The sequence below is a fragment of the Rutidosis leptorrhynchoides genome, chromosome 10, assembly GCF_046630445.1.
Source record: "Rutidosis leptorrhynchoides isolate AG116_Rl617_1_P2 chromosome 10, CSIRO_AGI_Rlap_v1, whole genome shotgun sequence".
Taxonomy (NCBI): domain Eukaryota; kingdom Viridiplantae; phylum Streptophyta; class Magnoliopsida; order Asterales; family Asteraceae; genus Rutidosis; species Rutidosis leptorrhynchoides.
Genome location: NC_092342.1, coordinates 233,903,895 through 234,192,252, shown reverse-complemented (window position 1 = coordinate 234,192,252; position 288,358 = coordinate 233,903,895). Strand labels below are relative to the sequence as shown.

At 32.8% G+C, this 288,358-nt stretch overlaps 1 protein-coding gene across 1 annotated transcript; it reads left to right on the top strand.

Annotated features, from left to right (window-relative positions):
- Window positions 1-224,657: 224,657 nt before the first annotated feature.
- Window positions 224,658-225,116, top strand: LOC139870875 (uncharacterized). The gene has a single exon (XM_071858641.1). It carries the CDS (start codon window positions 224,658-224,660, stop codon window positions 225,114-225,116), a length of 459 nt encoding a protein of 152 aa, XP_071714742.1.
- The last annotated feature ends 63,242 nt before the right edge of the window (window positions 225,117-288,358 follow it).

Below are 288,358 nucleotides of genomic sequence, written 5' to 3'. Positions count from 1 at the left end.
TATTCGATTTCGATAATTCAACCATAGAATGTAGTTTCACGTACTTGTGTCTATTTTGTAAATCATTTATAAAACCTGCATGTATTCTCATCCCAAAAATATTAGATTTTAAAAGTGGGACTATAACTCACTTTCACAGATATTTCCTTCCTCGGAAATAAGACTTGGCCACGGATCTATTCACGAACCTATACAAATATGTACATATATCAAAGTATGATCAAAATATAATTACAACTATTTTTATTATGTTTTAAAGATTTGAGTGTATTAAGTCAGCTGTCCTCATTAGTAACCTACAACTTGTTGTCCACAGTTAGATGTATAGAAATAAATCGATATATATTATCTTGAATCAATCCATTACACAGTGCATACATGTCTCAGGCTAGATCACAACTCAAAGTATATATATATTTTTGGAATCAACCTCAACCCTGTATAGCTAACTCCAACATTACTGCATATAGAGTGTCTTTGGTTGTTCCAAATAATATATATACATGGGTCGATATGATATGTCAAAACATTTGCATACGTGTCTATGGTATCCCAAGATTACATAATATATTAGAATACATGTATAATACAATATAAGTTAGCTAGGATATGATTTGTATAGATTTGTTAAACATTTCCCGTAGCTAAAAAGATCAAAAATATCCAATCTTGTTTTACCCATAACTTCTTCATTTTAAATCTGTTTTGAGTGAATAAAATTGCTATGATTTCATATTGAACTCTAATTTAAGAATTCAAACATAAAAATTAAAGGTTTATAGTCAGAAATTTAAGTTACATGTCAATTACTAAAGAGGTAGTCATTTCCGTCGAAAGAACGACATCTTGATGACCATTTTGAAAAACATACTTTCACTTTGAGTTTAACCAAGATTTTTGGATATAGTTTCATGTTCATATGAAAAATAATTTTCCCAGAAGAACAACTTTTAAATCAAAGTTTATCATAGTTTTTAATTAACCAAACCAAAACAGCCCCCGGTTTCACTACAACGGCGTATATCCGATTTTATGGTTTTCATCGTGTTTCTAGGTTTTAAATCATTAAGTTAGCATATTATATAGATATAGAACATGTGTTTAGTTGATTTTAAAAGTCATGTTAGAAGGATTAACTTTTGTTTGCGAACAAGTTTAGAATTAACTAAACTATGTTCTAGTGATTACAAGTTTAAACCTTCGAATAAGATAGCTTTATATGTATGAATCGAATGATGTTATGAACATAATTACTACCTCAAGTTTAGTATGTAAACCTACTGGAAGTGACAAGAAATGATCTAGCTTCAAAGGATCTTGGATGGCTTAAAAGTTCTTGAAGTAGAATCATGACACGAAAACAAGTTCAAGTAAGATTATCACTCAAATTAAGATAGTTATAGTTATAGGAATTGAATCAAAGTTTGTATATGAGTATTACCTTGATTTATAATGATATCTTACTATAAATAACAAGGATTTCTTGAGGTTGGATGATCACTTTACAAGATTGGAAGTGAGCTAGTAAACTTGGAAGTATTCTTGATTTTTATGAAACTAGAACTTGTAGAATTTATGAAGAACACTTAGAACTTGAAGATGGAACTTGAGAGAGATCAATTAGATGAAGAAAATTAAAGAATGAAAGTGTTTGTAGGTGTTTTTGGTTGTTGGTATTTGGATTAGATATAAAGGATATGTAATTTTGTTTTCATGTAAATAAGTCATGAATGATTACTAATATTTTTATAATTTTATGAGATATTTCATGCTAGTTGCTAAATGATGGTTCCCACATGTGTTAGGTGACTCACATAGGCTACTAAGAGCTGATCATTGGAGTGTATATACCAATAGTACATACATTTAAAAGCTGTGTATTGTACGAGTATGAATACGGGTGCATACGAGTAGAATTGTTGATGAAACTGAACGAGGATGTAATTGTAAGCATTTTTATTAAGTAGAAGTATTTTGATAAGTGTCTTTAAGTCTTTCAAAAGTGTATGAATACATATTAAAACACTACATGTATATACATTTTAACTGAGTCGTTAAGTCATCGTTAGTCGTTACATGTAAATGTTGTTTTAAAACCTTTAGGTTAACGATCTTGTTAAATGTTATTAACCCATTATTTATTATATCTAAAGAGATGTTAAATTATTATATTATCATGATATTATGATGTATTAATATCTCTTAATATGATATATACATTTAAATATCGTTACAATGATAATCATTACATATAAGTCTCGTTTCGTAATTCTTGAGTTAGTAGTCTTGTTTTTACATATGTAGTTCATTGTTAACACATTTAATGATATATTTAAATATCATTTTATCATGTTAAATATAGTGTATCAATATCTTAATATGATACATATGTATTTAGTAGACGTTATCATAACGATAATCGTTATATATATCATTTCGAGTTTCTTAACTTAGTAATCTCATTTCTTATGTATATCACACATTGTTAATATACTTAGTGAGATACTTACTCGTCATAATCTCACGTCAACCATATATATATGTCTATATATACCTCAACATGTAGTTTTTACAATTTTGTAACGTTCGTGAATCGCCGGTCAACTTGGGTGATCAATTGTCTATATGAAACTTATTTCATTTAATCAAGTCTTAACAAGTTTGATTGCTTAACACATTGGAAACATTTAGTCATGTAAATATCAATCTCAATTAATATATATAAACATGGAAAAGTTCGGGTCACTACAGTACCTACCCGTTAAATAAATTTCGTCCCGAAATTTTAAGCTGTTGAAGGTGTTGACGAATCTTCTGGAAATAGATGCGGGTATTTGTTCTTCATCTGATCTTCATGCTCCCAGGTGAACTCGGGTCCTCTACAAGCATTCCATCGAACCTTAACAATCGGTATCTTATTTTACTTAAGTTTCTTAACCTCACGATCCATTATTTCGACGGGTTCTTCATTGAATTGAAGTTTTTCATTGATTTGGATTTCGTCCAACGGAATAGTGAGATCTTCTTTAGCAAAACATTTCTTCAAATTCGATACATGGAAAGTGTTATGTACAGTCGCGAGTTGTTGAGGTAGCTCCAGTTGGTAAGCTACTGGTCCGACACGATCTATAATTTTGAATGGTCCAATGTACCTTGGATTTAGTTTCCCCCGTTTACCAAATTGAACAACGCCTTTCCAAGGTGAAACCTTAAGCATGACCATTTCTCTAATTTCAAACTCTATATCTTTTCTTTTACTGTCCGTGTAGCTCTTTTCTCGACTCTGGGCGGTTTTCAATCGTTGTTGAATTTGGATGATTTTCTCGGTAGTTTCTTGTATTATCTCCGGACCCGTAATCTATCTATACCCCACTTCATTCCAACAAATCGGAGACCTGCACTTTCTACCATAAAGTGCCTCAAACAGAACCATCTCAATACTAGAATGATAACTGTTGTTGTAGGAAAATTCTGCTAACGGTAGGTGTCGATCCCAACTGTTTCCGAAATCAATAACACATGCTCGTAGCATGTCTTCAAGCGTTTGTATCATCCTTTTTCTCTGCCCATCAGTTTGTGGATGATAGGCAGTACTCATGTCTAGACGAGTCCCTAATACTTGTTGCAACATCTACCAGAACCTTGAAACAAATCTACCATCCCTATCAGAGATAATAGAGACGGGTGTTCCATGTCTGGAGACAACCTCCTTCTAATACAATCGCGCCAACTTCTCCATTTTTTCATCTTCTCTCATTGGCAGGAAGTGTGCTGACTTGGTGAGACGATCAACTATTACCCAAATAGTATCATAACCACTTGCAGTCCTTGGCAATTTAGTAATGAAATCCATAGTAATGTTTTCCCATTTCCATTCAGGAATTTCAGGTTGTTGTAGTAGACCTGATGGTTTCTGATGTTCAGCTTTGACCTTAGATCACGTCAAACATTCTCCTACATATTTTACAATATCGGCTTTCATACCCTGCCACCAAAAGTTTTTCTTGAGATCTTTATACATCTTTCCCGCTCCGGGATGTATTGAATATCTGGTTTTATGTGATTCTTTAAGTACCATTTCTCTCACATCTCCAAACCTTGGTACCCAAATTCTATCAGCCCTATATCGGGTTCCGTCTTCCCGAATATTAAGATGTTTCTCTGATCCTTTGGGTATCTCATTCTTCAACTTTCCTTCTTTTACAACCCTTTGTTGCGCCTCCTTTATTTGAGTAGCAAGGTTAGTACGAATAATTATATTCATAGCTTTTACCCGTATAGGTTCTCTGTCCTTTCTACTCAAAGCGTTGGCTACCACATTCGCCTTCCCCGGGTGGTATCGAATCTCAAAATCATAATCATTCAACAGTTCAATCCACCTGCGTTGTCTCATATTCAGTTGCTTCTGATTAAATATATGTTGGAGACTTTTGTGGTCGGTATATATAATACTTTTGACCCCATATAAATAATGCCTCCAAGTCTTTAATGCAAAAACAACAGCACCCAATTCCAAATCGTGAGTTGTATAATTTTGCTCGTGAATCTTCAATTGTCTAGACGCATAAGCAATCACCTTCGTTCGTTTCATTAATACACAACTGAGACCTTGCTTTGATGCATCACAATAAATCACAAAATCATCATTCCCTTTAGGCAATGACAATATAGGTGCCGTAGTTAGCTTTTTCTTCAATAACTGAAACGCCTTCTCTTGTTCATCCTTCCATTTAAATTTCTTCCCTTTATGCGTTAATACAGTCAAGGGTTTTGCTATTTTGGAGAAATCTTGCATGAATCTTCTGTAGTAACCAGCCAATCCTAAAAATTGACGTATATGCTTCGGAGTTTTTGGGGTTTCCCACTTTTTAACGGTTTCTATCTTTGTAAGGTCCACCTGGATACCTTCTTTGTTCACTATGTGACCGAGGAATTGAACTTCTTCCAACCAAAATGCACACTTTGAAATCTTAGCGTACAGTTTTTCTTTCCTCAATACTTCTAGCACTTTTCTCAAATGTTCTTTGTGCTGTTGATCATTCTTTGAGTAAATAAGTATGTCATCGATGAAAACAATGACAAACTTGTCAAGATATGGCCCACACACTCGGTTCATAAGGTCCATGAACACAGCTGGTGCGTTAATCAATCCAAACGGCATAACCATAAACTCGTAATGACCATAACGCGTCCTAAAAGCAGTTTTTGGAATATCATCCTCCTTTACTAGCATTTGATGATATCCAGAACGTAAATCGATTTTCGAATAAATCGACGAGCCTTGTAGTTGATCAAATAAGTCGTCAATTCTCGATAGTGGATAACGGTTTTTGATGGTAAGTTTATTCAACTCTCTGTAGTCAATACACAACCTAAATGTACCATCCTTCTTCTTGACAAACAAAACAGGACCTCCCCATGGTGATGTGCTTGGTCGAATGAAATCACGTTCTAATAGTTCTTGCAGTTGGCTTTACAGTTCTTTCATCTCGCTGGGTGCGAGTCTGTAAGGAGCACGAGCTATTGGTGCAGCTCCTGGTACAAGATCTATTTGAAATTCAACAGATCGATGCAGAGGTAGTCCCGGTAATTCTTTCGAAAATACATCGGGAAATTCTTTTGCCACGGGAACATCATTGATGCTCTTTTCTTCAGTTTGTACTTTCTTGACGTATGCTAGAACAGCATAGCAACCTTTTCTTATTAGTTTTTGTGCCTTCAAATTACTAATAAGATGTAGCTTCGTGTTGCCCTTTTCTCCGTACACCATTAAGGGTTCTCCTTCTTCTCGTACAATGCGAATTGCATTTTTGTAACATACGATCTCTGCTTTCATCTCCTTCAGCCTGTCCATGCCAACTATTACATCAAAACTCCCTAACTCTACTGGTATCAAATCAATCATAAATATTTCGCTACCCAGTATAATTTCTCGATTCCGGCATATATAATCTGCTGAAATTAATTTACCGTTTGCTAATTCGAGTAAAAATTTACTATCCAACGGCGTCAATGGACAACTTAATTTAGCACAAAAATCTCTACTCATTTAGCTTCTATCCGCACTCAAATCAAATAAAACGTAAGCAGATTTATTGTCAATAAGAAACGTACCCGTAACAAGCTCCGGGTCTTCCTGTGCCTCTGCCGCATTAATATTAAAAACTCTTCTGCGGCCTTGTCCATTCGTGTTCTCCTAGTTCGGGCAATTTCTAATAATGTGGCCCGGTTTTCCACATTTATAACAAACTACATTGGCATAACTTGCTCCGACAGTACTTGCTCTGCCATTACTCGTTCCGACACTATTTGTTCCTTTCGTTCTGTTAACCCCTGGTCCGTAGACCTCACACTTCACCGCGCTATGACCATTTCTTTTACACTTGTTGCAAAATTTGGTGCAGAACCCTGAGTGATACTTTTCACACCTTTGGCATAGCTGCTTCTGATTGTTGTTGTTGCGGTTGTTATTGTTGTTGGGATGATTGTTGTAGTTGTTGTTGTTGTGCCGTTTATTGCAGTTGCGATTGATGTTGCAATTGTTGGGATAGTTGTTGTTGTTTTGGTGACTCTTATCACCATTTTCCTCCCACTTTCTTTTGTCTAGCTTCACTTTGGCCTCTTCGGCCGCATGTTCTTTAATTCTTCCCTCAATCTGGTTCACTAGTTTGTGAGCCATTCTTCGAACGTTCTCGGACACAATAGGCACAATTCTGTGAATCGTCTTTCGTACGAAGTAATATCGAATCCCTGTGTTCGTAACCCTCTAAGTTCTGACTTGATCTTATTAACCTCGGTTCTGGGACGGTACTTCTCGTTCATCAAGTGCTTGAATGCTGACCACGGTAGCGCGTAAGTAGCATCTTATCCCACTTGCTCTAGATAGGTATTCCACCATGTTAACGCAATACCTGTGAAGGTATGCGAAGCGTACTTCACTTTGTCTCCTTCAGCACACTTACTTATGGCAAACACCAATTCAACTTTCTCGGTCCACCGTTTCAATCCGATTGGTCCTTCAGTCCCATCAAATTCTGAAGGTTTGCTGGCAGTGAATTCCTTGTAGGAGCATCCTACACGATTTCTTGCGTCGTTAGCTGTATTGCTAGATTCAGAGTTATTGTTGGTATGTAGCGCGGCCTGTACTGAGGCTATGTTTGAAGCAAGAAAGGCACGAAATTCCTCTTCACTCATATTCAATGTGTGTCGAGTAGTCGGTGCCATTTCCTTCAAAATAGTTAAATGAAATAAGTTAATCATACGGAATATTAAGAGTAGTCAATAGTATCTCGTAGCATAATATGAACTCATTTATAAAAGTTTTTTCTTCATATTAGCATTTTATAAGTTTAAATTCGGGTACTACCTACCCGTTAAGTTCATACTTAGTAGCTAATATACAATTCAACTACTACAATTCCATATGAAAAACTGATTATAATAATATATCACATACAAATATTCTTCAAATTTACAACTTCGCTATATTACATATAACATGAAATATAGTACACTATGATACATGACAGTTTTGAAGATAAATCTAGTTAATACACAAGTTGTTCAGCAAAGGAAATAAAGACACGTAATTCATAAGTCCAGAAACAAGTCATGCATTCTGGTTTTACTAAGACGACTTCCCATCCTTGGTCTTGTGGAAAATAACCGTTATGACCATTAGCTAGGCAGCATGTTGTAATATCGTCAAAAGGATGAGGGTTTCGTAATGTCCAACAGCCCCGTAATAATCTAAAAACCTTGTTTCTCACCCCAACTACTGAATCCGTCACTTGTGGGAAAGTTTTATTTAAAAGCTGCAATCCGATGTTCTTTTTCTCACTTTGGTAAGAAGCGAACATCACTAACCCGTAAGCATAGCATGCTTCTTTATGTTGCATGTTAGAAGCTCTTTCTAATTCACGAAATCCTATGTTGGGATATGTTGAGTCAAAATAGGTTCTTAACCCGTAGCGTAAAATTGCATTTGGGTTCCCCGCATTTAACGCTTTAAAGAAAACACGGCGTAACTTAAAGTCTCCCCAATGTGATATACCCCACCTATCAAAGGAAAGCCTTTTATAAACTAAGGCATTTCTGGAAAGTCTTTCAAATGTTTGACAAGTTAATTTCGCCATAACTAAATGTGCTGATGAATTCTGACCGACTCTAGACAAGATTTCCTCAATCATATCCTCTGGTAGGTCTTCTAAAATATTCGGTTGTCTACCCTTAACGTCCATTTTGTTTTTATACTGTAAAATAGACAAGGATTAGATTTGTAATAACAAACAATACAAGCAATTTTTACATAGAACATAAAAGTACAAGCACACTACAATACATTTATTACACAAAATGCTCATACCCCTCTAATCTGAATCACTGGTTTCTTCTTCATCGGACATGGTTCTTTTTCCTAATCTTCTAGTGATATATGATGTTCCTCTAATACGAGTCATCGTTTTCCACATTGGTTTAGAAAAACCTGGTGGTTTAGAGGTTCCCGTGTTATTGTGACGATATTGAAAATACGGGTGTTGACAGTACATATAACGTTCATCGGGGTCGGAATCAGATTTCTCTATTTTGATGCCTTTTCCCTTATTATTTTATTTTGCCTCATTAAATTAGGTCGGGGTAATTTCTATAACATCATCGGAATCCTCATCAGGATCCGATTCATCGGAAAATTGGTAATTTTCCCAATATTTTGCTTCCTTAGCGGAAACACCATTGACCATTATTAACTTTGGTCTATTGGTTGAGGATTTTCTTTTATTTGACTGGTTTTCTATGGTTCCTACTATTCCCCCTCCGGAACCTCTTCTTCTTCCGATTCCTCTTCTTCTGGTTCCTCTTCTTCCGGTTCCTCTTCTTCCGGTTCCGTTTCCTCTTCTTCCGGTTCTTCGGGAACTTGTGCATCTTGCCAATATATATTCTACTCTTCGTTATTATTAGGTGAGTCAATGGGATTTGTGCTAGAGGTAGACATCTATCACACAATATCAAACATGTTAAGAGATTAATATATCACATAATATTTACATGTTAATAAAATATAGTTTCCAACAAAAATGTTAAGCAATCATTTTTAAAGAAACACGGTCGAAGTCCAGACTCACTAATGCATCCTAACAAACTCGATAAGACACACTAATGCAAATTTTTTGGTTCTCTAAGACCAACGCTCGGATACCAACTGAAATGTCCCGTTCATATTAATTATAAACGTTCCATATTAATTGATTTCGTTGCGAGGTTTTGACCTCTATATGAGACGTTTTTCAAAGACTGCATTCATTTTTAAAAACAACCATAACCTTTATTTTATCAATAAAGGTTTTAAAAAACATTACATAGATTATCAAATAATGATAACCTAAAATATACTGTTTACACACGACCATTACATAATGGTTTACAATAGAAATATATTACATCGACATATGTTTCTTGAATGAAGTTTTTACACAATATCATACAAACATGGACTCCAAATCTTGTCCTTATTTTAGTATGCAACAGCGGAAGCTCTTAGTATTCACATGAGAATAAACATGCTTTAAACGTCAACAAAAATGTTGGTGAGTTATAGGTTTAACCTATATATATCAAATCGTAACAATAGACCAGAAAGGACCCGTTCATATACATTATAAATGATTCACAATAGTTGTTTACATCGCGAGGTATTTGACCTCTATATGATACATTTTACAAACATTGCATTCGTTTTTAAAAGACAAACTTTTTTTACAACGAAAGTTGACGGCATGCACACCATTTCATAATACATCCAACTATAATTGGCTTAATAATAATCTTGATGAACTCAATGACTCGAATGCAACATCTTTCAAAATATGCCATGAATGACTCCAAGTAATATCCTTAAAATGAGCTAATGCACAGCGGAAGATTTCTTTAATACCTGAGAATAAACATACTTTAAAGTGTCAACCAAAAGGTTGGTGAGTTCATAGGTTTATCATAACAATCATTTCAATATATTAATAGAACACAAGATTTCCGTTTATAAATATATGTACACTCGCAAGTGTATAAAAGTATTCTATAAGTTGTAGGCACCTGGTAACAAGCCTTAACGTTCATGTTGTACCCTCTGAAGTACACCAGATCAGGTGTGTTTAAAATAACCTCGAAGTACTAAAGCATCCCATAGTCAGGATGGGGTTTTTCAGGCCCAATAGATCTATCTTTAGGATTCGCGCCTACCGTACATAGACAAGTAGTTTAATGTTACCAAGCTAAGGGTATATTTCTGGTTTAAATCCACATAGAATTAGTTTTAGTACTTGTGCCTATTTCGTAAAACATTTATAAAAATAGTGCATGTATTCTCAGTCCCAAAAATATATATAAAAGGGAGCAAATGAAACTCACAATACTGTATTTCGTAGTAAAAATACATATAACGTCATTTAACAAGTGCAAGGTTGGCCTCGGATTCACGAACGTATCAATATTGAGATTCAATATTGCAGGAAAGTATGTAGACGCAACGGAGATGATAAACACTAGATTGACCTCACGAGCATACCCATGAACTATACCCATTACCTCCATAGCTATATCCCATAATTTCCTTAGCTTCGACTCATTCAAAAAAAATATTTTAAAATCACTCGGACAGCACTCCGTCGTAATATTTTATGTATACTAATAATTTCTTGAAATAATACAGAGCAAATATATATATATATATATATATATATATATATATATATATATATATATATATATATATATATATATATATATATATATATATATATATATATATATATATATATATATATATATATAAATCGATTGAGAGAGTTTAGAGAAATATATTTTCAAGTTTCTATGAAATAATGAAATCTATTGAATTTTATTTATAATATATTTTTGAATTATTAAAGCGAACTATTAAAGTGAATTATTAAAGTATGAATTATTAAAGTGAATTATTAAAGTATGAATTATTAAAGTAAATTATTAAAGTTAAAGTAAAGTAAAAGTAAAGTAAAGGTAAAGTTAAAGTATAGTAAAAGTATAAAAACTATGTATGTATAATACGCGTATAAATATATATAATATTAATTTAAATCGTTATATATATTTAATGAAATAAAATATAAATATCGTTATATTTATTATACTGGTTAAGTAATGAGTTGTCAAAAGTGATTCTAGATATTTATAAAAGTTATATATGTTTTAATAATAAAGTTCTTTTTAAACTAAAAACGTCTTTGTACGTTTGAAAATAGATTAATAGAATATTATGAAAACCAATTCTCCACTAACTTTTGTCTAACTTTCGTAAATGACACTTTTTGTTTTTACTTATAAATAGCTTTACAAATTATTCTGAATATCGTTAAGAGGAATAGATTTTCTCAAATCATAGTGGACCTCTCAACAGAGACTTGTAATCATAATTCAATGTTTCTGATAATTCAATCATTTAATATATATTTTTTTTAATTTCGTCGAAAATCATATTGAAACAAATACGTTCGTGTAAAGTATTATACGTTTAATACTTTATTAATATTCTCAAGTTATAATATATATACATATACATATCTATTTATATATAACGGTTCGTGAATCGTAAGAATTTGGTCGAGGTTATAATGAATGTATGAACACAGTTTAAAATTCTTGAGATTTAACTTAACAAACTTTGCTTATCGTGTCGGAATAATATAAAGATTAAAGTTTAAATTTGGTCAGAAATTTCCGGGTCGTCACAGTACCTACCCGTTGAAGAAATTTCGTCCCCGAAAATTGATAGAGGTCGTCATGACTAACAATGAGAATCTTATTATAACGATTATAAAGTTTTATCATGTTCAAGAAGAATGGATAAAATAATTCGATTACTCGAAGCGTGTGAGTGAAGTTATCGAAATGAATAAAATAAGATAATAGTGATTCGTCGTATCTTTTGACGTCATCACGATTGATCTCCGAAAAGAAAATCTTTGTAATCTATATTGGATTTGATTATTCGGCGATTAATAAAATTATGATCCTCTTCGAATTAATGCGATAATCCATTTTGATTTCTCTGTTGGATATTTCACTATAAATCCACCTCATTTGTTTTCTTACAACTCACACCTTCTCAACTCATATTTTAAAGTATTTGTCAATATGCTTCATCCAGTGCTGATTCTTGATATACTCCTATGTCGCTCTTCTTTTTCATATGCCTCCGGAAGAATCTATTTACTTCTACTATACTCTTGGTTTTATAGTTTTTTTAGTTCTCCCGTGTCTTTATATTGCTATATGCATTGATATATACGGTTTGTGATTTCTGGGTTGTTGTTGGGTTTTATATCTTCCCTTATATTTCAAAGTCCTTGCTTCTTCTATAATCATTGTCTTCCCCAGTTATTGCTCTCTTCTATTTGCTATGATTTATACTCCCATTTCTAGTTCGGAGCTTTGTCCTTTCGTTTCTTCTTCTTGCGATTATGCACCGCTTGTAACGGTCTAGAATTCGCAGATATAAATTTCGGAATGAACATTATTAATGTTCTAGGAAGGAAATTGTAATGACACGATCTTGACTTGTCAAATTACCAGAATACCTCGGAAAAGGCCGAATCATCAAGAAATATTTTCTTGATATTTAGAGATCAAAGAGAATACAAGAGTCGTGTAACATAACACATGATGACGTTATGATCTGTGAATCATCATGTTCCATTTAGAAACTAATCATGAATTACTGTAATATAATCACGTTGATCAAGTGTCATTATATTATACTAACTCATGCTTCAGCTCCCAACACTTCTTCAAGAATATTCCTATTTTAAACTCGAATGTTTCAGAATTTAGAAACTAAAATAGTTTCTTTTATGATATAATACAGATAGTGCGAAGAGGTAAATGATTTCAGATAAGAATAATTATAAAAATATCTTCAGAAGTATGGATGATATTTATAATGAAAGATACGATGATATCTTAGAATGTCTAATATCAGAGGATGATGAAGGATATTGTCCGCAGGGGTTTAGAGCAAGTACTGAATCATTTAGATTCTTTGAAGGCAGGTTCAGCCTTTGTGATTTGTCCACAGCCTCCTTCATACTTTGCTCAATCCGTTTTCCAGTTCCAAAGCTTCTCTTTTTCTGAGCTTTGCCAATATACTATCCTTTATCATCCAACTTTTTACTATTAAGGTCGTTTACAGTTTTTGCTGCTTCATCAGCATTTTTCAAAATTTCGAGAACTGGTTCGCAGTTTAGGGTGTTTTTCAGAAATTTCTCATTCAAAGAATGTAAGTCTTGGAGGTAGACGTTGTGTGTATATGTAATTGTTGATGTAGACATGCTGCGAGGTTTTAAAATACTGATTGCTGATTCTCAATAATTGGTATGGCAATTCTTGTTATAAGGTACGAATGAGTATATGATAGGGTTTCGATAATTATAATGATTTTTTTTTTTGGAAAGTCAAAGATCAGTGAAGTTGTTGGTAAGTTTATTGCTAATGTGGTGAATATAAACGAGTCCCCGGTAACGTTGGCAAAAGGGCAACGTATCTATCGAGGTTATAATAAGACTGTTTTGATTGAGAAGTCGAAGTTGACTTGCTGGAGCTGTGACAAAACTGTCTATTTTGAAACGGAATTGAAAAGTTATTTTAGCTAGTAAATGCCAAAGGGTCTAACACGGATACGTGTCAAACTATGACTTGGGTTTTGAGAGTTTTTCAGGTGTATAACTGTGGGTAACATGTGGTTGGATCATCATCTCGATTGTTCCTTAGTTAAAGTGTCTTCAGGAATTTCGAAGGGTTTAAGCACATATTGTAATCGTTAATACATATGATGTTCAAACACAGTTTTGAAGTCAAAGTATAGCTTTGAAAGATATAGGAATCTAAGAGTGATGATACTGGTTATATTTTGAATTGAATTATGCAATTTCAAAATTAGAATATGTAATTGAATTTGAATGAGTATGATTGTTTTGATTTATATGAAAGAATGGATATTGTTGTGAAAGTAGGGAGTATAGTTGATGATTGCTGAATCAGTTTCGAAAAATGTAATATATTAATTGTGAATTTATATATCTCTCGGGTATTACCTACCCGTTAAAAAAACTTTCACAATTAATATTTTGTACAAAAGAAGTTTATTACAGTCTTTATGAAAATATATGTGTATATTTTCTGTAGATGTAATATAGATTTAATGAGTTAATATTAAATTAAACTCATTTGTTTTATGGTTGGAACTAGAATTGAGTAATCCCTAAAACTTTATAAATTGCATAAGTATTTCTTCAATAATATTGAAATTATGAATCATTACTTTGTTATTTGTTGGTTTTCGTGAAATTCTTGTGAACTTCACAAGGTACGAATGATGTTATTTGAAAAGTTTCGAGTACATCGATGATGAAAGTGTAAAATCAAACATATATTCGAATAATACACTTGATTTATTATGAATTGGATTTTTATTGAATTGAGACAGAGATTGTAATTAACGATGGTTAAGTTGCGGACGAAGGACGTACATCATTGCATATTTGTAATATGAATTAACTGAGTAGTTAAGATTCACACATATTAGCTTAGTACGGGAAGATTTATTATGGTTTAAAAATTTATACATATAAAATATACATATAAATCTTTAAATTGGAAATGAGTTAATACTTCATAACTCGTTGATACAATATATTTGTTGTTGATTCGTAATGATGTCCACAATGATTCTTGAACTGACAGAGTTTGTGACGTTACAGGTGCTGTTGATTCTGACGATACTAACGGCACTGACTGTGTTGATGATGCTATGGTCCTGTTGATGCTGTTGGTAAAACAATTCTAGCTTGTAAATCGTAAACCATTTTCGATCAAAGTTTCTACTCTACCATCTCCATTCACTCATCTGATTTACGGTCAGAATTAAATAATGTCTAAGATTTTGGAGATTACATAACTACCGCAGAGATATCTCTTCAATGAAGTTTATGAATTAATACTTCATCGTTTGTTGTTGTTGATATTCCTGGATATTTACAGGGCGTATGACGTTGATGTTTGAGATACAGATTGTGATGTTGCGGTGTGGGATGTGGATGTTGTTGTTGGTGGTGGTGATGGTACTGTTGGTGTCATACCCCGTCCTAATCCACCTGGACGAAATCACCAACATCTGGTCTCATTGCGATGATCGACTCCAAATAATATCTTTAAAATGAGCAAATGCACATCGGAAGGTTTCTTTCATACCTGAGAATAAACATGCTTTCAAGTGTCAACCAAAAGGTTGGTGAGTTCATAGGTTTATCTTAAAACAATAAAATTTATCATTTTGATAGACCACAAGATTTAAATGCTGCATGGTACAAATGGGCCCGAATCCTATACCCACCTGTAATGTACATGCGATATCTTTTAAATACAGTACACATTTCTCGTGTACAAAATCATCTTTCATAAATCTTAGTAACCGTACACATATCTCGTGCACAAAAATAACATACACATAACCTGTGTATAAAATCATTCTCTCGATACATAACATTCACATCAATTGGTGGCAATTATCATGTCCACATAATTCAATGGTGGCAATTATCCTGTCTACATAATTCAATGGTGGCAATTATCATGTCCACATAATTCAATAATAATCCGCAGAACTTCTGTCTTCATAATAATTCATTCGAGGAATGTTTTACTTGTGTCTATCTCGTCAAACATTTATAAAAGCATTTCATGTATTTTCAGTTCAAAATATATTTCAAAGGCATTTAATAAAGCAGTTATAAAAACAGCGCATGTATTCTCAGTCCCAAAAATGTAAAGAGTAAAAGGGTGCAAATGAACTCACAATATTGTATTTTATAGTAAAAATACATATGGTGATATTGAACAATGCAGGGTTGGCCTCGGATTCACGAACCTATATCATTTGTATATTTATTAATACACATAATCATAACTGAACAAATTTATTTATTATATCTTTATTTCGTATATTTAATTTGTGTATATATTTAAAATGGTTAATATTCACATAGTTATATTAATATATTCATATTTATATACGTGATTGTTTAAATGTTATACTTAAAAATCGATAGTTTTGTTATTTGTATGTATTTATGTAACTAATATTAATAAATTTGATATATGTAGTTATATGAAATTTTAATATAATTTTAGTATATGTAATAAGTATATTTTAGGTACAAAATATTTATCTGCTTAAAAATGATAGTTTTGATATTAATAATTTACTAATAACATTAATAATAACTTTATTAAAATGATAATATTAATAATAATAATGATATTGTTAATAACTATACTTTTGTTTAATAATAATAATAATTATAGTAACCAATATATTTATAACACTTAATAATAATAATACTAATACTTATATTGTAGTGACCCGAACTTTTCCATGTTTATATATATATTAAATGAAATTGTTATTTACATGATTAAGTGTTTTCAACATGTTAAGCAATCAAACTTGTTAAGACTTGATTAATTGAAATAGATTTCATATAGACAATTGACCACCCAAGTTGACCAGTGATTCACGAACGTTAAAACTTGTAAAAACTATACGATGACATATATATGGTTATATATATACTTAACATGATTTTATTATAAGTATGTATCTCATTAGGTATTTTAACAATGAGTTATATACATAAAAATGAGACTATTAATTTAAGAAACTCGAAAACGATATATATAACGATTATCGTTATAACAACGTCTTACTAGGTACATATGAATCATATTAAGATATTGATACACTTGGTTAATTATGTTAAATGATAAGTAAATATATTATTAAGTGTATTAACAATGAAATACATATGTAAAAATAAGACTACTAACTTAATGATTTCGAAACGAGACATATATGTAACGATTATCGTTGTAACGGCATTTAACTGTATATATTTCATACTAAGATATATTATATATCATAATATCATGATAATATAACAATTTAACATCTTATTTGTTATAATAAACAATGGGTTAACAACATTCAACAAGATCGTTAACCTAAAGGTTTCAAAACAACGTTTACATGTAACGACTAACGATGACTTAACGACTCAGTTAAAATGTATATACATGTAGTGTTTTAATATGTATTCATACACTTTTGAAAGACTTCAAGACACTTATCAAAATACTTCTACTTAACAAAAATTCTTACAATTACATCCTCGTTCAGTTTCATCAACAATTCTACTCATATGCACCCGTATTCGTAATCGTACAATACACGGCTTTTAGATGTATGTACTATTGGTATATACACTCCAATGATCAGCTCTTAGCAGCCTATGTGAGTCACCTAACACATGTGGGAACCATCATTTGGCAACTAGCATGAAATATCTCATAAAATTACAAAAATATGAGTAATCATTCATGACTATTTACATGAAAACAAAATTACATATCCTTTATATCTAATCCATACACCAACGACCAAAAACACCTACAAACACTTTCATTCTTCAATTTTCTTCATCTAATTGATCTCTCTCAAGTTCTATCTTCAAGTTCTAAGTGTTCTTCATAAATTCCAAAAGTTCTAGTTTCATAAAATTAAGAATACTTCCAAGATTGCAAGTTTACTTTCAAGTTTTCTAAATCCATTCCAAGTAATCATCCAAGATCAAGAAACCTTTGTTAATTATAGTAGGTTATCTTTCTAATACAAGGTAATAATCATATTGAAACTTTAATTCAATTTCTATAACTATAACAATCTTATTTCGAGTGGAAATCTTACTTGAAATTGTTTTCATGTCATGATTCTGCTTCAAGAACTTTCAAGCCATCCAAGGATCCTTTGAAGCTAGATCTATTTTTCTCATTTCCAGTAGATTTATCCAAGGAACTTGAGGTAGTAATGATGTTCATAACATCATTCGATTCATACATATAAAGCTATCTTATTCGATGGTTTAAACTTGTAATCACTAGAACATAGTTTAGTTAATTCTAAACTTGTTCGCAAATAAAAGTTAATCCTTCTAACTTGACTTTTAAAATCAACTAAAAACATGTTCTATATCTATATGATATGCTAACTTAATGATTTAAAACCTGGAAACACGAAAAACACCGTAAAATCGGATTTACGCCGTCGTAGTAACACTGCGGGCTGTTTTGGGTTAGTTAATTAAAACTATGATAAACTTTGATTTAAAAGTTGTTATTCTGGGAAAATGATTTTTATTATGAACATGAAACTATATCCAAAAATTATGGTTAAACTCAAAGTGGAAGTATGTTTTCTAAAATGGTCATCTAGACGTCGTTCTTTCGACTGAAATGACTACCTTTACAAAAACGACTTTTAACTTATTTTTCTGACTATAAACCTATACTTTTTCTGTTTAGATTCATAAAATAGAGTTTAATATGAAACCATAGCAATTTGATTCACTCAAAACGGATTTAAAATGAAGAAGTTATGGGTAAAACAAGATTGGATAATTTTTCTCATTTTAGCTACGTGAAAATTGGTAACAAATCTATTCCACCCATAACTTAATCAACTTGTATTGTATATTATGTAATCTTGAGATACCATAGACACGTATACAATGTTTCGACCTATCATGTCGACACATCTATATATATTTCGGAACAACCATAGACACTCTATATGTGAATGTTGGAGTTAGCTATACAGGGTTGAGGTTGATTCCAAAATATATATAGTTTGAGTTGTGATCAATACTGAGATATGTATACACTGGGTCGTGGATTGATTCAAGATAATATTTATCGATTTATTTTTGTACATCTAACTGTGGACAACTAGTTGTAGGTTACTAACGAGGACAGCTGACTTAATAAACTTAAAACATCAAAATATATTAAAAGTGTTGTAAATATATTTTGAACATACTTTGATATATATGTATATATTGTTATAGGTTCGTGAATCAACCAGTGGCCAAGTCTTACTTCCCGACGAAGTAAAAATCTGTGAAAGTGAGTTATAGTCCTACTTTTAAAATCTAATATTTTTGGGATGAGAATACATGCAGGTTTTGTAAATGATTTACAAAATAGACACAAGTACGTGAAACTACATTCTATGGTTGAATTATCGAAATCGAATATGCCCCTTTTTATTAAGTCTGGTAATCTAAGAATTAGGGAACAGACACCCTAATTGACGCGAATCCTAAAGATAGATCTATTGGGCCTAACAAACCCCATCCAAAGTACCGGATGCTTTAGTACTTCGAAATTTATATCATATCCGAAGGGTGTCCCGGAATGATGGGGATATTCTTATATATATGCATCTTCTTAATGTCAGTTACCAGGTGTTCACCATATGAATGATTTTTATCTCTATGTATGGGATGTGTATTGAAATATGAAATCTTGTGGTCTATTGTTACGATTTGATATATATAGGTTAAACCTATAACTCACCAACATTTTTGTTGACGTTTAAAGCATGTTTATTCTCAGGTGAATACTAAGAGCTTCCGCTATTGCATACTAAAATAAGGACAAGATTTGGAGTCCATGTTTGTATGATATTGTGTAAAAACTACATTCAAGAAACTGATTTCGATGTAACATATTTGTATTGTAAACCATTATGTAATGGTCGTGTGTAAACAGGATATTTTAGATTATCATTATTTGATAATCTACATAAAGCTTTTTAAATCTTTATTTATGAAATAAAGGTTATGGTTTGTTTTAAAAATGAATGCAGTCTTTGAAAAACGTCTCATATAGAGGTCAAAACCTAGCAACAAAATCAATTAATATGGAACGTTTTTAATCAATAAGAATGGGACATTTCAGTTGGTATCCGAGCGTTGGTCTTAGAGAACCAGAAAATTTGCATTAGTGTGTCTTATCGAGTTTGTTAGGATGCATTAGTGAGTCTGGACTTCGACCGTGTTTTCTTTAAAAATGATTGCTTAACATTTTTGTTGGAAACTATATATTTTTAACATGTGAATATTATGTGATATATTAATCTCTTAACGCGTTTGATATTATGTGATAGATGTCTACCTCTAGAACAAGTCCCATTGACTCACCTAATAATAATGAAGAGTCAAATGTAAATTGGAATGATTCATGGACTGATTCACAAGTTCCCGAAGAGGAACCGGAAGAAGAGTCGGAACCGGAAGAAGAATCAGAACCGGAAGAGGAGGAACCGGAGGAGGAAATAGAACCGGTGGGGGAAATAATAAAACGGTTAAGTAAAAGAAAATCCTCAACCAACTGACCAAGGTTAATTATGGTCAATGGTGTTTTCGCCAAGGAAGCAAAATATTGGGAGGATTACCAATTCTCCGATGAATCGGATTCCGACGAGAATTCTGATGATGTTATAGAAATTACCCCAACTGAATTTAAAAAGGCAAAAGAAAATAATAAGGGAAAGGGCATAAAAATCGAGAAATCTAATTCCAACCCCGATGAACTTTATATGTATCGTCAACCCTCGAAGCCCTTAAGTTGTAACAATGACCCGGGAACCTCTAAACCACCAGGTTTTTCTAAACCGTTGTGGAAAACGACAGCTCGTATTAGGGGAACATCATATCCCTAGAAACTTGGCAAAACGAACCAAAACCGAAGAAGAAGAAACGAGCCAGTCAGAATAAGATAGTTGTATTCGTGTGGTGTAATATATGTAATATAGTGTGCTTATGCTTTATGATATATGTAAAAATTGCTTGTATTAATAAGTATTTTTTTTATGAATCTAACTCTTGTCTATTTTACAGTATAAAAACACAAAATGGATAGACAACCCAATATTTTAAGAGACCTACCCGGAGACATGATTGATGAAATCTTGTCTAGAGTCGGTCAGAATTCTTCGGCACAACTATTTACGGCGAAATCAGGTTGTAAGACATTCGAAGAACGTTCCAAGAATGTCTTGGTTTATAAGAGACTTTCGTTTGAAAGATGGGGGATATCACATTGGGAAACCCATAAGTTACGATGTGTTTACTTTGACGCATATATTGCGGGGAACCCAAATTCTATTTTACGCAACGGGTTAAGAAATTATTTTGACTCAATGTATCCGAATATAGGACTTCATGATTTAGAAAAAGCAGCTAACATGCAACATAAAGAAGCATGCTATGCTTACGGGTTAGTAATGTTCGCTTCTCACCAAAGTGAGAAAAAGAACATCGGGCTACAACTATTAAACAAAACGTTCCCACAAGTGACGGAGTCGGTAATTGGGATAAGAAATGAGGTTTTTAGGTTATTACGAGACTGTTGGTCATTACGTAACCCTCGTCCCTTTGACGACGTTACAACACGCTGTCTTATCAACGGCCATAACGGTTATGTTCCACAAGACCAAGGATGGGAAGTAGTCCTAGTAAAACCAGAATGCATGACTTGTTTCTGGACGTATGAATTACGTGTCTTTATTGCCTTTGCTGAACGACTTATGTACTAGCTAGAATTATCTTCATAACTATCTTGTATCAAAGTTATTGTGTGCTATATTTCATGCTTTATGTAAAATAAGCGGTATTGTAAGTTTGTAAAATATTGTATAAAAGTTTGAACGCGAAATATTATTATAATCAGTTTTTCATATAGAATTGTAGTAGTTGAATTGTATATTAGCTACTAATTATGAACTTAACGGGTAGGTACTACCCGAATTTAAACTTATAAAACGCTAATATGAAGAAAAAGCTTTTATAAATGAGTTCATATTATGCTACGAAATACTATTAACTACTCTTAATATTCTGTATGATTAACTTGTTCCATTTGACTATTTTGAAGGAAATGGCACCGACTACTCGACTCACCATGAATATGAATGAAGAGGAATTCCGTACTTTTCTAGCTTCAAACATAGTCGCAGTACAGGCTGCACTACATACCAACAATAACCTTGGATCTAGCAGTACAGGAAATCGTGTAGGATGCACCTACAAAGAATTCACTGCCTGCAAACCTTTGGAATTTGATGGAACCGAAGGACCGATCGGATTGAAACGGTGGACCGAGAAGGTCGAATCGGTGTTTGCCATAAGTAAGTGTACTGAAGAGGACAAAGTGAAGTACGCTACGCATACCTTCACAGGTTCTGCGTTAACATGGTGGAATACCTATCTAGAGCAAGTGGGACAAGATGATGCGTACGCACTACCGTGGTCAGCATTCAAGCACTTGATGAACGAGAAGTAGCGTCCAAGAAACGAGGTCAATAAGCTCAAGACAGAACTTAGAGGGTTACGAACCCAAGGATTTGATATTACCACGTACAAAAGACGATTCACAGAATTGTGCCTATTGTGTCCGGGAGCGTTCGAAGATGAGGAAGAGAAGATCGACGCATTTGTGAAAGGATTACCGGAAAGAATCTAAGAAGATATAAGTTCACACGAGCCCGCCTCCATACAACAGGCATGTAGAATGGCTCACAAACTAGTGAACCAGATTGAGGAAAGAATTAAAGAACAGACGGCTGAAGAGGCCAATGTGAAGCAAGTCAAAAGAAAGTGGGAGGAAAACGGTGATAAGAATCACCAATACAACAACAACAGCAATTACAATAATAATCGCAACAATTATCCCAACAATCGCAACATCAATCGCAACTACAACAAATGGCCCAACAACAACAACAACAACAACAACAACAACAACAACAACAACAACAACAACAACAACAACAACAACAACAGCAAATACAACAATCATCCCAACAACAATAACAACCGCAACAACAATAACAATCAGAAGCAGCTATGCTAAAGGTGTGAAAAGTATCACTCGGGGTTCTGCACCAAATTTTTCAACAAGTGTAAAAGAAATGGTCATAGCGCGGTGAAGTGTGAGGTCTACGGACCAGGGGTTAACAGAACGAAAGGAATAAATGGTGTCAGAACGAGTAATGGCGGAGCAAGTAGTGTCAGAGCAAGTTATGCCAATGTAGTTTGTTATAAATGTGGAAAATCGGGCCACATTATTAGAAATTGCCCGAACCAGGAGAATACGAATGGACAAGGCCGCGGAAGAGTTTTCAATATTAATGCGGCAGAGGCACAGGAAGACTCGGAGCTTGTTACGAGTACGTTTCTTATTGACAATAAATCTGCTTACGTTTTATTTGATTCGGGTGCGGATAGAAGCTATATGAGTAGAGATTTTTGTGCTAAACTAAGTTATCCATTGACGCTGTTAGATAGTAAATTTTTACTCGAATTAGCAAACGGTAAATTAATTTCAGCATATAATATATGCCGGAATCGAGAAATTAAACTGGGTAGCGAAATATTTAAGATTGATTTGATACCAGTAGAGTTAGGGAGTTTTGATGTAATAGTTGGCATGGACTGGCTGAAGAAGCTAAAAGCAGAGATCGTATGTTATAAAAATGCAATTCGCATTGTACGAGAAGAAGGAGAACCCTTAATGGTGTACGGAGAAAAGGGCAACATGAAGCTACATCTTATTAGTAATTTGAAGGCACAAAAACTAATAAGAAAAGGTTGCTATGCTGTTCTAGCACACGTCGAGAAAGTACAAACTGAAGAAAAGAGCATCAATGATGTTCCCGTCACAAAATAATTTCCCGATGTATTTCCAAAAGAATTACCGGGACTACCTCCACATCGATCTGTTGAATTTCAAATAGATCTTGTACCAGGAGCTGCACCAATAGCTCGTGCTCCTTATAGACTCGCACCCAGCGAGATGAAAGAACTGCAAAGCCAACTGCAAGAAATATTAGAACGTGGTTTCATTCGACCAAGCACATCACCATGGGGAGCTCCTGTTTTGTTTGTCAAGAAGAAGGATGGTACATTTAGGTTGTGTATTGACTACAGAGAGTTGAACAAACTTACCATCAAAAATCGTTATCCACTGCCGAGAATTGACGACTTATTTGATCAACTACAAGGCTCGTCGGTTTATTCGAAGATCGATTTACATTCTGGATATCATCAAATGCGAGTAAAGGAGGATGATATTCCAAAAACTGCTTTTAGGACGCGTTATAGTCATTACGAGTTTATGGTTATGCCGTTTGGATTGACTAACGCACCAGCTATGTTCATGGACCTTATGAACCGAGTGTGTGGGCCATATCTTGACAAGTTTGTCATTGTTTTCATTGATGACATACTTATTTACTCAAAGAATGATCAAGAGCACGAAGAACATTTGAGAAAAGTGCTAGAAGTATTGAGGAAAGAAAAACTGTACGCTAAGTTTTCAAAGTGTGCATTTTGGTTGTGATGTTGTAGCGTGAGGGTACGAAATAGTATTAATTTTACTACGAAATACTACAAAATATTACACAAGTTTTAATTATTTTACGGATGGATATACCTAAACCTTGCTACAACACTTATAGGCAGTGTACCTAATCGTAGAGTAGTGTAGTTTTTAGTAAGTCCGGTTCGTTCCACAGGGAGCTCGTGAAGTATAACACTATATTTTTTTACACACAATAATTGTAAAAATACAATATATATATATATATATATATATATATATATATATATATATATATATATATATATATATATATAAGTAATATTATTATTATAAAGGGGGGTTTTTACCGTTTAGTGACCGGTTTGTCGATTCTATATTTTAAGCGCAAAGATAAATGACGATAATTAAAGTGCGTAAAATAATGACAATAAATAAAATGACAGTAAATAAAATTGCGAGTAATAAAATGACAGTAAATAAAGATACGATGAGAAATACAATAAAAGAATTATGCTTATTTAAACTTCCGTAATCATGATGTTTGACGTGTTGATTTTAATTTATTACCATGGGTTAATTGTCCTTTGTCCTGGTTTATTTGATACGTCTATCTGGTTTTTGTCCATAATAGTCCATCGGTCATAAATATAAAGTGCGAGTATCCTCGTCAAATTACCCTTATTCCCGAAGTCAAATATTCCAACTGATTAAGGATTTAAACTGTGACGCAGTTATCACTTCTGTCAACAATTACACCAGTTATCACTGTATGTAATCCACCCCTGTTTTAATTAGTTTATGAATATTAATTCATCCACTTGATCAGAATGAATAATCAATTACCCAACCCAATTGATTAATTAAATGATTATAACAGATTCCATATGAACGTCACTAAATAGGACAACCATAATCATTATTAATTATTAGGTTAATTAATTTGAAGATAGGTTCGACAGACTCCAATGAGTTGTCACTCAATTAGACAATACCCCCCATCTATTAATAGTCAATAGTCCAATTTCCACAAGTGTCGGTCTTTTGCCCAAACCTTAATTATGGTCCAAAGTTCAATAACCCCATCTTAATATTTTAGCCTAACATCACGATTACTTCGGCTCAAATAAGCATAATAATAACTTAGTTACGAGACATTAATTTAAAAAGTAAGAACATAACTTACAATGATTATTTATAGCGTAGCGTTACACGGACAGAGTTCCGACTTAAAACCCGTTAAAAATTTGTTACACTACCCCAAAATTATTATTAAACTTAAAATTAAAATTAATATTATAAATATAAATATATATGTTACAAAGAAAGAGAATTGAAAAGGTGTATCTAAATCATCGATTTAGATGGCCTTTTATAGGCAAATGATAAATTGAAATTTTCACTTATGACCCCTGAACTATGCTCAATTAACAACTTTTTATTATTTAATATTATTCTTATTATGAATTAATTAAATATTATATTTTATTCTTGTGCATAGTTGACTTGTACTTTCAGCTCCGTTGCGTCGCGCGTTGAGAGTTGGTTCATGTCTCGGTTCCGGATTTTCGAACGCCCTTTCGTACAATTTTATATCGTGTACTTTGCGTTTTGTAACTTGTACTCTTGTCATTTTTAGACGTTCTTCATCAATAATTTGAACCTTTTTGATTGTATCTTGTACTTTTGAGCTTTTTGGACCTTTGTGTCTTCAATTCGTCGTTTTCGCCTTTTGTCTTCGCACTTATTTAATATAAACGAATATTACTTGAAAATGGAACAATTGCAACTAAAATCTTGTCTTTCTTGGGGAATAATGCTATGAAATATATGTTCCTTTTTAGCCTTATCAATATCCCTACACTTGAGCATTGCTTGTCCTCAAGCAATATAGTCTTGAAATAAAAACATACAAATCACTTCTTTATTCTTCACACTTTATACATCAGTGATTTTGATATGGCGGTATAAACAATGATAGTAACGATATGGTTAAAGGTGGGTGTGTCATCCACAGTTGCCTCGGGTTTAGGTCAATGACACTTGCAATCAAATAGCCGATTTACTTTCGGTTTCCAAAGCAAAGTGCACATTTGAAAGGCGGTTTACAGTCCCACATGACTATAAAAATTTAGATCCTTTAGGAAATTGGATCTTTATGAAAACATTTGATCTTTTTGAAAATTCATGCTAGATTTTACCCTAGACAAGTTTTCTGATTTGATCCATCATCGGTGTTGCAAAATATATTTGTGGATCAATATTTTGGCTAAAACTTTTAGGTTCGTGTAATCCACTGCTATCCCGGTGTCGAATAGCACACATCCAGTTTACTTGTTCCGTATATTACCTTTTGGTAAACTACCGTCCGGTTGTAAAGGAAAGCGATGAACAAGAAACTGTTAAGGCAATGTCCCGTGACATGCAGATGATTATGGTCTTATTAACGTGTCGGATGCTAGAACTATCCATGGTAGGAGCGATAGTAAAGATCATCCTTTGATTTTTCGGTCTGGCACAAGGTCCTGTCTCCGACCATGCTATGCAACCACCATTCTTACGGTTGACACCCGATTTGGTTCAGGTGACCAAATGAATTCCAGGTGAATTCCTAGGATTTTATGTTCAATGGTAATGAACGCATTAAAAATGGGTTTTCAGAAAACAAATCGGTTTGTATTTTTGATCAAAATATTTTCTCGTTCAAGCCCGAGTTTAGATATCATTGAATTCCATGAGTTTGAATTCTCAATCTTTAAGGTCAATCTCAAGGATTGAGTAATATCAGTCTTAAAAGCTGATTTTTAATCTTTAAGGAGATTATCCTTTCTGGGGATCTGATTCATTAGTCTTATCAAGCTAATTTGCACGGTGCCCCCCCATTGTGCGAGATAAATCCTTCTCATGGTTAGGATAAATCTGACCACATGGCGACCCTGTTTGATGCTGAGGTCTGTGGATTTCCTGCTGATTTTAGAGATGACTTTTCTAGATTTTTCGTCAACCTACAGCTGGTCTGGACGACAACTTCATGACCTAAATCAAGAAGCGCGTGTCTTTTTCGGAAGACTTTACTTCCTTTTAATGATGGAATTGATTCATCGTGTAGATCCATCTCTTCTTTTCTTTCATCGGGTAAAACAGTTGATTATCGTCCAAAACAAAAGTATTTTCAATTGTTTGTACAAAAATATGTGATATATTTTGAATAACTTGGTAGAGTTTTCACACACTTGGCTTTTATTTTTGTTTTTCTTTGCCTTTTTCTCCTCTATTCCATTCTTAAATGAATTCTAACATTTTGGTTGTTTCTCAATTTATGTCCTTTCCGAGGTAACGATAATTTCGGCATTAACACCTAGTTTTCATCGTTCATAAATATGTATAAACATGATTTTGACTTCATTTAATTGAAAATTTTTCAAATTTTCACAAAATTTGGCAAATAAACCAAGTATAAACCCGAGAGAATTTATAACCCTTCCCCACACTTGAGATCATGCAATGCCCTCATTTGCATGAAATCAGACTATAATTATAAATTCATGAGGGTGATTAGTGTAGAAAAGTGATTAAAAATACCGAATTTGTAATTACAAAGCTCGTTGAATGATTGATGGCGCCTCATCGTTCATTCCTTCATTTGTTATATCACATTTGTTCTTTTGTGTCTTGTCGTCAAAATTAGTACCTTTTGCTGAACTTAATGACAGTCTTTGAAAGTGCGCTGTTTTACCCTATTTTGTACATAACATAGAACACAAACATATATATACATATTTTTGAAGTTTGGTATATAACCCCACGTTCAAAAATGTATAAAATCTAAAATCTTTTTAGCATACTTTAGATCAATAAAATTAAAAATAATGATAACAAAATTTGTCGCCCCGTCCTCGGGTAAAGCAATTTCGGTTCAATGACCTAGTGTTCAACTTACGACGAATTTTAAAAATCATATTTTTAACTTAAAGAAATAAAGTAAATTTTGTTTTTTAAAATTACAATAAAACATAAATTAAAATGCATATTAATTTCAAATAAAACCTAAAAAAAATAAAAATTCAGAATGGAGGGAGAAAACTAGTTCTTTAGTGTCTGCTAGCGGAAAAGACCAATCGGATTCCATTCTCGGAACTACACGAGAACAGAACAAATAACTTTAGACAGCATTATCTTTTTAGAACATTCGAATCTCCCCACACTTAGGTAGCTGTGGTGTTGAAATTGTGATTAACTTCATTGTCAATTTCTCTTGGTCCATAATCAACTTGCCTATCTGTGACTTTTTCTTTAAGCCAGTGCCCGGCTTCTTCCGTAATATCCCATAATTCAACTAGCTTCGCCCTTTCTTTAGGCGACAGATTGGATACTAACCGGTTACATAACTTAAAGTTCCCCTTACTTCTAGCATCAATAGCCCGTTTAAAAAGTTTCTTCATTGAACTGTTAATAACGGGGTCATTTAATTTCGTATCAATAACGGGGTTCTTTGTTATCATGTCATCATTAGGTGTTACTTCATTTTCCCCACACTTAGGCGTTTTATTATTATTAAGCACTACCGTTGGAGTTGGTAAAACAACATGGTTCTTACCAATCGTTTTTTCTGGTTCAACGGTCTTGGTTGGTGGAGATTTAGACTTTCGAATCATAAAGGTGATAGATTTGTCACCACTTTTAAGTGTCATTCTTCCATTTCCTACATCAAATAACGCCCCGGTGGACGCAAAGAATGGTCGACCTAAAATTAGAGGAATGTTTGGGTCCTCTTCTATGTCAATGACAATGAATTCGACTAGAAAGGTTAAATTACCTACTTGAATGGGTAGGTTGTCAGCAATTCCAACTGGGTGCTTAATGGTTTGATCAAAGAGTCGAACACTCATATCCGTTGGACTTAACTCACCTACCCCTAATCTCTTATATAATGAAAGAGACATAACACTCACACTTGCACCTAAATCTGCTAGTGCATCATACACGACACAATCACTAAGTAGACAAGGAACAATAAATTCACCCGGATCACCTACCCTAGGTGGAGGTTTTGGTGGAACTGTATTCACCGGGTTTACTTCTACGGCTTTTGTTTCTTGTACTTTCTTATTCTTTTTCTTCTTCTTCTTTCCAGAAGAATCACAATCTTTATTACTTATTACTTGCTCATACTCAACTCATTTTCTTGGAAACGGGATGGGTGGTTTGTATGGTGTCACCATTGGCTTTACATACTCGGGTGGTGGTGGTGATGTAACTTCTTCATTGTTACTCACATCTAAAACCTTCTCATCTTCTGGAGCTGGTTTTTCAGAATTTGTTGACACCATATTAACATTCTCTTTCCGAGGATTTACTTCAGTATTACTCGGTAGCTTTCCTTGTTCCCTCTCACTCATCATGCTAGCAAGAGTACCTACGTGTTTTTCTAGATTCAAAATGGAAGCTTGTTGAGTTCTTAATGACTGATCAAACCTCTCATTTGTTTGGGTTTGAGATGTAATAAATTGCGTTTGAGATTCAACTAGCTTTACCATCATTTCTTCTAGATTTGGCTTTTTCTCTTCGGTTTGTTGCTGTGGTTTATATAAGCCAGGTCTTTGTTGATTGAAAGTGTTGTTTTGAGGTGGTTGGTTATTCGGACCTTGTTGGTTATACCAGTTATTTTCGGGTCCTTTTGGATTGTAAAGAATGTTTTGATTTCGATTGAAGTTTAGCTTTGGCGGTTGATAATTATTTTGATAATTATTTCCCGGCCTTTGGTTCATGTAGAAAACATTCTCTCGTTGTTCCATGGTTGGTTCAAAGTGACAATCTTTCAATAAGTGTGGTCCACCGCATTGCTCACAACTGATTCGTATTGCGTTAATATCTTTATTCATCTTTTCCATTCATCTTTCGAAAGCATCTATTTTTGCAGAAACGGAATCAAAGTCATGGCTAGAATCGGCTCTAGCCGCTTTAGATGAACGATATATATCTTTTTCTTGGTGCCACTCATGAGAGTGGGATGCTGTGTTATCAATGATCTTGTGAGCTTCGGTTGCGGTTTTCTTCATAATGGAACCACCAGCTGTTATATCGATGTCTTTTCGTGTAGCAACGTTGACACCTTGGTAGAATATTTGTACTATTTGATAAGTATCTAAACCATGTTGAGGACATCCTCTCAACATCCTTCCGAATCTTGTCCACGCCTCATATAATGTTTCATTTGGCTTTTGCGCGAACGTAACAATTTCTCCTTGAAGTCTTACGGCTTTGGATGCCGGAAAGAATTGTTTAAGAAATTTTTCAACTAAAACATTCCATGTGTCAATCGCCCCTTCAGGTAACGATTCTAACCAATCTTTGGCTTCTCCCTTTAAAGTCCAGGGAAATAACATGAGATAGATCTGCTCATCTTCCACTTCTCGGATTTTGAATAGTGTACAAATTCTTTTAAACGTACGAAGGTGTTCGTTAGGATCTTCATTCGGTGCACCACTGAATTGGCATTGGTTAGTTACCATGTGTAGAATTTGTCCTTTGATTTCATAATCTGGCGCATTAACTTCTGGCTTAATAATGGCGTGACCTTGGCCCGTGCGTGTAGCTCTCATTCGATCTTCCATACTTAGAGGTTCTAGATTTTCCATAATTGAATTCGTTGAATACGAATCACTAGAGGACTCTGATTTAACGGTTTGTGGTTCAGGAGGAATAATTAGTGGTTCAGGATCTTGGAATTGTCCTTGAATATCCTCCGGGTTCTCAGTTGTGAAATCGGGTTCAAAAGATGGATTATCGGAAATTTGAGTTGGAGTTCTTGTTTGATTAGATGATGATTCTAAAGAAAAATCAACGGCGACAATATTGGCTAGATGTCTTGATCGAGTTACAGGTGGTGAACGTATGACAGGTGGTGAACGTTTTGCTCGGTGCATTCACAGAATATCCTATTAGTTATACAAAAAAATAAGAAAAACTTATATAAGTTGTCCAATCAATAGACTTTTCTGATTTTTGCCCACGTTTCGAATAGCCAAAAGATGCAGCAGAGGGGCATGATTCGTTTGGTCTCAATATAATTGAGGACTGTTTGGCTCCAACAACCCGGTCCACGTACAAATCCAACTATTACTACGAACCAGAAAAATGTCAACGTCTATTAACTTAACCGCTTAAATAATTTTTCTTTCCGTTTAAGAAATATTAGATTAGATGTAGATAAAATTCTATGTCCTATAACTAGAATGACGAGAAATAAGGAAGAAATAGATTGTGCGTCGAAAAGTGTCGAAAAACGAAAAAGGCGAAGAGTGGCTTATAAGACTTTAAAAACACGCGATTAATCCAACCTTATAACTATCACTATCTTAAAATTAAAACTACAAATAGAGATTACTAATTGGAATTGTAATTGATACATAGGTAAAAGGCATCGAAAAATAAAAATAAGAAAATAACTATGGCAAAACTAAACTTAATACTAAAAGTTGCGACTATAGTCTAAAAATCTAAAGGTAATAAAACTAAAAAAACATTTTTTTTTATAGACAAAATCTTAAAAATATATTTTTTTTAATAATTTTTTTTTTATATGCAGGCTCAAAATGGGAGTGCAGATTCAAAATTGAATGCAAGTTCAAAAGCTGATGCAGGTTCAAAACTGATGCAGGCTCAAAACTGATGCAGATTCAAAACTAGTGTTTTTTTTTTTTTTTTTTACGTTTTTTTTTTTTAACGTTTTTTTTTTTTTTTTTTACGTTTTTGTTTTTTTTTTAACGTTTTTTTTTTTTTTAAACGAATTTTTTTTTCTTTAAAAAAAAACGTTTTTTTTTACACAAATTTTTTTTTAACTCATTTACTATTCATGAATAGTAAATGAAAAGAAATTAATTAATTTACTATTCACATGAAAGCGACATTATAGAAATTATTAATTATAAGTTACATAATATACCCCTGAAGTATTTAATAAATACGACTTTTTTAAAATTTACGTATTGATTCTAAAATATTATTATATTATTATATTCTATCTAAAATATTATTATATTATTATATTCTATTTCAATATTATTATATTATTATATTTTATTTCAATATTATTATATTTAAAAATATAGCGTTTTAGCGCTCCCCGGCAGCGGCGCCAAAAACTTGATGTTGTAGCGTGAGGGTACGAAATAGTATTAATTTTACTACGAAATACTACAAAATATTACACAAGTTTTAATTATTTTACGGATGGATATACCTAAACCTTGCTACAACACTTATAGGCAGTGTACCTAACCGTAGAGTAGTGTAGTTTTTAGTAAGTCCGGTTCGTTCCACAGGGAGCTCGTGAAGTATAACACTATATTTTTTTACACACAATAATTGTAAAAATACAAATATATATATATATATATATATATATATATATATATATATATATATATATATATATATATATATATATATATATATATATATATATATATATATATATATATATATATAAGTAATATTATTATTATAAAGGGGGGTTTTTACCGTTTAGTGACCGGTTTGTCGATTCTATATTTTAAGCGCAAAGATAAATGACGATAATTAAAGTGCGTAAAATAATGACAATAAATAAAATGACAGTAAATAAAATTGCGAGTAATAAAATGACAGTAAATAAAGATACGATGAGAAATACAATAAAAGAATTATGCTTATTTAAACTTCCGTAATCATGATGTTTGACGTGTTGATTTTAATTTATTACCATGGGTTAATTGTCCTTTGTCCTGGTTTATTTGATACGTCTATCTGGTTTTTGTCCATAATAGTCCATCGGTCATAAATATAAAGTGCGAGTATCCTCGTCAAATTACCCTTATACCCGAAGTCAAATATTCCAACTGATTAAGGATTTAAACTGTGACGCAGTTATCACTTCTGTCAACAATTACACCAGTTATCACTGTATGTAATCCACCCCTGTTTTAATTAGTTTATGAATATTAATTCATCCACTTGATCAGAATGAATAATCAATTACCCAACCCAATTGATTAATTAAATGATTATAACAGATTCCATATGAACGTCACTAAATAGGACAACCATAATCATTATTAATTATTAGGTTAATTAATTTGAAGATAGGTTCGACAGACTCCAATGAGTTGTCACTCAATTAGACAATACCCCCCATCTATTAATAGTCAATAGTCCAATTTCCACAAGTGTCAGTCTTTTGCCCAAACCTTAATTATGGTCCAAAGTTCAATAACCCTATCTTAATATTTTAGCCTAACATCACGATTACTTCGGCTCAAATAAGCATAATAATAACTTAGTTACGAGACATTAATTTAAAAAGGAAGAACATAACTTACAATGATTATTTATAGCGTAGCGTTACACGGACAGAGTTCCGACTTAAAACCCGTTAAACATTTGTTACACTACCCCAAAATTATTATTAAACTTAAAATTAAAATTAATATTATAAATATAAATATATATGTTACAAAGAAAGAGAATTGAAAAGGTGTATCTAAATCATCGATTTAGATGGCCTTTTATAGGCAAATGATAAATTGAAATTTTCACTTATGACCCCTGAACTATGCTCAATTAACAACTTTTTATTATTTAATATTATTCTTATTATGAATTAATTAAATATTATATTTTATTCTTGTGCATAGTTGACTTGTACTTTCAGCTCCGTTGCGTCGCGCGTTGAGAGTTGGTTCATGCCTCGGTTCCGGATTTTCGAACGCCCTTTCGTACAATTTTATATCGTGTACTTTGCGTTTTGTAACTTGTACTCTTGTCATTTTTAGACGTTCTTCATCAATAATTTGAACCTTTTTGATTGTATCTTGTACTTTTGAGCTTTTTGGACCTTTGTGTCTTCAATTCGTCGTTTTCGCCTTTTGTCTTCGCACTTATTTAATATAAACGAATATTACTTGAAAATGGAACAATTGCAACTAAAATCTTGTCTTTCTTGGGGAATAATGCTATGAAATATATGTTCCTTTTTAGCCTTATCAGGTTGGAAGAAGTTCAATTCCTCGGTCACATAGTGAACAAAGAAGGTATCCAGGTGGACCCGGCAAAGATCGAAACCGTTGAAAAGTGGGAAACCCCAAAAACACCGAAGCATATACGTCAATTTTGAGGATTGGCTATTTACTACAGAAGATTCATCCAAGATTTCTCCAAAATAGCAAAACCCTTGACTGCATTAACGCATAAAGGGAAGAAATTTGAATGGAAGGATGAACAAGAAAAGGCGTTTCAATTATTGAAGAAAAAGCTAACTACGGAACCTATATTGTCATTGCCTGAAGGGAATGATGATTTTGTGATTTATTGTGACGCATCAAAGCAAGGTCTCGGTTGTGTATTAATGCAACAGATGAAGGTGATTGCTTATGCGTCTAGACAATTGAAGATTCACGAGCAAAATTATACGACGCATGATTTGGAATTAGGCGCAGTTGTTTTTGCATTAAAGACTTAGAGGCACTACTTATATGGGGTCAAAAGTATTATATATACCGACCACAAAAGTCTTCATCACATATTTAATCAGAAACAACTGAATATGAGGCAGCGTAGGTGGATTGAATTATTGAATGATTACGACTTTGAGATTCGTTACCACCCGGGAAAGGCAAATGTGGTAGCCGACGCCTTGAGCAGAAAGGACAGAGAACCCATTCGAGTAAAATCTATGAATATAATGATTCACACTAACCTTACTACTCAAATAAAGGAGGCGCAACAAGGAGTTTTAAAAGAGGGAAATTTAAAGGATGAAATACCCAAAGGATCGGAGAAGCATCTTAATATTCGGGAAGACGGAACCCGGTATAGGGCTGAAAGAATTTGGGTACCAAAATTTGGAGATATGAGAGAAATGGTACTTAGAGAAGCTCATAAAACCAGATACTCAATACATCCTGGAACGGGGAAGATGTACAAGGATCTCAAGAAACATTTTTGGTGGCCGGGTATGAAAGCCGATGTTGCTAAATACGTAGGAGAATGTTTGACGTGTTCTAAGGTCAAAGCTGAGCATCAGAAACCATCAGGTCTACTTCAACAACCTGAAATCCCGGAATGGAAATGGGAAAATATTACCATGGATTTCATCACTAAATTGCCAAGGACTGCAAGTGGTTTTGATACTATTTGGGTAATAGTTGATCTTCTCACCAAATCAGCACACTTCCTGCCAATAAGAGAAGAAGACAAGATGGAGAAGTTAGCACGGCTGTATTTGAAGGAAGGCGTCTCCAGACATGGAATACCAATCTCTATTATCTCTGATAGGGATGGCAGATTTATTTCAAGATTCTGGTAGACATTACAGCAAGTATTAGGAACTCGTCTAGACATGAGTACTGCATATCATCCACAAACTGATGGACAGAGCGAAAGAACGATATAAACGCTTGAAGACATGCTACGAGCATGTGTTATTGATTTCTGAAACAGTTGGGATCGACATCTACCATTAGCAGAATTTTCCTACAACAACAGCTACCATTCAAGAATTGAGATGGCGCCGTTTGAAGCACTTTATGGTAGAAAGTGCAGGTCTTCGATTTGTTGGAGTGAAGTGGGGGATAGACAGATTACGGGTCCGGAGATAATACAAGAAACTACTGAGAAAATCATCCAAATTCAACAAAGATTGAAAACCGCCCAGAGTCGACAAAAGAGCTACGCGGACAGTAAAAGAAAAGATATAGAGTTTGAAATTGGAGAAATGGTCATGCTTAAGGTTTCACCTTGGAAAGGCGTTGTTCGATTTTGTAAACGGGGGAAACTAAATCCAAGGTTCATTGGACCATTCAAGATTATAGATCATGTCGGACCAGTAGCTTACCAACTGGAGCTACCTCAACAACTCGCGGCTGTACATAACACTTTCCACGTCTCAAATTTGAAGAAATGTTTTGCTAAAGAAGATCTCACTATTCCGTTGGACGAAATCCAAATCAATGAAAAACTTCAATTCATTGAAGAACCTATCGAAATAATGGATCGTGAGGTTAAGAGACTTAAACAAAACAAGATACCGATTGTTAAGGTTCGATGGAATGGTCGTAGAGGACCCGAGTTCACCTGGTAGTGTGAAGATCAGATGAAGAAGAAATACCCGCATTTATTTCCAGAAGATACGTCAACACCTCCAACTGCTTAAAATTTCGGGACGAAATTTATTTAACGGGTAGGTACTGTAGTGACCCGAACTTTTCCATGTTTATATATATATATTAAATGAAATTTTTATTTACATGATTAAGTGTTTCCAACATGTTAAGCAATCAAACATGTTAAGACTTGATTAATTGAAATAGATTTCATATAGACAATTGACCACCCAAGTTGACCGGTGATTCACGAACGTTAAAACTTGTAAAAACTATACGATGACATATATATGGTTATATATATAGTTAACATGATTTTATTATAAGTATGTATCTCATTAGGTATTTTAACAATGAGTTATATACATAAAAATGAGACTATTAATTTAAGAAACTCGAAAACGATATATATAACGATTATCGTTATAACAACGTCTTACTAGGTACATATGAATCATATTAAGATATTGATATACTTGGTTAATTATGTTAAATTATAAGTAAATATATTATTAAGTGTATTAACAATGAAATACATATGTAAAAATAAGACTACTAACTTAATGATTTCGAAACGAGACATATATGTAATGATTATCGTTGTAACGGCATTTAACTGTATATATATCATACTAAAATATATTATATATTATAATATCATGATAATATAACACTTTAACATCTCATTTGTTATAATAAACAATGGGTTAACAACATTCAACAAGATCGTTAACCAAAAGGTTTCAAAACAACATTTACATGTAACGACTAACGATGACTTAACGACTCAGTTAAAATGTATATACATGTAGCGTTTTAATATGTATTCATACACTTTGGAAAGACTTTAAGACACTTATCAAAATACTTCTACTTAACAAAAATGCTTACAATTACATCCTCGTTCAGTTTCATCAACAATTCTACTCGTATGCACCCGTATTCGTACTCGTACAATACACCGCTTTTAGATGTATGTATTATTGGTATATACACTCTAATGATTAGCTCTTAGCAGCCTATGTGAGTCACCTAACACATGTGGGAACCATCATTTGGCAACTTGCATGAAATATCTCATAAAATTACAAAAATTTGAGTAATCATTCATGACTTATTTACATGAAAACAAAATTACATATCCTTTATATCTAATCCATACACCAACGACCAAAAACACCTACAAACACTTTCATTCTTCAATTTTCTTCATCTAATTGATCTCTCTCAAGTTCTATCTTCAAGTTCTAAGTGTTCTTCATAAATTCCAAAAGTTCTAGTTTCATAAAATTAAGAATATTTTCAAGATTGCAAGTTTACTTCCAAGTTTTCTAAATCTATTCCAAGTAATCATCCAAGATCAAGAAACCTTTGTTACTTATAGTAGGTTATCTTTCTAATACAATGTAATAATCATATTCAAACTTTAATTCAATTTCCATAACTATAACAATCTTATTTCGAGTGGAAATCTTACTTGAAATTGTTTTCATGTCATGATTCTGCTTCAAGAACTTTCAAGCCATCCAAGGATCCTTTGAAGCTAGATCTATTTTTCTCATTTCCAGTATATTTATCCAAGGAACTTGAGGTAGTAATGATGTTCATAACATCATTCGATTCATACATATAAAGCTATCTTATTCGATGGTTTAAACTTGTAATCACTAGAACATAGTTTAGTTAATTCTAAACTTGTTCGCAAATAAAAGTTAATCCTTCTAAATTGACTTTTAAAATCAACTAAACACATGTTCTATATCTATATGATATGCTAACTTAATGATTTAAAACCTGGAAACACGAAAAACACCGTAAAATTGGATTTACGCCGTCGTAGTAACACCGCGGGCTGTTTTGGGTTAGTTAATTAAAAACTATGATAAACTTTGATTTAAAAGTTGTTATTCTGGGAAAATGATTTTTATTATGAACATGAAACTATATCCAAAAATTATGGTTAAACTCAAAGTGGAAGTATGTTTTCTAAAATGGTCATCTAGACGTCGTTCTTTCGACTGAAATGACTACCTTTACAAAAACGACTTGTAACTTATTTTTCCGACTATAAACCTATACTTTTTCTATTTAGATTCATAAAATAGAGTTCAATATGAAACCATAGCAATTTGATTCACTCAAAACGGCTTTAAAATGAAGAAGTTATGGGTAAAACAAGATTGGATAATTTTTCTCATTTTAGCTACGTGAAAATTGGTAACAAATCTATTCCAACCATAACTTAATCAACTTGTATTGTATATTATGTAATCTTGAGATACCATAGACACGTATACAATGTTTCGACCTATCATGTCGACACATCTATATATATTTCGGAACAACCATAGACACTCTATATGTGAATGTTGGAGTTAGCTATACAGGGTTGAGGTTAATTCCAAAATATATATAGTTTGAGTTGTGATCAATACGGAGATATGTATACACTGGGTCGTGGATTGATTCAAGATAATATTTATCGATTTATTTCTGTACATCTAACTGTGGACAACTAGTTGTAGGTTACTAACGAGGACAGCTGACTTAATAAACTTAAAACATCAAAATATATTAAAAGTGTTGTAAATATATTTTGAACATACTTTGATATATATGTATATATTGTTATAGGTTCGTGAATCAACCAGTGGCCAAGTCTTACTTCCCGACGAAGTAAAAATCTGTGAAAGTGAGTTATAGTCTCACTTTTAAAATCTAATATTTTTGGGATGAGAATACATGCAGGTTTTGTAAATGATTTACAAAATAGACACAAGTACGTGAAATTACATTCTATGGTTGAATTATCAAAATCGAATATGCCCCTTTTTATTAAGTCTGGTAATCTAAGAATTAGGGAACAGACACCCTAATTGACGCGAATCCTAAAGATAGATCTATTGGGCCTAACAAACCCCATCCAAAGTACCGGATGCTTTAGTACTTCGAAATTTATATCATATCCGAAGGGTGTCCCGGAATGATGGGGATATTCTTATATATATGCATCTTGTTAATGTCGGTTACCAGGTGTTCACCATATGAATGATTTTTATCTCTATGTATGGGATGTGTATTGAAATATGAAATCTTGTGGTCTATTGTTACGATTTGATATATATAGGTTAAACCTATAACTCACCAACATTTTTGTTGACGTTTAAAGCATGTTTATTCTCAGGTGAATACTAAGAGCTTCCGCTATTGCATACTAAAATAAGGACAAGATTTGGAGTCCATGTTTGTATGATATTGTGTAAAAACTGCATTCAAGAAACTGATTTCGATGTAACATATTTGTATTGTAAACCATTATGTAATGGTCGTGTGTAAACAGGATATTTTAGATTATCATTATTTGATAATCTACATAAAGCTTTTTAAACCTTTATTTATGAAATAAAGGTTATGGTTTGTTTTAAAAATGAATGCAGTCTTTGAAAAACGTCTCATATAGAGGTCAAAACCTCGCAACAAAATCAATTAATATGGAACGTTTTTAATCAATAAGAACGGGACATTTCATATATGATGATATTAATACTACTATTAATGAAAATAATAATAACTTGTGTTATATTTCATAATAACACTAATAATAATAATCATAATAATGATAATACATTCTATTAATAATAGCTAAGTTAATGATAATATTTGAAATAATGATAATAATACTTACATTTAACAATAATATTAGTTAATAATAACAATAACAATAATAACAATCCTAATAATAATAATACTAATATTTATAACATTAGTATTAATTATAATAATATTAATAATAATAATAATTAAGATATCAATTAATACCTTAGTGGCATTAAAAAGAAATAAACTGCACGCAACGAGACTCGAACCCAAGACCTCTCGCACACCTGACACTCTCCACAACCATAGAACTATCTTCCTTTTTCTGCAATTACACGAATCCTAATGGTATTTAACCTGTAAATATTTAACTCCAATTTTCTTCATCCTACTCCATATATCTCGGCCTAACAAACAATTAGCCCAATGATACGGCCCAAATCCATACATAGCAGCCCAATATTATTAATTGTGTTATTATCATGTACAGGTCAAGGGTTTCACTTCCTTCTTCTTTTTGTAAAAAAAAAATAAAAATAAAATGCTCCATCTGAGGCTCGAACCCGAGACCCCTTCCTAAGCACCAACACTCTAGACCATCCCTCTGTCATCGTTTATCTGGATTATTTCACTACATTTATATATTTAACCTATATTGTAGCTGTTTCTTCTTCTTCCTCAATAAACATCATCTCCATAAAAAAAATATATTCCTCAATTCGTTTTCTTCTGTAATTTTCATCTTCTTCAATCATCATCGTGATTATATCATAATTGAAACACGTATCCTCATCATTTCTTAATCACCATCTCATCGTACATCATCTATCATCGTTATTTTCATTTACCATCATCTTCATCGAGTCATCGTTGTAGGAATAGCACTGGTACATATAGCTGCCGTAGCAATATCGAATCACAATCTCCTTTACCATGATTCCATCATCGTCTTTTCATCTTCCTGTTTCACCATCGTGTACAGTCCTCATCATTAGGCATCATGTCGTGAGCTTTTTATCATATATTAACACGTATCATCATCACTATATTACTGTATCATTGTCCTCTCCGATTGTTATTACGAAATAGAAACCACCAAGAGCAGTAGGAGTCGAACAATAATAGCAGTAGCGAAGACTGTAAACAGATGGGTTTTCGAGTCGTAAAAGAAGAGAGGGAGAGATGGTGTTTTTAAACGTGTTTTAATGGTGATTGTTTGGGTAGTGTTTAGTTGTAGCAAGGAGACAAGCAGGTGGTTCATGTTGGTGTTGTTCGAAGATGAAGAAACAGAAAGAAAAGAGAGATATAGTGATATAGGGAGAGAGAGAGAGAGAGAGAGAGAGAGAGAGATGACTATTTAGAGAGAAATGGAGAAGGAAGAGAGACGGGTTGTGGTGGTGGTTAGCCGTAGGTGAAGTGGTGATCATCGGTGGTTGATGAGAATGGTGGTTGCCGAAAGTTTGAGAGGGAGGAAGGTGGCGTATTGTTATGGTGGCCGGAAGTTGAAGATGGCCGGTGGTGGAAACACATGTTGATGATTGATATGCATATATCAATATGCTGTATGTATGTATATAAAGAAGAATTTGAGATAGTTTAATATAAAGAATTTAATAATAATAATATATTATAAATCAAGTGAATGTGAAAAAGAGAAACGTGCATCACATACAGTAAACAGCCTCCCAATTGTCAATATATGCCGACAGTTTAACACAGATGGTTATATTGTGTCCATTGCTAAACAGTTAACATATAAAAGTGTTCCTAAAAATCCCAAACTTTTAGATTATATATAATTAATTATTTCACTCATTAACTGTTTGAAATCTGATCAAAAAGGTTCAATAATTGTTTATTTTCTGTTCCAATTTATATGTACGGAGTACTAATGCTTAAACTTAGAAATGTAAAAATATTTTTAACAAATCAAAAATCTTCGTAATCAATTTACAGTCCAACTTTTATCTTAATCAATCATGAACGTGTATTATATCTATATTAAAACTAACAAAATATCAACCGAGTGTCACTGACGTTTACTAATTAGACTCGAAATCAATTATTTTTAATATATTCTCTTTCTATATGCAAACACTTTTAAATAGCAAGTTTTAATTACTAAAACAAATATATTATATATTTTTAAACAAATAAATTTAATAGAACTTTATATATTTACAAATAATATTTATATATATAATTATGTATATATCTATATATTTATAAATATAGTTTCCATTACATCGTATTTTATTTATTTTATAAGATAAATTCTAGTAATTCAATTATACAATATTCCAAATTATATTTCAAATTATAAATACATATTTAAATATATATGTTATCTATTTACAAATAGTTGTTCGTGAATCATCAGGAATGGTCGAAAGTCAAACAAATATATGAAACACTTCAAAAATTTTGTGACTCAACATTACAGACTTTGCTTATCGTGTCGAAATCATATAAAGATTAAGTTTAAATTTAGTCGGAAATTCCCGGGTCATCACAGTACCTACCCGTTAAAGAAATTTCGTCCCGAAATTTGAATGAGGTGGTCATGGTTAACAATAAAAATGTTTTCATGGCGAATATGAGTTGATTACTAGAGTTTTATCATTACCGAGTAATATAGATTAAACGATTCGGTTACTTGAAGCGTATGAGTGAAGCTATCGCAAAAGATTGAAATAGGAAAAGTAAAGATTCGTCTTAACTTTTGACAGAGTCAGGGTTGAATTCCGGAATTCAAGGGATTTAAAAAAAATCTTCGAAATCTAAAAGATTTGAATCTTCGGCGAGTAAGGAAATTAAGATCTCTATAATTAAATACGGTGATCTGCCTCGATTACTATGTCTGATATTTTCATTATAAATTAAACTCCTCCGTTCCATTATTCTCACCATTCCTATACTTTCTTTCTTAGTTTATACATCCAAAAGATTGTGAAAATGCTTAGTCCAGTTCTAATCCCTAATATTTTTCTAATTATCATTTCTGTCATCCTTCTTTTCAATCTTCCACCAGAAAAATCTGTTTACTTTTAATATAATCTTGGGGTGGTACTATTCTTAATTATGCCGTGTCTTTGTATTGCTATTCCTATTAATATCTACGGTTTGTAACCTCCCTGTTGTTATTGGGCTTTATATTTTCTCTTATATTTTAGAGCTCTTTGCCTTTTTATTATCCTCCCGACCTCTAAATAAGCGAGTAACGGTCCAGAATTCGTAAGTATGGAATTTTGGATAAACATCATGTTCTAAATAAGAACTAATGTATTAGCACGATTTGATTTGTCAAATTACCAGAATCACTGAGAATAGAACTATCAAGAATATACTTTCTTGATATGTTCAGAAGTTAAGCAGAATGAAAGAGTTATGTAACATGGCACATGATGACATTATGATCTGTGAATCATCACGTTCCATTAGAAACTCAGCATGACCTACTGTAATATAATCACGTTGATCAAGTGTCATTATATTATACTAACTCATGCATCAGTTCCCAACATTACTTCAATAACATTCATATTTTAAGCTCGAAAGTTTACAGAATATAGAAACTAATAGTTTCTATATGATGTAACACTGATAGCACGATGAGATTAATGATTTCAGATAAGAACAGTTATGAAAATATCTTCAGAAATATGGAGAATATTTATAATGAAAGATACGATGATATCTTAGAATTTCTAATATCGATGGATGATGAAGAAGATTTATCCGTAAGGGTTTAGATTCGGAAGCAAGGTATTCGCTAAATATTTCATCAGAAACAGAATCATCAGATTCTTTAAATATAGAGTTTGGTCCTTGTATTTGTCCTTGGTCTACTTCGTGGTTAGCTCAATCCATTTTCCAGTTCTAATTTTTCTGAGCTTTTCCAACATACTATTCTTTATCATTAAACTTCCGACGATTAAGGTCGTTTACAGTTGTCTACGGTTTCTGCTGCTTCATTCAGCTTTTTCAACATTCAGAGTATTGGTTTGTAGACTAAGTGCTGTTCAGAATTTCAGAATGAAGGATCATAATTCTAAGAGATGAATGTTATACATATAACTGTTGATATAGATATGCTGTGAGTTTTTAAAGTACTGATTGCTGATTCCCGGTAATTGGTATGTCAGTTCTCATTACAAGATGCGGATGAGTATATGATAGGGTTTCAATGAATAAATATAATGATTTATCAGAGAGATTTAAGTCAAGAAGTAACGATGTTGCTGGTACGTCTGCTGGTAATATAGTGGAATATAAATGGTTCTCCGGTAACAATAAAAGAACACACATATAAATCAAGGTTATAATATGGTTGTTTCGAATGAAAAGTCGAATTCGTCTTGCTAGAGCTGTAACAAAATTGGTTATTTTGAAGAAGAACTTCAAAGTTATTTTGGGTAATAATAACACTAAAGGAATTAGCACAGCTACGTGTTAAACGTTTACTTAGTTTTCGAGAGTTTTTCAGGTGCATAACTATATGCATCAATCTTTGCATCCGTAGATGAAGTGCGGTTGGTTCATCCTCTCGATTGAGGTGTTTTCAAGAATCATGAAAGGTTTGAACGCAGATTGTAATCGTCGAGATACAAACGAGGTTTAAGATGAAATCAAGTGACAAACTTAAAGAATTGTTTAGTTTCATATATTATAATCAATATTTTAATTCATTTTAATTGTCCAATGTTATTTGTCCACAATCGATAATCCACAGTTGACAGTCCAATAATTCATATATAGTTTAATATATAATATTCGAATTATTTAATACGTGTCGTGACCCGTATCTGTCTCAGACTTGATCACAACTCAAACTATATATATTATTGTAGAATCAACCTCAACCCTGTATAGCTAACTCCCGCATTACTGCATATAGAGTGTCTATGGTTATTCCAAATAATATATATAGATGGGTCGATATGATATGTCAAAACCTTGTATACGTGTCCCGATATTTAAAGTGCATAAAATAAATAACAGAAATTAAATGATGATAAATTAAATGTGTAAAGTAAATAACAGAAATTAAATGACAATAAATAAAATTTGCGAGAATGTAAATTGGGATAATTAAATTGCGATAAATAAAATGTAATCAGTTAGCTAGGAGCAATTAGCTAGGAACACTTAGCGTGGATTCTTAACAAAATTTCTTATAGTTAATTTGTTTGTTTCTAACAAATTATATTTTGTCAAATGTTTTCTTCATTATGCCACTTGTTGAATTCTGATAAATCAAAATCCAAATATGAAATTGGATAAAAATGGTTATTCTGTGGTGAACGGATTCGTATATCTGTGGATGTAAGTGGGATGGTAAATGACTGTTGAATCAGATTCGAAGAATGTACAATGTAACTTATTAATGTGAAATCTAAATATTCCGCGGGTATTACCTACCCGTTAAAATATGTTCACCATTAATAGTTTGTACAAAAGAATTTTTAATTACAATCTTTATGAAAATATGCTTGTATATATATTTTCTTCAGATGCAATCATGGATTTAATGAGTTAATATGATATTAAACTCAATTGATTTACATTAGAACAAGAATACATAATCTCTAAAACATTAGAGATTACATATTTGCCATGTTGAACGAAGATAAATGATGCATAACGTCATGTAGAACGATGATTATGCTCGGGGTACCGATTGTGATGTTGAGGCGTGTGTTGTTGTGGTTTATGTTGTTACTGGTGGTACAATTGATGTCGTTGATGTTGTTGAAGCTGGTACATTTTGCACCATATTTTCCAAGGCTATAACTCGGGCACGAAACTCATTGACTTTATTACTCCGGGATGATTGTCGGTATGAACGAGTGAATGAATAAGGTTTTGAATTGTAGATAAAATATAATCGTGTCGAATTATTCTGGAAATGACGCTGAAAATGGTGTTTCGGATAGGTTCCCCGGTAAGTGCTTCAGGTTCTTCGCCAAAAGGGAATGTCGGTGGGTGGAAAGAATCGCTTTCTTCTTGTCTCCATTGGTTTAGTCGACTACGAACCCATCCGATGAATTGGGGATGGCTGATTGGTTGATTCATTCTGGTGACACTGCTTTCGGAGCTTAGGTGAAACTCCATATCGGAATAGCTGTCGGAATCCGAGGAATTCGAACTGATTGAGGGATTCATCTCGTACTATCAGATGAAGGATTTTCGATAAGAAATAGATTATAGGAGGTAGATTAGTACCCTGCAATACATAATTTATATATGCATAAATAATACTAAAAATCCCATAAATTACAGAGGAATCTACGGAAGCTGTCAGGCAAAGGTAACAATAACAGATACGCTAAGATATGAATTTATCTATACATAGTCTATGCAATAGAGTCAGTAAGACGTGTCTAGACTTTAAGGATGATAAGCAAATAATTTTTGACACTAAATGATAAGCAAAACTTTTGACATGCAGACACTGTCGAAGTCCAGACTTACTAATGCATCTAAACAACTATCAGTTAGACACACTAATGCAAGACCTGGTTCGCTAAGACCACCGCTTTGATACCCCATGTCATACCCCGTCCTAATCCACCTGGACGAAATCACCAACATCTGGTCTCATTGCGATGATCGACTCCAAATAATGTCTTTAAAATGAGCAAATGCACAGCGGAAGGTTTCTTTCATACCTGAGAATAAACATACTTTCAAGTGTCAACCAAAAGGTTGGTGAGTTCATAGGTTTATCTTAAAACAATAAAATTTATCATTTTGATAGACCACAAGATTTAAATGCTGCATGGTACAAATGGGCCCGAATCCTATACCCACCTGTAATGTACATGCGATATCTTTTAAATACAGTACACATTTCTTGTGTACAAAATCATCTTTCATAAATCTTAGTAACCGTACACATATCTCGTGCACAAAAATAACATACACATAACCTGTGTATAAAATCATTCTCTCGATACATAACATTCACATCAATTGGTGGCAATTATCATATCCACATAATTCAATGGTGGCAATTATCCTGTCCACATAATTCAATGGTGGCAATTATCATGTCCACATAATTCAATAATAATCCGCAGAACTTCTGTCTGCATAATAATTCATTCGAGGAATGTTTTGCTTGTGTCTATCTCGTCAAACATTTATAAAAGCATTTCATGTATTTGCAGTTCAAAATATATTTCAAAGGCATTTAATAAAGCAGTTATAAAAACAGCGTATGTATTCTCAGTCCCAAAAATGTAAAGAGTAAAAGAGAGCAAATGAACTCACAATATTGTATTTTATAGTAAAAATACATATGGCGATATTGAACAATGCAGGGTTGGCCTCGGATTCACGAACCTATATCATTTGTATATTTATTAACACACATAATCATAACTGAACAAATTTATTTATTATATCTTTATTTCGTATATTTAATTTGTGTATATATTTAAAATGGTTAATATTCACATAGTTATATTAATATATCCATATTTATATACGTGATTGTTTAAATGTTATACTTAAAAATCGATAGTTTTGTTATTTGTATGTATTTATGTAACTAATATTAATAAATTTGATATATGTAGTTACATGAAATTTTAATATAATTTTAGTATATGTAATAAGTATATTTTAGGTATAAAATATTTATCTGCTTAAAAATGATAGTTTTGATATTAATAATTTACTAATAACATTAATAATAACTTTATTAAAATGATAATATAAATAATAATAATGATATTGTTAATAAATATACTTTTGTTTAATAATAATAATAATTATAGTAACCAATATATTTATAACACTTAATAATAATAATACTAATACTTATATGATGATATTAATACTACTATTAATGAAAATAATAATAACTTGAGTTATATTTCATAATAACACTAATAATAATAATCATAATAATGATAATACACTCTATTAATAATAGCTAAGTTAATGATAATATTTGAAATAATGATAATAATACTTACATTTAACAATAATATTAGTTAATAATATCAATAACAATAATAACAATCTTAATAATAATAATACTAATATTTAAAACCTTAGTAATAATAATAATAATAATATTAATGATAATAGTAATTAAGATATCAATTAACACCTTAGTAGCATTAAAAAGGAATAAACTGCACGCAACGAGACTCGAACCCAAGATCTCTCGCACACCTGACACTCTCCACAACCATAGAACTATCTTCCTTTTTCTGCAATTACACGAATCCTAATGGTATTTAACTCGTAAATATTTAACTACAATTTTCTTCATCCTACTCCATATATCTCGGCCTAACAAACAATTAGCCCAATGATACGGCCCAAATCCATACATGGCAGCCCAATATTATTAATTGTGTTATTATCATGTACAGGTCAAGGGTTTCACTTCCTTCTTCTTTTTGTAAAAAAATAAATAAAAATAAAATGCTCCATCTGAGGCTCGAACCCGAGACCCCAACCTAAGCACCAAAACTCTAGACCATCCCTCTGTCATCGTTTATCTGGATTATTTCACTACATTTATATATTTAACCTATATTGTAGCTGTTTCTTCTTCTTCCTCAATAAACATCATCTCCATAAAAAAAATATTCCTCAATTCGTTTTCTTCTGTTATTTTCATCTTCTTCAATCATCATCGTGATCATATCATAATTGAAACACGTATCCTCATCATTTCTTAATCACCATCTCATCGTGCATCATCTATCATCGTTATTTTCATTTACCATCATCATCATCGAGTCATCGTTGTAGGAATAGCACTGGTACATATAGCTGCCGTAGCAATATCGAATCACAATCTCTTTTACCACGATTCCATCATCATCTTTTCATATTCCTGTTTCACCATCGTGTACAGTCCTCATCATTAGGCATCATGTCGTGAGCTTTTTATCATATATTAACACGTATCATCATCACTATATTACTGTATCATCGTCCTCTCCGATTGTTATTACGAAATAGAAACCACCAAGAGCACTAGGAGTCGAACAATAATAGCAGCAGCAAAGACTGCAAACAGATGGGTTTTCGAGCCGTAAAAGAAGAGAGAGAGATGGTGTTTTTAAACGTGTTTTAATGGTGATTGTTTGGGTGGTGTTTAGTTGTAGCAAGGAGACAAGCAGGTGGTTCATGTTGGTGTTGTTCGAAGAGGAAGAAACAGAAAGAAAAGAGAGATATAGTGATATAGGGAGAGAGAGAGAGATGACTATTTAGAGAGAAATGGAGAAGGAAGAGAGACGGGTTGTGGTGGTGGTTAGCCGTAGGTGAAGTGGTGATCATCGGTGGTTGATGAGAATGGTGGTTGCCGAAAGTTTGAGAGGGAGGAAGGTGGCGGATTGTTATGGTGGCCGGAAGTTGAAGATGGCCGGTGGTGGAAACACATGTTGATGATTGATATGCATATATCAATATGCTGTATGTATGTATATAAAGAAGAATTTGAGATAGTTTAATATAAAGAATTTAATAATAATAATATATTATAAATCAAGTGAATGTGAAAAGAGAAACGTGCATCACATACAGTAAACAACCTCCCAATTGTCAATATATGCCGACAGTTTAACACGGATGGTTATATTGTGTCCATTGCTAAACAGTTAACATATAAAAGTGTTCCTAAAAATCCCAAACTTTTAGATTATATATAATTAATTATTTCACTCATTAACTGTTTGAAATCTGATAAAAAAGGTTCAATAATTGTTTATTTTCTGTTCCAATTTATATGTACGGAGTACTAATGTTTAAACTTAGAAATGTAAAAATATTTTTAACAAATCAAAAATCTTCATAATCAATTTACAGTCCAACTTTTATCTTAATCAATCATGAATGTGTATTATATCTATATTAAAACTAACGAAACATCAACCGAGTGTCACTGACGTTTACTAATTAGACTCGAAATCAATTATTTTTAATATATTCTCTTTCTATATGCAAACACTTTTAAATAGCAAGTTTTAATTACTAAAACAAATATATTATATATTTTTAAACAAATAAATTTAATATAACTTTATATATTTACAAGTAATATTTATATATATAATTATGTATATATCTATATATTTATAAATATAGTTTCCATTACATCGTATTTTATTTATTTTACAAGATAAATTCTAATAATTCAATTATACAATATTCCAAATTATATTTCAAATTATAAATACATATTTAAATATATATGTTATCTATTTACAAATAGTTGTTCGTGAATCATCGGGAATGGTCGAAAGTCAAACAAATATATGAAACACTTCAAAAAATTTGTGACTCAACATTACAGACTTTGCTTATCGTGTCAAAATTATATAAAGATTAAGTTTAAATTTAGTCGGAAATTCCCGGGTCATCACAGTTGGTGTTGCTGATAGTGGTACTGTTTATGCTGTTGGTGCTGCTGCTGGTGTTTGTAACCTTTGCACCATATTATCCAAAGCCACTACCCGAGCGCGAAGCTCGTTGACTTCTTCTATTACACCGGGGTGATTGTTGGTTCGGACGAGCGGATAAATAAAATCTAGAATTTGGTGTAGTATGTAATCGTGACGAGATACTCTAGAAATAAGAGAGAAAATGGTGTTTCGGATAGGTTCGCCGGTAAGTGCTTCAGGTTCTTCGCCAAGAGGGCAATGTGGTGGATGGAAGGGATCACCTTCTTCTTGTCTCCAATGATTAAGGAGGCTACGAACCCATCCCCAATTCATCCAGAATAGATGATGACTAATTGGTTGATCCATTCTAGTCACACTGCTTTCGGAACTTGAATGGGATTCCATTTCAGAATCTGAGGGACTTGAACTAATGAAAAATTCCATTTCGTACGATTGAATAAAGAATTTTTTGATATGAAATGATTTTCCGGCTATCGGGTGGTATTCTAATTATATAGAGCAAAAGGTTTCGTAGATTACGGAGGAATTTACGAAATATGTCAGGCAAAGTTTACAGTAACAGATACGCTAAGATATGAATTAGCAGATATGCTAAGATATGAATTTTGTCTATACACTATTCATGCAATCAATGAAATAAGATGTGTCTAGACTAAGAATGATAAGCAGGTAATTTTCGACAAGAATGATGAGCAAAACTTTTGAAATGCAGACACGGTCGAAGTCCAGACTCACTAATGCATCCTAACGACTATCAGTTAGACACACTAATGCAGACCTGGTTCGCTAAGACCGCCGCTCTGATACTAACTGAAAGGACCCGTTCATATACATTATAAACGATTCACAATAGTTGATTACATCACGAGGTATTTGACCACTATATGATACATTTTACAAACATTGCATTCGTTTTTAAAAGACAAACTTTTTTACAGCAAAAGTGACGGCATGCACACCATTTCCTAATACATCGAACTATAATTGGCTTAATAATAATCTTGATGAACTCAATGACTCGAATGCAACGTCTTTCAAAATATGCCATGAATGACTCCAAGTAATATCCTTAAAATGAGCTAATGCACAGCGGAAGATTTCTTTAATACCTAAGAATAAACATGCTTTAAAGTGTCAACCAAAAGGTTGGTGAGTTCATAGGTTTATCATAACAATCATTTAAATATATTAATAGACCACAAGATTTCCGTTTATAAATATATGTACACTCGCAAGTGTATAAAAGTATTCTATAAGTTGTAGGCACCCGGTAAAAAGCCTTAACGTTCATGTTTACCCTCTGAAGTACACCAGATCAGGTGTGTTTAAAATAACCTCGAAGTACTAAAGCATCCCATAGTCAGGATTGGGTTTGTCAGGCCCAATAGATCTATCTTTAGGATTCGCGCCTACCGTACATAGACAAGTAGTTTAATGTTACCAAGCTAAGGGTATATTTCTGGTTTAAACCCACGTAGAATTAGTTTTAGTACTTGTGCCTATTTCGTAAAACATTTATAAAAAACAGTGCATGTATTCTCTGTCCCAAAAATATATATAAAAGGGAGAAAACAAAACTCACAATACTGTATTTCGTAGTAAAAATACATATAATGTCATTTAACAAGTGCAAGGTTGGCCTCGGATTCACGAACGTATCAATATTGAGATTCAATATTGCAGGAAAGTACGTAGACGCAACAGAGATGATAAACACTAGATTGACCTCACGAGCATACCCTTGAACCATACCCATCACCTCCATAGCTATAACCCATAATTTCCTTAGCTTTGACTCATTCTAAAAAACTATTTTGAAATCACTCGGACAGCACTCCGTCGTAATATTTTATGTATACTAATAATATCTTGAAATAATATAGAGCAAATATATATATATATATATATATGTATATATATATATATATATGTATATATATATATATATATATGTATATATATATATATATATGTATATATATATGTATATGTATATATATATATATGTATATATATATATATATAAATCGATTGAGAGAGTTTAGAGAAATATATTTTTAAGTTTCTATGAAATAATGAAACCTATTGAATTCTATTTATAATAGATTTTTGAATTATTAAAGTGAATTATTAAAGTATGAATTATTAAAGTAAATTATTAAAATATGAATTATTAAAGTGAATTATTAAAGTATGAATTATTAAAGTGAATTATTAAAGTATGAATTATTAAAGTGAATTATTAAAGTTAAAGTAAAGTTAAAGTAAAGTAAAGGTAAAGTTAAAGTATAGTAAAAGTATAAAAACTATGTATGTATAATACGCGTATAAATATATATAATATTAATTTAAATCGTTATATATATTTAATGAAATAAAATATAAATATCGTTATATTTATTATACTGGTTAAGTAATGAGTTGTCAAAAGTGATTCTAGATATTTATAAAAGTTATATACGTTTTAATAATAAAGTTCTTTTTAAACTGAAAACGTCTTTGTACGTTTGAAAATAGATTAATAGAATACTATGGAAACCAATTCTCCACTAACTTTTGTCTAACTTTCGTAAATGACGCTTTTTGTTTTTATTTAGAAATAGCTTTACAAATTATTCTGAATATCGTTAAGAGGAATAGATTTTCTCAAATCATAGTGGACCTCTCAACAGAGACTTGTAATCATAATTCAATGTTTCTGATAATTCAATCATTTAATATATTTTTTTTAATTTCGTCGAAAATCATATTGAAACAAATACGTTCGTGTAAAGTATTATACGTTTAATACTTTGTTAATATTCTCAAGTTATAATATATATATACATATACATATCTATTTATATATAACGGTTCGTGAATCGTCGGAATTTGGTCGAGGTTATAATGAATGTATGAACACAGTTTAAAATTCTTGAGATTTAACTTAACAAACTTTTCTTATCGTGTCGGAATAATATAAAGATTAAAGTTTAAATTTGGTCAGAAATTTCCGGGTCGTCACAAGACCACAAGATTTCATATTTCAATACACATCCCATACATAGAGATAAAAATCATTCATATGGTGAACACCTGGTAATCGACATTAACAAGATGCATATATAAGAATATCCCCATCATTCCGGGACACTCTTCGGATATGATATAAATTTCGAAGTACTAAAGCATCCGGTACTTTGGATGGGGTTTGTTAGGCCCAATAGATCTATCTTTAGGTTTCGCGTCAATTAGGGTGTCTGTTCCCTAATTCTTAGATTACCAGACTTAATAAAAAGGGGCATATTCAATTTCAATAATTCAACCATAGAATGTAGTTTCACGTACTTGTGTCTATTTTATAAATCATTTATAAAACCTGCATGTATTCTCATCCCAAAAATATTAGATTTTAAAAGTGGGACTATAACTCACTTTCACAGATATTTCCTACCTCGGAAATAAGACTTGGCCACGGATCGATTCACGAACCTATACAAATATGTACATATATATCAAAGTATGATCAAAATATAATTACAACCATTTTTATTATGTTTTAAAGATTTGAGTGTATTAAGTTAGCCGTCCTCGTTAGTAACCTACAACTAGTTGTCCACAGTTAGATGTACAGAAATAAATCGATATATATTATCTTGAATCAATCCACGACCCAGTATATACACGTCTCAGGCTAGATCACAACTCAAAGTATATATATTTTTGGAATCAACCTCTACCCTGTATAGCTAACTCCAATATTACTGCATATAGAGTGTCTATGGTTGTTCCAAATAATATATATACATGGGTCGATATGATATGTCAAAACATTTGCATACATGTCTATGGTATCCCAAGATTACATAATATATTAGAATACATGTATAATACAATATAAGTTAGCTAGGATATGATTTGTATAGATTTTTTAAACATTTCCCGTAGCTAAAAAGATCAAAAATATCCAATCTTGTTTTACCCATAACTTCTTCATTTTAAATCCGTTTTAAGTGAATCAAATTGCTATGGTTTCATATTGAACTCTAATTTAAGAATCCAAACAGAAAAAGTATAGGTTTATAGTCAGAAATTTAAGTTATATATCAATTACTAAAGAGGTAGTCATTTCCGTCGAAAGAACGACATCTTGATGACCATTTTGAAAAACATACTTTCACTTTGAGTTTAACCAAGATTTTTGGATATAGTTTCATGTTCATATGAAAAATCATTTTCCCAGAAGAACAATTTTTAAATCAAAGTTTATCATAGTTTTTAATTATCCAAACCAAAACAGCCCCCGGTTTCACTACAACGGCGTATATCCGATTTTATGGTGTTCATCGTGTTTCCAGGTATTAAATCATTAAGTTAGCATATTATATAGATATAGAACATGTTTTTAATTGATTTTAAAAGTCAAGTTAGAAGGATTAACTTTTGTTTGCGAACAAGTTTAGAATTAACTAAACTATGTTCTAGTGATTACAAGTTTAAACCTTCGAATAAGATAGCTTTATATGTATGAATCAAATGATGTTATGAACATAATTACTACCTCAAATTTAGTAGTTAAACCTACTGGAAATGACAAGAAATGATCTAGCTTCAAAGGATCTTGGATGGCTTGAAAGTTCTTGAAGTAGAATCATGACACGAAAACAAGTTCAAGTAAGATTATCACTCAAATTAAGATAGTTATAGTTATAGGAATTGAATCAAAGTTTGTATATGAGTATTACCTTGATTTAGAATGATATCTTACTATAAACAACAAGGATTTCTTGAGGTTGGATGATCACTTTACAAGATTGGAAGTGAGCTAGTAAACTTGGAAGTATTCTTAATTTTTATAAAACTAGAACTTGTAGAATTTATGAAGAACACGTAGAACTTGAAGATGGAACTTGAGAGAGATCAATTAGATGAAGAAAATTGAAGAATGAAAGTGTTTATAGGTGTTTTTGGTCGTTGGTATTTGGATTAGATATAAAGGATATGTAATTTTGTTTTCATGTAAATAAGTCATGAATGATTATTAATATTTTTGTAATTTTATGAGATATTTCATGCTAGTTGCCAAATGATGGTTCTAACATGTGTTAGGTGACTCACATAGGCTGCTAAGAGCTAATCATTGGAGTGTATATACCAATAGTACATACATTTAGAAGCTGTGTATTGTATGAGTACGAATACGGGTGCATACGAGTAGAATTATTGATGAAACTGAACGAGGATGTAATTGTAAGCATTTTTGTTAAGTAAAAGTATTTTGATAAGTGTCTTGAAGTCTTTAAAAAGTGTATGAATACATATTAAAACACTACATGTATATACATTTTAACTGAGTCGTTAAGTCATTGTTAGTCGTTACATGTAAATGTTGTTTTAAAACCTTTAGGTTAACGATCTTGTTAAATGTTATTAACCCATTGTTTATTATATCTAAAGAGATGTTAAATTATTATATTATCATGATATTATGATGTATGAATATCTCTTAATATGATATATACATTAAAATATCGTTACAACGATAATCGTTACATATAAGTCTCGTTTCGTAATTCTTGAGTTAGTAGTCTTGTTTTTACATATGTAGTTCATTGTTAATTGTAACATCCTGCATTTTTTCGTTAAATTATTTTAACGCCCGTCTTTTTTTTTTAAATAATATTTTCCGTTATCTAAATTCGTACCTTTCGTTGACTAACGTTCATGATAATTCCGTTATTTAATTATAACATCACTTATTTACTCGAGCGTTTTTTTTTAAAATATTCGTTTGGTTAATTCCCGCACCCGCTTTGAAACTTGAGGGAATAATCTTGGCACTTGGCCAAATTTTGGTAACTAGTCACCACCACCACCACTCATCTCATTCATTCATCACCTCCTCTCTTTTTCTTACTTCCACTTTTGTGCTCTCACACCTATAAACACAAATTCATCATCCATTTCACATCTAGGAAGCTCAAAACAAATCCGACAACATATTCGTGATCCTCTCTTCATCCTCTTCGATTTGGTACAAATTTCACTACTTGGGGTAAGGTTTCTAAAAACACTAGATTTTCTCTAAATTCATTTTATATACTTGAAATGGTGTTAGTTAGTGTCTATGGTTCGTGTATAACATGAATATATGATTTGTTTGCTCGATTTGTTATTTTGAGTAACTAGTTTGAACATTTGAAATGGGTTTACTTAATCTTGCATTTTGAAAGATTAAATGTTGTTTAAATACTAAAGTTCATGCTTTAATTGTATTACTAGTATCACTAGCTTCGTTTTGATGCGCAGGTTGATTAAGAAAACTTCAAAAACATGAATATTAATTTTTGTGGATTTTGGTTAGGGTTTGATAGACTTAAAACGAGCTTTTGATGTTTCGAATGCCATGAAATGTTATTAGTAAGTGTTTAGTTGTAATGTATGTTTCATTACCTTCAAAACGGCATATCATATGTGTGAATTGGATTCCCGAAACTTAAAATGCATTTGATGAACTTGAAACTTTAAAAATAAACCTTTATTGATCACTTGACGAAATTTCGGTTATTGTAATTGATGTTTTTGGTTCGTGAAATGTATTTAGTTGTGATCTTTGTCAAATTACCTTTCTAACGATATAAGATACGAGTTCTAAGTGTTTACGGTTTGTGTTTTGTGGTTGTTTGAATTTTGGGTTTGGGACTTAGACAATTGAGACTGACCAGGTACCAGCACCCATTATTCGTCGCGGCGCTGCCAGCCTTTGTCGCGGCGTGACAATAGGCATGGTTTGATTCTGTCTTACTTGTCAATTATACGAAAAATGTTTGCTATACTATGGGCCTCCGATTCACATGTAACTTGTTCTAACATGCTTATATATGAATAATTAGCACATAAAAATAGTTCAGGACCCGACCCGAACATGTTGACTTTTTCGTTGACTTTGACCAAGTTTAACTTTTAGACAAACTTAAACAAATGTTTATGCAATCGTTATAATCTTCGTTTATACTTAATTCTTGCATGAAACTTGACAACGTGATTCACATGCTATACTATTCGAGTCATAACGAGCATTAGGACTAATCGAATACATTTCGCCCGACCTTGTGTCGTAACCGGTTAATTGATACAACTTACTTGTTTAGGTCAAGGCTAAACAACCTTCATTCACGCGTTTACTTTGTGAAGTACATTTATACTCGTGCACTCGAGGTGAGATCATAGTCCCTCCCTTTCAAATACTTTTATACTTTTAAATCGTGGGCTGAGAAACATATACTTTATATACATTTTATACGGTTTATACTTTCATACTTTGAACACAAATACGAATACAAGAGCAAAGATACATACGAGTTAGAACGAAAATCCTCAAGTCCAATTACCATTAGTTACACTTGTAGGGTGTGAGCGAGAACTTATGTTGTGTGGCCATGCAGGTTTTACGAACCCTCATCTAAGGGATGAAACGTATTTTTGGGATAGAGTGTATGTTCTAACACTATTATGCAGAGGTAAGATTCAGTTTAGTTTTGGTAATTGGGTGCTCGTGATACAGACAACATCTTTTGGGATGTATACACTTGATATTCACTTTATACTTAATCTTATGGTTTACCAACAACATCTTTCGAGATGTATACCCTTTGATACAAACACATCTTTATAGATGTATACGCTTTGATACTAAACCTTCTGATTCAAAAACATACTTTTACAAATACATTTATGATCTCACCAACGTTTTTCGTTGACAGTTTTCTACATGATTTCTCAGGTTCATACTTGGCTAATTGATACATGCTTCCGCACACTTTGATTACTTTGATTGGAGTCAAGCATACATGCATACGCTAGTGATAGCACCTTTGGATTCAAACAAATGTTTACATACTTACACTATTTATAGCAACCGTGATTTTTATCTTACATTACGTCGCAAGTTATTTCATTTACACTTTGTAACTTTTGTAAACTTAAACTTGTTGTCGAACCTTTTGGTAAACTGAACTTTGCAAGTCTTGTACTTTTTAAATGAATGCGACATAATTTTGGTCAAACGAGTCTCCTATAGGGGCTATGACCACGCAACGGGACCTAAGTAGTCGGTGCCGTCAAACATGATTTGGTCGGGTCGCTACAGATGGTATCAGAGCGTTGGTTGTAGAGAACTAGAATGTGCATTAGTGTGTCTGACAGAGTCGTTAGGACGCATTAGTAAATCTAGACTACAACCGGATAGTTAGCCATTGCATTCTGACATACATTTGCTATAGATAGCACTTACTTGAATACTTGTGCATTATACTTGAATCATTATTAGGCAAACTTCTTAGTGGTACCAAGTTTTCATCTTACGAATCCGTATTCTGCCACTTTCTGGTAACACACATAAATTCAAGATTCATACGCGTAAGGATGACGACGACTTCATTAGTCACACTTGTTCGGGAACTCTGTCTCCCAGATTGTTATTCGCCACCGTTTCAACTTACTATCAGTGTCACATCGATGTTCCTTACTATCAACCACTTCTTGTTACTACCATCACTACTCTAGGTGAGTATCGTCGTCACTACTTATCACTACGGTTGCGTACTACTCGTTATCATGATTCGTTACTCTTTTCATACCTAAATACATTATCGTTTGACTCGAACCGCATTGACGTGAACAATCATTTATACACTTCTCTCGGGGAACGCTTCTTTAGAGTTGTACAAATTCTTGCGATTAAATACGAGTCACGTTGGTGATGTCGCTATGCTTTGTTCATTTTAAAACTTTACGATTACACAAACCTAAATCTATGGAGTGATGTGGGCATGGAGGTATGAGTTAGCGTAATATAACGACACTCGATCAACGTGGTTATTTTATGGTAAGTCATACCAAAGTTCTAATGACTCGTGATTGTGATTGGACTCGATCAACCTAATCACCACCATGTGCCATGTACATGACTTCATTTTTCTTGTTTGAATATCCGAAAACTTCGAGAATGTTGATAACAACCATATCAGGGACACATCTTCGATTATTGTCGAACCATACCTATGCTTTCGAAGGAATGACAAATTCTTTCAACTTCAAACATATGTTACACGTGTATACTATCTCGTTTTCATACAGTTTTATCGATGAACTACAAAATGATTGGTATGCTCATATCGAGGCTGAAACTTCTCTCGCATCACACTCGTACTTCCGTATAAGGAAATCTTTATTCTAAATTCTCAATGGAGAGAGAGACTCTTCACATTATACTAGTATTCACCATGAGGGTGAATAGTCCTAACGAATTTTTTTTTTAGAAACCGATAAGAAACTTGCTCTAACTATGACGACCCGGGAATTTCCGACCAAATTTAAACTTAAACTTTACATGATTTTGACACGATAAGCAATGTGTGTAATGTTGAGTCTAGAAAATTTTGAAACGATGTTCATATATTCATTTAATCTTCGACCATCCCCGACGATTCACGAACAATTGCTGTAAATAAATATGTTTATATTTGAATGTTTGTATATATAATAATTTGAAATTTAAAAATAAACCATAGAACTAAATACGTAAATTAAGATACAAAATAATTAGGAGTAATCTAAAACAATTATATATACATAAATATATATGATTACTATGTCTAAGTAATATTATATGTACATTGTAACATGTATAAAATATTTAAATAGATCACTATATAAATAAATATGAAACATAAGATTAGTGTATTAAATGTATTTATAAGTTAAAGTATAATGTTATATTAAAATTGTGATCAATACTTTCATTAATATTATTATCAACATTAATATTGAAAATAAATATTTTTATCAAAATATTATTATATTATTATATATATATATATATATATATATATATATATATATATATATATATATATATATATATATATATATATATATATATACATGTGAAATTTGATAAGCATAAGTTGTTGTATTATTATTGTTAATATTATTATTATCAATAAAATTAATATTATAGCTAATAATATTATTAGTACCATTATTAATATTAAACATTTTTATTATCATTATTGAAATCTGTGTTAGATAGACTATTATTATCGATAGGTAATATATAGATATGATAATGGGTATATATAAATTGATATAGTATTATTATGACTAGTATTATTGTTATTAATAATATTATGATACATTTTATAGTAATTATTATAATTAGCATTGGAGATAATATTATTACATCTATTATATTGTCATAAATTTGTATTACTATTATTAAGATTAATATTAGTATATTTATGTCTATTATCAAAATTAACTAAAATCTATAAATAAAGCTATAGATAAAAAAAGATATATATATATATATATATATATATATATATATATATATATATATATATATATATATATATATATATATATATATATATATATATAAACATTGATTGTTACATATATAAAACTAGATAAAAATATACTGATGTATATATAAAATCAAACACAGGAATCGATTTTCTCCTATCTACTTTATTTGTTTTCCACTTTTTCTACAGTTCAATTTTGTTTCATTGTAATATATCGATATCAATCACAGTATATATGATACAAAAGAGAAATCCATCGTACCAATCAGGAACATCACAAATCAAATTCTTTAAAAAAAATTCTATTTTCTGATCTTTCGAAATATTCTGTCCATAAAGTTTTGGCTGTAAATTTAACGAATATTTTTATGTTAGTGATAATTCATTCAACTCCTCTTTTTCCCTTATCAATTATCAGTTGTATTTTTATTGAATTAAACAGAAAAGAAAGAGACTTCAGCGTATTCCCAATGTTCGTCAGTTTTTTTTCCTGAATCTTTAAATTTCGAGTTCATTCTAAAATCTATAAATGCAGGTTTGTTAAAAATCCTTTCTTCAAGCTATCTGCAAGTTTTCAAATCTTAATTTGTGAAATGAAAGATTAATTTTGAAGTCAAATTTTAATTAAAAAAAGTCAACCGATTTGATTATCAAGAAATTCGAGTTTGATATGCTATTACAAGTTCAATTAACGATTCCAACGGTTTCTATAGATGATTTATAATATCTTTCATGTTATAACAATAGTCCAAATCAGTAGGATTTTTGAAATCAATTTTTTTTTTAAATGCCTGCGACGAAGAGCAGGAACCTTTTTATTATTTTTTATTTTTTTTCTTTCATTTTTAAATAAATATAAACCTTTGTTATTGATTTTAATTTGTGTTGAAGAGTGTAAATTGTTGTTGGGTTGATTTTGGGTTGTCGATTGGATTAAAGAAGATGAATATGGTCACAGAATGTTATACGGGTTAAATATGTTTGGATTTGGGACTAGGTTAGAAAAACGAGCATGGTACAATGGTTAAGGGTTGTTTCGGGTTAACGAGAGGTCAAAGGTTCGAGCCTCGTAGTGGGCATTTTTTTTACAACAAGTTTTTACAAGGGTATATATTTTATTTCCATTTTCATTATCATTATTATTATTAGTATTATTGTTATTGTTATTGTTATTGTCATTATTATTAATATTTGTTGTCGATAGGATAAAATAAATAATATGATTAATGTATCATTAATTAGGTTAGATATTGTTAATATTATTATTAGTATCTTATAAGTATTGTCACTATTATTACTAATATAAGTAATGTGAGAAAGGAAGATTATAAGTTACTAAATTTTATGATGATTATAGTTACAACCATGATTATTATTATAATTGTTATAAAATTTGTTATAACTTTAAATTGTAGGAATTATAGATATAGGTTACAAATTTAACTCGTTGTATACAAAAAAAAAAAAAAAAAAAAAAAACTTTATTATTACTAACACTGTTATTATTATTATTATCCTTATATTATCAAAGTAAGGTATCATTATAATTTAAAATTTTCAAAGTTATTACTTTTATTAAAACTATCATTATCAGTAAAAATTAATATTTTCACAGTTATAATTATTAATGTCATTATAATTATCATTAATGGAATTATTAACAATATCATCTTATTAGTAATATTAAGTATTATAGTTATCATTTTACCACTAATAATATTAATTTGACTACTATTATAATCAATATACAAATGATATATATATATATATATATATATATATATATATATATATATATATATATATATATATATATATATATATATTAAAAATATATTTAATACGTATAACATAACAAAGATTAATATTTTTATATAACAAAATGAATATAAGAAATATATATATATATATATATATATATATTATTAGAAATAAAAAAAGGATATAACTAATAAATGTATATATATATTTGTTCGATTACAACTATGTATATTAATAAATATATAAATGATATAGGTTCGTGAATCCGAGACCAACCCTACAATTGTTAAATGATGTCATATGTATTTTTACTACAAAATACATTATGGTGAGTTTCATTTACCTTTTTATCCTTTCTATTTTTGGGCTGAGAATACATGCGCAATTTTTATAAATGTTTTACGAAATAGACACAAGTAATCGAAATTACATTATATGGTTGAATTATCGAAATCGAATATGCCCCTTATTATTAAGTCTGGTAATCTTAGAATTAGGGAACAGACACCCTAATTGACGCGAATCCTAAAGATAGATCTATCGGGCCCAACAAGCCCCATCTAAAGTACCGGATGCTTTAGTACTACGAAATTTATATCATGTCTGAAGGAGGATCCCGGAATGATGGGGATATTCTTATATGCATATTGTGAATGTCGGTTACCAGGTGTTCAATACATATGAATGATATTTTTGTCTCTATGCATGGGACGTATGTTTATGAGAAATGGAAATATGAAATCTTGTGGTCTATTAAAAATTATTAAATGATTATTTATGCTAAACTAATGAACTCACCAACCTTTTGGTTGACACTTGAAAGTATGTTTATTCTCAGGTACGAAAGAAATCTTCCGCTGTGCATTTGCTCATTTTAGGGATATTACTTGGAGTCATTCATGACATATTTCAAAAGACGTTGCATTCGAGTCGTTGAGTTCATCAAGATTAATATTAAGTCAATTATAGTTAGATATATTATGAAATGGTATGCATGCCGTCAACTTTCGATGTAATGAAATATTGTCTTTTCAAAAACGAATGCAATGTTTGTAAAATGTATCATATAGAAGTCAAGTACCTCGCGATGAAATCAACTATTGTGAATCGTTTATGATTGATACGGACTTCGTCCGTATGGATTAGGATGGGTCGTTTCACTAACGAACATTTTCGAAAATCAATAAATCTTCCGCGGCGCGAAATTCTTGAGAAACAAAAACTTGTTCAAAATATATCTTAAGGAAATGTGCCTCGTTTCGGATCGAGATCCTCATTTCACTTCTAGATTTCGGGGTGCCTTACAAAAGTCTCGGGACCACGTTTAGACATAAGTACCGCGTGTCATCTACGAACCGACGAACAAAGCAAATGTACGACTCGAACCTTGGAAACCATAAACACGAGTTCATGTTATCAAATTCAAATTTACTTGAGAAAAGTTTTTGCCTTTAACCAAATTCTCTTACAACGATGATTATCATTCAAGTCTTAACGTCACACCTTTTGAAATCTTATATGACCGGAAACGTCATTCTCCTTTTGTAGAACCAAGTAAATGATAATCAAGTCACCGAACCCGAACTCATTCATGGAGTAACCGTTAAGATCATTCCAATCTGAGAAAGGCTTGAGACGGCCCGTAGTCGCCAAAGGAGCTATGGAAATGTTAGACGTAAACCTTTCGAATTCCATGTGGGAAACCGCATAACGTTAAAAGTCGCACCTTGAAAAGGTGTAGTCCATTTCGGAAATGTAGAAAGCTAAATCCATGATATTTTTAATCCTTTTGAAATCATGGAGCGTGTTGTGCCCGTTGCTTACCACTTAGAACTTCCGACTCAAACAAATTCCGTTCATCCTACATTCTGTGTATCAAACTTAAAGGCGTGTCTTGCGAAACAAGAACTTGTTATCCTCTTCGATGAACTTACTATCAACGATAAACTCCACCTCATAGGAGGACCGATTGAAACTATAAATCGTGAAACCAAACTTTAAACCAACGTAAAATCCCGACTGTCAAAGTTCGTTGAAATGCCCAAGGAAGTACCTTCACATATCCGTAGAAATTGCAACGCAAGGTTTCGAAGAAGAAACAACAACTACTACTTCCAACTAAATTTCGGGACGAAATTTCTTTTAAGGTGTAGGTAATGTAACATCCCGCATTTTTTCGTTAAATTATTTTAACGCCCGTCTTTTATTTTAGATAATATTTTCCGTTATCTAAATTCGTAGCTTTCGTTGACTAACATTCATGATAATTCCGTTATTTAATTATAACATCACTCGTTTACACGAGCATTTTTTTTAAAATATTCGTTTGGTTAATTCCCGCACCTGCTTTGAAACTTGAGGGACTAATCTTGGCACTTGGCCAAATTTTGGTAACTAGTCACCACCACCAGCACTCATCTCATTCATTCATCACCTCCTCTCTTTTTCTAACTTCCACTTTTGTGCTCTCACACCCATAAACACAAATTCATCATCCATTTCACATCTAGGAAGCTCACAACAAATCCGACAACATATTCGTTATCCTCTCTTCATCCTCTTCGATTTGGTACAAATTTCACTACTTGGGGTAAGGTTTCTAAAAATACTAGATTTTCTCTAAATTCGTTTTATATACTTGAAATGGTGTTAGTTAGTGTCTATGGCTCGTGTATAACATGAATATATGATTTGTTTGCTCGATTTGTTGTTTTGAGTAACTAGTTTGAACATTTGAAATGGGTTTGCTTAATCTTGCATTTTGGAAGATTAAATGTTGTTTAAATACTAAAGTTCATGCTTTAATTGTGTTACTAGTATCACTAGCTTCGTTTTGATGCGTAGGTTGATTAAGAAAACTTCAAAAACATGAATATTGATTTTTGTTGATTTTGAGTAGGGTTTGATAGACTTAAAACGAGATTTTGATGTTTCGAATGCCATGAAATGTTATTAGTAAGTGTTTAGTTGTAATGTATGTTTCATTACCTTCAAAATGGCATATCATATGTGTGAATTGGATTCCCGAAACTTAAAATGCATTTGATGTACTTGAAACTTTGAAAATAAACCTTTATTGATCACTTGACGAAATTTCGGTTATTGTAATTGATGTTTTTAGTTGGTGAAATGTATTTAGTTGTGATCTTTGTCAAAGTACCTTTCTAACGATATAAGATACAAGTTCTAAGTGTTTACGGTTTGTGTTTTGTGGTTGTTTGAATTTTGGGTTTGGGACTTAGACAATTGAGACTGACCAGGTACCAGCACCCGTTATTCGCCGCGGCGTGGCTAGCCTTTGTCGCGACGCGACAATAGGCATGGTTTGATTCTGTCTTACTTGTCAATTATACGAAAAATGTTTGCTATACTATGGACCTCCGATTCACATGTAACTTGTTCTAACATGCTTATATATGAATAATTAGCACAGAAAAATAGTTCGGGACCCGACCCGAATAGGTTGACTTTTTCGTTGACTTTGACCAAGTTTGACTTTTAGTCAAACTTAAACAAACCTTTATGCAATCGTTCTAATCTTCGTTTATACTTGATTCTTGCATGAAACTTGACAACGTGATTCACATGCTATACTATTCGAGTCGTAACGAGCCATAAGACTAATCGAACACATTTCGCCCGACCTTGTGTTGTAACCGGTTAATTGATACAACTTACTTGTTTAGGTCAAGGCTAATCAACCTTCATGCACGCGTTTACTTTGTGAAGTATATTTATACTCGTGCACTCGAGGTGAGATCATAGTCCCACCCTTTCAAATACTTTTATACTTTTAAATCGTGGGCTGAGAAACATATACTTTATATACATTTTATACGAATTATACTTTCATACTTTGAACACAAATACGAATACAAGAGCAAAGATACATACGAGTTAGAACAAAAATCCTCAAGTCCAATTACCATTAGTTACACTTGTAGGGTGTGAGCGAGAACTTATGTTGTGTGGCCATGCGGGTTTTACAAACCCTCATCTAAGGGATGAAACATATTTTCGGGATATAGTGTAGGTTCTAACACTATTATGCAGATGTAAGATTCAGTTAAGTTTTGGTAATTGGGTGCTCGTGATACAGACAACATCTTTTGGGATGTATACGCTTGATATTCACTTTATACTAAATCGTATGGTTTACAAACAACATCTTTCGAGATGTATACGCTTTGATACAAACACATCTTTATAGATGTATACGCTTTGATACTAAACCTTGTGATTCAAAAACATACTTTTACAAATACATTTATGATCTCACCAACGTTTTTCGTTGACAGTTTCTACATGATTTCTCAGGTTCATACTTGGCTAATTGATACATGCTTCCGCACACTTTGATTACTTTGATTGGAGTCAAGCATACATGCATACGCTAGTGATAGCATCTTTGGATTCAAACAAATGTTTACATACTTACGCTATTTATAGCAACCGTGATTTTTAACTTACATTATGTCGCAAGTTATTTCATTTACACTTTGTAACTTTTGTAAACTTAAACTTGTTGTCGAACCTTTTGGTAAACTGAACTTTGCAAGTCTTGTACTTTTTAAATGAATGCGAAATAATTTTGGTCAAACGAGTCTCCTATAGGGGCTATGACCACGCAACGGGACCTAAGTAGTCGGCGCCGTCAAACATGATTTGGTCGGGTCGCTACATTAACACACTTAATGATATATTTAAATATCATTTTATCATGTTAAATTTAGTGTATCAATATCTTAATATGATACATATGTATTTATTAGACGTTATCATAACGATAATCGTTATATATATCATTTCGAGTTTCTTAACTTAGTAATCTCATTTCTTATGTATATCACACATTGTTAATATACTTAGTGAGATACTTACTCATCATAATCTCATGTCAACCATATATATATGTCTATATATACCTCAACATGTAGTTTTTATAATTTTGTAACGTTCGTGAATCGCCGGTCAACTTGGGTGATCAATTGTCTATATGAAACTTATTTCATTTAATCAAGTCTTAACAAGTTTGATTGCTTAACACGTTGGAAACATTTAGTCATGTAAATATCAATCTCAATTAATATATATAAACATGGGAAAGTTCGGGTCACTACAAGGTCCGTGGATTTCCAGCTGATTTTCGAGAAAACTTTTCAAGGTTTTTCGTAGACTCTACAACTGGTCTGGACGACAACTCCCTGACCTAAATCAAGAAGCGCGTTTCTTTTTTTTCTTTCGAAAGACTTTACTTCCTTTTAAATTTCATTTATATTACAATAAACTGGGTAAAACTGATTAAAATTGTCCAAAACAAAAGTATCTTCAATTATTTGTACAAAAATATGTGACATATGTTCTAAATAACTTGGTAAATTTTTCCCACACTTGGCTTTTATTTTCCTTTCTTTGTCTTTTTATTGTCCTCTATTCCATTTTAAATGAATTCTAACATTTTGGGTTGTTTCTCAATTTATGTCCTTTCCGAGGTAGCAATAATTTTGGTGTTAACACCTAGTTTTATCGTTCAAAAATTTGTATAAACATGATTTTGAGTTCATTTAATAGAAAATTTTGAAAAACTTTACTAGAATTGGGTAGTCAGTATATAAGACTAGGGCTGTTCTTTATTATTAGAGAGCACTAGATTCTAATACAACTACTGCGTTACTAGTATTTTTAATGGTAATCAAGTGTATAAGTCAAAAATTTTAAAAATCCGAAAGAATTTAACCCCTTCCCACACTTAAGATCTTGCAATGCCCTCATTTGCAAGAAATCAGTACAATTTAAATTATTGAGGGTGATTAGCGTAGAAAAATGATTAAATTTTACCAAAGTTTCCAAACATATTGGCGTTTGTTTGTTGAATGATAAATGGTGCACATCATTTGTTCATTCCGTCTTGTTACATCTCATTTGTTTTTCGTTTTGTCGTCAAAATTAGTAGCTTTTGCTGAACTTAATGCCAGTCTTTGAAAATGCGCTGTTTTACCCTGTTGTGTACAATTGACAATATACATACATACGAATAATAACATGCATGGTAATTTGAAATGGGACTTAACATCCCACTTTCAAATCAAATATGAAATATTAGTACAACATAATGAAAATATTAAACATTACATTAAAAGTATCACAATTTTATATGTTTAAACATAATTAAATAAAAATAATAAAAAGATAAAAATTATAGAAATCACCAACGGGAACTGTATCAATCTGGATAGGGGTTCCAGTTCATGTCGTCGGGCGGGTTCCATGGTTGGTTGTAGGTGTATTGATAGGCCTGGTTAGGGTCGTAGAGAGTAAATGGTGGTCGCATATCGGGCTGGTGTGGAGGATAGTAAGCAGGTCGGGTTGGTACGTAGTTATTTGGTACCTGAGGTGATAGCTGGCTCATGATCTGATGCTGATGATAGTGCCATCTATCATGATGTCGTTGCCTGGAATGCTCGTACACATTCTATGCTTGCCACTGCTCGTACTGACTATGTCTATCCTGGTTTGTCATTTCTACCTCATCTATACGCTGGTAGACGTTAGTCATTGCCTCCCTAATGACATCCCTAATGTCATCCGCTTCCTCCATTTCCTCATCTGATCCTCTCTCTACCTGAGGATGATAACCATCATATGGTACTGCCTGATTGCGTCTGCTCTTTAATACCTTAGCACCCTGATAGACCTTCAATCCTAAAGTATCAATCTATTCCCTACACACCATCAGTGGACCCCCTTGATCCCTATCTACACCCAAATACTCTCCAATGAGAGTAACAAAAATACCTCCTCCTATTACTCCCCCGTCCTGTATTCCTGCTACCATTTTGGACAGATAAAAACTGACACGGTAGGGGATATTAACAAAGCTTCTAGTGTTTCGAATACACTTAAGGTAAAATAAATCATGTAAGGTCATCTTCTCCTTGTTTTTACCTCTTTGTGTAATCGAATTAGCTAAAAGTCTATGAATAATACGAAGCTCTGCTTTGTTAATATCTAAATAGGAGTGTCTTCCTCCCAGCATAAAAACATTATAGTTTGACATACGCCTCCAGACGGCGTCTGCGTCAAAATTCCTATCTACCCGCTCCCCATGATAAATCAAATTTGTACAATCAGGTAGTAGTAATTCACCAGGAGTGTAAATCTGTAAAGCTCTGGCCATGTCCAGCATGGACATCCTGTACATCCTACGGCCTAGTAAAAATCTAAGAAAACTTCTATCATCTAACCTAACTACATCCGCATTTAACGCTATAGTACTCATAAGCTCAACACACCATTCCTTATATACAGGCCTACGAATGGTGAATAAACATTCCCAATCGAAAAAATAAGAGCTGCCATACCTTTGGATCAGATGCTGTCTAACTGAGCTAACTAGTTGGACCCTTTTCAAAGGCTCCCAATCGATTACCCTCGGTACTTCTACATTTTTCGTTACCAGTTTAAATTTGTTACTTTGGTACGTTGGGTAATCTCTCCAGGTTTGATCAAATCTCAAATTAGGATGCAACAGTTCTTCATGAATCGTTGGGTGTTCTATTATCGGATGAATCGGAAAAATTACTTAGGCATTAACATATTCTTGTTGCGAATCATAGTATGGTACGTGTTGATCAGGTTTTTGTTGTTGTTCCTGTTGTTGCTCCGGTTCATATTGCATTTCTGGTTCAGGTTCTGGAGCAGGTTGCCTAAATGATGATGCACCATCAGTATTGGTAAATCTCTGCAAAACACATTAAACACAAAATTTGTGCATCCAAATATGCATTAGTGTTAGCAAAATAACAACTTGAAACAATTACAATAACATGTTTAATTAAAATTAAACTTATACACATTTTCACAATTTTAACAATTCTACACTTTTTCAAATAAGCGTTTATGAAAATGTTTACAAAGTTCATAAGCATTTAACTCAAATAACATGTTAAAATAACCATTACTAGCAATTAAACAAGTTTCAGATAGCATTTACATCAATTTAATCAAGTTCATGAATTTTAGACCTAAAAAGTCTACTTTAATTCTCAAAAATCATGTTTTGGATCAAAGTTTGGATCATTTAGCTACCTAAACATGTTACACTACTTAATTTAGCAATAATTCATGACAAAAATCGATCATAAACTGTTTATATTAAAAAGCCCCAAATTGCTCAAGAACACAAACCCTAGATTTCTAAAAATTTTGAAGTTTTTGGCTTCAAATCATGTTAAATAGCATCAATCTAGGTTATACATGAATAATATACTAACAATTTAACTCTAATTACACTAGAAATTAACAAAATCAAATTAGGTAAATTATAGCTCAAGAATACTAAAAATCAAATTTAAAGAGGTTTAGGGGTGAAATCTTTACCTTCTTTGAAAAACTTCTGAACAATTTCATGATTAGAGTGGATTATAGCAAGAAATTTGGTTGATTTTGGTGAAAAATTGGTATTTTAGGGGTATTTTTAGAGTGTGTTCGTATGTATGTGTGTGTGGTATTGTGAAGACAGAGCTGCTCGATGCTCTTTTTGTTTCTGACCAGATTTTGGTCTCCATGCGACCGCATGGTTCTAAAGGTAAAACCCCATGCGATCGCATGGGGTATTTATTTATTTATATTTTTTTTATTTTTTTTCATAACCTTTAACTAATAAAACATAAATTAATAAATTTTAAAAATTTGTTTCTTTTAGAATGAGGGCGTTTCGGATCGTTGTCCTAGTCCGTCCCTCGACAAAAGTTTAAAATTTGTTACTTTTTAAGCGTCGTTTTAAAAGCAAAGATTTTTGGATTTTTTTAATGTTTTTGGCATACTTTAATTCAATAAGATTAAAAATAATGATAATAAAATTTCTCGTCCCTCCCTTGGGTAAAGCAATTTCGGTTCAACGACCTAGTTTTCAACTCACGACAAATTTTTAGAAATCACATTTTTAACTTAATGGAATAAAGTAAATTTTTGTTTTTAAATTTACACCAAACTTAAATTTAAAATGCATAAAATTAAAAATTCATATCATTAATATTTTTATACATACAAACTTATATTAAAAATATTAATTTTTCAAATATTTACAAACTTAAATATATTGATTTTAAAAAAAATTACAATATTAAATTAATATTTATATATTAATTTTAAAAACAAGGTAAAAATTAAAATAAAAAATGTTTTTGGTCTTTTATCCCACTTTAATCAATCAAATATTATCAAAAATATACGCCCCTCTTTTCGGTAAAGTAATTTCGGTCCCATAACCTAGTTTTACTCCTGACGAATTTTTGAAATATTTTGGGTTGATTGATTAAAGATATTTATACCTTAAGAATAAACGGTAAATTTCGCAGTGATGTAATAAATTTTTGTATGATATCAATAATTTCGGTTACGCATACCTAATTTTATTGAATACCAATTTAATACTTTATAGCGAACGATTCAGTGTTTATTATCAAAAAGTTAAAAGCAATAATAAAAAAATAAAATAAAAACTGTACATACTTACCTGTGAGATAGAATTCTCAGAGACCTGCTTTAGCCGACTCATATGAGAGTCGTGTGATTTGATTTCCCATAGCTACGTAAGTGTAACCTCGATTCTTCAATATCTTTTCTTCTAAACATATGAACGGTCCTTCTCTGCATAGAGTAACAAATTCGGTATTTTTATTTGATTGTTTGAACAATTACGTTCATGTGACCATTTTCCGCATTTATAACATCTTTCAAGGTGTTGTGCTCTTCTTTTTGTTGCGGATTTTGATTTTTCTTTACCAAAATGTGTCTTATGATGATCTTTTCTGAGTTCTTTCCTCACTTCGTCACATCTGCTTCTTATTACTGACACCAGGTCACTCGGGAGTGTGTCATTATTACGTTTAGTAATCAAAGCGTGTAGCATTAGACCATGGTTCAGATCAAAGGAATTCTTCATCTCGTAAAACCTAAAAAAAAATAAAAATTCAGAATGGGGGGAGAAGACTAGTTCTTTAGGGTCTGCTAGGGAAAGACCATTCGGATTCCATTCTCAGAAATTACACTAAAACGGAATATCTAACTCTAACAGAAATACATATTACCCTTAAAAATTCGAATCTTCCCACACTTAGTTAGCTGTGGTGTCGAAATTGTGATTAACTTCATCTTCAACTTCCATTGGACTATCTATGTAATGTTTAACTCTGTGACCATTAACCTTAAATTCAATCCCATTTGAATTTATTAACTCTACTGCTCCATATGGGAAATCTCTTTTGACTATGAATGGTCCAGACCATCTTGATTTCAATTTTCTAGGAAATAGCTTGAATCGTGAATTAAAAAGAAGGACTATGTCTCCTTCTTTAAATTCTTTTGAACTTCTGATTCTTTTATCATGCCATTTCTTCGTTCTTTCTTTATAGATTAACGAATTTTCGTATGCTTCATGTCTTAATTCTTTAATTCGTTTAGTTAACTTAACCGTAGACGTCCGGCTTCATGTAAATCAAGATTACTTGTCTTCAAAGCCCAAAATGCTTTATGTTCAATTTCTACTGGAAGATGACATGCTTTTCCGTAAACGAGTTTAAAAGGTGTGGTTCCAATTGAAGTTTTGTAGGCGGTTCTAAAAGCCAAGAGTGCATCCTCCAATTTATTGGACCATTCCTTCGGATTTGATCCCACGGTTTACTCTAGAATACGTTTTAAAGCTCAGTTGGTATTTTCAACTTGTCCACTTGTTTGTGGATGATACGCGGTTGAGATTTTATGAGTTACTCCATATCTTTTAAGAACTTTCTCAAGTTGATTATTACAAAAATGAGTACCCCGATCACTTATTAAAGATTTCGGTGTTCCGAACCTTGCAAAAAGACATTTTAAAAAGTTGACTACAACTCGTGCATCGTTAGTTGGGAGAGCTTGTGCTTTCGTCCATTTAGATACATAATCAATGGCAACGAGAATGTAGAGATTATTATGAGATTTTGGAAATGGACCCATAAAGTCAATACCCCAAACGTAAAATACTTCACATACTTGAATGACATTTTGTGGCATTTCATCACGTTGACTTATTTTTCCGGCCCTTTGACATGCATCACAGGATTTGCAAAAAAGGTGTGCGTCTTTGAAAATTGTAGGCCAATAGAATCCAGCATCGTAGACTTTTCTTGTTGTGAGTTGAGGCCCATAATGCCCTCCTGTTGGTCCTGTGTGATAATGGTTTAAGATTTGACTAGCTTCATCTCCGAATACGCATCGGCGTATTATTCCATCGGGAGAACTTTTAAACAAATGTGGATCTTCCCAGAAATAGTGTTTTATATCACTAAAGAATTTCTTTCGTTTTTGGTACGACAACCCTTTTTCAAGGAATCCACATACTAAGTAGTTTGCATAGTCTGCAAACCATGGAATTTCATTATAATTTATCTTCAATTGATATTCATCAGGAAAGTTATCTTGTATGGCCGATTCATTTAGAGCTTCTAATTCGGGATTTTCAAGACGAGAAAGATGATCAGCGGCGAGATTTTCTACTCCCTTTTTGTCTCGGATTTCAATATCAAACTCTTGTAAGAGTAAGATCCAACGGATTAATCGTGGTTTGGCATCTTGTTTTGAAAATAGGTATCTAAGAGCAGAATGATCGGTATAGACCACCGTTTTAGCTAGAACGAGATATGAACGAAATTTATCAAAAGCAAAGACAATAGCAAGGAGTTCTTTTTCAGTAGTTGTGTAATTTGTTTTTGCTCCTTGTAATATCTTACTAGCATAATAAATAGGTTGAAATCGTTTTTCAATCCTTTGTCCTAAAACGGCTCCCATTGCAAAATCACTTGCATCGCACATGAGTTCAAATGGTAGATTCCAATTTGGAGTTATCATGATCGGTGCATTAGTGAGTTTTTCTTTAAGAATATTAAAAGATTTGATACATTCATCTAAAAGATGAATGGAGCATCCTTTTCAAGGAGTTTATTCATAGGAGTGGCAATTTTAGAAAAATCTTTTATGAAACGTCGGTAAAAACCGACATGCCCTAGAAAACTCCTAACTCCTCTAACATTGGTGGGATGTGGAAGTTTAGCAATTACATCAACTTTAGCTCTATCCACTTCAATTCCTTCCTTTGAGATTTTATGACCAAGAACGATGCCTTCTTTAACCATGAAATGAAATTTCTCCCAATTAAGTACTAGATTTGATTGTTCGCATCTAATAAGCATTCGTTCAAGATTAACTAGACATGATTCAAAAGTATCACCGAAGACTGAAAAGTCATCCATGAAAACTTCCATGCATTCTTCTATCATGTCATGAAAAATCGCCATCATACACCTTTGAAAGGTTGCAAGGGCGTTGCAAAGTCCAAATGGCATGCGTTTGTAAGCAAAAGTACCATAAGAGCACGTGAATGTGGTTTTCTCTTGGTCCTCGAGTGCTATTGGAATTTGAAAATATCCGGAGAAACCATCAAGAAAACAATAGTAACTGTTTTTGGCTAATCTTTCCAACATTTGATCAATGAAAGGTAAGGGAAAGTGATCTTTTCTGGTGGCGTCATTTAATTTTCTATAATCAATACAAACACGCCATCATGTTACAGTCCTAGTAGGAATAAGCTCATTTTTTTCATTTGTGATGACAGTCATGCCACCCTTCTTAGGTACGCATTGAACTGGACTTACCCATGGACTATCAGAAATTGAATAAATTAAACCTGCATCTAGCAGTTTAATAATTTCTTTCTTAACAACATGTTGCATATTAGGATTTAGTCTTCATTGGCGTTGCACATACGTTTTATGACCTTCTTCCATAAGGATTTTATGTGTGCAATACGAAGGACTTATTCCTTTAATATCATGAATCTTCCATGCAATAGCTGGTTTATGAGCTTTTAGCACAGAAATGAGTTGAGATTTTTCATTTTCCGTAAGAGAAGACGATATTATTACAGGTAATTCAGATTCACCATGTAAATAAGCATATTCCAAATGGTTTGGAAGTGGCTTTAACTCTAATGTCGGTGGTTCTTCTATCGATGATTTGTATCGATATCTGTCTTCTTCTTTTAGCATTTGAATTTCTTCTGTTGTTGGTTCATATCCATTAGCCATGAGTGCAGCTATCATTTCAGCTTCATCAATGGGTTCAGTCCTTTCTTCTAAAGAACATTCTCCTGCTCCTTGTAATTATGGAAATTCTTCTAACAATTCTGCATGTGAATCTATAGTTTGAATATAATAACATGTATCATCTGCAGATTGTGGTTGTTGCATGGCTCTATCAACAGAAAAGGTAACACTCTCGTCCTCTATACTTAGGGTCAGTTTCTTACCAAACACGTCTATTATTGCTTTAGCCGTGTTTAAGAATGGCCTTCCTAATATGAGAGGAACTCGAGAATCTTCTTCCATGTCCAGAATAACAAAGTCTACTGGAAATACTAAAGTACCAACTTTAACTAGCATGTTCTCTATTATCCCTCTAGGATATTTTACTGATCGATCGGCTAGTTGTGTGCTTATTCGTGTTGGTTTCAATTCTCCAAGGTCTAGTTTAACGTATAGTGAATACGGCATTAAATTTATACTAGCACCTAAGTCTGCCAATGCTTCTATTGAACTAAGACTACCCAGAAAACATGGAATCGTGAAACTTCCTGGATCTGATAATTTTTCTGGTATCTTATTCAACAGCACTGCAGAACAATTTGCATTCATAGTAACAGCCGAGAGTTCTTCCATTTTCTTTCTATTTGTGATTAGATCTTTCAGAAATTTAGCATATCTAGGCATTCCTGAAATCACATCAATGAAAAGAAGAATGACATTTATCTGTTTACTCGGGCAAGGAAGTGGTGGTTGGTATGGTTTAACATAAGGTTTTGCCTTAACTATTTTATCTTCATTAACCTTTTCAACTACCGGTTCTTTTTCCTTATCTTGCTCAGGTTGTGGTTCTTGTGGAGTAGGAATGGAATCATCAGAAATTACAGGTATTTCAGGTGGTTTAAGTGTAATACCACTTTTCGTGGTAATGGCTTTAGATGTTTCATTCCGGGGGTTAGTATTTGTATCACTAGGTAGACTTCTCGGTTTTCTTTCACCTATCAACCTTGCTAGGTTGCTTATTTCTTGTTCCAAATTTTGAATAGAAGCTTGTTGATTTCTAAATGCTTGAGCATTTTGTTCATTGGTTTGTTTCTGAGATGTGAAAAATTGAGTTTGAGATTCAACTAGCTTTGACATCATGTCTTCTAAATTTGGCTTTTTATCATCGATTTGTGGTGGTTTGTTTTGAAAAATAGGTCTTTGCTGATAGTAAGTATTGTTAGATACTTGTTGATTGCTAGGACCTTGTTGGTTGTTGTATGGAACATTTCAGTTATAATTCTGGTTTTGATTGTAGATTGGTCTTGGCGGTTGATAATTATTCTGATAATTATTTCCAAGCCTTTGGTTCATGTATGAAACATTCTCTCTTTGTTCCATTGTTTGTTCAATACTGAGACAATCTTTTGTCAAATGTGGTCCTCCACACTGCTCACAACTAATTCTTATTGAGTGAATATCTTTAGTCATCTTTTCCATTCGTCTCTCGATAGCATCTATCTTTGCAGAAATGGAATCAAAGTCATGGCTAGAATCGGCTCTAGCTGCTTTAGATGATCTAACGATATCTTTTTCTTGATGCCACTCATGTGAGTGGGAAGCAGTGTTATCAATAATTTTGTAAGCTTTAATTGCGGTTTTCTTCATAATGGAACCACCAGCTGCTATGTCGATGTCTTTTCTTGTAGTGATGTCACATCCTTGGTAGAATATTTGTACTATTTGATAAGTGTCTAAACCATGTTGCGGACATCCTCTCAATAACTTTCCAAATCTTGTCCACGCCTCATATAAAGTTTTGTTTGGCTTCTGTGTGAACGTAACAATTTCTCCTTGAAGTCTCACGGCTTTAGATGCCGGAAAGAATTGTTTAAGAAATTTTTCAACTAAAACATCCCATGTATCAATCGCCCCTTCAGGTAACGATTCTAAACAATCTTTGACTTCTCCCTTTAAAGTCCAGGGAAATAACATGAGATAGATCTGTTCATCTTCAACTTCTCTAATTTTAAATAGAGTATAAATCCTATCAAAGGTACGAAGATGTTCGTTTGGATCTTCCTTCGGCGCACCGCTAAATTGGCATTGATTAGTTACCATGTGTAGGATTTGTCCTTTGATTTCATAATCTGGCGCATTAATGTCTGGTTGAGTAATTGCGTGACCTTGGCCAGTGCGTTTAACTCTCATTTGGTCTTCCATACTTAGAGGTTCTAGATTCTCCATGATTGAATTTGTTGAATCTGAATCACTAGAAGATTCTGATTTAATGGTTCCTTCCTCGACAATCTCTGTTTGAATGCTTTGTGGTTCAGGAGGAATGATTAGTGGTTCATGATCTCTGAATTGTCCCTGAATATCCTCCAGATTCTCAATTGTGAGGTCGGGTTCAAAAAATGGATTATCGGAAATTTGAATTGGAGTATTTGGTCGACTTGATGACGATTCTAAAGAAAAATCAACGGCGACAATATTGGCTAGATGTCTTGATCGTGTTACAGGTGGTGAACGTATGAAAGGTGGTGAACGTTTTGCTCGGTGCATTCACTGAATATCCTATTAGTTATAAAAGATAAAAATTATATAAGTTATCAAATTAATAGACTTTTCTGATTTTGCCCACGTTTTGAATAGCCAATAGATGCAGCAGGTAGCCAGGACCCTTTAAATCGGAAGCCCACAACTCGCCATTAACAAATTCAACTATTACTACGAACAAGAAAATTTTGGATGTTTATCAATTTAACCACTTAAAATAATTTTTCGTCGAAATTTTAAAGAAATTTTTAGAGAAGAAATAGAAAATTCTATGTCCTAAAAACTAAAGCGTCGAGAAATAAGAAAGAAAAAGAGTGCGTCAAAAAAGGTCAAAAAATAAAAGGTCGAAAAATAATAAAAAGAACGTAGCGTGTCGAAACTTATAAGTCTAAAAACTAAATATTAAAAGTTGCGTCTAAAGGTATTAAAGCTTAGAGGAATTCTATATCCAAAACGGCAATAACTTAAAAAGTACTAAAATCTTAAAACGGAGTCGCGAAATTCTAAAGCGCTTAAGTCTTAATCTATAGAAAAAGCACTTAAGGGATTTTACGGCAAAGCCTAAAAATCTAGAAATAAAAATAACTATGGCAAAAACTATATTACGAACTAATTACGAAAGAAAAATATACAATTACGAATTAAACTAATTAAAAAGATACAAAAATAAAAAGATATAAAAAGTGATAAAATTACAATTTTATAAAAATATTATTTTTATATTATTATTTTATAAAAGTATTAAGTTTATATATTTAATAAAACTAATTTTAACTTAAAATACAAATTAATTAAAAACTAAAACTAAATTATTATTATAATTAACCCTAATTAGGGTTTAATAATAATAATAATAATTAATACTCCGTAATTATTGCTATACCAGGTTCAGTTGGGCGTGTCAGGAGGGACCATGCGGTCGCATGGGTTTCACGAGTTGGGCTCATGCGATCGCATGAGATCGGATACCAGGTCTGATCTTGGGCTGCTACAGTACGGCCCGCTTATAGTTTTATATTTTTTTTCTGTTTTTTAAAATTTATAAGATATAAATATATTTAGTATACAAATATTACTTATTAGTTTTATAACTTTTTCACAATAAATAAAAATATAAACTTTTTAATTTAACTAAACTTAAAAATATAGATATATTTTTCTTTTTCTTGTTTTTGTATTTTTAAATTTTTAAAACGTATTTTTACAAAAAGAAATTAAACTTAATAAAAATCTTTTTTTTATATAGCGTTGCGCTTTCAGCGTTTAAGCAGTCCCCGGCAGCGGCGCCAAAAATACCTGATGTGCGTAGAGGTGTATACTAAATAATTATATATTTGTTATGAAATACTATTAAATACGATACAATTTTACACAAGTTATTTATTTATTTATAGAGTGGATATACCTAAACCTTGCTACAACACTTATAGGCAGTGTACCTAATCGTACAGTAGTGTAGTTTTTAGTAAGTCCGGTTCGTTCCACAGGGAGCTAGGCAAGTTTAACGCTATATTTTTAAAACTATAATTATAAATATATATATGAGTAGTATTATTATTTTAAAAGGGGGTTTTTACCGTTTAATGACCGGTTTGTCGATTTTAAAACTTTAGTCGTAGTTAAAACCTAATGTAAAATATTAAAAATAAATATAACTTAATTTAAAACGTAAAGTAAATAACGATAAATGAAATTGCGATAAATAAAATGACAATAAATAAAATTGCGATAATTAAAAAGTACGGTAATTAAAAGTTTAATTAAATAAAATGATAGTAAATAAAAGTGCGATGAAATATGAAATAAAGGAATTATGCCGATTTAAACTTCCGTAATCATGATGTTTGACGTGTTGATTTTAGTTTATTACCATGGGTTAATTGTCCTTTGTCCTGGATTATTTGATATGTCCATCTGGTTTTTGTCCATAACAGTCCATCAGTCATAAATATAAAATGTGAGTGTCCTCGTCAAATTATCCTTATATCTGAAGTCAAATATTCCAACTAATTGAGGACTTAAACTATAATTACACCAATTTTCCTTGTATATAATTCACCCCTGTTTTAATAAGTCCATTGACTATTAATCCATTCCCGTGTCCGGTTAAATGAACGATTATTAGTACTTATAAATATCCCGCCCATCGTGTCCGATCGAGTGTATATGGTTATTTATAGGTACGTCTAATTGTAAATCTTTATATTAAATTAACGAACTATCATTAAATTAAACAAATATAAAGCCCATTAATAGCCCATAGTCTAATTTCCACAAGTGTCGTTCTTTTGTCCAAACCCCAATTATGGTACAAAGCCCAATTACCCCGTCTTAATATTTAGCCCAACATCACGATTACTTCGACTTAAATAAGCATAATAATAACTTAGCTACGGGACATTAAATTAAAAAGGTTGAACATAACTTACAATGATTAATAATAGCATAGCGTTACACGGACAGAATCTCGACTTATACACTTACAACATTCGCTAACATACCCTTATTATTATTAAATTAAAATTAAAATTAAAATTAAAATTAAAATTAAAATTATAATATATATATATATATATATATATATATATATACATATATATATATATATATATATATATATATATATATATATATATATATATTACGTGAGAGATAGAGAGAATAGAAAAATATGTATTACATTCGACCAAAACACGCGAAATTTATAGGATGTTAGCTGATGCTGTTCACCATGCGATCGCATGGGTTTATAACTGACAGGCCATGCGATCGCATGGCCCCCTGGGACAGCTCACATTTGCTTGTTTTCTTCTTGCCGACGGTTTTAATATATAATATAATATATATTTGATTTTTAAGAATTAATTATATATTATATTATATTCATGGGCATAGTTGACTTGTAATTTTTAGTTCGTTGCGTCGAGCGTTGAGAGTTGACTCTGGTCCCGGTTCTGGATTTTCGAACGTCCTTTCGTACTATTTAATATCTTGTACTTTGCGTTTTGCGGCTTTTACTCTTGTAACTTTTAGACGTTTCTCATTAATAATTTGAACCTCTTGGATTGTACTTTGTACTTTTGAGCTGTTTGGTCATTTGCGTCTTCAATTCGTCGAATCTGTCTTTTGTCTTCACCTTTTATTATTTAAACGAATATTACTTGTAAATAGAACAATTGCAACTAAAAGCTTGTCTTTCTTGAGGGATAATGCTATGAAATATATGTTCATTTTTAGCATTATCAGAAATGTCTAGACTTTAAGGATGATCAGCAAATAATTTTCGACACTAAATGATAAGCAAAACTTTTGACATGCAGACATGGTCGAAGTCCAGACCCACTAATGCATCTAAACAACTATCAGTTAGACACATAATGCAAGACCTGGTTCGCTAAGACCACCGCTCTGATACCAACTGACGTGACCCGTCCTAATCCATCTGGACGAAGTCCATATCGATTACAAACGATTCACAATAGTTGACTACATCGCGAGGTACTTGACCTATATATGATACATTTTACAAACATTGCATTCGTTTTTAAAAGACAAACTTTCTTTACATTGAAAGTTGACGGCATACATACCATTCCATAATATATCCAACTATAATTGACTTAATAATAATCTTGATGAACTCGACGACTCGAATGCAATGTCTTTTGAAATATGTCATGAATGACTCCAAGTGATATCTCTAAAATGAGCAAATGCACATCGAAGATTTCTTTCATACCTGAGAATAAACATGCTTTAAAGTGTCAACCAAAAGGTTGGTGTGTTCATTAGTTTAACATAAATAATCATTTTCATCATTTTAATAGACCACAAGAATTTCATTTCCAGTTCTCATAAATATACGTCCCATGCATAGAGACAAAAATATCATTCATATGGATTGAACACCTGGTAACCGACCTTAACAAGATACATATAGAATATCCCCATCATTCCGGGACACCCATCGGATATGATAAAATCGAAGTACTAAAGCATTCCAAATTCCAGAATGGGGCTTGTTGGGCCGATGGATCTATCTTTAGGATTCGCGTCAATTAGTAGACTGGTTTACTAATTCTTAGGTTACCAAGTAAAAGGGGCATATTCGGCTTCGATCATTCACCCATATAATGTAGTTTCAATTACTTGTGTCTATTTCGTAAAACATTTATAAAAATTGCGCATGTATTCTCAGCCCAAAAATATAAAGGGTAAAAAGGCAAATGAAACTCACTCTACAATATTTTGTAGTAAAAATATTCATACTACGATACTGAACAATGCAGGGTTGACCTCGGATTCACGAACCTATATCATTTATATATATATTAACACATAAAATGGTAATCGAACGAATTTATATATTATTAGTGATTTAGTTGTTATTTTAAATCATGTGTTTCATTAATAACCTAATTAATTATGTTCACTTTATTTATCTTAAATATAATTTTATAATCATCATTTTATATAATTACTATGATTGTATTAAATATAATTTTATATAATTAATAGTTATATGATAAAACAAAAAGTTGTTTTATTTTATAATAATAATAATAATAATAATAATAATAGTAATAATAATAATAATAATAATAATAATAATAATAATAATAATAATAATAATAATAATAACTTCGCCAATATTATTATTCATATATCATCATCATCATCATGAACTAACATCATCATCATTACCTAAACTATATCAAGTCATCATCATAAACATATATAACATAAAATCACCATCGTTCACATCATCGATAAATCATAATTATCATCTCCATTCATCTTATCACATCATCATCATCATGATTATCATATACCGTGATCATATGCTCATCATCATACCCATCCATAAATATCACGACATAAACCTCTTCATAATCACCATACATAAACATGATCAACATCATATAGTTAACTACTATCATCTTCCTAGATCATAACCATAATCATCAACTTATTCGTATCCTAATTATTATCATCATTTTCATTTATCTTATATTATCATTATCTAATTCGTCACCTACTCTAGTCTGTCCCAAATTTCTAAAACAAAGTTCACGACCCAATAACCAGATTAAGGTTCACGGCCCAATTACTATCTCCATGTTCACGGCCCATTAAATATCATAAATAACCATTCGGCCCAAGTTATTATGTTTCAAAAGCCTGCTATCATGTGTCAATATTAAAATGAGTTGTGGGGTTATTTGTAGCATGGTGGTCGGCCACCATAGAGAAAAGAAAGAACAACTAGACAATGATGTGAATGTTTATTATTTAAAACACAGAATAGGAAAAAGGATGCATTATCGTCGTTCATCATGATTTGCATCATCAATGGTTTTGTTTCGAAATGGACTGAAACAGAAATGGTACTGCAGCAGCAGTTTTTAGAAAGCAGAAACAGAAGAGATCGTGCTTGTACCCACAGCAAGTTGTAGGAGATGGTGTTCATTTAAACTGAAAGGTGACAGAATTATAAGAGCAGCAGCAACCCACGGCTGCAATAGCTGTTTTTGGCAGTCTGTTTCGATAATTGAGGACACGCAGAAACAGAAAAAAAAATGCAGCAGTTTGATGAGGTTATTCGTGAGTGGAACACAAAAAAAAATGATTACTCGATGAAGAAGATGGTGCGGTGGTTTAGTTTCTAGCACAAAACAGACGCGTATAGCAGCAGTGATGGTGGTCTGGTTCAAACAGAAATGGAATAGGAACTAGTAACAGGTGTAGGAACAATGACAGTTATAAGATGGTATTTGAGAGAGAGGAAGAAAGAAAGTGATGGTACTCGTTTGTTCTTGGACTTTTGCAGCAGAAAATATTGGTTTGGATTTGTTGTTTTACTAGTTTAAAAAGAAACAAATAAGTGGCAGTAGCAGATGTTAATGGTGACGATGGTGATTAGATGGTAAAAGTGACCGTTGGTGAGTGTGATGGCGGGTTGATCAAAAGAAGGAAAACATTATTAGTTTCAATTATTGTGGTGGTTCTCGTTTGTTCTCGAGTAGTAGAGGGTGATGGAAATGAATTTGGTGCTCGATCATTTGCACAAGAAATCAGTAGAAGGTTTAAAAGAAAATATAAGAGTTGATAAATGGTGCTATGGGTTTTGTTAATGGGTTTGATGAAAAAAAAATGGTTGCTCATCCTTAATCATACATATAAGTATGTATATATATAGAAAGAGAGTGGTAGGGATGAATATAAATAAGAAAAGAAAAGATATAATAAACCAAAAGAAAAGACCATAAATTCAACTAGTAATACAGTGTATCGATCGGACCACAATTTCAATTGTGGGGTTTTAACTTAAAGTTAATTGCATCTAGAATGCATGCATCAAAATGGGGTTTAATAATTGAAGCATACAGCAAAAGAAAAATATATATAGTGTAAATTAGTCTTGCCATGTGGTACATATATAATATAATATATAAGTGATAAATGATGAAGGACAACTGGATTTCGTTAAATGTATGATCACATAATAAACACTAATAATAGTAATTATAACATAATAATAATTATTATATTTAATGAAAAACTAAGAAAACGTGCAAGCAGCCTAAGTCTTGGAATTGTATTACTGACACTTTTATATACGGATAATATCTTGTGCTCCGATGATAAACAGTGGCGGATAAAAGTCTTCGGAAAAATCCCAAATTTTTACAATAATTATCTTTATTTATTTCAGTCGTTTTGGTATAAAATTCGATAAATAATTATTAAATAAAAATTACATTAATTATTCACTCCCAACCTCAAGTAAAATATAAAAATTTTTTAAAATTCAATAAATAGCTCCTAAATACATTTTTAATAAGTCTATAATTTGTAGAACTCATTTTCGAATCACAGTTTATTTTAAAATAATATAAGTTTAATTTTAACTTACATATTATCGATCGAGTGACAATTGAGCGTTATTGTTGCTTACAAAATAAATTTAAAACTATATATATATTCATTATACACTATTTACATATGTAGTTATATTTTAAATAATATTTATTATATATTATTTTATTTTACATTATTAATTCTAACAATTACGTCATATAATATTTTATTTAATATTTCAAATTCATATATTTTAAATATATATATGTATCTATTTACAAATAGTGGTTCGTGGATCGTCGAGAGCAGTCGAAGGTCAATTGTATATATGAAACAGTTCAAAATTTTTGAGACTCAACCTAACAGTCTTTGCTTATCTTGTCGAAACATATAAAGATTAAGTTTAAATTTAGTCGGAAATTTCCGGGTCGGCACAGTGTACATGTCTCAGACTCGATCACAACTCAAAGTATATATATTATTGTAGAATCAACCTCAACCCTGTATAGCTAACTCGATCATTACTGCATATAGAGTGTCTATGGTTATTCCAAATAATATATATAGATGCATCGATATGATATGTCAAAACCTTGTATACGTGTCCCGATATTTAAAGTTCGCAAAATAAATAACAGAAATTAAATGACGATAAATAAGATTGCGAGAATATAAATTACGATAAATAAATTGCGATAAATAAAATGTAATCAGTTAGCTAGGAACAGTTAGCGTGGATTCTTAACAAAATTTCTCATAGTTAATTTGTTTGTTTCTAACAAATTTTATTTTTGTCCAATGTTTTCTTCATTATGCCACTTGTTGGATTCTGATAGGTCAAAATCCAAATATGAAATTGAATGAAAATGGTTATTCTGCGGTAAACGGATTCGTATCTCTGTAGATGTAAGTAGGATAGTAAATGAATGTTGAATCAGATTCGAAGAATGTACAGTGTAACTTATTAATGTGAAATCTAAATATTTCTCGGATATTACCTACCCGTTAAAATATTCTCATCATTAACAGTTTATACAATAGAGTTTTTAATTACAATCTTTATGAAAATATACTTTCATATATATTTTCTTCAGATGTAATCAAGGATTTAATGAGTTAATATAATATTAATCTCATTTGATTTACCTTTAGAACTAGAATACATAATCTCTAGAACATTAGAGATTACATAATCGCCATGAAGAACGAAGATAATTGATGTAGAACGATACGTAGAACGATGATTATACTCGAGGTACAGAATGAGATGTTGAGGCATGGATTGTTGATGGTTCTGTTGGTGCCGGTGATGTCGCTGAAGCTGGTAAATTTTGCACCATATTTTCCAAATTGATTACTCGAGCGCGAAGTTCGTTGACTCCTTCTATTCTTCCGGGATGATTTTCGGTCAGAACGAGCGGATGAATAAGGTTTAGAATTTGAGATAGTATTTAATCGGGACGAGATACTCTGGAAATGAGGCTGAAAATGGTGCTTCGGATAGGTTCATCGGTAAGTGCTTCAGGTTCTTCGCTAAGAGGAAAATTGGTGGATGGAAGGGATCGCCTTCTTCTCGTCTCCATTGATTTAGTTGACTACGAATTTATCCCAATTCATCCAGGATAGGTGATGGCTAATTGGTTGATCCATTCCGGTTACACTACTTTCGGAATTGCTATCAGAATCCGAGGGACTCGATCTGGTTGAGGGATTCATCTCGTACGATCAGATGAAGGATTTTCGATAAAAAAATAGATTATAGGATGTAGATTAGTACCCTACAATATATAATTTACATATGCATATATAATACTAAAATCCCATAAGTTACGGAGGAATCTACGGAAGCTGTCAGGCAAGGGTAACAATAACAGATACGCTAAGATATGAATTTATCTATACACTTTCTATGCAATAGAGGCAGTAAGACGTGTCTAGACTTTAAGGATGATAAGCAAATAATTTTTCGACACTAGATGATAAGAAAAACTTTTGACATGCAGACACGATCGAAGTCCAGACCCACTAATGCATCTAAACAACTATCATTTAGACACACTAATGCAAGACCTGGTTCGCTAAGACCACCTCTCTGATACCAACTCTAATGACCCGTCCTAATCCATTCGGACGAATACATTACAATTGATTACATCACGAGGTACTTGACCTCTATATGATATATTTTACAAATATTGCATTCGTTTTTGAAAAATAATTGACTTAATAATAATCTTGATGAACTCAACGACTCGAATGCAACGTCTTTTGAAGTATGTCATGAATGACTCCAAGTAATATCTCTAAAATGAGCAAATGCACAGCGGAAGATTTCTTTCATACCTGAGAATAAACATGCTTTAAAGTGTCAACCAAAAGGTTGGTGAGTTCATTAGTTTATCATAAATATTCATTTCCATCATTTTAATAGACCACAAGATTTCCTTTATTCAATAATCATACACTCGCAAGTGTTTAAAAAAAAGCATTCATATGGATTGAACACCTGGTAACCGACATTAACATAATGCATATAGAATATCCCCAAAACAGAAATCCATCTGTATAATATAAACTCGAAATACTAAAGCATACCATTTTCTAGTATGGGGGAGTTAGTGCCCGTAGATCTACCTTTAGGATTCGCGTCAATTAGGGTGTCTATTCCCTAATTCTTAGGCTACCAAGCTAAAAGGGGTGATATTCGATTCGATAATCCACCATAGAATGTAGTTTCAATTTCTTGTGTCTATTTTGTAAAATATTTATAAAAACAGCGCATGTATTCTCAGTCCCAAAAATATATATAAAAAGGGAGTAATGAAACTCACTCTACAATATTTTGTAGTAAAAATATTCATACGACGGAACTGAATAATGTAGGGTTGACCTCGGATTCACGAAACTATATCATTTGTATATATATATTAACACACGTGATTGTAATCGAACAAATATACATATTATTATTATTAATATGATTTTTATATCACTAACTTATATATTTTATATTTAGTTAAATAACTCCATTTTATATATGAAAATATTTATATAGTTAAGTTATATATGTTAAATATCTTTTTATATAAGGATCATTTGTTTGTGAAATTAATAATTTTGATAATACTAATATTAGTAATAATAATGATATATATAATAATGATAAAAGCACTAATAATAATGTTAATAAGGATAATGATATTAATAATAATAATGATACTAGTAATAATAGAAGTGATAATAATAATGATGATAGAAATAATAATTTTGATGTTAATACTTAATGTCTATTAATAATTATAACAATCTTTTTACGAATGGTAATCTTATTAGTAATACTTTTGTTAATAAAAATAATACATCTAAAATGATACTCATACTAATATTAATGATAATTTTAATGGTTATAATACTTATAATAATACTAACGATATAATTATTAATAATAATACTACTTAATAATAATACTAGTAGTGATAATAATATTAGTAATATCATTAATAAAAATCATATTTGTAACTATAACCTTAATAATAATAATGTATGAAAATTTCTGTCATAATTTTTATATTATTAATAAATATTAATGTTAATAATAATAACAATAATAATAATATTAATGGTGATAATAATTATGATATTCATAATACTTAATAATAATAATAATTATTATAATAAAAATAATAATAACAATAACAATAATAATAATAATAATAACAATAAAAATAATAACAAAGGATTACAACCTTTGGAGAAAAACACAAAATAAATGCCACTGCCGAGACTCGAACCTGCGACCTCTCGCTTAACAAACGCCTTACTAAACCATTGAGCTGCTTACTCGTTTCCGTTTAAAAACACGAGTTATATTCATATAACCCGTATATTCTATACTTGGCCCAACAAGAAAACTTAAATATTGCAGCCCACTTTTCGTTTCTGGGAGCCCAACTAACAGTTTAATGTTCAATAATTGATTCGTGTATTTAGTAGGTTAATTCGATAGGAACACAAACGGTGGGGTCTTCGGTTTATCATTCCAGATCATCATTATCATATTTATCTAACCACTTTTATCATTATTGATTTGTTCATCATCATTTATATTCATCTCATCTTCTTCAATCATCACCGTCCTCTTATTTTCTGTTTCATCATCGTTTAATTTATCTATTCATCATCTTTATTCGTCGCTATATTAATAGGATTGGAAATAGAATAGAAATGCAGTAGTTTAAGTTTAATTGGGTTCAAGGTTGTCGGTTGTAGACTGTTAACAATGGTAGCAGTTTATTGTGGAAGCTAGGTGATTGGTTATGGTTGTAGGTGAAAGTGGTGGTGGTAGTTACGAAGAGAAACAGTAATAGTAACGAATAATAGGAATAATCGAGTAGAACAGTGGTACTTCATGAAGGTTGTTGATGATTGCAGGTGGCATACGATGGTGATTGTGATGGTCTAAGGTGATCTTGAGATGGGTTTACAGCTGTAAATAATAGACACAAGGGGTGATGGTTCTCTGCTATATATATATATATATATATATATATATATATATATATATATATATATATATATATATATATATATATATATATATATATATATATATATATATATATATATATATATATAAACGATGGGATGGTGATGGCTGTTTACGGTGGTAGTGTGATTTCATGGTGGTTTGCGAGTTAACAGAAGTAGAACGCGAGTACAGCAGTAATAATAGTCATCGTGTTTATAGGTGGGTTTCGTTAGTGGTTTCGACGGTTAGGGTGGTTGTATGCGTGAATGGAAACAGAAAGATGCAGGTGGTTTTTGTTCTTAAATGGTGGAGTGGTGAAGATGGTCATGGTAGGGTTTCGTTGAGTGGTTCATGAGTTAAAAAGAAAGAAGCGAGGTAACAAGGGTGGTGTTTGATCCGCAAGAAAAAAAAATATAGTAGCAACTATACTATGGTCAAGGTGGTTGTGTGACGGGTTTATAGTGTAAACGGGAATCAGAAAATCAAACAGCAACGATGGCGATGGTTGGCATAAACAATCGTTTTACAGCAGCTGCAATATGTAGTTGTAGTAATTACCCTTGTAGGGTGTTGTAGTAGGCGACGATTAAATGGAAGAATAAGAGTGTTGGTGTTTTAAATTGAAGTGATCTTGTTGGGAGTTTTGTCGATCAATAGAAGGCAAAGAAAAGGGGTTGTTCTTGTAATGAAAGAAAAAAACATAAAGGTTGTAAATGGTGGATTTTAGTTTATATATGCATTTGTATATTTGTATAAAGAAGAGAGGTGAGTGATTGATAAGCACTATAATGGCTCGTTTGAAATGGAAAGAGAAAAGAGAGTGTGTCAAATATTGCAGATCATGGGTATTTGATTTGGTGTTTTACATAAACTAGAAAGTGATGTATATATTAGTTTATATGTAATATATTTACACATATCATCTAAAAGTTTTAAGAGTGGACATGAATTTGGAAAAGCAAAACAGTTAGACAGTGACAATAATAATTCATTCATAGCAGCCGTGTAATTGGAGTTATCTTACTGACAGTTTTTCACGGACTGAAATATCGTACCCCGTTGTTACTTAGTGGCGGATAAAAGTTCCCAGAAAAATTCCAAATTTTTACATTAATTATATTTATTTATTTTGATCATTATGGTATAGAATTTGGTCATTCACAATTTAAAATTATTAAATAAAAATTAAATCAACTGTACACGCTCGATCCCAGGTAAAATATAATAAGTGTTAAAATTTAACAAATAGCTCTTAAATACATTTTTAATAAGTCTATACTTTATATATCTCATTTTTGGATCACCGTTTATTTTAAAATCACCTGAGTTCGTTTTTAACTTGTTTAATATCCAACGAATGACAATTGAGTGTTACTGTTGTTTACTAAATAGCTTCGATATCACAAAATACATATTTAGCATACTTTATATATATATATATATATATATATATATATATATATATATATATATATATATATATATATATATATAGATAAATTTTAAATAATAATTATCATAATATCATTTTTTTTACATAATTAATTTTAATAACAATAACATATAATATTTAATATTATATTTCCAATTATTATTTATATATATGTATATATATATATATATATACACACATATCTATTTACAATTTAATTGTTCGTGAATCATCGGAAATGGTCGAAGGTCAATTGAATGTATAACAACAGTTCAAAATTTTGAGACTCAAACTAACAGACTTTTCTTATCGTGTCGAAAACATATAAAGATTAAGTTTAAATTTGGTCAGAAATTTCCAGGTCATCATAATATAGTCCCATTTTTAAACTCTAAAAATATTTTTGGATGAGAATACATGCATTTTATGTTTTACGCCATGGACACAAGTACTTAAAATATATTCTACGTTGAGTTGTACCACATTTCATATCTTCCCTAATAGCTTGGTAACTAATATTTACATGTTGTAAGAACATGTAAGCACGAATCCTATTGATAGATGTATCGAGTTTGACAACCCCAACCGGGCTAGTCGCTCTAGTATCGTAAACGGTTGCATAGTACTTCATTTTTACTACACTTGGTACAGTGTAGGGAGATTTCATAATAAAGGGAATATGCTACATTAATGGTTAAGTATGGTTACCGAAGCGCTCAACAACTTATAGAATACTTTTATACACTTGCGAGTGTACATATATTTATAACTATGAAATCTTGTGGTCTATATTTATATCGATGCTAAACCTATATATCTCACCAACCTTTATGTTGACTGTTTAAGCATGTTTATTCTTAGGTCCTTAAGAAAGTCTTCCGCTGTTGCATTATCTGAGCAAGCTGTGTATGGAGTCCCATGCTTTTAATTAAATAAAGTGTTGCATTCAATAAAACCTTTGTCATGTATTATATTTGATTGTTATGTCATGTGTGTAGTATTTGAAAATCGATATATTATGGGGATTATTCATTAAATAATCGCCCAATTGTTTAAAACATGCATTATGTATAATAATAGTGTGCTTTTATGAAACGAATGCAATATTTTCTAAAACGTATCATATAGAGGTCAAATACCTCGTTATGGGACCAATGAATAACATACCACGTTTATAGTAATATGGACGAGTCGTTTCATCTAGGTAAGTATCTTCCTAACTTATAGCCTTAATGGGTATAACTCTAAATCACAGACAGCAAGAATCTTGATAGTTCGAAGTGAACGTCGTGATTAAACAATTCAAGCTACGCAGGGGCATCACACTAAGAATTATCTTAGTTCTTTATGAGCACATCATGAATCATCATTCTTCATACTTTCAAACTTCAGGACTTTGCCATCTTGATACACCAATTATATTTGACTTTAATTTTCTTTGGATATTTGACTTTTTCAGCATATCATGTCTTTTGATATACTGATTTTGAACTGCATCATGAATGGATTTTCCATCATGTTTTTGTTTTACTCATGCTTGAACTCATGTTTGTTTGTTGTGTGCTCAGATCACTCGAAGGTGTTCTCCCTAAAATGCTTGAACGGTCCGCAATAAAGAATCATACTTTTCGACTTTAAGCGAGAAGGGACACTTACTTCAACATAAACTAATTTTCTCTGTATTTTCGGGGTTTAGTTTCGATTATTAAGTCTTAGGCCCGTGACAACGTGGTATGCACCAGCCAAACAGATAATCCTCAACCCCTTAAATGATCATTTGAACATTCCAATCATAGCTGTTAGGCTGAATTGTTGCAGCAATGTTTGAATATTGCTTGGGGACATTCAACACCAACCTTATCTAATGATTATCAATTATGATAGGGGATACCCTCAACCTACTATTGAGTTCCTCAACAATTATCATGTCATACAGATTCAGAGATAATTAGGTGACTACCTTCAAACGCTACAGATCGTCCATGACTTCTGATTCTTAGATGATTTTTATTCTTAGTATGATTGTCTAATGCCAAGAATTCATCAGTCTGTATATCAGTACATCACACAACAAATAGACATAAACGTTCAAATCAGTCCTTACTAATCAATTATCAATTCTCGGTACAGTAATTTTTTCATCTCGAACACATTAATCAAAACAAGCTCATTTTCAGAATTTTCAACTTTTATAATATTCTCATGAGGCATTTTACACTTTTTAGGTATTTTTTGTTGAAACTTATACTCCCCCTAAAATACTAAAACATAAAATATTTTGGTCTTTTAGCATTTTAAACAAAAGAAACAGAAAATAGCTACAAGTTAGCATGCAAACATGAAAGAAATCATGCAGAGATATGCAGACAGCAAACATAAAAATGCAGTACAGATAAACGGAAACTACTTATCTATATGTCATGCAATCTACATGCAAAGTCTAAAAGTTTGATTAAACCTCATAGGTGACATCCGAAATTACTTTTTCTCGATCAATAATGCCGTTCATCTCTAATAGGAGCAAGAACCTAGGATTATCAAAAGCCTTAGTATAAAGGTCAGCCCTTTGGTCCTTAGTACCTATTATCTAAACCTCTATTATCTTTTTCTCATGGCAATCTCTAATAAAGTGATACTTAACTCCTATGTGCTTGGTCTTAAAATGTTGAACATGATTCTTAGTAACAGCAATATGTGACGACCCGGGAATTTCCGACTAAATTTAAACTTAATCTTTATATGATTTCGATACGATGAGCAAAGTATGTAATGTTGAGTCTAGATAATTTTTAAACGATGTTCATATATTCAATTTGACCTTCGACTGCTCATGACGATTCACGAACAATTAATTGTAATTAAAGATGTGCGTATATATATATAAATAATAATTCGAAATATGATTTGAAATATTATATGTGTGGTTATTAAAAATTAATAAAATAAAAATAGGATATTATAATAATCATTATTTAAAATAAATCTCTATATATAAATAATGTATATTAAAAATAAATATTAAATGATTGTAATACTCGTTTGATGTTTCGATTGATATTAAGCAAGTTAAATTCAAACTTATGTAATTTTAAAATAAACGGTGATACAAAAATGAGTTCTATAAATTTTAGGCTTATTAAAAATGTTTTAGGATCTAGTTATTAAATCTTAGCACTTTTTATATTTTACCCATAAATGAGAGGGACAGTTGATGTATTTTTTTATTTAATAATTAATGAACAAATTTTATACCATAATGACCAAAATAAATAAATTTAGTTAATTTAAAATTTAGGAATTTTTTTTTGAAGACTTCTATCTGTCACTGATTATCATTGGAGCACGATATATCCTTGCTTTAAAACGTCGGCACAAGAAATTAAAATAAGGCGGCTAATATGATTTATTTGCACGTTCCATCTTTAGTTAAAGTTAATTAATATATAATCACTATCATTATTATATTAATATTAATATTAATATTCTATATATATATCTATTATATACATGCATACTTCATGAAAATCCACACAAAATATCACCAACTTGTTATGTGATATGTGATTATATCGTACAGACCCACCCCCACTATGTTTTTTTCATGTTTCAATTATCAACCCATATGCTTTGTATTTTCTTCTGTAACCCCACAACCAAAGATTTACAAATCATCTCCAATATCCTAACTACTACATCAATTATTATTTTTTAACAAAAGACTACTGCTGCTTTTCTTTTTTGTGTTAGCTACTACTTGTGATCAAGTTGCAACCCCAAAATCACGAGAGTTTTATTTTTATCTCTCTTTCTTGTTCGACTAAGAAATAGAACCGAATACCCTAACACCCGCTAATTTCATTTCCTCTTCTACCTTCTCTGACAACATCACGGTTCATCTTTTTCTGCTGCAACTAAGATCAAACACACCCTCGCCATCATTGAAGTAGCTACAGCTGCAGTTATCCACCGTAGCACCACCATCCTAACCGACCCCCATTAAACATCACTATTTTTTTTTGTTTTGTTTGTTTCATCTTTTACCGTCCTACAGTTGCAACCATCAACACCACCACTGTCACGACCCGGAAAATTTCGACAAATTTTAAACCAAACTCTCGATACGATTTAATATTTTTGACACAATAAGAAAAGTCTGTTAAGTTGAGTCTCAAAAATTTTGAACTATTATCATATAGTCATATGACCTTCGACTGTTCCCGATGATTCACGAACCATTGCTTGTAAATATGTGGATATATAAATAAATTTGTGTATATATAAATACATGTATAATATATAATAACATGAACATTAATAAATTATTATATACATTTATTGTTATAAATAAATAGGTAAAATAAAATACATGGTAATAACAACTATTATTTTATATATAATATATGTATATTTCTAGTATATATATTTTGTTATATTTAATTTAATTGTTTAATATATATTTAATCACGTAGCAGATTTTGTTATTTAAAACTGTTTATATATATACATAGTACATAGTGTATATTAAATATAAATAATTTTGAGCTTAAATGGTAAATGTCTGTAACTTTCGGTTGACGTATAATTACTTTAAAATAGGTCTAATACTTATATATGAAGTTTTAAAATAAAAGCTATCCAAAATTTGATTAAAAATATAGTAGTTTTGATAAATATTTTTTTTACCTTTTTAATCTAAGTGTTTGTACTCCGTACATATAAATTGGAACAGAAAAGAAATAATTATTGAACATTTTTTATCAGGTTTCAAACAGCTAATGAGTGAAATAATTAAATAGATTTAATCTACAAGTTTGGGATTTTTAGGAACATTTTTCTATATTAACTGTTTAGCAATGAACACGGTATAATACTCCGTAATTTGATAAAATGACAAACCTCCGATGGCTTTACTATTTCGTACTGTTTCCTTTTGAAATCTTATTTGTTGCAAGATATATTATATTAATATAAATTACTGTAAATAACCCGTGATTTTGAATTAAGATATATATTACTGTACATTATTGTGTCCTTTTTCTTGTTGTCAACATTTATCTCTTTATATATATCCATATGCATAACACAGAACATATAGAGATGTACATATGCGTACATGTTTGATAAAAAAAAACGCATCATTCCTTCTTTCTCCCTTTCGTTTCTGGCCGAACTCCTTTTCAACACCTTACCATCCTTTTCTCTCTCTATAACTCTTACACTTATATGCTAGTCGATTGCTGTAGCTTCTTTGTATCAAACCACAATTGTAAACAACCTTTGATCATCATCACCACCTTCACACATCACCATCCAACACCACCATAAACTACCACGATCCTCCATCTCTCTATATCTCCCTCTCTCCTAATCTTGATCACTAAACCCACCACCATCATTTTATTTGTTTCTGTTGCTGCTGCCACTCCACAGTTTCCATCACCACTATATATATATATTTCTTTCTTTTTGAAATACGCCTACTTTACTTGAGTATTATTTTTATTTTTATTTTACTTTTGGCCAACAATTGCAAAGAGGAAAACCCCACTTAATTATTAAAAGAAAAAGAAATCAATTACCTAAATTATATATTCAATTTCCTTGTAGCCGACAGTTACTTTAAACTTTAATCTGCATTTCCCACTTTTCTCTTTTAATCACTGTTCGATGCATATCCTAATAGTGATAAAGGTGATGAACTATAGCAACTTCTTTTTTGATACAGTGACAACAACGATGATGATGAGCTTATGCGTATTTTTTTATTTTATTTCTGCTGTACGATAGATCATCGCAACCGAGCTTATCCTAGTCATAAGTTCGGATTTCTAAACTGGCTTACCACTTAATTATGTTGGGCTTTAATATGTTGGGCTATTAACATGTTACTTAAGTCGATAAATTTATTGCTTGTTGGGCCATCATACTACTATTATATTTTGGGTTGTGTACTTGTAAGTGAGGTTGAGTCGATAATGGTGATAATTAAGAACGAAAACGGTGATCATAATAAGTATGTTAATGATGATTGTGAAATGATGAATTATGATGTACATGATATTGAATGATGATAGGATACTTGTGATAACGATGAGATTAATATTAATGACAATCATGATATTTAAAAGATGATGATCGATAATAAGATTATGATGATCGCGAATACATAGGAGGATGATTAAATGATGTTGAAAGATCATAATAATGGAAGAAGGCTATGATTTTTATGATGAGAATTCGAGGATGATAAGCTTGATGATGATGATGGGTGTTATGATCTATAGAGGAAGAAGATGAAATAAGATACATGATAAAAGTAATTAAAGTCCTTAATAAGTCAGAAAAACATATTGGCTCAGCTGGTTAGGGTGTGGTGTTATTGAACAAAGTGTCGCGGGTTCGATCCCTCACAGTAGTAGTTTTTATATTTTTGAAGCTTGTCCCCTTTTAAAGGTAGTAGTATTATTTTTATTATTAGTATTATCATTATTATTATTATTATTACTATTATTATTATCAAAAATTATTATTTTTATTATCATTATTAAACCTAATCCTTATCATTATTAAAGGTTATCATTATAATTGTTATTATTATTATTATTATTATTATTATTATTATTATTATTATTATTATTATTAATATTAATATTATTATTATTATTATTATTATTATTATTATTAGAAAAATTATTATTATTTTTTTAACATTATTACTAAATTTATCATTTTTATCATTATTGTTGTTAGCATTATTGTAGTACTACTATAATTATTATTTTAGAGAAATAATATTTTTATAAAATATAGCTAAAACATATTACCTAACTACATTGATATTTTATATTAAGTATTTATAAAATAAGTATAGTTAACTAATTAATGAAACATAAAATTTATTAAAATAACAAATATATCATTAATAATAATAGTATATAAATTTGTTCGATTACAATATGTTAATATATATATGAATGATATAGGTTCGTGAATCTGAGGTCAACCATACACTTGTTAAATGACGTCATATGTATTTTTACTACAAAATACATTAGGTGAGTTTCATTTGCTCCCTTTTTAATTGCTTTTGTAACATATATTTTTGGGCTGAGAATACATGCGCTGTTTTATAAATGTTTTACAAAATAGGCACAAGTACTAAAACTAATTCTACGTGGGTTTAAACCAGAAATATACCCTCAGCTTGGTAACATTAAACTACTTGTCTATGTACGGTAGGCGCGAATCCTAAAGATAGATCTATTGGGCCTGACAAACCCCATCCTGACTATGGGATGCTTTAGTACTTCGAAGTTATATTAAACACACCTGATCTAGTGTACTTCAGAGGGTAAAACATGAACGTTAAGGCTTGTTACCGGGTGCCTACAACTTATAGAATACTTTTATACACTTGCGAGTGTACATATATTTATAAATGGAAATCTTGTGGTCTATTAATATATTGAAATGATTGTTATGATAAACCTATGAACTCACCAACCTTTTGGTTGACACTTTTAAGCATGTTTATTCTCAGGTACGAATTAAGTCTTCTGCTGTGCATTTGCTCAATTGAAAGATATTATTTGGAGTCATTCATGGCATATTTAGGTCAGTACCTCGCAATGGGACCAGATGTTGATGATTTCGTCTAAGGGGATAAGGACGGGTTCTCACAGGTGGTATCAGAGCGTTGGTCCTAGCGAACCAGGTCTTGCATTAGTGTGTCTAACTGATAGTTGTTAGGATGCATTAGCGAGTCTGGACTTCGACCTTAGCTGCATATTATAAGTATTATTTATCATTCCTAGTGGAAAATTACCTGCTTATTATTCCTAAGTCTAGACACGACTTCCTACACTTATTGCATAGATAGTGTATAGATAAATTCATATCCTAGCGTATAAGTTACTATAAACTTTGTCTGACACCTTCCGAAGATTCCTCCGTGACTTATGGGATTTTGGTATTGTATATACATAGGTAAATTATGTATTGAAGAATACCAAACTAAATCCTATAATCTATTTCCTATCTAAAACTCTTTATCTAACCGAGCAAAATGGAACTCACCACTAGTTCAAGCTTCTCGGATTCCGATATGGAGTCCCACTCAAGCTCTGAAAGCAGTATGACCGGAATGGACCAACCAATTCATCTGATGAGTTCGTAGTCGACTGAATCATGGGAGGCAAGAAGAACGGGATCCTTTCCACCAACCGAATTCACCTCTTGGCGAAGAACCTGAAGCACTTACCGCTGAACCTATCCGAAACACCATTTTTAGCCTCATCTCCAGAGTAGCTCATCACGATTATCTCCTATCTAAAATTCTAAACCTTATTCATCCGCTCGTTCCGACCGACAACCATCCCGGAATAATAGAAGAAGTCAACGAATTTTTGCGCTCGAGTAATCAATTTGGAGAATATGGTGCAAAATTTACCAGCTCCAACAACATCACTGGCAACACCAGTACCACCAACATCAATAACAGTACCACCAACAACTCAAGTTTCAACATCACATGCCTCAACATCTCACTCTGTACCTCGAGCATAATCATCGTTCTACGTATCGTTCTACCTACTTTATCTTCGTTCTACATCGATTATCTTCGCTCGACATGGCAATTATGTAATTTCTAAAGTTTTAGAGATTATGTAATCTAGTATTAACGATAAATCAAATGAGTTTAATATCTTATTGAATCATTAAATCCATGATTACATCTTAAAAAAATATATATATGTATGTATATTTTTATAAAGATTGTAATTAAAAATTCTTTTGTACAACTGTTAATGATGAAAATATTTTAACGGGTAGGTAATACCCGAGGAATATTTAGATTTCACATTAATAAGTTACACTGTACATTCTTCGGATCTGATTCAACAGTCATTTCCTATCCTACTTACATCCACAGAGATACAGATCCGTTCACCGCAGAATAACCAATTTCATTCAATGTCATATTTGGATTTTGACTTCTCAGAATCCAACAAGTGGCATAATGAAGAAAACATTGATCAAAATAAAATTTGTTAGAAACAAATAAATTAATTATGAGAAATTTTGTTAAGAATCCACGCTGACAAAATCCTAACTAACTGTTCCCAGCTAACTGTTAATTCTGTATTACATTTTATTTATCGCAATTTAATTTATTGTTATTTAATTTATGTATTTATTTTACGCACTTTAAATAACGGGACACATATACAAGGTTTCGACATATCATATTGACCCATCTATATATCTATCTTGGAACAACCATAGACACTCTATATGCAAATGACGGAGTTAGCTATACATGGTTGAGGTTGATTCCAAAATATATATATAGTTTGAGTTGTGATCAATACTGAGACCGGTACACGGGTCACGATACGTATTAATTAATTCGAATGTTATATATTAAACTATATATGAACTATTAGACTATTGGACTACTAACTTTGGACAATTAAAATGAATTAAAATATCGATTATAACATATGAAACTAAACAATTCTTCAAGTTTGCCACTTGATTTCATCTTAAACCTCATTTGTATCTCGACAATTACAACTTGCGTTCAAACCTTTCATGATTCTTGAAAACATCTGAATCGAGAGGATGAACCAACCTCACCTCATCTACGGAAGGAGAGATTGATGCATATAGTTATGCACCTGAAAAACCCTCGGAAACTGAATAAACGTTTAACACATAGCTGTGTTAATTCCTTTAGAATTATTATTACCCAAAATAACTTTGTAATCCCTTTCTAAGGTAGCCAATTTTGTCACAGCTTCAGCAAATCGATTTCGACTTTTCATTCAAAACAACCTTATTATCACCTTCATATATAGGCGTGCACATTTATTGCTACTGGAAAATCTTTTATATTCCACCATATTACCATCAGCGTTTAATCATCTAAAAACACAATTCTCCTGAAAACACCTCGATTTGATAACTAAGGACCCATATACGTTAACTTTGAAAATGCTGACGGAGCAGCTTGTTGTAGATGGTCTTAATGGCCAAAAGTTGATGATAAAGAAGGAAGTGTTAGGGACGCCCGATAGAAAAGTTGGTACTGAAAAATGGATTGACTAACTATGAAGGAGACCATGGACAAATACAAGGACCAAACCCTATATTTAAAGAACTCAGGTAATTCTGGATCCGATGAAATCTTTAGAGAATATCTTGCTCCTAAGTCATGTTAAAATCTTGTGGAAAATTCTTCTTCATCGACCTTCGAACTTAGAAATTCTAAAATATCATCATAAATATCTTCGATATTTCTGAGGATATTTTCATAAATATTCTTGTCCGAATTATCTACTTCTTCCTGTTTTCAGTATTCCATTATATTGGAAACTTTTGTATCTAAGTATATAAATTATGAATGAATTGTGGAGAAGTGTAGGGAATTGAAGCATGAGTTAGTATAATATAATGCGCTTGGCCAACGTAATTATATTACAGTAAATCATGCTAAATTTTTAATGTAACGTGATGATGATTCACAGACCCTATCCTCATCATGTGCCATGTTACATGACTCTTTCATTCTATTTAATCTCTAAGCATATCACGAAAATATTTCCTTGATATTTTCGTTCTTCTGTAATTCCAACAGTTGCGAATAAATCGTGCTATCACATTTTCTTGCTGATTAGAAGATTTCTTAAAATTCCTTGAATTCCAGAAATCCACCATGACCTACGTCAAAAGTTAAGACGAACCTATATTTACTTCATTTCACTCTTTTGTGATAGCTCCACTCATACGCTCCAAGTAATCGAATTGTTTTATCTATATTAGTCAATGATGATAAAACTCTATTTATCAATTCATATTCGTCATAAAAATATTTTTATTGTTAGCCATGACGACCTCGAACAAATTTCGGGATGAAATTTCTTTAACGGGTAGGAGCTGTCACGACCCGGAAAATTTCGACTAATTTTAAACCAAACTCTCGATACGATTTAATATTTTTGACACAATAAGAAAAGTCTGTTAGGTTGAGTCTCAAAAATTTTGAACTATTATCATATAGTCATATGACCTTCGACTGTTTCCGATGATTCACGAACCATTGCTTATAAATATGTGGATATATAAATAAATTTGTGTATATATAAATACATGTATAATATATAATAACATGAACATTAATAAATTATTATATACATTTATTGTTATAAATAAATAGGTAAAATAAAATACATGGTAATAACAACTATTATTTTATATATAATATATGTATATTTCTAGTATATATATTTTGTTATATTTAATTTAATTGTTTAATATATATTTAATCACGTAGCAGATTTTGTTATTTAAAACTGTTTATATATATACATAGTGTATATTAAATATAAATAATTTTGAGCTTAAATGGTAAATGTCTGTAACTTTCGGTTGACGTATAATTACTTTAAAATAGGTCTAATACTTATATATGAAGTTTTAAAATAAAAGCTATCCAAAATTTGATTAAAAAGATAGTAGTTTTGATAAATATTTTTTTTTTACCTTTTTAATCTAAGTGTTTGTACTCCGTACATATAAATTGGAACAGAAAAGAAATAATTATCGAACATTTTTGATCAGGTTTCAAACAGCTAATGAGTGAAATAATTAAATAGATTTAATCTAAAAGTTTGGGATTTTTAGGAACATTTTTCTATATTAACTGTTTAGCAATGAACACGGTATAATACTCCGTAATTTGATAAAATGACAAACCTCCGATGGCTTTACTATTTCGTACTGTTTCCTTTTGAAATCTTATTTGTTGCAAGATATATTATATTAATATAAATTACTGTAAATAACCCGTGATTTTGAATTAAGATATATATTACTGTACATTATTGTATCCTTTTTCTTGTTATCAACATTTATCTCTTTATATATATCCATATGCATAACACAGAACATATAGAGATGTACATATGCGTACATGTTTGATAAAAAAAAAACGCATCATTCCTTCTTTCTCCCTTTCGTTTCTGGCCGAACTCCTTTTCAACACCTTACCATCCTTTTCTCTCTCTATAACTCTTACACTTATATGCTAGTCGATTGCTGTAGCTTCTTTGTATCAAACCACAATTGTAAACAACTATTGATCATCATCACCACCTACACACATCACCATCCAACCCCACCATAAACTACCACGATCCTCCATCTCTCTATATCTCCCTCTCTCCTAATCTTGATCACTAAACCCACCACCATCATTTTATTTGTTTCTGTTGCTGCCGCCACTCCACAGTTTCCATCACCACTATATATATATTTCTTTGTTTTTGAAATACGCCTGCTTTACTTGAGTATTATTTTTATTTTTATTTTACTTTTGGCCGACAATTGCAAAGAGGAAAACCCCACTTAATTATTAAAAGAAAAAAGAAATCGATTACCTAAATTGTATATTCAATTTCCTTGTAGCCGACAGTTACTTTTAACTTTAATCTGCAAGTCCCACTTTTCTCTTTTAATCACTGTTCGATGCATAACCTTATAGTGATAAAGGTGATGAACTATAGCAACTTCTGTTTTGATACAGTGACAACAACGATGATGATGAGCTTATGCGTATTTTTTATTTTATTTCTGCTGTTCGATAGATCATAGCAACCGAGCTTATCCTAGTCATAAGTTCAGATTTCTAAACAGGCTTACCACTTAATTATGTTGGGCTTTAATATGTTGGGCCATTAACATGTTACTTAAGTCGATGAATTTATTGCTTGTTGGGCCATCATACTACTATTATATTTTGGGTCGTGTACTTGTAAGTGAGGTTGAGTCGATAATGGTGATGATTAAGAACGAAAACGGTGATCATAATAAGTATGTTAATGATGATCGTGAAATGATGAATTATGATGTACACGATATTAAATGATGACAGGATACTTGTGATAACGATGAGATTAATATTAATGACAATCATGATATTTAAAAGATGATGATCGATAATAAGATTATGATGATCGCGAATACATAGGAGGATGATTAAATGATGTTGAAAGATCATAATAATGGAAGAAGGTTATGATTTTTATAATGAGAATTCGAGGATGATAAGCTTGATGATGATGATGGGTGTTATGATCTATAGAGGAAGAAGATGAATTAAGATACATGATAAAAGTAATTAAAGTCCTTAATAAGTCAGAAAAACATATTGGCTCAGCTGGTTAGGGTGTGGTGTTATTGAACAAAGTGTCGCGGGTTCGATCCCTCACAGTAGCAGTTTTTATATTTTTGAAGCTTGTCCCCTTTTAAAGGTAGTAGTATTATTTTTATTATTAGTATTATCATTATTATTATTATTATTACTATTATTATTATCAAAAATTATTATTTTTATTATCATTATTAAACATAATCCTTATCATTATTAAAGGTTATCATTATTGTTATTATTATTATTATTATTATTATTATTATTATTATTATTATTATTATTATTATTATTATTATTATTATTATTATTATTAGAAAAATTATTATTATTTTTTTAACATTATTACTAAATTTATCATTTTTATCATTATTGTTGTTAGCATTATTGTAGTACTACTATAATTATTATTTTAGAGAAATAATATTTTTATAAAATATAGCTAAAACATATTACCTAACTACATTGATATTTTATATTAAGTATTTATAAAATAAGTATAGTTAACTAATTAATGAAACATAAAATTTATTAAAATAACAAATATATCATTAATAATAATAGTATATAAATTTGTTCGATTACAATATGTTAATATATATATGAATGATATAGGTTCGTGAATCTGAGGTCAACCCTACACTTGTTAAATGACGTCATATGTATTTTTACTACAAAATACATTAGGTGAGTTTCATTTGCTCCCTTTTTAATTGCTTTTGTAACATATATTTTTGGGCTGAGAATACATGCGATGTTTTATAAATGTTTTACGAAATAGGCACAAGTACTAAAACTAATTCTACGTGGGTTTAAACCAGAAATATACCCTCAGCTTGGTAACATTAAACTACTTGTCTATGTACGGTAGGCGCGAATCCTAAAGATAGATCTATTGGGCCTGACAAACCCCATCCTGACTATGGGATGCTTTAGTACTTCGAAGTTATATTAAACACACCTGATCTGGTGTACTTCAGAGGGTAAAACATGAACGTTAAGGCTTGTTACCGGGTGCCTACAACTTATAGAATACTTTTATACACTTGCGAGTGTACATATATTTATAAATGGAAATCTTGGGGTCTATTAATATATTGAAATGATTGTTATGATAAACCTATGAACTCACCAACCTTTTGGTTGACACTTTTAAGCATGTTTATTCTCAGGTACTAATTAAGTCTTCCGCTGTGCATTTGCTCAATTGAAAGATATTATTTGGAGTCATTCATGGCATATTTAGGTCAGTACCTCGCAATGGGACCAGATGTTGATGATTTCGTCCAAGGGGATAAGGACGGGTTCTCACAACCACCAACCCACTGAAATTGTTATACTTGTTATTATTGTCGCTGTTTGTTTTCTGCTGTTCGAGAGGATCACAATATCAACTGCAAATCATCGATACTGTCACTGCTCACTTTCGTTTTCTGTTTCCCAGTAAAACCATCATCTAAAACTACCACCATTTATCATCATGAACGATCACCGTCAAACCTCTCTCTCATCATCTCTCTCTACCTTCCTCTTAACTCTTCTTCCCGGTTATTTTCTCTTCTTTCTGTTTAGATGCGAACGCCACCCTCTTTGCTTGAATTATCTCCATCACCATTAAACCTTGCGTTTTCCTACTTCTTTCTGGTTAACGATCGAGTACCACCATGAAACACTCCACCACCACCTTATAAACCTTCTACTGTTACTAGAATAAAACCCAATAGAACCAAATGACTTCGAATTTTACTGTTTCAGACCATCACCATCTCTGATCGCTACAGTGCTAATATATTCGGTTTTTGCTATTCGAAACTCCAAAGGCTGTTAAGATGTTAAAGTAATCGTGAGAATAATGATGAACCATGGAGAAGAAGAAGTTTTACAGACAAAGAAAAAGAGATGATGTTGAATCCGCTTTTATTTTTATTTGTATATTTTTATTTTGATCGAGACCCACCACTATGTGGCTTCTATGATATTTAACAGTTGGGTCGAATATATTGAAATGGGTCGGAACAATCTATATTGGTTATGAGCTGTATATGGTTATATGGGTTTACAAAATGGGGTTTAAGTTATTAGGCCGAATTGATATAAATGAATTATATATTATACGGGTCTAGGATATTATTTAAAAAAACAAATGGAGCCATGGTTGAGGAGTGGTGCGGGTGAGCGAGAGGTCTCGGGTCCGAGCCTGGTCCAGGGCATTTATTTTTAGAAAAAGCTTATTGGAGGTAGTTTTCACTTTTAAAATTTCTATTATTATTATTATTATTATTATTACTAGTTATTATTATGATTATTATTGTTGTTGTTATTATTCGTATTATAATAATTATTATTATATGTATCATTATTATTATTATCATGAATTTAAGTATTATATCTATTATTATTATTATTATTATCATTAATTTTTTTTACTAGTATTATAAGTATCATTATTTTTAATATATTATTATTATCAATATTATTATTACTACAAATAACATGACTAATATTATAATCAAAATTTTATTATCAAAATCATTATTATATCAAATTATTAGTATTATCATCTTTATTTTAGTATTATTATAATTATTAGTTTTAAGAACAAAAGAGATTTATATATAAAAAGTATATTACATACTATATTTTTTTTATATATAATGTTATTAACTAAAAAAATATATAACTAAATTACATACAGTGTATAAATATATTTTAAGATATTATAAGTAACAATATAAACATATATAAAAATAAAAATAAAAATTATTTTAATACATTATATACGTAACAATAAATTTCAATTTAAAAAGATATTATAATAAATATATATACAGCTTTGTTTGGTTACGAATATGTATATTAATAAATATACAAATGATATAGGTTCGTGAATCTGAGGCCAACCCTACACTTGTTCAATGTCGTCATATGTATTTTTACTACAAAATACATTACGTGAGTTTCATTTAATCCCTTTTACTCTTTACGTTTTTGGGCTGAGAATACATGCAAATGCTTTATTAACTATTTTACAATATTTATATGAGTGAGTTTCATTAATCCCTTTTTAAATGCTTTTGCAATATATATTTTTGGGACTGAGAATACATACGTTGTTTTTATAACTGTTTTACGAAATAGACACAAGTATGTGAAACTACATTATATGGTTGAATTATCGAAATCGAATATGCCCCTTTTTTATAAGTCTGGTAATCTAAGAATTTGGGAACAGACACCCAAATTGACGCGAATCCTAAAGATAGATCTATCGGGCCCAACAAGCCCCATCCAAAGTACCGGATGCTTTAGTACTTCAAAATTTATATCATGTCCGAAGGAGGATCCCAGAATGATGGGGATATTCTTATATGCAAATTATGAATGTCGGTTACCAGGTGTTCAATCCATATGAATGATATTTTGTCTCTATGCATGGGACGTATGTTTATGAAAAATGGAAATATGAAATCTTGTGGTCTATTAAAATTGTGAAATGATTATTTATGCTAAAATAATGAACTCACCAACCTTTTGGTTGACACTTGAAAGCATGTTTATTCTCAGGTACGAAAGAAATCTTTCGCTGTGCATTTGATCATTTAAAAGATATTACTTGGAGTCATTCATGACATATTTCAAAAGATGTTGCATTTGAGTCCTTGAATTCATCAAGATTATTATTAAGTCAATTATATTTGGATATATTATTAAATGGTATGCATGCCTGTCAACTGTCGATGTAAATGAAAGTTTGTCTTTTAAAAACGAATGCAATGTTTGTAAAATGTATCATATAGAGGTCAAGTACCTCGCGATGTAATCAACTATTGTGAATCGTTTATAATAGATATGGACTTCGTCCGGATGGATTAGGACGGGTCCTTTCAATTGGTATCAGAGCGGTGGTCTTAGCGAACCAGGTCTGCATTAGTGTGTATAACTGATAAGTCGTTAGGATGCATTAATGAGTCTGGACTTCGACCGTGTCTGCATGTCAAAAGTTTTGCTTATCATTTCGTGTCGAAAATTACCTGCTTATCATTTTTAGAGAATCACTTGCTTATCATCCTTAGTCTAGACACATCTTATTGCATTGATTGCATGATTAGTGTATAGACAAAATTCATATCTTAGCATATTTGCTAATTCATATCTTAGCATATCTGTTACTGTAGACTTTGCCTGACAACTTCCGTGAATTCCTCCGTAACTTATGGGATTTTAGTATTATATATGCATATGTAAATTATGTATTGCAGGGTACTATTCTACATCCTATAATCTATTCTTATCGAAAATCCTTCATCGGATCGTATGAAATGAATCCCTCAACCAGTTCGAGTCCCTCAGATCCCGATAGTTATTCCGATAGTTATTCCGACAGCTATTCCGATATGGATTTCCACTCGAACTCCGAAAGCAGTATAACCAGAATGAATCAACCAATCATCCATTCCCAATTCATCTAATGGGTTCGTAGTCAACTTAATCAATAGAGATGCGAAAAAGGCGATATCTTCCATCAACCGAATTCACCTATCGGCGAAGAACCTGAAACACTTACCGGCGAACCAGTCCGAAACACCAATTTCACCATCATTTCCCGAATATCTCGCCATGATTATATACTATCTCAAAATTCTAAACCTTATTCATTCGCTTGTTCCGATCGACAATCATCCCGGTATAATAAAAGAAGTCAATGAACTTCGCGCTCGAGTTGTAGCCCTGAAAAGTATGGTGCAAAACGTACCAGCTTCAGCAACATCACCTGCAACACCAGTACCATCAACAACCCTAGTTTCAACATCACATGCCTCAACATCTCATTATGTACCTCGAGCATAATCAACAATCTGCGAATCGTTCTACATCATTGATCTTCGTTCGACATGGCGATTATGTAATCTCTAATGTTTTAGAGATTATATTATTGTTCTAATGATAAATCAAATGAGTTTAATAACATATTGACTCATTAAATCCATGATTACATCTGAAGAAAATATATATGTAAGTATATTTTCATAAAGATTGTAATTAAAAAAAAATTCTTTCGTACAAACTGTTAATGATGAAATATTTTAACGGGTAGGTAATACCCGAGGAATTTTAGATTTCACATTAATAAGTTACACTGTACATTCTTTGAATCTGATTCAACAGTCATTTATTATCCTACTTACATCCATCGATATACAAATCCGTTCACCACAGAATAACCATAATCATCCAATTTCATATTTGGATTTTGATTTATCAGAATCCAACAAGTGGCATAATGAAGAAAATGTTGGACAAAATAAAATTTGTTAGAAACAAACAAATTAACTATGAGAAATTTGGTTAAGAATCCACGCTAACGAAATCCTAGCTAACTGTTCCTAGCTAACTGTTACTTCCGTATTACAATTTATTTATCTCAATTTAATTATCGCAATTTATATTATCGCAATTTTAATTCTCGCAATTTTAATTCTCGCAATTTAATTTCTGTTATTTATTTTACGCACTTTAAATATCGGGACACGTATACAAGGTTTTGACATATCATATCGACGCATTTATATATATTATTTGGAATAACCATAGACACTCTATATGCAGTAATGATCGAGTTCTCTATACAGGGTTGAGGTTGATTCTACAATAATATATATAATTTGAGTTGTGATCGAGTCTGAGACATGTACACGGGTCACGATACTTATTAATTAATTCGAATATTATATATGAATTATTGAATTGCTAACTATGGGCTATCAATTGAGGACTATCAATATTGGACAATTAAAATGAATTAAAATATTGATTATAACATATGAAACTAAACATTTCTTCAAGTTTGCCACTTGATTTCATCATAAACCTCATTGTATCTTGACGATTACAATCTGCATTCAAACCTTTCATGATTCTTGAAAACACCTCAATCGAGAGGATGAACCAACCTCACTTCATCTACGGAAGAAAATATCGATGCATATAGTTACGCACCTGAAAAAAAATTCGGAACTTGAGTAAACGTTTAACACGTGTATGTGTTAACTCCTTTGGCATTGTTATTACCGAAAATAACATTGCAACTCTTTTTCAAATTAACCAATTTTATCACAGCTTCAACAAATCAACTTCAACTTCTATTCGAATCAGCCTTATTATAACCGCGATATATAAGTTTTCTTGTCGTCATCGATACCGGAGAACCGTTTATATTTCACCACATTAGCAGTAAAATTACCAGCAACTTCAATGAATTTGGACTTTCCGAAAAATCATTATATTCATTGAAACCCCATCTTGTATTCATCTATACCCTGTAACAATAATTGCCATACCAATTACCGGGAATCAACAATCAGTATTTCGAATCTCGTAGCATTTCTACATCAATAGTTATATGTATACATATAACAATTATCTCCTAGAATTACGATCTTCAATTCTGAAATTTTGAAAAGGCACCCAGTTTACGAATTGATACTCTGAATGTTGAAAAAGCCGAATGAAGCAGCAGAAACTGTAGGCAACCGTAAACGACCTTAGTCGTTAGAAGTTTGATGATAAAGAATAATATGTTGGAAAAGCTCAGAAATGTTGGAACTGGAAAACGGATAGAGTTAACCATGAAGGAGACCAAGGACAAATACAAGGACGATACCCTATATTCAAAGAATCCAGATAATTCTGGATCCGTTGAAATCTTTAGAGAATATCTTCCTCCGAAGTCATGTTTAAATTTTACGGAAAAATCTTTCTTTATCAACCATCGAACTTAGAAATTCCAAAATATCATCATCAATATCTTTGATATTTCTGAGGATATTTTCATAAATATTCTCGTCCGAAATTATATACCTCTTCGTGCTTCCTGTGTATCATTATATTGGAAACATTCAATAGATAATCTAGTACCGAAAAGCGGATTATGCGAAACTATGAACGAATCCGTGGACGAATCACAAAGAATAAGTTTGACTTCAAAGAATCCAAATGATTCTGTTTCTGATGAAATCTTTAGCGAATACCTTGCTTCCGAATCTAAACCCTTACGGATAAATTTTCTTCACCATCCTTCGATATCAGAAATTCCAAGATATCATAGTATCTTTCATTTTAAATATCCTCCATATTTCTGAAGATATTTTCATAACTATTCTTATCTTAAATCATTGATCTCTTCGTGCTATCAGTATTACATCATATAGAAACTGTTAGTTTCTATATTCTGTAAACTTTCGAGCTTAAAATATGAATGTTATTGAAGTAATGTTGGGAACTGATGCATGAGTTAGTATAATATAATGACACTTGATCAACGTGATTATATTACAGCAAGTCATGCTGAGTTTCTAATGGAACGTGATGATTCACAGATCATAACGTCATCATGTGCCATGTTACACTCTTTCATTCTGCTTAACATCTAAACATATCAAGAAAGTATATTCTTGATAGTTCTATTCTCAGTGATTCTGGTAATTTGACAAATCAAATCGTGCCATTACGTTCTTTCTTGTTTAGAACATTAAGTTCATTCGAAGTTCCATACTTACAAATTCTGGACCGTTACTTGCTGTACTAAAGATCGAGAAGATAATAAAAAAGGCAAATAGCTCCAAGATATAAGAGAAAATATAAAGCCCAATAACAACAAGGAGGTTACAAACCGTGGATATTAATACGAATAGCAATATAAAGAAACGGGAGAATTAAGAATAGTATCACCCCTAGGTAATAGTAGAAGTAAACAGATTCCTCTGGTGGTAGATGAAAAAAAAGAATGATCAATATGAATGTCAAGGAATATATCCAGAATTAAAACTAGATGAAGCATATTGACTAAGGATTTAGAAGTATGAATTAAAGGATAGAAAATGGGAGTAGTGGGAAATAATGGAACGGAAGAATTTCATTTATAGTGGAAATATCAGACAAAGCAATCGAGACAGATGATCGCATTTAATTATAGAGATCTTAATTTCCTTACTTGCCGAAGAATCAAATCTTTTTAGATTTCGAAGATTTTCTTTAAATCCCTTGAATTCCGGAATTCAACCCTAGCTCTGCCAAAAGTTAAAACGAATCTTTACTTTTCCTATTCTAATCTTTCGTGATAGCTTCATTCATACGCTTCGATTAAACGAATCATTTTATTCATATTAATCAATGATGATAAAACTTCATTTATTAACTCATGTTCATCATGAAAACATTTTTACTGTTAACCATGACCACCTCACTCAAATTTCGGGACGAAATTTCTTTAACGGGTAGGTACTGTGACGAACCGGGAATTTCCGACTAAATTTAAACTTAATCTTTATATGATTTCGATACGATGAGCAAAGTATGTAATATTGAGTCTAGATAATTTTTAAACGATGTTCATATATTCAATTTAACCTTCGACTGCTCATGACGATTCACGAACAATTAATTGTAATTAAAGATGTGCGTATGTATATATAAATAATAATTCGAAATATGATTTGAAATATTATATGTGTTGTTATTAAAAATTAATAAAATAAAAATAGGATATTATAATAATTATTATTTAAAATATATCTCTATATATAAATAATGTATATTAAAAATAAATATTAAATGATTGTAATACTCGTTTGATGTTTCGATTGATATTAAGCAAGTTAAATTCAAACTTATGTAATTTTAAAATAAACGGTGATACAAAAATGAGTTCTATAAATTTTAGGCTTATTAGAAATGTTTTAGGATCTAGTTATTAAATCTTAGCACTTTTTATATTTTACCCATAAATGAGAGGGACAGTTGATGTATTTTTTTTATTTAATAATTAATGAACAAATTTTATACCATAATGACCAAAATAAATAAATTTAGTTAATTTAAAATTTAGGAATTTTTTTTTTTGAAGACTTATATCCGTCACTGATTATCATTGGAGCACGATATATCCTTGCTTTAAAACGTCGGCACAAGAAATTAAAATAAGGCAGCTAATCTGATTTATTTGCACGTTCCATATTTAGTTAAAGTTAATTAATATATAATCACTATCATTATTATATTAATATTAATATTAATATTCTATATATATATCTATTATATACATGCATACTTCATGAAAATCCACACAAAATATCACCTTGTTATGTGATATGTGATTATATCGTACAGACCCACCCCACTATGTTTTTTTCATGTTTCAAATATCAACCCATATGCTTTGTATTTTCTTCTGTAACCCCACAACCAAAGATTTACAAATCATCTACAATATCCTAACTACTACATTAATTATTTTTTTTTAAACAAAAGACTACTGCTGCTTTTCTTTTTGTGTTAGCTACTACTTGTGATCAAGTTGCAACCCCAAAATCACGAGAGTTTTATTTTTATCTCTCTTTCTTGTTCGACTTAGAAATAGAACCGAATACCCTAACACCCGCTAATTTCATTTCCTCTTCTACCTTCGCTAACAACATCACGGTTCATCTTTTTCTGCTGCAACTAAGATCAAACACACTCTCGCCATCATTGAAGTAGCTACAGCTGCAGTTATCCACCGTAGCACCACCATCCTAACCGACCCCCATTAAACATCACTATTTTTTTTTGTTTGTTTCATCTTTTACCATCCTACAGTTGCAACCATCAACACCACCACCGACCCACTGAAATTGTTATACTTGTTATTATTGTCGATGTTTGTTTTCTGCTGTTCGAGAGGATCACAATATCAACTGCAAATCATCGATACTGTCACTGCTCACTTTCGTTTTCTGTTTCCCAGTAAAACCATCATCTAAAACTACCACCATTTATCATCATGAACGATCACCGTCAAACCTCTCTCTCATCATCTCTCTCTACCTTCCTCTTAACTCTTCTTCCCGGTTATTTTCTCTTCTTTCTGTTTAGATGCGAACGCCACCCTCTTTGCTTGAATTATCTCCATCACCATTAAACCTTGCGTTTTCCTACTTCTTTCTGGTTAACGATCGAGTACCACCATGAAACACTCCACCACCACCTTATAAACCTTCTACTGTTACTAGAATAAAACCCAATAGAACCAAATGACTTCGAATTTTACTGTTTCAGACCATCACCATCTCTGATCGCTACAGTGCTAATATATTCGGTTTTTGCTATTCGAAACTCCAAAGGCTGTTAAGATGTTAAAGTAATCGTGAGAATAATGATGAACCATGGAGAAGAAGAAGTTTTACAGACAAAGAAAAAGAGATGATGCTGAATTTGCTTTTATTTTTATTTGTATATTTTTTATTTTGATCGAGACCCACCACTATGTGGCTTCTATGTTATTTAACAGTTGGGTCGAATATATTGAAATGGGTCGGAACAATCTATATTGGTTATGGGCTGTATATGGTTATATGGGTTTACAAAATGGGGTTTAAGTTATTAGGCCGAATTGATATAAATGAATTATATATTATACGGGTCTAGGATATTATTTGAAAAAACAAATGGAGCCATGGTTGAGGAGTGGTGCGGGTGAGCGAGAGGTATCGGGTTCGAGCCTGGTCCAGGGCATTTATTTTTAGTAAAAGCTTATTGGAAGTAGTTTTCACTTTTAAAATTTCTATTATTATTATTACTAGTTATTATTATGATTATTATTGTTGTTGTTATTATTCGTATTATAATAATTATTATTATATGTATCATTATTATTATTATCATGAATTTAAGTATTATATCTATTATTATTATTATTATTATCATCATTATTTTTTTTACTAGTATTATAAGTATCATTATTTTTAATATATTATTATTATCAATATTATTATTACTACAAATAACATGACTAATATTATAATCAAAATTTTATTATCAAAATCATTATTATATCAAATTATTAGTATTATCATCTTTATTTTAGTATTATTATAATTATTAGTTTTTAAGAACAAAAGAGATTTATATATAAAAAGTATATTACATACTATATTTTTTATATATATAATGTAATTAACTAAAAAAAAAATATAACTAAATTACATACAGTGTATAAATATATTTTAAGATATTATAAGTAACAATATAAACATATATAAAAATAAAAATTATTTTAATACATTATATACGTAACAATAAATTTCAATTTAAAAAGATATTATAATAAATATATATACAGCTTTGTTCGGTTACGAATATGTATATTAATAAATATACAAATGATATAGGTTCTTGAATCTGAGGCCAACCCTACACTTGTTCAATGTCGTCATATGTATTTTTACTACAAAATACATTACGTGAGTTTCATTTAATCCCTTTTACTCTTTACGTTTTTGGGCTGAGAATACATGCAAATGCTTTATTAACTGTTTTACAATATTTATATGCGTGAGTTTCATTAATCCATTTTTAAATGCTTTTGCAATATATATTTATGGGACTGAGAATACATACGCTGTTTTTATAACTGTTTTACGAAATAGACACAAGTATGTGATGAAAGGACCCGTCCTAATCCATCCGGACAAAGTCCATATCGATTATAAACGATTCACAACAGTTGATTACATCGCGAGGTACTTGACCTCTATATGATACATTTTACAAACATTGCATTCGTTTTTGAAAAGACAAACTTTTAATACATTGGAAGTTGACGGCATACATACCATTTCATAATATATCTAAACTATAAATGACTTGATAATAATATTAATGACATCGACGATTCGAATGCAACGTCTTTTGAAATATGTCATGAATGACTCCAAGTAATGTCTCTAAAATGAGCAAATGAACAGTGGAAGATTTCTTTCATACCTGAGGATAAACATGCTTTAAAGTGTCAACCAAAAGGTTGGTGAGTTCATTAGTTTATCATAAATAATCATTTCATCATTTTAATAGACCACAAGATTTCATATTTCCATTTATCATAAACATACGTCACATGCATAGAGACAAAAATATCATTCATATGGATTGAACACCTGGTAACCGACATTCACAAGATGCATATAAGAATATCCCCATCATTCCGGGATCCTCCTTCGGACATGATATAAATTTCGAAGTACTAAAGCATCTGGTACTTTGGATGGGGCTTGTTGGGCCCGATAGATCTATCTTTAGAGTTCGCGTCAATTAGGGTGTCTGTTCCCTAATTCTTAGATTACCAGACTTAATAAAAAGGGGCATATTCGATTTCGATCATTCAACCATATAATGTAGTTTCAATTACTTGTGTCTATTTTGTAAAACAGTTAAAAAAAACATCGCATGTATTCTCAGTCCCAAAAATATATATTGCAAAAGCATTTAAAAGGGGATTAATGAACTCACGCATATAAATATTGTAAAACAGTTAATAAAGCATTTGCATGTATTCTCAGCCCAAAATATATATATAGTAAAAGGGAATCAAATGAACTCACCATACTGTATTTCGTAGTAAAAATACATATAACATCATTGAACAAGTGTAAGCTTGGCCTCGGATTCACGAACCTATAACAATTGTATATCTATTAACACGTATCAACGTTGTCAAACAGATTTATATATTATGGTCTTAAATTATCTATCTTATATATATTTAAAATAGTTAATATTTATATAGATTCATATATACGTAGACATATGTTTAATTTTATATTAAAAATAAATAATTTGTTATATGTAATTATCTATATAAATAATCCTAATGTTTATAATTGTAGGAGATATTATGATAGTTGTAAAAATTATACTTTTATATAGAAGATATTTATTTGTTATAGTAAATTTTTGTTGTTATGGAATTAATAATGATAATAATAATATCCAATAGTTGTCATGTCTTTATAATGATAATACCTACAATTGTAATAACTAAAATAATAATCATAGTAATACTAATACTAATAATATTATTAAGAATAATAATAATACTTAATGATAATAAGAATTATAATACTTGTAATAATAATGCAAATGATAATTTTAGTAAAAAAATACTTTTGTTAATAATATAAATTTTAAAAATGATAATTGTAATGATAATACTAATAATAATAAATGATAATTTTTATCCTAATACTTGTATTTGTAATGATAATAATATTAGTAAAAATAGCAATTTTAACAATACTAATTAATACTAGTAATAACAATATCAATCATAATAATAATAATAATAATAATAATAATAATAATAATAATAATAATAATAATAATAATAATAATAATAATAATAATAATAATAATAATAATAATAATAATAATAATAATAATAATAAAAATTAAGAACTACCTTATTAGCTTGTCCTAAAAATAAAACGCCTCGGGTAGGACTCGAACCCACGACCTCTCGCACACCGGGCACACACCTTAACCATTGGACCACTCGTTTCTTTCTGATTTAAAACCCCAAATTATTTATTTATCCCGATTATAATTTCTGTTCTATCTTCTTCAACCCATTAACATCATTTTTATCATCTAATCTATCATCACTATTCCTCGTCACTTTCCTTCATCAATTTATTACTGTACATCGTAACCTTCCATCGTCATCTTCACGTGTCACCATCATCATAAACGTAAAATTATTATCATTTCGTGTATCGTTTTTATTTTCCTGTTTCATCATCTGATACCCTCTTCCTCCCGTCACTGTAACCGAATACAGAAAGAAAAGAAAGCAGCAACATAAACGTGGTTTTGTGCTGATGGTTTTTGAATGTGGCGGTTCACGATTAGCAAAAAGAAATACGAAGGAAACACAAAGTGGCAGCCGCAGTAACCATGGTAATGGATATCACTTATAACCTGGCCCATGTTTACTTCGGCCCAAAGAATTCATAGCAGCCCAACTATGTATAATGTAATTTTGTTAAAACATGATCGGCCCATTATAAATAGAAGTCGACGTCAGTATAATATAAAAGGAGGGTTGGTTTATTTGCAAGTGGGTATTTAAAAATACTTTCTGGTTCGGTTATCAATAGAAATAGAAACTGACATGTAGCAGGAAAGCAAAATATATCGTGGCCATCATCATCATAGAGTCATCATCTTGTTTTTATCATTATCATGTCGACCTCTTCACTCATCATTATTTCGTTCATCTTTTTCACAGAAACAGTAGCAACAAAGATAGTTAAATGGTGGTTTTTAAATGGAAATAGTAGTAATTTACAGCGTGTTATTGGTGATGATCGATGGTCTATGGTGGTGGTTTAAGAGTGGTGTTTGGATAGGGGGCCGATGCTATAGCCGCTGCAGAAACAGTGATACATAGTAGTTGAAACCTTTCGATGGGTTTAAGTGGTGGAGTGAAGGTGATTAAAACGGAAATAAAAGACGCAGTGGCAACGTGAACAACAACAAATAACAGTGGAGTGTTTTTGGGTTGCTTACCAACATTTAGAAATAGAATAAGGTTACAGCAGGCGGTTTTTGGGTGTTCACCGAAAATAAATACAGAACAGGAGTAGTAGAAGGAAGGTGATTGTCTAGTGGGTTTGTGGTGATCGAAATATAAACATCAAAGATATATATGTTGTAGCCGTTATGTTGATTTTTGGGTAAAAATTGTATGCGGTAGCAGGGATGGGTGTTGAGTTAGTTTACCGAAACAGGAGAGAAATAAAAAAATGGTGGTGTGCTCACGGTTGAAGGAGACATGGTGGTGGAGGTCATGATTGTTGGAGTGACGTTGGAAGGTGTTAGAGTTCACAATCTATAAACACAAATACGGATTATAGTAGTAGCTAAATCATGGGTGTTTGGGTTGGGTTTACGTTCAAGAGAATAGAAAGAGAGAAGATATATAGAAAGAGAGCAAGAGGGTGTTTACCGGTTGTTGTGGGTGATAAAGGAGCTCGATGGTTGTACATGATGGTGATGATGGCAGTTAATATAAATGAATCAGTGAGAGAGAGGATGAGAGATAGAGAGTGAAAGAGAGGTGGTGATCGATTAATGTGTGAAGTGGTGACAAGCAAGGAGAAACAGAAAACTTTTGAAGGCAAGAAGGAAAAGAAAAATCATAAGTGAAATGGGTTTTTATCTTAGATATCCCGTATGTGTATATGTATGTTATAGATATAGATATATAGAGAATGGATAATTGATATAGATAGTGGTTAAAGATGTGATCTCAGTAAGATAAAAGAAAGATACATGAATTTAGTTGTTAAATTTGATTCTTTAAAACCCAAGTGGATGATTTAAAGTAGTGATGATAGTTGTCAAGGGCACGTATGATTATAATTGATATTTGATAATAGAAAAGTTGATTGATTCATGATTGAATTAACTTATATAAAAATATGGGTAGACATGTTTATTCGGACGAAGAAGAAGACAGAGGAAAAAAATAAAGGGGATAGTGACACAATTGTATCTATGCGGATTATTTCAACAAAATCACAGTTAAGAAGAACAAAAATCAATATAGTCTCTTTATTATTTTTAACAAAGTTTCGGTTATATCTTATTATTTCAATTAGTATTTTTACTTAATAGTTAACTTATTAAAAGTCACGAGTAATTTATTGTAAAACATATATTGGAAATCAACAGGAATCTCCATTAACTTTTGTCTGATCCTTGTTAATTGACTCCTTGATCTCATTAGAAGATCACTGTACCATTTATTCCGAATACTGTTAAAATGGAAAGATTTCTTAAATCAATGTGGACCTCATAACAGAGACTCGTATTCATAATCACATTGTATCTGATAATTCAATCATTTGATATTATCATTTAATTCCGTCTATAATTATATTAAATATATATTGGAAAAAATATGTTCATGTAAAGTATTATACATCTAATACTTTGTTAACGTTTTCAATTAATATAACTAGATCTTATATATACCTATCTATACACATAAATGTTCGTGAATCATCGAGCACAGTCAAGGGTAATTGATTATATGAATGTAGATTTCAAAACTTTCGAGACTCAACATTACAGATTTTGCTCATCGTGTCGAAACCATATAAAGATTGGAGTTTAAATTTGGTCGGAAATTCCCGGGTCATCACAGTACCTACCCGTTAAAGAAATTTCGTCCCCGAAATTTGATAGAGGTCGTCATGGAATACAATAAGGATGTTTTCATGACAAATATGAGTTGATAAATAGAGTTTTCATCATTACAGAATAATACAGATAAAGTAATTCGATTATTCGAAGAGCACGAATGAAACTATCACAAAAAGATTGAAATAGGAAAAAAAAAATAAGGATTCGTCTTAACTTTTGACGGAGACAGGGTTGAATTCCGGAATTCAAGGGATTTATAGAAAATCTTCGAAATCAAAAAGATTTGATTCTTCGGCGAATAAGGAAATTAAGATCTCTCGAATTAAATGCGGTGATCTGCTTTGATTACTCTGTCTGATATTTTTATTATAAATTAAACTCTTCCGTTCCATTATTCTCACCCTTCCCATACTTTCCTTCTTATTTCATACATCCAAAAGATTCTGAAAATGCTTAATCCAGTTCTGATCCTTGTCCTCATCCTTATTATCGCAACAATCATTCTCCTTTTCCAACTTTCACCAGAGGAATCTGTTTTCTTCTACTTCGCCCTCGGGATTATAATGTTTTTAATTCTCCCGTGTCTTTATGTTGCGATAAACATTGATATACACGGTTTGTAATTTATGTGTTGTTATCGGCTTTATATTCTCCCTTATATTTCAAAGCTCTATGCTTTTATTTTCTCTTCCCGACTTCCAGTCAAGCGGTTAATGGTCCAGAATTTGTAGATATAGAGTCTCGAATGATTATAATGTTCTAAGCAGGAAGGAACGTGATAGCACGATTTGATTTTCAAATTTATCAACATCACGGAAGATAGAACCATCAAGAATACATTTTCTTGATTTGTTCCGGAGTTAAGTAGGATGAAAGAGTTATGTAACATGGCACATGATGACGTTATGATCTGTGAATCATCACGTTCCATTTAGAAACTCAACATGACTTACTGTAATATAATCACGTTGATCAAGTGTCATTATATTATACTGCTTCATGCATCAGTTCCCAACATTACTCCAATAACATTCATATTTTTAAGCTCGAAAGTTTACAGAATATAGAAACTAACAGTTTCTATATGATGTAACACTGATATCAGGAAGAGATTAATGATTTCAGATAAGAATAGTTATGAAAATATCTTCAGAAATATGGAGGATATTTATAATGAAAGATACGATGATATCTTGGAATTTCTAATATCGATGGATGATGAAGAAGATTTATCCGTAAGGGTTTAGATTTGGAAGCAAGGTATTTGCTAAAGACTTCATCAGAAATAGAATCATTTGGATTCTTTGAAGTCAAACTTATTCTTTGTGATTTGTCCACGGCTTCCTTCATAGTTTTGCATAATCCGCTTTTCAGTACTAAATTTCTATTGAATGTTTTCAATATAATGATACACAGGAAGCACGAGGAGGTATATAATTTCGGACGAGGATATTTATGAAAATATCCTCAGAAATATCGAAGATATTGATGATGATATTTTAAAATTTCTAAGTTCGATGGTTGATGGGGAAAGACTTTCCGCAAGATTTTAACATGAGTACGGAGCAAGATATTCATTGAAGGTTTCATCGGATCCAGAATTATCTGAATTCTTTGAATATATGGTATGGTCCTTGTATTTGTCCTTGGTCTCCTTCATAGATAGCACAATCTGTTTTTCAATACCCAATTTTCTATCGAGCGTTCCCAGCACTCCTTTCTTTATCATCAAACTTTTGGTCGTTTAGACCATCTACCATTTTTCTGTTTCCTCTGCATTTAATGCTTTGATATCTGAATCATCGATTATTAATCCAAGGTGGTTTCAGGAAAATTGTGTTTTTAGATGATTAAACGCTGATGGTAATATGGTGGAATACGAAAGGTTCCCTGGTAACAATAAAAGAGCACGCGTATATATCAAGATTATAATAAGGTTGTTTCGAACGAAAAGTCGAAGTTGACTTGCTGGAGCTGTGACAAAATTGACTAATTTTGAAAAGGAATTGCAAAGTTATTTTTGGTAATAACAATGCCAAAAATTTAACACAGATACGTATTTAACATTTACTCAGGTTCCGAGTGTTTTCAGGTGCATAACTATATGCATTAACCTTTTCTTCCGTAGATGAAGTGCGGTTGGTTCATCCTCTCGATTGAGGTGTTTTCAAGAATCATAAAAGGTTTGAAAATAGACTGGAATTGTCAAGATACAAATGAGGTTTAAGATAAAATCAAGTGGCAACTTGAAGAATTATTTAGTTTCATATGTTATAATCAGTATTTTAATTCATTTTGATTGTCCAATATTATTCGTCCACAGTTAACAGTTCAATAATTTATATACAGTTTAATATATAATATTCGAAGTAATTAATACGTGTCGTGACCCGTATACGTCTCAGACTCGATCACAACTCAAAGTATATATATTATTGTAGAATGAACCTCAACCCTGTATAGAGAACTCGATCATTACTGCATATAGAGTGTCTATGGTGATTCCAAATAATATATATAGATGCGTCGATATGATATGTCAAAACCTTGTATACGTGTCCCGATATTTAAAGTGCGTAAAATAAATAACAGAAATTAAATAACGATAAATAAAGTGCGTAAAGTAAATAACAGAAATTAAATGACGATAAATAAAATTGCGAGAATGTAAATTGCGATAAAATAAATTGCGATAAACAAAATGTAATCAGTTAGCTAGGAACAGTTAGCTAGGATTTTGTTAGCGTGGATTCTTAATAGAATTTCATATTGTTAATTAATCTGTTTCTAATCAATTTTTATTGTGTCCATTATTTCTTCATTATGCCACTTGATGAATTCTGATAGATCAAAATCCAAATATGTAATTGGATGAATATGGTTATTCTGTGGTGAACGGATTTGTATATCGGTGGATGTAAGTAGGATAGTATATGACTTGTTGAAACAGATTCGAAGAACGTACAATGTAACTTAATAATGTGAAATTTAAATAGTCCTCGGGTATTACCTACCCGTTAAAATATTTTCACCATTAACAGTTTGTACAAGAGCATTTTTAATTACAATCTTTATGAAAACATATATACATATATATTTTCTTCAGATTTATTCATGGATTTAATGAGTTACTATGATATTAAACTCATTTGCTTTTCGGTTGGAACTAGAATAAATAATCTCTAAAACTTTAGAGATTACATATTCGCCATGTCGAACGAAGATAAATGAGGTAGAGCGATACGTAGAACGAATATCATACCCAAAGTACATATGATGATATTGAAGCATGGATTGTTGATGGTACTGGTGCTGTTATTGATTGTACTGTTGGTGCCGGTGATATTGCTGAAGCTGGTACATTTTGCACCATATTCTCCGAATAGATTTTTCGAGCGCGAAGTTCGTTGACTTATTACTCCAGGATGATTGTCGGTCAGAACGAGCGGATGAATAATGTTTAGAATCTGAGTTATGATATAGTCGTGGCGAGATATTTGGGAGATGAGGGTGAAATGGTGTTACGAACAGGTTCGCCGGTAAGTGCTTCAGGTTATTCGCCAAAAGATGAATTCGGTTAGTGGATGGGATCGCCTTCTGCGCGTCTCCATTGATTAAGTCGACTATGAATCCATCAGATGAATTGGGGATGGATGATTGGTTGATTCATTCTGGTGTCGTTGCATCCGGAGCTTAGATGACTATCCATTCTGAATAACTATCAGGATAACTATCGGAATAGCTGTCGGAATCCGAGGGACTCGATCTAGTTGAGAGATTCATCTCGTACAATCAGATGAAGGATTTTCGATAAGAAATAGATTATAGGATGTAGATTAGTACCCTGCAATACATAATTTACATATGCATATATAATACTAAAATCCCATAAGTTACGGAGGTATCTACGGAAGTAATTAGGCAAAGGTAACAATAACAGATACACTAAGATATGAATTTATCTATACACTGTCTATGCAATAGAGGCAGTAAGACGTGTCTAGATTTTAAGGATGATAATCAAATACTTTTTGACACTAAATGATAAGCAAAACTTTTGACATGCAGACACGGTCGGAGTCCAGACTCACTAATGCATCCTAACGACTTATCGGTTAGACACACTAATGCAGACCTGGTTCGCTAAGACCACCGCTCTGATACCAACTGAAAGGACCCGTCCTAATCCATCCGGACGAAGTCCATATCGATTATAAATGATTCACAACAGTTGATTACATCGCGAGGTACTTGACCTCTATATGATACATTTTACAAACATTGCATTCGTTTTTGAAAAGACAAACTTTTAATACATTGGAAGTTGACGGCATACATACCATTTCATAATATATCTAAACTATAAATGACTTGATAATAATATTAATGACATCGACGATTCGAATGCAACGTCTTTTGAAATATGTCATGAATGACTCCAAGTAATGTCTCTAAAATGAGCAAATGAACAGCGGAAGATTTCTTTCATACCTGAGGATAAACATGCTTTAAAGTGTCAACCAAAAGGTTGGTGAGTTCATTAGTTTATCATAAATAATCATTTCATCATTTTAATAGACCACAAGATTTCATATTTCCATTTATCATAAACATACGTCACATGCATAGAGACAAAAATATCATTCATATGGATTGAACACCTGGTAACCGACATTCACAAGATGCATATAAGAATATCCCCATCATTCCGGGATCCTCCTTCGGACATGATATAAATTTCAAAGTACTAAAGCATCCGGTACTTTGGATGGGGCTTGTTGGGCCCGATAGATCTATCTTTAGAGTTCGCGTCAATTAGGGTGTCTGTTCCCTAATTCTTAGATTACCAGACTTAATAAAAAGGGGCATATTCGATTTCGATCATTCAACCATATAATGTAGTTTCAATTACTTGTGTCTATTTCGTAAAACAATTATAAAAAAACATCGCATGTATTCTCAGTCCCAAAAATATATATTGCAAAAGCATTTAAAAGGGGATTAATGAACTCACGCATATAAATATTGTAAAACAGTTAATAAAGCATTTGCATGTATTCTCAGCCCAAAAATATATATAGTAAAAGGGAATCAAATGAACTCACCATACTGTATTTCGTAGTAAAAATACATATAACATCATTGAACAAGTGTAAGCTTGGCCTCGGATTCACGAACCTATAACAATTGTATATCTATTAACACGTATCAACGTTGTCAAACAGATTTATATATTATGGTCTTAAATTATCTATCTTATATATATTTAAAATAGTTAATATTTATATAGATTCATATATACGTAGACATATGTTTAATTTTATATTAAAAATAAATAATTTGTTATATGTAATTATCTATATAAATAATCCTAATGTTTATAATTGTAGGAGATATTATGATAGTTGTAAAAATTATACTTTTATATAGAAGATATTTATTTGTTATAGTAAATTTTTGTTGTTATGGAATTAATAATGATAATAATAATATCCAATAGATGTCATGTCTTTATAATGATAATACCTACAATTGTAATAACTAAAATAATAACCATAGTAATACTAATACTAATAATATTATTAAGAATAATAATAATACTTAATGATAATAAGAATTATAATACTTGTAATAATAATGCAAATGATAATTTTATAAAAAAATACTTTTGTTAATAATATAAATTTTAAAAATGATAATTGTAATGATAATACTAATAATAATAAATGATAATTTTTATCCTAATACTTGTATTTGTAATGATAATAATATTAGTAAAAATAGCAATTTTAACAATACTAATTAATACTAGTAATAACAATATCAATCATAATAATAATAATAATAATAATAATAATAATAATAATAATAATAATAATAATAATAATAATAATAATAATAATAATAATAATAATAATAATAATAATAATAATAATAATATTAATAATAATAATAATAATAATAATAATAATAAAAATTAAGAACTACCTTATTAGCTTGTCCTAAAAATAAAACGCCTCAGGTAGGACTCGAACCCACGACCTCTCGCATACCGGGCACACACCTTAACCATTGGACCACTCGTTTCTTTCTGATTTAAAACCCCAAATTATTTATTTATCCCGATTATAATTTCTGTTCTATCTTCTTCAACCCATTAACATCATTTTTATCATCTAATCTATCATCACTATTCCTCGTCACTTTCCTTCATCAATTTATTACTGTACATCGTAACCTTCCATCGTTATCTTCACGTGTCACCATCATTATAAACGTAAAATTATTATCATTTCGTGTATCGTTTTTATTTTCCTGTTTCATCATCTGATACCCTCTTCCTCCCGTCACTGTAACCGAATACAGAAAGAAAAGAAAGCAGCAACATAAACGTGGTTTTGTGCTGATGGTTTTCGAATGTGGCGGTTCACGATTAGCAAAAAGAAATACGAAGGAAACACAAAGTGGCAGGAGCAGTAACCATGGTAATGGATATCACTTATAACCTGGCCCATTTTTACTTCGGCCCAAAGAATTCATAGCAGCCCAACTATGTATAATGTAATTTTGTTAAAACATGATCGGCCCATTATAAATAGAAGTCGACGTCAGTATAATATAAAAGGAGGGTTGGTTTATTTGCAAGTGGGTATTTAAAAATACTTTCTGGTTCGGTTATCAATAGAAATAGAAACTAACATGTAGCAGGAAAGCAAAATATATCGTGGCCATCATCATCATAGAGTCCTCATCTTGTTTTTATCATTATCATGTCAACCTCTTCACTCATCATTATTTCGTTCATCTTTTTCACAGAAACAGTAGCAACAAAGATAGTTAAATGGTGGTTTTTAAATGGAAATAGTAGTAATTTACAGCGTGTTATTGGTGATGATCGATGGTCTATGGTGGTGGTTTAAGAGTGGTGTTTGGATAGGGGGCCGATGCTATAGCCGCTGCAGAAACAGTGATACATGGTAGTTGAAACCTTTCGATGGGTTTAAGTGGTGGAGTGAAGGTGATTAAAACGGAAATAAAAGACGCAGTGGCAACGTGAACAACAACAAATAACAGTGGAGTGTTTTTGGGTTACTTACCAACATTTAGAAATAGAATAAGGTTGCAGCAGGCGGTTTTTGGGTGTTCACCGAAAATAAATAGAGAACATGAGTAGTAGAAGGAAGGTGATTGTCTAGTGGGTTTGTGGTGATCGAAATATAAACATCAAAGATATATATGTTGTAGCCGTTATGTTGATTTTTGGGTAAAAATTGTATGCGGTAGCAGGGATGGGTGTTGAGTTAGTTTACCGAAATAGGAGAGAAATAAAAAAATGGTGGTGTGCTCACGGTTGAAGGAGACATGGTGGTGGAGGTCATGATTGTTGGAGTGACGTTGGAAGGTGTTAGAGTTCACAATCTATAAACACAAATACGGATTATAGTAGTAGCTAAATCATGGGTGTTTGGGTTGGGTTTACGTTCAAGAGAATAGAAAGAGAGAAGATATATAGAAAGAGAGCAAGAGGGTGTTTACCGGTTGTTGTGGGTGATAAAGGAGCTCGACGGTTATACATGATGGTGATGATGGCAGTTAATATAAATGAATCAGTGAGAGAGAGGATGAGAGATAGAGAGTGAAAGAGAGGTGGTGATCGATTAATGTGTGAAGTGGTGACAAGCAAGGAGAAACAGAAAACTTTTGAAGGCAAGAAGGAAAAGAAAAATCATAAGTGAAATGGGTTTTTATCTTAGATATCCTGTATGTGTATATGTATGTTATAGATATAGATATATAGAGAATGGATAATTGATATAGATAGTGGTTAAAGATGTGATCTCAGTAAGATAAAAGAAAGATACATGAATTTAGTTGTTAAATTTGATTCTTTAAAACCCAAGTGGATGATTTAAAGTAGTGATGATAGTTGTCAAGGGCACGTATGATTATAATTGATATTTGATAATAGAAAAGTTGATTGATTCATGATTGAATTAACTTATATAAAAATATGGGTAGACATGTTTATTCGGACGAAGTAGAAGACAGAGGAAAAAAAATAAAGGGGATAGTGACACAATTGTATCTATGCGGATTATTTCAACAAAATCACAGTTAAGAAGAACAAAAATCAATATAGTCTCTTTATTATTTTTAACAAAGTTTCGGTTATATCTTATTATTTCAATTAGTATTTTTACTTAATAGTTAACTTATTAAAAGTCACGAGTAATTTATTGTAAAACATATATTGGAAATCAACAGGAATCTCCATTAACTTTTGTCTGATCCTTGTTAATTTACTCCTTGATCTCATTAGAAGATCACTGTACCATTTATTCCGAATACTGTTAAAATGGAAAGATTTCTTAAATCAATGTGGACCTCATAACAGAGACTCGTATTCATAATCACATTGTATCTGATAATTCAATCATTTGATATTATCATTTAATTCCGTCTATAATTATATTAAATATATATTGGAAAAAATATGTTCATGTAAAGTATTATACATCTAATACTTTGTTAACGTTTTCAATTAATATAACTAGATCTTATATATACCTATCTATACACACAAATGTTCGTGAATCATCGAGCACAGTCAAGGGTAATTGATTATATAAATGTAGATTTCAAAACTTTCGAGACTCAACATTACAGATTTTGCTCATCGTGTCGAAACCATATAAAGACTGGAGTTTAAATTTGGTCGGAAATTCCCGGGTCATCACATGTGAAACTACATTATATGGTTGAATTATCGAAATCGAATATGCCCCTTTTTATTAAGTCTGGAAATCTAAGAATTTGGGAACAGACACCCAAATTGACGCGAATCCTAAAGATAGATCTATCGGGCCCAACAAGCCCCATCCAAAGTACCGGATGCTTTAGTACTTCGAAATTTATATCATGTCCGAAGGAGGATCCTGGAATGATGGGGATATTCTTATATGAAAATTGTGAATGTCGGTTACCAGGTGTTCAATCCATATGAATGATATTTTGTCTCTATGCATGGGACGTATGTTTATGAGAAATGGAAATATGAAATCTTGTGGTCTATTAAAATTATGAAATGATTATTTATGCTAAACTAATGAACTTACCAACCTTTTGGTTAACACTTGAAAGCATGTTAATTCTCAGGTACGAAAGAAATCTTCCGCTGTGCATTTGATCATTTAAAAGATATTACTTGGAGTCAATCATGACATATTTCAAAAGACGTTGCATTCGAGTCGTTGAGTTCATCAAGATTATTATTAAGTCAATTATATTTGGATATATTATGAAATGGTATGCATGTCTGTCAACTGTCGATGTAAATGAAAGTTTGTCTTTTAAAAACGAATGCAATGTTTGTAAATTGTATTATATAGAGGTCAAGTACCTCGCGATGTAATCAACTATTGTGAATCGTTTATAATCGATATGGACTTCGTCCGGATGGATTAGGACGGGTCCTTTCACAATAGCCGCAATATTATCAATATAAAGAGGAGAGAAAGAGATTCTTAGTCCGTAATCGCGAAGTTGTTGTTGAATCCAGACAACTTGCGAACAGAAACTAGCAGCAACAATATATTCCGGTTCACATGTGGAAAGTGCAACTACAGCTTGCTTTTTGCATTGCCAGGTTGAAACAACCCAACCCGTACTCCGCACGATAAATTTTTTTTTTATTTAAAATATAATACACATTTACGCGCCAATTAAATATGTAACCCATTCCACACGATTCGTCAAAACATATTACGAGTTTAATGTTTACAAAGAGGCACAAAGGCCATTAACGAATGTGATACAAGTTTGACCAACAACAAATGATAGTTTATAATCCAAACGACACTCGAGCATGGTTTGGGGCGAAACTACCCAAAACGTTCGGCCACTTCAAAAGCTATCCCAAGAGCATCCCCTATCAACACAAACGGGAGACAACTAATCCAACCATATACCCTTACCCTTGTCCAAGCCGGAACCTATAAAATGGTAAACAACGAGAGGGTAAGCAATGCTTAGTGAGTGCAACAATTATACATACATATATATAACCTATCCATTTGCAATCACAATACCAAATACCTCATACGAACTTGTAACTCAAATAACATGTCAACATAAACGTAACACCAACAAGTCGTACATTATCACGCCACTTCATTAGCATATACTCAACTCATCATATATATAATATGCTAAACAATCAACATTCTCAATATGGTTAACCAATAACGCTATGGTGCTATCGGCTCGTGGGTCACACCATACGCTCGAGTCATACTCTTTTATAGTGCTACCGGCTCGTGGTTCACACTCGATGCTACCGGCTCGTGGTTCACATCTTATTTTATAGTGCTACCAGCTCGTGGTTCACACTCGATGCTACCGGCTCGTGGTTCACATCTTATCACACACATGTTATGGCACTACCGGCTCGATGGTTCATACCATAACACCCACAAATAAATACGTCATATACACATACGTATAATTACTCCACTCACCTTATCACAAGGATGATGATTTAGCACTTCCGAGCTTCAACGCAATGTACCTAAATCATTAAGTGCACATTCAATTTCACAACTAATGGGATTAACCACAATACTCCACTTGAGCATTTAATGACCCAATTTGCATTAAATTACTCAACTACTCGCAACCGCCCATAAATGACCAAGACTTGACTTTAATCACTATGACTAGTGAATTAAAGTCTATTAACTTCAAGTAACACAAAACTTAGGGTAATCTATACCCATTTCATCTAATTAGGTCAACTAGTACATTTTGACCCATTTTATATTACTTAGATTCACAATCAAGTCAAACTTACCCATTTACACTTCTTTCATAAATCCTAAAGTGCATTAGTGATTAACAACACCAATTGACACTTACAACCTCAAATCACAAGGCCAAAACCCTAAATTGGGACTATTAGGGTTTCATTACAACAACCTCACCCAAACTCACCCATTTTACCCTCAAATGGGTCATACAAATCTCTAGTAACCCAAACCCTAGCCATTGACCAATTAAAACCTAAAACATAAAGTTAGAACTTACCGAGACTATCAACGCGTAGCTAGAGATACAAGGAACAACTTTAATTCTCGCTCCAAAGATCAACCCTCAATTCCTCCCTCTCAAATCTCACTTTTAATCTAAATGGGTGTTGAGTTTTTGGAGAGAAAATGGAGAGAAAATGGAAAAAGAAATGAATTCAATGGATATGTGGTGGAGAGTTAATGCTCCCATCAGATCCACATGTAAATTTACCATTTTGCCCCTTAAAATCCCTTATATTGAGCAAAAACCGGAATCTGTCCAGCAGATTTTCCGCGTCGCGGCCCAGATGTCGCGGCGTGACATATCGAAGGAAAATGAACCCTTCTTAACCCAACTTCTGATCCAAAATTGCTTTATGTGTCACGGCGCGAACCTGTTTGTCGCGGCGCGGCATTAGCCGTCACCTGGACACCTCGACAACCTTAAACGAATTTTGATTTTATTTGCTTCGCACACATAAAACCCACTTCCTACATTCGCCTTAACTTCAACAATAGTCTCATAAGACTTAACGCTATCAAAGCCCATGTATACACTTGTAGGCGCACACATTATCAAGTATATATATATATATACATATCTACTCATATATCTATACAATTACGCATAATCTAGCGAGTTACAACGTATAAATGATTAAGTATGTACCTTTCGATAAGTACGGGAAAACGGGGTGTTACAACTCTCCCCCACTTGAATCGGAGCGCGTCCTCGCGATCCAAGCCGCATGACAAGAAGGAAGATAAACCAATACAAACTCTTCGGGCTCCCAAGTAAACTCGGAACCCTTACTACGATGCCATTGAACTTTAAAAGTCCTAACCTCTTTATGTCTCAACCTTTTGACCTTCTCATCAAGTATGGCAATCGGTTCCTCGATATACTCTAACTTATTATTTAGCTCAATCTCGTCTAATGGCACCCAAGATGAATCATCCGCAAGACACTTACTGAGATGGGAAACATGAAATGTGTTATGGATCCCCGCAAGCTCTTCGGGTAATTCCAAACGATACGCGACTTCCCCAACACGAGCTAAAACCTTAAATGGTCCAATAAACCGAGGAGCTAACTTTCCTCGTTTCCGGAATCGAATAATACCTTTCCATGGCGAAACCTTAAGCATCACCATGTCACCTTCTTGAAATTCGATCGTTCGTCTACGTCTGTCGGCATACGACTTTTGCCTATCTTGAGCCTTTTTCAAATGCTCTCGGATCACATCAATCTTGCTATTCGTCTCTAAAACCAAATCGGTACTCCCGATTTCCTTTTGTCCCACTTCACCCCAACAAATCGGGGTTCGACACCTACACCCATAAAGCATCTCATAAGGTGGCATCCCAATACTAGTATGATAACTATTATTGTACGATAATTCCACCAAAGGTAAGTGCTCGTCCCAACTACCACCAAAATCGATAATGCACGCACGTAACATATCTTCTAAAGTTTGATTCGTACGTTCGGTTTGACCGTCCGTTTGAGGATGATACGCCGTGCTCAATTTCAATTGTGTACCCATATCCTCATGAAACTTTTCCCAAAATCGAGATGTAAAACGAGTATCTCGATCCGAAACAATCGATATAGGAATGCCGTGTCGAGAGATGACTTCCTTGATAAACAACTTAGCCAAAGTCTCCGACGACAACGCTTCCTTAATGGGAAGAAACAAAGCACTCTTCGTCAATCGATCTACTATAACCCAAATTGAATCAAATTGGGTTCTCGCCGTTTTAGGTAACTTTGTGATGAAGTCCATGGTAACGTGCTCCCATTTCCATTTCGGGATTTCTAACTGTTGTAACTTACCATACGGCTTTTGGTGCTCGGCTTTAACTTGCAAACACGTGACGCATTGCTCAACATACTTCACAACATCACGTTTCATGCCCGGCCACCAATAATCTTTCCTTAAATCAAGATACATTTTCGTCGCGCCCGGATGAATGGAATACTTTGACCTATGTGCTTCATAGAGTAGCACTTGTCGGTAATCACCCATCTTAGGCACCCACACTCTTCCTTGAAAAGACAACAAACCACGCGAGCCCATAGTAATGAACTCCGATTGTCCCACAATTCGCTCTGCATGCTTGTTGTGAACGTAAGCCTCTATTTGAATCACACAGAGTTTTTCAAAAAAATCGTTAGTAATAATCATACGTAACAATCCCAATCGTAACGCCGGGTGATGACTCTTTCGACTTAACACATCCGCGACCACATTCGCCTTGCCCGGATGATAAAGTATTTCACAATAATAATCTTTTACCACATCCATCCACCTACGTTGACGATAATTCAAATCTCGTTGATTAAAGAAATGTTTCAAACTCTTATGATCCGAATAAATCGTACACTTGACACCATACAAGTAATGGCGCCAAATTTTCAACGCATGCACAACCGCCGCCAACTCAAGATCATGAGTCGGATATCTCGTCTCGTGTTCCTTTAACTGTCGAGAGGCATAAGCGATGACTTTACCTCTTTGCATTAGAACACACCCGAGTCCATTTAACGAAGCATCACAATAAACCGTCATGTCTTCCACTCCTTCCGGCAATACTAACACCGGAGCTTGACATAACTTCTCCTTTAACAATTGAAAGGCAACTTCTTGCTCGTTCTCCCAAGCAAACCTCGCGTTCTTCCTCGTCAATTTCGTCAATGAAGAAGCGATCTTAGAAAAGTCTTGGATAAACCGACGATAATAACCGGCCAATTCGAGAAAACTTCGGACCTCCGTAGGCGTAGTCGTTTGTCTCCAACTCTTCACCGTCTCTATCTTCCCCGGATCCACTTGAATACCCTCCTTGTTCACAATATGACCAAGGAATTGAACTTCCATTAGCCAAAATTCACATTTGGAGAACTTAGCATACAACTTATCCTTTCGTAATGTCTTCAATACTTCACGCAAATGACGTTCATGTTCGTTCATACTCTTTGAATAAACAAGTATGTCGTCAATGAACACAATTACCGACTTGTCCAACATAGGTTGGCACACTCGGTTCATAAGATCCATGAATGCTGTCGGTGCATTCGTAAGACCAAAAGGCATAACTACGAACTCAAAATGCCCATAACGTGTTCGAAAAGCCATTTTCTCAATATCTTCCTCACGGACCCGCATTTGGTGATAGCCAGACCGTAGGTCGATCTTAGAGAAATACGTCGCACCTTGGAGTTGATCAAACAAATCGTCGATCCTAGGCAGTGGATAACGATTTTTGATTGTCACTTTATTCAACTCCCGGTAATCGATGCACATCCGCATACTACCATCCTTCTTTTTCACGAATAAAACCGGAGCGCCCCACGGCGAAGCACTCGGTCGAATAAAACCCTTCTCGAGCAACTCTTGGGTTTTTAACAACTCTTGCATTTCCGTTGGTGCTAAACGGTAAGGAGTTTTAGCAATGGGAGTAGCTCCCGGAACCAACTCAATACGAAATTCAACTTGTCTTCCCGTCGGAACACCCGGTAACTCGTCCGGAAAAACGTCTTCGAATTCACTAACCACTGAAATTTCACGAATAGGTGGTGGCTCATCACGAGTATCAACAACATGGGCAAGAAAAGCTATGCCACCACTAACAAGAAAATGACGTGCCCGTGCAAAAGAACATATCGGCACAAGTCTTCTTCGTCTATCGTCATGAATAATCAACTCTCCCCCACTTGGGGTCTTCACACGTATAAACTTTTCATGGCATGCAATATCGGCTCTATTTCGATCGAGCCAATCCATACCAACAATGATATCAAAATCGCCCAAGGTCATAGGGATGAGGTCAATTTTAAAGTTTTCGGCACCAAAAACGACATCGCAATTCTTACACACATCAACCACTAGCACCGTCTTGCCGTCTGCTATTTCGACTTCTACCGGACGACTTAACTTAGCTAACGGTCTATCAAGTTGAGGCACAAATTTTGGAGACACAAACGACAAATTTGCACCGCTATCAAATAAAATCCTTACCGGATTAGAGTTAACCATAAAAGTACCTGAGACAACTTCGTTGGATTGTTTGGCTTCATCATTGGTCATCAAATAGTTTCGACCCCTAGCCGTACCTGCCGCTTTCTCTAACTGCTTAACGTTATCATTATTCAAATCGGGGCATTCCTGCCTCTTGTGCCCCTCTTTACCACAATTAAAGCAAGTGACTTTGGTTGACGCCTTGGTGCAATCACGGGCCATGTGTCCTCTTTGATTACAATTATAACATGTGGGCCCTGTAAGCACCCTTCTTCACACTATTAATGCTTTCGGAGCCTTTCTTGTTCTTTTTATTGGAAAAGTTCGAATGACTCGAACCTTCAAACTTTCTCTTTGAAAAAGTGAAATCACTCTTCCTCGGAACCTCCGGTTCAAAACCCCGAGCCAACTCGAATAGCTCTTCAAAAGTCTTAGACATTCCCCGACTAATCTTACCCTTTAACTCATCGTTCAAGGTACGGTAGAAATCTTTCATTAGCTTGTGATTGTCACCAACATATTCCGGGAAAAAACGAGTCTTTGCCAAAAAGGTAGACTTGAGAGTAACCAAGTCCATTGAACCTTGTTGTAAATGATGCAACTCGTCCCGGATTCTATCAAGGTTGGAAGAAGTTCGGTATTCTTGGAAGAATTCCTTCTTAAACTCCTCCCATGTCAAGCTCATGCATTGCTCTGCACCATACAATTTGATTTTATCGTCCCACCACAACTTGCCTTCTTCACGTAACATGCTAGACCCATACCTTGTCTTCTTCTTAGGAGGACATTCTGAGGTACGAAAAGCTCCCTCGATATCAGAAATCCAACAAGTGCTTTTCAATGGATCCCTCACCCCATTAAACATCGGAGGTTGAGTATCCTTGAAATTTTTGTAGTGGAAGTCCCGCCTTCCACCCCCACCATTACCTTCACCCCCTTCGCCTCGAGGGTAAATGTTTCTAGCCTCTAAAGCCTCCTCTATTGCGGCTTTCATTCGATCATTGATCATTTCGGTCACTTGTCCATCGACCGACTCTTGGAAGACCTTTCAGACATCGTCAAGAAAATCCTTCTTTAACTTTTTAAATATGGCCTCAACCTTGGCCGTGATTTCAACTTCCTCACTCGTACCACCGTTATCATTATCGTGTCCGTTTCTCGTCTTCATTCTATAAAACGGAAAGGATTAAACAAAGAACGAAAAGACATAACATGTAAGTATATACATGTACACCACACTACTCCATCTTGCTCGACAATCGTCGTACATTACTTGTTTGACACGATTTGCACCCATAACAACGGTAGCTAATCATTGTTACGTGAGCACGTCGCATTAACTCGCTAGTACAACATCCGTCTTGCTTGATGATTGCTAAACACAACACAAAACAATTAGTACAAGGTTAGCTCACATAAACTAAAGCACTAACAATTCCCGATTAGACCCAAAGTCATACAAGTCCCGCATAAAGCGCTCGCACAATAAAGTCCAAGTCTAGGAACCTATCTCAAGTCGCCTAAATCCCTTAGACCATGCTCTGATACCACTTGAAACAACCCAACCCGTACTTCGTACGATAATTTTTTTTTTATTTAAAATATAATACACATTTACGTGCCAATTAAATATGTAACCCATTCCACACAATTCGTCAAAACATATTACGAGTTTAATTTTTACAAAGAGGCACAAAGGCCATTAACGAATGTGATACAAGTTTGACCAACAACAAATGATAGTTTATAATCCAAACGACACTCGAGTATGGTTTGGGGCGAAACTACCCAAAACGTTCGGCCACTTCAAAAGCTATTCCAAGAGCATCCCCTGTCAACACAAACGGGAGACAACTAATCCAACCGTATGCCCTTACCCTTGTCCAAGCTGGAACTTATAAAATGGTAAACAACAAGAGGATAAGCAATGCTTAGTGAGTGAAACAATTATACATACATATATATAACCTATCCATTTGCAATCACAATACCAAATACCTCATACGAACTTGTAACTCAAATAACATGTCAACATAAACGTAACACCAACAAGTCGTACATTATCACGCCACTTCATTAGCATATACTCAACTCATCATATATATAATATGCTAAACAATAAACATTCTCAATATGGTTAACCAATAACGCTATGGTGCTACCGGCTCGTGGTTCACACCATACGCTCGAGTCATACTCTTTTATAGTGCTACTGGCTCGTGGTTCACACTCGATGCTACCGGCTCGTGGTTCACATCTTATTTTATAGTGCTACCGGCTCGTGGTTCACACTCGATGCTACCGGTTCGTGATTCACATCTTATCACATACATGTTATGGCACTATCGGCTCGATGGTTCATACCATAACACCCACAAATAAATACGTCATATACACATACGTATAATTACTCCACTCACCTTATCACAAGGATGATGATTTAGCACTTCCGAGCTTTAACGCAATGTACCTAAATCATTAAGTGCACATTCAATTTCACAACTAGTGGGATTAACCACAATACTCCACTTGAGCATTTAATGACCCAATTTGCATTAAATTACTCAACTACTCGCAACCGCCCATAAATGGCCAAGACTCGACTTTAATCACTATGACTAGTGAATTAAAGTCTATTAACTTCAATTAACACAAAACTTAGGGTAATCTATACCCATTTCATCTAATTAGGTCAACTAGTACATTTTGACCCATTTTATATTACTTTAATTCACAATCAAGTCAAACTTACCCATTTACACTTCTTTCATAAATCCTAAAGTGCGTTAGTGATTAACAACACCAATTAACACTCACAACCTCAAATCACAAGGCCAAAACCCTAAATTGGGACTATTAGGGTTTCATTACAACAACCTCACCCAAACTCACCCATTTTACCCTCAAATGGGTCATACAAATCTCTAGTAACCCAAACCCTAGCCATTGACCAATTAAAACCTAAAACATAAAGTTAGAACTTACCGAGACTATCAACGCATAGCTAGAGATACAAGGAACAACTTTAATTCTCGCTCCAAGGATCAACCCTCAATTCCTCCCTCTCAAATCTCACTTTTAATCTAAATGGGTGTTGAGTTTTTGGAGAGAAAATGGAGAGAAAATGGAAAAAGAAATGAATTCAATGGATATGTGGTGGAGAGTTAATGCTCCCATCAGATCCACATGTAAATTTACCAATTTTCCCCTTAAAATCCCTTATATTGAGCAAAAACTGGAATCTGTCCAGCAGATTTGCTGCGGTGCGGGCCAGATGTCGCGGCGCGACATATCGAAGGAAAATGAACCCTTCTTAACCCAACTTCTGATCCATAATTGCTTTATGTGTCGAGGCGCGACCCTGTTGTCGCGGCGCGGCATTAGCCGTCACCTGGACACCTCGACAACCTTAAACGAATTTTGATTTTATTTGCTTCGCACACATAAAACCCACTTCCTACATTCGCCTAAACTTCAACAATAGTCTCATAAGACTTAACGCTATCAAAGCCCATGTATACACTTGTAGGCACATATCTACTCATATATCTATACAATTACGCATAATCTAGCGAGTTACAACGTATAAATGTTTAAGTATGTACCTTTCGATACGTACGGGAAAACGGGGTGTTACACAGGTCACCATCCTTTCGCTTAGAAACTGACATCCTCCTGATGTAGACTTGTTGTTGATTTTGCATCTTGCATAGTCTGAGTCACTGTATGTTACAAGATCAAACTTGTCATCATTTGAATACCAGATGCCAAGATTTAGAGAGTGTAACTGATAACGTAAAATCTGTTTAGCAGCTATAAGATGAATTGTATTCAGATTAACTTGGTAACGAGCACAAAGACATGTCGCGAACATTATATTCGGCCTAGATGCAGTGAGATACATGAGAGATCCGATGATTGCTCGATAGTATGTTGGATCAACAGGCTCCCCTTCACAATCTAGTGAAATCCCGTGATTTACAGCTAGCAGGGTGGAAACTGGACATTCTTGAGTCATACCGAAATGTTCAAGTATATCATTCAAATATTTTGCTTGGTGAAGAAAAATTCAGTTGTCTGTATGTTCGACTTGCAAACCAAGAAAATAATGTAAGAGACCCAATTTGCTTATTTCGGATTCGTCTTTCATAACCTGCTCAGATTCGTCAACGAGTTCCTGCTTAGTAGAACCGAAAATGATGTCATCGACATAAATCTAGATCAAGATAATATCGTCATCTTGTACTTTCGTTAATAGAGTACATTCTACCGTGCCCATTTGATATCCTTTTTCGATCAGATAACTTGACAGACGTCCGTACCAAGCTCTCAGGGCTTGATGTAATTCATAAAGGGCTCATCATAATCGGTAAAATTTTTCAGGATGAAGATGATCCTCAAAACCCGGTAGTTGATTAACATATACCCTTTCATTAAGCTTACCATAAAGAAAAGCACTCTTGACATCCATTTGATACAATTTAAACTTCATAAAAGATGTGAATGCCAAGAATATATGGATAGCTTCCAATCTGGCTACAGGAGCAAAAACTTCATCGTAGTTGAATTCAGGATCTTGCTGATAACCTTTAGCTACCATGCTAGCTTTTTTACGGATAACATTGCCATCTTATTCATACTTGCACTTCCAAACGTATTTGAGATCAACTACTTTAGCTCCGTTCGGTTTTGTTACCAACTTCCAAACATCCAAACGATGAAACTGTTGAATCACTTCTTGCATGGCCATAACCCAGTCAACATGCTTCAAAGTTTCTTTTGTTGTCTTCGGCTCAATTATGGAAATATGACATGAATACTCAAAGAAAGCAGCAGCAGCAGCCGTCATGTGAGTATCAACTTGACAATCAAACTGAACTTGTTGTCTCATTCTAACACATGCATTTGGATCACCAATAATATTTTCTCTAGGATGAGCAGCTGTGGTTCTGAGAACTGGTTATGCAGGAACAAGTATCTCGTGATGTAGATTTGTTGTATATCCAAAATCTTCAGGATTTTTGGAACATTCACTTGAAATATCATATCTGCAAGTATCATACACTAGATCAACATCTTGATCAAATTCTTGTACTGGCTCGGCGAAGATGGTGATGGAGTTGGAGTTTGAGTAGGTGCGGACACTTCTGGTGTATTCTGTAAATCAAACAGCATTTGTAACTCTACTTCATTCTCCATATGATCTGGGGAAAGATTAAATGAATCAATAAACTCATCATAGTTATAAATCCAAGGATGACTCTTAGGAGCACTTTTAGGTTAATTTCTTTGGACATCAACTTCAGACCATTCTTCCACACATCTTATTTCATTGTTGAAAACTCGCTTGTTAGGAGAACTATACCCAAGAAATACTTCAGTAACAACTTTAGCATCGAACTTACTTCGTGGTTTTCTTTTCAAGATGGTACATGGTGCACCAAATGGTTCTAGATGCTTTAGAGTAGGTTTTCTCCCATGTAGTAACTCATAGCAAGTTTTACCCAGTCGCTTAACAGTCAGAACTCGATTCATAGTGTGATAGGCATTTGCAACAGCTTCACCCCAAAGATGAACATGTAACGATGAGTCTGCTAGCATAGTTCTAGTGGTCTCAATTAACACCCTATTCTTTCTTTCTACAACACCATTCATCTGAGGAGCGTATAGAGAATTGAATTGCATATTAATACCTTTTTAATGCAGAAACCTGCAAGATACTGATTCTTGAATTCAGTGTCGTTGTTGCAATGAATCTTTCTCACTTTGAGATTAAAACCTGTTTCTAATCGATTGATTAGCACCTTTAAATTCTTAAAAGTATCAGACTTTACTTTTAAGAACATTACCCAAGAAAATTTTGAATAATCATCAGTTACAACTAGACAGTACTTACTTCCATCAATGCTTTCAAAAGGTATTGGACCAAAAAGATCCATGTGTAACAATTCAAGTGGAGCAGAGATTGGATTGTACTTAATCAGCTTATGAACTTTCTTTTGCTATTTACCCTTCTTACAAGGAACACATGTTCCTGGAATCTGAAAAGAGCGAAGATCAACACCTTCTACAAGATTATTGTGAATAAGGTGATTCATTTTTTGAAAACGTAAATGACCCATGTGTTTGTGTCAAGTGATATACTCTTGTTCAGTTGCTTTAGAAATAAAAGCTTGATGATACTCAGCAGTTGAAGTAGCAATGTTCATATCCAGCATATAAAGATCAGCTTATCTCAGATCCTTCATCAAAACCATTCCTGGTGGAATCACAAACTCTGGTTTTAAGATGTAGCTAAATTCATCATCAAATGCTACTTTGAAAGATTTTTCACAGATTTACGAAACTGACAACAAATTATTTGCAAGCTCTTGCCAATAGTTCACTTTGTCGAAGCTAACTTTCTCATTCCTTGGTAACCCTTGAGCAGAAATGTGACCACCTTTATCTCCATCAAACGCAACATAACCTCCCTTAATTGGGTGTACGTCCGAGAGCATAGATAGATGTCCTTTCATATGCCTTGAAGCGCTGCTATCAACTATCCAGGTGTTATTTGCAGGTGCCCTGGTTCCCTACATATCACATTAAAAGAATTAATTGATAATGGGAACCCACACCCGAACGGCAGTAGGTTGTCCATTAACACCCATAGCTTGAAATTCCATCCATTTCCCATTTGAGTTAGGAGGAATCTCATCATTAGAGACCACAAACTTAGAAAGTTTGGTAGGAGCAGTATCGCTCTTTCGTTGTTTGACATTCTGCTCAGTTTCTGAGTGCTTGACTTATGGTTTGTTTCGTGAAAAATATTTTCGACGACTTGCTTTCTCTGAAGGTGGGCGTGCCTTTGGTTCAAAGGCTCTACCTTGATCACACGACGTGGCAACTTTTGCCTCAGTATCCTTTTTAGGAACTTTACTTTTCACAGGAGAAATTGACCTGTTGAAATTCTTTCTTTTTGAATCTCCGTAGACAACATTTTTCGTATGTCTTCTTGCACGAATTTCATCATTTACAGGCGAACTTTGTCCTATGAGCATAAGATGATCTAAAATCATCATGCGTCGGGTCAATCTTCTGTTTAGGTGATCGATATCTTCTTGGACAATTTTGAAAGGACTCGTTCATATACATTATAAACGATTCACAAAAGTTGATTACATCGCGAGGTATTTGACCTCTATATGATACATTTTACAAACATTGCATTCGTTTTTAAAAGACAAACTTTATTCACATCTAAAGTTGACGGCATGCATACCATTTCATAATACATCCAACTATAATTGACAAAATAATAATCTTGATGAACTCAATGACTCGAATGCAACGTCTTTCAAAATATGCCATGAATGACTCCAAGTAATATCCTTAAAATGAGCTAATGAACAGCGGAAGATTTCTTTCAAACCTGAGAATAAACATGCTTTCAAGTTTCAACCAAAAAGTTGGTGAGTTCATTAGTTTATCATAATCATTCATTTCCATTATTTTAATAAACTACAAGATTTTTATTAAACATAATTCCAATAGCAGAATCCTCTCATCTGCATAAAGGTAAAATCATTTCCAATAATATAATAGACCACAAGATTTTAATTTTTCATAAACATAATCCTCAAGCAGAATCCTCTCGTCTGCATTAAGGTAAAATCATTCATATGGTGAACACCTGGTAACCGACATTAACAAGATGCATATAGAATATCCCCAAAACAGAATCCTCTCTTCTGTATAACAGAATCCTCTCGTCTGTATAAAAATCAAAGTACTAAAGCATCCGTAACCCGGATGGGGTTTGTTAGGCCCATAGATCTATCTTTAGGATTCGCGTCAATTAGGGGTACCGTTCCCTAATTCTTAGGCTACCAAGCTAAAAGGGGTGATATTCGATTTCGATAATCCAACCATAGAATGTAATTTTTGAGTACTTGTGTCTATTTTGTCAAACATTTATAAAACAGCGCATGTATTCTCAGTCCCAAAAATATATATTGCAAAAGCATTTAAAAGGGAGCAAATGAAACTCACAATACTGTATTTTGTAGTAAAAATACATATGACGTCATTGAACAAGTGCAATGTTGGCCTTGGATTCACGAACCTATATTAATTATATATATTTATATGTTTGATCAATATCTATGTAACAATTTAGGTCAAGTCGTAGTGTATCACAATCCTAATGCTCGAGACTAAATATGCAAAAGTCAACAAAAGTCATATTGACCAAAATGTCTTCCAAAATTTATACATGATTATTATATAGTTTAAATATAGTCGTTTATTTATTTAAATATTTTTAATAGATTTTATTAAAGTAAATAATATAGTTCTTTTATTAATAAATAAAATTTTATTTTAAAATTTATATAATAAAAATATACTTTTATATATCTTAAGTAATAAAATTTATAAAGTTCATTTAATATCATAAAAATAATATAATAGGTATTATTAATGTAATTATATTATACGTAGTAAAATATCTTTGTATCACATATTTATTTGATAAAATAATATTGATAATAATAATAATAAGTAAAAGTTGTATTATTTTGTAATAATAATTATTATTCTACTAATAAAAATAACAATAATTATATTTTCTAAAAATGATAAAATGATAATTTTTATTAACAATAGTACAAAAATGATAAAAATGATGATGTTTCATATTAACAATGATATTTTTATTAAAAATAATAGATTTAGTAAAAATGATAGTTTTAATATTAATAATACTTTTAATAATAATAATAGTAAAATAATGAAAACGATATTTTTCCTTTAAATCAATATCTTACAATATCTTAATTTCATCATGATACTCATACTCATTATTTCCTAATTGCTTCGTTTAATAGCTTTTAGTTGTCTTTTATATCACGTTCATATTAATAATAATAATAGTAATCATAATAATTAGATGTTACTAATATTAGTTTTAATTATAATAATACTAATAATAATAATATTAATGATAATACTAATAACTATTTGAATGATAATAATAATAATAATAATAATAATAATAATAATAATAATAATAATAATAATAATAATAATAATAATAATAATAATTATAACCTTAACGATAATAACGATAGTAATAATAATAAAAATAACAATAATATCTTTTATTAATAACGACAATGATAATAATAATAATAATAATAATAATAATAATAATAATAATAATAATAATAATAATAATAATAATAATAATAATAATAATAATAATAATAATAGTAATAATAATAATAATAATAATAATAGTAATAATAATAATAATAATAATAATAATAATAATAATAATAATAATAATAATAATAATAATAATAATAATAATAATAATAATAATAATAATAATAATAATAATAATAATAATAATAATTAGATTATAACGACGATAATAATAAACATTTTTAATAATAATACAAAAATTCAATTGACTATAACTTCTAAACCGTTCATCGAAACCATTTGATATCTAAATGAAAAGTTCTCAATTTTTCGCTAGCTTTCCAACGACATGCATATCATATACCTTATCTTAATAGCATATGTATTTAATTCAAGATTCGACATAACCTATCTAACGAGAATAACAAACGTATAAGCATGCATAATCCTATATACTCGAGCACTAGTCAGGGATACACTAATAATATATAAAAGTTAAGTTATGAGTGCTCACGTATCAATATTGAGATTCAATATTGCAGGAAAAGTACGTAGATGTAACGGAGATGATAAACACTAGTTTGACTCACGAGCAATACTCCCGAACCATACCCATAACCTCCATAGCTATAACCTATAATTTCCTTAGCTCTATCCCGCTCGAAAAACAATTTTGAAATCACTCGGACAGCACTCCGTCGTAATATTTTATGTATACTAATAATATCTTGAAATAATACGGAGTAAATATATATATATATATATGTAAATCGATTGAGAGAGTTTAAGGAAAAATATATTCAAGTTTCTATGAAATAATAAAACCTATTGAATTCTATTTATAATAGATTTTTGAATTATTAAAGTGAATTATTAAAGTATGAGTTATTAAAGTGAATTATTAAAGTATGAATTATTAAAGTGAATTATTAAAGTATGAATTATTAAAATGAATTATTAAAGTTAAAGTAAAGTAAAAATAAAGTAAAGGTAAAGTTTAAGTATAGTAAAAGTATAAAACTATGTATGTATAATACACGTATAAATATATATAATATTAATTTAAATCGTTATATATATTTAATAAAATAAAATATAAATATCGTTATCTTTATCATACTGGTTAAGTAATGAGTTATCAAAAGTGGTTCTAGATATTTATAAAAGTTATATACGTTTTAATAATAAAGTTCTTTTTAAACTGAAAACGTTTTTGTACGTTTGAAACTAAATCAAATAAATATGATAATTTTGTTTTCCATAACTAAATATATTTAAGAATCATTTTGTTTAAAGGTTAAAATAATGGAAATCGTTATATCATAAAACGTTGTAGAAAAGTAGAATCATATATATTCATAATAGGTTTCAATTTTTTAAATTACAGTCTGTTGGTAAAGCATGAGATAAAGTTCAAAGGTTAAATAAACGTATGAAATCATCTTAATGAAAAATGTCAAGTTACTTAACTTGTCGATATCCAACATCTAAGTTATTTACACTCCACGTTTTTACTTATAAATCACTTTACCATTTTCCGAATGTTGTCAAAAAGAATAGATTTCTTAAATCACAGTAGACCTCATAACATAGACCCGTAATCATATCACAATGTATCTGATAAATCAATTATTTGATATTATCTTCTAATTCCATCGATAAACATATTGAAACAAATACGTTCATGTAAAGTATTATACGTTTAATACTTTATTAATATTCTCAAGTTATAATATATATATATATACATATATATACATATTTATTTATATATAACGTTTCGTGAATCGTCGGAATTTGGTCGAGGTTATAATGAATGTATGAACACTATTTAAAATTCTTGAGATTTAACTTAACAAACTTTACTTATCGTGTTGGAAAAATATAAAGATAAAGTTTAAATTTGGTTGGAAATTTCCGGGTTGTCACAGTACCTACCCGTTAAAGAAATTTCATCCCGAAATTTGAATGGAATGGTCATGGCTGACAATAAGTATGTTTTCATGACGTATATGAGTTGGAAATTAGAGTTTTATTATCATCAAGTAATATAGATAAAGCAATTTGATTTTTGTGAAGAGTACGAGTGAAGTTATCACAAAAGAATGAAATGAGTAAATTCACGTTCTTTTTAACCAATGACATAGACACGGTTGATTTCCGGAATTCAAGGAATTTAGAGAAAATCTTCGTAATAAGATTTGGTTCTTCGGTAATTAAGGAAGTTAGGATCCGCTTTGATTAAATGCGATAATCTGTTTTGATTGCTCTGTCGGATATTTTACTATATATCCACCCCCTTCGTTTCCTTATTTCCACAACTCACACCTTTTATTCTTTCTCCCTCAATTCATACTTTATAGCATTCGCTAATATGCTCCATCCAGTTCTAATTCTTGATATACTCCTAACTTTCATATCTGTCATTCTTCTTTTTCATCCGTCGCCGGAAGAATCTATTTACTTCTACTATACTCTTGGTTTTATAGTGTTTTTAGTTCTCCCGTGTCTTTATATTGCTATATGCATCGATATATATGGTTTGTAATTTCTGGGTTGTTGTTGGGTTTTATATCTTCCCTTATACTTCAAAGTCCCTGCTTCTATCTTCTATAATCATTATCATCCACAGTTAATACTCCCTCCTATTTGCTGCGATTTATACTCCAATTTCTATTTTGGAGCTTTGTCCTTTCGTTTCTTCTTCTTGCGATTAAGCATCGCTTGTAATGGTCCATAATTCGCAGATATAAATTTCGGAATGAACATTGTTAATGTTCTAAGAAGGAAATGGTAATGGCACGGTCTTCATTTGTTAAATTACCAGAATACCCTGGAAAATACCGAATCATCAAGAAATATTTTCTTAATATTTTAGAGGTTAAATAGAATACAAGAGTCGTGTAACATGGCACATGATGATGTTATGGTCTGTGAATCATCACATTCCATTTAAAAACTCAGCATGACTTACTGTAATATAATCACGTTGATCAAATGTCATTATATTATACTAACTCATGCTTCAGTTCCCAACACTACTTCAATAGTATACATATTTTAAATTCGAATTTTTCAGAATTTAGAAACTAAAATAGTTTCTTTTATGATGTAACACAGATAGCGCAAAGAGATAAATGATTTCGAAAAACAATAGTTATGAAGATATCTTCAGAAACATTGAAGATATTTATAATGAAAGATATGATGATATCTTAGAATATCTAAGATCAGAGGATGATGAAGAATATTATTCACAAGGGTTTAGAGTCAGGAGTAAGGTATTTGATAATAATTTCAGCAGACACTGAATCATTTGGATTCTTTGAAGACAAGTTTAGTCTTTGTGATTTGTCCACATCCTCCTTCATGGTTTTCTTAATCCGTTTTCCAGTTCCAAACCTTCTCTTTTTCTGAGCTTTTCCAACACACTATTCTTTATTGGTAAACTTTTGACTGTTAAGGTCGTTTACAGTTTTTACTGCTTCATCAGCATTTTCCAAACTTCGGAGAACTAGTTCTCAATTTAGGGTGCTTTTCAGAAACTTCACATTCGAAGTATATAAGTCTTGGAGATAGATGTTATATATACACATATAACCATTGGCGGAGACATGCTGCAAGATTTCAAAATGCTGATTGCTGATTCCCAGTAATTGGCATGACAATTCTTGTTACAAGATGCAGATGAGTAAATGATGGGGTTTCGATAAATATAATGATTTATCGGAAAGTCCAAGATCAGTGAAGTTGTTGGTAAGTTTATTGCTAATGTGGTGAGACATAAAAGGTTCTCCGGTAACGATGACGAAAGGGCAACGTCTATATCAAGGTTATAATAAGACTGTTTCAACTGAAAAGTCGAAGTTGACTTGCTGGAGCTGTGACAAAACTGACTAATTTGAAAAGGAATCGCAAAGTTATTTTTGCTAATAAATGCCAAAGGGTCTGACACGGATACGTGTTAAATTATGACTCTGGTTTCGAGAGCTTTTCAGATGCAAGACTGTGGTTAATATGTGGTTGGATAATCATCTCGATTGTTCATTATTTGAAGTATCTTCAGGAATTTTGAAGGGTTTTGAACACAGATTGTAATCGTTAATATACATATGATGTTCTAACACAGTTTTGAAGTCAAAATATAGCTTATGAAAGATGTAAGGATCTAAGAGTGATGATTTTGGTCATATCTCGAGTTGAATTCTGAGATTTCAAAATCAGAATATGTAATTAAATTTTGAATGAGTATGGTTGTTTTGATTTGTATAAAAGAATGCGTATTGTTGTGAAAGTAGGGAGCATAATGGATGATTTGCTGAATCAGATTCGAAGAATGTAACTTATTAATTGTGAATTTATATATCTTTCGGGTATTATCTACCCGTTAAAAAAAAAATTCAAAATTAATATTTTGTACAAAAGAATTTTATTACAGTCTTTATGAAAATATATATATATGTATATTTTCTTCAAATGTAACATAGATTTAATGAGTTAATGTTAAATTAAACTCATTTGATTTACGGTTGAAACTAGAATTGAATAATCCTTAAAGGCTTTAAAAATTACATAACTTTTACGGAGTATTTCTTTAATGTCTTTGAAATTATGAATCAATACTTCGTTATTTGTTTATGTATGATGTTCGGTTCATGGAATTCTTGTGAATTTCGCAAAGTACGAATGATATTATTTGAAAAGTTTCGAGTACATCGATGATGAAAGTGTAAAATCAAACATATATTTGAATAATACACTTGATTTATTATGAGATGGAATTTATTGAATTAAGACAGAGATTGTAGTTAACGATGGTTAAGTTGTTAAGGAAGGATGTACATCTTAGCATATTAGTAATATGAATTTAATCGAGTAGTATCTACCCTTTTTTAATTCATACATAATAGCTTAGTACGAAAGATTTATTTTGATCTCAAAATTTATATATATATAATATACATATAATTTCTTTAGATGGAATAAGTTAATACTTCATAACTCGTTGATACAATATACGCGTTATTGATTCGTAATGATGTCCACGGTGATTCTTGAACTGATGGAGTTTGTGATGTTATAGGTGCTGCTGATTCTGATGACACTGACGGCACTGACTGTGATGGTGATGCTACGGTACTATCGATGCTGTTGGTAAAACAAGTCTAGCTTATAAATCACGCATCATTCTTATCAGGGTTTCTACTCTTCCTTCTATCATTTCGATTCACTCATCTGATTTATGGTTAGGGTTAGAATAGATAATCTCTAAGACTTTAGAGAATACATAATCGCCGCGGAGTGTTTCTCCAATGAAGTTATGAATCAACACTTCATCGTTTGTTGTTGTTGGTATTCCTTGGTATCTACAGGGCGTATGACATTGGTGCTCGTGGGACAGATTGTAAAGTTAAGGTTTACGATGCGGTTGTGGTTGGGGGTGGTATGAAAGGACCCGTTCATATACATTATAAATGATTCACAATAGTTGATTACATCGCGAGGTATTTGACCTCTATATGATACATTTTACAAACATTGCATTCGTTTTTAAAAGACAAACTTTCTTTACAACGAAAATTGACGGTATGCACACTATTTCATAATATATCCAACTATAATTGACTTAATAATAATCTTGATGAACTCAATGACTCGAATGCAATGTCTTTCAAAATATGCCATGAATGACTCCAAGTAATATCCTTAAAATGAGCTAATGCACAGCGGAAGATTTCTTTAATACCTGAGAATAAACATGCTTTAAAGTGTCAACCAAAAGGTTGGTGAGTTCATAGGTTTATCATAACAATCATTTCAATATATTAATAGACCACAAGATTTTTGTTTATAAATATATGTACACTCGCAAGTGTATAAAAGTATTCTATAAGTTGTAGGCACCCGGTAACAAGCCTTAACGTTCATGTTTTACCCTCTGAAGTACAGCAGATCAGGTGTGTTTAAAATAACCTCGAAGTACTAAAGCATCCCATAGTCAGGATGGGGTTTGTCAGGCCCAATAGATCTATCTTTAGGATTCGCGCCTACCGTACATAGACAAGTAGTTTAATGTTACCAAGCTAAGGGTATATTTATAGTTTAAACCCAGGTAGAATTAGTTTTAGTACTTGTACCTATTTCGTAAAACATTTATAAAAACAGCGCATGTATTCTCAGTCCCAAAAATATATATAAAAGGGAACAAATGAAACTCACTTTTGCCTTGAATGTATTTAATTCGACTTGGTCTCCGATAGATATCACGAACCTAACCATATATATAATATATCAACATATTTTCTTTTTTAAGTAATCGTTACATATATATATACTATTAATACTTTTAATATTTTCTTAGTCCGTAGTTAGCAGTCCGATGTTAGTAGTCCACAATTAGTTGCTTAAATAAAATAAATAAAGACCCCATCGTATTCGTATTGATCATAATTAATCTCGACCCATGGTACCATGTTGTCAAATGGCGTGTTGCGTACATAAAGTACCGTGTTGTCAAATGACGTGTTGCGTACAATCATGAGGTCTTATGATTAATCTTCTCGTGTTGTTTACGGGTGGTCCTGAAATATATAAAATCAAATCATAAGTAATTATATATAATGAGATGTTAAACCATCCTTAGATCATGTTAAATAAATATATATATATACATATATATACACAAACGTATAATTATCGTATGTTATATAGTTCGTGATATCATCGGTCATATTGGACGGTCAAACGTTGTGTAAAACTCTTTTCAAAAACACAAGTCTCAGCAATTTGGATTTCTTATCATGTTGGTATGGTTTAATTTATGTAAATATTAATCTCATAAGTATAATTTGGTCGGAAAATTCCGGGTCATTACAGTACCTACCCGTTAAAGAAATTTCGTCCCCGAAATTTGATAGTGGTTGTTATAGATAACAATAAGAAGGTTTTCATGACAAATATAAGGTGATAATGGAGTTTTATCATCATTGAGTAATGTAGATAAAACGATTCGATTATGCGAAGAATATAAATGAGACTATCATAAAAGAGTGAGATGAGTAAAATATATTCGTCTTAACCGATGACGTAGTTATGATTGATTTTCGGGATTTAAGGGATTTAAAGAGAATCTTACGTAACAAGATTTGGTTCTTTGGTGATTAAGGAAATCAGGATCTTCTTTGATTATATGCAATAATCTGTTTCGATTGCTCTGTCGGATATTTCACTATAAATTCACCCCTTCGTTTCCTTATTTTCCACGACTCACACCTTCTATTCTTTCTCCCTTGATTCTTACTTTAAAGCATTCATCAATATGCTCCATCTAGTCTTGATTTTTGATATACTCCTAACTTTTATATCAGTCATTCTTCTTTTTCATTTACCACCAGAAGAATCTATTTACTTCTACTATACTCTTGTGTTTATAGTGTTTCTAATTCTCCCGTGTCTCTATATTGCTATCTGCATCAATATACACGGTTTGTAATTTCAGGATTATTATCAGAGTTTATATTCTTCATTATTTTTTGGAGCTTCATGCTTTCGTTTTCTCTTCCCGACTTCGAGTCAAGCGAGTAATGGTCCGGAATTCGTAGATATGAAATTCAGAATGAACATAGCTAATGCTCTAAGAAGAAAATGGTAATAGAACGATTTTGATTTGTTAAATTACCAGAATACCCTGGAGAAGACCGAGTCATCCAGAAAAATATTCTCTTAATATGTTTAGAGATTAGATAGAATGTAAGAATCGTGTAAATGGCACATGATGATGGTACTGTGAATCATCATGCTTCATTAGAAACTCAGCATGACTTACTGTAATATAATGACGTTGATCAAGTGACATTATATTATACTAATCCATGCTTCAGTTCCCAACACTACTTCAAAACATTCATATTTTAAACTCGAAGGTTTCAGAATTTAGAAACTAACACAGTTTCTTTTATGTTGCAGATATTACGGAGAGATAAATGATCTCAGATAAGAATAGTTGTGAAAATATCGCCAGAAATATGGAGGATATTTATAATAGAACATACGAGAATATCTTAGAATTTCTAATATCAATGGATGATGAAGAAGATTTATCTGTGAAGGTTTCGAATGAGAAATAAGATGTTTGCTAACGATTTCAGCAGGCACAGAATCATTTGGATTCTTTGAAGGCAAACTTATTCTTTGTGATTTGTCCACGGCTTTCTTCATAGTTTCGCATAATCCGCTTTTCGGTACTAAATTTTCTATCGAGCGTTCCTAACACTCCTTTCTTTATCATCAAACTTTTAGCCATTAAGATCATCTACAACATGCTGCTTTGTCAGCATTTTCAAAGTTAACTGATCTGGGTCATCGGTTATCAAACCGAGGTAGTTTCAGGAGAATTGTGTTTTTAGAATGATTAATCGCTGATGGTAATATTGTGGAATATAAAAGGTTCCCTAGTAACAATAAAGAGTACGCAAATATATCGTGGGTATAATAAAGTTGTTTCGGATGAAAAGTCGGAGTTGACTTGCTGGAGCTGTGAAAAAATTTGCTACTTTGGAAAGGGATTGCAAAACGATCTTCGGTAATAACAATGTCAAAGGAACTAGAACAGATACGTGTCAAACGTTTACTCAGTTTCTGAGGATTTTTCAGGTGCATAACTATATGCATCAATCTTTTCTTCCGTAGATGAAGTGCGGTTGGTTTATCCTCTCGATTGAGGTGTTTTTAAGAATCATGATAGATTTGAACGCTGATTGTAATCGTCGAGATACAATGAGGTTTAAGATGAAATCAAGTGGCAATCTTGAAGAAATGTTTAGTTTAATATGTTATAATCAATATTTTAATTCATTTTAATTGTCCAATGTCATTAGTCCACAGTCGATAGTCCACAGTAACAGTCCAATAATTCATATATAGTTTAATATATAATATACGAATTAATTAATACGTGTCGTGACCCGTATACGTCTCAGACTCGATCACAACTCAAACTATATATATTATTGTAGAATCAACCTCAACGCTGTAAAGAGAACTCGATCATTACTGCATATAGAGTGTCTATGGTGATTCCAAATAATATATATAGATGCGTCGATATGATATGTCAAAACATTGTATACGTGTCCTGATATTTAAAGTGCATAAAATAATTACAGAAATTAAATGACGATAAATAAAAGTGCGATAATTAAATTGCGATAAATAAACTGCGATAAATAAAATGTAATCAGTTAGCTAGGAACAGTTAGCTGGAACAGTTAGCGTGGATTCTTAACAAAAATTTTCATAGTTAATTTGTTTGTTTCTAATAGATTTTATTTTGTCATATGTTTTCTTCATATGCCACTTGTTGGATTCTGGGTAGTCAAAATCCAAATATGAAATTGAATGAAAATGGTTATTCTGCGGTAAACGGATACGTATATCAGTGGTTGTAAGTAGGATATTAAATGACTGTTGAATCAGCTTCGACGAATGTACAATGTAACTTATTAAGATGAAATCTAATTATTCCTCGGGTATTACCTACCCGTTAAAAAAAATTTCACCATTAATATTTTGTACAAAAGAACTTTTAATTACAATCTTTATGAAAACATATATACATATATATTTTCTTCAGATGAAATCATGAATTTAATGAGTTAATATGATATTAATCTCATTTGCTTTTCGGTTTGAGCTAGAATAAGAAATCTCTAAAACTTTTTGAAACCACATATTCTTCGCAGAACATCAATGAAGTTATGGATCAATACTTCATCGTTCATTATTGTTGGTACTCCTTGGTATCTATGGTGCGTATGATGTTGATGTTTGTGGGACAGATTATGATGTCGAGATGTGTGATGCGGATGTTGTTTATTAGTGGTGATGATGGTATTGTTGATGTTATTGATGGTGGTGCTGATTATGCTGCTGGTGCTGCTGTTGGTGTTTGCAACCTTCGCACCATGTTCTCCAAAGCCGTCACGCGAGCGCGAAGTTCGTTAACTTCTGCTAGTACACCGGGATGATTGGCGGTTGGAGCGAGCGAATGAACAAGATTTGTAATATGGGATAGTATATAATCGTGACGAGATACTCTAGAAATGAGAGAGAAAATGGTGTTTCGAAAAGGTTCGCCGGTAAGTGCTTCAGGTTCATCGCCAACAGGGCAATTTGGTGGATGGAATGGATCACCTTCTTCTTGTCTCCAGTGATTTAGTATATTACGAACCCATCCCCAATTCATCCAGAATAGATGATGGGAAATTGGTTGATCCATTCCGGTGACGCTGCTTTCGGAGCCCGAATGGAAATCCATATCGGCATAACTGTCGGAATCTGAAGAATTCGAACTAGATGCGGAATCCATCTTGTATAATGGGGAAAATGAATTTTTGGTATGGAATAGATTATAGGAGTTAGATTTGGTACTCTTCAATACATAATTTACATATGTATATATAATACCAAAATCCCGTAAATTATGGAGAATCTTTGAAAAGATATCAGTCAAAGTTCGCAATAACAGATATGCTAAGATAAGAATTCGTCTATACACTATCAATACAGTAAATGCAGTAAAACGTGTCTAGACTTATGAATGATAAGCAGGTAATTTCCTAAGGATGATAAGCAGATGATTTTCGACTAGAAATGATAAGCAAAACCTTTGACATGTAGACACGGTCGAAGTCCAGACTTATTAATGCATCCTAACAACTACTAGTTAGACACACTAATGCAAGACCTGGTTCGCTACGACCACCGCTCTGATACCAACTGAAAGGACCCGTTCATATACATTATAAACGATTCACAATAGTTGATTACATCGTGAGGTATTTGACCTCTATATGATACATTTTACAAACATTGCATTCGTTTTTAAAATACAAACTTTCTTTACAACGAAAATTGACGGTATGCACACTATTTCATAATATATCCAACTATAATTGACTTAATAATAATCTTGATGAACTCAATGACTCGAATGCAACATCTTTCAAAATATGCCATGAATGACTCCAAGTAATATCCTTAAAATGAGCTAATGCACAGCAGAAGATTTCTTTAATACCTGAGAATAAACATGCTTTAAAGTGTCAACCAAAAGGTTGGTGAGTTCATAGGTTTATCATAACAATCATTTCAATATATTAATAGACCACAAGATTTCCGTTTATAAATATATGTACACTCGCAAGTGTATAAAAGTATTCTATAAGTTGTAGGCACCCGGTAACAAGCCTTAACGTTCATGTTTTACCCTCTGAAGTACCCCAGATCAGGTGTATTTAAAATAACCTCGAAGTACTAAAGCATCCCATAGTCAGGATGGGGTTTGTCAGGCCCAATAGATCTATCTTTAGGATTCGCGCCTACCGTACATAGACAAGTAGTTTAATGTTACCAAGCTAAGGGTATATTTCTGGTTTAAACCCACGTAGAATTAGTTTTAGTACTTGTGCCTATTTCGTAAAACATTTATAAAAACAGCGCATGTATTCTCAGTCCCAAAAATATATATAAAAGGGAGCAAATGAAACTCACTTTTTCCTTGAAGGTATTTAATTCGACTTGGTCTCCGATAGATATCACGAACCTAACCATATATATAATATATCAACATATTTTTTTTAAGTAATCGTTACATATATATACTATTAATACTTTTAATATTTTCTTAGTCCGTAGTTAGCAGTCCGATGATAGTGGTCCACAATTAGTTGCTTAAATAAAATAAATAAAGACCTCATCGTATTCGTATTGATCAGAATTAATCTCGATCCATGGTACTATGTTGTCAAATGACGTGTTGCGTACATAAAGTACCGTGTTGTCAAATGACGTGTTGCGTACAATCATGAGGTCTTATGATTAATCTTCTCGTGTTGTTTACGGGTGTGCCTGAAATATATAAAATCAAATCATAAGTAATTATATATAAAATATCATATTAATTAGAAAAGATATGATTAATTTACTTTTTCTCCAAATATTTTCGTAGCTAAACTAGCTTCGGATACCGAATCTTGTTTTAGTCGTAGTTTCTTCATTACAACTCCGTTTTTGTTGGTTTAACTGGCCACTTCCTTGGATCGAGTCAAATTTTAAGAATATGAACTGAAAATACCTTAGTTTGTATTCGAAATCATAGTTATAGGTCAAACTTTGGTGAAACTTATGAAAGTGATCATTTTCCATCATAAAAACAACATTTAATGATCATTTTTCTAAAAATACTTACACTTTGAGTTAAACTATGAAATTTTTATGTGTTAACATATTCATAAGAAATATCATTTTTCCAGAACATGAACTTCCAATTCAAAGTTCAAGATGGTTTTTAATTATCCAACTCAAAACAGCCCCCGGTTGCACTCCGACGACGTAGATTCAGTTTTTAAGATGTTCTTTGTAAAACCAAGTTATATCTTGTTAGGTTAGCATATCATTATGATATATTACAGGTCTTGAAGTGTTTTAAAAGTCAAGTTAGAAGGATCTATTTAGTTTGCGAACAAGTTTGAAATCATTCAAACTATGTTCTTGTTGTTAAAATTTTATACCACAAAATAAGATAGCTATATGAATATGAATTGAATAAGATTATAAACAAGGTTACTAACTCAAGTTACTTGGACAAAGTTACTGTAAATGATAAGAAATAATCTTGGAATCAAAGAGTGGTGGAGTTAGATCAAAAGGTTGGAAGTAAACTTCTTCAAATGGGTGGTTATTTTGATATGTTCTTGAAAGAGTTTTCTTATGGTGTTTAAGGCTTGTAATTGAAGCTAAATGATGGGGAAAATGCTTGGAGATGATCAAGTATGAAGTTAGGAGTATTTTGAGAGAGAAATGAGGGTGTAGGTATGAGAAAATGGAGTGAAGAAATGGTGTTCATTTATAAAAACGTTTTTAGTTTATAAAGAAAGAAAAGGATTCCTAATTTTGTTTTCTTACTAATAATTCATACTACTTGACAAATCCTAGTTACCTCATATCTAGGGTCGTAATAATGTTGATTAGGATGTTGATTTTATGTGTATATACCAATAGTAAATACGTATAGAAGCTGGGTATGATACGGGTACATATACCCTAGATATACGTATAGAAATCTTGAGGAAACGGAACGAGAATTCAAATATAGCTATCTTTTGTGAATATACTTATATTGTTTTATGTATTTAAGTCCTTAAAAAGTGATTAAATACTTTATATATACGATACGTGTATAAGCATTATATATTATAAGTATATATATCAAAGAATGTTACGTATAGTTATCGTTTTGAAAACTTAAGTTAGTAGTTTCAAAATATACTTATAACTCATTGTCATAAGTACACAATGAGATGTTAAACCATCCTTAGATCACGTTAAATATATATAAATACATATATATACACAAACGTATAATTATCGTATGTTATATAGTTCGTGATATCATCGGTCATATTGGACGGTCAAACGTTGTGTAAAACTCTTTTCAAAAACACAAGTCTCAACAATTTGGATTGCTTATCATGTTGGTATGGTTTAATTTATATAAATATTAATCTCATAAGTATAATTTGGTCAGAAAATTCCGGGTCATTACATGGTAATGGTACTGTTGGCGTTGATGATGGTAGTACTGGTTATGCTGCTGCTGCTGCTGCTGGTGTTTGTAACCTTTGCACCATATTCTCCAAAGCCACTACCCGAGCGCGAAGCTCGTTGACTTCTTCTATTACACTGGGGTGATTGTTGGTTCGGACAAGCGGATAAATAAAATCTAGAATTTGATGTAGTATATAATCGTGACGAGATACTCTAGAAATGAGAGAGAAAATGGTGTTTCGGACAGGTTCGCCGGTAAGTGCTTCAGGTTCTTCGCCAAGAGGGCAATGTGGTGGATGGAAAGGATCGCCTTCTTCTTGTCTTTAATGATTGAGGAGGCTACGAACCCATCCCCAATTCATCCAAAATAGATGATGGCTGATTGGTTGATCCATTCCAGTCACACTGCTTTCGGAGCTTGAGTGGGATTCCATATTGGAATTCGAGGGACTTGAACTAATGACGAATTCCATTTCATTCGATTGAATAAAGGATTTTTCGATATGAAATGATTTTCCGGCTATCGGGTGGTATTCTAATTACATAGAATATCTATATATATAGTGCAAAAGATTTCGTAGATTACGGAGGAATTTACGGGATATGTCAGGCAAAGTTTACAGTAACAGATACGCTAAGATATGAATTTTGTCTATACACTATTCATGAAATCAATGCAGTAAGACGTGTATAGACTAAGAATGATAAGCAGGCAATTTCTAACAAAAATGATAAGCAAAACTTTTGACAATGCAGACACGGTCGAAGTCCAGACTCACTAATGCATCCTAACGACTATCAGTTAGACACACTAATGCAGACCTGGTTCACTAAGACCACCGCTCTAATACCACCTGAAAGGACCCGTTTATATACATTATAAATGATTCACAATAGTTGATTACATCGCGAGGTATTTGACCTCTATATGAAACATTTTACAAACATTGCATTCATTTTTAAAAGACAAACTTTATTCACATCTAAAGTTGACGGCATGCATACCATTTCATAATACATCCAACTATAATTGACTTAATAATAATCTTGATAAACTCAATGACTCGAATGCAACGTCTTTCGAAATATGGCATGAATGACTCCAAGTAATATCCTTAAAATGAGCTAATGCACAGCGGAAGATTTTTTTTTCAAACCTGAGAATAAACATATTTTCAAGTGTCAACCAAAAGGTTGGTGAGTTCATTAGTTTATCATAATCATTCATTTCCATTATTTTAATAAACTACAAGATTTTTATTAAATATAATTCCAATAGCAGAATCCTCTCATCTGCATAAAGGTAAAATGATTTCCAATAATATAATAGACCACAAGATTTTCATTTTTCATAAACATAATCCTCAAGCAGAATCCTCTCGTCTGCATTAAGGTAAAATCATTCATATGGTGAACACCTGGTAACCTGATAATGCTAAAAACGAACATATATTTCATAGCATTATTCCTCAAGAAAGACAAGCTTTTAGTTGCAATTGTTCTATTTAAAAGTGATATTCGTTTAAATAATAAAAGGTGAAAACAAAAGACAGATTCGACGAATTGAAGACGCAAACGACCAAAAAGCTCAAAAGTACAAAATACAATCAAAGAGGTTCCAATTATTGATAAGAAACGTCTCGAAATTACAAGAGTACAGGATTCAAAACGCAAAGTACAAGATATTAAATTGTACGCAAGGACGTTCGAAAATCCAGAACCGGGACCAGAGTCAACTCTCAACGCTCGACGCAACGGACTAAAAATTACAAGTCAACTATGCACATAAATATAATATAATATTTAAATAATTCTTATAATTATTTATATATTATATAAATAATAAAAATCCGTCGGCAAGAAAGACTCCAAAGTTTGTGAGCTGTATTTTCAAACTCCGCGACTCGCGGAGTTTGAAGGCAAAAATTGCCGCGAGTCGCGGAGTATCCCTGAACTCAATTCCCTATAAAGCCAACCGAATTCTGATCATTTTTTACAACTTATATATCCATCCTCTCTATATCTATACGTAAATATTTATATTTATATTTTAATTTTAATTTTAATTTTAATTTTAATCCTAATAATAAGGGTATGTTAGCGAATATTGTAAGGGTGTAAGTCGAAATTCTGTCCGTGTAACGCTACGCTATTTTTAATCATTGTAAGTTATGTTCAACCTTTTTAATTTAATGTCTCGTAGCTAAGTTATTATTATGCTTATTTAATCCGAAGTAATCATGATGTTGGGCTAATTACTAAAATTGGGTAATTGGGCTTTGTACCATAATTGGGGTTTGGATAAAAGAACGACACTTATGGAAATTAGACTATGGGCTATTAATGGGCTTTATATTTGTTTAACTAAATGATAGTTTGTTAATGTTAATATAAAGATTTACAATTGGGCGTCCCTATAAATTACCATATACACTCGATCGGACACGATGGGCGGGGTATTTATATGTACGAATAATCGTTCATTTAACCGGACACGGGAATGGATTAATAGCCACTAGAATAATTAAATCAGGGGTGAAATTATGTACAAGGACACTTGGTATAATTGATAACAAAATATTAAAACCTTGAGTTACACTCAGTCGACATCCTGGTGTAATTATTATACAAAGTATTAAAATCTTGTTATAGTTTAAGTCCTCAATTAGTTGGAATATTTAACTTCGGGTATAAGGATAATTTGACGAGGACACTCGCACTTTATATTTACGACTGATGGACTGTTATGGACAAAAACCAGATGGACATATTAAATAATCTAGGACAAAGGACAATTAACCCATGGGCATAAAACTAAAATCAACACGTCAAACATCATGATTACGGAAGTTTAAATAAGCATAATTCTTTTATTTTATATTTAATTTCCTTTATTTTATATTTAATTGCACTTCTAATTATCGCATTTTTATTGTTATTGTATTTAATTGCACTTTTAATTATCGTACTTTTTAATTATCGCAAGTTTATTTTATCGCATTTTTATTAATCGCAATTTCATTATCGTTATTTACTTTACGCTTTAAATTAAGTCTTGTATTTATTATTTTACATTTGGTTTTAACTGCGACTAAAGTTTTAAATCGACAAACCGGTCATTAAACGGTAAAAACCCCCCTTTATAATAATAATATTACTTATATATATATTTGTATTTTTATAAAAGTAAACTAATATAGCGTTAAGCTTTGTTTAAAGATTTTCCCTGTGGAACGAACCGGACTTACTAAAAACTACACTACTGTACGATTAGGTACACTGCCTATAAGTGTTGTAGCAAGGTTTAAGTATATCCATTCTCTAAATAAATAAATATCTTGTGTAAAATTGTATCGTATTTAATAGTATTTTCTGCTAAAATATAATAGCTATTATATTATATATACACCTCGCATAACTATCAAGTATTTTTGGCGCCGCTGCCGGGGAATCGCTTAAAAGCCGGAAGCGCAACGCTAATATAAAAAAAAAACACGTCGAATTAAAAACTGTACCTGAGTTGAATTCTGAAACCCCGCGACTCGCGGGGTTTGCTGCTTGGAATACCGCAACTCGCGGAGCTACCCTGACACCGACAGAACCCTAATTTAGCATTTATTACGGGTAATTATTAATTATTATTATTATTAACCCTAATTAATTATTATTATTATAATTAGTTTTACTTTTTATTTAATTTATATTTTAGTTAAATTAGTTTAATTAAATTGTAAAATTAATAGTTTTAATAAATAAATAATATAAAAATAATATTTTTATAAAAATTGTATTTTTTACAACTTTTTGTATATTTTTATATTTTGTCCCTTTTTAATCGTTTTAGCGTAATATTTGTATTTTTAGCTCATATTTAGTTTTAAACTTAGTTTTTGCCATAGTTATTTTTACTTCTAGATTTTTAGGCTTTGCCGTAGAATTCCTTAAGTGCTTTTTCTTTAGACTAAGGTTTAGGTGCTTTAGAATTTTGCGACGCATTTTTAAGTTTTAGTTTCTTTTTAAGTTATTTCCATTTGGGATTTAGTTTTTCCTGTAAGCTTTAATATTTTTAGACGACTTTTTCCTATGTATCAATTATCATTCCAATTAGTAATCTCAATTTGCGATTATAATTTTAAGTTAGTTGTAGTAATAAGGTTAGGTTAGTCAAGTGTTTTTAAGTTTTATAAGTTTCTTTTATTTTTCCGTCACCTTTTATTTTTCAACCATTTTTCTTTTTCGACCTTTTTCGACTAACTCTTTTTCTTTCTTATTTCTAGCTATTCTAGTTTTAGGACATAGATTTTTATTCTACTTCTTATCTAAATTTCTTAAAATTACGAAAATTTATTTTAAGTGGTTAAATTGATAGACATCAAAATTATCTGGTTCGTAGTAATAGTTGGATTTGTACGTGGACCAGGTTATTGGAGCCAAACAGTCCTCAATTATATTGAGACCAAACGAATCCTGCCCCTCTGCTGCATCTTTTGGCTATTCGAAACGTGGGCAAAATCAGAAAAGTCTATTGATTGGATAACTTATTATAATTTTTCTTTCCTTTTAAAAACTAATAGGATATTCAGTGAATGCACCGAGCAAGACGTTCACCACCTTTTGTACGTTCACCACCTGTAACTAGATCAAGACATTTAGCAAATATTACTGCCGTTGATTTTTCTTTAGAATCGTCATCCAGTCGACCAAGTACTCCAGTTCAAATTTCCGATAATCCATTTTTTTAACCCGACCTCACAATTGAGAATCCGGAGAATATTCAGGAACGATTCGTAGATCCTGAACCACTAAACTTTCCTCCGGAACCACCAATCATACAAACAGAGATTGTTGAGGAACGAACCATTAAATCAGAATCCTCTAGTGATTCCGATTCAACAAATTCAATTATGGAGAATCTGGAACCATTAAGTATGGAAGACCGAATGAGAGCTAAACGCACTGGCCAAGGTCACGCAATTACTCATCCAGATATTAATGCGCCAGATTATGAAATCAAAGGACAAATTCTACACATGGTGACTAATCAATGCCAATTTAGTGGTGCGCCGAAGGAAGATCCAAATGAACATTTATGTACCTTTAATAGGATCTGCACACTATTTAAAATCCGAGAAGTGGAGGATGAACAGATATATCTCATGTTATTTCCCTGGACTTTAAAGGGAGAAGCCAAAGATTGGTTGGAATCGTTACCTGAAGGGGCGATTGATACATGGGACGTTTTAGTTGAAAAATTTCTTAAACAATTCTTTCCTGCATCTAAAGCCGTAAGACTTCAAGGAGAAATTGTTACGTTCACACAGAAACCAAATGAAACTCTATATGAGGCGTGGACTAGATTTGGAAAGTTGTTAAGAGGATGTCCGCAACATGGTTTAGACACCTGTCAAATAGTACAAATATTCTACCAAGGATGCGACATCACTACAAGGAAAGACATAGATATAGCAGCTGGTGGTTCTATTATGAAGAAAACCGAAACTGATGCTTACAAAATTATTGATAACACTGCTTCCCACTCACATGAGTGGCACCAAGAAAAAGATATCGTTAGATCATCTAAAGCAGCTAGAGCCGATTTTAGCCATGACTTAGATTCCATTTCCGCAAAGATAGATGCTGTCAAGAGACGAATGGAAAAGATGACTAAAGATATTCACTCAATACGAATTAGTTGTGAGCAGTGTGGAGGACCACATTTGACAAAAGATTGTCTCAGTATTGAATTAACAATGGAACAAAGAGAGAATATTTTATATATAAACTAAAGGTCTGGAAATAATTATCAGAATAATTATCAACCGCCAAGACCGATTTACAATCAAAACCAGAATTATAACCGAAATATTCCATATAACAACCAACAAGGTCCTAGCAATCAACAAGTATCCAATAATACTTACAATCAGCAAAGACCTAATTTTCAAAACAAACCACCACAACAAACCGATGATAAAAAGCCGAATTTAGAAGATATGATGACGAAGCTAGTTGAAACTCAAACGCAGTTTTTCACATCTCAAAAACAAACCAATGAACAAAATGCTCAAGCATTTAGAAATCAACAAGCTTCTATTCAAAATCTGGAATAAGAAGTAAGTAACCTAGCAAGGTTAATAGGTGAAAGAAAACCGGGAAGTCTACCTAGTGATACAAACGCTAACCCCCGGAATGAAACAGCTAAAGCCATTACCACAAGAAGTGGTACAATACTTAAACCACCTGAAATACCTGTAACTTCTGATGAAGCTATTCCTACTCCACAAGAACCACAACCTGATCAAGATAAGGAAAAAAAACCGGTAGTTAAAAAGGTTAATGAAGATAACACAGTTAAGGCTAAACCTTATGTTAAACCATACCAACCACCACTTCCTTACCCGAGTAAAATGAAGAAATAGAAACTTGAAGCCGAGCAATCCAAATTCTTGGATATGTTTAAACAGATAAATGTAAATCTTCCTTTCATTGATGTGATTTCAGGAATGCCTAGATATGCTAAATTCTTAAAAGATCTAATCTCAAATAGAAAGAAAATGGAAGAACTCTAGGCTGTCACTATGAATGCTAATTGTTCAGCAGTGCTGTTGAATAAGATACCAGAAAAACTATCTGATCCAGGAAGTTTCACAATTCCATGTTTTCTGGGTAGTCTTAGTTCAATAGAAGCATTGGCAGATTTAGGTGCTAGTATAAATCTAATGCCGTATTCACTATACGCTAAACTAGACCTTGGAGAATTGAAACCAACCAGAATAAGCATACAACTAGCCGATAGATCAATAAAATATCCTAGAGGAATAATGGAGAACATGCTAGTTAAAGTTGGTACTTTAGTATTTCTAGTAGATTTTGTTGTTCTGGACATGGAAGAAGATTCTCAAGTTCCTCTCATATTAGGAAGACCATTCTTAAACACGGCTAAAGCAATGATAGACGTGTTCGGTAAGAAATTAACCCTAAGTATAGAGGATGAGAGTGTTACCTTTTCAGTTGAGAGAGCAATGCAACAACCGCAATCTGCAGATAATACATGTTATTGTATTCAAACTATAGATGCACATGCAGAATTATTAGAAGAATTTCCAGAATTACAAGGAACAGGAGAATGTTCTTTAGGAGAAGGTAATGAACCAATTGATGAAGCTGAAATGTTAGCTACACTTATAGCTAATGGATATGAACCAACAACAGAAGAAATTCAAATGCTAAAAGAAGAAGACAGATATCGGTATAAATCATCGATAGAAGAACCACCGAAATTAGAGTTAAAGCCACTTCCAAACCATTTGGAATACGCTTATTTACATGGTGAATCTGAATTACCTGTAATAATATCGTCTTCTCTTACTAAAAATGAGAAATCACAACTCATTTCTGTGTTGAAAGCTCATAAACCAGCCTTTGCATGGAAGATTCATGATATTAAAGGAATAAGTCCTTCGTATTGCACACATAAAATCCTTATGGAAGAAGGTCATAAAACGTATGTGCAACGCCAACGAAGACTAAATCCTAATATGCAAGATGTAGTTAAGAAAGAGATTATTAAACTGCTAGATGCAGGTCCAATTTATCCAATTTCTGATAGTCCATGGGTAAGCCCAGTTCAATGCGTGCCTAAGAAGGGTGGCATGACTGTCATTACAAATGAGAAAAATGAGCTTATTCCTACTAGGACTGTAACAGGATGGCGTGTATGTATTGATTATAGAAAATTAAATGACGCCACCAGAAAAGATCACTTTCCCTTGCCTTTCATTGATCAAATGTTGGAAAGATTAGCCGGAAATAGTTACTATTGTTTTCTAGATGGATTTTCCGGATATTTTCAAATTCCAATAGCACCCGAAGATCAAGAGAAAACCACATTCACGTGCCCTTATGGTACATTTGCTTACAAACGCATGCCATTTGGACTTTGTAACGCCCCTGCAACCTTTCAAAGGTGTATGATGGCGATTTTTCATGAGATAATAGAAGAATGCATGGAAGTTTTCATGGATGACTTTTCAGTCTTCGGTGATACATTTGAATCATGTCTAGCTAATCTTGAACGAATGCTTATTAGATGCGAACAATCAAATCTAGTACTTAATTGGAAGAAATGCCATTTTATGGTTAAAGAATGCATCGTTCTTGGTCATAAAATTTCAAAAGAAGGAATTGAAGTGGATAGAGCTAAAGTAGATGTAATTGCTAAACTTCCACATCCCACCAATGTTAGAGGAGTTAGGAGTTTTCTAGGGCATGCCGGTTTTTACCGACGTTTCATAAAAGATTTTTCTAAAATTTCCACTCCTATGAATAAACTCCTAGAAAAGGATGCTCCATTCATCTTTTCAGATGAATGTATCAAATCTTTTAATATTCTTAAAGAGAAACTCACTAATGCGTCGATCATGATAACACCAAATTGGAATCTACCCTTTGAACTAATGTGCGATGCAAGTGATTTTGCAATGAGAGCCGTTTTAGGATAAAGGATTGAAAAACTATTTCAACCTATATATTATGCTAGTAAGACGTTACAAGGAGCACAAACGAACTATACAACTACTGAAAAATAACTCCTTGCTATTGTCTTTGCTTTTGACAAATTTCGATCATATCTCGTTCTAGCAAAAACGGTGGTCTATACCGACCATTCTGCTCTTAGATACCTATTTTCAAAACAAGATGCTAAACCAAGATTAATTCGTTGGATCTTACTCTTACAAGAGTTTGATATTGAAATCCGAGATAAAAGAGGAGCAGAAAATCTCGCCGCTGATCATCTTTCTCGTCTTGAAAATCCTGAGTTAGAAGTTCTAAATGAATCGGCCATACAAGACAACTTTCCTGATGAATATCTATTGAAGATAGATTATAAAGAAATTCCATGGTTTGCAGACTATGCAAACTACTTAGTTTGTGGATTCCTTGAAAAAGGATTATCGTACCAAAGATGAAAGAAATTCTTCAGTGATATAAAACACTATTTTTGGGAAGATCCACATCTGTTTAAAAGTTGTCCCGATGGAATAATACGCCGATGTGTATTTGGAGATGAAGCTAGTAAAATATTAAACCAATGTCACACAAGACCAACAGGAGGGCATTATGGGCCTCAACTAACAGCAAGAAAAGTTTATGATGCTGGATTCTATTGGCCTACAATTTACAAAGACTCACACCTTCTTTGCAAATCCTGTGATGCTTGTCAAAGGGCCGGAAAAATAAGTCAACGTGATGAAATGCCACAAAATGTCATACAAGTATGTGAAGTATTTGACATTTGGGGTATTGACTTTATGGGTCCATTTCCAAAATTTCATAATAATCTATATATACTCGTAGCCATTGATTATGTATCTAAATGGGTGGAAGCACAAGCTCTCCCAACTAACGATGCACGAGTTGTAGTCAACTTTTTAAAACGTCTTTTTGCAAGGTTTGGAACACCGAAAGCTTTAATAAGTGATCGGGGTACTCATTTTTGTAATAATCAACTTGAGAAAGTTCTTAAAAGATATGGAGTAACTCATAAAATCTCCACCGCATATCATCCACAAACAAGTGGACAAGTTGAAAATACCAACCGAGCTTTAAAACGTATTCTAGAGAAAACCGTAGGATCAAATCCGAAGGAATGGTCCATTAAATTGGAGGATGCACTCTGGGCTTTTAGAACAGCCTACAAAACTCCAATTGGAACCACACCTTTTAGACTTGTTTATGGAAAAGCATGTCATCTTCCAGTAGAAATTGAACACAAAGCATTTTGGGCTTTGAAGATATGTAATCTTGATTTACATGAAGCCGGACGTCTACGATTAAGTCAACTAAACGAATTAGAAGAATTAAGACATGAAGCATATGAAAATTCGTTAATCTATAAGGAAAGAACGAAGAAATGGCATGATAAAAGAATCAGAAGTTCAAAAGAATTTAAGGAAGGAGACAGAGTTCTTCTTTTCAATTCACGATTCAAGCTATTTCCTGGAAAATTGAAATCAAGATGGTCTGGACCATTCATAGTCAAAAGAGTTTTCCCATACGGAACGATAGAATTAATAAATTCAAATGGGATTGAATTTAAAGTTAATGGTCACAGAGTTAAACACTACATAGATAGTCCGATGGAAGTCGACAACGAAGTTAATCACAATTTCGACACCACAGCTAACTAAGTGTGGGGAGAATCAAGTCTTTAAAGGATAATATGTATTTCTGTTAGAGTTAGATTGTCTGTTTTCATGTAATTCTCGAAAATGGAACCCGAATGGTCTTTCCCTAGCAGACCCTAAAGAACTAGTCTTCTCCCCCCATTCTGAATTTTTTTTTTTTTTTTTTGGTTTTTACAAAATAAAGACTGCCTGTGAACTAAACCATGGTCTAATGCTACACGCTTTGATCACTAAACGTAATAATGACACACTACCGAGTGAAATAGTATCAGTAATCAGAGAAAGATTGGACGGAGTTAGAAAAGAATCCAGATGCGAAGATAATAAGTTACAATTTGGTAAAGGAAAATCAAAATCCGCAGCGAAAAGAAGAGCACGACACCTAGAAAGATGTCACAAATGCGGAAAATGGTCACATGGAGGTAAATGTTCAAATAATCAAACCTATTCAAATACCGAATTTGTTACTTTATGCAGAGACGGACCGTTCATATGTTTAGAAGAAAAGACACTGAATGCTCGAGGTTACGCCTATGTAGCCATGGAAAATCAATTAAACCGACTATCTTATGAATGGGATAGATCATATAACTAAGAAATCTATTTCACAGGTAAGTCTATACAGTTTTTATTTTTTTTTATTTTTTATTTTTAACCTTTTGATAATAAACGCTAATTTGTTCGCTATAAAGTATTAAATTGGTATTGAATAAAATTAGGTTTGGCGACCAAAATTATTGATATCATTCAAAAATTTATTACATCACTGCGAAATTTAACGTTTATTCTTAAGGTATAAATATCTTTAATCAATCAACCCAAAATATTTCAAAAATTTGTCATGAGTTAAATTAGGTCATGGAACCGAAATTACTTTACCGAAAAGAGGGGCACATATTTTTGATAATATTTGATTGATTAAAGTGGGATAAAAAGCCAAAAAGATTTTTAATTTTATTTTTACCATGTTTTTAAAATTAATATATAAATCTTAAATTAATATTGTAAACTTTATAAAAACAATATATTTAAAATTGTAAATATTTGAAAAATTAATATAAGTTTGGTGTGAATTTATAATATGAATTTTTAAATTAAGTTTGGTGTGAATTTTTAAAATATGAATTTTATTTTTATGCATTGCAAATTTTAAAGTTTGGTGTGAATTTTTAATATTAATTTTGAATTTTATATTTAAGTTGTGTGAATTTAAAAATAAAAATTTACTTTATCTCATTAAGTTAAAAATATGATTTTTAAAATTCGTCGTGAGTTGAAGACTAGGTCTTTGAACCGAAATTGCTTTACCCGAGGGAGGGACGAGAACTTTTATTATCATTATTTTTAATCTTATTGAATTAAAGTATGCCAAAAACATTAAAAAACCCAAAAATCTTAGCTTTTAAAACAATCGCTACAAAAAGACAAATTTTAAAATTTTGTCGACGGACTAGGACATCGATCTTAAACGACCTCGTCCTAAATAACAAGGGAAACAAAATTTTAAAATTAATTACTTAATTATTTTAATTAGTATAAGATATAAAAAAAAATAATAAAAAAAAATAACAAACTTCGCGAGTCGCGGAGTTTGAAGGTTTAAACCCCGCGACTCGCGGGAGGACCAAAATACAGAAAAAAATAAAATCGAGCTGAACTGATCAGTCCACACAAAACTAAAAAATACTGCGAAAATACTGCCGAAAAAACCCGCAAAAACACCCCCAAAATCACAATTTTTAACCGTTAATCATCAAATCTTTTACTAAAATCATGTTGAGAAGGATGCTATCAAGGAATTACTCAAGAAAAACGGTAAATTTCTACACCTAAACACCATTTAATCCGAAAATTAGTGTTCTTGAGCTATTTTTTTCCCAATTTGATTTTGATGCTTTTTAGTGTAATTATGCTTAAATTGTTTATGTATTATGCTTGTATAACCTAGATTGATGCTATTTAACATGATTAGAAGCCTTAAACTTCAAATTTTGAGTAATCTAGGGTTTGTGTTCTTGAGCAATTTGGGGCTTTTTGATATAAACAGGTTATGGCCAATTTTTGTCATGAATTGTTGCTAAATTAAGTAGTGTAACATGTTTAGGTAGTTAAATGATCCAAACTTTGAGCCTAAACATGATTTTGAGAATTAAAGTGGACTTTTTCAAGTCTAAAATTCATGAACTTGATTTTTGAGAGATAATGTCATTTGAAACTTGTTTAATTGCTAGTAATGATTATTTTGACATGTTATTTGAGTTGAATGCTTATGAACTTGGCGAACATTTTCGTATATGCTTATTTGAAAAAGTGTAGATTTGATGAAAATATGAAAATGAGCTTAAGTTTGATATAAATTGATCATGTCATTGTAATTATTTTGATTGATGATTTTGCTGACACTAATGCATATTTGGATGCACAAAAATTGTGTTTGATGTGTTTTGCAGACTGAAAGGGGTGAATCTTCATCCCAAGCTCGCAATGCTCCTGCTGAGAATGCGGAACAACAGGAGGTGGATAACTACTACAAGCAAGATATACCTCATCCAGTCGTGACATTTTCTGATATGCACTTGGAAGATTTGCACCCGAACCTGAGATTTGACAGACTTTGGATAGATTATCCAAAATACCAAAGGGGTTTGCATACTCTTCATTCTAAAGTTGTTGAGGTACCTAGGGTCATAGAATGGGGACCACTAGAAGCTGTAGAATTGGCCGGGCTAATTAGGGAATTACTTGCACAGAGGTATGATAATTCTACTTTTAACGACTGGGTACGTTTATTCAGCATGCGTAGACCTGTATATAAAGTATGGTGTGAAAAATTGTTGTGTAGTATAGAATTAAATGATCGGGTAGCTAGTTTAACCGATCGATCTTTTATTAGATTTTTGTTAGGAGGTTCGATGCGCCACATGTCTTTACTAGACATGGCTCAGGCTTTACGTATATATACGCCCGAGGAGTTAGCATCTGCCGATTGTAGAGGGTTGATACTAAATGGTAGAAAGATAGATGAAAATTTTGATACACATGGTGTATGGAGTCAAATGACAAGTCATCACCGATTCAAAGGGGGAAATTACTCTTATTTGGATATAGATAGAGCTGAATTAAGAGTGATTCATAGGTTTTTAGCTAAATCGATTACACAAAGAGGTAAGAACAAGGAAAAGGTAAATGAACAGGATTTGTTTTACCATATGTGTATTCGAGACCCACAAAGCGCTGTAAGTATACCTTATTGTGTGGGTTATTATTTATCAGCTATGGTTAGGGGGATGAGACCGCATAGCATAATAGGAGGTGGTATTTTTATTACTTTGATTGCTGAATATCTCGGTGTGGATATAAGTCGGGGGGGATTATTAGTCGAAGAACCAGAACCCCGCGATACAATAGGTTTAAATGTATACCATGGTGCGAAAGTTTTGAAGAGGCGAAATAACGCCGTAGTACAATACCATGGTAGACATCCACAGGTTGAGAGAAACCAACAGCAAGGTAATGTAGGAGGGGGAAATGAAATGCAAGAAATGCAAAGGTTTATAGCTTCACAGGAGTACGAAAATGCTAGACAGAGAGCATTTGAAGATTGGTAAGTTCATAAAAACCAAATCATAGATCATTGCCAACATATAGGTAGAAACTATATTCCTACTCCAAAACCCATATTCCTTCCCTGGTCTATAGAGATGCAACCACCGTATCCTACGTATAACCCAGCCGAAGCATTCTATAGCACCTATGGTTATGCGTGGAACCCCTATTGGTTTCAGTATCATCCCTAGTCTACTTAGTTTTATTTATTTTGTAATTTGTAATGTTAATACGTTTAATACTTATGTTAATATTGTAATAGTTTTTATAATTTTCTAACTTTTATTCTTAGATTTTAATAATTTTTGAATGTGGGGTAATATACCAAACTTCAAAAATATGTATATATGTTTGCGGTTTATCTTATGTACACAACAGGGTAAAATAACGCATTTTCAAAGACTGGCATTAAGTTCAGCAAAAGCAACTAATTTTGACGACAAGATGCAAAATATATGTGAAATAACAACAAGACGGAATGAACAAATGATGTGCACCATTTATCATTCAGCAAACAAACGCCAATATATTTGGAAACTTTGGTAATTTAATCATTTTCACACAAATCACCCTCAATAATTTAAATTGTTACTGATTTCTTGCAAATGAGGGCATTGCAAGATCTTAAGTGTGGGAAGGGGTTAAATTCTTTCGAATTTTAAAATTTTTATCTTAAACACTTGGTTACCATTAAAAATACTAGTAAAGCAGTAGTTGTATTAGAATCTAGTGCTCTCTGATAATAAAGAACAGCCCTAGTCTTATATACTGACTACCCAATTCTAGTAAAATTTTTCAAAATTTTCAATTAAATGAACTCAAAATCATGTTTATACATATTTATGAACGATAAAACTAGGTTTTAACACCGAAATTATTGTTACCTCAGAAAGGACATAAATTGAGAAACAAACCAAAATGTTAAAATTCATTTAAAATGGAATAGAGGACAATAAAAAAGAAAATAAAAGCCAAGTGTGGGAAAATTCTCCAAGTTATTCAAAACATATTTCACATATTTTTGTACAAATAACTGAAAATACTTTTGCTTTGGACTAAACTAAAAAGTTTTACCTGATTTACTGTAAGAAAGATGGATCTACACGATGAATCAATTCCATCATTAAAAGGAAGTAAAGTCTTCCGAAAAAGACACGCGCTTCTTGATTTAGGTCAAGAAGTTGTCGTCCAGACCAGCTGTAGGTTGACGAAAAATCTAGAAAAGTCATCACTAAAATCAGCAGGAAATTCACGGACCTCAGCATTAAACAGGGTCGTCAAGTGGTCAGATTTATCCTAAACATGAGAAGGATTTATCTCGTAAAATGGGGGACACCATGCAAATTAGCTAGATAAGACTAATGAATCAGATCCCCAGAAAGGATAATCTCCTTAAAAGATCAAAAATTAGCTTTTAAGCCTGATATTACTCAATCCTTGAGATTGACCTTAAAGATTGAGAATTACAAACTCATGGAATTCAATGATATCTAAACTCGAGCTTGAACGAGAAAATATTTTGATCAAAATTACAAACCGATTTGTTTTCTAAAAACCCATTTTCAATGCGTTCATTACCATTGAACGTAAAATCCTAGGAATTCACCTGGAATTCATTAGGTCACCTGAACCAAATCGGGTGTCAACCGTAAGAACGGTGGTTGCATAGCATGGTCAAGGACAGGACCTTGTGTCAGACCGAAAAATTATAAGGGTGAGCTTTACTATTGCACCTACCAAGGATAGTAATTGCGTCCGACACGTTATAGACCATAATTAAAAGCATGTCAAGGGACATTGCCTTAACAGTTGCTTGTTCAACGCTTTCCTTTACTACCGGACGGTAGTTTACCGAAAGGTAATATACGGGACAAGTAAACTGGACGTGTTGCTTTCCAAATACAAGGTTAGCAAATGGGTGACACAAAACCATAAGTTTTGAGCTAAAATTTTCAAATCTGAAACCCACCAAACCCACAAAAATATTTTGCAAACACCGGTGAAGGGTTATTCCGGAAAACTTATCTAGGGTAAAAACTAGATTTAATTTTCAAAAGATCAAATGTTTTCACAAAGATCCAATTTCCTTAATGGATCTAAATTTTTATAGTCATGTGGGACTGTAAATCATATCGTTACTACCATTGTTTATACAGCCGTATAGAAATCACTGATGTACAAAGTATGAAGAATAAAGAAGTGATTCTAGTATTTCAAGACGATATTGCTTGAGGACAAGCAACGCTCAAGTGTGGGAATATTTGATAATGCTAAAAACGAACATATATTTCATAGCATTATTTCTCAAGAAAGACAAGATTTTAGTTGCAATTGTTCTATTTAAAAGTGATATTCGTTTAAATAATAAAAGGTGAAAACAAAAGACAGATTCGATGAATTGAAGACGCAAACGACCAAAAAGCTCAAAAGTAAAAAATACAATCAAAGAGGTTCCAATTATTGATAAGAAACGTCTCGAAATTACAAGAGTACAAGATTCAAAATGCAAAGTACAAGATATTAAATTGTACGCAAGGACGTTCGAAAATCCGGAACCGGGACCAGAGTCAACTCTCAACGCTCGACGCAACGGACTAAAAATTACAAGTCAACTATGCACATAAATATAATATAATATTTAAATAATTCTTATAATTATTTATATATTATATAAATAATAAAAATCCGTCGGCAAGAAAGACTCCAAAGTTTGTGAGCTGTATTTTCAAACTCCGCGACTCGCGGAGTTTGAAGGCAAAAATTGTCGCGAGTCGCAGAGTATCCCTGAACTCAATTCCCTATAAAGCCAACCGAATTCTGATCATTTTTTACAACATATATATCCATCCTCTCTATATCTATACGTAAATATTTATATTTATATTTTAATTTTAATTTTAATCCTAATAATAAGGGTATGTTAGCGAATATTGTAAGGGTGTAAGTCGAAATTCTGTCCGTGTAACGCTACGCTATTTTTAATCATTGTAAGTTATGTTCAACCTTTTTAATTTAATGTCTCGTAGCTAAGTTATTATTATGCTTATTTAATCCGAAGTAATCATGATGTTGGGCTAATTACTAAAATTGGGTAATTGGGCTTTGTACCATAATTTGGGTTTGGACAAAAGAACGACACTTGTGGAAATTAGACTATGGGCTATTAATGAGCTTTATATTTGTTTAACTAAATGATAGTTTGTTAATGTTAATATAAAGATTTACAATTGGGCGTCCCTATAAATTACCATATACACTCGATCGGATACGATGGGCGGGGTATTTATATGTACGAATAATCGTTCATTTAACCGGACACGAGAATGGATTAATAGCCACTAGAATAATTAAAACAGGGGTGAAATTATGTACAAGGACACTTGGTATAATTGATAACAAAATATTAAAACCTTGAGTTACACTCAGTCGACATCCTGGTGTAATTATTAAATAAAGTATTAAAATCTTGTTACAGTTTAAGTCCCCAATTAGTTGGAATATTTAACTTCGGGTATAAGGATAATTTGACGAGGACACTCGCACTTTATATTTATTACCGATGGACTGTTATGGACAAAAATCAGATGGACATATTAAATAATCCAGGACAAAGGACAATTAACCCATGGGCATAAAACTAAAATCAACACGTCAAACATCATGATTACGGAAGTTTAAATAAGCATAATTCTTTTATTTCATATTTAATTTCCTTTATTTTATATTTAATTGCACTTCTAATTATCGCATTTTTATTGTTATTGTATTTAATTGCACTTTTAGTTATCGTACTTTTTAATTATCGCAAGTTTATTTTATCGCATTTTTATTAATCGCAATTTCATTATCGTTATTTACTTTACGCTTTAAATTAAGTCTTGTATTTATTATTTTACATTTGGTTTTAACTGCGACTAAAGTTTTAAATCGACAAACCGGTCATTAAACGGTAAAAACCCCCCTTTATAATAATAATATTACTTATATATATATTTGTATTTTTATAAAAGTAAACTAATATAGCGTTAAGCTTTGTTTAAAGATTTTCCCTGTGGAACGAACCGGACTTACTAAAAACTACACTACTGTACGATTAGGTACACTGCCTATAAGTGTTGTAGCAAGGTTTAAGTATATCCATTCTCTAAATAAATAAATATCTTGTGTAAAATTGTATCGTATTTAATAGTATTTTCTGCTAAAATATAATAGCTATTATATATACACCTCGCATAACTATCATAACCGACATTAACAAGATGCATATAGAATATCTCCAAAATAGAATCCTCTCTTATGTATAACAGAATCCTCTCGTCTGTATAAAAATCGAAGTACTAAAGCATCCGTAACCCGAATGGGGTTTGTTAGGCCCATAGATCTATCTTTAGGATTCACGTCAATTAGGGGTACTGTTCCCTAATTCTTAGGCTACTAAGCTAAAAGGGGTGATATTCGATTTCGATAATCCAACCATAGAATGTAGTTTCGATTACTTTTGTTTATTTCGTAAAACATTTATAAAAGCAGCGCATGTATTCTCTGTCCCAAAAATATATATTGCAAAAGCATTTAAAAGGGAGGAAATGAAACTCACAATACTGTATTTTGTAGAAAAAATACATATGACGTCATTGAACAAGTGCAATGTTGGCCTTGGATTCACGAACCTATATTAATTATATATATTTATATGTTTGATCAATATCAGTCTAACAATTTAGGTCAAGTCGTAGTGTATCACAATCCTAATGCTCGAGACTAAATATGCAAAAGTCAACAAAAGTCATATTGACCAAAATATCTTCCAAAATTTATACATGATTATTATATAGTTTAAATATAGTCGTTTTATTTATTTAAATATTTTTAATAAATTTTATTAAAGTAAATAATATAGTTCTTTTATTAATAAATAAAATTTTATATTAAAATTTATATAATAAAAATACTTTTATATATCTTAAGTAATAAAATTTATAAAGTTCATTTAATATCATAAAAATAATATAATAGGTATTATTAATGTAATTATATTATACGTAGTAAAATATCTTTGTATCACATATTTATTTGATAAAATAATATTGATAATAATAATAATAAGCAAAAGTTGTATTATTTTGTAATAATAATTATTATTCTACTAATAAAAATAAAAATAATTATATTTTCTAAAAATGATAAAATGATAATTTTTATTAACAATAGTACAAAAATGATAATAATGATGATGTTTCATATTAACAATGATATTTTTATTAAAAATAATAGATTTAGTAAAAATGATAGTTTTAATATTAATAATACTTTTAATAATAATAATAGTAAAATAATGAAAACGATATTTTTTCTTTAAATCAATATCTTACAATATCTTAATTTCATCATGATACTCATACTCATTATTTCCTAATTGCTTCGTTTAATAGCTTTTAGTCGTCTTTTATATCACGTTCATATTAATAATAATAATTGTAATCATAATAATTAGATGTTACTAATATTAGTTTTAATTATAATAATACTAATAATAATAATATTAATGATAATACTAATAACTATTTGAATGATAATAATAATAATAATAATAATAATAATAATAATAATAATAATAATAATAATAATAATAATAATAATAATAATAATAATAATAATAATAATAATAATAATAATAATAATAATAATAATAATAATAATAATAATAATTATAATTATAACCTTAACGAAAATAATGATAGTAATAATAAAAAAAATAACAATAATATCTTTTATTAATAACGACAATGATAATAATAATAATAATAATAATAATAATAATAATAATAATAGTAATAATAATAATAATAATAATAATAATAATAATAATAATAATAATAATAATAATAATAATAATAATAATTAGATTATAACGACGATAATAACGATGATAATAATAATCATTTTTAATAGTAATACAAAAATTCAATTGACTATAACTTCTAAACCGTTCATCAAAACCATTCGATATCTAAATGAAAAGTTCTCAATTTTTCGCTAGCTTTCCAACGACATGCATATCATATACCTTTTCTTAATAGCATATGTATTTAATTCAAGATTCGACATAACCTATCTAACGATAATAACGAACGTATAAGCATGCATAATCCTATATACTCGAGCACTAGTCAGGGATACACTAATAATATATAAAAGTTAAGTTATGAGTGCTCACGTATCAATATTGAGATTCAATATTGCAGGAAAAGTACGTAGACGTAACGGAGATGATAAACACTAGTTTGACTCACGAGCAATACTCCCGAACCATACCCATAACCTCAATAGCTATAACCCACAATTTCCTTAGCTCTATCCCGCTCGAAAAACAATTTCGAAATTACTCGGACAGCACTCCGTCGTAATATTTTATGTATACTAATAATATCTTGAAATAATACGGAGTAAATATATATATGTAAATCGATTGAGAGAGTTTAAAGAAAAATATTTTCAAGTTTCTATGAAATAATGAAACCTATTGAATTCTATTTATAATAGATTTTTGAATTATTAAAGTATGAGTTATTAAAGTGAATTATTAAAGTATGAATTATTAAAGTATGAATTATTAAAGTGAATTATTAAAGTTAAAGTAAAGTAAAAATAAAGTAAAGGTAAAGTTTAAGTATAGTAAAAGTATAAAACTATGTATGTATAATACGCGTATAAATATATATAATATTAATTTAAATCGTTATATATATTTAATAAAATAAAATATAAATATCGTTATCTTTATCATACTGGTTAAGTAATGAGTTGTCAAAAGTGGTTCTAGATATTTATAAAAGTTATATACGTTTTAATAATAAAGTTCTTTTTAAACTGAAAACGTTTTTGTACGTTTGAAACTAAATCAAATAAATATGATAATTTTGTTTTCCAAAACTAAATATATTTAAGAATCATTTTGTTTAAAGGTTAAAATAATGGAAATCGTTATATCACAAAACGTTGTAGAAAAGTAGAATCATATATATTCATAATAGGTTTCAATTTTTTAAATTACAGTCTGTTGGTGAAGCATAGATAAAGTTCACAGGTTAAATAAACGTATGAAATCATCTTAATGAAAAATGTCGAGTTACTTAACTTTTCGATATCCAACATCTAAGTTATTTACACTCCACGTTCTTACTTATAAATCTCTTTACCATTTTCCAAATGTTGTCAAAAAGAATAGATTTCTTAAATCACAGTGGACCTCATAACATAGACCCGTAATCATATCACAATGTATCTAATAAATCAATCATTTGATATTATCTTCTAATTCCATCGATAAACATATTGAAACAAATACGTTCATGTAAAGTATTATACGTTTAATACTTTATTAATATTCTCAAGTTATAATATATATATATATATATATATATATATATATATATATATATATATATATATATATATATATATATATATATATATATATATATATATATATATATATATATATATATATATATATATATATATACACACATATATATACATATTTATTTATATATAACGTTTCGTGAATCCTCGGAATTTGGTCGAGGTTATAATGAATGTATGAACACAATTTAAAATTCTTAAGATTTAATTTAACAAACTTTACTTATCGTGTCGGAAAAATATAAAGATAAAGTTTAAATTTGGTTGGAAATTTCTGGGTTGTCATAAATTTGCAGCAATGTGTCCAAATACAACACAATTAAAACATTGACGAAACTCTCTATGTCCTCTAAATTGATTCATGTTATTAGTGTTTGAAGAAGATGGGACATGTGTTCTTATAAACACAGGAGAATCATTTGATTTCTCTCTTGAAACAAGTTTAGGTGTAACAGGAGGAACAGTTCTATTTGCAAACTTTGGATTTCTTAAAATTCGAATGGGTCCTCTAGGTGTTATCACCCTTCTTTTCTCAGTATTATCTCCTAGACAAGTTTTCTTATCTTCTTCATGATCTAATGAACCTTCTGTAGTGTCGTGAGAAGTTGTATTCTCAGTTGAGCTAAACTTCTTGTTCTTTTCAACATAATCTTCATAAGCTAGACTTATATCCAAAACCTTTACCCTTGGGATCACTAATTTCCACCATCAATGCATTCCATTGTGACGCACTTGCTGAACATTTCATTTTAATTGAAATAGCTTCTAGATTAGCTTTAATGCATTCATTTTCCTTTTTCAGTTCATTGATTGTGTCAACACGTTTAACTAAAGCCTGATTTATATCAAAGTTATAACATTTAAGATCATGAATTTGTTATTTATAAACTTTAATTTGCTTTTTCAATTCATTTTCAATTTTTGTGGTCACAAGATTTGCATTATATTTGTCTCGCATCTCATCATAAGTCTTGTTTAAATTATCTATTGTCGTTTTATATTCAGCACATTTAACACATTCAATGGGTGTCAGTAGATGGATCAGAAGATACCTGTTGAGAGCTATTTGATGAGGAAGTTTCAACCATAAAAGCAAAATAGTTTGTCTTCTTCCCATCATCGAACTCATCTTCTGATTCTGACGAGTCTTTAAGAAATGCTGATGTATCACCATTCTCACTATGTTTACCCAAATGAATCTGTTCAAGTCTTTCCCAAATATCTTTAGCTCTTGTCAAACCAGATACTTTCTCATGATCACTTTCTGATAAACACATTCTTAGTAAGTCCACTGCTTGCTGGTTCAGTGCTTCAAAATCAGTTTGATCTACTCCTGTATGATCATCTTTATCTTCTGCCTCTGAATCTGATTTCTTGTCTGATTCATCAGCTTCTGAACTTAGACTCTCAATATCTGAACCTTCACCCATAAGAACTAACATTTCCAACTCTACGGAAATCATTCTACCCCATTCGTCTAGTTCTCTGTCAGCATCAAACAATCTTTCTTCACTTTGTTCATCTTCCAGACTATCTTCAAACATTGAGGTATCACCATATCTAGTCTTCCAGTTGTTGAAGAAGTATTCTTCTGATGATGTAGGTGAAATGCTTCCAAATTCAGGTGTTCAAGGAACTGAGTCACGTGCTTTCTTGAATTTATCTTTACTTGTTTTTGAATCTTCTCTTTTCAAATAGTTCGAGACAGTTTTTCAGATCTTTTAGCACAAGCAGTCAACTTCTCAATTAAACTTTGATCAGAAACACAATCTAATTCAACTTCAGTGATCTTCGCCATGTTAACCTTAGGTTGTTGATCATCTGCATTCAATTTGATAGACCAATCATCATCATCTCCATGAATGACAACCAAAGCTTTGTTAGGACTTTCAGCTGTGTCTGTTTCATTTCCTTTATCAGTGATGTAAATCTCACGCTTCATTGATTGACTCTGAGAACTATTTCGATTATAGTTCTGATTCCTGAAAGGATTGTGATTACCCTACTTCTTCTGTTTTGTACACTGTCTTGAAAAATGACCTAATTCTCCATAGTTGTAACAAGTAACAGTATTCATATCAAATCTCAGTGTTGTATCCTTGGTCAGACTGATCAGTTTGCAAGTTCGTTCTTCGTAATCTCTAGCTCTTCTCACAAGATTTTCCATACCCCACATTATATCCATCTTATCTACTTCATTCTTATCAAGTTGTTGATAATCTTCAGTTGTTAGATGAATGTTACCCACATGACCATCAAGATAACTATCATAAGAGTTTACAAGACTTGAAAGTAAGGCTATATCTTCACTAATCTTTTCTTTTCCAGCTTTTCTTATGTTCTCAATCTTGAGTGCGGATAAAACATCCGTTGTAGACGGTGTAGATGACTCTGTAGTACTTGAAGTAAGCTGTGATTGTGTGTTGAATGAACATGGTGAAACTTGTGGCGGATAGGAAGGTTGTTGAGAATTTGAAGTACTGACATTCAAACCATACATACTCTGATTGTTTGTAGCAAAGGCAGTTTGAAATGGAGCATGAGCTGATTTAGCAGGTGTGTATCCATTTGGATAATACATTTGTGTGTCCTGAACTTGTTTAGACTTCTTCATTTTGTTTAACAATTCTAATTCTTCTTCCTAAAGTCTTGCAATAAACGAGTTCACTGTAGCAGTAGCCAGTTCTCCACTAATCTTCATAGTTAATACAAAACCATTCCATTCCAACGGTATAGCTCCAGAATGGTTACATCATGCTTGTGTAGTTTAGCTAGCAAATGATGATATCTTTCAACTAAATCTGTAATAGATTCTCCAACTTTTCAGTGAAAACGATTAAACTCGGCCTTCAACTCTAAATCTTTTCTAGCTCTGCAAGCAGTATTTCCTTCGTTGAATGTGCGAAGTGCTTCCCATATCTTGAATGAGTTATCATGACATAGAAATTGATGGAAACTCGGACCATCAAGAGCACTTGTCAAATTACAGTACATCTTCTTCTCCAAATTATATTCCTCATGTTCTTCGGTAGGCATATTATGCAGAGTAAACAACTCATTTGTAACAGGTGAATGTGGCCATTAAAATTCTATTTTAATATACTTCTAAAGCTTCATCCTGACCATCAGACCAAATCTTAAATCTTTACTTCCACGTAGAGTAGTTATCCATATTTATTAACCTTAGACATTTTTTACCACTCCCCGATTCACTTTCAGCAAGGAGTAATCGTTGAGTCATACTCTTTATACTCTGAACTAATGGTGTAGCCAATGTATAATCGTTCGAATTAAACATCTTGACAAACTTATCAAAATAAAGTAAACCGTACGGTTCACTATCTCAGTCGTACGAGTCACTAGGTTTCTGTCCTCAATCGTATGAGTCACAAAACTCAAACGTGCGTGTCACCTTAACTTCTAAACAGACAAGAACACAAAGTCAAACGTGCATATCAGATCAACCGTGTGATCAGTCGTATGTATCAATCCTCAATCGTACAGTTCAATGATCAACCGTGCGAGTTACCTGAAATCTTCAACCCAAACTTAGTTTTGCCATACTCTGCGGATGAGCTCACTCGTGAGCTCAAGCGTGCGAGTGAGTGTTCTTCAGCTGACTCACTCGTGTATCAGCTGTTAACCCTTAAATCACTCAAAAATGCTAGAAAATGATGTAAATTGCCAATTTCTTCGTCCACAAGCTGGATTAGCACTAAACTAACATAAATACACTCTCAAATCACTATTACAAACGTAAAAATGAAAACTTTTTGTACCAAAAACTCTCTAAATACAAAACCTAATATAATTAGCTCAAAATTAATCACAAATCACTAGGATGATGTTGTTTTCTCAACCAACGCTCAGATACCATTTGTTGGATTCCTTGCATCAGTTGCTAGGATCTTTAGATCAAGGAATAAGAATCGAATGCAAATTTGAGCTTAAACAAGTATAAATGAGATGAACAAGATGAAAATGTGGTAAACAATGAACAAAGCAATAATTATCAGCTGATAATATTACATGTATGAATCTGATGAACGATTACAATAAACAATTACATGAATTAAGATTAATCACTTTGTCATTTCCTTGGTGGTTGGAACATCAATTCACCATGGATCCTCTCCACCATGAAGGTGAAGAGGAGGAGATCAGCTCCTTTCTATTTCACAAGGTGGAATCAAAATCTCAAGTAACACATGAACTAGAAAACTATATTTATAGGTCTGCCCATTCTGTCAGCCCGCACGCACGTTTCAGTGCTCAACCGTATGGCTGAGAGTATCACACGTACGAGTGACATCTGTCACTCGTGTGTCTGACCTATAATACAACATTTTGTCACATATGCTCATGCGACGTGAGTTTTCTTGCTCAAAACTATCCTAGGTGTACCAACATAAACCATAACTATTTCTAGTCTATTCGACAGCGATGGACAACATCAGAAAATGCACTAACATAACATCATGTAATTAATTGGCTAATAGAAAGTTGTATAAAAAAAGAAAGTGAAAATGACAAATATGGTTAAGGTGTGTTGTACCTTGTATGTTGTTGGGTTTTGAAGCGGGTGCGTGGATAATTTGTTCTTATTTTTTCTTTGTCTAAATCGTTGTAGCGCTCGTTGTGTAGCTCAAGTAATGGACACTCTTAAAACTTTCTTTTGTATCTGTATGAAAATGCAGTTAGTTTAATTTTTTATGTTATGTCCTTCGGTATGGAAAAGTGTATTGTGTAGTTGTCTGACAGCGGTAGGCAGTGGTGAAAGTATTTAAAGTAGAAACATGTCATTCATTTCACGGGGTAAGACAAATTGGGTTGTGTTGGAGCGACCCGCAACGGGTAGTTTTAAAAAAAGCTAAGACATGAAATTGGTTATGAACTTATTACATAAATGATATATAATGTTTTATAAAACAATATAAAAGGTTGCATGTATTCTAAATACATTTAGGTTACTTTTATCTAGTTTGACAACTTAAACCCATTCCTCTTTAGGCTAAATGTTTTGTATTGACCTATTGACCCACCATAAGTAAATGGGTCAAAAAAGTCACCTTTATCCTACAGCCAATCTGACTTCAGCTCCCATGATGCTATTTGCATATTTGAGCATTAGAAAATGATCAAATCTTAATCGCTCAAGTGCAGCCTACAAAAGCATCTAAATCCAGTTCAAGAGTAATTAGCTACACATAATATGGACTCTATACCATTTGAGTTGCTACTTATCATAGAAGTTTTCAAATGTATTATAGGAAGGATTCTAATACACCTTACTGTACATCTAGCTAAGACGTATATTAAAAAGAGAAAAGTAATCTACGTCAAGTTTAATAACACACAAATCATCAGTCAGTGGCTTCAAGTAGTTTACATGGAGAAGGAGATTATAATCCATAATTTTTCCATGAATGTTGCAATCTTGAACTAACCGTTGAAGAAATAACAGGAAGCCAAGTTCATATCTACCACATCTAAAAATAAAAGAAGTCAATTTACTACCTTTAAGTGCAACCAAAGAGTGGCCCTCTTATGTTCAGTCATCTTTCGAGAACTAAAGTGGCCCTCTTATGGTCCTTTCTCTCCAACGATGTAACGACCTGACTTTTTCGACTTGCTTTTGTACTTTGTGTTTTCGCAAAACTGCGTATTTGTGCGTACTGAGCTATATTATGCTATGGGAACTTTCTACATGTGGATTACTTTCATTTATATATTAAAATGTTCCTTTAAGTACGTAGGTTACTTAACTTAACCCCCGGAAGCCTTTATGACAGTTAGTGTTACTAGACGTTTTTAACGAACTGCGTACTGCGTACACGTTTAACTTTTGTTGTAATCGGAATATTATGACTACGAAATACTAATTGTTATTTTATAATAACAATTACTAGGGTTTTTGGATGCTTAATTACGCTTAGTAATTTACTAGAGCACACTAGTTAGTCTTGTTGGATTTTCTACCTTGTTGGACCTTAGCCCACCCTACACTAGCTAGTGGACTATTTAATTAGGCCAATTATAAATAACTAGTGACCCATTAATAAGTAAGATAAATGTCTATTTATTAGAGGGAACATACTAGCATTTTTTTCAAGTATTATCCTTAATGTTGCATGGGATCCTAACATAAGCACCAACTTTAGACAACCATTAACCAAAAAGTAAAAAAGGTGTCCCCCTTGTCCCCTTGAAAACCTACGGCCACCACCACCCACCCTCACCCTCACCACCTATAAATACAAGCCTTATTCCATCCGTTTTACACTTGCTCTCATTTGCATTTTACACACACTTACTCTCTAATTCTTTCTCTAGTTTTTCTCTCTAAAAAGTGTAAGTATTTGATTTTTCTTCCTTTTCTTCCCTTCTCATCCACGAATTCATCATCATCATCAAAGGGTCTAGCTTTTTAGCTTTTGATCTTGATTACAACTTATAGATTCAAACATGGATTTGAATCCTTCAAGAACATGGAAGATTCAAGCTTTTTAGCTTTGAATCTTCACCTATTTTGTAGATCTAAATCTTTTAGCTTTAATCTTGTTATTATGTTATAAAGATTCAAACTTATATTTGTAATCTTCATGTAACTTAAAGATCCAAGCTTTATGCTTCAAGATCTTCAAGAACAACCAAGATTCAAGCTTTCTAGCTTTGAATCTTCATTTCTTTTGTTGGATCTAAGTTTCTAACTTATGATCTCATTATTTTGTTATAAATATCAAAACTTGTGTTTATGGTCTTCATGTAACTTAAAGATCCAAGATTTATTCTTCAAGGTCGTCAAGAACACCAAAGATTCAAGCTTTCTAGCTTTGTAATCTTATAACTTGTGTGAAAAGGATCCAAGCTCTCTAGTTTAGGGTTCCATCACTTCATTTGATTAATATTGTGTTCATATTTGTTTGATTGAAGTAAAGTTTGTAGCTTTAGTTGTAAATAAAACTTGTATTTGTGTTAAGACTAAGGATATGATGTAACCTTGGTTCATCATCTATCTAAGACTCTTAAATGAGTTATGTTCTTACTTGGTCTTAACATATTGTGTGTTGATGGTTGAATCTTGGTCAAAGTGATGCTAACCCATCAAAGAGTTGTATACTTGAAGCTTACAAGCATCAAGGATGAGAACCGTGATGAGCATCAAGCACCAAGAATCTCACCAGAGCACTTGTTTACTGTTTTTCGGGATCTGATCTGATTCCTGGACTTCTGTAAAATTTATTTTCAGTTAGTTCGTTTCGAGTAGATGACATTTCATTTAGGTCTCGTCTTAATCCGATATACGGTTTGGGATTTATAGCCCTCCGAAAGTCACTACGCCTTTGTAACGTTGTGCTGAAATTTCTGACATACTCGCACTTAAACCGTCGCCACGGTCAAACAAAGACGAGTTAGGTTCTGAAAATTGGTCAGAGGTTAGAGGACACATATACGGAGCCATATCCACTGACTACGCGTCTTTTCGATTTGTATAGATTTCATAACAGCTGTCCGAAGTCAGCCTTTTGTTTCGATCTCTATCCTTGTTAAACTTACCTTAGTATTAATGCATGATGATGATAATGACGATGTCGATGTTAACACTTAAACTTAATTTATTCACCTTTAACCTTTTGGGACAACATACTGACCTTGTGATCTTTGACTTAGGTTGACGACCTTTCAGACCAACTTACTACTTGCATACGTTTCGTATCGACTTTTACTGCTTATTCACTGTGAGTTATAGCTTCCCTTTTTACTTATACTATTTTTGGGACTGAGAATACATGCGCTTTTTATGTTTTACTTACTTTACACGAGTACTTAAACTTTACATATGTGTGGGTTATATAACGGCATAAACATTCCCCTTAGCACGGTAACGTTTAATCATTGGTTTTGAACCGGTGAACGCGAATATTAGATATGGATCCATAGGATTTGACATCCCCACTCGGTCTAGTCGCGCTAGCATTTAACGGGTGTTTGATACTTCGAGGACATACGCACTCGCCAAGTGTACTTTTAGGGGGTATTATTATTACGTTAAGTTAGTTACCGGGTGCCCACGGATATGCATATACTTTTCATACTGTTTTGAATACGACAACTCGTGGTCTACATTACTTTACTATTTACAAACTATAGCTCACCAACATTCGTGTTGACTTTTAAATGTGTATTTCTCAGGTGCTTAGATGATGATTGCTTCTGCTGTTAGACTTGCTGTCTTGGTGTTATAGACTTGCTGTTATGGACCTGCTGTGTTAGATTTCCGCTGCATTACATAGAGATGTCTCAATCATGAAACTTTTATCTTGCATTCGTAACTTATGTTATTTTCAAATACTGACTTTGTAACGACCTTTGTGTCACGTTATCTTTTGTAAATGCTATTTTTTATGAATGCAAAACTGGTTTTCAAACAGCATGTAGTATTTGACCGTGTAAAGATCCTGTTGTTGACGAATCGTACACGATGGTTTTGTACGGGGCATCACATTTAGTATCAGAGCATTGGTTGTAGGGAATTTGGTTACATTAGTGAGTATTGACCGAGCCAAATAGGATTAACTGATAGGACTAATCTACAACTTGTTTGTTTACATGTTTCTGCGAAACTGCTGCATGCTACTGCTTACTCTTACTGCTATGAGAACTTACCGCATGCTGCTACTTATTCTTGTTATTGCATGTTACTTCTGTTTAGAACTGTTTCCATTACCATGTCATGTACTGCTAGGATGCTGTAGTGCCTGATTACTTGCTTGCTATATGTCTTACTGACATGGAAAAAGTTATTTTTCCTTGTTCAGATGTCAGACATGCTGCCCATGTCCTTTGACTTCGAGAGTGACTCAGAGACAACTATTGCCTCGACTAAGATTGTTGCTGATTCACCGCTACCCTTCGACGACTCTGGCGATACACTTCTAGTGGACTCGTGCTTGACCTGATGGACGTCTCAGACGGAGACGAGGATCCCGAGATGATTCCGGCACCACCCAGCCCTAGACTCCCTGGGCCACAGCACCATCCCGGTGGTACTGTGATTCCTGGGGGAAATGGGGACAGTCCTTTTCGTAATAAGCGAGGACATTGGGTCGGACGCCTTGCTGATGGACGTGTCGTGCCGATCCCACCTAGCAGATATCGACTTATGACCACCGGCTGGGCAGATCCACCTTCAGATGATTCAGACGATTCATCATCCGATGACTCCGGCGAGGAGGATTCCGAGGATGATTTTGAGGAGGACCCTGAGGAAGAGCTCGTGCAGTCGCCCTCTACCCCGCCGAAGAAGCGGTATCATTTCGATGGTACCATTATCCCAGGGATTAACGGAGGAAGACCGTTCGTGGATGCACATGGACAGTTGGTTAGGGTCACAGCCCGTAAGAGGGTCGTACCATATCCTGCTGATCCATTAGTGCGTAAGGTTGCCCGTTATGGGCCATCTACTTCTGGTGTTGCGCCATCTGCACCACCGGCACCATCTGCACCGCCTGTACCTCCTGCCCCACCAGCATCCCCCGTCGTCGAGGAACTGACGAGGGAAGTGCATGTCCTCCGTGCTCGGGTAACTGAGCTCGAGGAATAGATGTCCCACCTGATGGACATCGTTTACCCACCATCACCGTAGGATTATTGTATTAGATTTAATTATGTAACTCTGTTAGTAGTTTCATGTTTTACTCAAGTATTGTACGAACCTTATGCGAATGTATGTAACTTTCTTATTAATGAATAGAACTTAATGTTGTTTGAATTTTGTACGGTGTTCTATTTACGCTACTGTATGATGATTTTGTGGTATCTGTATCTGGTTGCTTTACTTAATTAATTGTATGTTGTGTTGATTCCATACTGGGTGCCTTATGCTATAATATTAGTGAATGCTGGATTTTGACTTGAGTTAAAACTTTTGTTTAGAGGAACAATGGCAAACAGAAGAGTCCCAAGGGAAACGTCCACAGCGGCACAGATTGAGGAAATGATTGCTGCTCGAGTAGCTGCAACTATGGCGAATGCCAACCCCCAAGCTCCACCCGCTAACCAGAACAATTATAACGGGTGCACCTATAAGGAATTCCAGAGCTGCAAGCCCCACAATTTCAGTGGTACTGAGGGGCCAGTTGGACTGACAAGGTGGTTTGAGAAGTTGGAAGTCGTGTTCTGTGTGAGCAACTGTTCGGAAGTGAACAAAACTAAGTACGCCTCATGTACTCTGTCGGACGGCGCTTTAACCTGGTGGAACACGCTTGCTCAGGCTAAAGGAATTGACGAGGCTTATGCTACCCCGTGGGAGGAATTCAAAGGGGCTGTGATCGAGGAGTACAACCCCAGAACGGAGATTCAGAAAATGGAAGCTGAGTTTTGGGAGCTGAAGGTTATGAGAACCGACCTTGATGGCTATAACCGAAGGTATTTAGAGTTAGCTTTGATGTGCCCCACGATGGTTACCCCAAAATTTAAGTGAATGGAACGATACTTGTGGGGACTTCCCAAGACCATTCAAGGAAATGTTACCTCTTCGAAGCCAGCAGATGTCCCGGAAGCTATGCGCATGGTGCACACCCTGATAAACCAGATCGTCTGCAAGGAACCAGAGAAAGCGAAATCAGAATCTAGTTATGAGAAGCGTAAGTGGGAAGGCAACAAAGGGAAGGTCTTAGACCAGAACCCAGCTAAGAGGCATGAGGGTTTCAAGGGAAACAACGACTGGAGGAACCCCAACCCGAACCCTAGCTCGAACCCTAACTACAAGGGTAGTCTCCCGCAGTGCAAGAGATGCTACAGGCATCATACAGGGTACTGCAACGTCGTCTGTGAAAAGTGTAAGAGGACTGTGCACATTGGCATGGACTGCAAGATCACCACCCCAATTGTGAAGACAAGCCCTACTGGACCAAGAAAGTGTTTTGAGTGCGGTCAACAGGGCCACTTTAAGAATGAGTGCCCGAACAAGAAGAAGGATGCCGAACCAGCATGTGGGAGAGTTTTCAACATGAATGCTAGGGATGCCCGTGAGGATCCTGATTTGATCACAGTTACATTCACTGTCAATAATCTACTTGCTTCTGTCTTATTTGATACTGGTGCCGATAGGAGTTATGTATGTAGACACTTTTGCTCTAAGATAGATTGGTCGTTAGTGCCTTTGGAGGAGAGTATGTTGGTTGAGGTAGCCAATGGAAAACATGAGAAGGTTAACCAAATTGGCCGATGAGGTATTATCAACCTATCCGGAGTGGATTTTGAGATCGATCTAATACCCATCAAGTTGGGAAGTTTTGATGTGATTGTCGGTATGGACTGGTTGTCTAAGGTAAGAGTCGAAGTTATCTGTGGTGAGAAGATTGTTCATATACCACGCGAAGATGGTGAGCCACTGATTGTTTACGGAGATAGATGTAGTCCGAAGTTGAATCTTATTAGTTGCTTGAAGGCAAAAAAGGTTATAAAGAAGGGACGCTTTGCTATTCTGGCACATGTGAAGAAGCTAAAAGTTGAAAAGAAGAGCGTGGATGATGTGCGAATTGTGAACGAATTTCCCGACGTCTTTCCAGAAGAGTTACCTGGATTACTGCCGCCGAGATCAGTTGAGTTTCAGATCGATCTAGTGCCAAGAGCTGTACCTGTAGCTCGCGCACCTTATCGACTAGCACCTTCCAAACTGCAAGAGTTGTAGAGTCAACTGCAGGAATTGCTAGACCGTGGATTTATCCAACCAAGCTCTTCGCCTTGGGGCGCACCTGTTTTGTTTGTGAAGAAGAAGGACGGATCTTTCCGCATGTGTATCGACTACCGTGAACTCAACAAGTTGACGATTAAGAATCGGTATCCCCTTTCCAGAATTGACGATCTTTTCAATCAGCTGCAAGGATCAAGCGTTTACTTCAAGATTGATTTACGATCAGGTTATCACCAGTTGAGGGTGAAGGAGAGCGATGTGATGAAGACTGCGTTCAGAACCCATTATGGTCATTATGAGTTTCTTGTGATGTCATTCGGTTTAACCAACGCACCTGTTGTATTCATGGATCTCAGGAATCGAGTATGCAAACCATACCTGGACAAGTTCGTTATCTTCTTCATAGATGATATCCTCATCTACTCCAAAAGCGAAGAAGAACATGAGCAACATCTTTGACTCATGCTAGAACTCTTGAGACGAGAGCAACTTTATGCCAAATTCTCTAAGTGCCAATTTTGGTTGAAGGAAGTCCAATTTCTGGGTCATATTGTGAGCGACCAGGGTATCAAAGTCGATTCCGCAAAGATCGAAGCTATCAGCAAGTGGGAAAGCCCCACTACTCCTACTCATATCCGCCAATTTCTAGGTCTCTCCGGTTACTATCATAGATTCATTGAAGGTTTCTCTTTGATTGCGCTTCCTTTGACTGCGTTAACTCATAAGGGGAAGAAGTTCGTTTGGGCAACCGAGCAAGAGTCAGCATTTCAAACCTTGAAGCAGAAGTTGACCACCGCACCTATCCTATCTCTTCTCGAAGGCAGTGATGATTTTTTTGTTTATTGCGATGCCTCGAAAAATGGTTTTGGGTGTGTACTAATGCAACGAAAGAAATTTATTGCTTATGCCTCTAAACAACTGAACATTCACGAGCGAAACTACACTACTCACGATCTCGAACTTGGAGCTGTTGTCTTCTTACTCAAACTGTGGAGACACTATCATTATGGAACCAAGAATACTATCTTCACCGATCACAAAATCCTCCAACACATTTTCGATCAGAAACAACTGAATATGAAACAATGACGGTGGATCTAAACATTGAGCGACTATGATTGTGAACTACATTATCATCCCGGAAAGGCAAATGTTGTAGCTGATGCCTTGAGCTGAAAGGAGAGAATGGTACCTCTCAGTGTCCGAGCCCTGAACATCACCATTCATTCGAACCTCAAAAACCACCGCGTAGCTCAAGATGAGGCTCTCAAGGAGGAGAATATTTCTCAAGAGCACGTAAACATTCTCGTTTCTCGATTCGAGGTCAAGGAGACCGGACTTCGATACTTTGCCGTAAGAATTTGGGTGCCTAAATATGGAGATTTACGGAGCCTTATTCTAGACGAAGCCCACAAGTCAAGGTATTCGATTCATCTAGGAGCTGGTAAGATGTACCACGACCTCAAGGTTCAATATTGGTGGCCAAACCTAAAGAAGGATCTTGCAACTTATGTTGGAATGTGTTTAACTTCTTTCAAGATCAAAGCCGAACATCAGAAGCCGTCTGGATTACTTCAACAACCCAAAATACCGCAATGGAAGTGGGAAGGAATAACAATGGATTTCATCACGAAGCTACCGAAGATGGTAGGAGGTTATGATACCATATGGGTTATCGTTGACCGTCTTACCAAATCTGCACACTTCCTAGCCATAAAGGAGACTGATACGATGGAGAAACTAGAGCAATTACACATAAAGGAAGTTGTATCTCAACATGGTGTACCTTTATCGATTATTTCGGACCGAGATGCCCGTTTTTCTTCTAGATTTTGGCATTCCTTGCAAGAAGCCTTAGGAACACGTCTCGACATGAGTACCGCATATCACCCGCAGACCAACAGACAAAGCGAACGCACGATTTAAACTTTAGAAGACATGCTGCGTGCTTGTGTTATAGATTTCAAGAAAGCTTGGGAGAAGCATTTATCGCTAGCCGAATTTTCTTACAACAACAGCTATCATTCGAGTATTAATGCCGCACCTTTCGAAGCATTGTATGGCCGCAAGTGCCATTCTCCTATTTGTTGGGCTGAAGTAGGTGAAAAGCAACTCACCGGTCCCGAACTCATCCATGAAACAACCGAGAAGATTGTCCAAATTCAAGCGAGACTCAAGACGGCCCGTGATCATCAAAAGACTTATGCCGTCCTTAAATGTGGAGACCGTGAATTCCAAATCAGCGACAGCGTATTGGACCCGTTGCTTACCGTTTGGATCTCCCGACTCAGTTGAGGGCTGTTCATCCTACTTTTCACGTGTCGAATCTGAAGAATTGTCTTGTGGAACTAGAACTTGTCATATCACTTGAGGAGCTTACGATTGATGACAAACTTCATTTGGTGGAAGAACCTGTCAAAATTATGGACCGTGAGGTCAAGACCTTAAAATGCAACAAGATTCGAATCGCCCGAGTCTGATGGAATGCAAAACGAGGACCTGAGTTTACTTGGGAGCGAGAGGATAAGATGAAACAGAAATATCCTCACCTCTTCACAACTCTACCAACTACCTCAGCTTAAAATTTTGGGACGAAATTTTCATTAACAGGTGGGTAATGTAACGACCCGACTTTTTCGACTTGGTTTTGTGCTTTGTGTTTTTGCGAAACTGCGTACTGAGCTATATTATGCTCTGGGAACTTTCTACATGTGGATTACTTTGGTTTATATATTAAAATGTTCCTTTAAGTACGTAGGTTACTTAACTTAACCCCCGGAAGCCTTTATGACCGTTAGTGTTACTAGACGTTTTTAACGAACTGCGTACTGCGTACACGTTTAACTTTTCTCGTAATCGGAATATTATGATTACGAAATACTAATTGTTATTTTATAATAAAAATTACTAGGGTTTTTGGATGCTTAATTACGCTTAGTAATTTACTAGAGCACACTAGTTAGTCTTTTTGGACTTTCTACCTTGTTGGACCTTAGCCCACCCTACACTAGCTAGTGGACTATTTAATTAGCCCAATTATAAATAACTAGTGATCCATTAATAAATAAGACAAATGCCCATTTATTAGAGGGAATATACTAGCATTTTTGTCAAGTATTATCCTTAATGTTGCATGAGATCCTAACATAAGCACCAACTTTAGACAACCATTAACCAAAAAGTGAAAAAGGTGTCCCCCTTGTCCCCTTGAAAACCTACGGCCACCACCACCCACCCTCACCCTCACCACCTATAAATACAAGCCTTATTCCATCCATTTTACACTTACTCTCCATTTACATTTTACACACTTACTCTCTAATACTTTCTCTAGTCTTTCTCTCTCTAAAAAGTGTAAGTATTTGATTTTTCTTCCTCTTATTCCCTTCTCATCTACGAATTCATCATCATCATCAAAGGGTCTAGCTTTTTAGCTTTTGATCTTGATTACATCTTGTAGATTCAAAGATGGATTTGAATCCTTCAAGAACATGGAAGATTCAAGCTTTCTAGCTTTGAATCTTCAACTATTTTGTAGATCTAAATCTTTTAGCTTTAATCTTGTTATTTTGTTATAAAGATTCAAACTTGTGTTTGTAATCTTCATGTAACTTAAAGATCCAAGCTTTATGCTTCAAGATCTTCAAGAACAACCAAGATTCAAGCTTTCTAGCTTTGAATTTTCATTTCTTTTGTTGGATCTAAGTTTCTAACTTATGATCTCATTATTTTGTTATAAAGATCAAAACTTATGTTTATGGTCTTCATGTAACTTAAAGATCCAAGCTTTATGCTTCAAGGTCTTCAAGAACACCAAAGATTCAAGCTTTCTACCTTTGTAATCTTATAACTTATGTTAAAAAGATCCAAGCTCTCTAGTTTAGGGTTCCATCACTTCATTTGATTAAGATTGTGTTCATATTTGTTTGATTGAAGTAAAGTTTGTAGCTTTAGTTGTAAATAGAACTTGTATTTGTGTTAAGACTAAGGATATGATGTAACCTTGGTTCATCATCCATCTAAGACTCTTAAATGAGCTGTGTTCTTACTTGGTCTTAACATATTGTGTGTTGATGGTTGAATCTTGGTCAAGGTTAAGGTAACCCATCAAAGAGTTATACACTTGAAGCTTACAAGCATCAAGGATGAGAACCGTGATGAGCATCAAGCACCAAGAACTCCACCGGAGCAATTGTTTACTGTTTTTCGGGATCTGATCAGATTCCTGGACTTCTGGAAAATTGATTTTCCGTTAGTTCGTTTCAATTAGATGACATTTCGTTTAGGTCTCGTCTTAATCCGATATACGGTTTAGGATTTATAGCCCTCCGAAAGTCACTACGCCTTTGTAACGTTGTGCTGAAATTTCTGACCTACTCGCACTTAAACCTTCGCCACGGTCAAACGAAGACGAGTTTAGTTCTGAAAATTGGTCAGCGGTTAGAGGACACATATACGGAGCCATAGCCACTGACTACGCATCTTATCGATTTGTATAGATGTCGTAACAGCTGTCCGAAGTCAGCCTTTTGTTTCGATCTCTATCCTTGTTAAACTTACCTTAGTATTAATGCATGATGATGATAATGATGATGTCGATGATGACACTTAAACTTAATTTATTCACTTTTAACCTTTTGGGACAACATACTGACCTTGTGATCTTTGACTTAGGTTGACGACCTTTCGGACCAACTTACTACTTGCATACGTTTCGTATCGACTTTTACTGCTTATTCACTGTGAGTTATAGCTTCCCTTTTTACTTATACTATTTTTGGGACTGAGGATACATGCGCTTTTTATGTTTTACTTACTTTACACGAGTACTTAAACTTTACATATGTGTGGGTTATATAACGGCATAAACATTCCCCTTATCACGGTAACGTTTAATCATTGGTTTTGAACCGGTGAACGCGAATATTAGATATGGATCCATAGGGTTTGACATCCCCACTCGGTCTAGTCGCGCTAGCATTTAACGGGTGTTTGATACTTCGAGGACATACGAACTCGCCAAGTGTACTTTTAGGGGGTATTATTATTACGTTAAGTTAGTTACCGGGTGCCCACGGATATGCATATACTTTTCATACTGTTTTGAATACGACAACTCGTGGTCTACATTACTTTACTGTTTACAAACTATAGCTCACCAACATTCGTGTTGACTTCTAAGCGTGTATTTCTCAGGTGCTTAGACGATGATTGCTTCCGCTGTTAGACTTGCTATCTTGGTGTTATATACTTGCTGTTATGGACCTGCTGTGTCAGATTTCCGCTGCATTACTTAGAGATGTCTCAATCATGTAACAACCCAAACCATCCAACGTCAAAACCACGTGAAAACAGCAAAATAAAAAAAAAAAAATTCCTGAACAGCATGTTGCGCGGCGCGCCATATAGGCCGCGCGGCGCGCCAAAGTGGACTGTCCAAAAAGTTCTTAATTGCGAAAATGTTTGACTAGTTCCCGACATATTTAGGCGTAACGCTTTTAACCCCATGTTCCATATATAAAAACTAGCACGTTCTATTAATAAAATTATGTTTACGAAGCGGGGCCCACATCGACCCAAATTACCCTTTAAGTATCAAAATACAATTTTCGACCATAAGACTTTTAATACAAAACAAATCCGAGCATGGCGATTGGGGATACGCTACCCAATCCTAATAAATCCAAAAGCAAGCCTTCTACGCAAACTATGCAAGTCCTCTAATCCTCGCGCTTGCCCGAGCCACCATCCGCATGCAATCTATAAAAAGAGTCAACAACGAGAGGGTAAGCTAACGCTTAGTGAATGATAATATACTACATACATATATATGTATAAAATGGACACGCCACAAAATAACAAATACCGCATACCGAGGCATCCATATAAGGCACTACACTAAGCATACCGTACGATCTCTAAGAAACGAGCTAAAGATACAACAACAATATAAGTTCACCAATGACGATGTGAACAACGCCAAATAGCTACACCCGGAGGGTTAGCTACAACACAACAATACATTAATATGTAACAATATAAATATAACAACGCGTAAAACTCCCAAGGTTAACCATAACGCTATGGTGCTACCGGCTCGTGGTTCACACCATACGCAATTGAGTCATACTCTTTTATAGTGCTACCGGCTCGTGGTTCACACTCGATGCTACCGGCTCGTGGTTCACATCAATTATTTTATAGTGCTACCGGCTCGTGGTTCACACTCGATGCTACCGGCTAGTGGTTCACATCTTAGTTTATAGTGCTACCGGCTCGTGGTTCACACTCGATGCTACCGGCTCGTGGTTCACATCTTAGTTTATAGTGCTACCGGCTCGTGGTTCACACTCGATCACACACATGTTATGGCACTACCGGCTCGATGGTTCATACCATAACAGCCACAAATAAATACGTCATATACACATACGTATAATTATTCCACTCACAATACTACCCTTCGCCATTGGGGTTATATCTAAGTCCGAATCACAATATTAACCCTTCGCCATTGGGGTTATATAATCCACATCATACCGCGTGTGATAATGTACACACAAATTGTGTACCCCGCCAAAGGTGGCCAACTAAAACGCACAACCGTGCCAATTGGACCTATACACAAGTCCATCAAATCCACCTATATGTGAAGTGAGCTCTATAACCAAGAAACACTTCACCCCGACCCGCACCCATCCTACACATACATATGCACATAGGATATTAACACTCACCTTGAAGCCTTGAAGAATGCTTCCAAGTAATCTGCAACTCGTCAATGGAAAGTACCTATTCCATTATCACAAATTCAACAACACACTTAGATTGGATTTACAAACCAACCCAATTTGACACTTAGTGCAAATTCGACCCAAATGCACTTCCAAGTACAAACCGCGCCCAAAATTAACCAATAATCACTAACACAAGTGAAAATGGTCTTAATACGCCAATTAAACCCGATCATAGGTGTTAAACACCTATCTTGCCCAAAAAGACACTTAAACCCTAATTTGACCCATAAGAAGTCAATATCACGCCATTAGCAAGTTTTGACACCAAAACATATTTAACTCGGTTCTATGCTTCAACTTAATCCATTTTAAGTTTATAAACCTTATTAAATCGACAATTGGGTCATAACCGTCACCAAACCCTAATTTTGACCCATAGTCAAAATTAGTCAACCAAATAACCCTAAATGGGTTTCAATACTTCCATAATCACTAAACCTAGTGATTAAACCCAATTTCAAGTCCTAACCATGGCCAATTAGTTCACCAACACAAAATCCACCAATAATAACAATAAACCCGATTACTAGCATCCACAAACTCAATTCAAGAGTTTGAATGGGTTTATTAACAATTTAAGTTCAAACCCTAACTTGAATATCAAATCACTAAGATGAAATTCGGAGTTAGAACTTACCAATACCGCCAAAATGATGCCGTTGACGAGTAGAACAACTTTAATACCAGAGGTTTGACCCGAAACACCCTTCTTCTTCTCCAATTGGAGCTCTGTCTCTCTAAAGCTCTACTCTCACTCTAGGGTTTGAAGATGAGAGTGTTTGATGAGTGAAAATGTGATCCAAACTAATCAAAGGATCAGTTTTGATGACCCCAAACCGACCCCAAGTGAAAAGACCAAAGTACCCTTCATTTAGACCTTTTAAAAAGGCTAAAAATTGCATCAGACGGGTTCGGCGCGCCGCGCCGAAAGGTGGAGCGCCGCTCCAACCTTCAGGTCAGTTTTCAGTTTCTTGTTTTGGCCATAACTTTTTGACCGTAGCTCCGTTTTCGATGAATCAAATATCGTTGGAAATGTGATAAGATTTCCTTTCCAATGGTAAGGCTTTGGAACATCAACACAAACTTTATTTGGGGTTGAAAGGATACGTACACACCTTGTCACTTCAGACAACGTCCAGTTTCCTTCGGCGTCCTAGCAAGCAACACGTAAACTTCATACACGCATCGTACACCATAAATACATTATGTACAATAAATATTTGGGTCTTACAACTCTCCCCCACTTAAACTCGATCACGTCCTCGTGATCTTCTCCACTTAACCAATCCGAACCTACTTAACGATCCTCACTCAAGTCCCATACGAACTTTCCTAGACAATTCTTCCCTTTTAACAACTAAAATTGTCAACCGTGATTTATCAAAACCACAATCCGAGCACTAAAACCTGCTCAATTTCCCATATCGGGAAAAACTCAACCAACCTCGTACCGAGATATAAATTCCTTAGCGTACCTTTACCACGGACAACGCTAAAAGTGACCAAGTCTCAACCTAAAGTCAACAATCCGAACGTTGAAGATCGAACCACATGAATCCTCACGGATTACTCTTACCACTAAACATCCTTTGTAGTGCGCAATACAAACAATACGCCACTATCCTAACATCATAAGCAATGACTAAAACCAAAAGCGCCCAAAACGACTATGGCAACGCTAATCCTAAGGTGTCCAAAATCGACTATTGTCACACCCGTAACAACACGTGAGTGAAACACGGCTATCGCAATCAATAATCACACAACATGGTCCTCACGATCCCACCATCGGTGTATAAAACAACCAATAGATCACTCAACACCGGATGAAGTCAGCGGACCCCGAAGGTCATGCTCCACCAATCAAAAATACTATGATGAAGTCAGCGGACCCCGAAGGTCATGCTTCACCAATCACATACGTACTTTTGGCCTCGAACAACGAGTAGTGCAACATCGCACTCTGTTACACTATAGTGAACCCTAACGGATACCACTAACCATCCATACAATCGAGCAAGAACCACCTATATCAAACATAGGTACAAAACAATAATTCTCTAAAAGAGAATCCGACACACACATCCCTTAACCGAGGGATTTCACCTTGCTTACCAAACACGTCCATTGTCTCTCAACGAGATTTACCACATTACCACCTTGGTGATAATTCAAATCCAAAATCATAAGTACAATTTAACCGAAATTGTACTCTACCACAATCGACCAAATCTAGGTCCCGACACAAGTTTCGGTTTACTAAAACATTGTCCGAAATCTCACACTAAAACCTCCTCGTGCGGGAGTGTAACTCCTCTACTTGGAATTACGTTCCATAACCGCATCTCGTACACCCGTACAATACTACCAAAGGTAGACTTTACCAATAATTGGGTTCGCACGGCCCATCACCATGTCTTGCTCCAACTTTGAGCATACCAAGGATCCTAACCTATCCTTGAACATTTCGAACGAAAAGTTTACCACAAATTAAACGAACTATACACTCGTAATCATCCAATTGCTTTAGTTTGTCGAATTTCACCCGATCACTCATGAACCTAAGGGTTTCACTTCGGTACCCTGAGTACAATGTAACTGCAACACAATCGGAGTCGAACATCACGCTAGTAGGTATAAAAGAGGCACCTAATGTCGCGTCACGTAGAATCCTTTACCAACATACATCGAGATCCAAAACACTCGATTTCTCGGGTTTCATCCCACCCGTCGAACCTCATGGTTCATCAACTTCAACACGAGAGCGAACACGCTCTAACATCCGAACACCAAAACTCATTTCCATGGCTTGGTAGAGACATTTCCCAAATACTAAGGAATGCTTGGTTACGCCAAGTCTTACGCCCTTCGCCCGACAATCCAAAGTCACCATAGGGTACTTCCATTAGGAACGTCACCCATATCAATAACATGCACAACACAATTGAGACCTTAAGGGTCTCACTCGAACGAGCTAAACAACCCGATACCAGCCAAAATGCCTAAGCACCCAAGGATTCACACCATAGAGTCAAGGCACAACACACCACTTATACGCTCTGCTGAGAGTAAACCGGAACCATAAACGTAAACCGCCCGCTTGCTACAAATTATCTCCAACAGAGAATAAAGTTTAGCTAAGACTTACGCACATACCGCATGTTATTACAAACGAATGACATATGATTTCGTACTAAAAGTACCTGATGTAGCGTTGTTGGGCTTCCGTGCTCCACTTCCCATCATATATTCGCGCTCTAACCTCCTGACCCGATCGTCATGCGATTCGGAACACTCTGACTTCCGGTGTCCCTCCATTCAGAAAATGAAACATCTGATTGAACCTAAAGGCACCACCGTACAATCTTGTGCCAAATGACCCCGTTCCCCACACTTAAAGCACGTAAGCTTGTAACCCTTCTTACTCTTCTTCTTCACATTCTCGACGCCTTCAGGCGTACTTCGTGCCCTCTTACCATGAGCACCATGTAATCCTAACCTTGCAAGTACATCTTCATCATCGCTACCTCGAGGTTTGGGAAACCTCTTTTCAAACTCTTCCTTTACAACTTTAGTCACTTGGTCTCGGACCACTTTCGTCATTTGTCCTTCGACCAACTCCTTGGTTACTTCTCTAACTCTGCCGGTGAAAATCGAGACATATCGTTCAAACACAGCCTCAATCTTTAACGTTAACTCATCCTTCCCTTCGTGAATAGGCTCACTCGTTCCGCATCCATCTTCCGTTTTCATTCTAAGGAATGCAAACGATTAGATCACGAACGTATAAACCACACTCACAACACCGTCCCATCTTGCTAAACACTCGTCGTACATCACTTACTAGACACGATTTGCACCCGTAATAAGGTTTGCAAGTCCTTATTACGCATACACGCCGTATCGGCTCGTTAGTACAACGATCGCCTCGCTCGATGATATATGCAACCGCAACATAAACAAAGCACAAACAAAATCCTACGCGATATAAACACACTCGAGAATTATTATCACATCACAATAATATATTAATAATATCCGCATTACTAATATACAAGTTAGTCAATCTATAAACAAGGCACTAACTAAACCCATTCCGACCCGTGATCCTACAAGTCCCGCAACAATTAAGCACACACACAAGTCTAAGTCTAGGCACCTATCTCAAGTCACCTAAATCCCTTAGACCATGCTCTGATACCACTTGTAACAACCCAAACCATCCAACGTCAAAACCACGTGAAAACAGCAAAAAAAAAAAAAAAATTCCTGAACAGCATGTTGCGCGGCGCGCCATATAGGCCGCGCGGCGCGCCAAAGTGGACTGTCCAAAAAGTTCTTAATTGCGAAAATGTTTGACTAGTTCCCGACATATTTAGGCGTAACGCTTTTAACCCCATGTTCCATATATAAAAACTAGCACGTTCTATTAATAAAATTATGTTTACGAAGCGGGGCCCACATCAACCCAAATTACCCTTTAAGTATCAAAATACAATTTTCGACCATAAGACTTTTAATATAAAACAAATCCGAGCATGGCGATTGGGGATACGCTACCCAATCCTAATAAATCCAAAAGCAAGCCTTCTACGCAAACTATGCAAGTCCTCTAATCCTCGCGCTTACCCGAGCCACCATCCGCATGCAATCTATAAAAAGAGTCAACAACGAGAGGGTAAGCTAACGCTTAGTGAATGATAATATACTACATACATATATATGTATAAAATGGACACGCCACAAAATAACAAATACCGCATACCGAGGAATCCATATAAGGCACTACACTAAGCATACCGTACAATCTCTAAGCAACGAGCTAAAGATACAACAACAATTTAAGTTCACCAACGACGATGTGAACAACGCCAAATAGCTACACCCGGAGGGTTAGCTACAACACAACAATACATTAATATGTAACAATATAAATATAACAACGCGTAAAACTCCCAAGGTTAACCATAACGCTATGGTGCTACCGGCTCGTGGTTCACACCATACGCAATTGAGTCATACTCTTTTATAGTGCTACCGGCTCGTGGTTCACACTCGATGCTACCGGCTCGTGGTTCACATCAATTATTTTATAGTGCTACCGGCTCGTGGTTCACACTCGATGCTACCGGCTCGTGGTTCACATCTTAGTTTATAGTGCTACCGGCTCGTGGTTCACACTCGATGCTACCGGCTCGTGGTTCACATCTTAGTTTATAGTGCTACCGGCTCGTGGTTCACACTCGATCACACACATGTTATGGCACTACCGGCTCGATGGTTCATACCATAACACCCACAAATAAATACGTCATATACACATACGTATAATTATTCCACTCACAATACTACCCTTCGCCATTGGGGTTATATCTAAGTCCGCATCACAATATTAACCCTTCGCCATTGGGGTTATATAATCCATATCATACCGCGTGTGATAATGTACACACAAATTGTGTACCCCGCCAAAGGTGGCCAACTAAAACGCACAACCGTGCCAATTGGACCTATACACAAGTCCATCAAATCCACCTATATGTGAAGTGAGCTCTATAACCAAGAAACACTTCACCCCGACCCGCACCCATCCTACACATACATATGCACATAGGATATTAACACTCACCTTGAAGTCTTGAAGAATGCTTCCAAGTAATCTGCAACTCGTCAATGGAAAGTACCTATTCCATTATCACAAATTCAACAACACACTTAGATTGGATTTACAAACCAACCCAATTTGACACTTAGTGCAAATTCGACCCAAATGCACTTCCAAGTACAAACCGCGCCCAAAATTAACCAATAATCACTAACACAAGTGAAAATGGTCTTAATACACCAATTAAACCCGATCATAGGTGTTAAACACCTATCTTGCCCAAAAAGACACTTAAACCCTAATTTGACCCATAAGAAGTCAATATCACGCCATTAGCAAGTTTTGACACCAAAACATATTTAACTCGGTTCTATGCTTCAACTTAATCCATTTTAAGTTTATAAACGTTATTAAATCGACAATTGGGTCATAACCGTCACCAAACCCTAATTTTGACCCATAGTCAAAATTAGTCAACCAAATAACCCTAAATGGGTTTCAATACTTCCATAATCACTAAACCTAGTGATTAAACCCAATTTCAAGTCCTAACCATGGCCAATTAGTTCACCAACACAAAATCCACCAACAATAACAATAAACCCGATTACTAGCATCCACAAACTCAATTCAAGAGTTTGAATGGGTTTATTAACAATTTAAGTTCAAACCCTAACTTGAATATCAAATCACTAAGATGAAATTCGGAGTTAGAACTTACCAATACCGCCAAAATGATGCCGTTGACGAGTAGAACAACTTTAATACCCGAGGTTTGACCCGAAACACCCTTCTTCTTCTCCAATTGGAGCTCTGTCTCTCTAAAGCTCTACTCTCACTCTAGGGTTTGAAGATGAGAGTGTTTGATGAGTGAAAATGTGATCCAAACTGATCAAAGGATCAGTTTTGATGACCCCAAACCGACCCCAAGTGAAAAGACCAAAGTACCCTTCATTTAGAACTTTTTAAAAGGCTGAAAATTGCATCAGACGGGTTCGGCGCGCCGCGCCGAAAGGTGGAGCGCCGCTCCAACCTTCAGGTCAGTTTTCAGTTTCTTGTTTTGGCCATAACTTTTTGACCGTAGCTCCGTTTTCGATGAATCAAATATCGTTGGAAACGTGATAAGATTTCCTTTCCAATGGTAAGGCTTTGGAACATCAACACAAACTTTATTTGGGGTTGAAAGGATACGTACACACCTTGTCACTTCAGACAACGTCCAGTTTCCTTCGGCGTCCGAGCAAGCAACACGTAAACTTCATACACGCATCGTACACCATAAATACATTATGTACAATAAATATTTGGGTCTTACAAATCATGAAACTTTTATCTTGCATTCGTAACTTATGTTATTTTCAAATAATGACTTTGTAACGACCTTTGTGTCACGTTATCTTTTGTAAACGCTATCTTTTTATGAATGTAAAACTGGTTTTCAAACAGCATGTAGTATTTGACCGTGTAAAGATCCTATTGTTGACGAATCGTACACGATGGTTTTGTACGGGGCGTCACAAACGACACCATGAATATCGCATACATCATGACTCAATGAATGCACAATCTTCGTGAACCACCCAACCCTTCAATTCCCTACTCTATTCATCTTATTCGCATATTTTAACACCTAGATGTGATAACTCCTCTAAGGGTTCCTCGCCTTGTGTCAACCATTCCGCTCACTTTTTGGATTGAGACTCCTATCACAATTCTTTCATCCGACTCTGAGGACTCTACTATCTCTGATGCCGTCAGTACCAATGCTCATTATCTTTAAAATGTTGGTTAGGGAAATATTACGGGCGGGTAGGTATGTTATCTAGCTATGATTATGACTTATGCTTGTGATTTATTATGTGTTATGTACTCTAATTATGACTTTTATAATTGCTAATCCTCTTTCTATGAGTCTTATGTTCCATACTTCAAGGGGAGCTATATCATTTAGTTCTATATAAAATTCAAGGGGGATCGTTACTCTAGGGTGCGCTTAGTTCCAGGGGGAGCTAATCTTTTTCCTTCGACAAAAAGGGGAGAAAGTGTATGGTAAGTGACGTTAACACCTGTGTTGTATTGTACATTTAAGCACACTTACGTAGGTTTTTCATCATCAAAAAGGGGGAGAATGTTGGTTAGTGATCTAATAATAATATTCAAATATTAGTCACTTTGTTTTGATGATGACACCAAGTCGTAAGTGCTTAAAAGCGTATAGAACAATACAAGTTCACAAGGCTACATAAACTCTAGCAAACGACCAATACATATAATAAACAAGTCAAAAGAGTCCTTTGAAACACTCAGGGAGTAAACGGATAGGACCACCATGGGTCAGATCGTGGATGTCATGTATCTTGGTTTCTGAGAAACCAGGTACGCGGTCGACTCCACAGTCAACCGTGGATCGATTGCAGTTCTCTCTGTCCAAATATTTGACCAAATAAAGTTTAACCACATCGGAGCATCTATAATTCATGAAACATGTTTCAACATGGTTAGAATAGTTGCCTTCTTCATATTTAAAAGAGTTTTGGTCTCTATGATGTTAATCTTGCTTAATCTCACCTAATGACGTCTTAATGACACTTTAGCATTGGAATTAAGGTTAAACACATAAGTGTTTCTAAATGTCCTTTTGCAAGTCATCCTTTTTAAATCTAATATATGTAGACATGATTAGGATGGTCATTAAAGTCCCAACTAAAGAGATACTGTCCACTTGATTAACCACTAACCATTACTTACATGCTTAAATATATGATTAGTGTAACTTCCTAGAAGTCTTCATGTAAAACTAATGGGTCTTATTTGGAGGGTTAAAAGTGACCAATGAATGCATATACTTGTAAACAAATGTTGACAAAATCCTTGAAGACATGTGATATGAACTTTGGAAGCTTGTGGTTGGTCAAAGGATCAAAATTCTGCATTTGCCATAAAGAGAAATCAATGACATACTAAAAGTACAATGGGGCTTTTCTCTTTCAAGCCTTTGTCAACTTTCGATAATACATCCAAGATAAAAGGGGTTATGCATGTGATGGTTAAAGCTAAGGGGTATAAAATACTATTAATTTTTAGCAGGAAATACTATTATATACGATACAATTTTACACAAGATATTTATTTATTTAGAGAATGGATATACTTAAACCTTGCTACAACACTTATAGGCAGTGTACCTAATCGTACAGTAGTGTAGTTTTTAGTAAGTCCGGTTTGTTCCACAGGGAAAATCTTTAAACAAAGCTTAACGCTATATTAGTTTACTTTTATAAAAATACAAATATATATATAAGTAATATTATTATTATAAAGGGGGATTTTTACCGTTTAATGACCGGTTTGTCGATTTTAAAACTTTAGTCGCAGTTAAAACCAAATGTAAAATAATAAATAAATACAAGACTTAATTTAAAGCGTAAAGTAAATAACGATAATGAAATTGCGAATAATAAAAGTGCGATAAAATAAACTTGCGATAATTAAAAAGTACGATAATTAAAAGTGCAATTAAATACAATAACAATAAAAATGTGATAATTAGAAGTGCAATTAAATATAAAATAAAGGAAATTAAATATGAAATAAAAGAATTATGCTTATTTAAACTTCCGTAACCATGATGTTTGACGTGTTAATATTAGTTTTATGCCCATGGGTTAATTGTCCTTTGTCCTGGATTATTTAATATGTCCGTCTGGTTTTTGTCCATAACAGTCCATCAGTCATAAATATAAAGTGCGAGTGTCCTCGTCAAATTATCCTTATACCCGAAGTTAAATATTCCAACTAATTGGGGACTTAAACTGTAACAAGATTTTAATACTTTGTTTAATAATTACACCAGGATGTCGACTGAGTGTAACCCAAGGTTTTAATATTTTGTTATCAATTATACCAAGTGTACTTGTACATAATTTCACCCCTGTTTTAATTATTCTAGTGGCTATTAATCCATTCCCGTGTCCGGTAAAATGAACGATTATTCGTACATATAAATACCCCGCCCATCGTGTTCGATCGAGTGTATATGGTAATTTATAGGGACGCCCAATTGTAAATCTTTATATTAACATTAACAAACTATCATTTAGTTAAACAAATATAAAGCCCATTAATAGCCCATAGTCTAATTTCCACAAGTGTCGTTCTTTTGTCCAAACCCCAATTATGATACAAAGCCCAATTACCCAATTTTAGTAATTAGCCCAACATCATGATTACTTCGGATTAAATAAGCATAATAATAACTTAGCTACGAGACATTAAATTAAAAAGTTTGAACATAACTTACAATGATTAAAAATAGCGTAGCGTTACACGGACAGAATTTTGACTTATACCCTTACAACATTTGCTAACATACCCTTATTATTAGGTTTTAAAATTAAAATTAAAATTAAAATATAAATTATATATATATATATATATATATATATATATATATATATATATATATATATATATATATATATATATATATATATATATTTACGTATATATTGATAGAGAGATTGATATTTTTTTGATGATTTTTGCGATCAGAATTCGTTTGCTTTTATAGGGAGTTTCAGTTTTTGGGGCTCCGCGACTCGATGCATTTTTGCTCTTCAAACTCCGCGAGTCGCGGAGTTTGAAATTCCAGCTCACTCCAAATTGAATCTTAGTCTGCCGACGGTTTATTATATAAATATAATATATATATAATTTATATAATTAATTATATATTATATTATATTTATATACATAGTTAACTTGTAATTTTTAGTCCGTTGCGTCGAGCGTTGAGAGTTGACTCTGGTCCCAGTTCTGAATTTTTGAACGTCCTTGCGTACAATTTAATATCTTGTACTTTGCATTTTGAATCTTGTATTCTTGTAATTTTGAGACGTTTCTTATCAATAATTGGAACCTCTTTGATTGTATTTTGTACTTTTGAGCTTTTTGGTCGTTTGCGTCTTCAATTTGTCAAATCTGTCTTTTGTCTTCACCTTTTATTATTTAAACGAATATCACTTGTAAATAGAACAATTGCAACTAAAAACTTGTCTTTCTTGAGGGATAATGCTATGAAATATATGTTCGTTTTTAGCATTATCAAATATTCCCACACTTGAGCGTTGCTTGTCCTCAAGCAATATAGTCTTGAAATACTAGAATCACTTCTTTATTCTTCACACTTTGTACATCAGTGATTTCTATACGGCGGTATAAACAATGGTAGTAACGATATGGTTTACAGTCCCACATGACTATAAAAATTTAGATCCATTAAGGAAATTGGATCTTTATGAAAACATTTGATCTTTTGAAAATTAAATCTAGTTTTTACCCTAGATAAGTTTTCCGGAATAACCCTTCACCGGTGTTTGCAAAATATTTTTGTGGGTTTGGTGGGTTTCAGATTTGAAAATTTTAGCTCAAAACTTGCGGTTTTGTGTCACCCACTTGCTAACCTTGTATTAGGAAAGCAACACGTCCAGTTTACTTGTCCCGTATATTACCTTTCGGTAAACTACCGTCCGGTTGTAAAGGAAAGCGTTGAACAAGCAACTGTTAAGGCAATGTCCCCTGACATGCTTTTAATTATGGTCTATAACGTGTCGGACGCAATTACTATCCTTTGTAGGAGCAATAGTAAAGCTCACCCTTATAATTTGTCGGTCTGGCACAAGGTCCTGTCTTTAACCATGCTATGCAACCACCGTTCTTACGGTTGACACCCGATTTGGTTCAGATGACCTAATGAATTCCCGGTGAATTCCTAGGATTTTACGTTCAATGGTAATGAACGCATTGAAAATGGGTTTTCAGAAAACAAATCGGTTTATAATTTTGATCAAAATATTTTCTCGTTCAGGCTCGAGTTTAGATATCATTGAATTCCATGAGTTTGAATTCTCAATCTTTAAGGTCAATCTCTAGGATTGAGTAATATCAGGCTTAAAAGCTGATTTTTAATCTTTTAAGGAGATTATCCTTTCTGCGGATCTGATTCATTAGTCTTATCCAGCTAATTTGCACGGTGCCCCCCATTGTACGAGATAAATCCTTCTCATGGTTAGGTTAAATCTGACCACTTGGCGACCCTGTTTAATACTGAGGTCCGTGGATTTCCTGCTGATTTTAGTGATGACTTTTCTAGATTTTTCGTCAACCTACAGCTGGTCTGGACGACAACTTCTTGACCTAAATCAAGAAGCGCGTGTCTTTTTCGGAAGACTTTACTTCCTTTTAATGATGGAATTGATTCATCGTGTAGATCCATCTTTCTTACAGTAAATCAGGTAAAAAAATTTTAGTTTAGTCCAAAGCAAAAGTATTTTCAGTTATTTGTACAAAAATATGTGACATATGTTTTGAATAACTTGGAGAATTTTCCCACACTTGGCTTTTATTTTCCTTTTTATTATCCTCTATTCCATTTTAAATGAATTTTAACATTTTGATTTGTTTCTCAATTTATGTCCTTTTCGAGGTAACAATAATTTCGGTGTTAAAACCTAGTTTTATCGTTCATAAATATGTATAAACATGATTTTGAGTTCATTTAATTGAAAATTTTGAAAAAATTTACTAGAATTGGGTAGTCAGTATATAAGACTAGGGCTGTTCTTTATTATCAGAGAGCACTAGATTCTTATACAACTACTGCTTTACTAGTATTTTTAATGGTAACCAAGTGTTTAAGATAAAAATTTTAAAAAATCCGAAAGAATTTAACTCCTTCCCACACTTAAGATCTTGCAATGCCCTCATTTGCAAGAAATCAGTAACAATTTAAATTATTGAGGGTGATTTGTGTGAAAATGATTAAATTTTACCAAAGTTTCCAAACATATTTGTGTTTGCTTGCTGAATGATAAATGGTGCATATCATTTGTTCATTCCGTCTTGTTGTTATTTCACATATATTTTGCATCTTGTCGTCAAAATTAGTTGCTTTTGCTGAACTTAATGCCAGTCTTTGAAAATGCGTTGTTTTACCCTGTTGTGTACATAAGATAAACTGCAAACATATATACATATTTTTGAAGTTTGGTATATCACCCCACATTCAAAAATTATTAAAATCTAAGAATAAAAGTTAGAAAATTATAAAAACTATTACAATATTAAATAAGTATTAAACGTATCAACATTACAAATTACAAAATAAATAAAACTAAGTAGACTAGGGATGATACTGATACCAGTAGGGGTTCCATGCATAACCATAGGTGCTATAAAATGCTTCGGCTGGGTTATACGTAGGATACGGTGGTTGAATCTCTATAGACCAGGGAGGGAATATGGGCTTTGTAGTAGGAATATAGTTTCTACCTATATGTTGGCAATAAGCTATGATTTAGTTTTGATGATCTTGCCAATCTTCAAATGCTCTATGTCTAGCATTTTCGTACTCCTGTGAAGCTATAAACCTTTGCATTTCTTGCATTTCATTTCCCCCTCCTACATTACCTTGCTGTTGGTTTCTCTCAACCTGTGGATGTCTACCATGGTATTGTACTGCAGCGTTATTTCGCCTCTTCAAAACTTTCGCACCATGGTATACATTTAAACCTATTGTATCGCGGGGTTCTGGTTCTTCGACTAATAATCCCCCCGACTTATATCCACACCGAGATATTCAGCAATCAAAGTAATAAATATACCACCTCCTATTATGCTATTCGGTCTCATCCCCCTAACCATAGCTGATAAATAATAACCCACACAATAAGGTATACTTACAGCGCTTTGTGGGTCTCGAATACACATATGGTAAAACAAATCCTGTTCATTTACCTTTTCCTTGTTCTTACCTCTTTGTGTAATCGAATTAGCTAAAAACCTATGAATTACTCTTAATTCAGCTCTATCTATATCCAAATAAGAGTAATTTCCCCCTTTGAATCGGTGATGGCTTGTCATTTGACTCCATACACCATGTGTATCAAAATTTTCATCTATCTTTCTACCATTTAGTATCAACCCTCTACAATCGGCAGATGCTAACTCCTCAGGCGTATATATACGTAAAGCCTGAGCCATGTCTAGTAAAGACATGCGGCGCATCGAACCTCCTAACAAAAATCTAATAAAAGATCGATCGGTTAAACAAGCTACCCGATCATTTAATTCTATACTACACAACAATTCTTCACACCATACTTTATATACAGGTCTACGCATGGTGAATAAACGTACCCAGTCGTTAAAAGTAGAATTACCATACCTCTGTGCAAGTAATTCCCTAATTGGCCCGGCCAATTCTACAGCTTCTAATGGTCCCCATTCTATGACCCTAGGTACCTCAACAACTTTAGAATGAAGAGTATGCAAACCCCTTTGGTATTTTGGATAATCTATCCAAAGTCTGTCAAATCTCAGGTTCGGGTGCAAATCTTCCAAGTGCATATCAGAAAATGTCATGACTGGATGAGGTATATCTTGTTTGTAGTAGTTATCCACCTCCTGTTGTTCCGCATTCTCAGCAGGAGCATTGCGAGCTTGGGATGAAGATTCACCCCTTTCAGTCTGCAAAACACATCAAACACAATTTTTTGTGCATCCAAATATGCATTAGTGTCAGCAAAATCATCAATCAAAATAATTACAATGACATGATCAATTTTAAGCTCATTTTCATATTTTCATCAAATCTACACTTTTTCAAATAAGCATATACGAAAATGTTTACCAAGTTCATAAGCATTCAACTCAAATAACATGTCAAAATAATCATCACTAGCAATTAAACAAGTTTCAAATGACATTATCTCTCAAAAATCAAGTTCGTGAATTTTAGACTTGAAAAAGTCCACTTTAATTCTCAAAATCATGTTTAGGTTCAAAGTTTGGATCATTTAACTACCTAAACATGTTACACTACTTAATTTAGCAACAATTCATGACAAAAATCGACCATAACCTGTTTATATCAAAAAGCCCCAAATTTGCTCAAGAACACAAACCCTAGATTACTCAAAATTTGAAGTTTAAGGCTTCTAATCATGTTAAATAGCATCAATCTAGGTTATACAAGCATAATACATAAGCAATTTAAGCATAATTACACTAAAAAGCATCAAAATCGAATTGGGGAAAAAATTGCTCAAGAACACTAATTTTCGGATTAAATGGTGTTTAGGTGTAGAAATTTACCGTTTTTCTTGAGTAATTCCTTGATAGCATCCTTCTCAACATGATTTTAGTAAAAGATTTGATGATTAACGGTTAAAAATTGTGATTTTGGGGGTGTTTTATCGGGTTTTTGCGCAGTATTTTTGGGTTTTATTTGTGTTGTGGTGTGCAAATGAACTGCTCTTTACGTTTTATTTTTTCTGGGTTTTGATCCCTCCACGAGTCGCGGTGTTTGAACCTTCAAACTCCGCGAGTCGCGGAGTTTGTATATATATTTTTTTATATATAACTTATACTAATTAAAACAATTAAGTAATTAATTTTAAAATTTTGTTTCCTTTGTTATTTAGGACGAGGTCGTTTCGGATCGATGTCCTAGTCCGTCCTTTGACAAAATTTTAAAATTTGTCTTTTTGTAGCGATTGTTTTAAAAGCTAAGATTTTTGGGGTTTTTTTTAATGTTTTTGGCATACTTTAATTCAATAAGATTAAAAATAATGATAATAAAAGTTCTCGTTCCTCTCTCGGGTAAAGCAATTTCGGTTCAAAGACCTAGTCTTCAACTTACGACGAAGGTTAAAAATCATATTTTTAACTTAATGAGATAAAGTAAATTTTTGTTTTTAAATTCACACAATTTAAATATAAAATTCAAAATTAATATTAAAAATTCACACAAAACTTAAAATTTGAAATGCATAAAATTAAAAATTCATATTTTAAAAATTAAAAATTCACACCAAACTTAATTTAAAAATTCATATTATAAATTCACACCAAACTTATATTAATTTTTCAAATATTTACAATTTTAAATATATTGTTTTTACAAAGTTTACAATATTAATTTAAGATTTATATATTAATTTTAAAAACATGGTAAAAATAAAATTAAAAATCTTTTTGGCTTTTTATCCCACTTTAATCAATCAAATATTATCAAAAATATGCGCCCCTCTTTTCGGTAAAGTAATTTCGGTTACAAAACCTAATTTAACTCATGACGAATTTTTGAAATATTTTGGGTTGATTGATTAAAGATATTTATACCTTAAGAATAAACGTTAAATTTCGCAGTGATGTAATAAATTTTTGAATGATATCAATAATTTCGGTCGCCAAACCTAATTTTATTCAATACCAATTTAATACTTTATAGCGAACAAATTAGCGTTTATTATCAAAAGGTTAAAAATAAAAATAAAAAAAAAATTAAAAACTGTACAAACATACCTGTGAAATAGATTTCTTAGTTATATGATCTATCCCATTCATAAGATAGTCGGTTTAATTGGTTTTCCATGGCTACATAGGCGTAACCTCGAGCATTCAGTGTTTTTTCTTCTAAACATATGAACGGTCCGTCTCTGCATAAAGTAACAAATTCGGTGTTTGAATAGGTTTGATTATTTGAACATTTACCTCCATGTGACCATTTTCCGCATTTGTGACATCTTTCTAGGTGCCGTGCTCTTCTTTTCGCTGCGGATTTTGATTTTCCTTTACCAAATTGTAACTTATTATCTTCGCATCTGGATTCTTTTCTTACTCCGTCCAATCTTTCTCTGATTACTGATACTATTTCACTCGGAAGTGTGTCATTATTACGTTTAGTGATCAAAGCGTGTAGCATTAGACCATGGTTTAGTTCACAGGCAGTCTTCATTTCCTAAAAAAAATAAAAATTAAGAATGGGGGGAGAAGACTAGTTCTTTAGGGTCTGCTAGGGAAAGACCATTCGGGTTCCATTTTCGAGAACTACACGAAAACAGACAATCTAACTCTAACAGAAATACATATTATCCTTTAAAGACTTGATTCTCCCCACACTTAGTTAGCTGTGGTGTCGAAATTGTGATTAACTTCGTTGTCAACTTCCATCGGACCATGTATGTAATGTTTAACTCTGTGACCATTAACTTTAAATTCAATCCCATTTAAATTTATTAATTCTATCGTTCCGTATGGAAAAACTCTTTTGACTATGAATGGTCCAGACCATCTTGATTTCAATTTTCCAGGAAATAGCTTGAATCGTGAATTGAAAAGAAGAACTCTGTCTCCTTCTTTAAATTCTTTTGAACTTCTGATTCTTTTATCATGCCATTTCTTCGTTCTTTCTTTATAGATTAACGAATTTTCGTATGCTTCATGTCTTAATTCTTCTAATTCATTTAGTTGACTTAATCGTAGATGTCCAGCTTCATGTAAATCAAGATTACATGTCTTCAAAGCCCAAAATACTTTGTGTTCAATTTCTACTGGAAGATGACATGCTTTTCCATAAACAAGTCTAAAAGGTGTGGTTCCAATTGGAGTTTTGTAGGCTGTTCTAAAAGCCCAGAATGCATCCTCCAATTTAATGGACCATTCCTTCGGATTTGATCCTACGGTTTTCTCTAGAATACGTTTTAAAGCTCGGTTGGTATTTTCAACTTGTCCACTTGTTTGTGGATGATATGCGGTGGAGATTTTATGAGTTACTCCATATCTTTTAAGAATTTTCTCAAGTTGATTATTACAGAAATGAGTACCCCGATCACTTATTAAAGCTTTCGGTGTTCCAAACCTTGCAAAAAGACGTTTTAAAAAGTTGACTACAACTCGTGCATCGTTAGTTGGGAGAGCTTGTGCTTCCGCCCATTTAGATACATAATCAATGGCTATGAGTATATATAGATTATTATGAGATTTTGGAAATGGACCCATAAAGTCAATACACCAAATGTCAAATACTTCACATACTTGTATGACATTTTGTGGCATTTCATCATGTTGACTTATTTTTCCGGCCCTTTGACAAGCATCACAGGATTTGCAAAGAAGGTGTGCGTCTTTGTAAATTGTAGGCCAATAGAATCCAGCATCATAAACTTTTCTTGCTGTTAGTTGAGGCCCATAATGCCCTCATGTTGGTCCTGTGTGACAATGGTTTAATATTTTACTGGCTTCATCTCCAAATACACATCGGCGTATTATTCCATCTGGACAACTTTTAAACAAATGTGGATCTTCCCAGAAATAGTGTTTTATATCACTGAAGAATTTCTTTCGTTTTTGGTACGATAATCCTTTTTCAAGGAATCCACATACTAAATAGTTTGCATAGTCTGCAAACCATGGGATTTCATTATAATCTATCTTCAATAGATATTCATCAGGAAAGTTGTCTTGTATGGCCGATTCATTTAGAACTTCTAATTCGGGATTTTCAAGACGAGAAAGTTGATCATCGGCGAGATTTTCTGCTCCTTTTTTATCTCGGATTTCAATATCAAACTCTTGTAAGAGTAAGATCCAACGAATTAATCTTGGTTTAGCATCTTGTTTTGAAAATAGGTATCTAAGAGCAGAATGGTCGGTATAGACCACCGTTTTTGCTAGAACGAGGTATGATCGAAATTTGTCAAAAGCAAAGACAATAGCAAGGAGTTCTTTTTCAGTAGTTGTATAGTTCGTTTGTGCTCCTTGTAACGTCTTACTAGCATAATATATAGGTTGAAATCTTTTTTCAATCCTTTGTCCTAAAACGGCTCCCATTGCAAAATCACTTGCATCGCACATTAGTTCAAATGGTATATTCCAATTTGGTGTTATCATGATCGGCGCATTAGAGAGTTTCTCTTTAAGAATATTAAAAGATTTGATACATTCATCTGAAAAGATGAATGGAGCATCCTTTTCTAGGAGTTTATTCATAGGAGTGGCAATTTTAGAAAAATCTTTTATGAAACGTCGGTAAAAACCGGCATGCCCTAGAAAACTCCTTACTCCTCTAACATTGGTGGGATGTGGAAGTTTAGCAATTACATCTACTTTAGCTCTATCCACTTCAATTCCTTCTTTTGAAATTTTATGTCCAAGAACGATGCCCTCTTTAACCATGAAATGGCATTTCTCCCAATTAAGTACTAGATTTGATTGTTCGCATCTAATAAGCATTCGTTCAAGATTAACTAGACATGATTCAAATGTATCACCGAAGACTGAAAAGTCATCCATGAAAACTTCCATGCATTCTTCTATCATGTCGTGAAAAATCGCCATCATACACCTTTGAAAGGTTGCAGGGGCGTTGCAAAGTCCAAATGGCATGCGTTTGTAAGCAAAAGTACCATAAGGGCACGTGAATGTGGTTTTCTCTTGATCTTCGGGTGCTATTGGAATTTGAAAATATCCGAAAAATCCATCTAGAAAACAATAGTAACTATTTCCGGCTAATCTTTCCAACATTTGATCAATGAAAGGTAAGGGAAAGTGATCTTTTCTGGTGGCGTCATTTAATTTTCTATAATCAATACATACACGCCATCCTGTTACAGTCCTAGTAGGAATAAGCTCATTTTTCTCATTTGTAATGACAGTCATGCCACCCTTCTTAGGCACGCATTGAACTGGGCTTACCCATGGACTATCAGAGATTGCATAAATTAGACCTGCATCTAGCAGTTTAATAATCTCTTTCTTAACTACATCTTGCATATTAGGATTTAGTCTTCGTTGGCTTTGCACATACATTTTATGACCTTCTTCCATAAGGATTTTATGTGTGCAATACGAAGGACTTATTCCTTTAATATCATGAATCTTCCATGCAATGGCTGGTTTATGAGCTTTCAACACAGAAATGAGTTGTGATTTCTCATTTTCAGTAAGAGAAGACGATATTATTACAGGTAATTCAGATTCACCATGTAAATAAGCGTATTCCAAATGGTTTGGAAGTGGCTTTAACTCTAATTTCGGAGGTTCTTCTATCGATGATTTGTATCGATATCTGTCTTCTTCTTTTAGCATTTGAATTTCTTCTGTTGTTGGTTCATATCCATTAGCTATAAGTGTAGCTAACATTTCAGCTTCATCAATTGGTTCATTAACTTCTCCTAAAGAACATTCTCTTGTTCCTTGTAATTCTGGAAATTCTTCTAATAATTCTGCATGTGCATCTATAGTTTGAATATAATAACATGTATCATCTGCAGATTGTGGTTGTTGCATTGCTCTATCAACTGAAAAGGTAACACTCTCGTCCTCTATACTTAGGGTCAATTTCTTACCGAACACGTCTATCATTGCTTTAGCCGTGTTTAAGAATGGTCTTCCTAATATGAGAGGAACTTGAGAATCTTCTTCCATGTCCAGAACAACAAAATCTACTGGAAATACTAAAGTACCAACTTTAACTAGCATGTTCTCCATTATCCCTCTAGGATATTTTATTGATCTATCGGCTAGTTGTATGCTTATTCTGGTTGGTTTCAATTCTCCAAGGTCTAGTTTAGCGTATAGTGAATATGGCATTAGATTTATACTAGCACCTAAGTCTGCCAATGCTTCTATTGAACTAAGACTACCCAGAAAACATGGAATTGTGAAACTTCCTGGATCAGATAGTTTTTCTGGTATCTTATTCAACAGCACTGCTTAACAATTAGCATTCATGGTAACAGCCGAGAGTTCTTCCATTTTCTTTCTATTTGAGATTAGATCTTTCAAGAATTTAGCATATCTAGGCATTCCTGAAATCACATCAATGAAAGGAAGATTTACATTTATCTGTTTAAACATATCCAAGAATTTGGATTGCTCGGCTTCAAGTTTCTCTTTCTTCATTTTACTCGGGTAAGGAAGTGGTGGTTGGTATGGTTTAACATAAGGTTTATCCTTAACTTTGTTATCTTCATAAACCTTTTCAACTACCGGTTCTTTTTCCTTATCTTGATCAGGTTGTGGTTCTTGTGGAGTAGGAATAGCTTCATCAGAAGTTACAAGTATTTCAGGTGGTTTAAGTGTTGTACCACTTCTTGTGGTAATGGCTTTAGCTGTTTCATTCCGGGGGTTAGCATTTGTATCACTAGGTAAACTTCCCGATTTTCTTTCACCTATTAACCTTGCTAGGTTACTTACTTCTTGTTCCAGATTTTGAATAGAAGCTTGTTGATTTCTAAATGCTTGAGCATTTTGTTCATTAGTTTGTTTCTGAGATGTGAAAAACTGCGTTTGAGTTTCAACTAGCTTCGTCATCATATCTTCTAAATTCGGCTTTTTATCATCGGTTTGTTGTGGTGGTTTGTTTTGAAAATTAGGTCTTTGCTGATTGTAATTATTATTGGATACTTGTTGATTGCTAGGACCTTGTTGGTTGTTGTATGGAATATTTCGGTTATAATTTTGGTTTTGATTGTAAATCGGTCTTGGCGGTTGATAATTATTCTGATAATTATTTCCAGGCCTTTAGTTTATGTATGAAATATTCTCTCTTTGTTCCATTGTTAATTCAATACTGAGACAATCTTTTGTCAAATCTGGTCCTCCACACTGCTCACAACTAATTCGTATTGAGTGAATATCCTTAGTCATCTTTTCCATTCGTCTCTCGACAGCATCTATCTTTGCGGAAATGAAATCTAAGTTATGGCTAGAATCGGCTCTAGCTGCTTTAGATGATCTAACGATATCTTTTTCTTGGTGCCACTCATGTGAGTGGGAAGCAGTGTTATCAATAATTTTGTAAGCATCAGTTTCGGTTTTCTTCATAATAGAACCACCAGCTGCTATATCTATGTCTTTCCTTGTAGTGATGTCGCATCCTTGGTAGAATATTTGTACTATTTGACAGGTGTCTAAACCATGTTACAGACATCCTCTTAACAACTTTCCAAATCTTGTCCACGCCTCATATAGAGTTTCATTTGGCTTCTGTGTAAACGTAACAATTTCTCCTTGAAGTCTTACGGCTTTAGATGCAGGAAAGAATTGTTTAAGAAATTTTTCAACTAAAACGTCCCATGTATCAATCGCTCCTTCAGGTAACGATTCCAACCAATCTTTGGCTTCGCCCTTTAAAGTCCAGGGAAATAACATGAGATATATCTGTTCATCCTCCACTTCTCGGATTTTAAATAGTGTGCAGATCCTATTAAAGGTATGTAGATGTTCATTTGGATCTTCCTTCGGCGCACCACTAAATTGGCATTGATTAGTCACCATGTGTAGAATTTGTCCTTTGATTTCATAATCTGGCGCATTAATGTCTGGATGAGTAATTGCGTGACCTTGGCCAGTGCGTTTAGCTCTCATTCGGTCTTCCATACTTAAAGGTTTCAGATTCTCCATAATTGAATTTGTTGAATCGGAATCACTAGAGGATTCTGATTTAATGGTTCGTTCCTCAACAATCTCTGTTTGAATGATTGGTGGTTCCGGATGAAAATTTTGTGGTTTAGGATCTATGAATCGTTCCTGAATATTCTCCGGATTCTCAATTGTGAGGTCGGGTTCAAAAAATGGATTATCAGAAATTTGAACTGGAGTACTTGGTCGACTGGATGACGATTCTAAAGAAAAATCAACGGCGGTAATATTTGCTAAATGTCTTGATCTAGTTACAGGTGGTGAACGTACAAAAGGTGATGAACGTCTTGCTCGGTGCATTCACTGAATATCCTACTAGTTTTTAAAAGGAAAGAAAAATTATAATAAGTTATCCAATCAATAGACTTTTCTAATTTTGCCCACGTTTCGAATAGCCAAAAGATGCAGCAGAGGGGCAGTATTCGTTTGGTCTCAATATAATTGAGGACTGTTTGGCTCCAATAACCCGGTCCACATACAAATCCAACTATTACTACGAACCAGAAAATTTTGATGTCTATCAATTTAACCACTTAAAATAAATTTTCGTAATTTTAAGAAATTTAGATAAGAAGTAGAATAAAAATCTATGTCCTAAAACTAGAATAGCGAGAAATAAGAAAGAAAAAGAGTTCGTGGAAAAAAATCGAAAAAGAAAAATGGTTGAAAAATAAAAGGTGAAGGAAAAATAAAAGAAACTTATAACACTTAAAAACACTTGACTAACCTAACCTTATTACTACAACTAACTTAAAATTATAATCGCAAATTGAGATTACTAATTGGAATGATAATTGATACATAGGTAAAAGTCGTCTAAAAATATTAAAGCTTACAGGAAAAACTAAATCCCAAATGAAAATAACTTAAAAAGAAACTAAAACTTAAAAAGGCGTCGCAAAATTCTAAAGTACCTAAATCTTAGTCTAAAGAAAAACACTTAAGGAATTCTACGGCAAAGCCTAAATATCTAGAAGTAAAAATAACTATGGCAAAACTAAGTTTAAAACTAAAAATGAGCTAAAAATACAAATATTACGCTAAAACAATTAAAAAGGGACAAAATATAAAAATATACAAAAAGTTGTAAAAATTACAATTTTTATAAAAATATTATTTTTATATTATTTATTTATTAAAACTATTAATTTTATATTTTATTTAAACTAATTTAACTAAATAAAACAAATAAATAAAAACTAAACTAAACAATATAATATAAATAAACTAATTAGGGTTTAAAATTAATTAAAATTAATAAAACTCGTAATTAATGCGAATTAGGGTTCCTGTGTACCCGTGTCAGGTCTGCTCCGCGAGTTGTAGTATTCCAAGCAGCAAACTCCGCGAGTCGCGGGGTTCCAAAATTCAAATGACAGGTTGTTTAAAATTCGACGCTTTTTTTTTTATTTTATATTTTCTGTTTTATATTTTCTGTTTTAAAATTTAAAATATTTATATAATAAAAACTTATATTTTAAAAACTAGAATAAAAATAGAACTACTTTATAATTTTATAAATAAAAATCTTAAAACTAGATTTATATATATATATTTTTTTCGGTTTTTTTTATGTTTTAAATAAAAACAAAATATTTAAATAAAACTTATATTTTTATAAAATAAAAATAAAGAAACTTTATAAAACTTAAATATTTAACAAACTCTTAATAATATTTATATTTTTGTTTTCTTTTTATATTTTCGAATAATTAAAAACGTATTTTTTTTTTTAAAAAACGTATATTTATAAAAGTAAACTAAAAATAAAAATCTTTTTTTTTATGTAGCGTTGCGCTTCCGTCTTTTAAGCTAGATTGTTCCCCGGCAGTGGCGCCAAAAATACTTGATGGTTAAAGCTAAGGGGTATAAAATACTATTAATTTTTAGCAGGAAATACTATTAAATACGATACAATTTTACACAAGATATTTATTTATTTAGAGAATGGATATACTTAAACCTTGCTACAACACTTATAGGCAGTGTACCTAATCGTACAGTAGTGTAGTTTTTAGTAAGTCCGGTTCGTTCCACAGGGAAAATCTTTAAATAAAGTTTAACGCTATATTAGTTTACTTTTATAAAAATACAAATATATATATAAGTAATATTATTATTATAAAGGGGGGTTTTTACCGTTTAATGACCGGTTTGTCGATTTTAAAACTTTAGTCGCAGTTAAAACCAAATGTTAAATAATAAATAAATACAAGACTTAATTTAAAGCGTAAAGTAAATAACGATAATAAAATTGCGAATAATAAAAGTGCGATAAAATAAACTTGCTATAATTAAAAAGTACGATAATTAAAAGTGCAATTAAATACAATAAAAATAAAAATGCGATAATTAGAAGTGCAATTAAATATAAAATAAAGGAAATTAAATATGAAATAAAAGAATTATGCTTATTTAAACTTCCGTAACCATGATGTTTGACGTGTTAATTTTAGTTTGATGCCCATGGGTTAATTGTCCTTTGTCCTGGATTATTTAATATGTCCGTCTGGTTTTTGTCCATAACAGTCCATCAGTCATAAATATAAAGTGCGAGTGTCCTCGTCAAATTATCCTTATACCCGAAGTTAAATATTCCAACTAATTGGGGACTTAAACTGTAACAAGATTTTAATACTTTGTTTAATAATTACACCAGGATGTCGACTGAATGTAACCCAAGATTTTAATATTTTGTTATCAATTATACCAAGTGTCCTTGTACATAATTTCACCCCTGTTTTAATTATTCTAGTGGCTATTAATCCATTCCCGTGTCCGGTAAAATGAACGATTATTCGTACATATAAATACCCCGCCCATCGTGTCCGATCGAGTGTATATGGTAATTTATAGGGATGCCCAATTGTAAATCTTTATATTAACATTAACAAACTATCATTTAGATAAACAAATATAAAGCCCATTAATAGCCCATAGTCTAATTTCCACAAGTGTCGTTCTTTTGTCCAAACCCCAATTATGGTACAAAGCCCAATTACCCAATTTTAGTAATTAGCCCAACATCATGATTACTTCGGATTAAATAAGCATAATAATAACTTAGCTACGAGACATTAAATTAAAAAGGTTAAACATAACTTACAATGATTAAAAATAGCGTAGCGTTACACGGACAGAATTTCTACTTATACCCTTACAACATTTGCTAACATACCCTTATTATTAGGATTTAAAATTAAAATTAAAATTAAAATATAAATTATATATATATATTTACGTATATATTGATAGAGAGATTGATATTTTTTTGATGATTTTTGCGATCAGAATTCGTTTGCTTTTATAGGAGTTTCAGTTTTTGGGGCTCCGCGACTCGCGGCATTTTTGCTCTTCAAACTCCGCGAGTCGCGGAGTTTGAAATTCCAGCTCACTCCAAATTGGATCTTAGTCTGCCGACGGTTTATTATATAAATATAATATATATATAATTAATATAATTAATTATATATTATATTATATTTATATACATAGTTAACTTGTAATTTTTAGTCCATTGCATCGAGCGTTGAGAGTTGACTCTGGTCCCGGTTCCAGATTTTCGAACGTCCTTGCGTATAATTTAATATCTTGTACTTCGCGTTTTGAATCTTGTACTCTTGTAATTTCGAGACGTTTCTTATCAATAATTGGAACCTCTTTGATTGTCTTTTGTACTTTTGAGCTTTTTGGTCGTTTGCGTCTTCAATTCATCGAATCTGTCTTTTGTCTTCACCTTTTATTATTTAAACGAATATCACTTGTAAATAGAACAATTGCAACTAAAAGCTTGTCTTTCTTGAGGAATAATGCTATGAAATATATGTTCGTTTTTAGCATTATCAGCATGCCTTTCCAAATGTTATTGGCTTCTAATTGCAGCCATCCAATAAGGGAAAGTGAGAAAATTAAAGGTCTCAAACGGCTGCAAATTCAGAGGTTAGAAACCTTCACGGTCGACCCACGGACGATCGTGAGGTAAGCCGCATAGGTTCGGGTTTCAATTTCTCTTGCCTATAAAAGCCAAGCCTTGGAGCATTTGAAGACTCACCTCTTGCACTTACATTTTCATATATTTACTGATATCATTCAAATATTATTAGAGACTATTTAGAGTGATTATAGCAAGAGTGATTGTAAACTTAGTTGTGAGTTTACTTGTAGATTATCTTCTTAAATAGATCTAGAAGATAGTTAAGGTTTCACTAAGTTAGAGCATTAGGATCTTGTGGTAAGAGAATTTGGTGATTGTGAATTCTTCAAATGAACGTAAGGGTTCATAAGTTACAGCTTATCGAGGAACTAGTGTTGTATCCGGATACTCCACCGAGTTTCGAGTATCGTAGTGAAACAAACTCTCAATGCGTTAGAATTAAGGAGCGGATTGCGGAAGATTAGTTAACATCTTCCCTAACCATTATAAATCTCTGTGTTTGTTCTCTTATCCCTTATCTTTATATTATCATTACTTGTGAACTTACAAATCAAATCACACTATAGTCATCTCAAGTTCTAAATCAAAAAACTTTGTAAAAATAAACTAAGTAACTATTCACCCCTCCCCCACTCTAGTTACTTACAATTGGTATCGGAGTGGTTGCTCTGAATGTTTTGCTAAAATTATCATTTTAAAGCTAAGAAAATAATTTTCACAAACTTTTGAGTTAAAGATCATGAAACAAAAATTTGAGAACTTGAGCTAGAGTGAAGGTTCCTCCATGCAAAGACCTCCATTACTTGAGAGTGAAGGATTATTCTATTGGAAGCAACGATTTGAAAACTATGTCCATGCAAAGGACATGCACGTTTGGAACATCATTACTAATGATGATTATGTTCCATTCCAACTTAGTGAAGATCAGAAAACCAAGATAATCATACCCAAAGCTAGTTGGTCCAAAGAAAATTAAATGGATGTAGGGAAAAATTACCAAGCTAAACTAGTCCTATTTAATTCCTTGCCTAGAAAAGAATATGAAAGAGTTTTTATGTTTAAAAGTGCAAAAGAAATATGGGATAATTTAATCATTACTCATCAAGGGAATGTGCAAGTCATTGAAAATAAAATTGAACTACTTGTAGCTCAATATGAACAATTTGTTATCTTGGATGATGCGAAAATTGATGTTGCCTATTCTAGATTTAACAATATTTGTTCAACTTTAAAAGATCTAGGTACTATCTACACGAACAAGCAATATGTTCGGAAGTTCTTAAGATCGTTGCCTTCAAAATGGAGACCTAAAGTGACAATAATAGATGAGTCAAAGGATTTGGAAAAGTTGTCTTTTGACGAGCTTATTGAAAACCTCAAAGTCCATGAGGTTATCTTAGATAAAGATAAGGAAGCAAAAAAACTCAATAAATAAAAGAACAAGTTAATTGCTTTAAATGCCAAAACAATTAAAGGAGGTGAATACGAAGATGATGAAGACGATTTCTTAAATGATGACGAACAACTTGTATTCATTTTTCGATAATTCAAAAAGTTCTACCGAAGTCCCGGGAATCATGTCCGACCTCCAATGGATTCAAAGAAGGTACCATTTAATTCCAAGAAGAAGTTCGTATGGAAATGTTTCGAATGTGGTGACCCAAATCACTTGATAAGTGAATGTACCAAAAGGAAGAATGAGAAGGCATTTCTTGGAGGTGCATGGGATGATGAAGAAAACGAAACACAAGAAGAAGTAAAGGAAACATACCTCATGGCCATTGAAGCACCAAGCTCGGAGGATGATAATGAAGCATGCCTAGTCGGACAAATCGACAACGAGGTTCTTCCAAACTCTTTTGAATTTAATATTGATAATTTATCAATTTATGTTATTTGAGTGGTAGAGTGAGTACTAGTAACACCAACCTAAAAAGGGAAAACAATTCACTTAAATTAGAAATTTCTAGACTCAAAGAAAGAATCACTAACTTACAAGAATGTCTTACTTGTGATGACCTAAAACATGAAAATCAATCACTTAACAAAATGTGTAAGTAACTAGAGGGAGGTGAATAGTTACTTAATACAATTTTTAAAACTTTTTCGACGATCAACAAGATTTGAACAATCCTTGATCGCTTTAATCAACTCAAACCAATGTGTGATGTGTTTATGTTTGTTATAATGCGGAATGTAAAGTAAAGAACATAAACACAAGGATTTATGGTGGTTCGGGTGGATGTTAACTAATCTACCGTAATCCACTCCCCGATTCACTAATCGGAAGTTTTGCTTCAGTAAGCACCTTTTTCCAAATCCGGTGGAGATCCTATTTACAAGCCTTGTACTTCTCCTTTTACAACAAACATAATCCTTCTATCCCTTTGAAAGATTACTTCCAAATTAGATCAACTTGTCTTCACCTTGGACAAGTATTAATCTCCAATGAGATTAACTAACTCCCTTGTTCCCTTTAAGGAAGGTGATAGCTAAGCTAGAATATGCTTCTAATTAGAAAGTACAAAGACTCATCCTTTTCTAGTGATGAATATCCTAAGACAATTCTAAGGATTAGTACAACACTATGTAAACTCACAAAGATAGTAATTTCAAAGTAAGTTTCTAACCCCTTCTATAATCTATGAGATTATAGAACTTCTCTTGCTAATATAATCACAAACATATGTATAAATGTTATGTTCTTGTGTTTCTCTGATGATTTTGAGTGGTAGCATGGAAGATGTCCAAGTCTTCAAAGTTCTCCAAGTCTTGCTATTTATATGAAGAGATAAAAAACTAGCCATTGCTACGGCTAGGACCACGGTCGATCGTGGGTCGACTGCACGTGGTTCAGTCCAAAACACTTATCCATTGTATAGTTGTTTGAATCAGTTTTGAACATTAATCTTTGGACTCTTTACTTCATTTATCACCTGCAAAAGATACACAACATCCTATACAAGTACTATATGCATTAAATGTTTATTTACGTTAGACGTATTGCCTTGATAGTGACTTGTCATGCTCAAAGTGGAAAGTCTAACATTCTTGGATAAAAGTCATGATAATCATTTGAGGTAATCTCAGTTTTGTCATAATTTTTTTTTTTTTTGTAATTAACACATTTGCTAAACCCCTATTGGTTGGTCAACATATCATTAATGACAACAACCCACTTTAATCACAAAGCATGGTAGTATTTAAATTTAAACTTGTTTGTTATTTAATTAAGTGTGTCAGTGATGTCTTAACAATTTAAGCAAGTAATAACAATTAAGCATGTTGTAAGACATCAAGATAAGGTTCATACATATATATATATATATATATATATATATATATATATATATATATATATATATATATATATATATATATATATATATATATATATATATTAAGTAACTACTTAGCATTTAACATATAGTTGAAAGGACCCGTTCATATACATTATAAACGATTCACAATAGTTGATTACATTGCGAGGTATTTGACCTCTATATGATACATTTTACAAACATTGCATTCGTTTTTAAAAGACAAACTTTCTTTACATCGAAAATTGACAGGCATGCATACCATTTCATAATATCCACTATCCAACTATAAATTAATTTAATAATAATCTTTGATGAACTCAATGACTCGAATGTAACGTTCTTCGAAATATGCTATGAAAGACTCCAAGTAATATCTTTAAAATGAGCAAATGCACAGCGGAAGATTTCTTTAACACCTGAGAATAAACATGCTTTAAAGTGTCAACCAAAAGGTTGGTGAGTTCATTAGTTTATCATAATCATTTATTTCCATCATTTTAATAGACCACAAGAATTTCATTTCCAGTTCTCATAAATATACGTCCCATGCATAGAGACAAAAAATAATCATTCATATGGTGAACACCTGGTAACCGACATTAACTAGATACATATAAGAATATCCCCTATCATTCCGGGATCCTCCTTCAGACATGATATAAATTTCGAAGTACTAAAGCATCCGGTACTTTGGATGGGGTTTGTTAGGCCCAATAGATATATCTTTAGGATTCGCGTCAATTAGGGTGTCTGTTCCCTAATTCTTAGATTACCAGACTAAAAAGGGGCATATTCGGTTTAATAATTCAACCATAGAATGTAGTTTCACGTACTTGTGTCTATTTCATAAAGCATTTATAAAAGCGCATGTATTCTCAGTCCCAAAAATATAAAGGGTAAAAAGGCAAATGAAACTCACCATACTGTATTTCGTAGTAAAAATACATATAACGCCATTGAACAAGTGCAAGGTTGGCCTCGGATTCACGAACCTAAATTAATTATATATATTTATGTGTTGGTCAATATTTGTCTAACAAATTAGGTCAAGTCATAGTGTACCACAATCCTAATGCTCGAGACTAATATGCAAAAGTCAACAAAAGTAAATTTGACTCAAAATAATTTCCAAAAATCTATACATGATTAATATATAGTTTAAATATCGTCGTTTTATATTTTTAAATATTTTTAAAAGATTTATTAGAGTAAATAATATAATTTATTTATTAATAAATAAAATTTTATATTAAATTTATATAATAAAATATACTTTTATATATATTAAGTAATAAAATTTATAGGGTTCATTTAATATCATAAAGATAATATGATAGATATTATTAAAGTAAGTTATTACACGTAGTAAAATATGTTTGTATCACATATTTATTTGATAAAATAATATCTATAATGATAGTAAGTAAAAGTTGTATTATTTTGTAATAATAATTATTATTATAAAAATATCAATATTTATAATTACTAAGATGACATTATGATAAAACGATAATTCCAATTATGATAACTTTAATATTTACGATAATTTTTAATATTATCTTTAAAATAATAATTCTATTTAAAATAATAATAATAATGATATTTTATAGTAACAATGACATTTCTATTAAAATGATAATTTTTGTTAAAATGATAGTTTTAATACTAACGATACTTTTAATAATAATAGTAATGATAAAAATAATAAGAACGATAATTTTATCTAAATCAATATCTTATAATATTTTAATTTCATCATGATACTCTTACTCATTATTTCCTAATCATTTCGTTTAATAGCTTTTAATCATCTTTTATATCGTGTTCATAATAATGATAATAATAGTAATCAAAATAATTAGGTGTTACAAATATTTGTTTTAATTACACTAATATTAATAATGATAGTTACTATAACATTATTAACGATAATACTAATAATTATCTTAATGATAATATAGTAATAATAATAATAACAATAACAATAACCATTTTTAAATAATGATATATATATTAATAATGATAATAATAATAATAATACTAATAATAATAATAATAATAATAATAATAATAATAATAATAATAATAATTGGATAATAATAATAATACTAATTATAACTTTAACGATAATAACGATAGTAATAAAAAAAAATAACAATTTTTAATGATAAATCCCTTTTATTGATAAAGATAATAATAATGATAATAATAAGATAAAACTAGAACGACGATAAAAACGACGATAATAATATTCATTTTTAATAAAAATATCGAAAATTCAATTGATTATAACTTCTAATCCGTTCATCGAAACCATTAGATATCTAAAGGAAAAGTTCTTAATTTTTTGCTAGCTTTCCAAGGACATGCATATCTTATACCTTATCTCAACCACAAGTGTAACTAATTCAAGATTCAACCTAACCTGTCTAAAGGCAATATCAAAAGTACAAGCATGCATAATCCTAAATACGCGAGCACTAGTCAGGGATACACTATTAGTATGTAAAAGTTAAATTATGAGTACTCACGTATCAATATTGAGATTCAATATTGCAGGAAAGGTACGTAGATGCAACGGAAATGATAAACACTATATTGACCTCACGAGCATACCCATGAACCATACTCAATCACCTCCATAGCAATAACCCATAATTTCCTTAATCATATCCTACTCGAAAAACAATTTCGAAATCACTCGGACAGCACTCCGTCGTAATATTTTATGTATACTAATAATATCTTGAAATAATACGGAGTAAATATATATATGTAAATCGATTGAGAGAGTTTAGAGAAAAATATTTTCAAGTTTCTATGAAATAATAAAACCTATTGAATTCTATTTATAATAGATTTTTAAATTATTAAAGTGAATTATTAAAGAATGAATTATTAAAGTGAATTATTAAAGTATGAATTATTAAAGTGAATTATTAAAGTATGAATTATTAAAGTGAATTATTAAAGTATGAATTATTAAAGTGAATTATTAAAGTATTAATTATTAAAGTGAATTATTAAAGTTAAAGTAAAGTAAAAATAAAGTAAAGGTAAAGTTTAAGTATAGTAAAAGTATAAAACTATGTATGTATAATACACGTATAAATATATATAATATTTATTTAAATCGTTATATATATTTAATAAAATAAAATATAAATATCGTTATCTTTATCATACTAGTTAAGTAATGAGTTGTCAAAAGTGGTTCTAGATATTTATAAAAGTTATATACGTTTTAATAATAAAGTTCTTTTTAAACTGAAAACGTTTTTGTACGTTTGAAACTAAATAGATCAATCGAGTGTTTATGAGATTCAATCTTCCACTATCCTTTGTCTAGTTCTCAATGATTGACAATTTGTTCTTATTTATAAATCACTTTACCATTTTCCGAATATTGTTAAAATGGAAAGATTTCTCAAATCAATGTGGGCCTTTCAACAGGGACTTGTAATCATAATTTAATATATCTGATAATTTAATCATTTGATCTTATCTTCTAATTCCATTGATAAACATTTTGAAACAGATACAATCATATAAAGTATTTAATCTAATATTTTGTTTATGTTTCAAGTTATAATATATATACACATATACATATATAATCATATTCATTTAATGGTTCATGAATCGTTGGAACTTGGTCGAGGTTGAATGAATGTATGAACATAGTTTAAAATTCTTGAAATTTAACTTAACAAATATTGCTTATCGTGTCGAAAACATATAAAGATTAAAGTTTAAATTTGGTTGGAAATTTTCGGGTTGTCACAATAGTCAAATAATAAACATGTATTAATAGCAAGTAGTCAAGTAATATTCATGTAATGACTAGCAAGAGATCACTGATTAATCTAGGATTAAACATATAGTGATAACATTGCATTGAACTAAGGCTATGTAAGTTTTACTTGCAAAGTGGCTTTTGCAAGACTAATGTATAAGTATACATTAATGTCCAATACATGTACAAGGAAGGAGCAACTCTTGGTTGGGACTTGGTAACAATCCTAAGTATGTCTAGATACATTTTAGATGTACATGTTTTCCTATAACACTTATGTGTTATCCTTAATCAAGGCTATGTAAGTTTTACTTGCAAAGTGGCTTTTACAAGACTAATGTATAAGTATACAATAATGTCCAACACATGTACAATGAAGGAGTAACTCTTGGTTGGGACTTGGTGACAATCCTAAGTATGTCTAGATACATTTTAGATGTACATGTTTTCCTATAACACTTATGTGTTATCCTTAATCAAGGCTATGTAAGTTTTACTTGCAAAGTGGCTTTTGCAAGACTAATGTATAAGTATACAATAATGTCCAACACATGTACAAGGAAGGAGCAACTCTTGGTTGAGACTTGGTGAAAATCCTAAGTATGTCTAGATACATTTTAGATGTACATGTTTCCCTATAACACTTATGTGTTATCCTTAATCAAGGATTAATCATCATTAAGGTGTCATTAGGTGTGATTAACCAAGATTAGTGTTCTAGTGACCAAAACTCCTTTGGGTATGAAGGAGGCAACTATTCTAAGCATGTTTAAACAAGTTTCATAAATTATAGGTTCCTCGAAGTGGTCGAACTAAAATCGATGGAAATTAGGAAAGAACCTTTTACGGTCGACCCACGGTTGACCGTGAGGTCGACCCACGGTGGACCGTAAGGTCGACCGTGCACAGCTGATTTCATAAATTAGGGTGCAAGGCTCCACGGTCTAACCTGCGGTCGATCATAGATCTAACCGTGTAGCTTATGTTTTCCTTTTAAGCTTTATTTGGTTTTGCTCTTTTTCTAGAGTAAGTGTGGATTAGGAAACTTATATATGTCAAGATGTCTACCATCACCTTTAGTTATGTGCATATGTCATCATCAGAAAACTTATTATTATGGCTTAAGATTAGTATAGTCATTAAGCATAATCCCGTTTTCTCCCCCTTTTGATGATGACAAACACATAAGTGATGGTAGACATTTATCTATAAATACGCACAAGTGTTAACATCACTTATCTAACTTTCTCCCCCTTTTGTCGAAGTCAAAAGGTTAGGTCCCCCTGGAACTAAGCTCGCCCTAAGACAAATGCTACGGTGGAAAGTAACACGACATACAATTTTTATTCTTTTCTAAAGAAAGGTGACACACAAGCACTAAACATGGTGGGAACAAATAAAAGAGCACATAGAGAGTAAATACTCTTATTCACGACAACATAAAACAACATGCATAGTATCTCTTGTGAGAAATCAAGAAATCATGATCGTATTACATGCCATGTGCTTCATTTGCATGATTTCAGGTTGTCAGAGACATAGCCTTGTGTGGATCATTAGGGGTACCACATGCAGAAGTATAGTTGATAATCAAATCAAGATACTTGAAGATGCGTGTGAGTTGTGCCCCATAGGGAAGCGGTTGTGATGGATCTTGCTTCTAATCATTCATTCGGGAAGCCATTAGGAAGGTAATGTTGACCGGTATTGACTGCTTTAGACACCACATAAGTCCTAGTTCAGTCACGGATAAGTGATCATCATCATCTTTGCGAAAGAAGATGTTGTGGCGAATGATTTCCTTCCATGTCTCATATTCAATGCGAATGTAAGAAGGCCTTCTTGACAAAGTGTACTTAATTTGAGATTCGGATTGAGAAAGATAGAAGTGAGTGCCATTCGTGGAATGAAGCGAGGTAGGAGTTGTATACGATTTTAGGTATTATAGAATTTAACTCCTCTATGGCACTTTGAGAATCTTCCTGAATTGTTTAAGTGACAAGTGATATTCTTGGTCAAACATTTTAAATTTCACTATGTGATTAGAGGTGAATTCAAAGTTTGAGTAGAATTCTTTGACAAGTGAGGGAAACATATAAGCCTCAAGCATGAGAAATGACTCACATCCTATGTTAACAAAATCCTTTTGATTAGTAGAATAGTCATAGAAGAATACATTACATTCTTCTTGTATGAGTCTTGAGTCATTACGAGATGTTTTCTTCATGTCGTTAGAAGTTTTATCGAAGACTCCAGACATTTTCGGATTTGAGTGATGCTTAGAGTTGGAAAATAGGAATGGTTTAAAGGAACTCATTGCTTTGGGGTGCATGTTGTTCTTTAGTGACCTTCCTTAAAAAGGAGTAGAGATTTGAATGACTTTTCATCATCTTGGGTGATTGATTTATTCAAGAATTTCCAATCACAATTAATTATGATTGTATTTGGTCATTGTATGCAGAGAAATAACATTACTTGGAAGTTGTTCCATATTTAATGAAAACTAAAAAAAAAAGAAATGTCAGATGGCCTGCGGCTGATTTCACGGTCAACCGTGGTTCGACCGTGTTGGATCTTTGTGAAAAAAATTTAAGAGGAAATAACATGCACTCAAGACAATGTTCAAATAAAGATAGTAAAAATTACCACCATAATTAAAACAAGTTTTTTACACAAATCAAATCTCACAATCACTCTCATCATCAACATTTTTACTTGATTCGCATGTAAGTTACCTCAACACACCCCTTCAACAGCTTCTTCATCATGGACTGTTTCTTCGTGCTCTTGATGTGATTTTTGTAAATATGATCAAGCTTTCCATCAAAATCCAAGTTACTTATGAGATCAGCTGTTGCTTCTTCATCACTATCCGAGATTTCAATTTCCCTTTTGCTTGACTCAGTCGGACCTACTTCATCATCGTTTTTCCTCTTTTTTGAAGATGATGTTTTCGAGATTCCTAGCCTCTTAATGGGATCAAGAGTGGGTGGATGAGAATAAGGGTGAGTAATTTCAAGATGCTCGAACATTTTTTAGGTGCATTCATAAGTGAGTGCTCGAGTGGTTTCGGTGAGGAGATTGCTCATTCTCGAGGCCATGAGAAATACAATGTTGACAGATTTCTTCTTTTCTAGACACCATAGTAATGCAAGCTGAGTGGCATGAATGTTGGCATGGTTTCCAGCTTTACAATACACATTGAAACTAATCACACTACTTCATAGATCGTACTTAGACTGTAGATGTCTTCCCAACACACCCTTTTCAAGAATCTTCTCTTGTGGAGCTTCAAATTTACACAACACATCAATTACTTCCTCTGCGTTTGAAAGAAAGTTTGGAAGATTGATTATGTCGTGATAACGACTGTAGAATTCATAACCCACTGATGGAACCTCCATTATTTCACAAAAATCCTTGAGAGGGAAGGTGTAGCGTTTGTTAAGGAGAATAAAGGAGATTACCCCGTTTTTAAAAGTGAAATTTGCGTATAATTCTCGGATATGGGTTGGATAGATTGGCCCATCAAGAGTGAGAAATGACTCCCACATGAGTGTGGAAAAAGTAGCCATAAGATCATGCAGTTGAGCATGAGCAACTCTTCTTCTTTCAGCGATCTTCCTATCACTAAGGAATTGTAGGTTGTAGTTGATTTTGGCATTTAGGGTTTTTGGAGGATTTTATGCTTTCTTTCCTCTTGATTCTGCATCCTTGGTTCTTGCCATTTCCTGTACAATAACACTTCAATTTAATTAAAATGAATATACAAATGACTTAATTGCGTAATCAATGTTTTGTAAACTCAGCTAACATAAGCACAAGTGTGTTCTAGTGTTAACTTTCTTCACATTCGCATCCTCTTTTGGAAAGAATGTGTTTGCAAATATATGAACGCATGTTTTCACAATGTTCATACAAGACAATGATTTGCAAACTTGGTTATCATCAATACCTAGTGTTTTGATGTTAATGTTCTTCACATTCTCACCCTCTTTTGGTGACAATACGTTTGCACTTTAGATTATTAGTGATTTTCATGATGTTCACATGGATTCATGTTTTTCAAATTTGATTTTCATCAACACACAAGTGTTTTGATGTTACCAATTTCTACATTATTACTCTTCATTAGTGACAATGTGTTTGAATCATGTGAACAATGAACTTATGAAAACCTAATCTTGTTGTATGATAAACCCTACAATTCATAATCTTAAATTAATACATTGTTAATCATGATTTCAAAGGTTTTAGAAGTTTTCATAAACACAATTAACATCAATTTGAGTAGAATTTTCTAATTAGGGTTTCTTCAAACAATGTTTGAAGAATTCATCATACCAATACAATTAAATGAAGAGAATCCATAGATTAATCTTACCAAGAGTGAAGATTAAGGATGAGAAAGGGCAAATTCTTCAGTGTGCGATTGGAGGTCTTGAGCCGTGGAGGAGAGGGAATGAAAATAGGTATTGAATAAAATGAGGAATGAGGGTTAGAACTAGAACAAAAAGGCCGTCAGTACCAGTGTGATCGATCTGTGGTCGACTGTGGGTTAAGCCATGGAGAGTGATGGTTTGCGGTTGACCCTGCGGTCTGTCGTGGTTCGACCGTGCAGCTTGGAATAGTGAACTTTGTCTGATTCTTCACCTCGAGCGCATTTTGGCGATTTTATCGTTCTATAGAATACTTGAGGACAAGTTTTTTTTACTTAACATTGTATGATCACATACAACCAATGTTTCATCATCAATGACACATATATTATACACATAAGGCACATTGTCGTACACTATCATGCAATCTTTTCAAGTAAGCATTCATTCCTAAGCTATGCATAATCTTATTGAGTAATCTTTTTAATCATTTTGAGGATGTGCACTTTTGAAATAGTGACTCATTGACCTAAAACACATTAAGTTTTAAATGCACAATCCTCTTTTCTTTTTGTGTGATCATTGATTTTCATTTATCCTAAGTGTTGAGGGAGAATGTGGGTTAACATGGGATTATGCTTAATGAATATACTAATATTAACCCATAACAATAAGTATTTTGATGATGACATATGCACATAACTGAAAGTGATGGTAGACATCTTGACATAAATAAACAAGTTCACTAATCCACACTTACTCTAGCAAAAGACCAAAACCAAATAAAGCTTAAAATGAAACTGAGGTACACGGCTAGGACCACGATCGACCACAGGTCAGACCGTGGAGACTTGCACCCAAATATATGAAATCAGGGTTCCACGGTTAACTCCACGGCTGACTGAGGATCGACCGTAGAAGCTTCTGTCCCAAATTCCATCGATTTTAGTTGGACTACTTTGGGGCATCTATAATTCATGAAACCGGTTCAAACATGCTTAGAATAGTTGCCTCCTTCATACCCAAAGGAGTTTTGGTCATTAGAACACTAATCTTAGTTAATCACGCCTAATGACACCTTAATGATGATTAAGCCTTGATTAAGGATAACACATAAGTTTTTTAGGAAAGCATGTACATCTAAAATGTTTCTAGACATTCTTTGAATGGTCACCAAGTCCCAACCAAGAATTGCTCCTTCCTTGTACATGTGTTGGATATTAATGTATACTTTATACATTAATCTTGCAAATGCCACTTTGCAAGAAAAACTTACATAGCCTTAGCTTAATGCTATGTTATCACTATATGTTTGATTCTAGATTATTTAGTGATCTCTTGCTAGACATTACATGAATATTATTTGACTACTTGCTAATAATACATGTGTATTATTTGAGTATATGCTAAGTGCTAAATGCTAAGTAGTTATTTAATATATGTATATATAAACCATGTCTTGTTGTGTGTTACAAGTTGGGATTTCACCAACTAGTATTTAGACTACTTCATTAATGCTTAAAATGTCATAATCTAGTAATCTTAAAAGACAATGAATAATTAACACACATAGGTTTGTTTAAGTCTAAAATTAAGTTTATGAATTAGTTTAAGCTTGATTTAACTTGATGTCTTGCAACATGCTTAATTGTTACTACTTGTTTAAATTGTTAAGACATCATTAACACACTTAATTAATTACAAACAAGTTCAAATTTGAATACTAGCATGCTTTGTGATTAAAGTGGGTTTGTGTTATCAATGACATGTTGACCAACCAATAGATATTTAGCAAATGTGTTCATTACAAATAAAGGATTATGACAAAACTGATATTGCCTCAAATGATTATCATGACTAATATCCAAGAATGTTAGACTTTCCACTTTAAGCATGACAAGTCACTATCAAGGTAATGCATCCAAGGTAAATGGACATTTAATGCATATACTACTTGTATAGGATGTTCGGTATCTTTTGCAGGTGTTAAATGAAAAAGTTCCCAAAGATTGATGTCTAAAACTGACTCAAACGACTACACAATGGATACATATTTTGGACTGGACCACGTGTGGTTGACCCACGGTCCGCAGACACGGCTGACTTGTTTATCTCTCCATATAAATAGCAAGACTTGGAGAACTTTGAAGACTTGGACCTCTTGCATGCTAATACTTAAAATCATCAGAATATCACAAGAACATAACAAATCTACATATGTTTGTGATTATCAAGAGAAGTTTTATAATCGCATAGATTATAAAAAGGGTGTTTGTAAACTTACTTTCCAATTCTTATTTTTGTAAGTTTGCATAGTGTTATAATCCTTAGATTTGTCTTAGGATTGTCATCACTAGAAAAAGGTGAGTCTTTGTACTTTGTAAGGTATCATCTTCCTTAAAGAGTACTAGGGAGTTGATTAATCTCATCGGGGATTAATACTTGTCCAAGGTGAAGATAAGTTGATCTAAGTTGGAGGTAATCCTTTAAAGGGGGATATAAGGATTAGGTTTGTTGTTTAAGGAGAAGTACAAGGCTTGTAAATCGGATCTCCACCGAAATTAGAGAAAGGTGCTTTGGGAAGCAAAAATCCCGATTAGTGAATCGGGGAGTGGATTAAGGTGGATTAGTTAACATCCACTCGAACCACTAAAAATCCTTGTTTTTATGTTCTTTACTTTACATTCCGCATTATTACAAACATAAACACACCACACATTGGTTTGAGTTGATTAACATGATCAAGCATTGTTCAAATCTTATTGATCATCGAAAAAGTTTTAAAAATCGTATTAAGTAACTATTCACCCCCCCCCCCTCTAGTTACTTACAATTGTTATTAGAGCGGTTGCTCATACATTTGCTCTAGAAATGTTTTTGATTGAGTCAAAAATCATTTTGGGCAAAAACCCGAGTCAAACGTTCTTGGGATCAACTTAAACGATGGCATACCTTGAAAGATTGGCTAATGAAGCACCAATATTTGATAGAGAGTATGTCTATGTGTAGAAGATAAGATTCAAGATCTATGTCAAATATAAGGATTATGACATGTGGAGAATCATCAAGGGAGGATATCTTGTGTCTCAAGTATCTTCAATCATGGTAAAATCAATATTTCAAAATAATGAAGTAGTGAACAAAATGCTAAAGCAATTTGATGCTATATCACTACTTCATAGAGTTCTTTTTAGTGAAGAAAGGGTTAAAATGCTTTCATGTGAAAGTGCAAAGGAATGTTGGGATACACTATGTCCTCAAGATGAAGGAGCCTCTAGTTGCATGATGAAGAATAGGTTTGAGAAAAAGATAACAAGATTTAAATGTCTTCGTGGGAATTGGTTGGTTGATCAAGATGGAGATGAAGATGAAGACTTTTGTTTCATGGGTTCAAGATACTGTCCAAGTCAAGATGCTCGTAGTGAAGATGAGGTTGAATCGGGTGATCAAGAAGAAGAAGGCGAAAGCTCAAGCGTTCAAAGTGATGAGGTACATGCATTCTATCCTTCTAATAATAAAGATTTTCTAGATGAGTACAAAGTGGTAAAATTTGTGTATACTAGAAGTTGTGAAAAAGTAAAGTTTTTGGAAAAAGAATTACAAAAGGTAAATTGACACAAAAAAATTTGAAGTGATGAAAACAATTATTTGAAAAGATCTTTGAATGACAAAAACTTTTTGAAGATAAAATTGTTTTAAAACCTAGTCACAATTCTAGTAAACACAAACAAAGTACTCTAAGTTCAAGGTCAATCATTAAGAAGGTTGATAACTGATATTGCTTTAAAAATACATATTATTCGATGCAATATCATTTATATTTCATAGGTTTTTACTGTTTACTAAGACATTCAAATGTATAAATCACTAGAAAAATGACAAAAGATAATACGAGCTTGAAGTTTGAAGAAAAGACGATAAACGATGGATTCAAACCAAATATATGTAGAGATAACATTACCTGAATACAAGTTCAAGATGAGCAAAGAAAAAGAGTTCAAATGAAAAGGTCCAAATCAATAAACGTCAACGTGGGATCAAAAGAGAACAAAACATAAAATAAAAACAAGAAAACTGTCGGCTGTTCTTACGCGAATCGTGTAGCTACCTACGCGAAACGCGTAGTAATTTTACCTTACGCGGATCGTGTGGACTACTACGCGAAACGCGTAATATCTAGTCCAGATCCAGATTCAACAGCAAATGGGACGGTTGCTTTTATATTTTATATGGATTCTTTTTTTTAGTGGTACAGCAAGAAAGCAAGGACTACACTTTTGACCTACTACACAATTCACAAGACATATAATACGGAGTACTTATACACAAAAAAAGGAGAGAAGGCAGACACATATATTTTACAAGAAGACTACATCACAAAAAAATCATTAGTTATTGTAATTTATTTTTAGTACTCCATATCATTCAATTTTCAGTTTCAAGGTTCAATATTTAGGATAGTTTCAAATATTAAGGGTGTATTGTTCGTGATTAAGGGTATTATTGTACGCGCTAAAGGGGTGTTATTATTGTAATTTTCTACCATTGAAGTTAATGAAAGTGAAGAATTTTTAGTAAGTATATTCTGTTAAAATTATCGTTATCAGTTTTTATCATTATTATTATGTTTGTATATTTATATTTTTATGTTTCCCTTAGTTTAATGAGTAGCTAAATTTCCCTAGTGTTTGCCTAGATGTAGAGCCCCTAGTGAAATGGATTGTTATCATTTGTAAAAATTAAAATGTAACTTTAGTATTTTTAATATTGAGCCTAATTGAAAGAACCATTATTATGTGTTTGGATGTTTAACCCTTGTCACTTAATTTGTTAGATTAAAATAACGAAAGTTATTTTTATTTATATAAGTTAAGCTTCAACATTAAAAGTGATATAGACGAACTTATAACTAATTTACTAACACTAAATTAAAAAGTAAGGTTCGGTGGTTTGGGTAATATCACGAGTCATATAATAATGAAATTGTAAAAAGGGAAACCGTTATGATTTGGGTTTTGGCGAAGGTCAAAATTGGGTTGGGTCTCAATTTAATTACTTAAGGACTAGTAACTATCTAAATATAATCCAATGAAAATTAGATTTAATTTAGTTAGTCAAAACTTATTATTTATTCGAAAGGAAAATATAAGTTTTATACTAAACATTTTAATACGAGCTTAAAACTTAAAACAATCAATGGACCTAGAGGTGACACATTTAAGTAAACACTCCCATTTTATTTATTGTTAATTATTATTTTTATTATTCACGTATATTTATTCAGTAAAACTAAAAAGAAAATAATTACACAACTTTATAACTCAGTTTGTTCGTCACTGTTTTGTCACATCAACCATATCATACGCGGATCGCGTATAAAACTACACGATACACGTACATTTCAAACCATACACAAAACGCGTATTATACTACGCGAAACGCGTAAGTATAATACGGGTACTGTACGAATTAGGTTAAAATTTAGGGTTTAATTATTTTATTATTATATTTAAATTGTTAGTTTATAATTAGTATTAATTTATATTTGGTAATTAGTTTATAACTAGTTAAATATTATATTTCCTATTAATTTATATTAATTTAGTTAAAATATGTTATTTAGTTAATTTAAATAAAATTATATTATAATTGCTCAAAACAAAATTCTAAACAATTAGTTTTATTAAAAAGTTATCATTTTATTAATTAGCATTTAGTAATAAACTTATTATTATGATTTCAATTAATTCACTTCTAAATTAATAATTATAATTAATGTATTCGTATAAATTAATAAGTAGTTCAATTAAATTAGGATTAAGTTATATTTTATTATTATTATGTAGTATTATCAATTCCTAATCCAAAACTCCCTTAAAATAAGTTTAACTTCAAAAACTATTAAAAACCATTGAACACTGTCTCCCTATGGAACGAACCGGATTTACCGACAAACTAAACTACGCGGATAGGACTAGTTGCCTATATGTGTGAAATCAACCAAAAATCATTAAAATACAACATATACAATAAATCAATTCGTGTAACAAAATAACTCAAATCCGTTTATAAATAAAGGTACTGTTTCACATCACCAACTTTTTGGCGCCGCTGCCGGGGACTCAGTTACGTTTAAAAGATTTTAATAAACTTTAGGTTATTCGATCCTTTTATAGGAATTCATTCCTAGAAAAGCTTTTAATGTTATGATAGAAATTAATGCATGAATTTACGTTCCTCCAACAATGAATTAACTCCTCCATATCCTGAACCCAAAAGAGAATTTCACGAACGCTTAAGAGCTTAAGAAGTAGAATCTCTCGCTGAGGATTTAGAATCACTTTCATTAGATTCTAACTCTGAACCAGATATTCAACAAATCATAGAACCAGATATGGCTGTTACAAATCAAACGATGGAAGAATTAATGAAGGCGACAAGAACAGGTCAAGGCCACGCAATCATCCAACCTACGATGACTAACGTCTTTGAAATAAAAGGTCAATTCCTTCACATGGTGACTAATACATGCCAATTCGGTGGAGCTCCAAATGAGGATGCTAACGAGCATCTTCGTAAGTTTGTAAGCATTTGCAAACTATTCAAAATTAAGGATGTCTCTGATGAAGTCGCATGTTTGAAAATCTTTCCTTGGTCCTTAAAGGACGATGCAAGAGATTGGCTAGACTCATTACCAGAAGGTTATATCGAAAACTGGAATGACATGATGGACAAATTTTTGTCAGAATTTGATAATGCTAAAAACGAACATATATTTCATAGCATTATTCCTCAAGAAAGACAAGCTTTTAGTTGCAATTGTTCTATTTACAAGTGATATTCGTTTAAATAATAAAAGGTGAAGACAAAAGACAGATTCGACGATTTGAAGACGCAAACGACCAAAAAGCTCAAAAGAACAAAAGACAATCAAAAAGGTTCCAATTATTGATAAGAAACGTCTCGAAATCACAAGAGTACAAGATTCAAAACGCAAAGTACAAGATATTAAATTGTACGCGAGGACGTTCGAAAATCCGGAACCGGGACTAGAGTCAACTCTTAACGCTCGACGCAACGGACTAAAAATTACAAGTTAACTATGTATATAAATATAATATAATATATAATTAATTATATTAATTATATATATATTATATATATATATTAAAAACTGTCGGCAGCCAGAAACTCCAAGGGAGTAAATTGAAAATACCTCTCCGCGACTCGCGGAGTTTGAAGGGCTTTTTGCCGCGAGTCGCGGAGCCCCAAAATTCACTCCTGGCTATAAATCAACCCGAATTCTGATCAAAAATATCATCATTTTTTTCTTCTCTTCATACGAAGTAATATATTTATATTTATAATTTATATTTTAATTATTAATTATAATTCTAATAATAAGGTTATGTTAGCGAATGTTGTAAGGGTGTAAGTCGAAATTCTGTCCGTGTAACGCTACGCTATTTTTAATCATTGTAAGTTATGTTCAACCTTTTTACATTAATGTCTCGTAGCTAAGTTATTATTATGCTTGTTTAAAACGAAGTAATCATGATGTTGGGCTAATTACTAAAATTGGGTAATTGGGCTTTGTACCATAATTGGGGTTTGGACAAAAGAACGACACTTGTGGAAACTAGACTATGGGCTATTAATGGGCTTTATATTTGTTTAACTAAATGAAAGTTTGTTAATGTTAATATAAAGATTTACAATTGGGCGTCCCTATAAATTACCATATACACTCGATCGGACACGATGGGCGGGGTATTTATATGTACGAATAATCGTTCATTTAACCGGACACGGGAATGGATTAATAGCCACTAGAATAATTAAAACAGGGGTGAAATTACATTCAAGGGTAATTGGTGTAATTGTTAACAAAGTAGTAAAACCTTGGTCTACACGCAGTCGATAACCTGGTGTATTCATTAAACAAAGTATTAAAACCTTGTTACAATTCGAATCCCCAATTAGTTGGAATATTTATCTTCGGGTATAATAATAATTTGACAAGGACACTTGCAATTTATATTTATGACTGATGGACTGTTATGGACAAAAACCAGACGGACATATTGAATAATCCAGGACAAAGGACAATTAACCCAAGGGCATAAAACTAAAATCAACACGTCAAACATCATGATTACGGAAGTTTAAATAAGCATAATTCTTTTATATCATATTTTATTTCCTTTATTTTATATTTAATTGCACTTCTAATTATCGCACTTTTATTTATTGTTATTTTATTTTATCGCACTTTTAATTATCGTACTTTTTAATTATCGCAATTTAATTTTTATCGCATTTTTATTATTCGCAATTTCATTATCGTTATTTACTTTACTCTTTAATTTAAAGTCTTGTATTTATTTTATATTTTACATTAGGTTTTAACTGCGACTAAAGTTTTAAAATCGACAAACCGGTCATTAAACGGTAAAAAACCCCCCTTTATAATAATAATATCACTTATATATATATTTGTATTTTTAATAAAAGTAAACTAATATAGCGTTGAGCTTTGTTTAAAGATCTCCCTGTGGAACGAACCGGACTTACTAAAAACTACACTACTGTACGATTAGGTACACTGCCTATAAGTGTTGTAGCAAGGTTTAAGTATATCCATTCTATAAATAAATAAATATCTTGTGTAAAATTGTATCGTATTTAATAGTATTTTCTAGTAAAATATAAGCTATTTTATATACACCTCGTTCGACATCAAGTATTTTTGGCGCCGCTGCCGGGGATCGAATCTTAAAAGCCGGAAGCGCAACGCTAATATATAAAAAAAAAAAAAAAAGATTTTTTTTTTAGTTTAATTTTATTAAAATTCGTTTTTGTAAAATTACGTTTTAATTATTGAAAAATATAAAAAGAAAAACAAAAAAATATAAGTATTTTTGGGATTTTGTTAAATATTTAAGTTTTATAAGTTTCTTTATCTTTATTTTAATTTATAAAAATATAAATTTTATTAAAAATCGTTTAATTAAATTAAAAACAGAAAAAAAGAAAATAATAAAAAAAAAAAAAAAAGAAAAACGCGTAAAAAGTACTACCTGTCAACAGAATTCCTGAACCCCGCGACTCGCGGGGTTTTCCTCTTTATTCACCGCAACTCGCGGAGGCCCTCTGACACACGGACAAAACCCTAATCACGGGTTTTAATTTATTATTATTATTATTAATTACTTAATTATTATTATTATTATTAATTTTAGTTTTATTTTTACTTTTTACTTTATATTTATGTATTTTGTTTAATTAGTTTTATTAAAATTGAAAAATTAGTAGTTTTATTAAATAAATAATATAAAAATAATATTTTTATAAAAATTGTACTTTTTACAACTTTTTGTATATTTTTATATTTTGTACCTTTTTAATCGTTGTAGCGTAACTTTTGTATTTTTTAGCTCATAATTAATTTTAAACTTAGTTTTTGCTATAGTTATTTTTACTCCTAGATTTTTAGGCTTTGCCGTAGAATTCCTTAAGTGTTTTTTTTTCTTTAGACTAAGATTTAGGTGCTTTAGAATTTTTCGACGCCTTTTTAAGTTTTAGTTTCTTTTTAAGATATTTCCATTTGGGATTTAGTTTTTCCTGTAAGCTTTAATATTTTTAGACCTTTTACTATGTATCAATTATCATTCCAATTAGTAATTTCAATTTGCGATTATAATTTTAAGTTAGTTGTAGTAATAAGGTTAAATTAGTTAAGTATTTTTAAGTTTTGATAAGTTTCTTTTATTTCCGTCACCTTTTATTTTTTTCAACCATTTTTCTTTTTCGACATTTTTCGACGCGCAATCTTTTTCTCTCTTATTTCTCGCCATTCTAGTTTTAGGACTTAGAATTTTATTCTACTTCTTATCTAAATTTCTTAAAATTACGAAAATTTATTTTAAGTAGTTAAATTGATAGACATCAAAATTTTCTGGTTCGTAGTAATAGTTGGATTTGTACGTGGACCGGGTTATTGGAGCCAAACAGTCCTCAATTATATTGAGACCAAACGAATCCTGCCCCTCTGCTGCATCTTTTGGCTATTCGAAACGTGGGCAAAATCAGAAAAGTCTATTGATTGGATAACTTATTATAATTTTTCTTTCCTTTTAAAAAACTAATAGGATATTCTGTGAATGCACCGAGCAAGACGTTCATCACCTTTTGTACGTTCACCACCTGTAACTAGATCAAGACATCGTTTAACAAATATAACTGCCGTTGATTTTTCTTTAGAATCGTCATCCAGTCGACCAAGTACTTCAGTTCAAATTTCCGATAATCCATTTTTTGAACCCGACCTCACAATTGAGAATCCAGAAAATATTCAGGAACGGTTCATAAATCCTGAACCATTAAACTTTCCTCCGGAACCACCAATCATTCAAACAGAGATTGTTGAGGAACGAACTATTAAATCAGAATCATCTAGTGATACCGATTCAACAAATTCAATTATGGAGAATCTGGAACCTTTAAGTATGGAAGACCGAATGAGAGCTAAACGCACTGGCCAAGGTCACGCAATTACTCATCCAGACATTAATGCGCCAGATTATGAAATCAAAGGACAAATTCTACACATGGTGACTAATCAATGCCAATTTAGTGGTGCGCCGAAGGAAGATCCAAATGAACATCTACGTACCTTTAATAGGATCTGCACACTATTTAAAATACGAGAAGTGGAGGATGAACAGATATATCTCATGTTATTTCCCTGGACTTTAAAGGGAGAAGCCAAAGATTGGTTGGAATCGTTACCCGAAGGGGCGATCGATACATGGGACGTTTTAATTGATAAATTTCTTAAACAATTTTTTCCTGCATCTAAAGCAGTAAGACTTCAAGCAGAAATTGTTACGTTCACACAAAAGCCAAATGAAACTCTATATGAGGCGTGGACAAGATATGGAAAGTTGTTAAGAGGATGTCCGCAACATGGTTTAGACACCTGTCAAATAGTACAAATATTCTACCAAGGATGCGACATCACTACAAGAAAAGACATAGATATAGCAGCTGGTGGTTCTATTATGAAGAAAACCGAAACTGATGCTTACAAAATTATTGATAATACTGCTTCCCACTCACATGAGTGGCACCAAGAAAAAGACATCATTAGATCATCTAAAGCAGCTAGAGCCGATTCTAGCCATGACTTAGATTCCATTTCGGCAAAGATAGATGCTTTCGAGAGACGAATGGAAAAAATGACTAAAGATATTCATGCTATACGAATTAGTTGTGAGCAGTGTGGAGGACCACATTTGACAAAAGATTGTCTCAGTATTGAATTAACAATGGAACAAAGAGAGAATATTTCATACATAAACCAAAGGCCTGGAAATAATTATCAGAATAATTATCAACCGCCAAGACCGATTTACAATCAAAACCAGAATTATAACCGAAATATTCCATACAACAACCAACAAGGTCCTAGCAATCAACAAGTATCCAACAATACTTACAATCAGCAAAGACCGAATTTTCAAAACAAACCACCACAACAAACCGATGATAAAAAGCCGAATTTAGAAGATATGATGACGAAGCTAGTTGAAACTCAAACGCAGTTTTTCACATCTCAAAAACAAACCAATGAACAAAATGCTCAAGCATTTAGAAACCAACAAGCTTCTATTCAAAATCTGGAACAAGAAGTAAGTAACCTAGCAAGGTTAATAGGTGAAAGAAAACCGGGAAGTCTACCTAGTGATACAAATGCTAACCCCCGGAATGAAACAGCTAAAGCTATTACCACAAGAAGTGGTACAACACTTAAACCACCTGAAATACCTGTAACTTCTGATGAAACTATTCCTACTCCACAAGAACCACAACCTGATCAAGATAAGGAAAAAGAACCGGTAGTTGAAAAGGTTAATGAAGATAACACAGTTAAGGATAAACCTTATGTTAAACCATACCAACCACCACTTCCTTACCCGAGTAAAATGAAGAAAGAGAAACTTGAAGCCGAGCAATCCAAATTCTTGGATATGTTTAAACAGATAAATGTAAATCTTCCTTTCATTGATGTGATTTCAGGAATGCCAAGGTATGCTAAATTCTTGAAAGATCTAATCACGAATAGAAAGAAAATGGAAGAACTCTCGGCTGTTACTATGAATGCTAATTGTTCAGCAGTGCTGTTGAATAAGATACCAGAAAAACTATCTGATCCAGGAAGTTTCACAATTCCATGTTTTCTGGGTAGTCTTAGTTCAATAGAAGCATTGGCTGATTTAGGTGCTAGTATAAATCTAATGCCGTATTCACTATACGCTAAACTAGACCTTGGAGAATTGAAACCAACCAGAATAAGCATACAACTAGCCGATAGATCAATAAAATATCCTAGAGGGATAATGGAGAACATGCTAGTTAAAGTTGGTACTTTAGTATTTCCAGTAGATTTTGTTGTTTTGGACATGGAAGAAGATTCTCAAGTTCCTCTCATATTAGGAAGACCATTTTTAAACACGGCTAAAGCAATGATAGACGTGTTCGGTAAGAAACTGACCCTAAGTATAGAGGATGAGAGTGTTACCTTTTCAGTTGATAGAGCAATGCAACAACCACAATCTGCAGATGATACATGTTATTATATTCAAACTATAGATGCACATGCAGAATTATTAGAAGAATTTCCAGAATTACAAGGAACAGGAGAATGTTCTTTAGGAGAAGGAAATGAACCAATTGATGAAGCTGAAATGTTAGCTACACTTATAGCTAATGGATATGAACCAACAACAGAAGAAATTCAAATGCTAAAAGAAGAAGACAGATATCGATATAAATCATCGATAGAAGAACCTCCGAAATTAGAGTTAAAGCCACTTCCAAACCATTTGGAATACGCTTATTTACATGGTGAATCTGAATTACCTGTAATAATATCGTCTTCTCTTACTGAAAATGAGAAATCACAACTCATTTCTGTGTTGAAAGCTCATAAACCAGCCATTGCATGGAAGATTCATGATATTAAAGGAATAAGTCCTTCGTATTGCACACATAAAATCCTTATGGAAGAAGGTCATAAAACGTATGTGCAACGCCAACGAAGACTAAATCCTAATATGCAAGATGTAGTTAAAAAGGAAATTATTAAACTGCTAGATGCAGGTTTGATATATCCAATTTCTGATAGTCCATGGGTAAGCCCAGTTCAATGCGTGCCTAAGAAGGGTGGCATGACTGTTATCACAAATGAGAAAAATGAGCTTATTCCTACTAGGACTGTAACAGGATGGCGTGTATGTATTGATTATAGAAAATTAAATGACGCCACCAGAAAAGATCACTTTCCCTTACCTTTCATAGATCAAATGTTGGAAAGATTAGCCGGAAATAGTTACTATTGTTTCCTAGATGGATTTTCCGGATATTTTCAAATTCCAATAGCACCCGAAGATCAAGAGAAAACCACATTCACGTGCCCTTATGGTACTTTTGCTTACAAACGCATGCCATTTGGACTTTGCAACGCCCCTGCAACCTTTCAAAGGTGTATGATGGCGATTTTTCATGATATGATAGAAGAATGCATGGAAGTATTCATGGATGACTTTTCAGTCTTCGGTGATACATTTAAATCATGTCTAGTTAATCTGGAACGAATGCTAATTAGATGCGAAAAATCAAATCTAGTACTTAATTGGGAGAAATGCCATTTCATGGTTAAAGAAGGCATCGTTCTTGGACATAAAATTTCAAAAGAAGGAATTGAAGTGGATAGAGCTAAAGTAGATGTAATTGCTAAACTTCCACATCCCACCAATGTTAGAGGAGTTAGGAGTTTTCTAGGGCATGCCGGTTTTTACCGACGCTTCATAAAAGATTTTTCTAAAATTGCCACTCCTATGAATAAACTCCTAGAAAAGGATGCGCCATTCATCTTTTCAGATGAATGTATCAAATCTTTTAATATTCTTAAAGAAAAACTCACTAATGCACCGATCATGATAACACCAAATTGGAATCTACCATTTGAACTAATGTGCGATGCAAGTGATTTTGCAATGGGAGCCGTTTTAGGACAAAGGATTGAAAAACGATTTCAACCTATATATTATGCTAGTAAGACATTACAAGGAGCACAAACGAACTATACAACTACTGAAAAAGAACTCCTTGCTATTGTCTTTGCTTTTGACAAATTTCGATCATATCTAGTTCTAGCAAAAACGGTGGTCTATACCGACCATTCTGCTCTTAGATACCTATTTTCAAAACAAGATGCTAAACCAAGATTAATCCGTTGGATCTTACTCTTACAAGAGTTTGATATTGAAATCCGAGATAAAAAAGGAGCAGAAAATCTCGCAGCTGATCATCTTTCTCGTCTTGAAAATCCCGAATTAGAAGTTCTGAATGAATCGGCCATACAAGACAACTTTCCTGATGAATATCTATTGAAGATAGATTATAAAGAAATCCCATGGTTTGCAGACTATGCAAACTACTTAGTTTGTGGATTCCTTGAAAAAGGATTATCGTACCAAAGACGAAAGAAATTCTTCAGTGATATAAAACACTATTTCTGGGAAGATCCACATCTGTTTAAAAGTTGTCCCGATGGAATAATACGCCGATGTGTATTTGGAGATGAAGCTAGCAAAATTTTAAATCATTGTCACACAGGACCAACAGGAGGGCATTATGGGCCTCAACTAACAGCAAGAAAAGTTTATGAAGCTGGATTCTATTGGCCTACAATTTACAAAGACGCACACCTTCTTTGCAAATCCTGTGATGCATGTCAAAGGGCCGGAAAAATAAGTCAACGTGATGAAATGCCACAAAATGTCATCCAAGTATGTGAAGTATTTGACATTTGGGGTATTGACTTTATGGGTCCATTTCCAAAATCTCATAATAATCTATATATACTCGTAGCCATTGATTATGTATCTAAATGGGCGGAAGCACAAGCTCTCCCAACTAACGATGCACGAGTTGTAGTCAACTTTTTAAAACGTCTTTTTGCAAGGTTTGGAACACCGAAAGCTTTAATAAGTGATCGGGGTACTCATTTCTGTAATAATCAACTTGAGAAAGTTCTTAAAAGATATGGAGTAACTCATAAAATCTCCACCGCATATCATCCACAAACAAGTGGACAGGTTGAAAATACAAACCGAGCTTTAAAACGTATTCTAGAGAAAACCGTAGGATCAAATTCGAAGGAATGGTCCATTAAATTGGAGGATGCACTCTGGGCTTTTAGAACAGCCTACAAAACTCCAATTGGAACCACACCTTTTAGACTTGTTTATGGAAAAGCGTGTCATCTTCCAGTAGAAATTGAACACAAAGCATTTTGGGCTTTGAAGACATGTAATCTTGATTTACATGAAGCTGGACGTCTACGATTAAGTCAACTAAACGAATTAGAAGAATTAAGACATGAAGCATACGAAAATTCGTTAATCTATAAAGAAAGAACGAAGAAATGGCATGATAAAAGAATCAGAAGTTCAAAAGAATTTAAAGAAGGAGACAGAGTTCTTCTTTTCAATTCACGATTCAAGCTATTTCCTGGAAAATTAAAATCAAGATGGTCTGGACCATTTATAGTCAAAAGAGTTTTCCCATACGGAACGATAGAATTGATAAATTCAAATGGGATTGAATTTAAAGTTAATGGTCACAGAGTTAAACATTACATACATGGTCCGATGGAAGTCGACAACGAAGTTAATCACAATTTCGACACCACAGCTAACTAAGTGTGGGGAGAATCAAGTCTTTAAAGAATAATATGAATTTCTGTTAGAGTTAGATTGTCTGTTTTCGTGTAGTTCTCGAAAATGGAACACGTATGGTCTTTCCCTAGCAGACCCTAAAGAACTAGTCTTCTCCCCCCATTCTGAATTTTTATTTTTTTAGGTTTTTACAAAATGAAGACTGCCTGTGAATTAAACCATGGTCTAATGCTACACGCTTTGATCACTAAACGTAATAATGACATACTACCGAGTGAATTAGTATCAGTAATCAGAGAAAGAATGGACGGAGTTAGAAAAGGATCCAGATGCGAAGATAATAAGTTACAATTTGGTAAAGGAAAATCAAAATCCGCAGCGAAAAGAAGAGCACGACACCTAGAAAAATGTCACAAATGCGGAAAATGGTCACATGGAGGTAAATGTTCAAATAATCAAACTTATTCAAATACCGAATTTGTTACTTTATGCAGAGACGGACCGTTCATATGTTTAGAAGAAAAGACAATGAATGCTCGAGGTTACGCCTATGCAGCCATGGAAGACCAATTAAACCGACTATCTTATGAATATAATAGATCATATAACTAAGAAATCTATTTCACAGGTATGTCTGTACAGTTTTTATTTTTATTTTTATTTTTAACCTTTTGATAATAAACGCTAATTTGTTCGCTAAAAAGTATTAAATTGGTATTGAATAAAATTAGGTTTGGCGACCGAAATTATTGATATCATTCAAAAATTTATTACATCACTGCGAAATTTAACGTTTATTCTTAAGGTATAAATATCTTTAATCAATCAACCCAAAATATTTCAAAAATTCGTCATGAGTTAAATTAGGTCTTGGAACCGAAATTACTTTACCGAAAAGAGGGGCGCATATTTTTGATAATATTTGATTGATTAAAGTGGGATAAAAAGACAAAAAGATTTTCAATTTTATTTTTACCATGTTTTTAAAATTAATATTTAAATCTTAAATTAATATTATAAACTTTGTAAAAACAATATATTTAAAATTGTAAATATTTGAAAAATTAATATAAGTTTGGTATGAATTTATAATATGAATTTTTAAATTAAGTTTGGTGTGAATTTTGAATTTTTAATATTAATTTTGAATTTTATATTTAAGTTGTGTGAATTTAAAAACAAAAATTTACTTTATCTCATTAAGTTAAGAATATGATTTTTAAAATTCGTCGTAAGTTGAAGACTAGGTCTCTGAACCGAAATTGCTTTACCCGAGGGAGGGACGAGAACTTTTATTATCATTATTTTTAATCTTGTTGATTTAAAGTATGCCAAAAACATTAAAAAACCCAAAAAAATCTTAGCTTTTAAAACAATCGCTACAAAAAAGACAAATTTTAAAATTTTGTCGAGGGACGGACTAGGACATCAATCCGAAACGACCTCGTCCTAAATAACAAGGGAAACAAAATTTTAAAATTAATTTCTTAATTGTTTTATAAGTTAAAGATTATATAAAAAAAAAAAAAAAAAAAAAAAAAAAAAAAAAATAACTCCGCGACTCGCGGAGTTTTCAGTGAAAACCTCCGCGACTCGCGGAGGGACAAAATTACAGAAAAAAATATAAAACTAGCTGCTCGAACTGATCACTCTCACACACACATAAACACCCGAAATAGCTGCGAAAAAACCCGAGAAAACCCACGAAAATCATCCCAAAAACTCGATTTTTCACCGTTAATCTTCAAATTTTTCACTACAATCATGTTGAGAAGGATGATATCTAGGAACTACTCAAGAAAACAGGTACAATTACACCCCAAATCACCTTTAAATCCGAATTTTAGTGTGTTCTTGAGCATATTTTCATAATTTGAATTTTGTTAATTTTTAGTGTAATTAGTGTTAAATTGTTAGTATATTATGCATGTATAACCTAGATTGATGCTTGTTAACATGATTTGAAGCCAAAAACTTCAAAATCTTTAGAATCTAGGGTTTGTGTTCTTGAGCAATTTGGGGCTTTTTGATATAAACAGGTTATGGCCGATTTTTGTCATGAATTGTTGCTAAATTGAGTAGTGTAACATGTCTAGGTAGTTAAATGATCCAAACTTTGAGCCTAAACATGATTTTGAGAATTAAAGTGGACTTTTTCAAGTCCAAAATTCATGAACTTGATTTTTGAAAGATAATGCCATTTGAGACTTGTTTATTTGCTAGTAATGATTATTTTGACATGTTATTTGAGTTGAATGCTTATGAACTTGGCGAAAATTTTCGTATATGCTTATTTGAAAAAGTGTAGATTTGATAAAAATGTGAAAATAAGCTTAAGTTTGATATAAATTGATAATGTCATTGTAATTATTTTGATTGATGATTTTGCTGACACTAATGCATATTTGGATGCACAAAATTTGTGTTTGATGTGTTTTGCAGAATGAAAGGGTTGAATCTTCATCCCAAGCCCGCCATGCTCCTGCTGAGAACTTGGAACAACAGGAGGTAGATAACTACTACAAGCAGGATGTACCTCATCCAGTCATGACCTTTTCAGATATGCACTTGGAACAGTTGCACCCGAACCTGCGATTTGACAGACTTTGGATAGATTATCCAAAATATCAACGGGGTTTGCATACTCTTCACTCTAAGGTTGTTGAGGTACCAAGGGTCATAGAATGGGGACCCTTGGAAGCTGTAGAATTGGCCGGGCCAATTAGGGAATTACTGGTACAGAGGTATGGTAATTCTTCTTTTAATGACTGGATATGTTTATTCACCATACGCAGACCTGTATATAAAGTATGGTGTGAAGAGTTGTTATGTAGTATAGAGTTGAATGATCGGGTAGCCAGTTTAACCGATCGTTCTTTTGTTAGATTTTTGTTAGGCGGTTCGATGCGCCACATGTCATTACTGGACATGGCTCAGGCTTTACGTATATATACGCCTGAGGAATTAGCGTCTGCCGATTGTAGAGGATTGATACTAAACGGTAGGAAAATAGATGAAAATTTTGATACACACGGTGTGTGGAGTCAAATGACAAGCCATCACCGTTTTAAAGGGGGAAACTACTCTTATTTGGATATAGATAGAGCCGAATTAAGAGTAATACATAGGTTTTTAGCTAACTCGATTACACAAAGGGGTAAAAACAAAGAAAAGGTAAATGAACAAGATCTGTTTTACCATATGTGTATTCGAGACCCACACAGCGCTGTAAGTATACCATATTGTGTGGGTTATTATTTATCAGCTATGGTTCGAGGGATGCGTCCACATAGCATAATAGGGGGTGGTATTTTTATTACTTTGATTGGTGAATATCTCGGTGTGGATATAAGTCGGGGGGGATTATTAGTAGAAGAGCCGGAACCCCGCGACACTATAGGTTTAAATGTATACCATGGTGCGAAAGTGTTGAAGCGGCGAAATAACGCCGCAGTACGATACAATGATAGACATCCACAGGTAGAGAGAAACCAGGAACAAGGTAATGTAGGAGGGGGGAACCAGATGCAAGAAATGCAAAGGTTTATAGCTTCTCAGGAATACGAAAATGCTAGACAGAGAGCATTTGAAGATTGGCAAGTTCATCAGAACCAGATCATAGAAACTATATTCCTACACCGAAACCCGTCTTCCCTCCTTGGTCGATAGAGATGCAGCCACCATATCCTACGTATGACCCTGCCGAGGCATTCTATAGCACTTATGGTTATGCGTGGAACCCCTATTGGTACCAATATCATCCTTAGTTTACTTATTTTTATTTTTATTTTGTAATTTGTAATTATTGATATGTTTAATACTTTTATTAATATTGTAATCATTTTTATAATTATCTAACTTTTATTCTTAGATTTTAATAATTTTTGAATGTGGGGTAATAAACCAAACTTCAAAAATATGTATATATGTTTGCAGTTTATCTTATGTACAAAACAGGGTAAAACAACGCATTTTCAAAGACTGGCATTAAGTTCAGCAAAAGCAAGTAATTTTGACGACAATGATGCAAAATGTATGTGAAATAACAACAAGACGGAATGAACAAATGACGTGCACCATTTATCATTCAGCAAACAAACGCCAATATATTTGGAAACTTTGGTAAAAATTTAATCATTTTCACACAAATCACCCTCAATAATTTAAATTGTTACTGATTTCTTGCAAATGAGGGCATTGCAAGATCTTAAGTGTGGGAAGGGGTTAAATTCTTTCGGATTTTAAAATTTTTATATTAAACACTTGGTTAAACTAGTAAAGCAGTAGTTGTATTAGAATCTAGTGCTCTCTGATAAAAAAGAACAGCCCTAGTCTTATATACTGACTACCCAATTCTAGTAAAATTTTTCAAAATTTTCAATTAAATGAATTAAAATCATGTTTATACACATTTATGAACGATAAAACTAGGTTTTAACACCGAAATTATTGTTACCTCGGAAAGGACATAAATTGAGAAACAAACTAAAATGTTAAAATTCATTTAAAATGGAATAGAGGACGATAAAAAGAAAAATAAAAAGCCAAGTGTGGGAAAATTTACCAAATTATTTTAAACATATGTCACATATATCTGTAACAAATAACTGAAAATACTTTTGCTTTGGACTAAACTAAACTGTTTTACCCGATGAAAGAAAAGAAGAGATGGATCTACACGATGAATCAATTCCATCATTAAAAGGAAGTAAAGTCTTCCGAAAAAGAAACGCGCTTTTTGATTTAGGTCATGAAGTTGTCGTTCAGACCAGCTGTAGGTTGACGAAAAATCTAGAAAAGTCATCTCTAAAATCAGTAGGAAATCCACGGACCTCAGCATTAAACAGGGTCGTCAAGTGGTCAGATTTATCCTAACCATGAGAAGGATTTATCTCGTACAATGGGGAGGCACCGTGCAAATTAGCTGGATAAGACTAATGAATCAGATCCCCAGAAAGGATAATCTCCTTAAAGATTAAAAATCAGCTTTTAAGCCTGATATTACTCAATCCTTGAGATTGACCTTAAAGATTGAGAATTACAAACTCATGGAATTCAATGATATCTAAACTCGAGCTTAAACGAGAAAATATTTTGATCAAAATTATAAACCGATTTGTTTTCTGAAAAACCCATTTTCAATGCGTTCATTACCATTGAATGTAAAATCCTAGGAATTCACCTGGAATTCATTAGGTCACCTGAACTAAATCGGGTGTCAACCGTAAGAACGGTGGTTGCATAGCATGGTCAAAGACAGGACCTTGTGCCAGACCGACAAATTATAAGGGTGAGCTTTACTATTGCTCCTACCAAGGATAGTAATTGCGTCCGACACGTTATAGACCATAATCAAAAGCATGTCACGGGACATTGCCTTAACAGTTGCTTGTTCAACGCTTTCCTTTACAACCGGACGGTAGTTTGCCGAAAGGTAATATACGGAACAAGTAAACTGGACGTGTTGCTTTCCAAATACAAGTTTAGCAAGTGGGTGACACAAAACCGCAAGTTTTGAGCTAAAATTTTCAAATCTGAAACCCACCAAACCCACAAAAATATTTTGCAAACACCGGTAAAGGGTTATTCCGGAAAACTTATCTAGGGTAAAAACTAGATTTAATTTTCAAAAGATCAAATGTTTTCATAAAGATCCAATTTCCTTAATGGATCTAAATTTTTATAGTCATGTGGGACTGTAAACCATATCGTTACTACCATTGTTTATACCGCCGTATAGAAATCACTGATGTACAAAGTGTGAAGAATAAAAAAGTGATTCTAGTATTTCAAGACGATATTGCTTGAGGACAAGCAACGCTCAAGTGTGGGAATATTTGATAATGCTAAAAACGAACATATATTTCATAGCATTATTCCTCAAGAAAGACAAGCTTTTAGTTGCAATTGTTCTATTTACAAGTGATATTCGTTTAAATAATAAAAGGTGAAGACAAAAGACAGATTCGACGATTTGAAGACGCAAACGACCAAAAAGCTCAAAAGAACAAAAGACAATCAAAAAGGTTCCAATTATTGATAAGAAACGTCTCGAAATCACAAGAGTACAAGATTCAAAACGCAAAGTACAAGATATTAAATTGTACGCGAGGACGTTCGAAAATCCGGAACCGGGACTAGAGTCAACTCTTAACGCTCGACGCAACGGACTAAAAATTACAAGTTAACTATGTATATAAATATAATATAATATATAATTAATTATATTAATTATATATATATTATATATATATATTAAAAACTGTCGGCAGCCAGAAACTCCAAGGGAGTAAATTGAAAATACCTCTCCGCGACTCGCGGAGTTTGAAGGGCTTTTTGCCGCGAGTCGCGGAGCCCCAAAATTCACTCCTGGCTATAAATCAACCCGAATTCTGATCAAAAATATCATCATTTTTTTCTTCTCTTCATACGAAGTAATATATTTATATTTATAATTTATATTTTAATTATTAATTATAATTCTAATAATAAGGTTATGTTAGCGAATGTTGTAAGGGTGTAAGTCGAAATTCTGTCCGTGTAACGCTACGCTATTTTTAATCATTGTAAGTTATGTTCAACCTTTTTACATTAATGTCTCGTAGCTAAGTTATTATTATGCTTGTTTAAAACGAAGTAATCATGATGTTGGGCTAATTACTAAAATTGGGTAATTGGGCTTTGTACCATAATTGGGGTTTGGACAAAAGAACGACACTTGTGGAAACTAGACTATGGGCTATTAATGGGCTTTATATTTGTTTAACTAAATGAAAGTTTGTTAATGTTAATATAAAGATTTACAATTGGGCGTCCCTATAAATTACCATATACACTCGATCGGACACGATGGGCGGGGTATTTATATGTACGAATAATCGTTCATTTAACCGGACACGGGAATGGATTAATAGCCACTAGAATAATTAAAACAGGGGTGAAATTACATTCAAGGGTAATTGGTGTAATTGTTAACAAAGTAGTAAAACCTTGGTCTACACGCAGTCGATAACCTGGTGTATTCATTAAACAAAGTATTAAAACCTTGTTACAATTCGAATCCCCAATTAGTTGGAATATTTATCTTCGGGTATAATAATAATTTGACAAGGACACTTGCAATTTATATTTATGACTGATGGACTGTTATGGACAAAAACCAGACGGACATATTGAATAATCCAGGACAAAGGACAATTAACCCAAGGGCATAAAACTAAAATCAACACGTCAAACATCATGATTACGGAAGTTTAAATAAGCATAATTCTTTTATATCATATTTTATTTCCTTTATTTTATATTTAATTGCACTTCTAATTATCGCACTTTTATTTATTGTTATTTTATTTTATCGCACTTTTAATTATCGTACTTTTTAATTATCGCAATTTAATTTTTATCGCATTTTTATTATTCGCAATTTCATTATCGTTATTTACTTTACTCTTTAATTTAAAGTCTTGTATTTATTTTATATTTTACATTAGGTTTTAACTGCGACTAAAGTTTTAAAATCGACAAACCGGTCATTAAACGGTAAAAAACCCCCCTTTATAATAATAATATCACTTATATATATATTTGTATTTTTAATAAAAGTAAACTAATATAGCGTTGAGCTTTGTTTAAAGATCTCCCTGTGGAACGAACCGGACTTACTAAAAACTACACTACTGTACGATTAGGTACACTGCCTATAAGTGTTGTAGCAAGGTTTAAGTATATCCATTCTATAAATAAATAAATATCTTGTGTAAAATTGTATCGTATTTAATAGTATTTTCTAGTAAAATATAAGCTATTTTATATACACCTCGTTCGACATCAGAATTCTTCCCTGCTTCAAAAGCAGCAAAATTGCAAAGTGATATAAATCATTTCAAACAAAAACTAAACGAAACCCTTTATGAAGCTTGGACCCGATTCAACAAAATGCTTAGGGTATGTCCTCAACACGGGTTGAATACATTCCAAAAAGTTCAAATAGTTTATAAAGGAGTAAATGTTTCTACTAGAAAAGATATCGATGTTGCAGCCGGTGGTTCGATAATGAAGAAAACACCAGAAGATGCTCACACAATCATTGCCGATATAGCAGCAGATTCCCATAATTGGCATCAAGAGATAGAATTCTCTAGATCATCAACCGTTGCTAATATCGAAAGCAATGATGAAATTGCTTCTTTAAAAGTACAAATGCAAATCAAGCAAGACAAATTGAGAAAGTAACCAAGGAAATGCATGCTATCAGGGTAGGATGTGAAATGTGCCAAGGCCCCCATCTTACTAGAGATTATGATAAAACAATGATGGAAGAGCAAGCAAATTTCCTAGGTTACTTGCGAAAAGGTGAAATGAATTTCAACGATTTTCCAGCGATAGAAGCAAATAATCGAAAATATCCTCCAATTAACAACTACCAAACAGGAGGACCTTCAGGTTTAAATAATAATAACTATCAAGGAGGAAATCCAGTTTACCAAAATAACTGAAATTTCCAAAATCGAAATCAAAATCAAAGAAATCCACCACCAGGTTACAATAACCTAAACAACCGAAATCAACCTCAACGAATTTATCAAAATGATTTCCAACACAATCAACCATAACCACAACCACAAGCACTTATACAACCACAACCCGAGAAGAAATCCGGTTTAGAAGATCTCTTAAGAGATTTTATGGTTAGGCACGAGCAAACTGCAGAAATTCAAACTCAACAAATTCGAAATCAACAAGCTACGATTCAGAATTTAGAAAGAGATGTTGGAAGGATCTCACAGTTATTATCAGAGAGGCCACCAGGTGCTCCCCCCTCAAATACTCAAGTGAATCCCAACAACAATCAAACAAGGAATGAGCATGTAAATGCTATAACTACTAGAAGTGGTTTAACTGTTAACTCATAAACTAGTAAGACCTCAGAAGTTCCTTTATCTTCTTCTAGTTTACAAGAACCTGTTGATATAGATGAACATGTTGAGAAAGAACAAGAAAAAGATGATCCACGTGAGATCATATCAAAGAAAATTGAAGAACCACCATTGAAGGTGCACAAAGCACCTATTCCATACTCGAAAGCATTAAAGATAGACAAACTCGCGAGCCAATATCAAAAATTTGCAGATATGATCAAGAAAATTAGCATTAACATGCCACTCGCGGAAGTTCTTAGGGGTATGCCAAATTATGGAAGGTTTATTAAGGATCTCATAGCCGATAAAGGTAAATATGAAGAAGTTTTAACCACATTCCTCAATGAGGAATGCTCAGCGATTTTGCAAAAGAAAAAGATGCCACCGAAACTTGGAGATCCTAGTAGTTTCATTATTCCGTGTCTGATGGGAGATTCAGTAATGTACGATGCATTAGCTGACTTAGGCGCAAGTATCAATCTTATGCCACACTCCTTATACTTAAAACTAAACCTAGGTGATCTAAAACCAACTAAGATGTGTATACGCCTAGAAGATAGAACTTTTAACTATCCTATTGGTATTGCCAAAAACCTACTAGTTAAAGTCAATCATTTAATCTTTCCTGCCGACTTCGTTGTTCTCGAAATGGAAGAAGATAGTAAGGTTCCTCTAATTCTAGGGCGTCCATTTCTAAATATCGCTGACACAATTGTGCGTGTTAAAGACAAAAACTTAGTCTAGGTGTAGGGGAAGATAGAGTTACCCTAAACATAGATAAAGCTATGAAACAACCTATCTCTTCCGATGACGAATGTTATAAGGTAGATATTGTTGATTGTTGTGTCGAAAAAGAATTGCAAGAATTACTAAATGTCGACACCTCGAAATTCACCTCAGTGAGTGAAGGTGATGAATTCGATGTAGAACTTGAACTTGACGAATTATTAAAAGTAGTAATCGATGAAGATTATTGTGAGGAAGAAACTCCCAAAGAAGATGAACCCTTTGAAGAAATTACCGATGGTAACAGGTTCCGAATAAAATCTTCCTTGGAAGAACCGCCAACCTTGGAGCTTAAAGAACTCCCAGAACATTTGGAGTATGCTTATCTCTAAGGTACATCACAATTACCTGTTATAATTTCATCAAAACTTTCCGATAACGAAAATAGTAGGTTAATGTCCGTTCTAAAAACTCATAAGAAAGCAATTGCTTGGAAAACAACTGATATTCCAGGGATTAACCCAGCTTATTGTACTCATAAGATTCTAATAGAAGAAGATTTTAAACTCGTGGTACAAAGACAACGAAGGTTAAACCCTAATATGAAAGAAGTTGTCAAGAAGGAGGTTATCAAGTTACTTGATGCCGGGTTAATATACCCTATATCCGATAGCCCATGGGTTAGTCCTGTACAAGTAGTACCCAAGAAAGGAGGTACAACTGTCGTTCTTAATGATGATAATGAACCTGTTACTACAAGAACAGTCATTGGCTGGAGAGTCTGTATAGACTACCGTCGTTTAAACGACGCCACAAGGAAAGATCATTTCCCACTTCCTTATATTGATCAAATGCTAGAACGTTTAGCGGGAAAAGAATACTATTGTTTCCTTGATGGATTCTCCGATTATTTTCAAATTCCCATTGATCCAAAAGACCAAGACAAGACAACATTTACTTGTCCATTTGGTACATTCGCATATCGACGAATGCCGTTCGGATTATGCAACGCGCCAGGCACCTTTCAAAGGTGTATGATGGCAATATTTCATGACATGATAGAAGGAAGTATGGAAGTCTTTATGGACGATTTCTCTATTTTTGGAGACTCCTTCGATTCATGCCTTTCCAACCTCGAGCGAATGTTAATTCGTTGTGAGGAATCAAATCTTATTTTAAATTTACAAAAAATGCCACTTCATGGTGAAGGAAGGCATTGTTTTAGGACACAAGATTTCTCGAGATGGAATGGAAGTAGACAAAGCCAAGATCGATGTAATCTCAAAGCTTCCTCCTCCAACTAACGTTAAAGGAATTCGTAGTTTCTTAGGTTATGCGGGATTCTATCGACGAGGATTTTTCCAAAATCGCTCGACCCATGACTAAACTTCTCGAGAAAGACAGTACATTCGACTTCAATGACGAATGCTTACAAGCTTTCTCCATTCTAAAAAATAAACTTACGAATGCACCCATTATGGTATCACCCGACTGGTCCAAACCTTTCGAACTAATGTGTGATGCTAGTTATTTCGCGATGGGAGCTGTTTTAGGTCAACGTCAAGATAACAAATTTCAAAAAATCTATTACGCAAGTAAAACACTTACAGGAGCTCAGTTGAATTACACGACTACTGAGAAGGAGCTTCTTGCAGTCGTTTTTGCTTTTGATAAGTTTAGATCCTACTTAGTGTTATCAAAAACAATTGTTTATACCGATCATTCAGCCCTAAAGTACTTATTCAAAAAGCAAGATGCTAAACCTAGACTAATTCGTTGGATTCTTCTCCTACAAGAATTCGACATTGAAATTAAAGATAAAAAGGAGCTGAAAATCTCGCTGCAGATCATTTATCCCGTCTTGAAAATCCTAACTTAGAAACACTCGACGAATCTGTTATTCACGATACTTTTCCGGACGAGTTCCTTATGAGAATTGAAATAGAAGAAGAAATTCCATGGTTTGCGGGCTATGCTAATTATCTAGCCGCAGGAATTCTTGTTAAAAATCAAACTTATCAGCAAAAAAAAGAAATTCTTTGCTGATCTGAAGTTTTACTTTTGGGAAAGCCCTAACCTCTTTCGTATAGGGGCTGACCAAGTTATTCGTCGATGTGTATACGGCAAAGAAGCGCAACAAATTCTAGAGCACTATCATGAAGGACCAGCTGGTGGACATTTTGGACCTAGCTATACAGCCAAAAAGGTTCTTGACTCAGGTTTTTACTGGCCTACAATTTTTAAAGATGCATACAATATGGTAAAAACTTGTGATTCTTGTCAAAGATCTGGAAATATCTCCAAGAGAGACGAAATGCCACAACAAGGCATCTTAGTATGCGAAGTATTCGACATATGGGGTATTGACTTCATGGGTCCATTTCCCGCTTCTAACAAATGCAAATACATTCTCGTGGCAGTCGATTACGTTTCTAAATGGGCTGAAGCAAAACCCCTACCCACTAACGATGCTCGAGTTGTTGTCAACTTTCTTAAAAATCTTTTCTCACATTTTGGGATTAAAAAAGCATTAATCAGTGATCGTGGAACTCATTTTACAAATCTACTACTAGAGAAAGTTCTTAAAAAGTACGGAGTTAATCATCATTTTTCAACTTCTTACCACCCTCAAATGAGTGGTCAAGTTGAAAACACGAACAGAGGTCTTAAACGAATTTTAGAAAGAACGGTTAAAAATAATCCAAAAATCTGGCATCGAAAGCTAGATGATGCACTTTGGGCATTTAGAACTGCATTCAAAATGCCCATCGGTACTACACCTTTCCGATTGATTTACGGTAAGGCGTGTCATCTACCTGTCGAAGTTGAACACAAGGCATACTGGGCTCTGAGAGAATGTAATACCGACCTTGTAAAAGCCGGAGAAAACCGATTCTTGCAACTGAATGAATTAGATGAATTAAGACTACAAGCGTATGAAAACTCTAAAACATACAAGGAGAAAACTAAAAGATGGCACGATGCACGGTTAAAGGAAAAGAAAGAATTCGAACAAGGGGATAAAGTATTAGTATTCCAATCACGTTTTAAGTTTTCACCTGGGAAACTTAGATCCCGATGGACTGGACCATATATAATAAAACAAGTTTTTCCATCTGGATATGCAGAATTATATAGCAAAGACGGTGGAACTTTCAAAGTGAACGGTCATCGACTCAAATTATACTTTGAAGGGATCAATGCTACGGAAAGAGACGAGATCACATTCTACCCTAAGGACAAGTAAATTCAGGGTAACTTTAAAGTTTGTTAACTCCATTCTCAAACTTTATTTTCATCTTTAAGAGTGGGGTTCGTTTGGTCTTTTCCTAGCAGACTCTAAAGAACTAGTCTTCTCCCTCCATTCTACCTTTTTATTTTCTTCTTTTCGTTTTTATTTATTGTTTATTTTCAAGATGCGAAATCAATATGTCTACAACCACTTCTTTTAATGTGCGATAAAATTTTACGTAGAGATGTGGTGTTAGATATAAAGAGAAGATGCGATCAGGCGAGTAAAGAAATAAGGCAAGAACTTAACGAGAAAAATTATGCCAAAGGAAAATCAAAATTAGCTAAGAAACGTCAAGAGCGTCATTTGGGCAAATGTGTAAAATGTGGAAAACCAGCTCATTATGGAAATTGTCCAAAGAACCAGACGGACTCTAATTTCGAGTACGTAACCTTATGCCGAGAAGGGCCTTTTAAATGTTCAAAGGAAAACCTCTTAAACCAACGAGGTTATGCCTACGAAGCCATGGGGGGCGAAATGGTACGACTCCACTATGAAGCAAATCGACGCGGTTTCACAATCTAAGTCTTTTCCTCGCCAATTGTGTTTTTGCGCATTTTTTGTATTTTTGCGCATTTTTGTATTTTTGAATTTTTATGTGTTTATGTTTTGGTGTGTTTTAGTTTGTATTTGTTTGTTGTGCTTTTATTAAAAAGGGTCTACCATTTAAAATTGATAAACCTTGAGTTTAACCTGTTTTCATTGAAAACGATAATGCTAAGTGTAATAACTGAATTGTCGTTCTTCAAATTGCACGAAATTTATTGTTGGATTCATAATATATCTTTTAAATGGTAAACCACCAAAAACATAAGAAAAATTAAAACTACTAAAAATATACTTTTCTATCAATAACCGTAAAGATATATAACTTATAAACCTTTGTTGTGGGTAATGATAGGTGTAACAACCGAGATTGTCTCTACCTAGTTGATAGAAAACAAAGTTTTAAGTTTGAAAATTAGTTGATTTAAAAGTATATATATAAAAAATATAGAGTGTATTTTAAATTCATTTAATTTTTATTTTTCATGTACTTATTTTTAATTCTAAATATTAATTTTCTTTTATAAAATTTAAAAAAATAAAAAAATAGAGTGTTTTATTTTTAAGTTATTCTTGTAAAATATTAAAACTTTAACTTTTAAAGTATTAAATTATAAATTGAAATTAAAAATTTATAAACGGATAAAGACTAGGTATACCAACCGAAATTTCCGTTACATCAAATATAAATTTAAAATTGATATTATGAAATTTAAGTACTTATAAAGTTGAAAAAAAAGGGGGCAGAATACTTACGCGGATCGTGGGGATAACCACACGAAACGCGTGGATTCAAAAGCTACGCGAAACGCGTAGAACCACACGAAACGCGTAAGTTCAAAAATCAGTCCAGATAATCAGTCGACAAGCAGCTTGTTCTTCACACTCTCTTATTATTATTTTTGCTGTGGACGAGAGAAAATCCCAAAAATCACAAAAATCACACTCAAACACTAAATTAACACTATCAATCTCCTCCAATTCATCTACCTTTCAACATGCCGAGATTGGTAAGGGTACTAAACCCGTTTTTACCACTTGTTTTTCAAGTTTTTCATTTATTATTTTTATGGCTTTAATCCGAATTAATGCATGACATTGTTGAATTTTGTTTGATTAATGCTATATCTATGTTGTTAGTGTGATGTTAAACCCGATTAGCATAAGAATTTGATGTTTAAATGGACTATTGAAAAAATTAGGGTTTATGTAAATTGGGAAAATTGAAGAGTTGCTATTAAATTGTGTTATTTTGGGTCTTTTTAGATATTTTTAGATGCTTTGATAGTAGTAGAAGCTTTGAATATAAATTTGATTCATTGATTGTGTGATTTTTATTTTCGTCTAAATTTGATAATTTTTTGTAATTGTCATGAATCAAGTATAGATTGTGATGATGATTAGAAGCTGGATTATACACAATGTGATTGAATTGGATTATATATGCTTAGCTCATTGCGTATTTCCACTTGTGATTTTAACTTTGTTTTTATGAAACTTGATTTATTGCTGTTTGTTTTAATTTTTAGAGTAGACTATTGTTGAAATATTGATTCCTGAGGTGTTTAAACAAGCTTATATGTCAAGGATAAACTCTCCGCTAGCATTAACATATCCAATTGGGACGGTTCTCTTGTTTTAAAATGTTATGCAGGGATTATTCAGAATGAGAGCTGTTAACCAACAGCATGGGGAAGAACAAGTAACCCCAGAAATGGAACAACTACAGAATCTACACGCAAACCTGAGATTTCCTGATGATGTACCTAACCGATTACAAAAGGTTAAGGACTTACTTTCTCTGGTCACTAGAAACATCTCTCCAGTATACGTTGTGGACTGGGCTCCTTTAGGACCACCAGTCAATTTAGATGTACAAATAAAGGGAATTTTAAACCAAAGTTTTACAAATGAATTTGGAATGACTTTGGTTTTTAATGATTTTGAGAGATTGTTTAGTTTAAATAGCCCTGTATACAGAGAATGGTGTTTAGAGTTTTACTCTACCGTTAGAATAAGTTTACACCCAGAAAATATCGATGATATTAATTTTCTACAATTTAGCCTGGGTGGGGTAGATAGAGCAATGTCCCTAAGTGACGTGACTACCGCATTGGGGATTTACACCGTAGACGAGATGATAGCTCCCGATTTTAGGGAATATATTTTTACAGGGGCTAGATATACAGGTAACTATAATTCTAGCATAGTTTGGCAATCTTTCACTAATCGAAATACATATGAGCCAGGCCAGAAATCTTATCTAAGGATCACTGATGTTCGCTTCAGAATAATTCATAAGTTTATAGCGAACACAATAAACCAAAGGTCGTTTAATAATACAGATAAAATTAATTATATTGACCTTTGGTACTTGGATGCGATCAGAGATAGGGATACATCTATTAGTATACCCTATGGAGTTGCTTACTTTTTGGCCCATGTTGGTAAGGGTGCTTGAGGGACGAGTGACATGTCGGGGGGTCACTATATCACGTGTCTAGGAAGCTGGTTCGGACTTGACCCGAATGAATCAGAACCTCCAATCCAACCGGTAAATCAAGCTGTTAGAACTTTAGGATTGGATGTGTATAGGATGGCGAAGGCCATAACCGTGAGGAGCAGGGTAATTAGTTTGAGACGACAAGAAGTTTTCGCTCATGCTCCTATGGAGGAGGATGAGGAACCTGCTAGGGAAACTAGGAGGAGACGAAGACAGCCAGATGAGGCTAGTACGTCTAATGTAGGTGTTTCTGATTTCGATTTTTTGCAAAATTCATTTAATTCATTGAGTTTAGATTTAAGGAACTCGTATGATAATTGGGGACGGAGATCAGAAGAACAATACACTAGTTTGTCTAGGCAAATAGGGGATATTAGGCATACCCAACTGGCCCAAGATAATATGTTAGAAAACATCCGCTACGATCAGAGGGACCAGGGAGCACAGTTAGAGTGGGCGCATCATCAGGCTTATTTATACGCAGCTAACCCACAACATTACGCACCCTCAGCTTTTCCATCATACCCCCAGTGGCAAGAACACGGTGACCCTCTACCTCCACCTTATGATCCCAACGCTGCCCTAGCCGCGAGTCAGGAAGCGTATAGGCGTTTTTACGAGGAACAACGCCTAAACGAACAACGGCAGCAACAGGAGCGAGAACAGGAAGATCAGGGAGGCCCTGCGTGGTCATTTTTCTAGTTTTTCTTTTTATTTTTATAATTATTTATTTTGTATTTGTTTGTATAAAATGATTTTTATGGTGTGTTAATTTATTCTTATCTTTAATTATCTTTACAAAAACTCTAGTGTGGGGTAAAATTTTTGTACTACTAAAGTATAACCCATCTCGTTTGTGATTGACATATTTGTTGACAGGTACTTATGATGATGAGATTCGACATAGCGAAACACGAAAGTATTATTGTGATAAAACGGATTGGATATGTTCATACGATAAGCATTTTACAATATCCAATTACTTAACAAAGGAAGTTCTATATACTGTACACTTTTTGTCCTCTCAAATTTATATATTTAATCTGATTTTATGTAATGAGGGCATTACATAATCTTAAGTGTGGGGTGGGAGTATATAAATTCTCGAGAATTTATAATTTAGTGGTTTTTATGAAAAATTTTACAATTTTTAAACAAATATAACTAATCAATTTTTAAGGTAATTACGAGCAATTAAAGATTAGGTGTCAAAAACTGAAATTATTGTCTCCATACATTAAAAATACATAAGTTTATTTGATTGAAATATATAAAAGAAAACCAAGTATAACGGAATTTATAAACCAATATTTTAGGAACCATTTATCACATGTTTCTATGAAGTATTGTAGATATCATCGCTTTGGAACGTATAAACCTGAATATCTCGTTAAGGAAGTAAAGTCTTCCAAAATGACACACTTGCTAACCTATGTTAGAAGATGTAGTCCAGAACAGCTGTAGGTTGACGAAAAATCTTGAAAAGTCATCTCTATCATCGGCTGGAAATCCACCTCACCTCAGCATCAAATAGGGTTTTTGGTGGTCAGACTTATCCTAACCATGAGATGGATCTGTCTCGTACAATGGGGGGCACATTGCAAATTAGCTTTTAAGACTAATGAATCTAATCCCCAGATGGATGATCTCCTTAAAGATCAACCGCATCTATGTTTGACCGCGGTCAACATACATATGCCATAACAAATTGAGGTGTGCAAACTCATGGTTCACCAATGATATTTGGACACGATATAATTTTACTCTAAAACTTGTGCTATTTTATGAATTATATTGTGTAAAACCATTTTTAGGACATTCGGTTTCAAGTTCCATGATACTTTAATTATGGGGGCGGATAGCTTGCTAATCGCCGACTGAGACTTCGGTTTTCAGTTACCCTCAACCGGAATTTGAGGTTAAAACCGGAAAACGTGTCTAGTGTAAAAACTAGCATGACATTTTATAAAATCATAAAACGTTTTCACAAGGTCCAATTTTCCCTAAGGATCCAAATTTTTAAACCTTAATCACAAGTTTCAACTTTGTTTCTGTTGTCAGAATTTCATTTCGTGTGGTGTGCGTGTGATTCAATAAAAATTGTGTAGTGTTTCCAACTTATTCCATATAGCGTGTGTTTTATTTCGTGTAGTGTGTGTTGTGTGATTTAATGTTCGATAAGGAAAAATATGTAATGTTCCGATTCTATTTAGAAGATGTAATTGCTTGAGGACAAGCAATGTTCAAGTGTGGGGTATTTTGATATTTCTTTAAACATACATATTATTTGACGCAATATCATTTATATTTCATAGGTTTTTACTGTTTACTAAGACATTCAAATGTATAAATCACGAGAAAAATGACAAAAGATAATACGAGCTCGAAGTTTGAAGAAAAGACGATAAACGATGGATTTAAACCAAATATATGTCGAGATAACATTACCCGAATACAAGTTCAAGATGAACAAAGAAAAAGAGTTCAAATGAAAAGGTCCAAATCGATAAACGTCAACGCGGGATCAAAAGAGAACAAAACATAAAATAAAAACAAGAAAACTGTCGGCTGTTCTTACGCGAATCGTGTAGCTACCTACGCGAAACGCGTAGTAATTTTACCTTACGCGGATCGTGTGGACTACTACGCGAAACGCGTAATATCTAGTCCAGATCCAGATTCAACAGCAAATGGGACGGTTGCTTTTATATTTTATATGGATTCTTTTTTTTAGTGGTACAGCAAGAAAGCAAGGACTACACTTTTGACCTACTACACAATTCACAAGACATATAATACGGAGTACTTATACACAAAAAAAGGAGAGAAGGCAGACACATATATTTTGCAAGAAGACTACATCACAAAAAAATCATTAGTTACTGTAATTTATTTTTAGTACTCCGTATCATTCAATTTTCAGTTTCAAGGTTCAATATTTAGGATAGTTTCAAATATTAAGGGTGTATTGTTCGTGATTAAGGGTATTATTGTACGCGCTAAAGGGGTGTTATTATTGTAATTTTCTACCATTGAAGTTAATGAAAGTGAAGAATTTTTAGTAAGTATATTCTGTTAAAATTATCGTTATCAGTTTTTATCATTATTATTATGTTTGGATATTTATATTTTTATGTTTCCCTTAGTTTAATGAGTAGCTAAATTTCCCTAGTGTTTGCCTAGATGTAAAGCCCCTAGTGAAATGGATTGTTATCATTTGTAAAAATTAAAATGTAACTTTAGTATTTTTAATATTGAGCCTAATTGAAAGAACCATTATTATGTGTTTGGATGTTTAACCCTTATCACTTAATTTGTTAGATTAAAATAACGAAAGTTATTTTTATTTATATAAGTTAAGCTTCAACATTAAAAGTGATATAGACGAACTTATAACTAATTTACTAACACTAAATTAAAAGGTAAGGTTCGGTGGTTTGGGTAATATCACGAGTCATATAATAATGAAATTGTAAAAAGGAAAACCGTTATGATTTGGGTTTTGGCGAAGGTCAAAAATGGGTTGGGTCTCAATTTAATTACTTAAGGACTAGTAACTATCTAAATATAATCCAATGAAAATTAGATTTAATTTAGTTAGTCAAAACTTATTATTTATTCGAAAGGAAAATATAAGTTTTATACTAAACATTTTAATACGAGCTTAAAACTTAAAACAATCCATGGAACTAGAGGTGACACATTTAAGTAAACACTCCCATTTTATTTATTGTTAATTATTATTTTTATTATTCACGTATATTTATTCAGTAAAACTAAAAAGAAAATAATTACACAACTTTATAACTCAGTTTGTTCATCACTGTTTTGTCACATCAACCATATCATACGCGGATCACGTATAAAACTACACGATACGCGTACATTTCAAACCATACGCGAAACGCGTATTATACTACATGAAACGCGTAAGTATAATACGGGTACTGTACGAATTAGGTTAAAATTTAGGGTTTAATTATTTTATTATTATATTTAAATTGTTAGTTTATAATTAGTATTAATTTATATTTGGTAATTAGTTTATAACCAGTTAAATATTATAATTCCTATTAATTTATATTAATTTAGTTAAAATATGTTATTTAGTTAATTTAAATAAAATTATATTACAATTGCTCAAAACAAAATTCTAAACAATTAGTTTTATTAAAAAGTTATCATTTTATTAATTAGCATTTAGTAATAAACTTATTAGTATGATTTCAATTAATTCACTTCTAAATTAATAATTATAATTAATGTATTCGTATAAATTAATAAGTAGTTCAATTAAATTAGGATTAAGTTATATTTTATTATTATTATGTAGTATTATCAATTCCTAATCCAAAACTCCCTTAAAATAAGTTTAACTTCAAAGACTATTAAAAAACCATTGAACACTGTCTCCCTGTGGAACGAACTGGATTTACCGATAAACTAAACTACGCGGATAGGACTAGTTGCCTATATGTGTGAAATCAACCTAAAATTATTAAAGTACCACATATACAATAAATCAATTCGTGTAACAAAATAACTCAAATCCGTTCATAAATAAAGGTACTGTTTCACATCACCAATAACCTAAGAAGGGTAAACAAATCTAGCAAATCTATAAGTTGGATAAGTCAAAGGTTGGGTAATCTTAGGATAAATGATAATCAATGATAAAACATTAAGAAAAGAGGATTATGCATTCAAAACTTAATGTGTTTTAAGTCAATGTGTCACGATTTCAAATTGCACATCTCCTAAATGATTAAAAGGATTTCTCAATAAGATTAAGCTTAAATGCCTACTTGAATATATTGCATGCTAGTTGTAGGAAAATTTATCTTATGTATATGTGTGTATATATATATATATATATATATATATATATATATATATATATATATATATATATATATATATCCATATATATTATACACATAAGAAAAATTGTCCTACAACTAGCATGCAATATATTCAAGTAGGCATTTAAGCATAATCTTATTGAGAAATCCTTTTAATCATTTAGGAGATGTGCAATTTTGAAATCGTGACACATTGACTTAAAACACATTAACATATGTGTCACTGTTGATGAAACATCGGTTAGATGTGATCATGCAATGTTAAGCAAAGAAAACTTGTTCTCAAGTATTCTATTGAACGACAAAATCACCAAAACGCTCTTGACGTAAAAGAAGTGGACAAAATGTCACTATTCCAAGCTGCATGGTCAAACCACATCTGACTGCAAGATAAACTGTAGTCAACATTCACGTCTCAAGCCACGGTATCGACCGCAGATCGACCTCACGCGTTCTGACGGGCTTTTTAATCTAATTCTTGACTTCATTCCTCATTCTATTCAAAATCATTTTTCTTTCCCTCTCATCCACGGCTCAATATCTTCAACCACACATAGACGAATTTGCTCATTCTCATCCTTAATCTTCAATCTCAGTAAGATTAATCTATGAATTCCCTTCAATCAATTGTGTTGGTATGATGAATTCTTCAAAAATTGATTGAAGAAACCCTAATTAGACATTCCACTCAAATTTATGCTAATAATCAAATTATGCTCTTGAAATCTTCTAAAACCTTTTAAATAATGATTAACAATGCATCAATTTAAGATTGAGAATTTTAGGGTTCATCATACAACTAGATTAGGTTTTCATAAGTTCATTGTTCACATGATATAAACATATTGTCACTAATGATGAGTAATAATGTAGAAATTAGTAACATCAAAACACTTTTGTTGATGAAAATCAAATTTACAAAACACGAATTTATGTGTACATTATGAAAACCACTAATAATCTAAAGTGCAAAAGCATTGTTACTAAAAGAGGGTGAGAATGTGAAGAACGTTAACATCAAAACACCAGGTATTGATGATAACTAAGTTTGCAAATCATTATTTTATATGAATATTGTGAAAACATATGTTCATATATTTGCAAACACTTTTTTGCCAAAAGAGGGTAAGAATGTGAAGAAAGTTAACACTAGAACACATTTGTGCTTATGTTAGCTAAGTTTGCAAAAGCTTTGATTACACAATTGAGTCAATTGTACGATCACTTTGATTTAAATTAAAGTTGTTGTTGCACAGGAAATGACAAGCAAAGGGAAGGGAATCTACAATCCTCCTCCAAACGCAAAAAGATCAGTGTATAATTGTGAATTCATTAGCACAAGGAAAATTGCAGAAGGAAGAAATATCAAATGTGAAGATTATCCTGAAATGGTTCATGCATTTACAAATCTAGGTTGGAATGCATTCCTTAATCTAGAAGGTCCCGTATACACATCCTTGATTTGTGAATTATATGCTACCTTCACCTTTGATGAAGGATTAATTTCATTCAGAATCGACGACCAATGATATACACTTTCACTTGAAGACTTTGGAAACATATTGGAAGTTCCAACGGACAGAAAGTGTTTCTTCCACACAGGCTACAGTCTTGCTCATCTTCCGTCCTTTATAAATGCCGATCAAGCAATTAAGAAACTATGTTTAAGGAACGTGTCAAGAAGTGACTTACTTAAGCATGGGGTCCTTGGGAGACATTTATGTCAGAAGTATGACATTTGGAACAAAGTGATTGATTACAACATCTACTGTAAACTAGGAAATCACTCAAATGTTCATGCCACTCAATTTGCTCTTCTCTGGTGTCTAGAAAAAGGAGAACATGTTAACATGGCTTATCTCATGGCAACGAGAATGAGCGACGTTCCCAAGGATACTTCTAGGGCACTACCGTATGGAATGCATCTCAACAAGTTATTTGATTACTTTGAGATCACCCATAATTATCAAAATCCTCCATCTCTTCAGCCACTTAGTAGAAGTACAATCACAAAAATGGGGTATGAGTCAGAAGGACACATCGAAGATAATGATTCTGATATAATTGAGCAAGTATATCAAGAAATGGTGAATGCTTGTGTTAACTTAGACAACGTATCAGACAGTGATGAGGAAAAAGTCTTGAAAGAATTAAGAGATCCTTTCTATGGTTTAGGCCTCGATTTAAAGATGGAGAGAATTTATTTGAATCAACTCAAGGGTGAAAAATACCAATCCAAGATCAAGAAGTTGAGAAAGAAGGTCATGAAAGCTATATCATGCCAAAGGAATGATGATGTAAACTATTCAAGGCATGCTGGAGAGGGAAGCCGAAAATGTAGATAGTAAAATCATGATTTCTAATGATGTAATGACTGTTTGTTCCTTTAAATATTTAATAGTTTGTCTTAATAAATAGTTGTTACCTAAATGAGTGATTTGAAAATTTAACAGACATTGTGCGGTCAACACCACGGTCGACCGAAGTCTGGACCGCAGACCATCTGTCAATCATTTTGTCTTTTCCTTTGAAAAGGAATTTAATGCGCAATAAATTTTTCAAACAAAGATTTGTGTGCATTCAGTAGGCTGAATCATAATAAACATAAACTATCATTCTTAACTATGATACATTTCCTTAAAAGATTCAATTACTTCAAAAAGGAAAGACTCTTCTCTTTATAAAGAAGTTATCAACATGCAAGTTCTTCACACTTCTATCCTTCACAATGAATCATTAATACAAATCACCCGATGATCATTTTCTAATCGACTTAACTTCATTAGTTTCTGATTCATTCGACAATCTTCTGTTGTCTTCTCACGAAGATGTCAAGAATTTAGTTAACCAAAATAGGCTATTAGTTAGCTCATGACCAATAGCCGAAGGTTTCCAAGTTATAGTTGACCACTTTTCTAAATATCTTGTCGAAAACTTCGCAACAATTCAATGGGATGCATTCTTAACCCTTAATGGTCCTGTTCACTCTACCATTGTTCGCGAATGTTACGCCAACTATGAACTAACTCCTACAAATGAAATCAAGTTTCGTTTGTTTCATAGGGAATACTCCATGGCTCTTCAAGAGTTTGGAAAAATAATGCATGTTCCTTGTGAAGGATTTGAATTCTTCAACCATAGCCCAAACCTTAATCGTCTTCCCATATTTATGTTAAAAGGTGATATCATAAGAACCTTTTGCCAACCTCCCATCAACCACATCTCCATTCATAATGAGGGTCTTCAATCTTACCATCTTGCACCCAAATATGACTTCTGGTTACAAGTCATAAGCAAGAATGTGTACTGTAAAGACGAAAGTCTCTTTCCTCAAGTACATGCCAGTGAAGCTGCTCTCCTATTGTAATACCCCGTCAGAATCGACTAACGGTGTATTAACTCTGGTCCCATAATTAACGGTCACGCCCTCTATATGAGACATTTTCGAAAAGCATTAGCATTATGTTTCAAATAACAATGTCATTAAATGTAAAGTAATTCTAAAAAAATAGTTTAAATTTAATGACCAACATAAATAATCCCAAAACATTATTTAAAGTAAATGGTTTTCAAATGCGAATGTAAGTTCATGAAATAAGGAATGAGTGATCATGATGGACTCCACTTCAGTGTATGCATCAAACAAACATATAGATATCAGATAGCGGAAGCAATCTCTAAGGACTTGAGATAAAAACATGCGAAAAGTCAACAAAATTGTTGAGTGAATCTACAGGTTTATTATAACATTTATCGTAAGTAAGGCCACGAGATTTCATTGAAAACTTTGAAAAAGTATACATTAGTCATGAGCACTTGAGTATAAGACTTTAACCTGCGCATAACTCATTCGCTATACGTCTTCCTTTTACCCTTTCTAGGCATACACGGATCAAGTGTACAAGTTACAACAAAATAAGCACCCCCGTGTGTTGGGGAGAGGTTTGTCAAACCTAACGGTACCGTCCCTATAAGTCGAGCTTACGTAAAGTAATTAATATAATCAAGCTAAGGGATTTATGATCAAACTCATATGTATATTGTTTAGTTACTCGTGCCTAATATGTAAAGTAGTTGAAAAAGCATGTTATCTCATCCCAATTGAAAAGTAGTAGGGACTGTAGACTCACCTTGTGCACAGTAAAAGCTTAGTAAAACAGTATGGTAGCCGGACGATCATAAACATATAATGCAACCTAATTAATTACATTACCTTAAGTACATAAGTCACACTATGTCAACCCATAGTGTACGCGCAGTCCTAGTGCTCAACTGACTCAACATGTAAGCATAAGTCAACACAAAGTCAACAAATCCAAGTAAGTCAACAAAAGTCAAACCTTGGTCAAATTAGTCAACCAAAGTCAACACATCAGTAGGTTCATGTCAATGTTGGTCGAAGTAGTCAAACTTGATTCATGTCATTCAATTCAGTTTCAGTTTCAGTTTCAAGTTTCATCGATTTCTGAATTCATTGTCATACCGCATGTTAAGTAGTGTGCACTAAGGACACGTATGTATAAATGACTAAAAATTTCCACTTATGTCATGTAAACACCCATTAGTCAACCTATAACCGTTCATGAGTTTAAATAATATCATTAGCATGCAAAACATGATCATATTTACTAAACACGTTGCACGAAATCAGTTTCAATCTGCGCATCAATCTCAAAATAGTCATAACCGGAGCTAGGAGCATGCAAAACAAGCAAGGATAGTGGATATAGTTCAAGGACAATCTAAACTAACACATATTAAAAAGATGAGATGTTTTGGTTTAGCCAATTGGTACAGTTTATTCCATAAAGTCAGACCTTATGTTTCAGCTCAATTCAGTAGTTAGCAAATCTCTGGCCTCATTGTGCATAATGTATAAGGTTTGAAGGTTTGCTATAAACTAGACTTTGGTCACATATCATACAAAGTTCAAATATCCAGAAGCTCAAGTTCTAAAATCATCCACAAGTCAATGCATAGAGCTATAGGTGCATACGTAGCAGATTTGGACAGAATACAGGTCATCATTTTGGCATGCACATTGCGCAAGCTATAAAAATCCGAATAACACAAGGCCTAGATGAAAAGTTATCTAAAATGAATGAATTTTACAGATATGTAAAGACTTGGTTCAAAATATCATTTCAAATTACTTTCAAAATCAGCTTTAGGTTACCGAGCAAACCAGTTTTGTCAAGAACATTCGTTTAGGCATAACATGAGCTTTACAACTCAAATAACATGATATCCTAGTCTAAATTGAATGTTTTTAAATTCTCTACACAATGGTGTCATTATATAACTCAAGTTCTTACTCTTGTTTCCTGAATTCGTATAAATCACAGATTCCTCAATAAAACTTCATTTAATCGTAACTTGCGCATACGGTACCGAAAATACGCAAATCCAAAGCCTAAAATTATTAATCATTTTGAGAGGATTCTAAATATGTAATAATAATATCTAACATTCAAAAAATTTAGGTTTCTGTAATCATACATATTAAATTTGGGATTAACCCTAATCACAACAAACGTGCAAATTAACGCAAGTTAACATGATCAAACACAAAGATATGAGCACTAGACCCTTGTACACTATGTAATTGAATAAAATAAGATCTAAAACAATTAAGGTTAGTGATTTTATACCTTAAAAGCACAATCAATGGATACTAGAGTGTAGAGGACGAAGCAAGGAACAACTTTGAAGCACAAGTTCTCTTCTAATTTTGAGTTTGAGATGGTGTTCTTGTGGGGTAGTAGTCGATGATTAAGAGAGGGAGAAGAGGGGAGGGTGTCGATTAGGTTTAGGGAGAGTGAGAATTTACAGTTTAATTTTGCTAGTTATAATCTAGATTAAGGCCCTAAACAAAGACACTAGTGATCTAATAGCCCAAGGTAAGTCCACTAAAGGAGTTCCAAGGGGGAGTCGGTTGAATGGCCCAAGTGGGGTGTTCTCGGGCTCGTTTTGATAAGTTTCGTGTAAGCATGTGGTCCGTTTCGAGTGTCGTTAACCATACCAGGTTCCCAGAACGTTAACCGGTCGTTAAAATGCAATCCACCGAGTTAATTTATTAATTACATAATAAAATATATAATTTTTCTCAAAGTTAATAATTATTAAAAATAATTATTTTATTAAAAAGCATGTTCCGTAATCTGAATGGCTTTCTATGCGGTTATCGTAATCGTGTGATTTTCTATATATTTCGCTATCCGAAACAAGTTTAGCAATTAATATCATCTTATTAATTCATGTAATCTTCCAAGCTCAAGTATGCATTTAAATCAGTTAAACACATAAGGTTCTATGTAATCACCGTTAAATAATTAACAGACAAGTAACGATAGTAATAGGAAAAGTAAGGTTGTTACATTACCCACCTGTTATTGAAAATTTCGTCCCGAAACTTTAGTGTACGTCCGCCAAAGTCGTCTCCTCAGGAAACAGTTGCGGATGCTTTAGTCTCATCTGATCTTCACGCTCCCACGTGAATTCTGGTCCTCTACGGGCGTTCCATCGAACTTTAACTATCGGGATTCTGCTTTGCTTTAACCGTTTGACCTCACGGTCCATGATCTCAACGGGTTCTTCAACAAAATGAAGCTTGGTATCAAATTGTATTTCTTCTAAAGGAATCACTAGACTTTCGTCCGATAAACATTTCTTCAAGTTAGAAACGTGAAAAGTTTCATGAATTTCGCTGAGTTCTTGCAGTAGTTTCAGTCTGTATGTTACCGGTCTAATCCTTTCGGTTATCTTGAATGGTCCAATGTATCTTGGACTTAGCTTGCCTTGTTTACCAAAACGCACCACACCCTTCCAGGGTGATACCTTAAGCATGACTGTGTCTCCAATCTTAAATTCCAAATCTCGCCTTCTAACGTCGGCATAACTCTTTTGACGACTTTGAGCCATTTTCAGTCTCTCTTGTATTTGTATGATCTTCTCAGTTGTTTCGTGTATGATCTCAGGACATGTCAGTTAACTATCCCCTATTTCAGTCCAACACACGGGAGACCTGCACTTTCTGCCATAAAGTGCTTCAAAAGGTGCGACCTTTATGCTCGTGTGGCAACTGTTGTTGTACGAGAATTCTGCCAGTGGCAGATGTTTATCCCATCCATTTCCGAAATCAATAACACATGCACTTAGCATTTCATCTAATGTTTGGATGGTTCTTTCGCTTTGGCCATTAGTTTATGGGTGATACGCTGTACTCATGTCTAAACGGGTTCCCATTGCATTTTGTAAGGTTTTCCAGAACCTTGAAGTGAAACGACTATCACGATCGGAGATGATGGACACATGCACACCATGTCTAGAAATAACTTCCTTTATATAAACTTGTGCCAATTTTTCAATCTTATCAGTTTCTCTTGTCGGTAGAAAGTGAGCAGACTTAGTGAGACGATCCACAACAACCCAGATGGTGTCATAACCTCCCACTGTTTTTGGCAGCTTTGTGATAAAATCCATGATAATACATTCTCACTTCCATTGGGGAATCTCTGGCTGTGTCAGCAGTCCTGACGGCTTCTGATGTTCAACCTTGACCTTCGCGCAAGTCAAGCACTTCCTGACATAAGTAGCAATGTCAGCTTCCTTGTTGGGCCACCAATAATGTGCCTTGAGATCTTGGTACATGATCCAGGATGAATTGAATAGCGTGACTTATGAGCCTCTTCTAACACAATCTCTCTCAATCCCCCAAATTTCATTACCCATATTCTGTCTATGAAGTATTGGGTTCTGTCACGACCCTACTTTTTCAGTTATCTTTTACCGTTTATTATTTAATGCCCGTTAATTTTTATTTGTGCCACGTCATTTCTATGACCTATATTATTATCTTTATAATAATATATTAATTATTATGTGTTATGTGAATATTTGTATTCATATTTTATGTTATACGTTTTTACGTTTCGTAGATTTCTATCCGACGAATCTTTTCGGTTTTCAAACCAACGGTCACACTTTTGAGATTTTTAAATCCAAATAATTTTAAATATGATATTTTGATGTCATATGTATATATATATATATATATATATATATATATATATATATATATATAGTGTTTATATATTTTATTTGTCGCGTATATGTTATCTCTCCGAATATTTAATTGCGTAGTAGCGTTTTCGCGTTTCGGGCTTCGATCGGGTGTTTGGGCTAAATGAAAATATCCAAGTTATGAAGTTGGCATACTATGAGGCCCACCCCATGAAAATTTCGACCGAACTTGGCCACACCCCTCCCCATTTTCGTTTTTTGCATTTTACTTTCACTTTATTATTTTTCCATTTCAAAAATCAAAAGACCTAACTAGCACATTTCATTTTCTCTCTTCCTCTTTTTCTCCCTTTGTGGCCATCGCCTACCTTCACCATTATCATCATCATCTTCTTCAATCAAGCAAGCATTTCAAAGGGCTTTCATCATTTCCGGATTCTACTCTTCGTTCTCTACGCGACTACATCACCTCGATTAGGGTATAAACCCTAACCCTAAATTTTTGATTTTTATTTAATTTTTATGTTTTTAATGTTATTGTGATTATATAGTACTTGTGTATTGTTGGATTGACGACTGTATGCATAGAAATGCTCGTTATTGTATGTTTTCGGTTTGTTTGAATTGGGACAGCGGACTATTTGATCATTTCAGTACATTTAACTGATGTTTTTGATAAAATAAAGTATTTAGATGAGTTCCTCTCATCAAGACAATAATTTTGGACTTTGGATTCATGTTAATTCGAGTCCCGGATCAAAAGTTATGCTTAATTTGGTGTTTTCATGAAATTGAAACGTAAAAAAGAATGTATTCAGTTTTTGTCCGACTTTGTGACCATTTTTGGAGTCTCTAGGTTGTACTAGTGTATTAAGATTGATGATGGGATGAACATTCATGTTCGGGTCATCGAAATCTGAGCCACGGATCACCCGGAATGACTAAAACAAGTTTTTGAATGGATTAATGGTTTAGGTTGATTCATGGCTGTTTTTCATGGCTCATGAACTGACCTTAGGGTGTTCTTGAGTGCACTAATGTGTCGGGTGGTTTGGTTAGACTAAGATATATATAAAATTCATCGAAAACCGACACCCGAGGCTCAAGTTACGACCCGGCGAACTTTTGATTAAACTTATGGTTATAAATTTGAACTTATGATATAAAATAATGATTTTCATTATTATTAAATTACTTATGATATAAAAGTAATTATTTTAAATTAAGACTTATGATATATATATATATATATATATATATATATATATATATATATATATATATATATATATATATATATATATATATATATATATATCATTTATTAATTACATTATGATTTAATTAAACTTTTAATTAAACTTATGATTAATAATATTTTTATTATTAATGAAAAATACTTATGATAAGTATTAAACTTATGTTATGAAGTTATTATAATAAGACTTATGATAAAGATTAATTAATTATTTAATTATTATAAGGCGTAGTTATTATTTAATTATAATTTGATTATTAAATACTTATGGTTAAATAATTATAATTAAATATTTATGATATGATTAATAATTCATTATTAATTAATAATACTTACGATATGATTAAAAATTTATTATTAATTAATAATACTTATGTTATGATTAATATTTAATTAATTAATTAATTAAATACTTATGTCATATTAATTATATCATTTAAACTTATGTTAACTTATTAATTCAATTTAATTTAATTAAACTTATGATATGACATGATTATACATATATTACTTTAAATAACGTTATAACTTATATTATTAACATAATATACACTTTAAAATTCAATGTTGACTATGTTTGACCAAGGTTGACTTTTAATTTGACTTTCGGTTGACTTTGACTTTCAGTTGACTTTTGTTGACTTTCTAATTAAGGAAACTTTTCTAAGTTAAAAACTTTCTAAAAATAGAAACCTTCTAATTATAGAAACCTTCCTAATATAGTAACTTTCTAAATATGGAAACTTTCCAAAAATAGAAATTTTCCAAAAATAGAAACTTTCCAAAAATGGAAACCTGCTAAAAATAGAAACTTTCTAAAAATAGAAAGTACGTGTTATACGTTGTCCTGATCATACCGAAACATACTGAGTGTTGTTTTATGTTTACTTGCAATAAGTACTATAGCTATCATACTAAGACTTAACCTAAGTTAGTTATTTATATCGACCTGCTTTATTTATAGGTCGGCGTTGTGATCATTCTTGATCACTTTATCATTTGCGGTTCAAATTTCTGTGTTATTACATCAATTTCGTTAAGGTGAGTTATAGTCCCGCTTTTCATACTATTTAAAGTATTTTTGGGATATAATTACATGCATTTTGTTTTACGTTTAGACACAAGTGGCAACTAAATTTAAATTATTCATTATGAGTTGAACAAAAATATTCCCTAGTCTGGTAACTGTAATCACTAGTTTCTACTGGTGAACGTGAATCCTATGGATAGATCTATCGGGCTTGACAGCCCCATTTCGAGCTAGTCGCACTAGCAATTTATAATCAGAATGTATTAGTACTTCGTTATTATTTGAAGATACACCTGTTCAGTGTATATTGTGTTTGGTAAGGGTATGGAAATGGTTAAGTGGTTACCAGATGACTCATGGATTAATGGAATAATAGTTTAATGTTTTCTAACATTTTAAATCTTGTGGTCTAAAGCTTATTCGTTTATTTAAACCTATAATTCACACAACATTTTTGTTGACAGTTTACTCGCATGTTTTCACAGGCACTTGATTATTTGGGCTTCCGCTGTGTTCAAGAGTCTGCATGCATTTCGACAGATTTTTGTTAAACATTAAAACTTTGCATTCTCTTTTGATTTGTTAAACTGTGGGTGTTTTGTTGACATGTTTTGGTCAACTTTGGATATTTTAATAAGTTGGGTTTGTTTAAACTACTTATTTTGGTAAATTTCCTTTTTGGGAAATTATTTTGAATAAAGAATGCAATGTTGTTTAATAAATTCATTTAGAGTTCGATCAAGCTGTGAGACCAAGTGACGGAGCCGTTAAGGGTACTTGACGGGGCCATCACAGTTGGTATCAGAGCTCTGGTTGTAGGGAACTAGGCAGTCATAATGTGGTTAACCCTTGGTCTTTAGGGTGCATTAGAGTCTAGTCTACAGCCCAGCCTTTCTTGATATAGCATTATTATGCATTTCATTTCATATGAGGAATAATTATAAGTTATTTCTTATGTTATTTCTATTTTGTATGTGGTATGTAATTTTGCTGTTTGCAGATGTCGGCTTCAAGCAACAATTCGATTCCTGCTCCCGTTTAGCCGTCTACTGTTCGACGTCGTGCGCGTCAGCCTCGGATGGGTACCCCAGTGAACTACTACATGTCCACCATTACCCATATGACTTGAGCCTTCCAGCCGGAGACTCGTATTGATGCTCTAAGTGACTGCATGCGTGTTTGCCGCATGTGGATAGACTTTATGAGATACAGGCTGCCATGGATGGGTTTATTAGTTTCAAGAATGATGTTGAGTTCGGGATTTGTAAGCGTAACCGTGAGGTAGACGCTAAGTTCGAGGCTCTTGAGAGCGAGATCTGTGGCCTTAAGGCGGAGTTGGATATGGTTAAGGGCAAGTTGAGGAAGTATGAGACTCTCGAGGAGCTTCATACCGGCCCAGCTTATTACACCCGCTCCAAGCAGATGTGATGTGATGATTCATGAGTGATTACTTTATTTCATAGACTTATTGTCCTTTTATACATTCATTTTTGGGTGATGTACGGCGTTTTGTCGAGGATTTTGTTATGGGATATTTTTCATTTATGTATGGATGGTTATTTCTTTTATAACATCTGTTTATCATTATCATATTTTATTCTGGTGTTGTGACTCTTAGCATGTTATATTATATGCGTAATATAGTTTATGTATGTTAGATGTTATGTATGACGTATGATTTTTGTCATAAGTATGTATGCATATGGTGGCTATTTATATAACTATCATAACTATCATGTTATTACTCATAGTGTTCATTGACTATTATTTTAATGGTTAATCTTTTCATGTTAGATCTATTCCTTTATAACACTGGTATTATTCTTAGTACTAACGGTTGTGTTATTCTATTTTGAAGATCATGCCTCCCTGTGAGTCCAACGAAGCTCGCATGCAACGTTTAATCATTGAAGGGATAGCAGCTGCAATGGCAGCTAATGCAAAAGCTAATGCCAATGCCAACAATCAGGTGGGATGCTCCTGATATCGGCCAAAAAGTCACTTTTTTACCCCCGATATTAGGCCCCAAAACCCATAAAGTTCCAAACTTTATCACAAAAATTATCGCTTTGACGGTTGATTTTGTAGATTAAGTAATTACAAAGGCGATGCAAAAAGAATCAAGTAAAACGTAGCTAAAACGAAGAATCTAGAGCGAAAACGGTGAAAGACAAGAAAAAGAGTTACGATCCAGGAAATCAGGCTGACCAAGCAAGCCAAACGGCCTGCCAAACGGGTTGCCTGGCTCAGAAACGGCCTGCCAAATGGCGCAAGAAAACGGCCTGGCTTGGTAAACGGCCTTGGCAAACGGCCTGCCAGCCGTTTGCAGGCAAAAATCAAGTCTATTTAAAGGGCCTTCTCCATCTATTTCAACACACACTCAATTTACAATTCATTTTATATTTTCAAGTTTTAGGTTATTTTTTAGTAGTAGCTAGCTTAGCTCTTATTTTTCGGAGGATATCCCGGCGAGTCCCTGCGATCTTGGGCAGATTTCTTCGGCCTTTTCAGGTTTTTATCCGAAACGCTTATCTTTTGTTTAAACATGTACCCTTACCTTTTATGATTAATAATGCATTCTGATATTACCATGATAGCTTAAGTAATCTGTATGTTGCCATGATAGAAGTTTGGGTTAGCATAATTATGTTAAATTAGTACGGTTATTGTTATTATGCGGAACTGGGAAGTCTGATAGATTTGTATCCTAGCATCTTAAGGATTGACCAACCTAGGTTGTGATCAGGACTTGTCCAACTATATGAACTTAGCTACTTCATAGGATTAAGACCCCTGGTTATACTGTATCTGAAGATTCTATGAACTCGGTATGGCCGGAGTTCCCGAGAGGCATTTCATGCGCTTTTAGGACACGGAACCTAGGAATAGATACATGAATGACTTAGTATACCTATTAACTGTTCCAAAGAGACCTCTTAGGAACTGTTAAGATCTAGCTAGTGCCCCGACGGTATGATCCAAACCTATTGCATGTTCTTGTTTGATTGTTGCCCTAGGATTAAGCCATACCAATTGTCTAGGTACCTGTTAGGTTTCTATCTGCTTTACTTTCAGTATATCAACTTTAATGATGTATAACGTTTGTCTTGTTTTGATCTCATTAGTATGATGGAATGGTTGTTAGTTTTCATTTGAGGTTTTGTCAACTTAACCCGACGGACTCCTTCCATTTGTGATCAGTGTTCAATCAACACGGCACGTTGTTATTCAGTTAACCAAACTGATAACGAGGGTTAGGATTAGAACTCAACTCACTAATAAACCCAGTGCTTTACTAAGGGTAACCTCAGAGGTATTGTCACGCTTCAATTATACAACCACGTGACATACTTTTCACTGCTCAACGAGAACTCTGAGAGTTTAGAGATAAGTAGGTCTGTGTAATTGGCTCATCCAACCAGATCTACACCATTTCAATCATAAGCTTTAATACCAACATAATTACCTTTCCCTAACCCAAAATGATATCTTGGTCAACATTTCCCTGATCTGCACACTCCGGACATCCTCCCACTTTATTTACTTTTTCGCAATTAGGATTTTAGTTTAAACCAACTACTATCTTTTATCCAGGTAATTTAAGTAGAAGACAATTATTCACTTGATCTTCAATTCGTTAAACCATTCAAAAGCACGACCCTAGGTTAACTTACACCTTCTACATTAGAAAGTTAAAAGTAAATTTAGGCCTCGCAAAATATAAATTAAACAACAACTTCTCTGTGCAATACCAAATTTGACGCCCTGCGACCTAACGACACCGCACGAACAAAACCTCCTGTTTTGGCTATATCATAGGAAGAAAAATTTTTGGCCCCGCTGCCGGGGATTGAATATTTTGAATGAAAAAGATTTTAAGCAGACAAAAGTGTGACGACCCGAAAATTTCCGACCAAATTTAAACTTTATCTTCATATTATTCCGACACGATAAGCAAAGTTTATTAAGTTAAATCTTAAGAATTTTAAACTGTATTCATACATTCATTTAACCTCGACCAAATTCCAACGATTCACGAACCATTGTATGAACGGATATGGTTATCTATGTATATGTGTATATATTATAATTTAAACACGTTAACAAAGTATTAGATGTATAATACTTTATATGAACGTATTTGTTTCAAAATATATTTAATATAATTATCGACGAAATTAAAAGATAATATCAAATGATTGAATTACCAGATACATTGTGATTATGATTACGGGTCTCTATTGTGAGGTCCACGTGATTTAAGAAATCTTTTCTTTTAACGTTATTCGGAATAATTGATAAAGTGATCTGCAAGTAAGAACAAAGTGTTATATAACGAAAGCTAGATAAAAGTTAGTGGAGAACTAAATGTCATAATATTCGATTAATCTATTTTCAAACGTGCGAAAAACATTTTTCAATTCAATAGAATTTGATTATTAAAAATATTTTTGTTCAAATAACATAATTTGAATATATACAGTACGATATTAATTATTAGAATTAAATATATAAATAACTCACAATATGTATTTAAAACGTGTTTATGAATATTGAATATATATGATTTCAAATTAGTTAATTAAACGATATTAACACTTGTTCAATTGATTTGATTGATATTTAAACATGTTATTATATATATTATATATAATATTATATGATTAATAAATTGTAATATTAATATATGTAATTACAAGTTAAAATATAGTTGCTATAATAAGATTATTATTACTTTCATTACTAGTATTAGAATATAATTAATATTAACATCAGTGTTATTATTATTATGATGTATAATACATAAATATGAAATTTGATACAATTGATTTGTTATATAATTATTATTATTACTAGAATTATTAGCATTATTGTAATATTATTATTATTAATATTATTATTATTATTATTTTTAAGTATTTTTCCCATTATCAATTAAAAATTATTATGGTTATCAATATTATTATTATTATTAATATCATTATTAACATTATTTTTAATAATTATTAACAAGTATTATTATTATTATTAAGATATTTAATATTTAATATTAATATTTAATATTAAATATAGGATATAAAGACAAATATATACGCGTATATACTTGATGTTAAAGCGAAGGGGTACTAAATACTATTAATTTTACTACGAAATACTATTATATACGATACAATTTTACACAAGTTATTTATTTATTTATAGAATGGATATACCTAAACCTTGCTATAACACATATAGGCAGTGTACCTAATCGTAGAGTAGTGTAGTTTTTAGTAAGTCCGGTTCATTCCGCAAGGAGCTAGCCAAGTCTAACGCTATATTTTTAAAACTATATTTGTATATATATATATATATATATATATATATATATATATATATATATGTATATATATATATATATATATACAAATATATATATAAGTAATATTATTATTATAAAAGGGGATTTTACTATTTAATGACCGGTTTGTCGATTTTAAAACTTTAGTCACAATTAAAACCTAATGCAAAATATAACTTAATTTAAAGTGTAAAGTAAATGACGATAATTAAAGAGCGATAAATTAAATTGCGATAAATAAAATGACGGTAAATAAAATTGTGATAATTTAAAAGTACGATAATTAAAAGTGCGATAAGATATAAAATAAAGGAATTATGCTTATTTAAACTTCCGTAATCATGATGTTCGACGTGTTGATTTTAATTTATTACCATGAGTTAATTGTCCTTTGTCCTGGATTATTCGATATGTCCATACGGTTTTGTCCATAATAGTCCATCGGTCATAATTATAAAGTGCGAGGATCTTCGTTAAATTAACCTTATATCCGAAGTCAAATATTCCAACTAATTGGGGATTCTAACTGTAACAAGGTCTTAATACTTTGTTTAATGAATACACCAGGTTATCGACAGCGTGTAATCCAAGGTTTTAATACTTTGTTAACGATTACATGAATTACCCTTGAATGTAATCCACCCCTGTTTTAATGAGTCCAATGACTATTAATCCATCCCCATGTCCGGTCAAATGAACAATAATTTGTATTTATAAATATCCCGCCCACCGTACCCGATTAAGCGTATGTGGTTATTTATAGATACGTCAAATTGTAACCTTTATATTAAATTAACGAGATATCGTTTAGTTAATATAAAGCCCATTAATAGCCCATAGTCTAATTTCCACAAGTGTCGTTCTTTTGTCCAAACCCCAATTATGGTACAAAGCCCAATTACCCAATCTTAATATTTAGCCCAACATCACGATTA

What these genes read in the sequence shown, in the direction of transcription:
- LOC139870875 (XM_071858641.1), top strand. Translation starts at nt 224,658, where the DNA reads ATGGATGTAGGGAAAAATTACCAAGCTAAACTAGTCCTATTTAATTCC.